The sequence below is a fragment of the Oryctolagus cuniculus genome, chromosome 3 (genome assembly GCF_051225735.1).
Source record: "Oryctolagus cuniculus isolate XC-2025 breed Fujian yellow rabbit chromosome 3, ASM5122573v1, whole genome shotgun sequence".
Classification (NCBI taxonomy): Eukaryota; Metazoa; Chordata; class Mammalia; order Lagomorpha; family Leporidae; genus Oryctolagus; species Oryctolagus cuniculus.
This window is the reverse complement of record NC_142869.1, coordinates 59,800,108-60,088,465: the sequence shown is the minus strand read 5'-3', so window position 1 is coordinate 60,088,465 and position 288,358 is coordinate 59,800,108. Positions and strand designations below refer to the sequence as shown.

The 288,358-nt window shown below is 39.0% G+C and overlaps 1 protein-coding gene and 1 long non-coding RNA gene across 8 annotated transcripts; both read left to right on the top strand.

Moving 5' to 3' along the window:
- Positions 1 to 175,477: 175,477 nt before the first annotated feature.
- UBE2E3 (ubiquitin conjugating enzyme E2 E3) lies at positions 175,478 to 287,243 on the top strand. Of its 7 annotated transcripts, none has more exons than XM_089329057.1 (7): positions 175,600 to 175,617; positions 176,097 to 176,128; positions 177,195 to 177,413; positions 179,210 to 179,260; positions 280,285 to 280,417; positions 284,549 to 284,696; positions 286,605 to 287,243. In XM_089329057.1, the coding sequence occupies exons 3-7, from the start codon at positions 177,220 to 177,222 to the stop codon at positions 286,700 to 286,702; spliced, it is 624 nt and encodes a 207-aa protein (XP_089185183.1). In that variant the 5' UTR covers positions 175,600 to 175,617; positions 176,097 to 176,128; positions 177,195 to 177,219; the 3' UTR covers positions 286,703 to 287,243. The 7 variants fall into 7 exon arrangements, with proteins under 7 accessions (XP_089185181.1, XP_069926608.1, XP_089185183.1 ...); XM_089329056.1 differs by lacking the exon at positions 175,600 to 175,617 and adding an exon at positions 175,671 to 175,689; XM_089329055.1 differs by lacking the exon at positions 176,097 to 176,128 and having other exon boundaries at positions 175,478 to 175,617.
- LOC149127348 (uncharacterized) lies at positions 227,018 to 227,771 on the top strand. The gene is made up of 2 exons (XR_016231493.1): positions 227,018 to 227,400; positions 227,542 to 227,771. It is a non-coding gene; the product is annotated as an uncharacterized LOC149127348 (long non-coding RNA).
- Positions 287,244 to 288,358: the final 1,115 nt, after the last annotated feature.

The window sequence follows — 288,358 nt, the reverse complement described above, 5'->3', positions numbered from 1 at the left end:
GTTGAGCCGCAGCGCCGGCCTCAATATGTATTATAAGTTAGAATCTAAACTCCATATATTTTTTTCAAATAATACCTCAAAAATAAAAGTATGTATACCAAAAATGGTTTTGCTCTTAAGCAGGAAAGTAATAATACAGTTTAATTAAGCAACAGATTTGAAAACATTTAAAATTTCAAACCCTTGTATTTCAACGTGTTACATAAATAGGCATTCTTGCAAGGGGGCTATACACACTGGCCCCGTCATGGTCTTGTAAAAGGATTTCCAGCGGGGTACCTGTCAAGAATTAAACCTCTGTGTCTTGAATCTTCACACATCCTCCCTGAGGGTAAGCCTGTTCACCACTGTGAGCTAACTGAAGAGCTCAAGTACATCTCTAAAAATCAAGAAGAATTCAAGTTCTGTACACAAATGATGATCATGTAGGGATCCCAGCCATTGTCTGTGACTGGCGCCAGACCTCTGGCTCCCCAAACAAAATCTCCAGATCAGCCACCCAGGGATTTGTTATCTAACTAAGCAGAGGCACTGAGCCAGCATGAAAAAGTTACAGAAGATGGACCCTCTTCTCCTTAACCTCCCATAAAGATTAAGGGATGAAAATCTCTGGAGGGAGAATCAGGATGGCCAGACAGGGAGTTGGGATGGGATAAGAAGCTAAGTACCACCAACACGCAAGCCAAGTACATCCCCCCAATGCCATCAGCTTCCGTGCTGATTCAACTTGGCAGAAGCACTCCCGCTTCTCATCATGCAGCTGAACCTCACCTTACATCAGATGCCGGGCCCCATGGCACCTTTTGGAGATTACTATATGCACCCCAGTCTCACCCCAGATCCTGTCTCCTGTGCATCTTCAATCAGACCCTCCCCTGAGCACCCTACCCTAAAAAAGGATGACCCCAGCTAGGTGGGGGGCAAATCCAGCTCTTGATGTTACCCCCACTCACAGCCCAGTATATATTCTCTTTCTGCCTTTCAATAAGTTCTACCCTTCTGTTCAACTCTTTAAAAAAATTTAGCAATAAATAGCACACTGGGAACAACTAGTTGCCAAAATTTAGTAGATGCGTTATATACAGGCTTCATTCATTAAAAAAAAAAAAAAAACTGATAAAAATAGAAAAGAGGGCATTTGGTGCAGAGGTTAAGACAGGACTTTGGACTCCAGCATCCCATATCAGAGTCCCTGGGTTCAAGTCTCAGTTCTACATCTCATTCCAGCTTCCTGATAATGCTCACCCTGGGAAGCAAATAATTGAGTCCCTGCTGGTTACATGGAAGCCTGGGATTGAGTTCTTAAGTCCTGGTTTCAACCTGGCCCACCCCCCAGCTACTGTGGACCTTTGGAAAGTATACCAGCAGATGAACATTTGTCTTTGTCTCTGTATCTATATTTTTCAAATAAATGAAAAATAAAAACTTTTAAGAAGCTGAAAAGAAAAACAACTGCAGAAAAAATGATTCAAATCTACTTTGAAAATAATCATTTCACTAGCAGTCATAGAAATGGAATAATTTAATGCAACGATTAAGTATGACTTTGCTCACAATGCTAATGATATGTATATTATTGTAGGATAAGAAAAAGACACACCCCAAACTGTGAGAAAATAATTGCAAACCACACATCTAATTTAGTACTCCTATCTAGAATGTATAAAGACCTTTCTAGACTCAATAGTAAAAAAATTTTTTTGATGGACAAAAGATTTAAACAGAGACTTCAACAAACAAGGTAATTTATGACAAAGAACATGAAAATATGCTCAACATGATCAATCATTAGAGAAATGGAAGTTAAAAATCACTATACAATCAATAAAATAATTAAAATTCTAGACTGGTCATAAAAGTGTTGGCAAATCTGTTGGAAAACCAGGTTGCACAAGCACTACTTGTTGGAAAAATTTTGTCAGTTTCTCAAAGTTAAGCATACATCTAAAACATGATCTGACCAAGCCACTCCAGGGTATTTATCCCCACTCCCCCACCCCCCAAAAAAAAAGAAAGATAGAAAGAAAAAGAAAGCATATGCCTAATCTCCAATACAAAAGTGTTAGAAGCATGGCTGTGGGGAGGTGAATGAGGTTAGCACCCTTATAAAGGGCGTAAGGCTGGGTGGAGTCCTGTCTTCCCTTCCTCCACAGTTAGGACACAGCGTTAGACCCCTCCATAAGACGAAGCAATAAAATGCCGTCGTGGAAGAAGAGACTGGCCCCTCAACAGACACCAAACCTGCCAGTTTCTTTTCTTGGCCTTAGTAGCCTCCACAATCTAAGAAATGAACATCTATTTCTTAGAAATGGCAGTCTAAAGTATTTTCTTAAAGCAGCACAAATGGAATGAGAGAGTACATTTGCATGTAAAGATATGTACACAAATGTTCATCATAGCTTTAAAAGAACTCTTATTTCCATTATGAAGTAAATAAAAAAGTTATATCCATACATAGGGATAGTTCTCGCCAATGAATTATAAAAGATGCACTATCAACACATTTAACGACATGGATTAATCTCAACGTAATTTTTCTGAACGAAAGAAGCAGGTTGACACCATGTGTGCTGTGCAATTCTATCTAAAATTCTAGATTATGCAAACTAATGCACAGAGACAGATCTGTGGTTGTCCAGGGATGGGGAAAGGCAAGGAGGAAACAATTACAAAAGGGTGCAAGGAACTACTGGGCATGATGAGTGTGTTCAATAAGGTGGTTGTGGAGATGGTTCCGTGAGTGGACACATGTCAAACGTAGCAACTATCAGCTTTAAATTATGCCATGTGTTTAAGAATAATACCTCAACAGTCAATCAGTGAAGCGACAAAAAGGAAAGTGGAACACAAAATGATCTCTACAGAATTATTTTGTTTTGAAACTATTCTCTCTCTCTCTCTCTCACACACACACACACACACACACGCACATGCACATCTAGAAATGAATGACACTAGAATAAAATACTAAAAAGGTAAAGAATTATTTACCCAAATGGTAAGATTTTGAAAGGTATTTTTAAAAGCTTTCTTCTACTTCTCCGTGTTCCCCAGATTATCTGAAGTTGCCGTTTTGGTCATCTTAAATAATCGTTATTATGGAAACAGCAAAATAAATGATTTAAGTATGTTATCCAACTCCAAATAGCCACATCCATTACTGTACCAATTTTTACACCTCCACCATCAGCAGCCTTTCCGTGTAAGTGTTAATCAAAACCTTTTGCTTAATATCCACAGAAAGTGATTGTTTGAACAAGGACCATTATGTTCACTTATTCTTTTCATTCGTACTCATTTTGAATTGTGTGTCTACAGGGCATAAAATGTTAGGTAAGGAAGACAAGTTTCCAAAATGTTATAAATTAAAAATTTTCATTGGAACTTCATAAGATGTTCAAAAACAAATAAATATTTGAATTAAAATACATTTTCAGCTATAACAGCTCCTCCTTGCTTACAAGTGCAAACTCCTTTGGCTGGTCTTCAAGAGTGTCAGTGACAGCAGCTTGGCTTATTTCCCACTGCATTTAAAATACACATCCTTCATTGTCCACCCGAGTGAGATGCACATGAACTCAGTTCCAGCTTCTGTGCTTTTGCTCCACTTGTGCCTTCCCCTCCCTCTCTACCTGTCAGTCTGATACCATGTTCATTTGGTCCTTTCTCCCTGACATATTTCTCTCCTTTTTTAAAAAAAAAAATATTTATTTGAAAGAGTTATAGAGACACAGAGAGAGGGAGAAAGACAGAGACAGAGAGAGAGGGAGTCTTATATCTACTGGTTCACTCCCCAAATGGCTGCAATGGCTAGGGGTAGGCCAAACTGAAGCCAGGAGTCAGAAGCTTTTTCCAGATCTCCCACATGGGTGCAGGGGCCCAAGCGGTTGGGCCATCTTCCTCTGCTTTCCCTGGCACAATAGCAGTGAGCTGGATCAGAAGAAGAACATCTGGGTCTCACACCAGCACCCATGTGGGATGCCTGCACTGCAGATGGTTGCTTTACCCTCAACGCTACAATGCCACCCCACGTATTTCTCTTCTTATAGACCAGCTGTTTTCATCCCTTTCTCTAAATATCCCTCCAGTGCTGCTAAACCTATAAATGGCAATAGGTGATAAGACACTCCTGTGTAGGTGGTTGATTCGGGTATGTGGCTGAATTTGGTCAATTTTTGATATCCTAGCAAAATCCCTGGTACAGAGTGAGTGTACAATAGATATTCATTACATTAAATAGTAATTTATAAAAAAATCTCTAATGCATGGGTTTTTTTCTGGATCAGTTTCCTATACAGAAGTACCATTTTCTTGGACTTTTGAAAGGAGCTTAAAATATTGCATTACAAATAGTATGGAAATGAAGCAGTGTAAAAATAGTATCCCATGAAATGTGGCTGCAATGAACAGAGCAAAGGAGGTTACACAGCTTTACCATTTCGCCTTTTATCTGATATATCTTTATAAAATTTTAGAAATTAAGAAGTACTTATTTGGAATACTTATCCCAGGCCATGCAAAATATAATTTTGCTTAAGTAAAATCAAGGACAATATAAATAAAATGTTGTGACTAACAAGGAATGATTTTATGCATTATGCAAAAGGGAACAAAATCATCATATGTGCAATTCACATTATCTTGGTCTGTCATCATTTCTATGTGTTTGCTCTGTTGATTTTGCTCTTGTCATTTTATTCAATCAATGCATTGTGCTATTGCGTTTTGCTCATCATGTAGCACAGGATTGATTCAGATTTAAAATTAAAAGATTTACTTTTCATTTTATAGATAACCCAATTACCAGTTACTCACAAAAAGCTATAATACTATACAATTCAAGTATATATGTTGAATAAGATAGTATGTGTTACTTTCAATAACAAAATATTTTTATCACCTTAATAGCTTACAGTCATTATTTTCCTCTTTACTACTTTAGCTTTATAAGCTAGCATAATGTGAATAAATATTATATTAGTTTGGACCCCTTTGTCAGCAATATTATAAGATCCGATTTTGGGGACAGAGTTCTTCAGGTCAAATGGGAGGGTCACCATCTGAACATTACTAAAAATGCATCTTCATCTCCAGAAGTTAAATGCTTAGCAAACACAAAATCCTAGTTGCCAAGATAACTGACTTTACTTTGTCTAAGATGTCTTGGTTACTTTCAGTGATCTAAGTTAAATGCTTATTTGTTTAAAACTGACTCCAAACATCACATTAAATTCTTCTGCCTTATTAACTACAGAAGTCTTATTGCTTCTCAGAGCAATACTGCCACTAAAAAATCCATCTTATTAAGACTTGAGTCCTTCTCCTACCAAAATCTTTCATTTATTCATATAGCAGATATGTATTCGTGCCTACTGCTTTCTAAGCACTATGCTATAAAAGAAAGGTGCCAGTATTCCAGAAATCAAATCCTGTGGGAGAGAGATGTAAGCAGAAAATTATAACACAATGTTGTACGTGTAATTCACTATTCAATACGAAGTATACACATCAGGTGTGCCTGATATTGAGGTGCAATCTAGTAGTAACCTTGTAAGTAAGCAGATATTTATAAAGTACATAACCTAGAGAGTTATGTAAATAGAAGACAAAATTGGTAGTTATCAATAGCTGTAATAATTCCCTCCCACTCACACCCCTCCCATCTCCCACTCCTTCTCCCATTCCATTCACATCAAGATTCATTTTCAATTATCTTTATATACAGAAGATCAATTCAGTATATATTAAGTAAAGATTTCATCAGTTTGCACCCACACAGAAACACAAAGTATAAAATACTGTTTCAGTACTAGTTATAGCATTACTTCACATTGGACAACACACTGAGGACAGATCCCACATGAGAAGTAAGTACACAGTGGACTGGTTCTGTTTTAATCACTTCTTATTTTATCTTATCCTCACCCTACTTGTATTTATCATTATCTTGCAAATGAGATACTAAGTAATCTTCTCAAAGTCACTAGAATGCCAACCCAAGCAAGATGGCTCAAGACTTGTGTTTCTGGCCTGGCATTGTGGTGTAGCAGGTTAGGTTGACACCTGTGATACCATCTTATAGAGGAACACTGGTCCAGGACTCTGATGTCAGCATCCCATATATAAGCACTAGTTCAAATCCAGCTGCTTTGCTTCTGTCCCAGCTCCCTGTTAATGTGCTTGGAAAAGCAATGGAAGATGGGCCAAGTACTTGGGCCCTGCCACCTATATGGGAGACCTAGATGGAGTTTTAGGTTTCTGCTTCAGCCTACCTTAGACTCAGTTTTTGTAGTCATTTGGGGAATTTTCCAACAGGTGGAAGATTCTCTCTCTCCCTCTCTCTCTCTCTATCTCTCTCTCCCCCACTATCTCTCTCTCTGTCTTTCAGATAAACACCTCTTTAACCAAAAAAGCCTTGTGTTTTTAAACACTATTTTAGGCTGCCTCTCACATTAGGTGGGGTGAGTCTACTGATATAGAAAATTTGAAGAAAGAAATAGCTCCAGTGGAAAAAATGACAATCTGAAGTATTTAGAGAATATCCCCTTGATAGATAACTTTGCCAGGATGTGAGACTTAAATTTAAGGAGACCTGGGCTACTGATAGAGATTTGGGAGTTGCCAACCTAAAGGTATTAGAGAAAGTCTACTGAGTAGGTGGGCTTACTTAATGGTTCCAAATACTAATCTATATCTATTTCCGATTCAAGTTGAAGGTGATAGTAGGTCCTTGCCAAGTAGAGCAATATGGATTAGTGAACATGCCCAAATTCAGTCTTTTCCTTCAATCTAATTATAGTGACCAGAGAAGGTACAAAATGAACAAATTGCCATTAGAACCTAGCTAAGAATTAAGGTCAAATAAACCCCATTAACTCTACACATCCAAAACTTGGCAATTCACAGAAGAAATAACTATCCACACAGGAGACCAAGTTTTACCTACTCAATTATAAGCCAAGAACCTAGGGTGAAGTGGCTGTTCAAATTGCTTGCCATTTAAAGAGAGGAATGCAATAGGCCTAGGCAATGGCCAGTTCAGGAAAGACTTGTTAATACTGATAAGTAACCTCATATATGAACATACTGAGTGATATTTGTATACTTGGCAAGAGTGTGGAGCTAAATTAGTGATAGGACAACTGAAAATTGAATAAATACAATTATTAACCTCGTAGAAAATGGAGTTGTAATACAATAAAAGTAATCACAGCATATCATATATCCCAGCTCTTACAGACCTAATAGGATAAATAATGCATGTTGTAAAACGATAATTCTTACATATTCATAATGATGGTATGAGGATGGAAAATTGTGGGTCAGGGGAAGGGTAGACAGGGATACTGGACAGAAGGGTAAAAGACAGCTAATTTTTTTTTTATCTTCCAAATGCCAAGTCAATAGACAATGCCTGAAAAATCTATCATGTTTGGAGAAACAGGTATAAGTACTAAATTCTCACTTAAAATTGAGAGTCCTGGTTTCTAGTAACAAAGGAGGAAAGGTCAGGAACTACTATTTTCATGACAGTTTGCGGCACCATAGAACTCTACAGAACTACCTGTACAGGTCATCTTTATTTCTAAAGCTAAGTGATATGTAAACTTGCAAGGAAAAAGCTAAAGGAAAGTCATAAGTAGCAGCATTTGCATTGGCAAAAACTGAAATAATGAACTCCTAGAAGATGGGGTTGAAAAATTCTACCAGAGGCACACACTTCCAATATCCATAAAGAGGTTGTTTCAAGAGAAAAAATAAGTACAAAAAAAGTTGAGTGAATTCTAAGTATGACAAAAATGAGAGATAAGTGTCCCTTACCCTGGCTCATTATAGTGAAATTTAAGATAATGGAAGACAAAGAAAATTCCTGAAAGCTTTCAAAGAGAAAGACAACCTGAAAAAGGAATGTAATCAGATTGACATCTGATTCCCCAGAAATGCTCTGAAAATAAAAGCTAATACAGGAATATTTTCAAAATATGCAAAGAAGAGATCCCTGAGTTTAGAATACTGCATTTTCTTAGGCTGTCATTTAAATGTAAGCATGAAAGAAAGGCATTCTTATGCATTCAAAGCCTCCAAAGTTTTATATTAAAGAGATCTTCTGAAAATATTTTTAAGGAAAAATTACCATATAATGGAGCACTACTAGGAACACAAAAAAATAGTAAACAAATAACTTTGTAAAGTTATTGTGCTATAAAAGAGCAAAGAACAAAATTATAATTAAAGAAAAAGCCAAGAAAGAAAGAAAATAAAGGCCCAAAAGAGACTGGAAGGAAGGAGAGAGGAGAGGGAATGGAAATCCATTTCAAGACAAAAACAAACTTTTAGGACTTGAATTCTACCTACTCAGTAGCAGAATCAAAGACAGGTGTAAAGGTACAAAATGTTTATCTTATTTTGTTAAGTTCATAAAGCTGGCAAGAAAAACGAACTTCATATGGGCCTTGAGATGTTAGTGATCATAATACAAAAAAGAGGAAAGATAAATATACAACATTTTAAACAGTGAGAGAAAAGTTGATTTATCCAATGCAAAGCAAGAAGGAATAAAAATCCAAAAATGTGTTTAAAAATGTAAAATAAAGTAGAATTTTTAATGTTCTAATATAGAAACAAAATGCTTGCTGGCATTGTGGAGTTGTGGTGCAGTAGATTAAACCGGTCTCATGAGACGGGCAGCCCATATCGGAGTGCCAGTTCAAGTCCTGACTGTTCTTCTGACCCAGCTCCCTGCTAATGTTTCTGGGAAGGCAGCTGATGATGGCCCAAGACCTTGGAAGCCGTGCCACCCATGTGGAGTTCTTGGTCCTGGCTTTGGCCTGGCCCAGCCTGAACCCTGAAGGCCATTTGGGGAGTGAACCAGCAGCTGGAAGAATTCTCTCTTCCTTTCTCTGTTACTATACCTGTCAAATAAATCTTAAGAAAAAAAAAAAGAAACAAATATAATTTATAAATAAATTCAAATCCACAACAAAAAGGCAGAGACAATCACATAGGATTTAAAAAGCGATATCCAACAAAATATCAGAAGAATGCAAAACAAATTCTATAGTGTCTTTCTAAATAGCAAATTAAAATTATAGTATTTTCAATAACACATGTTCTACAATATATCATAATTAACACAATTCACAGGAGTTTTTGAAAAGCTTGCAAAATTCTATTGACAGACATAAATAATCCAAATAAAGGAAAAATCAGATATTCACTGCCTGTGTAAAGAATGACCTAATATTATTAAGATATCTGTTCTCCACAAATTATATGTAAAAGCACACAATCCAGCTTGATTTCTCTTAGGGATACACAGCATGCTCTTATGGTTTAAAAATAACAGATCCAGGGCTGACACTATGGAGTAGCAGGTAACACTGCCGCCTACAGCGCCAGCATCCCATATGGGCATCAATTCAAGTCCCAGCTGCTCCACTGCCTATCCAGCTCTCTGCTATGGACTGGGGAAGCAGTAGAACATGGCCCAAGTCCTTGGGCCTCTGCACCTCTGTGGGAAGACCCAGAGGAAGCTCCTGGGTCCTGGCTTCAGATCAGCGCAGCTCCAGCTGTTGAGGCCAATTGGAGAGTGAACCAGCGGATGGAAGACCTCTCTCTCTCTGCCTCTCCTTCTCTCTCTGTGTAAAAATAATAAATCCATAAATAACTGTTAAGTTTCTTTATAAATGAGAAAAATTGATTAGAGTGAATTAGCATCAAGCCTACAAACACAATAAAAGTCTTAACAGACAACAAAAGAATAAAACTTTTAAATAAAAACATATGTATTGGATTTCAACACATTAAAAGGTGCTAATTTGTTCAAAAATGAAAATCCTAGGCAAAAGTAATAATGACAATATTTGCAACATCTAAAGTTGACAAGAAAATGATATATGGTGGTATTAGGAGTAACTACTTCAAGAAAGTAAGAAAAAGGCACTACTTCAAGAAAAAGAAGAAATCCAGAATTGATAACCTGGGATGTAAGAAAAGAGGAAGCCCAAATGTTAAATAATTACATTAAAAATACTTAATTTCATTTGTAATGAAAATAAAGTAAAGCAAAACGGTGACATGCCATATTAAACTCTAAAGGTTGGGGGGAAAAAGAAAAAACAGAAAACTGTGCTGAGTGTGTTTAAGAGATGCTGTTGGGTTCAGATGATGGTCTTTGTTGTGTGTAGGAGTCTAGGGAGCAGTGTGGCTGTGCTTAGTGCCATTAAGGGAAAGTTTCATCTATGTGATGCTCCCTAACCTGCCATGGGAATTCCCTCTCCAAAGAAATTCTCAGCTGGGGACGTCCACTGGGAGACGGCAGGGATAAAGCTGGAGCGCACATACTATAGAATGGTATACTGCGTTAGAAGAAGTAACATTTGTTAAGAAACAAGAATTCTTAAGATCTGTCCTACGAACAAAGATGTATCAAAATATAGTGTGGGCCGACGCCGTGGCTCAATAGGCTAATCCTCTGCCTGCGGCACTGGCACCCTGGGTCTAGTCCTGGTTGGGGCGCTGGATTCTGTCCCGGTTGCCCCTCTTCCAGGCCAGCTCTCTGCTGTGGCCCAGGAGTGCAGTGGAGGATGGCCCAGGTGCTTGGGCCCTGCACCCCATGGGAGACCAGGAGAAGCACTTGGCTCCTGGCTTTGGATCAGGGCAGTGCTGGCCGCAGCATGCCGGCCGTGGCGTCTCTCTCACTGTCCACTCTGCCTGTCAAAAAAAAAAAAATAGTGTGGAAAGGGTAAACAAAATAAGACTATGATGAAACAGCTTTTATGCAAATTAAGACTGCATGTAAAATATTACATAGATGTTGCATGCTAAATTGTCCATAGAAAAGAACAATAGAGGGACGATAGTGGAATAGGACTAGCATTTCCTCACAAAGCAAGGGAGGGGTTTTGAAGAGACTAACATTGATACTGTGCCATGAACTCCAAAGATGAGCTGCTCACCAGCGCTGAGGAGGAAAGGAAGGAAGAAGGGAAGATGGGGCAGGAAAGGGCAGAGGAATGGAACGAGGGAGGGGGAACACAAACTGCAGACTGTAAAGGCAGACTTTCTGTCTGTCACTCGGCCTCTCAAATAAATAAATAAAACTTTCAAAAAGAAAAAAGGCAGCCCAGAGGGGACACCTGACGCAGTGGTTAAGACGCTGTTGAAACACTGACATTCCGGGCTGGCGTGCATCGGTTTGAGGCCTGCCTCTGCTTTTGATTCCAGATTCTGGCTAACATGCACCCTGGGAGGCAGCAGGTCCTATTTCAAATGCTTTAGTCTCTGTCACCTATGTGGGAGACAAGAATTGGATTTGTGGATCCTGGTTTCAGCCTAACACAGCCCTGGCTGTTGCAAGCATTTGGGGAGTGAATCAGCTGATGGAATATCTCCATCTGTCCCTTTCTTAAAAATAAATTTTAAAAAATAAACTTTAAAAACAGTCTTGGAAATATTTGTCACTTTCTAACTCAGTTGATCTGGTTATTTTCAGGTTATGGCATGATTAGTATGAGTTAATCACCTTTCTCTCTTAAAGCTGTGGAGTTCCCAGAATATTCAAATGTCTGTCACACTGTGGTCTGTATAGACCATCCTTTGTTGACACAAAAACTAGGCAATGGCTTTATAAGAGACTGAGTCATTTCCTTCACAAGCTCTGTGACACAGGGATTACTATGTGTGAGAAAACTGGGGTTCTTGAGGCAGACATATTAGTAGGACCCCAAAAGCAATTAAATCCTGGACAATTTAAGTGGTAGAATCCCTGACTTTTGAGAGCACTACCATAGCTCCACCACAATAGTACGCAAGGCAGTCATTTTCTAAAATATGCTTTTGTTCAAAACCCTAATTCCTATTCCTTTAAGAAGCCTTCTTTCTGGATTAGTGTAAAATGTTGCCAACAGCCTTAATATAATAAGTTGCATTTAATAATCATTACTGCAAAGTTATGATTTGATAATTGGGGTTTTAGATTTCAGAACATGCGGGATTCTCAGTCTCAGACAGAAGCAGGAATGGAGTGTTTACAACAATGAATGGAGACTGGAATTCCAGAAAGCAGAGGAATTTTCTGAAAGTGAAAGCCAGCAAGGTAAACATTTACAAAGATGGTAAATGCAGTGAGAATATAGGAAAATATAAGCATTAAGACATAAAAATAGAATAGGGAAATGAAAAATTAATAAAATATTTGCTCAAGTAAACGTTGTACTCATTTCATTCAACAACATTCATTGATTGCCTACTTTGTGACTGGCTCCATGGGAACAGAATTGTGAATAAAACATTACCTTGGAACTAAGAGTCCTGTGTAGAAGACAGGTTAAAAAATAATGAAGATTCAATGTGGTAAATGCAGTATTAAGGGAATAAAAATACTGTGGGAAAACAATGGAGAGAGTAATTAATTCTCACCACAGGGATTGTGAAAGGATTCACAGAAAGGCATTTGACCCCTAATCAAAAGCTAAAGAGCAAAGATTATTTGAGGATAATCACTGAGAAAATAATATATTCTCAGAGTTTATTGCCATTTTACAGTTACTAAAGATACTTCGTTTTAGAATGACCTCTGGCTGGTATGAATATTAAAATTATTTCTTAAAAATGATTGTGCACTAACCTCATTTTGTCTGACTCTTTCAATGAAAATTCAATTTTGAAAGATGACTTTTTGTATGTATTCTTAGGATGTTTGGCCAAATATTCTCCTTAAATTTGCCTAGAAATCACATCTATTAAGGATTAGAAAATTTATTTCACTAAAATAAAATTGGCTTTATTTGAATTGAACAACTCGAAGTCATCATTCCAGTCAATCCAGCCAAATTATAATTACTGTAACTTCACTATAAAATGCATTACATCACAGTATTGGTTCAATTTGACTTTGAAGATAATACAGCAACTGATAAAAGATAAAGAAGATACCATATAGGTAAACTCCTAGCACAGTGCTTGCCAGGCCATATTTTCTGATTAACCAAATAAATCATAATATACCAACATGAACAATCTGATCACTTTAAATGAATTTACTAAATTAATTCAGAATGACACCTATATAACTACTTACCAAAATGAATTGATTATTTGTCTAGATAACTCAAATATCTCAGATACTGTCATCAAAACAAATTTCCATGCAGATGAAGATTTAGTCTTTGTCATCACATAGAAAATAATCACTGATAATAATGAACATAAATAGAGTCCCATGAGATAGACTCTAGTGCATTTTTGAATAACAGCACTCATTAATTTTCTAGTCCTCATCCGTATTTTACTGGTATAAAACACTTTTGAGTTTTTATTAGCCAACATAAATGGAAATGAATACTAGTAGATAAAGTGCTGAATTATTCCCACAATGAGATCAAAAACAAAAAAATACACAAGAGCTTTTGTAAACACAAAGCTAACACAAAACAAATTATAATACACATGGAAGGTGTAAGATGCTAACATCTCCCTTTGTATAATACAATGCCTGTTTTCATTTTGAGGAGACTTTATGACAACTTCAGAGCTCCTTTTGAAATCAAAACCTAAGTGCTTCAACCTGAACTTAAGTGCTCAGAGTTCTCTTTAGAGCTACAAAATTGAGTCCTGAACTGTCCTTTGTTTCCAAATTATATTTTGGTTTCCCAGAAGACAAAGTGTAAAAGGGGAAAATAAAGCCATTTTCCAGAAACCACAGCAGTCGACAGGGTTTCATTTACTGTGGTTTAAAGTGAAATGTCCCTGAAAAGATAACACAAGTGACTTGCAGGGAGGACAGAAGGACCGATGCTGGCCAACAGGAGGGCCCTGAATGCCACCCTCAGCTGAAATCGCTCCTTCAGAAAGCAGAAATGCAGCATAGAAACACATGTTTGGTGACAGGGACCACGTTTGCTTTGAGATGTCAGCAGTGAAGGCTTATTTCTACATGGATTTCAAAGCTATCTCATTTATAATAGGTATTTATATGTCTATTTCATGTAATCATTGTTCAAGGACAAGTGAAGGAAGGAGGATTTTTACCTGTCACTCTGTCAAAGATCAGGTATACGACCTACCCAGAACAGGTCAGCCAAACCTCTTCTTGCCACGTTAGCAGCCTTCTCATAGATGCAGCTTAATGCTTGTGGAGCAAGCAGCAGATTCAACTGGCTGTTGCAAGAAAAAATGAACATTTTGTAGACTTGGGGGTGATAATTCTGAAAAATAATGTGTGAGACCCAAAGGAACTCTGGAAGTTGGGTGCTGTGAGTATTCTCATTGGGACATGAACATCACACAACGATTGGATCCCGCTTCCTGCCGCATGCCACACCTTAGTTCAAGTCCCTACCATGACGAGTGAGTTCCATTTGCCAAGGGATAGAGGGAGTGAGGGATTTTCCTACTCAGCTTTCCTAACAGAAATGTGGCACTGCAGGGTCCCATCTATGTCCAATGTGGTCTTTCCAAAAAGGAAAGTGAGTGTTAGATGTTGAACAGAGACCAAAAGAAGGCATTGCCAATTGTTGTTCCTTCTCTAAAAGATACAGAATACATAGAGCAAAACACATGAAAGCTGTCTGTTTTCAGACCACCATACTATCTCCCGGAGAATTCTACTCTCAGATGCATTTTGGAGCCTACTGAATGACTGTACTCCACTTGAATGTCACTGAAGAAAGACACTCCTCAAAACATCAATCAACTAGAATTTCAACACAACCTTAAACATATTTATACATATTTTTATAAATGAAGGAAAAATTAACAGATTTTTTAAAACAGGGTATCTGTAAACCTGGAAAGGTAGAGAATGACTGAGTATGGTACCTTATTTTACAAAAAATATGTGTCAATGAGAGAAATCTGATTTGTAGACAAAAAGGAATGGCAACAAGGAAAGGTTAAACACAGACCAAATACATTGTAATAGATAAAATACTGGGCGACATTGTCTCATACAGATAAAATAAGAAAATAGTAGAGCTAGAGTCATTTGGAATTAGATATTTTAAAAAATCAACCTATAGAAATAATTTTCAAACATTTTCCTTTTCCTCTAGTTGCTCCTTAAGGCTACTTAATATGCCTAAGTTTGAAAATCCTAGCCTCTCATCTGTCTAATCTATAAAATGGTAAAAATAATCTTTTATTGAGTTGAAGTGAAGATTAAATAAGACATCACAAAGAAAGCATTTTAGATAATGCTTGACATATTTTAATTGCCCAATAAATGTGAGTAACAGTTATTATTACCTTAGTAAGGTCTCCAAATTCAATGGAATTCAGTACATGGAAAATTGCAGCATTTTTCAAAATTGTTAGAACTCAACCCTTCCTAATTGCTTGTCAGATGCTGATGAAAATTATTTTAGAGTATATGTTTTGCTATCTTTCTATCCCCATGCCAAAAAGCTCTGGTTATATAGAGTTTCATCAGTTACTTCAAAGTGTCTGCCTTGGCCAGATGTTCTGATCCAGTTCCAAGTTTAACATATTTTGGTTTAATGTGTTGAGTTTAATATTTTTAAAAAGTAATTGGACTTGACCTGTACCTAACATTATTTATTATTCCAAATCATTTGAATCTCATCCAATTTCAAAACCCCATCTGCAAAATGCTGACCAGAGGACCAAAAAAAATATTTATGAAATCATTCCTTCATGCATTTTCTCCTATCTGAGTTCTTATCCTCATACCTTATGTTAGGTAGAACACATTATCAACCCGATGATTGCTGACATTGTTATCAAATATTTTTCAGGATAGAAAATAAATGCTTTTATACTAACAAAATAAAGCTTAAACAGTTTTAAGGATGCTTTCTTATAAAAGATGAAAAGTCTCATTACTTGAACTCACAACAGATGATCCTGGTTATTAAAGTCAAATATAGAACAAACCCATGAGCATTAATTGCCAGCGGAAATTCTGTAATTATTGTACTTTCCAACCCACTGGTGCTCATCCCCGGCTTACATTTAGTGTTATTCTGTATGTTCCACCTAATATTTCAACTGTTTCCTATGAGGAGGTTATTTTTAAGCAATATTTCTTATCAAAAACACTTTTAATCAGTACCACTAGACTTGAGAAATACTCATAAGTAATTTTTACCTGTGTATAGTGAAAGAAAATTGCAAAATCCCAGAATATGGAGTTAAATGGGAACTTGAAAATCTTCTAGCTCAACCTTCTACCCAAAACCGAAAATCTCTGTGCAAACACTTAGAATTCACTATATGACTCATTTCGTTTCTAAATATCTTTACTATTGGAATTGTTGGATTTAATTAGGCTCAATCCACCTTCCTAAACTTCTAGATCTGCTTTGTAAGTGCTTTCACAAAATATATCTAACCCTTCTCCTAAATGACATTTCAAAAACTGTGAAGATGGTGATTATAACATCCTTCCTGCTCCAAAATTTTGATCCGTGTTGGAAGTATGGAATTTATTATCTGTAAGTGAAATTACACTCAGTCTGCATCCCTTAGGCTAAATATTTGCAGCCCCTTTTAGTTGGCAGGGTTTCATTCAGAAGTAAGAGGTTATCCTTGACCTCCCACTTAAGAAGTGGGGGTAGGGAAATCAAACACATTTGGGTTAACTAGATTCCTCTTTGATTTTCAAGATTCAGCAATGCTGGGGCCTGCACTAAGTTGAGTGGTATCCTCGCAAATAATATGTCTACCTCCTAACCCCTGAAACTTGTGAATGTGACCTTCTGTGGAGGAGAAAAATAGTCTTTGAATATGTAATTAAGAAACATGAGTTCAAATCAGCCAGGAATTAGGGTGGACCTAAATCCAGTGACAACTATCCTTCCAAGAGACACACAAAGGGACACACGAGCTAAGAGGAGACACAGAGAAGGCCATGTGAAGAAGAAATAGAAAAAAGTGCAGTTACCCAGCCACAAACCAAGGAACACCTGGTGCAGTCAAAATCTGGGAGAGGCCAGGAATGACTTTCCCATGGAGTATTCAGAGGCAGCACAACTTGATTTTGGAGTTCTGGGCTCCAGAACTATAAGAGAATAAATTTATGTTATTACAGGTGACCTAGTTTGTGGAAGCTTAGTATGGCGGCCCTAGAAAAATGACATAGAGCTCCGTACCATTCTGCATACCTAAATCTATTAGAGGAGCCACTGGGTGATAAACTGTTGTCTCTTTGTTGCAGAATAAATTTACCTTCACTTCTCCTTCATTGTCATCTGAAATTAATGTGTCACTGATTTGTAATCTCACTTTTAAAGCTTACTATGGGAAAATATTCAAGAGACAACCCCGCCCTCAAGATAGTGACCAAAACAAATTGGCCAGCAAAATCATAGGTGCAAGCTCTTCACACCATACTTTGCTAAACACTCTTGAGTTGACGATACATGAGAACATCTATGGTAAAATCAGCATCAGCGTCACATGGGAAGCTCCCTTGTTTCCTCTACTTTAAAATATCCTATGCTTTTATTCTTAATGATTTGAAAGACAGAGAAACAGAGAGAGGAGAGAGAGATCTGACTTTCACTAATTTACATCCCAAATACTCACAAAAGCCAGGGCTGGGCCAGGCAAAAGCCAGGTGCTTTGAACTCAATCTGACTCTCCCACTTATCTGGCAGGGAACCAAATACTTGAGTCATCACCTGCTCCTTTCTAGAATGTGCATTGGCATGAAGCTGTGGAATCACAAGTAGATTCAAAACTCAAGCCTATGCTTTCGGATGTGGGGTGGAGGCATCCTAAGGAGTGTTCCAACCACTGTACTAAATGTGTATCCCTTTCTTTCTTCTCTGATGTTTTTGCCATTTGTCATGAAAAAGGGGATAGTAGAGAACATAATTGTATAATGTCAAAGGAGAAAAAATTACATACCTACAGACATACACCCATATTATATATACAATTTTATGGTCACTTGTACTGTATTTGCTAGGGCTGCTACAATAAAATACCATGAACTCAGCAACTTAAACAACACAAATGAAGAGTTTCACACTTGTAGAGGTAAGAAGTCCAAGACCAAGGTGCAGCAAGGTTAGTTCCTTCAAAGGCTGTGGGAGAAAATTTGTTCCGTGCCTCTCCCAGCTTTGGAGGCTTTGCTGGCAATCTCTGGCACTCCTTAGCATGCAGAAGCATCACCTCAAATCTCTACCTTCATCTTCACATGGCACTCAACTTCTTTGAGTGTCTCCAAATTATACACTTTTATAAGTGGATTAGAGGTTCTCCCAACTCCAGTATAAGCTCATGTTAACTAATTACAGCTATAATGACCCTATTCCAAATCAGGTTACATTCTGTAGTACTGAGTTAGAACTTCACCCTGTGAGTTTGAAGGAGGTCACAATTCAGCTCCCAAAATTAGTTTCCTTGAGATACTTATCATGTGCTCAGAACCGTGCCATTGCCTTAGACAGTAGAAAATTTGTATTATTTCTACTTTTAAAGAATTATCTTGAATGCATAAAACAATTACTGAAAAATAAGATTTGTTAAGTTGTATGATATGGACTTTAGGTTCTAAAAGTATTCTGATAAGGACAAAATATATTTTTGAAAAATATATCATAGCTAAAAGTTACTTCAAATAGATATTAGAGAGAGCAGGGTTTTCAAGAGGTATTTGCATACTCCTGTTCATTGCACCATTATTGATAATATCCAAGAGATAGCAAAAACCCAAATGTCTATTAACAGATGAATGGATAAACATATATATATATATACACACACACACACACATGCCTCAAAAAGGAAGTAAATAATGTCAAATGCTAAAACATGAATGAAATTTGAGGTTGTTATATTAAGGAAAACAAGCCAGCCAGAAAAATATAAATTTTGTGGGATACTACTTATACGAGCTATCTAAAGTGGTGAAATTCATAGAGATACGAGTGAATGCTTATCAGGGGATGTGAGGAGTGTGAAAAGAGGAGTTGTTTAATGTGTAGGGTTTCAGTTTTATAGGATGAGATAGTTTGACAGATCTGTTTCTCAACACTATGCATACTCAACACTATGCATTCAATCATTAAGATGAATTTTATTACGTGTTTTTAACCAAAACCATAAAATAACTAAAGCAAAGAGCTGAATATAAATGAGATTGAAGAATGGATCATACACAGCTGAAGAAAAAGTTTGCTGGAATATATGAGAAAAACATGAAAAACCAACAAAAGCACAAGGTTCAGAGTAATCAAATGAGACGTGAAATAGTTTAAGAAGGAGTATTTGATAATGCCACAAAAGCTATTGAAACAAAAAACCATAGTTAGGACCCTAGAAATAAATCTGTCAAAAGCCAAAAACAGAACTTGGAGCGTTGCAGACAAAAAAGAAAAAGAAAAAAAGAACTTTCAAAAGGGCAGCAAGTTCTGACCAATTTCTCATTAAAAAGATTGGAAGCCCAGAAATTCAGGGCTCATAAAAAAATACAAAATAACACAGAGCTGAACTAAAATTGTTATCATTCGAGAATGAAAAAGTAAAACATTAAATAATAGCAAACATGAATTTTTAAAAGGACAGTCATAATAGGATATATTTCATTGTATATAAATCATACAGCTATATAATAATGGCTTTGACAATTAAACCAGAAGCTTGTACTCAGAAAGCATGTCAACTGTGAACTTCATGATAACCGTATGTGCCTACTAAGTGGAAAGCATATGTTGTTAAGGACAATATAACTTATTTTTAAAATTTCATTTATTGATTTTCATTTTATTTGAAAGGCAGAAAGAGACTTTCTAAATGCCAGCAACAGCAAGGGCATAGGAGATATAGAAGAGACATTTATTTCTGTTTTTATGAAATGGAAGAAAGATTGTTTACTAAATAGAATTTGGAGGGAGAGAGGAGTTAAAACAGGTAGATTGTGTGTGCTTGTGGTTGGAGACAGAGGAACCTTCTGGGGACAGAGAGAAATGTGATTGTTATCAACATGCTGGTAGCTTAGTTCCTTTTTTCCTTTTGTTAAGGATTTATTTATTAATTTGAAAGAGGTACAGAGAAACAGGGAGAGAGAGAGAAAGAGAGAGAGATTCCACCCACTGATTCACTCTCCAGATGGCCACAATCCCCAGGGCTGAGCCAGGCAGAAGCCCGGAGCCAGGAGCTTCTTCCGGGTCTCCCCACATGGGTGGCAGAGGCCCAAACACTTCTGCTGCTTTTCCCAGGCTCATTAGCAAGGAGCTGTATTGGAAGTGGAGCAGCTGGCACACAAACCGATACCCATATGGGATGCTGGTGTAGCAGGTGACAGCTTTACTCACTACGCCACAGTGCTGGCCTCTAGTTTTGTTTTGTTTTAAAGATTTATTTATTTGAAAGTCATTTACAGAGAGACAGGGAGACAGAGGGAGAGGTAGCTTAACTCCCTGTAAAACAGACCAGTGATATTTGCTGGAAAAGGAGTCCTGAGCTATGGAATTCTCTTAGCAGGGTGTTCCTATTTTAGACTGCTTTTGATAAACAAACTTAAACCCTATGAATTTATGGGGCGTGACTCTGGAAAGTGTCCTGCTGTCAAATGATACAATATTTGAGGTATAAAATGTAGCTAATGCATGATGTAAATGTTTCCTACAGGATAAATTAACAACCCATGGGTGTTTCTTGGAAGCCTCATCTGTTACTCGGAACCTCATGGTGCATGTCTGCTGCAGGAATGATGGGCTCAGAAAGCTATGTTGGAGGTCTCAGATCCCTCCTGCTTCACTGTACCTCTCAATCGCTGACATTCTTGAAATCAATATTAAAACTTCATCTGGAGAAGATCTCACTTTGTGGGCTGATTCGTCAATCCAAGCCTTCAGGTTAAATCAATGAGCAAGAAACAGTGGGACAGGCGGTTTGAGGAAAGTAAGTTTGGAATAGAGAAGGGAGCTGACAAAGGACATACAGGTGAAAGTAGTAACAAAAACTGAGCCAGAACTAGAGACAATGAGTGGATGGTAGCATCAGTCCTCATGAACGTGTGCTCAGTACCCTTGGGATAAAAAGAGAAGATAGTTCTGCCAATGGAAGTGGGTTTTATTTAAATGTCAGTGACTGACAACATAGAAGAAAGGCAGTGAGGACACTAGAGGGGAAAGAGAGAGCGCGTGAGAATGAACTTGGGTGTTAGGTGCTCAAGGTTGAGTACAGAGGGGAGCAGATCTGTAAGAGCCATGGGGTATAGGCTATGGCAGTTTGACCCACTGTTCTGGAGCAATTAATTTAACTTCTTTGTGTTTCAGTTTTCTCATATGTGAAGCAGGGTAATCCCCACTTCATATCAAATGGTATAAGTGAGGCAGTGTGTGTAAAGCACTTTGGACCATATAATACATCATAAACCATAGCTTTTACTGAATAAATTTGCTGAAAGAAGATGAAGAGGTGAAGAAGATCAAGATCTTGATGAAGTTGAGCCATGAAAGACAGAAATAAAGAGGCAGGAAGACTGAAACCATCAGAAGTCACTCAGAGAGTGGAATATCAGAAGGAAACAGTCCTGGGGAATAAAAAGTCCAGGACGGCACCCATGTTCTCATGGGCAGCTAACATGCATGGATATGATGGCTGTGACGAAACCCAAGAATTGTGAGGAAACGATTCCCAAAGAATCAGCCTTAATATTTTTACTTTTCACTGCTGTGAGCATTAAGACCCAAAGCCTATCCTTATAAACTCTTAAGTAATACTTTGAAATGCATGTTGAGACTGGAATGATTTGATTTTTATTATTCTCTATGCAATGAAAGCATCGGTGAAGAAATTGTGTTTCTCTGAGCCTGTTAACCCCAGTAGATCCAGTTGGGCTCTTTCCCCATGAACAATACATTAATTCCAGCCCGTTAAGCACTGAACCGAGAAATGCCTTTTAATGTAATAGCAGTTTTCATTTAAATTATATTATAAACAATATTCCATTTGACTAATTTACAAGATCAAAGCATAATTATTCTAGCATAGTTTCTGAAGAGCAAATTAGTTCAAATCACTAGCATATTTTCAGGAATTGGTTGTAGAATATAGTATTTCAGCAGAATAAATGATTTAAGCTAACATTACTTGTTGAAGTTAATAGTGATACACCTGAAAATAATTCACAGAGATACACAGTCTAAGGGAAAGAGAAAGATGTTGGCAAAGTCCAAAATATATTAATATCAGTGGCAAGCATTTGTCCTAGTGGTTAAAATGGCCATGTCCCATATAAGAGTGTCTGGGTTCAAAACCCAGCTCTGGCTCCTGACTCCAGCTTTCTGCTTGCTAATGCAAATCCTGGGAGGCAGTGGTAATGAGTCAAGTGGCTGGGTCCCTGCCACCTGTCCCTGTCTGAGAGACCGTGTTGAATTCCCCTCTCCTGGCTTTAGCTTCACCCCAGCTCTGAGCATTGCAGGCATTTTTGGAGTAAACCAGTGCAAAAGAGTTCTTGCTAGCTCAAATAAAGTTAAAAAAAATATTTGATCCATTAGCTCCAGAAAAACTTTTTCATTATATACATATACTAACATCAATCTGAATAATTTTTTTTTAAACTTTTATTTAATGCATATAAATTTCCAAAGTACGACTTATGGATTACAATGGCTTCCCCCACATACCGTCCCTCCCACCCACAACCCTCCCCTTTCCCACTCCCTCTCCCCTTCCATTCACATCAAGATTCATTTTTGATTATCTTAATATACAGAAGATCAGCTTAGTATACATCAAGTATGGATTTCAACAGTTTGCTTCCACACAGAAACATAAAGTGAAAAATAATAGATGATTTTTTTAAATGATGATGAAATCAGAGCAGACCTATTGTCATGTTTAATCCCAGTGAGAGTCAAGTTGGGAATTGATAATTTCTTTTTTTTTTTTTTTTACAGAGGATCAGTTCAGTATGCATTAAGTAAGGATTTCAACAGTTTGCACCCCCATAGAAACACAAAGTGAAATATATTGTTTGAGTACTCGTTATAGCATTAAATCTCAATGTACAGCACATTAAGGATAGAGATCCTACATGAGGAGTAAGTGCACAGTGACTCCTGTTGTTGACTTTACCAATTGACACTCCTGTCTATGGCATCAGTAATCTCCCTATGCTCCAGTCATGAGTTTCCAAGGCTATGGAAGCCCTCTGAGTTCTCCGACTCTTATCTTGTTTAGACAAGGTCATAGTCAAAGTGGAGGTTCTCTCCTCCCTTCAGAGAAAGGTACCTCCTTCTTTGATGACCTGTTCTTTCCACTGGGATCTCACTCACAGAGATCTTTTGCCAGAGTGTCTTGGCTTTCCATGCCTGAAATACTCTCATGAGCTTTTCAGCCAGCTCCGAATGCCTTTAGGGCTGATTCTGAGGCCAGAGTGCTATTTAGGACATCTGCCATTCTATGAGTCTGCTGAGTATCTCACTTCCCATGTTGGATCACTCTCCCCTTTATTTACTCCATCGGTTAGCGTTAGCAGGTACTAGACTTGTCTATGTGCTCCCTTTGACTCCCAGTCCCTCCACCATGACCAACTGTGAACTGAAACTGATCACCTGGAACAGTGAGATGGCATTGGTACATGCCACCTCGATGGGATTGAATTGGAATCCCCTGGTATGCTTCCAACTCCACCACTTGGGGCAAGTCAGCCTGAGCATGTCCCAAATTATACATCTCTTCCCTCTCCCATTCTCACCACCATGTTCAACAGGGATCACATTTCAGTTAATTTTCAACACTTAAGAATAACTGTGCATCAATTACGGATCTAAACCAGTCATATTAAGTAGAACAGATAAAAAAAACTACTAAGAGGGATAATGTATTAAGTTGTTCATTAACAGTCAGGGCTATGCTGATCAAGCCACCGTTTCCCATAGTGTCCACCTCACTCCAACAGGTTTCCCTCTTGGTGTTCAGTCAGTCGTCATGTGTATATGAGTCTTTTATTTGTATACAAATAATTATTATATTACATTTAACTGATGTTTGTATTTGAGTCTTTTCTTGGTGCTTTATTCACTTGCTAAATTTTAATTTTATTTAAGGTACACAAAACTCATGCATTTCTTAAATACAACTTTAGGAACATAGTGAATCTTTCCACCATACCCTCTCTCCCGCCTGCACTCCCACCCTTCTTCCTCCTCCCTCTCCTGTTTCCATTCTTATTTTTTACAAAGATCTATTTTCAGTTAACTTTATACTCATAAGATGAGCCCTACACTACATAAAGAATTCAACAAATAGTATAAAAAATCACTTTTCCTCAACAGTAGAGACAATGGCTCTTCAAAATCATTACATCTCAAAGTGTCAATTTCACTCCTGTAGATTACCTTTCAGGTACTCGATTAGTTACCACAGATCAGAGAAAACATATGATATTTGTCTTTTGGGGACTGGCTTATTTCACTAAATATAATGGTTTCCAGTTGCGCCCATTTTGCTGCAAATGACAGGATTTGTTACCACTGTGTAATATTCCATAGTGTATATATACCAGTCATCAGTTGATGCCCATTTGGGTTCATTCCACAATCCAGGTTTCTGTGCTTTTCCACAAACAGACCCTAAAACTTAAGTTCCCAGAGTCAGCATTTACATGATCATTATCACATAAATTGTGGTCAAAGTTGGATCAATACTGTAGTAAGACAGTATGACTCCTTGTGGATCTGACATTGCAGTCTCCAGGACTGCGGAAAAGAGATGGTAGCAGCTTTGTAATGTGTTGCATCACGCGATCAGTGAAGCTGAACTGTGTTTTGCAGACCTGCTTTCCCTGTGTGATTATATTAGGGCGAACGAAAGAGACATTTGTTTGAGACTGTGAGAGCAGACCTGAAGCAGCAGCTATCTTCTCTTCCTGGTGGGAGACTGAAGGGGGGCACCAAGAGCTGTTTCGGCTCTTAGATACTGCTGCTATCTGCAGGCTCACCTCGCTGGTGAGGAGCGGGGGTGCAGCCTTGCAGCTGTTCCCTCTTCCCCAGCACTGCTGTTGATTTTCTGCCCTTCTCTCAGTTTCTCCTGTTCCAGTGTAGCAGTGGCCAGCTTATTCTACAGAACACACAATCCTCACAGTAGGAGGTAGTATGTCCTAACACAACTCAACTCTTGCTGGTGAGTGCCTGCTATTTTACACTTCTTCCCCTCCCCCATCATCTGTTCTGCAGACTTCTACAGGCTCAATGTCATATGCCAATCATCTGATAGCAACCAGACAACTCCCTCCATTGTGTGTGCATATATAACTGACACAAAGATTGTTTCCAATATCAATTTCAAATGGATTTTTAATATTCTGTAATTTATTAAAATTGTGACACATATTAATTGGTTTTATATTTTTTCTGACATTTTAAATGGCATTTCTTGCCTCTTTGACTTTGTGACTTTGTCATACTCACATCTTCCTCTTTCTTGTTCATGCTGTATGTAGACTTCCTTTATTTTCCCCCAGAGATCAGTTTCCTAGAGCATTCTCTCCTTCCCTTTCCACCCAGGGTTGCATAAACCTGTGATTCTGAGCTTTTCTTGACTTCTTAACTGGTTAGATCTACTGTATCCTGGATGTATAATTCCCTTTCTTCATGTACTCTCCTGTTTTGCTGGAGTGTATCTTGTTAGTCACAGAAAAAAGGTTGGTGAAAAATCTTCTGAATTTGCATGCCTAAAAATATCTTGAAAGAGTGTTCCGATTTGGTTGATGGTTTGACCATAAAACATTTTTTTACTTCAAAATTTGAAGAACTTTAAAAATGTGAGTATGGTTTATCCTTAGGTGCTCTGTAAAATTTTGTGAGAACATGTCTGTGAGGACCTTTTTGTAGTCCTGGAAGGGACTCATTCCCTTTTCGATTTTAAATGATTTCCTCCCATGTTTGTTTAAAAGATTTCTTTGGGAAAATATTGCTCGTTATGTTTTGAACATTTGGCACAGCTGTCAAGATGCTGCTTGGGTTTTCCACAGCCCATATTGGACTGCCTGGCTTGGAGTCCTGACCCGGCTTCTGATCCAGCTTCCTGCTAATCTGCACCCTAGGAAGCAGCAGATGATGGCTCAAATACTTGGCTCCCTGCCGCCCACTTAGGAGGCCTGGACCACCCAAATTTCCAGGCTTCTGGCTTCAGCCCTTTTCAGTCTCTGCTATTGTGGGCATTTGGAGTATGAAACAGTAACTGGAGATCTTGTCCTCTTTTTCTTTGCCTTTCAAATAAAAACAATTAAAAATAAAAATATAACTCCGCTCCCAGCCCTGGGCCCTCTTCCCTTTTAGCTTCTATGTGCCCTTTGGAACTCAGTTCCCTTCTCGATTGCATTTGGTTTTCCCTCAGAGTATAACAGATAGAATTGAATAGCTAATGATATAAAAGAAATCTTCTGTATCAATAGGCCATTTAAAAACAAAATTATTTCTCATATTTTCAGTTTAAACAAATTCTATTTTTGAGATACCATCATCTTATTTATATTATTACTTTCTTGAGATAAAATCATCTTAGTTATATTTTTAGTTGAACAAAATCCAAGTTTTATAAGATTTTATTTTATTATGAATCAATCCTTGTGAAAATATGTGGATATAAAAATGTATAGAACTGGGCATAATTTTAAATATAAAAGACCACAATGCATGTATGCTTTTAATTCATACTAGTGCTATTATACTGACAACATGTTTTATCTGAAGCAAGAAAATGAATACACATATTAGCCACTTGTCAGTCTATCTTAGGTATTATAAAATATAATTCACGTATTTTTAAGAGTAAGAACAGTGATTTTTTTCTCTCTCTCTTAAAGCCAGAATGATAGTGCTATAACTGTCTTTTGATCACCTTCTCTTTGTGATCACAACTAGCATTTCTTTCAGATATTGACAAATCTATTGCAAACAACATGTTTTTCCCATTTGTAGGACAAACAGATTCATTATTTTTTTCCTTTTTTTTTTTTTTTTTTTTTTTTTTTTTAGCAGCACAAGTCAGATTGTGGGAGAAACTGGAAGGATCCTTGACATATTAATCCTAAAATGGCAAGGCTAGTGTAAATGAGAAGTAAAAGGTTATGTAAATGAAGAAGGTTAAGACCTAAAAGGTTATGACACAGTTGGATCACTCTCATTACAGAAACATTCACACACAAGAGTACTATCTGCAGACCAGCCAATCTAAATTGCACAACAGCACCCGAGGGAACTGAAGAAATTCCAACAGTTTACTTAAACATAGTGCTCTTTGAAAGCATTGCTAAGTTATTTAGAAGACCTCTTTAATCTTTAACAGTAAAATATGTAATATTTTTTGTTTTATTACTTTTTTCTGGAGAGCAATACATTTATTACTCACATAACTATGAATGAACTTGCATCAATCACTATCAGGCATTCAGTCAAATTGATCTTCAAAAATGAAGTGGCAAACACCTTTAAATTCAAGAAAGCCAATTTGGGGCAATTGAGTATAATTGAGAATGTTCACTGGGATGAGGGTGACTAGATTCATGCATATATAAAAACAAACCTTAAACACTAAAAGTTAAATACCAGAGCTAAGGTGTGAACATCCAACTGAGAAACATAAGATCGGGAAAACTGAGTGGCTGAGTAAATAAAAGTATACCTAGGGGCGTGTGTGTGTGTGTGTGTGTGTGTGTGTTTACAAACAGGTAAAGGTCACCAAAACGACGAATTGCCAATCTTCCTCCCCGCCCCCACCTCCAGTGCTCACAACCATCAGAGAAGTATATTCTATTCCTCCAAAATAAAATTTAAATGTTAGGCATTTGTTTTCCTAAATTATGGAAAGTGTATAGGAAAAGGCCTTGTATTAAGAAGAAATAGTATCAGGTTTCACTTTCTGAAATAAACTTCAACACAGAGGTTGAAGCTTTCCTGCCACCCTTCTGAGTGGAGACCGAGCAAAAAGCACTCAGTTATCATTGCTGAACGCACAAGAGAGTGAGTCACTCCAGAGTAAATTGTGCCTTTTCCACCATCGGCTGGAAGTTCAGAAGAGACGGTGCTCCCTTAAGAGCAATTAAAGTTGATGTCTGAGCTTGCTGCAGTTCCAGTAACACCTTCACTGTCCCCAAGGAACACCATATTAAAGTCGCTGGCAGGCACTCTTGCCAATTTAATTAATACTTTTGATTGCACGATCTTCAAAAGAGTAGTTCTAAATTTAACTAAAACGCTAGCTATGATTCCAAAATTAACACATTTGGTTGCCTTCACTTTTCCAGCAAGAGTAATTGAATCATTGCCAAGTGCAGAGCACTGGAATAGAAGCTTCAGGAACATACTACAGCAACAGGCAAGAGTTGAGCATAATTTAAAAAAAATGTTAAAAGTACAGTCAATTAAACACAGGTACAAGGAAGAATGTGGTGAATGCCAAAAGTTGATTTCAAAGGCTATGGGTGTTCCACGAAGGCAGAGAACATAATCGCACTTCCTTCACTCCACTTCATGATCTGCTTCCAGGGACCCCTCCTATCAGCCCCTAAGATCCCAGGACTCACTTCTTTTTGCCCAGACTAGATCCCAGATCAGAATTCAGTTCAACTTTTTAAACTTTTTATCTTTTAACCACTTCCAGTCTGCAAATTCTCTATGAGATAAAATCCTAAACTTTCATTCCTCTATTCCTAAAAGCAGATGGTCTTGACAGAAAACCTCACGCAATTGTGGGCACCGATGGGGTCGTTACAAATCCAAGATGTCAGACCTCAGAGAGGCCTTCAGGACAACCCGCTGAGCCTCTGGCTCCCCTGGGCAATGTCTTATGTCATTGTCTTCAGCAATGAGCCAGGACTTGTATGATTAGCTGTTCCTACTCCTCCCTACCAATTCTCACTCTCACTAGATATTGCCATTATACAGTATGAACTCCCGCAAGGCCTGGGTTCTCGTTTGCCTTCCACAGGCTGTTTTTTCTCAAGCTCTGCTGTCGCAGCCTGATTTCACCTTCGGCCTTCCAGCGGTGACCTTACCTCCTCCAGGAACTTCCTTCTGCAGTTCTTAGTTTTGCTAATCTTCAAGTCATTCTTCTGCTGGGGCTCTTTCCATTCAGCTTGCAAACTTGTGACAATTCCTTTCTTCTCTGCAAAGAATCTCCCAAAATCCTATGTGGCCCCCTGTCTCCAGACGTCACTTCACTGATACACCTTCTCATTGCTGCTTTCTGATTAAAAAAGATTCATTGTAGATATCCTGAGAAATACAGAAGTTAATACTTACAGAAATGTTGCTGTAATCCCATGGCCCAGAAAAGATCATTTGGGTTAATATTTTAACATACTGCATATTCTTTCTAATATTTCATTCTTCTCATTTATATGTCTGAGCTGTTTTATCTTGTAACAAACTTTTGGCTTAAATCTAATATGGCTTACATCCTAGCGTTTTTACACAAAAATATTATCGTTATCACCAAATGCTTCTCAAAAAATACTTTTAGGGAGCAGGTATTTAGCCTGTTCGAATCCTGGCTGCAGCTCCTGGCTCCAGCTTCTCACCAGTGCGCACCCTGGGAGGCAGCCATGGTAGCTCAAGTGATTGCAGTGTAAGAGACCTGGATGCATTCTCAGCTCCTGACTGTAGCCCAGGCCAAGCCCCACTGATTTTGGGCTTTGGGGGTTAAACCAGAATATCAGCAAGTTCTCTCTCTCCATCTCACCATCTCTCCCTGCCCCACAAGTAAATTTTTTAAAAATACTTTTAGTACCATCTAGTCCATTTATTTCCATAATACACATTTTTCCACATTGTATCATTAAAAATGTTTTATAATATTTGTCAGTTTCATGAGCAAATATATATTTAAATTTATATTTGAATATTGGAAGCTTAGATATAATTTTGTCTATATTTACACTGTGTTCTGATTGGTTTTTGCCCACTCTTCAATTCATTTATGAGTCTATCCATACTAAAAGTTTTAACTCTTTTTTGCATGTGTACCAATTTTCACATTCACTTATATGTCTTTTACTTTTACTTATGGAGATAGTTTGGATACAATGCTTTTCAACTTAACAAATTTCTGTTTAGTTTTACTCTGTTGCTTTTATGCACTGTAAATTGTTCCTCTTCTAGAACATTTACATGGCTATCTTTTTCATATGAATTTCAACTGTTGATATTTCACACTTTCATGCCCCTATAAAGTAGTCTGAATTACATACAGTATGAGGTAAAAAACAATTTAACTTGATATGAACCAAATAGTTAATAATGTCAGTGGCACTTAGTAAATCATTGCTGTCTTCTCTGATCAGCGATGTCATTTTTGTCATATGAGAGTACATCTAAAAGTTCAAGCAAAATTGAATTATTAGCTTCTTTTGGTGTGAAAATATTTTGAAATCCATGCATATTCATATATGCTATTGGGCCATCCTGTTGGCCTTTGTTCTTCTACTGCTCTGTTTGCTATCTTAAGCAGGCTGACCCACACAGACTATTTTCCACACTCTTACTGATGGGCCTCCAAGGGGAGCGACTGGTAGAAGCAAGAAAGTAGCACAGATTTTCTTACTCTCTTTAACCATGGGTGATATCTTGGACAGAGGATGCAATGTTTTCTCTGGCTCTTGTCCCAGCCTGGACAGATTCATACAATTTGACCTTCCATCACATGGCTCAGCCCCTAGGCTCCGCAAGCTGCAGCCCCTCCCTTTGTTCCTCCAGTCTGGAAGTACAGCAGCTGCCTGCTGTTGTCCAACGTGCGGTGGCTTCTCAGTCTCTTCTCGAACCTGTGTCATCTGCTACTGTGTGAACTTCTTTCTGCTTTTCAGTTTAATTTCAGATGGCCAGTTTGGAACATAGCCTTTCCTGTTCATTAATGTATGTATACTTTTTTCTTAAAAATTTTTTTTCATCTATCTACAAGACAAAAAGAGGGACAGAAAAGCAGAGAGAACAAGCTTCCATGTACTGGTTCACTCCCCAGTTGACCACAACAGCCCCTGACAAGGCAGAGGGTGAAGCTGGGAACCAAGAGCTCAATCCAGGTCCCCCACAAGGTTAGCAGGAACTCAGTCACTTGAGCCATGCATCACTGCAGCCTCCCAGCATCTGCATTAGCAGGAATCTGGAGACAGGAGCCGGAGCTGGGCATCGAACCAAGCACTCTGACAGGGTACTTAAATACTAGGCCAAATTCTGCCCCCAATATGTGTGTTCTTTTCTGTACTAGCACTACAGTTTTAATGACTTATTTTTATAGAGGACTTTAATTTTTCTCACTATTGAAAAAATTGTACTGCCTGGTTTTGTTTTAGAACAATGCTCACTTGGATGCAAGTGAGCATTAAAATTTTGTCAATTTTTACTTTTTATCTCATGAATATGCTTATAGATACACTTACATGAGTAAATACATAAAATATATATAAAATATTTTTAATAATTGTGCCATTAAAAATAGAAAATAATACCAAATAAATTGAAATACTTATATAATAGGATACTGTATGTCTTTAAAAATAGATGCTACATACCCTGCTATGGAAGAATAAGTTGCTGAAATTATTTTTTAAAACTCTGAGTATCTACTAAAATTAAATATATAAATCCCTATCACCCAGCAATTCCACTTCTAGGTGTATATTCAATAGAAATATGAGCAAATGTTCACAAAAAGACATGTACAAAGATGTTCTCAGCAGCTCTATTCATAACATTCTCAGTCTGGATACAGCCCAAATATCCACTAAAAGAGAAATGTATAAACTGTTCTACATTCATAGATCATAATACCACAATGAAAGAGAAGACCAAACTACCAAACATCTCTCATAAATGTAATGTTGAGTATAAAAAACTAGACACAAAAACAATATACCATATAATTGCATTTCTAATGACTTTAAAAGTGGGCGACACTAGTCAATGCTGATATAAGTCACAATAGGGATTGTCTGTGAGAATTATGATTAGAAAGGGGCATGAGGAAATGATAATTTCTGCTGTCTTTTATATGTATGAAAGACTCTCCTTCTGGAAGTTTGAAAATGTATAAGGTAGATTCATATGTATTGATGCAGAAAGATATCCAAGTTAGGCTGCTAAGTTAAATAGTTGCTGAAGTGTATGGGAAGAAAGAGTCCATATGCGTAAAAAATAAGGCATATAAATGTGTGTGTATAAATATACATTCAAGTGTGAATATATACACATATATACAGAAAGAGAAAGAGACTCGGTTTGATTTTACCCACAAACAAGAACCACTTTTATAACAAAAAAAAAGTATTACTAAAAAACCCAATGGAATAATCTTGCTAACCTCCCTTGAATCTGTAAATTAATTAACAAAAATGAGTGTCTCACACTGTATGCTCTGTATCCAGAAGTGGGGTATGTCTCTCCAATGGCCCAACTCTTCTTTCACACCTTCCAGCCAAGATTTTTAACCTTCTTCCTGTAAGCCTTGCATTGTTCCTAAGAGACTATTCCTGCTTTTTTTAATTTATTACTGCTCTTGTGAAATAAATATTTTAAGCTTCTCAAAAGAGAAATCTAACCTTTTCTCTACTCCTTATTTCCTATTCATTTCTAACTTGCTCAACCCTAATGAAGCTGTACTGGCAGAGATTATGAGATGCCAAGTACAACAGATGGCTTCCTTTCTCTGGCATGACACTTTTAGACAGTTATTAGTTCATTAATTCAACAAATATTTGTTGATCACTTGATCTATGCTAGACACAGTGCCATACTCTGCAGGTTCAAAGGTGATCATGAACTATGCCCTCAAATTGCTTATACCTTAACAGAGCAAATGCTAAGTGGATGCTTAAAACACACTATATCATATGCTAAAGCAGAGAGAAATATCACACCCTATAGATATACATCCATTAGAAACCACTTCCAAGGACAGATGCTATAGTTGAAATCCAACTTTTACGAGATCAACACAAGAGTGAAGAACACTCTGAACATGGGTAAAACCATCTCATAACCTGATGGTCAGAATTAAGAGAAAGACCCAGGTATTTCATCCTATTAAAGAAATGGCAATATGTCAGTATTACTGGATTATACAACTTGATGAAGGTAATTGTAAAAAGTTACATTGCAACTGCAAGTAAAAGACAGACCATAAGCCCTTTAATGGCATTCTACGGAGGGTAGAGGTCAGTGAAATGCCACTAATGGTAATAAAAGTGGGAAGTCAAGGAAGAAAGCGAGGTTTTGAATGTGGCAAACAGAATGAACTGTGGGTCTGGTTGCTGAAATGAGAAAAGCAAGAGAGAGACAGCAATCTTAGGAGGGCAGACAGTGGCATGACCCTGAGCTTTGTTTGAGACAGGTGAGTATGGGATGCTTCTATGAGACCACGGGAGGCAATGGGATGTGGGTGTCTGGCCTTCAGGCAATGTATCTAGGAAGGAGACTGGGCAGGTGCACACATGTGAGTGCATGCAATCACAGAGTGTGAGAACACAGCCCCAGTGGTTAGGGGACAAATTCAATCTGGTCCAATTAAGTATCAGATCTGCCTTTTGCTACTTGCTAGCTCTAGGACTTTCTCAGGTTCCTGAACCTCTCTGTAAATTGGAAATAATAATTGTATCTACCTTATAGCATTTCATGAAGGTTAAAATATCATTTATAATCATTCTACATATTTAAGAATTTAATATATTCCAACTATTATTACTATTGTCATGGTTGTTAAAAGCTCAGAGACAGACTCTAATGTTTTGAAAACATTTGAAAGACGCCCAAGAAAAACAGTTTGTGAAGGAATCTGAGATGTAGCATCCTGAAGGTTGGGGGGGAAATCAGGATAAACTTGCATGGCCAAAAGAGTTGGGGCTATTAGGAGGAGGGAAGAAAATTTCAAGAAGAGAAGGTAGACAACAACTGAAAAGGCAATGAGACAGGCAAGTAAAATAAGGACTTACTGGGCATCAAACTACCTTAATGAATGTAGATACATTGCTGTTCTAGAAAGAAAATGCAGATTATGACAGGCAGAAAAATGAATAGAAGGTGATAAAAAGGAAGATGGTGGTTATAGTCAGGGAATATGAAAAAAGAAGAGATAGATGGAAGTTGGCTGCTATTAGTGTAGACATGTGACTATTAGTAGACATGTGACTATGCAATTTCTAATGGGAGGAAACCTTCTGGTATGGTTGGTTGTAATACTAGAGAGAAAATACAGGTTATAGAAAACACTTTAGGCATGAGGTGAAAGAAGATGAGATCCAAGGAGCAGGAAGAGCCTTGGGCAAAAGGAGGGACATCTACAGGAGGGAAGAGAGAGACAAGAGAAGGGCAGAAATAGGGAGCTTTGCAAATGGGGTGGGAGGAGGTTGAGAAAAGTCCCATCTGATTTGTCTACTTTCTCTGTAAAATGTTCTGAGTGAAAGGTGAGACCGAGCAACCAAGGACTTGAAAAGAAAGTGAAAAAAAAAAGTGTAGAGATTGAAGGAGGGAACCCATTGGAGAAGCTCAGAGAAGTTTCCAGGCAGCTTTCAGGGCCTGGTTATTTTTGCAAGTGTGAACTTCTCAGCTCATCAGTCTGTTGACTGTTGATGTGTGCTAATTTTCTCCAGCAGTGTTTGGTATCCCAGAAAGGAGAATGGAGAAGGTGGGCATTGGAATAGGCTCAAACTTTGTTTTTTTCTGGTGGATTCAGTGGAAAGGGAAAATGACAAGAATGGAGAGAATCAACAAGAAGGTTTCAAATTCTGGAATACGGACATAGAAGAAAGTAGAGTGGAGAGGACAGCGAATTCAAATAAGGAAGCAAGAAAGTATGGTTCCTGATGGAGTTGAGTAACAATGGTGATGAGAACTAGAAGGACAAGTCTGATCTGAGAGCAAGCTGTGAATGTTTCAGCAAAGGAACACTTTCTAAGGAAAACACAGTCTGGGTTGCAGACATCTGTGCAAATAGTTATCTGAAGCGGAATGGATTTGAAGATCCCTGTTGCAGACACAGCCTGGCTAATGAGTAACTAGGAGTTCCCTGGGAGGCCCAAAGATCACTGAAGTCACCCTAGATAAAGACAGAGATAGGACTAGAAAGAAAGATGCATCTGGTGCCAAACTATATAATGAATGAGATGTATTGATGAGAGGAAGAAAGCTGGAGTGTCATGAACCTTGTCACACAGAGCTTAGCATAATTCCTAGCAGTGGAACCTTGACATGCCTGTGTGAGATGTATGCTAAAACAATTCAGTTCACTGTTTAACACTTTGAAGTTTTTGTTTGTTATCTGGATTAAATGTAGGGGTGCAGAAAATTAAAAGAAACAATCTGATGGTAAAAATTCACATTTGTATCTTATTTTCTTGACTACTTTTTCTATAGTTATATAAGAAATGTTAAACATCACTACATTTTGATCAGAAAAATAATAAATATACCTTAGATGTTTTAAAAAGGTGTCATAAACCCCAAAGAAAGAAAAGATCAGGAAGAGTTACGAGGAGGCATTGAGGCATGAGAACATTGGCCTTCCCAGTTTGGTGAAAAAAATGTGTGACCCCCCACTGAAGACAGCTGCTGGAGAAGCCAGTTTTCAGTGAAGGGCAGGGAGTGGGATCAACAGACCTTGTAGAGGGTGAAGACATGGGAGAAGTAGGTTCAATAAAATAGGCATTGCAGAAGGCGGTGTAGAAAGGTTTCGGATATGCAGGGTGTGATGGGGCAGAGCAAAAGAAGCCCTTTCAACACGAAGATGAGAATACGGAAACTGATACACAATGGGAGGTTTTTAAATTGGGGCAGGGACCACCAGCTGCAGGAATGTAAAACACAGTGGCATTCACCAGTTCTAACTGTAACCATTTCAAGCCTAAACTTTGGTCATAAACTCCTGGCACTACTCCGCTTCCAGCTTTCCTCCTTTAAATTCATTTTCCATGATGTATCTGGATTGCACTATATAAAATGAAATTCTAATTCTGCTATTCATCCCCTGATTAAAATCCTGCACTGTTTTCAACAAATCCATAGTGCTAATTGCAAACTACTAAAATTAGCACTGTGTACAAGTCTCTCCAATTATCTGGCTCCTGTCCACCTTCTCAGCCTGTCTCTCCTGCTACTTGAACTACACTATACTTCCCAAACTCCACATACTCTACTTGGAGATAAGGGAAAAAGAACATTCCAGGTGGGATCAACAGTTTGCAGAGATGCAGGGACAGATGCATTCAGAAATGTCAAGAGCCACAATTTAACTGAACTCTAAAACTAGGTAATAAGATATGGGAAGAAGGATTCTTCATAGATATGATTCTTGAATATTGTACTGCCCCTTTGAAAAGTGTTAGAATGTAGAGGTTGTTAATTTTTTTCAAGGAGTTTTATTTTATACACCTATACAACTAAATATTTTAATTAGGACGCAATCCTCTGATGTTGCTTTTAACAAATGATGTACATAATACCTTTCACGCATCTTTCCAACTTTTTTACAGTTTTTTTTTTTTTTTGAGCGACATATTGGTTAAGACGTACTCTTCACAGCATGTAACACATAGCAGGTACCTTGCAAAAATGCGTGTGAGTTTGTATATTTTTCAAAGATAATGAGGAGAAAGATTTAAAATCTGTTCAAATATTTTCTGGCAAAATGTATGTGAACTATGCCAAAAGGAATTGAATGTTGCTTGCCTTCAATCTGTTTCTGAAATATTTTAGATACAGGCAACATCTGTTCCACTGGACAGAGAAGTACTGTAAGTGCTAATAACTTTGGAAAGCCCTGACTTTAGAAGTTTATACTCAGGAATTAAATATTTTTAAACAGATACATGTTGAAGTTCTATTCTACATAAACTTAGACAAATCTAATTCACAGAAATTATAAAGAAAATTCTTTACAAAATAAACCAAAGTCTGAAACTTAAGGAATGTCCAAATGGATTTAATCATGTGTTAAACATGCTTACTGGAAAAAAAATATATTATTTCAGTCCAGCTCTGCTATGCATAGATGAGGAGAGAGGCAAGAAAAACTAAGGGAATTATCTGTGAATATATAAAACAGACTCCAATTTGGGGCGAAAGAAAGAGCTCAATAGTTTTGAGAGATGATAAATATGAATAAAAACAAAATCCAAGAAAAATGAGTATTACTTGACTTCAAATGAAAAAGTGATAATTCAGGGCCAGCGCTGTGGCATAGCAGGTTTAGCTGCTGCCTGCAGTGCCAGCATCCCATATCGGCATCCGTTCGAGTCCTGGGTGCTCCACTTCTAATCCAGCTCTCTGCTATGGCCTGGGAAAGCAGTAGAAGATGACCTAAGTTCTTGTGTTCCGGCACCCACATGGAAGACCTGGAAGAAACTCCAGGCTCCTGGCTTCAGCCTGGTCCAACTCCAGCCATTGCGGCCATCTAGGGAGTGGACCAATAGCTGGAATACCTTTCTCTCTCCTCTATTCTCTCTCCCTCTTTCCCTCTTTCTCCTCTCTAACTCTCCCTCTCTCTCTCTCTCTCTTGCTCCTTCTGCCTCTCTGTAACTGTTCCTTTCAAATAAATAAATCTTTAAAAATAATGAATCAATAGGCTCCCAGTCTGTCCAGCACACATCAAGACTCTACTTGCCTTGAGACTAATAGACACCATAACTGTGCTACAGCTGTGACCAGAGTAATCAACTGGGGTGATATTGTTCCAGCAAAGCATAATATTGAATTACACTATAGGAAAATAAGGTTTTCTTTTACTTAAAAAATAGCTAAATTTGAGGCCTGCATTGTGGCATAGCAGGTAAAGCTGCCACCTGTGAAGCTAACACCCCACATGGGCACAGATTCCCTTCCTGGCTGCTCCACTTCCACTCCAACTCCCTACTAATGGACTGAGAGAAGCACCAGAAAATGGCCCAAGTGCTTGGGTCCCTACCACCCATGTGTGAGACCTGGAAGAATCTCCTGGCTCCTGGTTTCAGCCCAGTCCTTTGCTGGCCATTGCGGCCATCTGGGGAGTAAACTAGGGGATGGAAGATGTGTGTGAGTGTGTGTCTGTGAGTGTGTATGTGTGTCTCCCTCTCTCTTTGTAACTCTTTTAAAATAAATAAATCTTTTTAAAATAGCTAAATTTATCTGTTTAACAGTGTCCCACAGATAAATTACAGGAAGTGGTAGAAATTTCTCTTAACACCAAAAGAATATCTTTGACAATATGCTGATTGTCATTAGGCAGCATTTTCCAAGTTTTAGGAAACTATCATTACAGGATCATGAAGTTCTTTTCAGAGGGGCATAACATTTCTTTAAAGGAAAAATAATGATAAAAATTGTGAAATGTATCACAGCTAGTTGTGGCAAGAATTGTTTTGTTAAAATTCTGTTTCAAATGTTATAAATGAGAATGATATGACATGCATTTCTTACTGGAGATCACAGTCACAAAGGTTTGAAACTCACTGTCAAAGGGAGAAGCATAATGCAGAAAGTTGTACTCCATCCTCTTTGGAGGCTGACCTAGCTGCAATTCAGTCAAAAAGAGCAGATCTAAATCAGACAAGACCCAGACCAGAGAGTCTTTGGTGTTAGAGAGTTCTTTGAGTGCCAGAAGTACAGAGAAGCTAAGGTGGCCAAGGAAGAATTTTATGGTGATGATTAACAGTGAGGTAGAAGTTGTTCTCATTCTATGCTTGCAACTAAGAGAGACAACACTTGACTATGGATGAGCATAGGAAACTCTGTACTCCTCCTCTGAGCATTCATTCTATTTCTGTAGAGTACACAAAGAAATTATAGCAAAGGAATACTTGGCTGGTTTAATATCAACAATGAATGTGTACCTTATTGAATTTGATAATGAGCTTTGGAATCAGTAGATCAAGGGTCTATAGAGACTAGGCACGGGGTGCTAACCATCCTCTGTGGTTTCAGATTTCCTACACAAGACAGAACTGACACCAACATGTCTACTACATTTAAAAGTCACTGTTGTGTAACTGAATGGCAGATGTAGCAGCACCTTCCCTATCCAGCCTGATGAATGGATGAAGGGTGGAGAGACTGGTTAGGATGGTTTACCTGGTAAGAATTAGTTGGCTGGAGACAGGTTAAAAGGAAGCTTAATTTTCACTGCACAAACTTCTGCAACTCTCGAATTTTAAACTGTATGTATTTTTACCAGTTAAAAAATAATAAGTTGCATTTAGGAAAATGAGTGTCTCACATTAGCAAACTTTTTTAGATAAACTAATTATTGCTATATGAGACATCGTGGTGATTGTTTAGCCAATAAAAATGTGTTGGATTCTCTTGGATCATTTTAGTTAAAAATCTGATTTTTATCTGAATGGTAACATGCCAAAGACAAAAAAATCAATTAAGTGTAGTCTACACCAAGCTAAGCTTATGATGGTCAAGCGAAATCCATTGTGCTGAGGCTATTGGGGCAAGGTGGTGGCTAGCAAGGAAGAGGAGGTAACTGGCCCCTCCCTACGATCCTGTACACTCTGCCCAATCTCCCCTCCCTCCTCCACTTTTTGTATTACAGGAAACTGCAGTTTCTATGAAACTGCTACCCAGAATTGTACTAGCTGAAAATAATGAACACAGCTGCTGACTCTGAGTCCCTGCAATGACCTACAGCCAACTGAAACATTATTGTAGTAAAATTGCATAACTGACATTCCTACTCCCATCATGTACCCTAAGACTTCTAAGAAAGGGTAAAAAGGGGCCGCCTGCAGTGCTGGCATCCCATATGGGTACCAGTTTGAGTCCCAGCTGCTCCACTTCTGATTCAGCTCTCCGCTGTGGCCTGGGAAAGCAGTGGAAGATGGCCCAAGTCCTTGGGCCCCTGCACCTGCATGGGAGACCTGGAAGAAGCTCCTTGATCCTGGCTTTGGAACAGCACAGCTCCGACCATTGCAGCCATTTGGGGAGTGAACAAGTGGACGGAAGACCTCTCTCTCTCTCTCTCTCCTTTTCTCTTTCTCTCTGCCTCTGTGTAATTCTGCCTTTCAAATAGATAAATAAAGCTTAAAAAAAAAAAAAAGGACAAAGAAATGGGTCATACTTAAACCCTGCCACTACCAACACTCAAACACTCTTCCCAGATACCACTTCAGTGCTTCCAGATTATATAAAGGGATTTCCTGGAAACTTGGTGCGCACAGCTCAGTCTTGAGCATGGCCACGCTGCCTCTCCAGAGGGTGCTTTTGCTTAGTCAAACTCTTGTTCCTTTGCTAACATTTATCTAGGTCTCATCTTCAAATTCTTTTGTGTATCAGAGAGAAGAACCTAGACCCAGCCACCCCACAAGGAGCCTTCTACGAAATAATTCCCTCCCTGACAAAGAGACAGGCTTTGCTTCATCTGAGGAATGTTTCCTCTGTACTCAACCTAGCTGATCCACTTCTTTCAGACTTGGGGTGAGATTATGATAAGAGAGGCTGCTGCAGCTGCCTGCTGTTCACAAAGTTGAGGCCAAGAACATTAGAAAAACTCTTGACCCAGCACTGTAATATTGTAACTATTAGATCAACGCCCTAGATGTTTCCATTCATAAGCCATGTATGTAAACATCAAGATCTTCTGTGATTTAAACCTGTGAGCTAGGATTTCATTAATTTCAGTTAAACTATAATAAATTACACAGATTCACACTGAAAAGTATATTTTAATAATTCTGAACACATGCTATTTTTACTACACTAAATGAATACATTGATTTTTATTTCACTTTCACTTAATGATTTGGTATCATCATTAACAGTATAAATTATGATACCATAATAGATAAAAAATAATACAGAGGTATACTCTCTAGGTTACAAACTCTTAAGAATAGGCAGAGCATTTTATCCATCTTTGTATCCCCAAACTATTAGCATAAGGATAATGCATACAATGATGGTCACTTATAAATAAAGTATCGGTTCATTAGGCATTGCATTGAAATGTTGAGCATGTGTACTTTATTTTATCTCCAACTCAGAATCACTAGAAATTAGATAGAGATATATACACATACATAATTGTGTAGGATATGCATACTTAAATGTATATATGCATCCTATATATACTTATACTGTATATTTAAGAATAATTCCTGAACAGTATCACTGTGCTAGAGAATGAAACAGTGCTATCAGCAGGCTGGAAATTTCAATGAATCCCTAAGAGAAAACAAACAAACAATCAGTTTAGAAGGAAAAACTACAACCTTCAAGTGTGGACAAGTGACAGCAATGGAAAAGGCTACTGCCCCATTTTCCCAGTTATGAGCAGCTGGTCCAAAGAAGGCAATTAGTAAAGTGCAAATATGCCTCTCAGGTTGCTTTCTTGCACCTTTCCCTCTTATTCTAAAAAAGAGGAAAACCTTAATTGAGAAGTAAAGTAATAAGTGGGCACATGTATACACACATACCCAATCTCTAAATGCAGGCAGTGATAACCAAACTTAGCTTTCACAGAGAGATCATCTCAAATACATGACTAAGAATACAATCCATGAAATGTTTGAGGGAAAACCTCTTGGAAAGGAAGCCACAAATGTTTTTATAAAGAACATGAATATTTTCACAGGGATATGAGAACCTGTCTTATCCATGAAAAATGAATTATAAATCTTGGAAATAAAAAATATACAATCATTGGTACTATAGCCAAGAGTGTAGGATTTAGGCAAGAGGAGGCAAGAGGTGGCACCTGGACACTAGCAGAGATTCTAAAATAGTTTGCTGGCTTGAGTTTGTTTTTCAGAGGATGATCTGGGAAAACTTACCTTGCAGCTTTATACTCTGTTGGGGGTCAGACCACTACAAACAAGGAAAACTGAGCATTTTGAATATACAGTGTAGGCAGAAGTGTGCTGATCACACAGGAAGGGCCCTCCTGCTCCCCCTGTCTGCATCCTGGACAGACCCCAAACCCCTGCTATAAAAGCCCTAGCAAACTGCTTCTCAGAGAGGCAGATTCTTTAGGGAACTGTATTTTACCACTGTCTTCTTTACTTGTCACAAGTAAATAAAACTTTCTTTAGAGCCACTCCCTTTTGAGGCTGATTATTTAGTAACATCCAGAGTGAAAAGTCCCTTTGTGTCCACTAAAAACACTGCAAATAAAAACAGATGCGCTGTGTAGCAGAACGATTTCACCTCAAACGTGAATTTGAGTACTAGCATATTAAGACGACGGGTTCCTTTACAATGGAGCAAACGAGAAAAACGGACTGAGAGGCAAAAAAGAAACAAAACATTCTAGAGAGATCCAGAGTCCAGATCCATCCAAGGAGAGTTTCTGTAAGGACTGAGGGGAGGAAGTCAGAGTGAAGGGGAGGGCAGGGAGGTGCTCAAGGTTGAGCAAACACAGGGTCCCCAGGGCTAAGCGTGGTAAATAAAACCGACAACCTCCAAAAAACACTCGGGAAAATGCAAAAGGGGAAAAAATTGGAAAATATTTGAGACAGAAGCAAAATAATTAAATTATAAAGAAGTAAACTAAAGTCATAGAATTCTTTTTCATAGAAATGGATGTAGAAAAACAGTGGTACAATTCTGATAAGGGGGAAAATGTCTAAAACTAGAGGTAGATGGTGGGGAAAATTACATATAATAAGAAAGTTTGACAATAAACATTTTTTAAATTATGATAAAAACTAGACCAGCTCAATAGGCTAATCCTCCACCTGCTGCGCTGGCACACCGGGTTCTAGTCCCGGTGGGGGTGCCGGATTCTGTCCCAGTTGCTCCCCTTCCAGTCTAGCTCTCTGCTGTGGCCCAGGAGTACAGTGGAGGATGGCCCAGGTGCTTGGGCCCTACACCCACAAGGGAGACCAGGAGAAGCACCTGGCTCCTGGCTTTGGATCAGTGTGGTGCGTCGGCCGCAGCGCGCCGGCCACGATGGCCATTGGAGGGTGAACCAAGGGCAAAAGGAAGACCTTTCTGTCTGTCTCTCTCTCTCTCTCTCTCACTGTCCACTCTGCTTGTCAAAAAAAAAAAAAAAAAAAAAAAACTGAAGCACAATTATAACAAAGCAAATATGAAGAGGATGTGTGCTCCTATTAAAGTCAGATCTTCAAATTGGGTAAAAACCAAGCAAAATCTATATCTAAATATCTAGCATTTACAAAAATCTATCTAAAACAAATAGCATAAAAATACTTGGAGAAAAAATATATCAGAAACTGCTAACAAAAAAGAAATTAGGTATAAAAATGTCATGATAAGACAAAATGAAGATCAAGAGAAAGCATTAATAGGAAAAACAATGTTTTATAAAGATGAGATGGGCAAAGTGAAAAATACATTACCCTTTAGAATCTTTTTTTGAAAATTTTTTTTATTATTTATTTGAAAGACAGAGTTACAGAGAGAGGTAGAGCCAGAGAGAGAGAAGACTTCCATTTCATTGGTTCACTCCCCAAATGACTGCAAAAGCCAGAGCTGAGCTGAGTTGAAGCCAGGAGCTTCTTCCGGGTCTCCCACACAGACACAGGGGCCCAAGAACCTGGGCTGTCTTCTGCTTTCCCAGGTTATAGCAGAGAGCTGGATCAGAAGAGGAGCAGTCAGGACTTGAACTGGCGCCCATATTGGGTACTGGAGTTTTTTTATTTTTATTTTTATTTTTATTTATTTATTTTGATAGGCAGAGTTAGACCGTGAGAGAGAGACAGAGAGAAAGGTCTTCCTTCCGATGGTTCACCGCCCCCCCCAAATGGCTGCTACTGCCGGCGTGCTGCACCAATCCGAAGCCAGGAGCCAGGTGCTTCCTCCTGGTCTCCCATGCGAGTGCAGGGCCCAAGCACCTGGGCCATCCTCCACTGCACTCCCAGGCCACAGCAGAGAGCTGGACTGGAAGAGCAACCGGGACTAGAACCCGGTGTGCCAGCGCCACAGGTGGAGGATTAGCCAAGTGAGCCACGGTGCCCGTCTGGGATTGGAGTTTTAACGCACTGCACCACAGTGCCGGCCCCTCCTTTAGATTCTTAACAACATAAATGTGTAAGACAAAATCTGGGAGATATGCAACTAAGATTAATAAATGCTTATCAAAGACTTTAACCTATCTTGTTCATAAATTGACAGATCAAGTAAACTGAAAATAATTAAAGTTATTTAGAATTCAAAAACACAGAAAATAATCAAAATTGCTCTTACAAATAATGAATATAGAAGAACTTTTGTACCCTTGAAAACATTAATTATAGTTTGCAGTTTTTTAGTTCATAAAAGAAATCTCAACAGACAATATCTCCTGTTCTCAAAGCAGTAAAACCCTAGAGCTGTTCATGTTTATAAAGTGGTAATAATGTACCAGGCATTGTTTGTTCTAAGCTAAATTTAGCAAATAAAAGTAGAGGATACCTGATTAAATTAGAATTGAAGATAAAAGATGTATGTTTTAAGGTTTTTTTTTAGTAAAAATGAACTTTACTAAAACATTGTGAAAAAAGTCAAACCTTCCTAAATCATTCCAAGAAAATTTTATAACCTTGATACACAACCTAATCAAAGATGATAGAAAATAAAATCAGAGGTCAAGCCTTCTTTTCCTTTTTATTCTTTTTTTAAAGATTTTATTTATTTATTTATTTGAGGGGCAGAGTTACAGAAAGAAGGAGAGACAGAAAAGTCTTCCATTACTGATTCACTCCCCAAATGGCCACGCTGATCCAAAGCCAGGAGCCAGGAGCTTCTTCCGGGTCTCCCACATGGGTGCAGGGGCCCAAGGACTTGGGCCCTCTTCTACTGCTTTCTCAGACCACAACAGAGGCTGGATCCAAAGAGGAGCAGCTGGGACTGGAACCGGTGCCCACATGAGATGCCAGCGCCACAGGCGGAGGTTTTAGTCTGCTAAGCCACAGGGCTGGCCCCAGCTTTCTTTTAATTATAGCTGTAACATTTCTAAATACAAATTCAGTAAATTGAATATAGCAGTGAATCAAAGATCAGCCTGATGGAAGGGAATTTCCAGACTAAAATATTTTAGTAACTTACTTTTTAAATTTTATTTAAGTTGTACAAGTTTCATGTATTTCATATATACAGATTTAGGGACATAATGACACTTGCCCCATCCTCCCTCCCACCCACACTCCAACCCTTCTTCCTCCCTCTCACACTCCTACTCTTAATTTTTACAAAGATCTGTTTTCAGTTTACTTAATGATCATATAGTTATTCCTACACTAAGAAAAGATTTCAACCAATAGTATGAAGAAGAAAAGAAAAACCACACTGTTTCTCAAGAGACAAGGCTGTAAACAATCATCGACATCTCACAATGTCAATTTCACTCCAATACATTATTCAGATCAGGGAATACATATCTATCCTTATATAATTTGCTTTTTTTTTTTTTTTTTTTTTTTTTTTTGACAGGCAGAGTGGACAGTGAGAGAGAGAGACAGAGAGAAAGGTCTTCCTTTGCCATTGGTTCGCCCTCCAATGGCCGCCGCGGCCGGCACGCTGCGGCCGGCGCACCGCGCTGATCCGAAGGCAGGAGCCAGGTACTTATCCTGGTCTCCCATGGGGTGCAGGGCCCAAGCACTTGGGCCATCCTCCACTGCACTCTTGGGCCACAGCAGAGAGCTGGCCTGGAAGAGGGGCAACCGGAACAGAATCCGGCGCCCCGACCAGGACTAGAACCCGGTGTGCAGGCACCGCAAGGTGGAGGATTAGCCTAGTGAGCTGCGGCGCCGGCTCCACTATATGAAATTACTGGGGTCGAACAAGGCCTAAACCATGGACTAGGACCTCCATCTGGGCCTTCCAAGTGGGTGACAGAGACTCAGGAATTCGGGCCATCATCTGAGGTCTTCCCGGGCACATTAGCAGGAGAGTGGATCAGAAACAGAGTAGCCAGGACTTAAACCATGACTCCTTATATGGGAAACTGGCATGCTAAGCGGAGGCTTAACCCCAGTACCACAGCACCTATGTTTTTTATTTGATACAGAAGAAATACAAGGAGAAATTTTTCTTCTAAAGATGTATTTATTTGAAAGTCAGAGTTACACAGAGAGAGAAGGAGAGAGAGAGAGAGAGAGAGAGAGAGTCTTCCATTCTCTGGTTCACTCCCCAATTGGCCACAACAGCCAGAACTGTGCCAATCCGAAGCCAGGAGCAAAGAGCCAGGAGCTTCTTCTGGGTCTCCTAAGCAGGTGCAGAGGCCCAGGGACTTAGAGGCCATCCTCTACTGCTCTCCCAGGCCAAAGCAGAGAGCGGGATCGAAAGTAGAGCAGCAGGGACTAGAACCGGCACCCATATGGGATGCTGGCACTGCAGGTGGCAGCTTTACCTGCTATGCCACAGTGCCAGCCCCGAGAAATTTTTTTAACTTGATAAATAATACCTATCCAAACATCAGCAATGACAAATTAGTAAACAGAAAAATTTTGGAGAGAAAGATAAAATAGCTACAAAAAACTAATGTAAATGTGCAGTATCTAGTGTTGGACATAAAAAGAAGATATAATTAAACAGAGAAATATATCCTACTCTAAATTTAAAGAAAATTTAGTAAAGGCACCCCTTCTACACTAAATAAATTACAAAATAAATACAAATCTATTCAAAATCTAACAAGAATTCTTAAATGACGCTTAATCCAGTTCTTAGAAAAGGCACAAAAATTGACCCCAAAAATGTATCAAGAGAAGGAAAAAGATGGTAACTCACAATCTCAAAATTCAAAATGTACTATAAAAATAGCAATTATAACTAATGGAGCTGAAACGTTAATATGCATAGATGTAAATGAAGGAGAACAGAACATATGCTGAAGTAGCACTCCAAACCAGCACAAGTAAGGCTGAATAAATGGGGCTGGAAAATACTCAGATTACTATTATCCATCAATATTAATATTAATTATTGAGATTAGTATTAATTATTGCAAAATCAACAATCATGTGCATTCTAGGTTGATGAAGATCCTAAATAACTAAAGTAAAATATGGAAGCACTCAAAGGAAGTAGATTTACAATCTTAGAGAGCATGAGACATTTGAAAAACATAAAATGCATGTCATTGGTTAGTAACTGATAAAGTTGACATTAATATTTAAAATGTGTACATCACAAAGCAAACATATTTGTGTACATACTCTTAATTCATACCATTAGGAGCTTTAGAATCTCCAGAAGAAATGACTCAAAAGTAGAAAAAATGTAAGATAAGAACGTAGATTACCGAATATCCAAGGTGTGCTAGGAACCTGCCGCAGCGCTAAGAGCCTGACACAGACTATTCCATCTCATCTCTGGGAATTTTCTCCAAACCAGCAGCAGATGTATTAGAATCATCATTTTGCTGAACAGGAAACTTAACATTTAATCACATACCAAATAATTGGCAAAAGTGGGTTTCCAATGAAATGCTTTTTTAAAAAAAATTTTTTTTGAAGATTTATTTGTTTGTTTGAAAGGTAGAGTTACAGAGAGGCAGAGGCAGAAAGAGAGAAAGAGAAAAAGAGAAGTCTTCCATCTGCGGGTTCACTCCCCAAATGGCCACAATGGCCGGAGTTCGACTGATCTAAAGCCAGGAGCCAGAAGCTTCATCCAAGTCTCCCACGTGGGTACAGGGGCCTAAGGACTTAGGCCATCTTCCACTGCTTTCCCAGGCCATAGCAGAGAGCTGTATTGGAAGAGGAGCAGTCAGGACTCAAACTGGTGCCCATATGGGCTGCTGGTGCTGCAGGCAGAGGATTAACCCACTAAGCCATAGCACCACTCCTTCCAGTGGAATGCTTTTAACACCATGTTTTCTCCCTGAAAAAAAAAAAAAAAATTGTACCACTGCCCCTCCCCATGCCTCAAATTGCATGAATGCTACAATGCTTGCTAAAGTAGTTAAGCAACTGGAAAATGATGGATGAATTTTAAATGGAATTCAAGTGTACACAGAGCAAATAGTCATTTAGTACTTTGTGTGGTTGAAAACAAAGGATGGAAAGAGAAGCAGGAGGCTGATGAAATGTTCTCACATAACACAGAGTCTAGGTCTGTCTTCCAGGAGCAAATCTGCAAAATGTTACAAAGTGCTGCGTGCAGCATGAAGAGCCTGATTCAGCTGCAAGAGAGGTCATTTGAGTCTACTTGCCAGAGTCTATGTAGGCACTCTATGCAGGTGTACTGACCCTGATGCTATCAGTCAGGAGCAGTGCTAACAACTAAACCTGTGGCCCAAGACTGTCTCTTGAGAAGTGAATTGTCGCTAATCTCTGTACTTCCCATCTCAATAGTAGCTGCAGTGATTCTGTGCATTGGGAAAGTTTCTGGCTACTGAGTAGAGTTAGTGGAACCCTTATCAAAAGATGCTTTGGGAGAAATTTGGTGTTTTTAGAGTGCCCTTCTGACTTGAAAAGAATGAATATGCTTAAGGAAGAAGGTACACTATTCAAGCTAATATAGAAGAGGAAGATTCTTCAGTGGGTTTTTTCTTCTGATCATAGTTCTGAATCATTTATGTTATTTTGAAGAGTATGTTAGAAGTTAAGAACTGGACTCGTCCCATCTGCTAGGTTAACATCATTCTTTCTCATCCTCTTAAACCGTTCTTTTAAAGTCCTGCAGTAGTTTAAGAACACTGGTGAGCTTTGCACTGAGTGTGACTATTCCAAGTAGAGGAACAGAATTTACGATGTGCAAAGTCAGCTCAGCATGCAAACTGAAACACACAAGCATTCCTAGTCGTCTCTCTCCTTGGATGCTCCACTTACATGACTTAATGTCTGTCGTCTGTCTCAAATGCTGTTTCCTTTCCTACAGTGAAGTAGCACGCCACAATCTAACTCGGGCCCTGGCATGTGTGCAGCTCTCCCCAGGCTTAGTGTGTGTCGTTCGGCATCTGGACACAGAGGCAGCATCTGAATTGGATTTTAGCATGAACCCAGGTACTTGTAGCTGCTGATGTTCCACGTGTTTGCTTGGCTCTTATGGGCAACATAAGCTACATTGATGGCCCACCTCTTTGAAAAAGCACATCCTTCAAAAGGTGGACAATTCCTCTCTAACAAATTCAAGGGTAATTAAAAACCATTATCTAAGTTGAACAAAAAGGGAAAATATGAATGTTGGTGTTTGGTTATTATGGCACATAATTTTACTAATCAAAACATGTAACAATATTTATTTTGAGTGATTAAAAATCTTTTTTAAAAGTTTATTTATAGTAGTTGCTAAGAATTCTCAGTACAGTAGTTGCTAATAGAATTCTTAAGCTAGTCCCATTCTGGACACTGGAGTTGGAATGTAATATTTGGGATGAACATCGTTTTGGCTAAATAAAGTCTATGGCCTTGTATGAGCTGAAACAGTTTTACACTGAAAAAAATTGGAAGGTAAGTGTAAAGCAACATCCTTATATACTTGTGAGAGTTAAAGTCATCAAGGATATTGAGAAAAGAATGAGTCTAGGCTTCTCTCCTTCAATAAAACAAGTATAAAATAAAACACAGATTCTCTCACCCTCCTCCTTTATTTTTTAAAAACAGTCTAGTGGCTGAAGTGGTCTCTTTCTCAACACATAATTGATTCTGAGAAGGACATTCACTTTGAGCATGGAGAGTTGTGGGGTTGTCATTTTGTGCAAGAGCAATAGCTGAACTGTTTTCTCCCAGAATTACCAAGTAAGAGACCTACAAAACTAAGCAATGGCATTTTGTAAGTTTATAAAAGACACAGCCATCTTTCTACTATAAACCAAGCAGAAGACTAGGGCAGTTGAACTAGTAGTACCTTTAGCACTGGGAATATTTCACAAGTTCTTAAAAACACAGGCATATAGGGCCAGCACTGTGGTGCAGCAGGTTAAGCCATGGTCTGAGGCGCCAGCATCCCTTATGGGCGCTGCTTCGAGTCCCAGCTGCTCTACTTCTGATCCAGCTGCCTGCTAATGCACCTGGGAAAGTAGGGAAGATGACCCAAGTCCCTGAGCCCCTGCACCCATGTGGGAGACCCAGAGGAAGCTCCTGGCTCCTGGCTTCAGCCCCAGTCATTGTAGCCATTTAGGGAGTAAACCAGCCTGTGGAAGATCTCTTTGTGTCTCTCCTCCTCACTCTCTGTAATTCTGTCTTTCAAATAAATAAATAAATCTTTTTAAAAAGGGGGGGGGGGCACGTAAAATATTTAAGAATGCAGTTATAAAGATAGAATGTCAATTTTTAAAGAAAAATCACAAAGGATAAGAAAGATTTTTTCAAACTAGCTGAAAAACATTACATGAAATTTTTGGGAAAAGACTACAGCTATAAAAACTTCTTCAAATTATTTTTCTTGGGGTCGGCACTGTGGTTCAGCCGGTTAATGCCCTGGCCTGAAGCACCGGCATCCCATATGGACGCTGGTTCTAGTCCCGGCTGCTCCTCTTCTGATCCAGCTCTCTGCTATGGCCTGGGAAAGCAGTAGAAGATGGCCTAAGTGCTTGGGCCCCTGCAACCACGTGGGAGACCTGGAAGAAGCTCCTGGCTCTGGCTTCGGATCGGTGCAACTCCAGCTGTTGCCACCAATTGGGGAGTGAACCATCGGATAGAAAACCTCTCTGTCTTTCTGCCTCTCCTCTTTCTGTGTAACTCTGACTTTCAAATAAATAAATAAATCTTTAAAAAATTATTTTTATCTCCTTTTCTGAGAAGAAAACTTGTATAAAGATAGAACAATATCTTTATACAATATTACATAACCAGTGTACTGGAAAAGATAAATTGTGCATTAAATTATGGCTAAGTAACTTTTTCTGTTAAATGTAATGATATATCACCATTGTTCATTACTTTGTAATTTATTTGCTATTCTTATGAGTCAAGATGGTGAATTTATTCAGCCATAGATAAAATTCAAAACCATTCAACTTGAGTGAAAGAAATGTGAATGACATAAACATCAAAGCAGGAAAAATCAGGAACTAAGGATCAGTTAAGTATGATTTAAGTATAAATATGTATCCAATGTTAAGTATTTCCTTTTCTTCTTCCTGGCTATTGCAGGTGGACTGAGTATGTAATGAATATGTCCTATCATAACTTAGTAAGTATTTTAGAAGGATATAAAGCTAAGCAATAAATTACTTCAGTGCACTAATGAGAAAAGGTGCTACTTCAAAATGACCTTTCATGGAACAGAAAATTTGATAATATTGCCTTTGCCAAACAAATTAGAAATAGTACTGTTATTTTTATTAATTGTTTATATTTTACCAAATTTTCTGAGAATGTTTTATCATTGTCTTCAATTTAGAATTCTAATGTACACATTAAGATTTATTTTCATTTGCTCTTAATTGTTTTTGCTATGTATATAACAACCTTCCAAATTCTTCAAAATCTCCATTTTTATCCTTCTAAACCTGAAATTTATTTACCTAAGGAAAACAAAATAAGAAAAAAAGATAATAGGTTACTGTGTTGGTCAATTAATCAGATTTTTACACAATTGTAAGAGACTTGCTTAGAATATTGGCCTTCCTATTATTAAAAATGTTAGTGTCCTAAAATTTTTTATAACTTTCTTTTGATACACATTTTTGGGGGGCTTTACATCATTAAATGTGTTTTTCCACTCAAAGAAATATGTATATAAAGACATCAGGCATCAAGGTATAATAATATCATTTGTAAAAGAATTGACTATAAATTTCCTACAACATTTTCCCTGCTGCATTTCTAATTCAGCCTGGAAAGAAATCAATTTACACACGAATTTTAGAAGTTCAACTATTCAATAATGTATGATAAAGATGTATTTTTCTCATGTCATGGTCACAAAATCAGTATAAGCCATTATATCCCCTCTCTTCGTAAGGGAAAATGGAAATCCAATGAGGTCATGCCTTCATCTCATCATGTAGATACGAAATAGCTTCAATGTCCATGTTCATGCTTTATTGATATTTTCACTTCAGATTAGCTCACATTCACGGTGTCTCACCTGAAATAACGATATTCTGGGGGAAAAAGTATAAATTAAAATGAAAATGACCTTTAATATTGGGTTGATCACCATCATCAAATGCAATATAATTTTTGTAGGTGCACCTGAATATAATCTAGCAAATATTTTTTGCAGAAAGGAGAAAATATTTTGTCTAGGAATAAGATGGTTTACTCAGAGTATTTTTTCCATCTTCAGATTATTTTTAATGATAAGTTTAAAGTACAGAACTGAATCTAAGGTAATATTTGACACTGTAAAAATGTTTTTCATCAGTTAGGAAGGATTATATCCGTACAGCAATCAAAAAATGTCCAATTTAATTTTGAGAATGTGTAAGAAGGAAAATATTTTCAGGGGCTAAGTAGGCATGCATGTGTGAATTAACTGAATGTAAGATAACAGGGAATGGTGAGCTATAGAGGGAAAAATGAATGCATACCCTCCCCTACTTAAACGCATTCAAGCCCAAAAACGTCAAAATCCTGTGAGAGTAACTGAGCACTCACACCTTCACCTGGTAGTGACCAGTGTGTAGTATATTTGGTTTGATAAAGGCTGCTATTTCTAACATTCCCCCTTAAAATGCAAGGCTCCAGTCAGGGGAAGAGGGAGAAAATTTGCTTGGCAACAGAGACAGCCACTGGAAAGAAAGGAAACTCCATCAAACTTACTCCCTGCCATGTTTTGAATGTCCACACCAAAACTCAAGCTGCAATGTAATCTTCAGTGTAAGATGTCAAGGACTTAGAAACTTAATAACTATCTGGTAGGTGGGACCTTTGGGAAGTAAGAGAAGGTCGAATGAGGCTGAAAGGATGGGACTCTGATCCAGTGATATTGTGCATTTATAAGAGGAGGAGAGACCTGAGCTAGGATATTCAGTCTCCCTCATGCAATGTCCTGTGTCACCTTGAGACTCTGCAGAGAGACCCCAGCGGCAAGAAGGTCCTCAGCAGATGCAGTTGCCTGATCTTCAACTTCTTAGCCTTCAGAGCTGTGAGTCAGGGGCTGACATTGTGGTGTAGCCGGTTAAGCCACAGCCTGCAACACCAACATCCTGTATGAGCAACAGTTACAGACTCGGCTACTCCCCATTCAGCTCCCTGCTAATGTGCCTGGGAAAGCAGCAGCAGATGACTCAAGTGTTTGGGTCCTTGCTGCCCACATAAGAGATCCAGATGAGCCTCCTGGCTCCTGGATTCAGCCTGGTCCAGCCCAGCCATTGTGGCCATGTGGGGAGTGAACTGGTGGAGGGAAGATCACTCTCTGTCTCTTCGCCTTTCACTAACTCTGCCTTTCAAATAAACACATCTTTTTTAAAAACTGAGCCAAATAAACCTTTTTTCTTCAGAAATTATTCAGTCATGGCAATAGAAAACAGACTAAGATGTTCTTGGTGTTCAGGATTGGAGATGACCTTTGGCGGAAGAGGACACCAAGTCTGCATAGAGGGGCTTGCCAGGATGTAGGGGAGACACTTAAGGTCAGTATAGAGACGTTTATGATCATATACTGAGACTGGAGGCTCCTTCAAAAGCCTTTTGCTTTGTCATTTAGGTACCAAACAAGTGTTCTTCACGTGATTGTGACTTTAGAAAACTATAACCGGGAGGCAAATATATCAGCCACTCCAGTTGAGGAATGTGTCCTAACCAAGATTGCATGACTAAATGGAAAACAACAATCTTTGCTGTATGCAAAGGAAGAGATGACAGTGGCAACATTCTGTAGTGAAAATGGAGGACAGGGCAACCCCAAGCAAGTGCCTTACAGTAAACTCATCGGAAGGTCCCACTACTTGCGATCTGATTATTGGAAGATCCAATTACCTTGCACCCAAGTAAGCCCCAGGAATCAGACAACTGGACTTCAGATAATAAATGAAAATAATGGATAATTTTAAAAGATATTACTCTTGGAGATAGAGAAGGAATCAAGTAACTAATGAAATAGAAAAGACGCCATATTTGTAGTTCTTTTCAGAGAAGTAGGTCTTTCTGATGAAACCTAGTTCATCAAGGGAAGATGAACGAATACACTTATTCAGGTTGAAGATTTAAATTCGTATGAGTACCAAAAGCTCACAATAATGTTGCCTTTATAAAAAATTTATTTATTTATTTATTTATTTATTTGAGAGGCAGAGAGACACAGAGAGATGGAGACAAAAAAAGAGATCTTTCATTTGCTGGTTCACTCCCCAGATGACTGCAACAGTTGGGGCTCCTGAAGCAAGGAGTCAGGAATTTCATCCTGGTCTCTACATGGGAAGTAGGGACCCAAATACTTGTGCTATTATCTACTGCCTTCCCAGGTGCATTAGCAGGGAGCTGGATGAAATTGGAGTAGCCTGGACTTGAACCAACACTCCAATATAGGATGCAGGCATCTTAGACTTCTGAGAGAAGAAAGGAGAATGAGGAGGATGGAAATGATATTTGTCAAAAAAGGAAGCAGAAAGTAGCTCCTCCTGATTCACGTACCACACCTTTCTCAAAGTGAGGTCATGAGTCATGGGGGCTTCTTCCTACCACAAGTCCCAGCTACCCTCCAGAACCCACAGTGGGGAGTCCCACAGGGTAAAATACAAGGATCTTTACTTTTTAAACTACATTTGGATAGATTTGTATTTATTTGAAAGACAGAGTGACAGAGACAGACAGAGGGAGATCTCTCACACGCTTGTTTATTCCCCAAATGTCCACAAACTTGGGACTGGACCAGGTCAGGGAAAGAAGCTCAGAACTCAATCCAGGTCTCCTACATAGGTGGCAGGGACCCAAGTAGTTGGACCATCACTTGCTGCCTCCTGGGGTGTGGATTAGCAGAAATTTGTATTGGAAACAGAACTAGAACTCAAATTAGTCCGTCTGATATGGGATACAAGTGTTCCAACCAGCATCTTCAACGCGGTGCCAAATGCCTACCCCATTTTTCAGTCTTCTCAGGTGGTTAGTTCATACTCTAATACAAACAAACCACTATCTACACCCTACAAGGACTGTTTTATATATTAGTTTAAAATTCTAATGTTAAAAGTGGTTAATTAACAGCATTTTTAATATCACATAATTTGTTTAATGGAATGGACCTGTCTTTAAGTCATCATGACTCATACAGAAAATTAACTACTCATTGTGTGTTTCCATCCGCTATAGATAATTTTCCCAAAATAGATGTGCTTGTGAACTATCTTTTGAAGTCAATTAGCATATTGTTTAAATATTTCCCTTCTATTTCCTACTATTAAAATATGTTACAACCTGAGGAAAACCTATAAAAGCATCAAAATCAAGATCATTGAGGGGGTCAGTGCTATGGCTCACTTGGTTAATCCTCCGCCTGCAGCACTGGCATCCTATATGGGCCTGGGTTCTAGTCCCAGTTGTCCCTCTTCCAGTCCAGCTCTCTGCTGTGGCCCGGGAGGGCAGTGAAGGATGGCCTAAGTGCTTGGGACTCTGCACCCCATGGGAGACCAGGAAGAAGCACCTGGCTCCTGGCTTCAGATCGGCACAATGCTGGCCTTAGGGGCCATTTGGGGAGTGAACTAATGGAAGGAAGACCTTTCCCTCTGTCTCTCTCACTGTCTATAACTCTACCTGTCAAATTAAAAAAAAAGATCATTGAAATTGGAAACTGGTAAAAATATGGAAACTTTGAATATGGTTTGCTTGCTATAATTATTCCAGAACCTCAGTTGCTCCCTTTCACTAGGTCAAATCATTGCCATAGTACTAGTAATATCTTACTCAATTTTATACAAAACTTTGATTAAACAAAATTCAAAGACTTCCATTTAGGTAAATTAGTGCTTTAGAAAAGATCACCCTTAGGGAAGAAAAACAAAAAAAAAATCTTTTATAGGCTCCTTACATTACTAATTACAAATGAAAACTAATGAATACTATACATGTAGAGTCAGTTTTCTCAATATAAATGGCCAATTTTCCTAATTCCATTGTTTAAAAAATTCCTTATTTATAAAAAGGGAACAAACTTCATGCATTTCATATACACAATTTTAAGAGCATAATGATACTTCCTATCCTACCCTCCCTCTCTCCCTTACCTCCACCATCCCTCCTTTTTTTCTTATTTTTCTTTTAATACTTTCAATTTTCTTTATAATCACAAACTTAATCCTCCACTAAATGCTGAATAAACACAAATAGTAAGTAGAAAAATCACTATTCCTCAAGAACATAGACAAGGACTATAAACAATAATCAATCTCAAAATATCAATTTCACTCATATACATTACTTTTTTGTACTCTGTATATTAGTTATCACAAATAAAGGAAAACATGATATTTGTCTTTTGGGGACTGGCTTATTTTACTAAGCATAATGATTTCCAGCTGCATCATTTTGTTATGAAAGACACGATTTCATCCCTTTTTATGCCTGAGTAGTATTCCATCATGTATATAAACCATAATTTCTCTATCCAGTCATCAGTTGATATACATCTGGGTTGATTCCATGTCTTAGCTATTGTGAGTTGAGCTGCAGTAAACATAGGGATACAGATAACTCTTTCATATGCTAACTTCATTTCCTTTGGGTGGAATCGCCAGATCATATGATAGATCCATTTTCAAATTTCTGAGGACTCTCCACACTGTCTTCCATAATGGTTGTAGAAGTTACTCTCCCACCAACAGCACATTAGGGTTCCTGTTTCCTGACATCCTTGACTGCTTTTATTATTTACTTATTTTCATTTTTGGACGATAGCCCTCTTTCTCTGAGTTATAAAGATTCTTCTATCATATTTTAAATTCTCATAGATGCTTGTCATTAGGCCTACACCATATTGCTTCAACTATTAAAACTTCATATTAACATGAGATATATATGAAAAGCCTTCCCTCTTTGTTCTACCTTTTTTTTTTTTTAAATTGTTTGGACAATGTTTTTGGACCATGATCCCCTCATATAGATAATACAATTTAGATACAATCTTAAATGCTACAAGGAATTTTGTTTGAATTAAATTACACTAACAGATTAATACAGGGGACATTTGGCATTTTTCTAATTTTGAGTCTTTTTAGCCATGGGCCATGGGAAATCCTCACATTTATTGCTTTCTCAAGCATTTGGTAATTTCTTTCACAGAGTTCTTAGACATCATTTTTGAAGCTTACTTCTATGTGTCTATGGTTTTGAGTGATATCTGTTTTCAACAAGATTTTATATTTGATTACTGGTGATACATAGAATTATCATTATGCATTTATTTTTTATGCTCAAGCATCCTTTTTATAGAGTCTTATTTGTCTGCAGATTTCCTTAGACTTCAGGTATATTTACTACCTACAAATCAGGACCATTTTGCCTCCTCTGGCCCATCATTATGCTATTTTTAATTTTCTGATTTTAAAGTACTCTCCAGATTTGTTCATAAAATATTAAATAACAGTGCTGACAGCATGCATTCTTATTCTGACTTCAATCAAAATACTCCTAGATGTTTTACTCATAAATATTTGTGAAAGATTTGGGTGGTTGCCCTTTATCAAGTTAAGATGGTTCTCTTCTATTTCTAGCTTGCAGTGAGTTTATATACAACAAATGTTAAAATATTACAATTTAACCCTTTAATTTGCTACTATGATGTACTGCTTTACTGGTTTTTCAGATGTTCATCCATCTTTATACTCCAAATATAACACTTCTGGGTCATCATGTACTTTTTTTTAGCCCAAGTGTATGTGATAAGTTAGTGATTTATATAAGATTTTTCACAATGGTCACATTTCTGTAACTTATTATTAGTCTACCCACTCCTGTCTTTAGTGTATTCACAACACAGCTGCCAGATTGATCCTTCTAAATCAAATCATGTTATTGAAACTGAAAACAAAGTTCTGCACAGAGCTCCCAAGACCCTAGATACGCTGCCCTCTGCAGCCACCTGAGGAGAAGAATGCATCTCCTCTCCCAAGCTTCTCACTCACAACTCTCTTTGAACCGCCCGAGAACACCCTCACCTCAGAACGTTGGCCTTTGCTGCTCCCTCTGCCTGGCACGCTTCCCTAGATACCAGCATGGTGCACTCTCTGATGTTTCTATGGTTCTGCTCCACTGTCGCTTCGTGCATGAAGCCTTCACTAGCCATTCTACAGAACAGTGCCCCTTCCTCTATCCTAAAGATACTCAACTTCCCTTATCTTTCTGCATAGCGCTGGTCATCACATAACCTATGTTGTATTTACATTTATATGTTCATTTGTCTTTGATCTCTTGCTCATCAGACAACTAAAATGTATATTCTGTGAAGGAAAAGATTTCATGCTTGATTTTTCTTTTTCTCCCACTGTTTTTATCCCTATCCATAAACAAGCCTGGACCAAAAACACTGGAGATAACACCATGTTAGGTATCTGCCTGTTGTTCATTCACATAGTGTATGCATATTTTCCACCCACAATGTACCTTGTCACATGTTTTATGCGTATTTTCCACTCACAATGTACCTAGTCATGCTCCAGGTTTTGCAGTGTCCACTTGCGGATTCTTGTTTCTGAGAGTGACTTGGTCCCTTCCTGTGGGCAGGAGGAGAGCCACCCAGTCACTTCTCATGTCACGATGCAAAGCCTTCTGAACATCCTGTTCAGCTTACGTAGTGCTTGTGGACTCCTTACTCAGCACCAGCATTTCAACCCCACTCACTCCTACAAGGAGTCTCCTTAACTATGTTCCATTGTTCCTACTCAGGTGTGAGACCAGTAACACTGCCCTGGCCCTGCCTCGTATCCCATCCAGTGGTTTTGTTTTGCTTTGTTTTGTTAACACCTTGCCACTCACCCTGATTTTATGGTTCCTCTTCATTTCTGGCTCGTGGGGATTACTGTATTGGGCTCATTTCAGTCTTGGTTTGGGTGTTTACTCAAAGCAAGTGTTAACTTTTTGCCAGCATGACCACATATTGGTTTCAAGAAACACTGGCTTCTGTTTTAGCTAAAATTGTATCATGGCAACTGAAGTTTTCTTAAGTTTCTCAGAAGCTCTGCTTGTATGTAGACATTACAACTGGTGAATAATTATCTAGTTTCATTTCTATGGCAATATGCCCTTAGGACTCTGGTGGAAAAAAATTAAAATTCTGCTTCTTTCTATATTGATTTTTCACCTCACTATTGTTACAAATATGCTTTTAAATGCCCCATTTCTAAACCTTCTGTAACTATGTTGTGAAACATTGATATTTCACAGCCCTATGAATATCAACTATTATTCCAAAGTTTCCAAAGAATGCCAAATTCAGTGTAGCCTGCCAGAGTTGCAGGCATGGGTTATGTTACTGAATCTCAAGGTACCAACAAAACACACTTGAAAAAGCTCTCACCCTAAAGATACCCTGCTGTACCACCTGTTAATAGGAGCAAAGATAAAAATGCGCAGAGGAGGCTATCATGAACAAGAGCGCCTCAGGTCACAGGACGAATGCATGTGTAATTGGATGACTTCATGAAGCTCACGGGAAACTGGGTAGAGGGATTGTCTTCCTGTCTTTGCCATGCCAGTCCTGCAATGCCACAGTGTAAAACCCTTTCCTATGCAGCCTACATCTCCCAGTGTCATTAGACAATTTAATGAACGCATTCAACTTCGGTTAGATTAATTCAGCCAACTTTCGTTGAAAGGCCTCCCTCCTAATTTTTTCTTCTCTTTTCTATCTTTCTTATTCCAGTAGGTTTTTAAAATGACTCTATACCAAGAATATTAATTATGAGAGGGAAATATTCAGATTTTTTTTCTAAGCGGCACACTAATTGCTTTTGAGCCAATATAAAACTAGCATGTTTAAATTAGACATCACACACAAGGCTTACGTTGACACAATGCAAAAGTAATCAATTAACTAGATGTGTTCTCACCTAAAACTGAGTCCTTTTAATGAATAAACCAGTTAAAATTGTCTTTGTCATTCTATGTAGGCAAAATACTGAATAACTGTTAGCCTAACAGAAAGATTGTCTACATTATTTTTTATGATTCCTAAGAAAGTTACTTCAATATATTCTCTTAATTTCAGGAATAAAACCATCATTGATATATCTATCATTCCTGACAATATATAGCTATCATTTAGTCATTCCAAACAAAAATAATGTATTTGGGCAATCAAGTTTAGAAATAGGTAGAATCAGGACCAGTGCTGTGAGGTAGTGGGTAAAGCTGCCGCCTGCAGTGCCGGCATCCCATATGGGCACTGGTTCGATTCCCAGCTGCTCCACTTCCGATCCAGCTCTCTGCTATGACCTGGAAAAACAGTAGAAGATGGCCCAAGGCCTACACTCACATGGGAAACCCAAAAGAAGCTCCTGGCTCCTGGCTTTGGATCGGCACAGCTCCAACCATTGCAGCTAACTGGAGACTGAGCCAGCAGATGGAAGATCTCTCTCTCTCTCTCTCTCTCTCTCTCTCTCTCTGCCTCTCCTCTCTGTGTGTAACTCTGACTTTCAAATAAATAAATATTAAAAAAAAAAAAACAGGTAGAATCAAGTACTAGTTTAAAGTCTAAACTCCAGAGTTAGGCCTCCTGAGTTCAATCCACCCACTTGCTGTGAGACTTGAGGTTACTTGCTCTGTAAAAATTTCCTTTTAATTACAATAGTATAAGGTTGCTTTAGATGAAATAATTATAATTATATATAAAATACATTAAGCATAGCCTGGGACATACAAATAAGAGGGAATTTCAAAAATCCTGTACCCAAAACTGCAAAATACATGTTCTAAAAATTTGCAAACTACACACCAAGAAAGAACATGTGATGTCTATTAAAAAAAAAAACAGTAATTTCTAAAAAACTGAAATTTTAGAATATATTCCAAATCAAATTGTAAATAAATAACAACACTAAATTTAGAAATTCCCAAATGCCCGGAAACTAAATAAAATACTTTAAATATTATGGAAATCAAAGAAGATATCACAAGGGAAATTTAAAAATATTTCTAGATAAATATTAATAAAGGTCTTCTATATGAAAATTTATGGGCTATAGCTCACACAAGGCTTAAATGAAATTTATTGTTTTAAATGATCATAACAGGAGAAAGTCTTAATCAATGATTTAAGTTTCTATTTAAAAAGCTATAAAATAAAGGAGAAACTTAACCCAAAGTTAATAGAAAGAACTAGGAGTGTGCCCTGTGGTGCACCTGGTAAAGTCACCGCTGGGGACATCCACACCCGCATCCCATGGTGGAGTGCCTGGGATCTAGCTCTGGCCACACTGCTTCTGAGGCAGGGTGCTGCTGCTGCGAATCCTGGGAGGCAGAGATGAGTCTCAAGTGCTTGAGCCACACCATCCACACGGGAGATCTGAGTGAAGTTCAGGACTCCGGGCTTTGTCCTGGCCCAGCGCTGGCTGATGCAATCATTTGCAGAGTTAACTAGTGGGTAGAGGATCTCTTTCTCTCTTTCAGATAAATTAAAATAAATAATCTTTAAAAAAAAAAACAAAAACAAAAAGACATGGGTCAGCATTGTGAGTTGTGGGTTAAGCCACTGCCTGTGATGCTGGCATCCTATATGGATGATTTAAGTCCTGGCTGTTCCACTTCCTATCTAACTCCCTGTTGATGTGCCTGAAAGAGCAGCAGAGGATTGTCCAAGTGCTTGGGCCCTTGAAAAAACATGGGAGACCTGGATGAAGCTCCTGGGTCCTGGCTTCCCCTGGCCCAGCCCCAGCCATTGGGACCATTTAAGGAGTAAACCAGAGGGTGGAAGATCTCTCTGTGTCACTCCTTCTCACTCTGCAACTTTGCCTTTCAAATAAATTAAAATAAATCTTTAAAAAACATTTTTAAAAGAAAGAAGAAAAAGAAAACATGTTGAAAGCAAATTTCAGTAATAATATAATATAGAAAACCAACAAAACCTAATGTTTCTTTGAAAATATTAACAAGATGCATATACCCTGTGTAAAGGTAACTAATCAAGAAAAAGTGGTAAAGAGTACAATTTACCAACATCAGGAATGATATGAGTGGTATCACTGCAAGTTATATACATTAGAAAAATAGTAAAAAAAAACTTTCACAATTAATTTATAGCAATGCATTTGAAAATTCTGAGTCCATAATCAAATTTTCACTAAAGGAATATTCCGAGCCCAGATGGTTTAACCTTTGGATTTATTAAATCTTTAAGAAATAAATAAAAACAGATCTACAAAAATTCTCTCAAATTATAGTGATTGAAGCAATCTGTTATATAAAATGGAAATAATTACACTAAGAGAAACTAGGGGAGGCAGGTAGTACTATAGCACAGCGGGTAAAGCTGCTGCCTGTAGTGCCAGAGCCCTATGTCAGCACAGGTTTGAGACCTGGCTGCTGCACTTCCAATCCAGCTCTCTGCTGTGGCCTGGGAAAGCAGTGGAAGATGCCCAAGTGCTTGGGCCCCTGCACCCACATGGGAGACCCAGAAGAAGCTCTTGGCTCCTGGTTTCAGATCAGCACAGCTCTAGCTGTTGCAGCTATCTGTAATTCTGCCTTTTAAATAAATATACCTTTAAAAAAAGAGAGAGAAAATAAACATTCAATGAACATAAAATTACTCAAAATTATTAGAAAATTGGTTTCACTAATATATGTATAAAATATAGCTATAGTTAAATGTGCTGTATCTCAAGAATGTAAGGTTGGTTCAAAATTTAAAAATCAATGTAATTTACTGTACTAACAAATTAAGGAGAAATGCCATATAATCATCTCAACAGATAAATCATTTTAAAAATTCAACCCTCATTCTTGATTAAAAAATTTAGCAAACAAGAAATATAAAGGAATGTTAACTGTCATAAACGACATCAACGAAAATTCTAGAGATAATATATTTCATAGATTGAGTTTTCTTCATAGCATTGGAGATGCTGTGAGCATGTCATTTCACCGTTGTGCTAAATATCCTAGCCAATACAATAAGGCAGTGAAAAGAAATAAACAATCTACAGATTAGAAAGGAAAAAGTAAAAATTTATCCATTTTCAGATTGTAATGATACCATAAGAAAACTGCAGTCAGACAATTTATCAAAGTTATAAAAGATGAATATCCAAAAATTATATATGGTAAAAAATGGAAATGAGATTTTAGGAGGCAGCATTTTGGCACTGCAGGTTAAGCCACTGTCTGCAATGTGAGCATCCCATGTGAGTGTGGGTTCAAGTCCTAGCTGCTCTACTTCTGATCCATCTCTCTGCTAACGTGTCTGGGAAAGCAGCAGAAGTAGCACCCATGTGGGAGACCCTGATGGAATTCCAGGCTCCTGACGGTCAGCCTGACCCAGCCCCAGCCATTGCAGCCATTTGGGGAGTGAACCAGCAGTTGGAAGCCCTCGATCTCTCCTATTTCTCTCCCTCTCCCTCTCTAATTCTGCCTTTCAAATAAATAAATAACTCTTTTTTTTAAATGTTTTTTTTTTAAAAATGATATTTTAAAAATAGTTTTTATATTATTTAAAACATAAAATGCATATATATTAATTTAATAAAAGTTCAACAAGATATCTGTGTTGAAAATTATAAAACATTGCTACATAAGTGAATTATCTTAACAAGTTCATGGACCAGTAATGTTAAAGAGTGTGTGTTCCACAAACTGATCTGTAGTAACCCAGTGCAATCCAAAAAAAATTCAAAATTGACAAGCTGATTCTAAGATGTATGTGAAAATACAAAAGGATCCAGAATTACCAAAATAATTTTTAAAAAAGAACTAAGGTGAAGAATTTACAACATCTGATATTGAGAATTAGTACAAAATTTCAGCAGTCAAGAAAGTTGTATTGATATAAAAATAGATATATAAATCAAAAGGACAGAACAGAGACTTTTGTAACACATATTGCCAACTGATTTCAGTAGAATGCCAAATCAGTTCAATCAGGAAAAGAAAACTTTCCAACAAGTAATGCTGTAATAACTGGACAGCCAGGAGAAAAAAGAAAAATATCTGTATACACAGAAGTTAATTTTAAGTTTGTTGGAAATCAAAATATAAAATGATAAAGTTTTTGGAACAAGCAATTGGACACATTTTTTACAACTCTAAATAAGCAATTGTTCCTTATGCAAGGTTCTGCTACACATCCACTAGAACAACTAAAATTTAGAACCTGATGATAAGAAGTCAGGATGCAAATCACCTAGAATTGTCAGACACTGCTGATGAGAGCGTAAAATGGTAAACCATTTTGGAAAACATTTTGGCACTTTGTATAAAGCTAAACATATATTTTCCAAAAAGGAAAAAAAAATTCTTCTCCTTTCTGTTTTCCTAAGAAAAACAGAAATATGTCTCCAAAAAAGATTTATACACTAGTATTTACAGCAATTTTATTTGAACAGGCAAAACTAGCAAGAATCCAAATGTCGACAGATGAATGAATAAAGAGATTGTGGCATATTCATACAATAGATTAATCTCTAATGAAAGGCTCAAATTACTGAGATATGCAACAAGGAGGATGAACCTCACAAAGAGGCCTAACACAAAAGACTGTGCGCTGTTTGAGTTCATTTGTATGAATTCAGAAAACCAGCCAAACTAAAAAGCTATAAATCAGAACGATGATTGGAAAGGAAAGGCAAAGGGTTTTGACTGTAAAGTGTACCACTGAACTTTCTAGGTGATGGATGCATTCTATATCTTGAATGGGCTGGTTATACCCATTTGAAAATACATATACTTTTGAAAACCCTTTGAACTGTATGCATGTATGCTTTATATAAAGCATTTTCAACACAGCTGATTTTAAGAAGTTTCTGAATGAGAAAAATGATGGTTCGAAAACTCTTCTGTCTCAAGAGCAGAAACATGAATGAGAAAGGGGATGCTTGATGGGTGCAGCCACTTCATCTAAGAAGACTAGTCATCGAGTTTCGTGTTCCTGGTGGGCGCCATTATGAATTGAAGACAGGACACTTTGTCAACCTGAGCTAGCAGTTTACAAAAATAAGCAATTCTTAGTTTATAGGCAATTAGCAATTAGGCATAAAGTATAATTGTTATTGCTATAGTTGTAGTCAAGTGAAATTGTAGTATGATTAGATTAATTGAAGAGTATAAAAGAAAACCCATTCTGTAACCTCTATTTAAAGATCAGACTCCATATGGAAGAGATATTAGCAAGAATAAGCTGAAACAACAAAAAGAATTCTACCTATCTTGGAGGTTCCTTACCACTGACAAGTTACTACAATGATTGTGGCTTCCCAAAACTACAGGTGTCTCAGTCACAAAGGAGATGTGTGTATCGCTCAGATCCTGGCTCGCCTCAGGGCAATGTTGAGTGACTGGCACTGGAAGCCAGTGTTGCATCCAGAAATGGGTGTCTGGGGCATTTACTTAGGCTTTTTTTTTTTTTTTTTTGGCAGACTTCTCTTAGAGCCACTGTTCTTGTTCAGACTCTGATGATGTTTAAAAAACATAGTATCCTAAATTAGACTGTATTCCATATGATATCAGAATTGTCTGTCTAAAAACACAAATATGGACATAGTAAATTTAGCTAACTGCTCACTGCATCCAGGAGGGGCCAAAATTCTGTGGCATAGTGTGTGTGGCTCTGTATCACTATGGCCCCAGCCAGTATTTCTATTTTTATCTTCTACCGTACCCTTTCCAGCCAATTCTCCAGCCACTCTGGATTCCTTATCATTTGCTAGTTATGCCACATTCATTCATAAATCACTTACTATTCCCAAAACTCCTCACATGATTAGAATATCATCTACCCAGATCAAGAACAAAGTCACCTCCTTTGTGCAAGTTTTCTGACTCCCCCAAGTAGAGTAGCCCCCCCCCATTGCTACTCACTTTTTGCATTATCTTTATCTTCAAAGAATGATATACCTGAAAGCTTTGGTTATTAATGAGAAGACAGATCAGTAGGCTCATGTTTTAAATGTCTGTCAAATTAAAAGGGTGAGTAAAAGAAACTTAAGAACATATGAAATGTCCAACTGTTTAATGCCGATGGCAGTTGATGGACATTTAAAGCATAAAGCTGATTCCCTGGTATGATCAAAAATAGAGGTGAGATTGAGCAATTTAAGTAAATCTGGACATTGGTTTGAAAGCAGAGAACAGTGCTTTGCATGCCTATCTATGTATATCTGTATCTACATCTATACATATATCTTTCCAGCCAGAGCAAAGAAAATAATACAGAGTTATAATACTTCTCTGGATTCCCTGCTGTGTCAAAGCATCTTCAAACCTGAGGCGAGCTGCACCCAGAACACAGAACACCTTGTTTCTTTCCCCACAGCCTGACACTGTTTCAGTTCTTACTTGGGAGTGCATCCAGCGCCCGGAGCACAAGGATGTTCTGTACATGATTTAAAATAAAACCCTTTTATTATAAAGCTGGAAAAATGGCTGGAGGAGGGAAACCTATCCTACTCATCAGCAAGTCTATCAATGCATAAAAGACTGCATTGTGCTGTACCTAGTAATTATTATTAAGCCCTTGTATAGAATTGTATATTTACGAAGTGCTTTGTAGTCCTTTATATTATTATTCCTCACAGCAGCCTTATGAGGGAGGTTGGTATTGTTAAGTCTATTTTACCCCTCCTCAGGAGGTCCCTCTTTCAAGTGCTTTGAAATAAACCTTGAAGAATCAAAACCCTTCAGAGTGTCTGGAAGAACAAGGTGGAAAAAACCCCATGGTGAAAGTTGGTGTTAAAAAAGAAATGCCAAAGGGAGGCTGTGTGATGGAGAAAGAACTCAGAGACCAAAGAGGAGCTAGAAATTGCATCAATTTGAGTTGGAAATAACGGGCAGCCTGAATAGTGAGATGCACGAATTAGGCTGGACCTGGAGCCTGTTTTCTTGGCTCCTCTACAGAACCTGGTCTCAGGTATTGATAAGCTGTCAACAAGCCAGATAATTTTGTATGGCATCCAGATGAGGTTAGGAAATGCTTTCATGCTCATTGCTTATGTTTTTATATCATGGACTGAGGAAATGGCTGTGTCCTGTACCCTAGCATTAACTGATCAGCAAGCAGGAAGAAATTTTTAAAACTTTTGCATAGCCTTGGAAGATACGCCTTGCATTTTCTCATTTTTTTTTTTGACAGGTAGAGTTATAGACAGAGAGAGATGCAAAGAAGGTCTTCCTTCCGTTGGTTCACTCCCCAAATGGCCGCTACGGCCAGCACTGTGCCGATCTGAAGCCAGGAGCCAGGTGCTTCTTCCTGGTCTCCCATGCGGGTGCAGGTGCCCAAACACTTGGGCCATCCTCCACTGCCTTCCCAGGCCACAGCAGAGAGCTGGACTGGAAGAGGAGCAACCGGGACTAGACCCGGCACCCATATGGGATGCTGGCACTGCAGAGGATTAACCAAGTGAGCCACGGTGCCGGCCCTGAATTTTCTCATTTTAAAAGTAATTCATTTTTGTATGAAAAACTTGAAAAATGAGTAAGAGTTCAAAAAGTTTGAGAATTTCAGTCATTCTCCCAATACTCAAGAAAATCACTATTAAAATTTTCATAGTTCCTTCACATCTTTGTCTAAACATATTCAACGTTATTCTGTTTATATGAAGGCATTTCAAAATGGCTGGGGAAAATGGAATTAAGAGATAATCTTATTGTGCAAAAATTGAAATTCATGTATATGAGGGTTCTTTAAAATGTTCATGGAAAATTTATATTATGCAAGCACTATGCATAGCCTTCAACAATTTTCTCCCACCAAAATTTCACTTTCCACAAATTTTAAAAATACCCTCATATAATTGCATATTTAATATTTTAAAATCATTTTCCATGTTTTGTGTAACCAATATTTATGACCTACAGCACTTTAAAGCCTGGAGAAATTTACTGAGGCCTGGAAAACCCAAAGACTTTAGCATTCCTTTAAAGGATTATTATTATTTTTTTTTTTTTTGACAGGCAGAGTGGACAATGAGAGAGAGAGACAGAGAGAAAGGTCTTCCTTTGCCATTGGTTCACCCTCCAATGGCTGCCGCGGCCGGCATGCTGCGGCCGGCGCACCGCACTGATCCGATGGCAGGAGCCAGGTACTTATCCTGGTCTCCCATAGGGTGCAGGGCCCAAGCACTTGGGCCATCCTCCACTGCACTCCCTGGCCACAGCAGAGAGCTGGCCTGGAAGAGGGGCAACCGGGACAGAATCTGGCGCCCCGACCGGGACTAGAACCCGGTGTTCCAGCACCGCAAGGCAGAGGATTAGCCTAGTGAGCTGTGGCGCCGGCTAAAGTAGATTACTTTTAAAATCTGATGTGACAAACCTCTACCAGTATAGTAGAAAACTCACGATTTGCATGAAATGGATCATCAGTCTCCTGGCTTCAAAGGTCATGTATATATTGATAACTCCCAAATTATATGCTCCTGTCTCTCCTCTAAGTTCCAGACTTGTACATTCAATTTCCCACTCAGCTTTTTCATGTGAATGTTTTATGGATGTCTTGATCCCAAAATGGTCAAACCTTAACCCTTGATACCAGTCTGCCCTTAGCAGCACTAAAGTCACTCCACTAGGGAGGGGTCTTCCCATGTGAGCTCAGGGAAGCTCCAGCAGATCAAGCCAAAACCAGGAATCATCCTGCCCTCCTCCATTTCTGTCAAACCCAACACTCAGCAAATTCCCTTGGCTCTGTCTTCAAAATCTAAGTCCAGCCCACAATCTGTGCTGACAACCATTTATGTTCAAGTCATCAATCTTCCTCTGGATTAGATTAACAGCCTTTTATCAGGCCTCTACTTCTGCCTTTTAATATTGTCTCCAGGGGCCGGGGCCGTGGTGCAGTAGGTTAATCCTCTGCCTGTGGCGCTGGCATCCCATATGGGCGCCAAGTTCTAGTCCCAGTTGCTCTTCTTTCAGTCCAGTTCTCTGCTGTGGCCCAGGAGGGCAGTGGAGGATGGCCCAAGTGCTTAGGCATGGGAGACCAGGAGGAGATACCTGGCTCCTGGCTTCGGATCAGTGTAGCTCCGGCCGTTGCGGCCATTTGGGGAGTGAACCAATGGAAGGAAGACCTTTCTTTCTCTCTCTGTCTCTCTCTGTCTCTCTCTCTCTCTCTCTAACTCTACCTGTCAAATAAATAAATAAAAATCTTAAAAAAAATTCTGTCTCCATTCTAGCAGTAAACATGATCATGTTAAACTCCAGCAAAATCCATCCTTTCTTTTGCTCATCACTTGCAAAGGTTTCCCCTTCAGTCATAGCATGGACCTGGGACCCACAAGGGCCCACGTGACCTGTTCCCCATATGTACCCTCTCTACCTCTTGGGACTCATCCCTGATTGTTGTCAATTGTGTCTGCCTATTCCTGCCTTGCTGGACTCCTCCTTTGGACACCAGGACCCTTCTGCCTTGAGACTTTTTTTTTAATATTTTAATTTTTTTTAACTTTTATTTAATGAATATAAATTTCCAAAGTACGATTTATGGATTACAATGGCTTCCCCCACATACCGTCCCTCCCACCCACTACCCTCCCCTTTCCCACTCCCTCTCCCCTTCCATTCACATCAAGATTCATTTTCAATTATCTTAATATACAGAAGATCAGCTTAGTATACATTAAGTAAGGATTTCAACAGTTTGCTCCCACACAGAAACATAAAGTGAAAAATAATAGATGATTTTTTTTAAATGGTGATGAAATCAGAGCAGACCTATTGTCATGTTTAATCCCAGTGAGAGTCAAGTTGGGAGTTGAGAATTTCTTTTTCTTTTCTTTTTTTTTTTTTTTTTTTTTTTTTACAGAGGATCAGTTTAGTATACATTAAGTAAAGATTTCAACAGTTTGCACCCCCATAGAAACACAAAGTGAAATATATTGTTTGAGTACTCGTTATAGCATTAAATCTCAATACACAGCACATTAAGGTCAGAGATCCTACATGAGGAGTAAGTGCACAGTGACTCCTGTTGTTGACTTTACCAATTGACACTCCTGTCTATGGCATCAGTAGTCTCCCTATGCTCCAGTCATGAGTTTCCAAGGCTATGGAAGCCCTCTGAGTTCTCCGACTCTTATCTTGTTTAGACAAGGTCATAGTCAAAGTGGAGGTTCTCTCCTCCCTTCAGAGAAAGGTACCTCCTTCTTTGAAGACCTGTTCTTTCCACTGGGATCTCACTCGCAGAGATCTTTTGCCAGAGTGTCTTGGCTTTCCATGCCTGAAATACTCTCATGGGCTTTTCAGCCAGATCCGAATGCCTTTAGGGCTGATTCTGTGGCCAGAGTGCTATTTAGGACATCTGCCATTCTATGAGTCTGCTGAGTATCTCACTTCCCATGTTGGATCACTCTCCCCTTTATTTATTCTATCGGTTAGTGTTAGCAGGTACTAGACTTGTTTATGTGCTCCCTTTGACTCTTAGTCCTTTCATTATGATCAATTGTGAACTGAAATTGATCACTTGGAATAGTGAGATGGAATATGACTGGTTTAATTCTGTAATTAATACACAGTTATTCTTAAGTGTTAAAAATTAACTGAAATGTGATCCCTGTTAAACATAAGAGTGGGAATAAGAGAGGGAAGAGATGTATAATTTGGGACATGCTCAAGCTGACTTGCCCCAAATGGTAGAGTTAAAAACATACCAGGGGATTCCAATTCAATCCCATCAAGGTGGCATGTACCAATGCCATCTCACTGCCTTGAGACTTTTTCACTTCTTGACCCTACCTGAAATGCCCTTCCTACAAATAGTCACACATCTCCATCCCACAATACTCTGCACAAGACCCTCCTGGTCACCCCATCCGAAGTTCGACATCTATTCCCAATAAGCTGTTTATCTCCCATTCCCACAGTTTTTTCCCTTTAGTACTTATTTCAGATTATTTTTCTGATGTGGTTTGAATATGGTTTGTCTGAAAGAAAACTCATGTTGAGATCTAATTCCTCAATGCAGCCTAGTGGGAAGTGTTTGAGTCACTGGGGCAGAACCCTCAACTATTAATTAAATATTTAATTTGATTAATTTTTCCCTTCTACTTTCCTGCCATGCATAGAGATGCACAAGGCCCTCAGGCACAGGCAGCTGCTTGAGGTGGGACTTCTCGCCTCAATCTCATGTGTTCTATGAACAGAAAACTATTAAGACATATACTGTGTATGTTTTCTATTTATCTTGATTAATATTTATCTTCCCCTACTATAAAAAATGTTAAGGTAAAATGTTATAACAATATAAGAGCATGGATTTTTGCCTGTTTTGTTCATTGCTATATATCAGCACATAAAAAAAAAAATCGAACACATAGTTTGTGCCTAATAAGTATCAACTGGATAAATTGACGTTTTAAGATAGAATATGTGGAAATTTCTTTTAGCAGATATAGCTAATTTAAAAATTAGAGTATAATGTACAGTGCTAAGTAAAAGGTATTTAGAAACAGGACAGAGTAAAACGGCCTATTCAGTAAGATTCCCTTGAGGGCCACTCACTAAAGAACATAATAACTTCATATTAGAAATAAATCATTGATATTCAAGGTCAATATTTTTTATGTCTTAATCCTTTTCTAGAATTCAAGGCACTATTGCAGGTTAGTTTGTAATGATGGAGTCCTTCCTGTGTTGTTAGTGGTAATTTGGCAATTTTGTGCAATCAATAATTTTCAACAACTGTTTCTTATACTACTTCTCAGAAAAAAAGTAAACACAAAATAATTGCATATTGCTCAGGGGTCATTATTGAACCATATGCACACAAATACACACAAAAAAGTTACTGTGAATGTATAACAAAATTAATTTTGTGCAGTAACCTATATGATTTTCAAAATGCTTTTCTAGAATATTAAAATTGATACATTATGCCAGGCTACATTTCAATGAGCAAAACCTAAAAAATCTTAAATGAGGCAAAATATCTAAACAAACAAAAACATTGTTTTTATTAAGTACTTCAGAATAAAGGAATCAAATTTATTGTAAGTGAAGTAATAGAACAAATTAATGTTCCAAAGTAACAGAAAAAGAAAAGTTCTACTAAATTTGCACAAAGGAATTATTTAGAAAACGTAGCTTCAACTTATCTAAAATAGACCTGCTGCAGTTTCTTTTAACTAATGTGCTCACCAATGAGAATCATGTACTTTTAATTCTATGTTAAAAAAAAAAAGAATCTTCTAAGGCTCTGAAATTGTGTGTGTTAGTTAGATTTTGGCTTTTGGAAAAGAGATGCTATCAGTCGACCCCTTGGTGCTGAAAATTAGAATATCCCCAACTATCTGTGTCAGGGGGTTAATGAAACAAGTAGATGTTGATGTTTGCTCATTTGAGAATTGAAATGCTATGATAAAGAAAATCGAGACTGAAACATGATTAAGAAATGAACTCTACTTGGCAAAATGAACATTTCTTTAATATGTACTAACAGGCAGTAAAGGTTAAGACCTGGGGTTCGGGTGTGGGGAGAGAGGAATGCTGGCATTGTGGCATAACTGGTAAAGCCATATCCTACACCACCTGCTGATGGCCTGGGAAAAGCAGTGGAAGATGGTCAAATGCTTTGGCCCTGCTATCCATGTGGGAGACCCAGTTTAAGCTCCTAGCTCCTGGCCTCAGCCTGGCCCAGCCCTGGTCACTGCAGCCACCTGGGAAGTGAACCAGTGGATGAAGATCTGTCTCTTCCTCTCTCTCTCTCTCTCTGCAACTTTGACTTTCAAATAAATAAATCTTCTTTAAAAAGAAAAAGGAGATCAGGGGAAGGGAGTATGTAGGTGAAGTAAAAATGTCAAAATTGGTTTTCAAAACAAAACTACTTAATAACCACTTAAAAACTACCTTAATTGCATTTGGTGCGGAAAACCCACAAAGATTTACATACACACACACACACACACACACACAAAGAGTAAGCCAAACAGTTTACTCTGATCATATATTCAACTTTAAAGAGTAGGCTGGCACCGCGTCTCACTTGGCTAATCCTCTGCTATATGTATATAACCCCAGGTTATAGTCCCGGTTGGGGTGCCAGATTCTGTCCCGGTTGCTCCTCTTCCAGTCCAGCTCTCTGCTGTGGCCTGGGAAGGCAGTGGAGGATGGCCCAAGTGCTTAGGCCCTGCACCTGTGTGGGAGACCAGGAGGAAGCACCTGGCTCCTGGCTTCGGATCGGCGCAGCGCACTGGCTGTAGCAGCCATCTGGGGGGTGAACCAACAGAAAAAGGAAGACCTTTCTCTGTCTCTCCTACTTTCTAACTCTGCCTGTCCAAAAAAAAAAAAAAAAAAAAAAAGACACAAATGTAAGCAAAGGTTTCGATTTCATTTTTATTTACTAACATTGCTCCACCATAGGTACAATTTGTCACTCTCTCTGCAGGCACTGACATAGACTTTGGTGAGTATTGCTGTATGCTGGGCCATATGTCACATGGCAGAATATGGCACATGGTGGGCCAACAGTAGCAGTGCAATCTCAGAGTTTTAAAGATATACACAACATATGAAAACTATCTAACTGAATTTTTAACCCAATGCATCATCTATATATGTCATTTCAAAACCCACCTCCCTAAAAATAGACTGTACATAATTTCACCAGAAAAGTAGTCTACCATGAATTTTAAAATGGCATTTCCTACTGAGCATGCAAAACCATATCTGGCTTTTCTTGTGCTATTTTTAGAATTACTACTTACTATTACAGTAATAATTTTCTAACTATGAGAATACTATGATATGAAAATATTTAGCTGAAATGATAAAATTGAGAAATACTATCAAGAATACAATACTTTCTTCTTTGAATCTATAGTTTCCTTGAGCATATCATACACATTCGAACCAGTGCTTAATCATCTACCAAGGTGTTAGCAGCATCTGTGAATTCTCTTCAAGATGTGAACTGACTTTCTTAAAGTGGAAGAGATGAGGCATTTGTTCTACTCCAGTATCATAGAAGCTCAGTGTTCGGTTTAAAACTGATCACCCCAGAGCTAGTCTTAGCAATCATCCCATCACACTTTCAGAGTTCTACTGTCCTACAGTCGCTCTCCTTGTCACACTCCTTAAACATTCCCTCCTGGCAGCAGGATGTCGGCCTGGCAGTGAAGAACTGCTTGAGACACCCATATCCACTGACACGTTGTGGGGACTGGGTTCCAGCGCTGGCTGGCTCTGCTCCAGAGCCCAGTTGCTTGCTAATGTGCATCCTGGCAGGCAACGAGTGATGGTAGTGCAGGTGGTTCCAGGTTCCCGGCTCTGGGTCAGCTGTTGCGAGCATGGATGGAGTTAACTATCAGGAGAGAGCTTGCTTGCTTTCTGGCTCTCTCTTCCTCTTAAAAAATAAATAAATAAAGTTTTAAAATTCCCTCCTGACATTACTAAATAATTTAGAATTTGAATTTCAGTTAAACTGCATCCATACAAACACAAATAAATGTCCCCATTTATTTAACAAAGATATATTGAGGCCCTTCCACATGTGAGTTAGTGACACTAGTAGTAGAAATTCAACTGGGAATGAGACAGATGTAGTGCAGAGAAGACATGATTAAACAAATAATTATAAACATCCAGTTGGCCATGACAGTTTGAACATGGCAGTGTATCTCCCCTCCCTCGTGAAAAGCCACTGAAATAACAGTGAAAATGCAGAAACTCACAAAGACAAGGAGGACAGGAGAGAATGCACAATGAAGAGTTATTAGCCAACAAAATCGAGAACCCCCTTTGTCGGGTGGATGTCCTGTAGGAGCTACTGCCCCTTAGTCCAGCAAGGAAGACCATGGGGAGTGAGAGTGCAGAAGAGAAAAGGACGGCTTCAGAGTGTCAGCAGTACAAGGGATACCTTTCTTTCCTCCTCACTTTCCTTCTCTACCCAAGGAGCAACTGTAGCCCCTCCCACTAACACCCATCCCTTGGGTGAGACAGTGTTAAACACAAGAGAACAAAAGACAGGATCCCCAAGGTCAGCAGAACGCTGTCCTGAGAGCCACTTGTGTCTTCCCATGTGTTTACTCCAATATGTGGCAATATGTGACTGGCATTGTGTAGGACACCAGGAAGAATGCAAGTAAATAAACAAATAAAGCTACATGATTCAGATATTTGAGTGGCAATTGAAATACTGTCAATGGCCTGTTGTGCAAAAACCAAATTGGTTTTCCTTCACTGAGGAGTGTTGTAGGATGTGACTTAACATATCTACAAGATCCGTTGTCGGGGCAGCCGTTGGAGGCACTGATAAAGGATTACATGAGAAGAACAAAATCTCAGAGGAAGCCTGATAGAGAACTATGAAAGAGCAGAATGTCGGAATAAGCCCCATGTCCCTACTGATGCAAATTGAATATCTGCTGACTGTTTACTGAAAGTAGGATGATGTAGAACAACTGTAGCTTTAATTCCATGTAAATATGGCTGAAAACCCGTTATAAGCCATTCACTGGCTACTGCACACAGTGAGCGTATTCGCTCAACAATAAAATCAGCTTATGCTAAATTTATGAATTCGTATGTTTCTTTGAATTCTTTTTTCCTCTGCCAACACTGTATATGCATAGGCATAAATGAAAAATAAGAAAACTATATATACATATATTATAGTTTAAAATTGCAAGAACTTTTCATAATATTGAACTAGGAAACTCATCCTTCAAACTTTAGAATTCTTTCAAGTATTATGGATTCAATATTTAGCAAATGTTATTTTTCAGATGTTTGAAATAAAATCTTGGAATCATCTTCCAATAAAAGGGCATTTAAAAATATTCACCCAATAAATTCTACCACCATGTGCTCAGTAAGTTATTTCCACCAATTAGATAAAAAAGGTAAATATATTTACATGTGTCTCAAGATGGATAGTCCAACAGTCCATACTTCATAGCAGCTATAGAGATAACAGTATTTCATATGAGAGTCAAGATTCCTTCTTCCAAAGTCATAGCTTTGTCTTTTAGATAATCTGATTCTAATATTTTGCCTTTGTCACATTTTCTCCCATTTCTAGACAGTTCTGTGATGGGTTTATCATTGTTATTTTATTTTGGTCACAAGCCATGAGTAATTCATTTTTCAATTGATTTATGCTGTTTAAGAAGTGCCACATCAACTATTACTGAAGTTTAGTTTCTGAATTCTGACAGCTTGAGTAAATAAAACACTATCTGCCATAGAAGAATTGCTGAGTTCTGGTTAGAAGAATTCTCTTGTGATCTCATTTTCCAAGCACAGTTAGCATCGCTGTTATCCAAACTCAAATTATAAGAAATAGCTCTTACCATGAGACAAGTTACTTGTGTCTCTTACTTTGAAATTTCAGTAAGTAAACAGTATGCAATTGTTTCTATTTGTTTTATCATGCACTATTCATCTATCTAATCACGTCCTATTCTAGGGCTTCCGTAAATACCATAACCCAAACACGGTGTCTTCCTCTTTAAAAATGCTTAGAAAATATATGTGCAACTGTGTGCAATTGTTTATAAAGTAATTCTCATGTCAAGGAGGAAAATGCATACCCCTATTGGCACCGACTGAGTGCTGTACTTTCAGTTGTATCAAGAGCAGTCTTGTGCTTTGTTATCTAGAGAGAGGCAGGTGGGCTCACAATAGCCTTGAACAACTGGAGGCTCAGTTTGCATTCTGCAGAGCAGCACCTCCTCCTTCTTTAATTAGCATTGCATCACATAGCACGGCGGTCACTTGTGTAACTTGTAACTTTAATTGGCATTGCATCACATACCACAGTGGTCACTTGTGTAGCTACTAACAACCTAAAGCAGGAATACCCCCTACTTCCACACTGTTCTGCTGAATTTAGGCAATCTATTTTGCACACTTTAAGTGCCATTTGGAGGCCAATCTAATCAAAATATGTATCTTTATTCATCCCTGATATCGTTAAAAATACTCTAAATTTTCTAAATATTGTAAATGTGACCATATGTTTTAATGTACTGTGACAGATAACTTTGAACTCTCAAGCTCTAAGCCTGAACTCTATAAAGATTCACTGATAATGAATACAACCAATGGTATGCATTAAAAACTATATATTATTTACTTAGGAGATAAGTGTACTGCAATTAGCCTTGAAGGGGCCAGCATTGGGGTGTAGCAGGTTAAGCCACCACCTGTGACACCAGCATCCCATGTGCACACCTGTTCTTGTTCTGGTTGCTCCCCTTCCAATCCAGCTTCCTGGTAATGGCCAGGGAAAAGCAGCAGAAGATGGCTCAAGTGCTTGGGCCCCTGCCACCTACACAGGAGACTTGGAAGAAGCTCCTGGCTCCTGGCTCCTGGCTCCTGGCCCCTGGCTTCTGCCTGGCCTAGCTCCGGCTAGTGTGGTCATTTGGGGAGTGAACCAGCAGATGGAAGGTCTCTCTCTCTCTCTCTCTCTCTGTAATTCTGCCTTTCAAAATAAATAAATAAATCTTTTTTAAAAAGGAGCCTTGAAAACTGAACAGTATTATTCCCACGTTAACTGATGAATTCACTGCTCTTCATCAGGTTGCAGCAAAAAGTCTTGGCTGCCTGGGAAGTGCCTCAGTCTGTGATGAGCTCACTCTGACTTCTTTCCCTGCCTGTGGATCATTCTCACTGAATTCCATTCCCAGCCGCTTCAACAACATACAGTCTTTGTTATCAGGGCTTCTGAAATTGAATGAAGAAATTGTCTGACTCTCTTTCTGCATCTGCTCCCAGTCCACTCTTTCAGGACAGATTCTTTATCAATTGTGTTTCGAAAACAAACACAACTGCAGCAATGTGGATGAAGTTGTTTGCATGAGCAAAGCTCAGCCCTCCTCATTTATATCATTGTAAGCCTTGACCTACATGGATGATAACTCCCAAATAAAATGGCCACTGCAGCTTCAACTTCCTGAGAATGACCCCTCTATGCTTTCAGCTTTGTGCAGCTTTTTTTCCCTAAGGTTTAATGTAGCAGCTGGAGGAATTGTTTATCTCACTCTCACTTTAGGCAAGATAAGAACAGAACAGCCTCCAGGCTTGATAAAACATTTTCAAAGTCCGTGTATTGTATATAAGCCTTTGACTTCGGGGTGCTCACGTTTAGTCTCTCACACATTCCCCTCCCCACCACCATCCCAGTTCAGATGCCTAAGGCTTTACTATTAACCACTGGCTATCACTTTCCCAAAGGCTTCCTGTGCAGAAGCGAAACAGTTCCAAAATTATTTAGGCCACAGTGTCAGTCAAAGAAATTAATTCACTTTGGTCTTTTGATAACTCATAGATACTATGGGCACACTGGCTGCCACACATAATAAAAAGTCCATTTCCCATTTGACCAAACTTGGACAATTTTGCCAAAAATTTTTGTTAGGTAAGAACCTAGCTAGGTTCCCAGTGTAGGTTTCTTAAAGCAGAAAGGCATAAAACTGTAATTCATCTCACTGCCTCCTGTTTTCTCATATAAAAATCAACTGGCTGTCAGTCAAGTCAAAGCTTAGAAACTTTCTAAGGAAAAATAAGCATTTGCAAACTGAAGTGAAGCACAAATCACTTCAATGGCTTAGGTTTGTGCCTCAAAAAGTGTCAAACTAAACTAATCACACTAGGAATTGATGGAGTATTTGCTGTGGGTTTCAAGTTATTATAATTTTTCAACGTCCGTCTCACATTTTTGGCTGTCTGTCAGATATAATTACCTTGGAAATCTCATCTTCAGTGTTAGTTCTCTGTTTAAGGCCTCAGGGAACTGCTATAAAAATGAATTAGCCCCATGAAAACAGACTACGTATGGGTGTTTTCTGCAGGGTACTGGGATTATAGAATAGACATTATGTAACCTTGAGTTGACAGGAGTACAAAGGGGTAGATGCACAATGTTGGAGAAATCAATGAACACAGACCTACAAAGAGCATTCTGTGTTGTTGCACACATGCAACGCCAGCTCAAATGCCTAGCAGGAAACATAGACATTGTTCTCAATTATGGGGAACATAACCTGCATATCTTTTTCTGGAGATCTATAGCTTTGATTTTTAGACAATTTCAAAAAATTAAAACAATTCTCCTTCTAAATTCATTTAATGCTCTTTTTGCATTGTGTCTACCAAAGTACCAAACTTTCATAAGCAGTGGTAGCAAGAAGTAACAATTTGAATAGTGCTCTGGAGAGGAGTAGGGCACAGTGGTTAAAATCAGTGATTCTTTTCACCAATCTGCTGCTTTCTAGTTATATGATCTTAGATAAATTGTTTAACTACCAAACCTCAGTCCTTTTCCTAAATTGGAAAAATACATGACAGTGCTGAATCCACAAAACTGAGGTTAAATGAAATAAGGCATATAGATATTTAGTTCATTATTATTTTATACAAATATGATTTGTGAAATATGTACCTTCTAGTATAAGTTGATGAATCACTATTTAATTTTTAAATATGTTATTGAATTATGTAAACTTCTAACATTATTAAAAAGCATTTGCATTTAATATATTTACCTTAATCACTTTTCTATGTAAACTATATGGTAAATTTCCTTTATATTTGTAGAAAAGTATTTAAAATGAATATCCCATATATATGTGATGATAACCACAATCAAATTTTTGTGGCCACAATTCAATAAAGATAGATTATGATCATAAGCAGGTAAAGTAATAGTAATGAAGACTAAAGCTAAATGATCCCAATCTTATCCTGGGCTTCAAATCAAGAAAGCATCCATCGGGGCCGGTGCTGTGGCGCAGCGGGTTAACGCCCTGGCCTGACGTGCCGGCATCCCATATGGGCGCTGGTTCTAGTCCTGGCTGCTCCACTTCTGATCCAGCTCTCTGCTATGGCCTGGGATGGCAGTAGAGGATGGCCCAGGTCCTTGGGCCCCTGTACTTGAGTACCTGAGTGGGAGACCTGGAGGAAGCTCCTGGCTCTTGGCTTCAGATTGGCGCAGTTCCGGCCATTGCACCCAATTGGGGAGTGAACCATCGGATGGAAGACCTCTCTCTCTCTCTCTCTCTCTGCCTCTCCTCTCTATGTATAACTCTGATTTTCAAGTAAAAAATAAATGGATCTTTTAAAAAAAAAAAAGCATCCATCAATGAATTATTAAAAAGAAGCGTGAGTAGGCTGTGTAGCACCATAGTCTTCAGAAAATACAGATCCGGGCCGGCGCCACGGTTCACTAGGCTAGTCCTCCGCCTAGCGGCGCCGGCACACCGGGTTCTAGTCCCGGTCGGGGCGCCGGATTCTGTCCCGGTTGCCCCTCTTCCAGGCCAGCTCCCTGCTGTGGCCAGGGAGTGCAGTGGAGGATGGCCCAAGTCCTTGGGCCCTGCACCTCATGGGAGACCAGGAAAAGCACCTGGCTCCTGGCTCCTGCCATCAGATCAGCGCGGTGCGCCGGCCGCAGCGCGCTGACCGCGGCGGCCATTGGAGGGTGAACCAACGGCAAAAGGAAGACCTTTCTCTCTGTCTTTCTCTCTCACTGTCCACTCTGCCTGTCAAAAAATAAAAATAAAAAAAAATAAAAAAAAGCTTTAAAAAAATTAAAAAAAAAAAAAAGAAAATACAGATCCACACTGAAAAAGCAATAACTTATTTTAACTCAGCATATATGCTGAATAGGTCTCACAGACTGATGACATGCCTGTGCCTTTTATTCGTTGAATGACTACCGTCTGGTATATGTGGATCTGGTATATAACACAGACATGTTGGAGATACAGTTCACTGGGAGAGGCAGATACTAAAAAATGTATGTATTCATGAAGTGTGAAGACAATAACTCGGGCAGAGTATATTTGTACCAAGGACAATTGCTCATCATAAATGGTCCAAGAAAGGTTCCCTGGGAATTAGCATTTAAGTTGTGGTCTGAAGGATGGAAATGTCAGCTATGTGAGTATACAAGGAAATAGGTTAAATGTGTAGAAGTCAGATGAGAAATTGGTAAACAGTAACGCTCATGAGTTGTGTCTGGACAAAGAATGTCCAGGGTCACACAGGAAGCAACATTGCACTGCACTCTAAGAAACAAATTTCATAGCAGCTTCCAACCAGAAAGTTCCTTTTCTCACCTAAGAGGACAGTTATAAAGTGTAACCCGCCCAAGGAAGAGTGGAGGAGGCTGAAGATGGAGTTGATTCGATTGGAAGGAGCTGAAGTGTGAACAAAACCAGTCGCCTGCATTTTGCAGAGCATTTCAAAGGCAAGCACACCCCTCCCCCAGTTCATTCAGTTAAATGCTACACTTTAAGTGTACAACACTTGAGAATGAACTAAGAAAACAAACCATAAGCAGTAAAAATATCATGAAATGCACAGAAGAGAACCTTCACAAGTTCAGCAATTGGGAAGAAAAAAAATTGCCCTAATCAGAACAAATACACTCTTGTCTGCAATAACTGTTACCAGCTTGTGAGAAGAACTAAAAATCACTGTCATAAATTCAACAAATATTTATTATGCTATATCAGTGTACAGAGAAAATAAGGAGACAAAGATAACGGCCCCCAAGGAACATGTAGGGGTGGGGTTAGGGACAGGAAAGTGAGAGGAGAGAAGATTAATGTTAAGCATTGCACATAATAAATAAGTAGACGATGTAGTATGTTAGAATAAGTGAAGTGCTCTGGGAAGAAGAGTCAAATAGGAAAGGGAATTTGGGGCTAGCAGAAAGGAAAGTCTGTGATAATAATTATTCAAGCCAGGCTTGCTGAAAAAGTGAAATCTGAGCAAAGACTAGAGCAAGGGGAGGGAATTAGTCAACCGGGTATCTGAGGAGAGAGCATTCTAGGGAAAGAAAATTAAGCCCAAGCATTGTTTTATGTGCTCACAATTAAGATTGTGTGATAAAATTAGTATTTCATTCACTTACATAATAGAATATAATATGTTATATATTATATAATATAATAAAACATTTTGCATGTGAGTTATTTTCAAGCAAAGCATTGTCTTGCCTTCATAAACGGTGAAAAAAATACAAGACAATTCCACGAGGTAATGGGTTCTCATGTTGCACAGAACAGTAGGTAACTACAGTCTGTGATAAATGAAATGGAAGTCTGCTATGATTGCTGTATGCTGTGAATAGTTGTGAAAATACTGCACTATACCCCACAAAATGTACAGGTACTTCATATTAATTTAAAAATACAGAATGTATTAATTTAAAAATTGTGTGCTAAAGAGTCCTTTCAAGTGTCATTAGACAGAGGTCTCAAGGCTTCTTGGTCCTTATCTAACAACCACAATCAAAATTCTGGATTGCAGAGCAGGCAAAATAAAGGAAACAGCACTGATTACAAAACACTGCTTTGTTAAGGCTTAATTCTGTCCTGGCATGTTTCACATTAAATTGGGAAACATAGAGGAAATAAATATGTCATGAGCCCTCCCTGAGGAATAATTAAAAAGTAATTCAGCTTAATATCCAACTTTCACTTCTGGCCTTGAAGTCAGAGGTAAACTCGGCTCTCTTCAGCACTAAGGTAAATTTCAAAAGCTTTAGAAGAGGCTTGGCAGCATGAAGGAGCACTGCCACACCAACTCTCCCACCCATCCCAGCTGGGCGGGTTATCCATGGGGAGGTAGGGGATGATTCACTACTTAAAATAATACTATTCTTGGCACAAGATCTGTTATATTTTTTCTAGATAAGAACAATTAAATGAACATTGGTACTTGAAAAAGAGAGCCTAGGGTTTGGTTTGGTTTTGTTAATAATCCTGGAGGTGGCTGTTTGGTAGAAGCAAAACTGTGATGTAAAGGTGGGAAAACTAGTCAGCTCTTAAGGCAGCTTTCCCAAAAACACAGTACCAGATCCTAAAAGTCATTTGTCCACGTCCTTTTCCTTGCATCCTCTAAGCGTATGATGTTATCCTCAGTAGGAAACACATCTGTTGAGTAAAGTGCCTGAATGGGAGCTCCCCCACCCCTTCACATTTCATAAGATGCACTTCTGAGATGTTAAGAAGGAAAGTGAGGTTACAGGAGCGTGACCTCAATGCTATGGGATACCAAAACTTTGCCATCTGAGCAATGGTTAACAACAACAAGGTAAGACACAGCCGTCAGTATTAGAAGGGCTATCATAACAGTTTTTAGAACCTTTTCTATGACAGGATGAGACCAGAGGCAGTGAGATAACAAAGGGCAGATTTTGAAACATGCTAAGAAGAAGTATTCTGGAAATTAGAACTTGCTAGATGAGAAATGGTTCCTTAGCTAGTGGACTAAAAGTTAAAAGTATTCGGAGCTGAATGGTGAACTCCAGCAAGAATCCTGACTAGGAAGACTAGACAAGGCGTCCTCTGAAGGATTTTCTCAAATTCATGTTCTCTGCTTGTATGATTTATAAAAATAAACAACAGCTGCAAAAAAAAAAAAAAAAACTTGTCTTCCAAATCATGCATATTACCTAAAATGTACTATAAATCTAGGAAACTCGATTTGCCCTTTTGTTGACATTATTCAAGCCATCACGTGCCAAATTTAAGGGCTAGAAATGAGATAACACCGCGTGGTGATAAAACTTTTTAATGACGACCATGAAGAGGTCTGTGCCAGTCGTTAATGTATCACCTCCCTCTGCCCTACTCTGTGATCCTGGAACTGGGCCTGCAGACCACATTCTGCCTTCACCAATTGGCTCAGGCTGTGGTTCTGCCTGACACTGGAGATGGTGAGAGACCGCAAGGCTGGAGGAAGGAGGGAGTTTTCCCCCCTTGCAGTGACCTGTTAGTCATGCCCTGGTCCACTGGGGGTCCTGGAAGCCTTCTCCACACTGTCAGCAGCTCTTACAGTTGAGCAGCTGTGGATTACTGTGGATCATTGCATCCACTTTCTTCTTCAACCCAGCTCTGGCTGCAGGTTCCAGCAGCAGCCACACCCTCTCACCAGAGAGCTGAGGCTCAGGCTTGGGAGAGAGATCTTCCTTTTCCCATCTGGCCCTTCTCTTTGTGCCTTTTTCATTATGTCCTACGGGGAGCTTCCTCCTCTAGCTGCCCTTTTTGACTGCTGTAATTTGTTGAGCTCTTTTAGTGGTTAATTATTCTATAACTAGTTGGTAAATTTTTTATAGATTTCATTTATTTATTTGTGAGTTAGGGTTAGAGACAGAGAGAGAGGTCTTCGCTCCGCTGGTCCACTCCCCAAATGGACACAATGGCCAGAGCTGGGCCAATTTGAAGCCAGGAGCCAGGAGCTTCTTCTAGGTCTCCCACACAGGTGCAGGGGCCCAAGGACTTGGGCCATCTTCCACTGATTTCCTGGCCATAGCAGAGAGCTGGATTGGAAGTGGAGCAGCCAGGACCAGAACCGGCATCCATATGAGATGTGGCACCACAGGCAGAGAATTAACCTACTATGTCACAACACCAGCCCTAGTTGTCAAGTTTTTATATCTAAGTTTTCCTGTTGCAATTCCTATTCCATGGTTGCTGATACAAATCAGCAACCTTACTGATACAAATCTTGATAACAAAGCTGAAAGCAAAAAACAAAAATAAATTCAGTCTCCTATTAAATGAGACCATTTCTCTGAACAATCTTGTGATTGTTTCTGGGATGGTGACTGGGTAGACACAGGTTTTTTTATTTTTTTTTTTAAGATTTATTTTATTTACTTGAAAGACAGAGTTACAGAGAGAGGTAGAGACAGAGAGGGAAGTCTTCCATCCTCTGGTTCACTCCCCAGATGGCCACAATGGCCAGAGCTGTGCTGATCCGAAGCCAGTAGGCAGGAGCCTCCTCTGGGTCTCCCACGTGGTGCAGGGGCCCAAGGACCTGGACCATCTTCCACTGCCCTCCCAGGCCATAGCAGAGAGCTGGATCAGAAGAGGAGCAGCTGGGATCAGAACTGGCGCCCACATGGCCTGCTGGTGCTTCAGGCCAGGGCTTTAACCCGCTGCGCCACAGCACTGGCCCCTGGATACAGGTTTTAAACACGTTCCTCTGGACACCAGACTGTTGAGGCAGAAGTGCTTGACAACTGCCTTGTATTTGCAGTCTTTCTACAACTTGCCTGACAGTAGCCCCCGAGCACTGCTTAGAGATACTTGAAGCTCCTAGTTGTGGAAGGCAGAAACTTGATATCCTAATCAGTCATGTGAAAAATCCTTGGATAAAAAATAAAATTAACACATCATCCTGGCTTATTTGGTGTCAGATTTAACCGTGTCCAGTCTTTATGAAAAATATGCTAAAAACTCAAGGTACAAGTCTATCTATCAAACAATACATTATGAATTTGGCATAAAAATATCATGTACTCATGTTTGAGTACAACTGTGTGCAAACTATGAATGTCCAATCACCTGCATAACACTCAGTAGACTCCAAGCACTTGAATCTGACCTAGATTCCATGAGATAAGATAATAATCACAGAAATGAATTATCTAATAGAAGAGAGCAAAGCTATAAGTCCAATGGTGTTCATCATCTCTTCTCCAGCCTGTGAGGGACTTTTACTTGATTCAAAGTGGTAATCTTGGTGAGAACTGATGTAGATATAGAATTAAAGCAACTGATAACTGAAGTGACTTTTGATCTACAACAGAAAGAAGTATGGGAGCAAAGAAAAACTAAATTAAAAGACCCGAGATTTGTTAACAGAGGGTACAAGAAAGTGATGGAGTGAGAGGCAGTGATTGACAGAGAACAGCCAGGAAGAACCTGACACAAAAGAGATTCAGAGTTTCCAGGGGAGGTGGAGGAAAACAAAATATGACTCAGAATTTGGTGAGAGGGAGGAATAATTTAATATGTTTTCCTGTGAGATGTGTATTTAATAATCCCCTTTGTGCCTTCAATAATCTTTAATGACGTTTTCCTTTGCTTTTCTAGACTTTTTCTGCTAAAATTTGTGTGGTATGTATGTTCATTTTTGACACAACAGGAAGAGGAAAGCCTCCACGTGGCCTGGTTACATTTAGGGCCAAATGGGAAGTTCCCTTCCCAGACCATGGTACAGTTTGCAAGGACATGCTTTCCTTTTTTTTTTTTTTTTTTTTTTTGACAGGCAGAGTGGACAGTGAGAGAGAGAGACAGAGAGAAAGGTCTCCCTTTTTGCCATTGGTTCACCCTCCAATGGCCGCCGGCGCCGGCGCACTGCAGCCGGCCCATCGCGCTAATCCAAAGCCAGGAGCCAGGTGCTTTTCCTGGTCTCCCATGCGGGTGCAGGGCCCAAGGACTTGGGCCATCCTCCACTGCACTCCCTGGCCATAGCAGAGAGCTGGCCTGGAAGAGGACCAATTGGGACAGAATCCGGTGCCCCGACTGGGACTAGAACCCGGTGTGCCGGCGCCGCAAGGCGGAGGATTAGCCTAGTGAGCCGCGGCGCCGGCTTAACACCAGTTGCCCATTTAACAAAACTGTGCAACTTGGCAATTGGGTGTTCAGTCTAATGGTTAAGATGACCGCGTCCCACAATAGAGTGCCTAAGTTTGACTCCCAGCTCAGACTCCAGCATCCTGCTAATGCAGACTTCGGGAGGCAGTGTTGGGTTGAGTGGTTATATACCTGCCACCCACATAAGAGAGCTACATTGAGTTTCTAGCTCCTGGGTCTAGCCCCAGCCCAGCTTCTGCCGCTACAGGCATTTGAGGAGTGAACTAGCAGGTGGACACTATTTCCTCCACACACCTCTTTCTCTCACTGATAAGCAAATGCAACTTGTGGAAGTAGTGAACAGCTGCTGGTCTTTAGGTTATATGTGTGTTCCCTCTTTCCTATTCCAGATTCCATATTATAATTCAAATATATCCTTTACTGTCAAGTTAAAGATGGCAAAATAGTGCTATACATAATAGCTAAGTCTATTTAGGATATTCTTTGTGTTATAAAGTACACTATTAAGTATGATTATGTTATGATTAGCTATAATTATAGTGTTTGGTAACATTATTTACATAGTCAAGATTTTACTCTTCAACACAGCAATAAATGCTAAAGTTAAAAGAAAATGTACAAAGGGCTGGCACTGTGGCACAGTAGGTTAATCTGCCTGTGGCACCGGCATCCCATTTGGGCCCAAGTTCTAGTCCAGGCTGCTCCTCTTCCAATCCAGCTCTCGCCTATAGCCTGGGAAAGCAGTAGAAGATCGCCCAAGTACTTGGGCCCCTGCACCTGCATAGGAGACCCAGAATAAGTTCCTGGCTCCTGGCTGCTGACTTTGGATCAGCACAGCTCCGACCATTGTGGCCATTTGGAGAGTGAACCAGCAGATGGAAGACCTTGCTCTCTGTCTCTCCTTCTCACTGCCTGTTAACTCTACCTCTCAAATAAATAAATAAATAAAATCTTTTTTTAAAAAAAAGAAAATGTATGAGACATACACTAACTAATACATTTCTTTATAGTACAACTCTTTCTTTTTTTAAAACTTAATTTAATTTGTGCCTGGAAGTTAGAAAACTACATAATGGTGCACATCTCTGCCATCTGTCTAATGGGTGAGGATTTAAATAGGCAAAGCCAAATTGATGACCTCTCAGTGTTACAAAACGAGTGTTTGATTTCTTAAAAACTGCATTCTCTATATTTTTTATATGAGAGAAATCATATAAGCTCTGTGTTTTACTATACAAAAAACTGTCTCAGGGCAAACAGATAAAACACTGCTTGGGATGCCTGCATCCCTAATCAGAGTGCCTGGATTTGTAGCCTGCTCAGCTTCTGATCCAACTTCCTGCTAATGTGTACCCTGAGAGGCAACAGTGGATGGAACCCAAGTACCTGGGTTCCTCCCCCAACCTTGTATCAGACCAGATTGAATTCTCAACTCTTGGCTTTAACCTGGCCCAGCTCTAGATATTGTGGGCATTTGGGGAGTGAGCCAGTGGAGAGGCGATCTCTCTATTCTCTCTTTCTTTCTCTCCCTCCCTCTCTCTCTCCTTTTTAAATAAAATGAAGTCAAAGTTTTAAAAAAATAAATTACTGCCTCTGAATTTTGTGGGTCTCACTTTTCGTCAGAGACCACTAGCTCATATCAGACCAACCTTCCCACAGTTAGCAGCAAAAAAAAAATGTTGGCTAAATATATTTTTTAGATTACCAGACCTGTGACTATAGTGAGTAAAGGGAGGCACTCACCTCAGGCACAGAATTGAAAGGATGTCAGCAAACTCAGTAATCGAGAAAAATAAAATTAAAATGTAATATTTTAAGAAGGAAAAATCATTATAAAATGTCCACAATTGAGGCATTATTAAAATTTTAAATAAAAAACACACTCTGTACTACTGATCCTTTTCTGTTTCCCTCTACTGCTAATGTGGTTCAGGATGGCACAATGACCCATCTATCCCTATTTAAAATTGAGATTTTTCTCACTGTGGATTTTTAACTTTGTAATCAAGAATGAAAATGAGAGGTCAGCATTGTAGCACCATGGGTTAAGCTGCCACCTGCCACACCAGATTCAAGTCCTAGCTACTCTGCTCTGTTAATACTAATGAAGGGCAACCCAAGTACTTAGGCCCCTGCATCCAGGTGGGAGATGCAGATGGAGTTCTGGATGACTGGCTTCAGCCCAGCCCAGCCTGTTGCAGCCACTCAGGAGTGAGACAGCAGCTGGAGGATCTCTCTGTCTCTCCCTCTCTCTCTCTCTCTAACTCTGCCTTACTAATAAATAAATAGATCTTTTTTAAAAAGAATTAAAATGAAGAGAATTGTCTGGGTTGTGTGAAAAACAGCTAGTCCAGTGAGGAATGAATGACAGAAGTGATGCAAAATCTAGTAGATGACCTGCCCCTCCAAGTTCATTGCTTTTATTCTGCCACATGTGTAAATGTGAATAATATCATTTCAACAGGGATGAACATTCCCCAGCCATTAATTCTCGCTCTCACTTTCATTCCTATTTACTTGGCACATGCTGCTTGGTGTAGTCTAGAACACTCCATTCTGGAATACTACAGAACAGTGTGCCAATCTGAACCAAAACTGCAGCAAAGGGAATACTTATTTTGTAGTGTGCCATTGAGGAGAGTCTCCCAAAAAGTGAGCAGAAATCTTTTGGATATGGTTTTTCTTTCAGATCATTTAAATGCATGTCTACAGGATTCAGTGGACCTGGGGCACTTGGAGATGCTGTGCGGGAGCCTTTCAGAGCAGTGCTTTCTGCCCAGTTGTGGGAGTGCAGACAGGAGGCAGGGCAGCTACCAGCTACTCCAGCTTCCACCTCAGCAGGAAACGGCCACCACTCCTGAGACCACACTCTCCTCGGCGTGAATACCTGCTGAATAACCGAGCTAGAGTGGGAAAGCTGCAGCATGCTGGTCTAAGGCAAAAAGACCCTGAAGCCAATATTCTCTCTACAGGTCTTGCTGGATTGGCCAAAGATTTGTTAGCCTGTTCAATTTGTTGGCCAATTCAACTTCTCTGCCTAGTCCTGCTTCCTTTTTTTTTTTTTTTTTTTACAAATTGCTGTCCAAATCCCCTATCTAAGCATCTGCTTCCAGAAAACCCAGCCTGAGACAGGGAGGTCAACTTGCTGACATTTTTCTTGTTACAACCCTATTTAGAAAAAAAAAGCCAAAAAAAGAGTAAATATCCAACTCTATTTACACATATCTTTTGTAATCAAGAATGAAATTGAGCTCTCTCAATTTAGATCTAAATTGTATATAGTTATATTGAAGTCAGATTAAGGTTTTCTGTTGACATTATTGAATATAGAATTCCTTATAGCAACTTTGTCCATGTACAGTATTTTTCTTTTGTGGAGCCATAACAGTAGGCCAGGGTAGGTTCCTTAGTTGTCTCTAAATTTTAAGGATTTAAGTTGATTTCTATTTTTTCACTGCTTAAAATTATGCTGCTGCAAAACCTTTTTTAACACACTGTTTTCTTTTTTTTTTATTAATTTTTTGATAACTGCTTTCCTGGAGTTGGACTGGAGTTCTGCAGATATCAGCACTAGTACCTGTCAGCAGAGAAGGGAATAAAAGAGAAAAGAATGAGAAATTGTATATCTAGTCCTTTTTCCTTTTCTGGTAAAAAAGATGAACAGAAACGGAATGTACAGAAATCTGGGTAAGCTGAAATTCCACCCATCCCTGGAAAACCACATTTTCCTTATGAATGTTTTCTACTAATCCCACTTTACATTAATCTGCACTGTATTAAGCTATATTTGTTTGTAATGCTATTAATCAATATCTTGTTCATTGTCTTTAGTTCATATATATTCATTATGAAAGAAAATATTTTTGAGGATAAAAAATTTAGCAAATGCTACATATTAAATTCACTTCTTGCAGAAAATAATTAAGAGATATGTTAATAGTTTTGAGAATTCTCATAGCAAGGAGACTTGTTAAATGCGTTTAATATACCCATGTTACGGAATCAGTGTTCTAAGGAGCACTGCTCATGATACAGTTGTAAATATGGTAACATGAAAAACTTCTAGGGGCTGGCGTTTGGTGCAGCAGTTCGGTCACTGCTCGAGACTCCTGCATCCCACATTAGAGTGCTGGGCACAAATGCCAGCACCTCCGCTTCTGATCAAGCTTGTTGTCAGCATCCATTCTGGGACACAGCGGATCATGGCTGAAGAACCTGGGTCTCTGCCACCCACGTGAGAAACTCACATTGAGCTCTAGTCTCCTGGTTTCAACCTGACCCAACCCTGGCTGCAGCAGACACTGGGCGGGGGAGGGGCAGGTCGATCTCTCTCTCTCTCTCTCTGCCTTCCAAATAAGATTTTAAAAGTATTTTTAAAATTTTACTTTTCAAAAAACATCATTCAATGCAAACATATAGATTGTTTACTAGTTAAGATGTGGCTACATTCTTAGAAAAGTCCATTTATGCTACTACATTAGTATATCCTCCAGCACCTACCACCCATCCAAATTTTAGATGCTTTAAAGAAGATTATGAAATCGCATTACACACCTGTTAAAAATCATTTTTTGTTGCTAGACATTTATATAACATGGTTTTAAAGAAAGATAACAGCTGAGGGGGACTATGGAGAAAAAAGCCTAGAACTTATGGTGAGCTATTTTCCTTGCACGTAAGAAGTTGTTCTGTGAGAACGAGTGCACTTAGCAGATGTACAGACCCATTATCTTTCCACATGGCAATATGTTCATCCTTTCAGAAAATTCGAGCAAATTTGGAGCAAAGAGATACTACAAACAGGCTGAACTGCAAAGCAGAGAAAATGGAAATGATTGGCACAATGGAGTAATCCTAATAGATGTTACTTAGGGGATCTTAAACCAAGGCATTAACTATTAAAGTTCATCACTTAATGAAATCTCCAAATATTTAATATAATCCTGCTACATATTTGGAATAACAGATTTTTGTCACATTCATACACATGAATGTGCTCATTAAAACACACTGACAGGAAAAGGCTTTTAGTCTAGTAGTTAAGATGTACATGTTTCATATCTGAGTACTTGAGTTCAATAACTAGCTTCAGTTCCTGAGCCCAGATTCCTACTAAGGTGATCCCTGTGATGCAGTAAGTGATGGCTCAAGTTATTGGGTACCTGACACCCACGTGGGAGACCTGGAGTGAGTTCCCAGCTCCTGGCTTCTGCCCTAGCCCAGCCCCAGGAGTTGCAGGCACTTGAGAAGTGAACAAGCAGACGGGAGCACCAGAGTCTCTGACTCTCTGCCTCAGAAATAAACAAATAATTTTAAAATTATGATGGTTTTCACACCTTGTCATTTCACCCTCGACTACTCAAAGGCTGCTGGGATCTACTCCATAACTCACATATCTGTGCATGCAGAAACAGATTAAAACTGTATCTGGTAAAAACCATTACAGATAGAAGATGAGAGGCCTAAGACAGTCGCTTTATTTTACTCCTGCTTAACTTTCCATCCCTGCCATTACTATTGCCAACTAAGCTCCACAGACTTGGAGTTCTCCTCCTATCTTGAAATTCCAAGTGCCATTCCTGCCCCCAGGATTTCTTGACATTTACAAAATCTTCAATCACGAGAAGATTTTACAAAATAAGATTAATCTCTCATTTGACAGGTGAGAAAACTGAGAGACTGAGTTGAAAATTCCTCTCTGAATTTGGAGAATGAGTATTGTCAAAATTTGTTCAAAATAACGTTATCTTGTGGCTCCTAATACAATTTTTCCACATCCTTATTCTAAGAAACTTTGGAATTTTAGTGGAAACAATATGACATTATGGTCAAAGAGCAAAGTAGCAAAAATGCAAATTCCTCGCTCTCTCTAAGCTTAATCATTAGTGAAAAAAGGTTATTCCTGATGACACAGTATTGTTTTAACCTTTCAGTAACATGGAAATTGCCAATAACAGACAGTTGGCATTCTTACATACATAAGTAAAAATTTATTTTCAGTGTATCACCACATTTTTCAAAAACTACAGATATATTTTCTCCCAATTTGGAGGTTAATCTTATGTAAATTACAATAAGGGGTCATATTCAAAAATTCACTTTGACCTCTGCTTCTAAGAGAATGGGTGGATATACTTTTTCCTATTCCTCCCATTAGGGAAAGCAAAAAATCCTGGACATCACGTATGAAGCGCACGTAAGAAGGCTCTGAAAGTAGTAAGAAAGCAAGCAAGCTAGGGAACTCAGAACCCAAGGAATGACGCAGTGCAATCGCCCTGGATTTTCCTCTTGTCTTATATACCCTAGACTGAGTACTGAAGATGTCAGCAAACCAAAAATGCTAATGGACTCTGAGATCCCCACCCCCAACTAAAACAAAACAAGAAAAGCCTGCTTTCCTTTGCCAATAAACCAAGAAAGAAGCAGCCTAGCAAAACAGAAAATACTTAGACAATCTCTCTACTCCAGCCAAAGAACACATAAAATACTTCAGTCCCCTGCTACAAGAAAAGGCAAACTGGGGAGTCCAGTCACGGGACCCTTGCCAAGCTGTGAAGACTAAAGAAGACCTCAAGCCATTTCACCTCCAGCGTGGTGTCCAAGAAGCTGGAGCGGGGAGCTGAGACTTTCATCCTTCATGATGTCAGGGAAGGCCACAGAGGGGAGGCTTCCAGCTCCACCCAGAGATCACAAGACACCCTTTCTGCTTCCCACTGCAATGGGCTCAGAGGAGGCCTGAGAGAAAGCAGGACTTGAACTGCATCGTGGTGGTAATAAAGCTGACCTTAGTAGTGCAGTGCAGGCCCCGTGGGAAACAGTCAGCTGTCAGTAGAGCAGGCCTCCCTTTCCAGTATGGGTGGTATCAACAGAGGCCTATAGGGAACTGGGTTTTGCCCAAAACACAAAAGCAATTCGACAGAGGCAGAACAATGTTTGCAGAATGGTACTGGAAAAATTAGGTATCCATAGACAATAAATAAGTAAATAAACAAATGTCTACCTTTTCAAATTTAACTCAAAATAAGTCATAGATTTATTTTATTCTTAAAGATTTATTTATTTAAAATCAGAATTACAGAGATACAGGGAGACAGAGAGAGAGAGAGAGAGAGAGAGAGAGAAAGAGAGAGAGATCTTCTATCTGCTGGTTCACTCCCCAGATGGCTGCAACGGCCAGTGCTGGGCCAAGCCAAGACCAGGAGCCCAGAGTTTCATCCAGGTATCTCACATGGGTGGCAGGGGCCCAAACACTTGGGCCGTCTTGTGCTGCTTTTCCCAGTCCTTTAAGAGGGAGCTGGAAGTGGAATAGCCAGGATACCAACTGGCATTCATTTGGGAAGCCAATACCACAGGTTACGGTTTTAACCACTACAACACAATCCTGGCCCTAATTCATAGATTTAAATATAAAATTTGTAGAAAATCATGTGGGAGAAAAACTTTCAAGATCTAGGACTCAGTAAGGAGTTTAGAGACATGACAACAAAAATGCATTTCTTATATGTAAAAAGTCAATAAATTGGACTTCATAAAAAAATTAAATACAATTGCTCTATGAAAGATCTTATTAAGGAAATGAAAAAGACAAGCTGCAATGTGGGAGAAAATATTTGCAAACAGACAAAACATACATATAGATCTTTTTTTTTTTGGCTTTTTTTTAAATGGCCATTTATTTATTTGAAAGAGTTACAAATATGGAGAGGGACAGATGGAGAAACATCTTCCCCACTGGTTAACTTCAGATGGCCGCAATGGCCAGCGCTTTGCCAGGCCAAAGCCAGGAGCATCATATGGATCTTAAACATGGGTGGCAGGGGCCCAAACACTTGGGCCATCCTTGGCTGCTTTTCTCGGGCCGTTAGCAGGGAGCTAGATTGGAAGTGGAGCAGCCAGGACACCAACAGTGTCACACAAATGGGTTGCTGGCATTGTAGGTGGCAGCTTCACCCACTATGGCACAATGCCAGCCCCTCTTCTAGATCTCTTACAAGTGAACAATAAAAATAATTGATCCTATCATAAATTGGGCAATAATGTAGAGACATTATAATGTAGAGGATATACGGATGGCAAGTAAGCAGGCAACAAAGTGTTCTGTATCACTGGCAAATTAAGAGCAAGAGATAGCATTACACACCTCTTAGCATGCTGAAATAAAATCAGTGTCAATACCAAATGCCAGCAAGGATGCAGAGAAAACTGATCTCTTCTCCACTGCTGCTGGGAATATAGAGTGGGACAGTCTGGAAAAGATCCTTAAGATAATTGGACATACACTTAACATACAACCCTGCAAGTGCACTGCTGCTGAACTTGAATCCCAGGTAAATGAAACATTATTATAGCAGCTTTATTTGTAATAGCCAAAACAGGAGTACTATTCAGCAATAAAAAGAAGTGAGCTATTGATACATATAACAACCTGGATGAATCTCAAGGATACCATCTATGATGATGCCAAAAAATCCTCAAAATGACGTATATACCATGAGTTTATTTCTATTACACTCTTTTTTAAAAAGATTTATTTTATTTTATTTGAAAGACAGAGTTACAGAGGTAGAGACACAGAGAGAGGTCTTCCATCTAATGGTTCACTCCCCAGATGGCCACAACGGCCAGAGCTGCGTTGATCCAAAGCCAGGAACCAGGAGCTTTTGCCAGGTCTCCCACGTGGGCGCAGGGGTCCAAGGCTTTGGGCCATCTTCTACTGCTTTCCCAGGCCATAACAGAGAGCTGGATCGGAAGAGGAGCAGCTGGGACTAGAACCGGCGCCCATATGGGATGCTGGTGCTTCAGGCCAGGGCTTTAACCCATTGTGCCACAGAGCCGGCCCCTTCTATTATACTCTTGAAATGATAAAATTAGAGAGATGGGAGATAAATTAGTGATTGCCATGGGTTAGGAATGATGTGAGAGAGGGCTACAAAGGCAAAGCTTGAGGGAGATCTCTTTAGTGAGTGTCCAGTTCTGTGTTTTGATGGCATTGATGATTAGATGAATCTACTCATATGATAAAATAACGCAGAACCATACACACCCATCATCCAATTCCCATCTTTGATACTGTGTTACATTTCTGTAAGATGGACCCATGAGAGCAAAATGAGTCCTCTCACTGCCCCCTCCACAACTTCCCCTGAATCAGTAATTATTTTTAAGTGAAATTTTTATATTTCTTGAAATTTCATTTTGGGGGCATTGCTGTGGAGCAACAAGAAATTTGTACGACTGCCAGTCTGAAGAAGGCAACGTGTGGCACAAGATATGGTTGGCTTCCAGCTGAAGGAAAAAAAATGGCATCTGTCGACCTTTTGGTGCAGAAGAAACAATCAGTTCTTTGCAATATGAGTCCCAAGTGGATTTAACCATTTTCAAAGCCTCAACTGCAGATTTAGAACTAAATGGAAGCCTTAAATATGCTCAGTGCCCAACCCTGACTCCATCATTGCTGACTTCTTTGGTCTAGAATGGTTGTAATTATCTTAGATGATTCTGACGTGTACTCTGGACAGAGGAACACCATACTTCCCTAAGGAACGGAACATCAGTTCCGTGTCTGAAATTTGATGCTACTGTTGAGCCCTAGCAAGGAAGAGTGAGCCTCAAAGGTTTATGTTATTCTAATAGTGATGTCATGTTAAGACCAGTTACTGAACCTCCTGAATCTCAATTGATAGAGCAACATTCACTACCCAGTTAGTTTAAAATAACATAAGTGCTCTTCAATTGGCTATGTTTTACAAAGAAATAATATTTTGTACTTTGCATATGATTAATTCTCTCAGTCCTTTTGCATTTTAGTGGTTAATAATAATGCAAAACAATGCTCTGCATGGCAAACATTCATTTGTGAGGAACTGCTTCTTGAAGGATTAATTCTATATGGAGTAAACCAAGGTAAACTGCAGCTGGGGTCCTTTCCTATACTCAAGCTAGTAAGGAGATAAATGTGTTCTCTAAAGATGTTTGACACACATTTTATGAAGCGTATTCAGTTTTATATTAATTACAAAAATTATGAAATATCAAAATTCCATATTGATAGTTATAATTTCCATTAGAATTTATTTAACAACAGTTGCTTATGCTCTTGAGCAATGCTGGATATTACAGTTGATAGATAATCGAGGTACAGAGCAGAACACTGAAAACAACACAGAGCTTGAAGTCAGAGCACTTCTGTTCACGTCCCTTCCTCCCTACCTACTGGTTATTTGACCTCAGATGAGTTCTTTACCAGTTTCCTCATATGTAAACTTAAAATAATAACATTTTTAGGAAATTAATGAAGTAGCTTGAAAATGCACTTTAAGCTTCAAAGGCTAATTATTTGGCCATCATCATAATCATTACCATTTTAAAAATTAAATTCTCAATTTTTATGCCTACTTATAGGGCTATGAAACCTTAAAAAATTGTCTTCTATATAAATACTGCAAATTTGCTGTTTCCAGGACTAGTATATGGTGATGATCAACTGAACAGTGATTTTTCCCAATAACAGAAGACTTGAGCATATTTGCTTACACTGATAAATCCTGTTAATAAGTCATTGAAAGTGGCCAGCACCCTTGCCATGTGGAGCCATGTGGCACACCAATAATGTACGCCATTCACAATTTTCCTTGTAGAAATATCAGCTATGTTCATTTCTATATGTAGACTTTCTTTTGAAGATATTTTTGCTGTGGTGCTGCTAATAGTCTAAGCTTTAGATTTAGGAGCAGAAGGTTCCTAAGAGTGTACATCCATCTGTAAATATTCCACATCCTGAAGCAATGCAGAGAGCCACAGTGAATCAGGAAGAATTTTAAATTGTAGCATGCAGTAGTAATTAGACAGTACACAACGATATCAAGTAGTGTGAAGATGCATGATACGTGGAAATCTTACTAAGCTTCACAAATGTAAAATTATGTAACATTCCTAAATAATAAATTTCACATAAGCCTGAGTGAATGATTTATAAGAATGATTGAATGATAGTAAAGCAATAACTAGTTATTACTTAAATATTGAAAAGTTACAAATAAAATGTCATTGGGATAATTTTGGCATTACCTATAAAATTTTAACCTTCTAATTAAAAAATATTTTCATATACAAGTATAGGAACTTGCATTCTTCTATATATTAAGATATATAACAAATTTCATCTTTCTGTTTCAAACATACTAATTCTATATCTATGAAAATTATTGTTAAAATAATAACATTTAGGGGCTGGCGCTGTGGCGTAGCGGGTGTAGCCTCTGCCATGCAGTGCCGGCATCCCATATGGGCACTGGTTCAAGCCCCCGCTGCTCCACTTCTGATCCAGCTCTCTGCTATGGCCTGGGAAAGCAATGGAAGATGGTGCATGTCCTTGGGTCCCTGCACCCACGAGGGAGATCTGGAAGAAGCTCCTGGCTCCTGGCTTCAGATGGGCGCAGCTCCGGCCGTTGTGGCCAATTGCAGAGTGAACCATCAGATGGAAGACCTCTCTCTCTCTCTCTCTCTCTGTGTGTAACTCTGACTTTCAAATAAATAAAATAAATCTTTTTTTTTAAAATAAGGTGTGGCTGAGCATGGCATTAAGATGTGTGAGACTTCTCTCCTTTGCATTGTCATAAAGTAGATCCTTTTTGATATAGTCAACAACATCGTTGGCAGTACCACCCCATGAGTGATGTGTCATACATCTTTTATTACAGCCTATCTCTAAGCTAGCTGATGCCATAGCACCAAAGTTTAGGAAAATTAACTCAACAAGAGCCCTAACATGAATAACAGGGACTCAGTAACCTCCGGAACAAAAAATTCTAAGATTTAGGCCCTAGCCAAAAGATATTACCAAGAGGACTACATCTTAATCCAAAGGCAATGTTAAAGTTAACTACAGGAAAAAAATGACCACTGTAATGAAATATCAAGCTATCATTTATTTACAAAAAAATAGCATAAGAGAGGCTGGTGCTGTGGCATAGCAGGTAAAGCTGCTGCCTTCAGTGCTGGTATCCCATGTGGGTGCCAGTTCCTGTCCTGGCTGCTCCACTTCTGATCCAGCTCTGGGAAAGTGGTAGAAGATGGCCCAAGTCCTTGGGCCCCTGCACCCACGTGGGAGACCCAGAGGAAGCTCCTAGGTGGAGACTGATTGATGATTGAACTCTCTACTTAGTATAGAGTTATTCATATATGTTTAAAGTTAATTGAAAATAGATCCTAGTAAAAAACAAGAATGGGAACAGGAGAGGGAGAAGGAAGAGGGGTGGGAGCATGGGTGGGAGGGCCGGTATGGTCAGTAGAATTACTATGTTACTAAAGCTGTATTTATGAAATGCATGAAGTTTGTATTCATTAAATAAAAGGTTTCTGGGAAAACAATATAAAACAAAACAAAGGATAAAGAGAGAGAAAAAGAAACTACTGATGGGGAGTCATATTTGGAAAACAAAAGAAATAGACCTTTTGGGTAATGAGAATATTATAATATTAGTGTATTGGTATCAAATACTTCATCTCAAATTTGGTGCCAAGAAGCAAAGCCAATGAATACAAGTTAAACTTTACAGTAATACTAAAAGAAATGAATTTTCACAAATAAAATGAAAAAAGCCCACATTTCTTCTAATTGGACTTTAAAGATAAAAAACCGAAGTATCTAAAAAAGCAGAAATAGATTTTTCAACACCACATACTAAAATATTAATAGACTACCAATGAAAAACATGTTGTACGGGTTCCCCTCAGCACTGAACTTGCCTTTGTCTGTTTCTGCTATCCACAACCTCATGATTGGAAGGTGGAGAAAGATCTTAGGTCAATTTGTATGATCTGCTTGTTTAACTTTGTAAAGAGACTCTAGGAGATCCTAATGATAGCCAGGTTTTTGTTTTGTTTGTTTGTTGCCTCCCTCCCCGCAACCTACTACCAGGGAAATGAAGACTTGAGCACTAGCACAACAAAGAATTACAAAGAAAGCCACAGGTGAATCTCAAGATTAATTCCAATCAATTAGACATCAGTATTACACTAGAAAAATCACTGAGGCATATAATGGACTTGACTCACAATTTAAGGAATGAAGCTAGGAAAGTTTTTTGCTTGCTTTTGACAAAGACAGAATAGAAGAAAGTTGAAAACTGTGACAAAAAAGAATGGCGGTAACGGGCTCAAATAGAGGTAAGTAAAGCAGGATAAAGTGGAGATGCAGAAGGGCTTCCTACTGACTTTTTATGCAGAAGCCAGCAACCAGTTATTCTGAGTAAAAGTTTTCAACCAGCTAATGTACCCAGCCACTGCAAAACAATATGAGCAGGAGAAGCGCATTTGAGCACAGAGTAAAAGATCTAGCATAATACACAAAGGAAATATTTTCAAGGTTATCTACAGACACAAAAACACACATTAATGTGTAGAAACAAATAACTCCCAAGTTAAAAAATACCTGTAACAATGAATAAAAAGATTTGGAGAGGTAGGGAAGAGAAATGCAGCTTACTGGAAAATGAAAGAACTCAAGAAAGTAAAAAGAGAACAAGGTATAGAGGCTGTGGGATAGGAGGGGAAAAAAGAGTCAGAAGGAGGAAACCATCAAAGTATACCTTTCTGGTGTTTGGCAACTGAAATACCAAACCTCCAGCAGAATTCCCTTCTTTTCCAGCCCTAAAGTATGAATGGAGTAAAAACCCACATAGCAAATTTAAATATTGGGCGGAGAAAAGAAGTGCATGTATAGATTCTGTGGTCTCGCTATAATGCTGTTGATACAAGTAGAAATTTTTTCATAGAAAAGACCCATTTTGGATACTGTCCCAGGGTATTTTATTAATGAAATACAGAAAATCCTCATAACAGTCTCAATTATATGGCAATTGCCTAAGTGGATTCTGAAGGCATCATCAGAATTAAACAATTAAATTTCTAAGGCATATTCTCACGAAAGTCTCCTTATAGATAAACTTAGAAAACACTACTGAATCCTTCCTATATGGAAGAAGGGTTGTGGTGTGAGTGACTAACAAGAAAATTTACCTACCTGTAGATCACATCCTTGATTGAAGTGACAACCAGAGAACAATCTTGTCTAAACAAATGCAATTTGATGAGAGGATGACACCATGAAAACTGAAAAAGGGAAGTAGAAACTTATTCCTCCTTAGCAAAGCATAGCAAAGACTGAAAACAAATTCATAGGATAGAGCTAGGTGAATCCCTGGCTAGATTTAAATTTGAACTGGATCAAATTGCTGGTCTTTTAGAAATGTCACCAACAGACCTTTCATTAGAAAGGAATCCTGTGAGCAAAGTTACAAAGATAAGAATGTAAATAGTGTATATAAAGGACAATAATCAAGAACTAGTAGAGATCTTCTGTTTATAAAGATAATTAAAATTGAATCTTAAGGAAGAATGTGATGGGAGGAGTAGGAGATGGGATGGTTTGCCGGTGGGAGGGTGGTTATTGGGGGGAAGAACTGCTATAATACAAAAGTTGTACTTTTGAAATTTATATATATTAAATAAAAGTTTCCTATTAAATAAAAAAAGAGGTAGTAGAGGAGACTCTTAGAGAAATAAAAAAATTACCTTGCATCTATGTTCATCAGGGATATTGGTCTGTAATTCTCTTTCAGTGCTGCATCTTTTTCCGGCTTAGGAATTAAGGTGATGCTGGCTTCATAGAAAGAATTTGGGAGGATTCCCTCTTCTTCGATTGTTCTGAATAGTTTGAGGAGAATTGGAGTTAGTTCTTCTTTAAATGTCTGGTAGAATTCAGCAGTGAATCCATATGGTCCTGGGCTTTTCTTTGTTGGGAGGGCCCTTATTATTGTTTCAATTTCTGTCTCAGTTATGGGTCTGTTTAGGTTTTCTATGTCTTCCTGGTTCAATTTAGGTAGGTTGCATGTGTCCAGGAATCTATCCATTTCTGATAGGTTTCCCTGTTTGCTGGCATACAAGTCCTTGTAGTAATTTCTGATGATTCTTTTTATTTCTATGGTGTCTGTTGTTACATTTCCTTTTTCATCTCTGATTTTATTGATTTGGTCTTTTCTCTTCTTTTTTTAGTTAGTTGGGCCAATGGGGTGTCAATTTTGTTTATTTTTTCAAAAAACCAGCTCCTTGTTTGGCTGATTTTTTGGAATGTTTTTCTTGATTCAATCCTGTTGATTTCTTCTCTGATTTTAATTATTTCTCTTCTCCTACTAGATTTGGGTCTAGTTTGCTGTAGGTTTTCTAGATCCTTGAGGTGAATTGAAAGCTCATCTATTTGGTGCCTTTCTAATTTCTTGATGTAGGCACCTATTGATATAAACTTTCCTCTTAACACTGCTTTTGCTGCGTCCCATAAGTTTTGGTATGTTGTGCTGTTATCCTCATTTACTTCCAGAAAGTTTTTGATTTCTCTTTTGATTTCTTCTATGACCCATTGTTCATTCAGGAGCATGTTGTTCAATCTCCATGTGTTTGCATATGCTCTAGGGATTCCTGAGTTGCTAATTTCCAACTTCATTCCTTTATGGTCTGAGAAGCTGCATGGTATGATTCTAATTCTTTTGAATTTGCTGAGACTTGCTTTATGGCCTAGTATGTGGTCAATCCTAGAGAAGGTTCCATGTACTGCTGAGAAGAATGTAAAATCTTTGGCTGTAGGATTGAAAGTTCTGTATATATCTGTTAGATCCATTTGGTGGGAATGCAAACTGGTCAAGCCACTATGGAAGTCAGTCTGGAGATTCCTCAGAAACCTGAAGATAACCCTACCGTTCGACCCAGCCATCCCACTCCTTGGAATTTACCCAAAGGAATTTAAATTGGCAAACAAAAAAGCGGTCTGCACCCTAATGTTTATTGCAGCTCAATTCACAATAGCTAAGACCTGGAACCAACCTAAATGCCCATCAACAGTAGACTGGATAAAGAAATTATGGGATATGTACTCTTTAGAATACTATACCGCAGTAAGAAACAACGAAATCCAGTCATTTGCAACAAAATGGAGGAATCTGGAACACATCATGCTGAGTGAAATAAGCCAGCCCCAAAGGGACAAATACCATATGTTCTCCCTGATCGGTGACAACTGACTGAACACCAAAAAGGAAACCTGTTGAAGTGAAATAGACACTATGGGAAAGGGTGACTTGATCAGCATAGCCCTGACTGTTAATGAACAACTTAATACATTATCCCTCTTAGTAGTTTTTTTTGTCTGTTCTACTTAATATGACTGGTTTAATTCTGTAATTAATACACAGTTATTCTTAAGTGTTGAAAATTAACTGAAATGTGATCCCTGTTAAACATAAGAATGGGAGTAAGAGAGGGAAGAGATGTATAATTTGGGACATGCTCAAGCTGACTTGCCCCAAATGGTAGAGTTAGAAACATACCAGGGGATTCCAATTCAATCCCATCAAGGTGGCACGTACCAATGCCATCTCACTAGTCCAAGTGATCAATTTCAGTTCACAATTGATCATAATGAAAGGACTAAGAGTCAAAGGGAGCACATAAACAAGTCTAGTACCTGCTAACACTAACCGATAGAATAAATAAAGGGGAGAGTGATCCAACATGGGAAGTGAGATACTCAGCAGACTCATAGAATGGCAGATGTCCTAAATAGCACTCTGGCCTCAGAATCAGCCCTAAAGGCATTTGGATCTGGCTGAAAAGCCCATGAGAGTATTTCAGGCATGGAAAGCCAAGACACTCTGGCAAAAGATCTCTGTGAGTGAGATCCCAGTGGAAAGAACAGGTCTTCAAAGAAGGAGGTACCTTTCTCTGAAGGGAGGAGAGAACCTCCACTTTGACTATGACCTTGTCTAAACAAGATAAGAATTGGAGAACTCAGAGGGCTTCCATAGCCTTGGAAACTCATGACTAGAGCATAGGGAGATTACTAATGCCATAGACAGGAGTGTCAATTGGTAAAGTCAACAACAGGAGTCACTGTGCACTTACTCCTCATGTAGGATCTCTGTCCTTAATGTGCTGTGCATTGAGATTTAATTCTATAACGAGTACTCAAACAATATATTTCACTTTGTGTTTCTATGGGGGTGCAAACTGTTGAAATCTTTACTTAATGTATACTAAACTGATCCTCTGTAACAAAAATAAAAAATAAAAAAGAAATTATCAACTCCCAACTTGACTCTTGTCGCTCCCCCTCTTCATGGAGGAACGACACAGGACCCTGCGCTGTTCTTTCGTCTGCTCGGCCCTCCCCGGGTTTGCTGCTGGTTCTTCCCGGATTGGCTACCGACCCTTCCACCTCCGTGGAAGGGCGGTTCCCCCTGGCCACCTTCCCCACTTCCGCAGGGGAGCGGCACACCGCCGGCCGGCTCTCTCGGGGGCTGCACAGGTGTTCCCCTTAGATGCTCCTGGTGCATGCCGTCTCTCTCCTCCTTTATAGTCCTCTTCCACCAATCCCAACTCTGCTACCCACACGCCGAGTACGCTGCTCTCCTCCAATCAGGAGCAGGTCCCACAGTTTATTGGTTGAACTGGAGGCAGCTGTATAGAAGCTGTTTCCCTTCTCAGCGCCATATTGTGGGAAAGCAGATGCATAGAATAAGTCTTAATTCCAGTAACTTAGTCTAGTCCGAGTTGCTCCCAGTTGCTCCCCACAGATCCCCCTTTCTTTTTATTTTTGGCGTTGATACGCGCCTGTCTTCGGTGCCCCGTGGCACACACTCTGCTCTGCTTGCTAGAGTTGCCCACAGGTTCTTACAAGTCCTATCAATCAGGCAAACCGAATCCAGGTCCTCTCTTCGCCATGTTGTGAGGAGGTTTTTAGGCGCTGATGCGTGCCTGTGTTCGGTGCCCTGCAGCGCATGCTCTGCTCTGCCTGCAGGTGCTTACAAGCCCTAGCAATCAGGCAAACCGAATCCAAGCCTTCTCATTGCCATATTGTGGGGAGGCCTATTGGTGTTGATTCGTGCCTATCTTCGGTGACCTGCGGCTCATACTCTGGTCAAGCCACCTGCTGGTGCTTACCGCCTTACTAATCAGGCAGACCGAATCCAAGGTATTGTGGGGAGACTTATTGATGTCAATTCGTGCCTGTCTTCGGTGACCTGCAGCGCATAAGCTGCTAGCCGCCCGCAGGTGCTCACCACTTCCCTAATCAGGCAGACCGAATCCAAGCTCTCTCATTGCCATGTTGATGGGAGGCCTTATTTTTCTGTTTCTCTATCTCCAGGCATTCCTATTTCTCCTATTTTACTTCTATCTACCAGCATTCCTATTTCTCTCATTGTACTTCTAAACTTCTGTTTCTGTTATCCCTGCGGCTTCCCGGCGCCCGCCCCGAGGCTGCTTCCCGGCTCTGAGCCGCTTCCCGGCTCTGCGCGGCTCGGCTTCGCGCGCACACTCCGCGGTCTCACACTAGCCCAGCGTTCCCTATCTACTTGTGCCCCGCACGCTTTCTCTGCGCGCGGCAGCCTCCGCGAGTCACGCAGCCCCAGCTCACGTCTCCGCCACTAGCATTCAATCTAAGTTCCCCGGGCTAACCTGGCGAATTCAACCCAGCTCACGTTTCCGCCCCACGATTTGGCTTCCCATCCTTTGCTCCCTGGGCTAATCAGACAGATCCCAACCTGGCTTACGTTTCCGCTTCTGGTTTTAACTTTTCGCCCCTTATTCCCGGGTTAACTTGAGAATCCCAAAGTAGCTTTCGTCTCCGCCTCGGCCTGCACTCGCGGCTTCAATTTCCCTAACATTTTTCTCTACCCGGTATGATTCCCTAAGTTTTCTTCCAACAACACTCCTCCCTCATTTCTCCTGGCTTCTCCCCACAGTCCGTATCCGAGTCTGTTTGTTCTAGCTTTCACTTTCGCTTTCGACCTTAGAGATTTCTCCCAGCTTCCCCCTGTAGTCCGTATCTGAGTCTATGCCTAGGCTTTCAATAGCTTCTTCCGGCACCTTTTTTGTCCGGCTTTTCCCTAGGCTGTTTGCTAGTCTCTCTCTCCGATATTTTCCACTTCTTCCCGTTTCTTCCCTCCTAAGTTTCCTATCCGAGTCACAGCACCATTATGTCGCTCCCCCTCTTCATGGAGGAACGACACAGGACCCTGCGCTGTTCTTTCGTCTGCTCGGCCCTCCCCGGGTTTGCTGCTGGTTCTTCCCGGGTTGGCTACCGACCCTTCCACTTCCGTGGAAGGGCGGTTCCCCCTGGCCACCTTCCCCACTTCCGCAGGGGAGCGGCACACCGCCGGCCGGCTCTCTCGGGGGCTGCACAGGTGTTCCCCTTAGATGCTCCTGGTGCATGCCGTCTCTCTCCTCCTTTATAGTCCTCTTCCACCAATCCCAACTCTGCTACCCACACGCCGAGTACGCTGCTCTCCTCCAATCAGGAGCAGGTCCCACAGTTTATTGGTTGAACTGGAGGCAGCTGTATAGAAGCTGTTTCCCTTCTCAGCGCCATATTGTGGGAAAGCAGATGCATAGAATAAGTCTTAATTCCAGTAACTTAGTCTAGTCCGAGTTGCTCCCAGTTGCTCCCCACAACTCTCACTGGGATTAAACATGACAATAGGTCTTATCTGATTTCATCATCATTTAAAAAAAATCATCTATTATTTTTCACTTTATGTTTCTGTGTGGGAGCAAACTGTTGAAATCCTTACTTAATGTATACTAAGCTGATCGTCTGTATATTAAGATAATCAAAAATGAATCTTGATGTGAATGGAAGGGGAGAGGGAGTGGGAAAGGGGAGGGTTGTGGGTGGGAGGGACGGTATGGGGGGAAGCCATTGTAATCCATAAATCGTACTTTGGAAATTTATATTTATTAAATAAAAGTTTAAAAAAATAAAAAATGTGGGGAGCAGCCTGGACTGGACTGAGTTACTGGAATTAAGACTTATTCTATGCATCTGCTCTCCCACAATATGGCGCTGGGAGAGAAGTAAACAGCTTCCACACAGCTGCCTCCAGTTCAACCGATAAACTGTAGGACTTGCTCCTGATTGGAGAGCAGCGTACTCGGTGTGTGGGCAGCCAAGTTAGGATTGGCGGAGGAGGACTATAAAGGAGGAGAGAGACGGCATGCACGGGGAACATCTAAGGGGAACATGTAGCTGAAGGAACACCTGTGCAGCCCCCAAGAAGAGCCGGCCGGCGGTGTGCCGCTCCCCTGCGGAAGTGGGGAATGTGGCCAGGGGGAACTGCCCTTCCACAGAGGTGTAAGGGATAGTAGCCAACCCGGGAAGAACCAGCAGCAAACCCGGGGAGGGCCGAGCAGACGAGAGAACAGCGCAGGGTCCTGTGTCGTTCCTCCACGAAGAGGGGGAGCGACAAAAAAATAAAAAAAAATTACCTTGGACAACAATGATATAAGGGAAAGAGTTTTAAGACTAAATGTCAGAATCTTATAAAGTGATATATAATGAAAAATATTTTTATATTTAAAAAAACTTTTACAGGCACATAAAAATTATATATGTGTATGGTTTAGCATATGACATTTTGGCATTGGTATATTATGAAGTGTCCAATAAGAAAAAAATATATCTATCTCCTCAAACATTTAAAATGTCTTTATCTTACAAATCTTCAAAATCCTATCTTCTAGAATTTTTAGTAGAGAAACATACAGTATATGAACATTATCTAAAGTCTCTGTCCCATGCAATAGAAGCACAGAACTTCTTACTCCTATTTAACTATGACTTAGTGTCAATTAATCAACCCTTCCCCATCTCTCCCTCCCTCTTTCACCCCAATGTCTAGTAACCACCATTTTAAATTTGGATCAGAGCATCATTTTACTTTAGACTCCACATATGAGTGAAATCATGTGACACATGTCTCTCTGTACTTGGTTTATTTTATTTAACATAATGATCACCAGGCTCATCCATTTTGTTGCAGATGACAAAATCACATTCTTTTCATGGTTGAGTAGTTCTGCATTGTGTATGTATATACCACATTTTCATTACCCGTTCATCAGTGAATGGACACTAAGGTTGCTTCCATTTCTTGGCTCTTGTGAATATTGCTACAGTAAACAGTGTAGACATCTCTTGAAAACACTAATTTTCCATGAGTATATACCAGTAATGAAATTGGTGGAATATACAGTGGTTTTATTTTGGTTAGTATTTTGAGGAATCTTCATACTGTTTTTTACAATGGTTGTACTAATTTACATCTACGCAGTTTTCAAAGGTTTCCTATTCTCCACATTCTTGCCAGCATTTGTTATCTTTTATCTTTTTGATAATACTCAATTTAACAAGTGAAATGATATCTCATTATGTGTTTTTGATTTTAATTTTCATTTCCCATCTGATTAGTGATATTAAGCCTTTTTTTCATGAATAATGTTGTCCATCTGTATCTCCATTTAAGGAATGTCTTTTAGATCTACTGTGTTTTTTAATTGGACGATGATAATGCTGTTGAAGATGTTGCGGCTACTGCTGCTGTTGATGGTGATTTTGTTATTGAATTGCTTTAGTTCTTCATTTATGCTGGTTATTTGCCCTTGACATGTGTTTAACATTCAAATGTTTCTTCTCACTTTATATGTTGTCTTATAATTCTATTGATTTGTTTCCTTTGTTGTGCAGAAGCTCTTTAGTTTGATGAAATCCCATTCAGGTATATGTATTTCCTGTTTTTTTGGTGTTAGATTCAAAAAATACTTGCCCATTCTCATGCCCTGAAGCATCTCCCCTGTATGTTTCCTTCCAGCAATTTTAAAGTTTAAGATCTTACAATAAGAATTTAATCCATTTTGAGTTGATTTTTGTACATGGTGAGAGATAGGAGTCTAGTTTCATTCTTCTGCGTGTGGATAACCAACTTTTATCAGTCCCAATTATTTGAAAAACTCCTTTTTCCATTGTATGTTCATAGCGAACTTGTTAAAAGTTAATTGGCTGTAGATATATTGGTTTGCCTCAAGAGTCTCTATTCTGTTTAAATTTCTATGTATCTTTTTTATGCCAGTAGCATGTTGCTTTAATTACTCTAGCTTTGTAATATATTTTAAAGTCAAATAGTATAATGTCTTTAATTCTGGTCTTCTTGCTCAAGGTTGGTTTGGATATATAGGGTCTTCTCTAGTTCCATAAAATTCTAGTAGTATATTTTCTTGTCTGGGAAAAATGCCATTAGTATTTTGATGAAGATTGCAGCAAATTTGTAAATGCCTTTGCATAATATGGATTTTTTAGTGATACTGATTTTTCCAGTCAATGAACTCGGGGTTTCTTTCTGTTTCTTTGTGTCTTCTTCCATTTTTTAAATCAACAATTTATAGTTTTCATTGCAGAGATCTTCTACCTCTTTGGTTAAATTTATTACTAGAGGTTTTTGTTTGTTTGTTATGTCTATTGGAAATGAGATTACTTTCTTGATTTTTCTTTCAGATAATTTGCTGTTGTATAAAAATGCTGCTGATTTTTGGACATTGACTTTGTATTGTACAACTTTGCTAAATTTGTTTTCTGGTCGAGTCTTTGGGGTTTTCCATATTATAAAATCATTTTGTCTGAAAACAATGACAATTTGACTTTGTCTTTTATGATTTGGAATTACTTTCTTTCTTTCTCTTCTCTAATTGCTCTGGCTAGGACTTCCAGTTCTCCATTGAATAAAAGTGTGAAAGTAGGTATTCTTGTATTATTCCAGATTTTAGAGAGAAGGCCTTCAGTATTTCCCCATTCAGTATGGAGTTAGTTTAGACTTGTTGTATATGTTGAAGTACATTCTTTCCACATATAATTTTTTCAGAGTTATTAACATGAAGGGATGTTGGGCTTTATCAAATGCCTTTTCTGCATCTATTGAGATAATCATATATTTGTCCTCCTTTCTATTGGTGTGGTGTGTCAAATTTATTGACTTACACATATCAAACCATCCATGCATCCCTAGGATGAATTTCACTTGATCATGGCAAACAGTATTTTTAATGTGCTATTGTGTTTTATTTGCTCGTATTTTGTTGAGGACTTTTGCATCTTTTTTCATCAAGGATACTGACATGTAACTTTCTTTTTTGTTGTTGTGTCCTTATCTCATTTTCAATTTCAAGGTAATGTTTGACTTGTAGACTGAGTATGAAAGAATTCTCTCCTCTTGTATTTTTTGAAGTAATGTAAGAAGAATTGGTGTTAACTTTTCTTTAAATGTTTGGTAGAATTCAGCAGTGAAGCCACCTTTTCTTTGGCTTTTCTTTGGTAGGAGATGTTTTACTACTGATTCAATCTTGCCACACAATACTTCTTAGGTATTCTATTTCATCATGATTCAATCTTCATAAGGTGTTTTGTCTAGGAATTTGTCCATTCCTTCTATGTTCTCAAATTTGTTGCCATATAATTGTTTTTAGTAATGTCTAACCATCTTTTGTGTTTCTGTGTCATCATTTGTAACATCTCCCTTTTCTTCGTTGACTTTATGTATTTGAAGTTTTTTTCTTTGTTTCTTAGTCTAGCCAAATGTTTGTCTAATTTTTTATCTTTAGAATGAACCCAATCTTAATTTTTGGTTTGTCATTATTTATTTGTTCTCTTAATATGATTTATTGATTTTTAAAGACTTATTTATTTGCTACCTGAAAGGCAGAGTAACAGAGAGAGGAAAAAGAGAGGGAGAGAAATATTTCATCTCCTGATTCATTCCTCAAAGGGTCACAACAGCAGGGAAGAGGTCAGGCCAAAAACAGGAGCTAGGAACTTCATCCAGTTCTCCAACGTGAGTGGCAGAGACTCAAATACTTAAGCTATTGTGTGATGCTTCCTGGACACATTAGTAAAGAGCATGATGGGAAGCAAAATATTGAGGACTCCAGTTTGAGACACAGACATCACAGAGGTAGCTTAACCCACTGCATCATAATGTCTGCCCCACTGAGTTTTACTATTTCTTTCCTTCTATTAACTTTGAGTTTGAATAGTTTTTATTTTCTCAGGTCCTTGAGATACAGCAAAAGTTGTTCATTTGAGATTTTTCTGCTTTTATATATATTATGTATATTTGTATATATATATATATATGTATCATATATATATATATATAGAGAGAGAGGCATTGATTGCTTTCAGCTTCTTTCTCAAGTATTGATTTTCTGTATTCCACAAATTTCTATTGTCAGTTTACTTAATACTCATAAGGTTAACTCTACACTAAATAAGGAGTTCAATAATTAGTATGAAGAGGAAAATACTGCTCATCAACAGAAGGGACAAGGGCTATAAACAATCATTGAATCTCAACATGTCCATTTCACTCCAATACATTACATTTTGGGTACTCTATAAGTTACCCCAAATCAGGGGAAACATATGATATCCATCTTTTTTTGGGATTGGTTTATTTCATTAAGTATAATGTTTTCCAGTTGTATTCATTCAAATAAGAAGGGAGGAGGAAGAAGGGTTGGAGTGTGGGTGAGAGGGAGGATAGGGTGGGAAAATCACTATGTTCCTAAATTTGTATATGTTAAATATATGAAACTTGTATAGCAAATAAAATTTTAAAAATCCCTTCTTATTTCCTTTCTTGATTCATTTGTTGATTTAAGTTGTTTAACTTTCATGTATTTATCTCATTTTTCTTGTTACTGATGCAGTTTTATTGCATTGTACTCAGAAAAGATACTCAATATGATATCTATATTTTTTAATTTGTTGAAATTTGGTCTAACCTACTGTATGATCTTTGTGTTTGTTCCATGTAAGTTTAGAAGAATGTATATTCTACAGCTGTTGGATGGAATGTTCTGTAGATGTCTGCTAGTTCCACTTGCTCTACTATACAATTTATATCTATGGTTTATTGATTTGCAGTCTGCACGCTCTATACATTTCTGAAAGTGAGATGTTAAAATTCCATACTATTATTGTACTAGAGTCTATTTCTCTCTTAAAGACCATTATTATTTTCTTAATGTATTTGGGTACTCCAGTATTATATATGCCTATAATATACTCCAGTATTATATATGCCTATAATACTGGAGTACCCAAATACATTAAGAAAATAATATATAATATATATTATATATATAATTACAAATGTACCTCTTGCTGGATTGCATCCTTTATTTTTATATAATGAGATTCCTGGTTTCTTTTTATTGCTTTTGATTTAAATTTTATCTTATATTATAGAAATTTGGCTACTCCTTCTTTATTTTGGGTTCCATTTGTGTGGAATATCTTATTCCATCCTTTTATTTCAGTATCTGCATATCCTTAGAGGTGAAATGAATTTCTTGTAAGCAACATAAAATTCAGTCTTGTTTCTTTATCCATTAGGTCTCTTTATGTCTTCTAACTTTAGAATTTAATCCATTTACATCTAAAGTAATAATTTATAAAGTCTTATTTCTTCCATTTTCATAAATAGTTTATTGTTTCATTATAGTTCTTTCTTTCTCCCTCTGTTAAAATCTTCCTAGCACTGTGTTTTGATTCATTACTTATTATTTTTTGCTAACTCTGCTGTAGCTTTTTGCTTTGTGGCTATCCAGAGACTTACAAAATACAGATTTTACAAAATACTTCTGAAAAGTCTGCAGTCAGGAATATTGCAACACTTTTATCTGTCCTTAGTTTTTTGTCTCTTGCAGCTTTGAGAATCCTTTCTTTATATTTGACCTTGGGGAGCTTGATTTTATAGGCCTTGAGGTATATGTGCTTGGGCTGGTTTCTTTTCCCCTCCTTACCTGAACTTTGTTTCTCTAGGTTTGGGAAGTTTCATATTATTAGCTCTGAATATTCTTCCTACACCTTTGCCATTCTCAATTCCCTCTCATACCATAATAACTTAGATATTTGCTATTTTTGTGCTGTCACAATGTTACCATAAACTTTCTTCATTCCTCTTGATTCTTGTTCCCTTTTTCACTTCTGACTATATATTTTCAAATAATGTGGCTTCAATTTCACTGATTCTTCTGTTTGATCTATTTTTCTATTGATAACTTCTGTTGTGTTTTTAATTTTGCTTAGTATATTGTTCAGTTGAAGGATTTATTTGTTGTTTTAAATTACTTGCATTTCTCCATCAAGTCCCTCTGTTAGAATATTAAATCATTTTTCTGTGTTCTCTTGAAGATTGTTGAATTTTCTTAAAACAAGTAGAATGGTTGGTTTCTGGCATCTTAATTTATTTGTTAGGTGAGGTTATGGTACCCTGTAAATTCTTTATGGCCGCTAGTATACAACATCATCTGAGCATTAAAGGATTAGTCACAATAATCTGGCATCATATATGGTTGTCTTTTCATAAATTATTTTCTCTGAGCATAAGGACACTTCTGCTATTTCAGCACTAGATGGCATTTAATGTTGAGATTTGCTATGAGTTCACTTTTGGTGTGTTTCCACTGTTTCAGTCCTAAAACATGTCCAAGCTCAAATTTGTCCCAAACCTACATTATTCAGAAAGAACCAGGGATGTGTCTAAAATGGAGCAGTCCATGTTAGAAGCCTCGTTCTTAGACTGGAGTTGGCCAGTTAGTCGTGTGGTTACCAACATGATGATACTAGATCACACCCAGAGACAACTCACCAAGGTCAGCACCCTTCTGGGGGTAAGACTGAAGCCTATCCTGCTATGGTATCTCCTGCTGTAATGGACTGATAGCCAAGGATGCTCCTATCACCCACTAGCTGGGAGATAAAACTTATCACCTTGGGTTACAGAATTCTCCCCCACAGTGGAGCAGGTCAAGAGGCTCTATCTGTAGGCATGCACTTGGGAACAGGCACCAGTAGGATCTACTCAATGCTAGGTTTCACCAACCTGGCACTGAGTCCCAATAGTGTCCTCTGATCCCTTGCTGTCTGACCAATTTTGGAGGAAAGTGATAAAAACAGCCTTTGGCCATTCAGACTGGCACTAGGCTGGGTCACACCTGAATCTCACAGTCACTGGACCCTAAGAAATCTTGTGGAGCACACTAAGCGTGCTTGTGGCTGGTGGTGACACATGTGGAAATGAGTCTTCCATCAGAGTGCAGGTCTCTGCCGAAGACCAGGACAGCTCTAGCAACTCTATCTGCAAGCATTTCCCTCAGGGCTTTGGCCTTTATCAGGTGCTGGAACTCATGGTGATGGCTCAGTTCTGAATCCCAGTACAGGGTCCTAGGCCCTCTCTTCTGTCTCCCTATACAGTGATAGAAGTTTTGCTCTGCTTCCTACTACAGGTTGGAAGAGGGATGGTAGTGGTGATCCCCTAGTGGTGTCTGATTATGGAGGGTCCAAATTCTCAGTCGGTAGGTGTGGACCTGGGGGCTGGGGTGTCTGGAATGCTGTCCCAATCTAAATTGTGGTGGGCTTGGCACTGGACTCAAGTCTGAAGACTGAACCTCATTCCCTCTCCCCCTCCCAAGCTGGAAGCATCTCTCTCCTTGCTCTTCTTCTTGGATCTGGGCAGGGGTGACAGAGACAACTCTTTCCTCCTTGCTTTCTTCGATGTGACTTGTTTCATTGTTGTCATAAAAGGGGTACTGTGGTCTCTCACTTGACTTCCATAGCTCTTGTGAAGGCAATTTAGTGCCTAAATAGCTATTTAAATTGGTGTCTGTTGGGAATAGCTGTCATTGAGTATCTTACTCAGCCTACTGTCTTTAGAAGTCCTGCTGAAAAACAGTATTTAACTTTTTTCCTGTGCTTTTCTCAGGTTAAACAGAACCTTAGAATACTGAAGACAGATGCTTGATAAAAAGTAGAAAAGCAACACTCAAGAGGTATTTTGGAGACTCCTATACTACTGGTTTCACACCAAAGAAAGAGCAGTCAACATAACACAGATATTGTGAAATAAGTGTGTGTGTATGTGTGAGCATAGATGTGTTTTCATTTTAAAGAAGTAGTTCATATCCAGTAAGCTACACCTGGCAAAACAAGGTTACACTTCCATCATAGTAATAAGTGTCTAATGGAATCTGTTCAGTATGGGTTTTGATTGAGGCATTTATCTCATGCATCATAAGATTTGGAGACTAGGGATGTTATTAAAATCTTGGTTTTGACTACTGGAGGAGCATTCTAGGGCTACTGTTATATCTCCATCTACAGATTGGTTTCGTTTAATCATACTTCTAAAACCTAAACATCTCAAAAGAATCTGGGTAGTTGCCTTGAAGTTCAATCAGAAAAAGATACTATTGTTGGTAAACCAAATGGCATATTATAAGAGAATGAACTCATTACCACATTCAACTTTGTCTTACTATAATATGATCAAAATAATAATAATTGCATATTAACATAATGTGAGAGATGTTGAGTAACATTCTTTAAATAGTAACTAACAGATGATACTGTCCTCAGATGCAGAAATCTTTGAAAATGCTATGTACATATTTGAGGTCAGAATTTGGTCTGAAGTGTTTAGAGAAAGGAAGAAGATATTTAAATGAGACAAATGGCTTAGAGGCTTAATGGAAACAGATGGAAAGCAATTAGAGAGAAAGCTAAGCATGAAGCCCCGCTGCAAATAGTTCCTGGTTGAAGAGCAGATGAGCTGAGCCTGGGAACAGGAAGGCTCAGAAGGATAAGAAAGAATTGCTTACTCTGGCTTTTATTCAGCCTTTCCTTCTAAGGAAAATATATTAAAGAACTTTAAGGTAGAAAGAGAGCAACATAGGAAATGCCATCAGATAAAGTCATCTGGATAACTCCTAGTATCTGCACACTTTGTTCTTCCTCTCCCCCCCACTCCCCTCCAGCTCTTCCGCAATCTCTCCATTTACTTCTTACCCAAAATTCAAGATTTGTTTTACAGTTTTGTCATTTTCTTTGTTTCCTCATAAAACATCACAGACATTGTTCACAAATGCCATCTTAAGTTACTAGGAGAAAGGAAAAGAACTAATGATGAAACGAATGAGCTGCTGAAATTTAACTTTTTCATGTTTATGAAGTCTAAAAGAACAAAGCAGGAGGAGGAAGGACCTAATATATAGCATAGATTTACTGGCTATACTTTCAAGAACAACTGGTAGGAAATCACCAGTTTGGGAAATCACTTTTTTTTGTTGTTGTTTGTTTTTTTAACTTTTATTTAATAAATATAAATTTCCAAAGTACAGCTTTTGGATTACAGTGGCTTTTCCCCCTCATAAACTCCCTCCCACCTGCAACCCTCCCATCTCCCGCTCCCTCTCCCATTGCATTCACATCAAGATTCATTTTCAATTATCTTTATATACAGAAGATCAATTTAGTATATATTAAGTAAAGATTTCAACAGTTTGCATCCACATAGAACATAAAGTGTAAAGTACTGTTTGAGTACTAGTTATAGCATTAATTCACACTGTACAACACATTAAGGACAGAGATCCTACATGAGGAGTAAGTGCATAGTGACTCCTGTTGTTGACTTAACAATTGACACTCTTGTTTATGGCATCAGTAATCACCCTAGGCTCTTGTCATGAGTTGCCAAGGCTATGGAAGCCTTTTGAGTTTGCCAACTCCAATCTTATTTAGACAAGGTCATAGTCAAAGTGGAAGTTCTCTCCTCCCTTCAGAGAAAGGTACCTCCTTCTTTGATGGCCCATTCTTTCTGTTGGGATCTCACTCGCAGAGATCTTTCATTTAGTTTTGTTGTTGTTGTTGTTTTTTGTGTTTTTTTGGTTTTTTTGTTTGTTTGTTTGTTTGTTTTGCCAGAGTGTCTTGGTTTTCTATGCCTGAAATACTCTCATGGGCTCTTCAGCCAGATCTGAATGCCTTAAGGGCTGATTCTGAGGCCAGAGTGCTGTTTAGGATATCTGCCATTCTGAATCTGCTGTGTATCCCGCTTCCCATGTTGGATCGTTCTCTCCTTTTTAATTCTATCAGTTAGAATTAGCAGACACTAGTCTTGTTTATGTGATCCCTTTGACTGTTAATCCTGTCATTATAATCAATTGTGAACTGAAAGTGATCACTTGGACTAGTGAGATGGCATTGGTACATGCCACCTTGATGGGATTGAATTGGAATCCTGTGGCATGTTTCTAATGCTACTATTTGGGGCAAGTCCAATTGAGCATGTCCCAAATTGTACATCACCTCCCTCTCTTATTCCCACTCTTATATTTAACAGGGATCACTCTTCAGGTAAATTTAAACACCTAAGAATAATTGTGTGTTAATTAAAGAGTTCAACCAATAGTATTAAGTAGAACAAAAAAAATACTAAAAGGGATAAATCACGTTGAAGTAGGAGGAGGGGACAAATTGTAAGGAATGTAGAATTGTTGCATTATCAACATTATTTGATATATTCTGATCTTTTTGAATAATCTGAACAGTGATATTCAAAATACACAAGGCTTATGATTTTAATTTGATTGTTCTTTTGAAGCTATCATCTAAACAGTTTGAAGAATTAGTATTTTGACAGGAAATGCTAAGCACACTTAAAACTACTCATTTACATTTTCAAACATGTACTTCGACCACTAAAAACCCAATTGAGGTCCTGTGATGTCAAATAAGATGAGTAGTACAAGAAACAGTGTACATGAAAAATGAAAATACTTAGGAGGAAAGCAAATCTTTCTAATTAACCCTTGGCATCTAGTGAGAAGATGTTTTAAGGATAGCAACTTACTTTAGTTATAGATATTCCTTGCTTTCTGTGGCAATGAAAGAATTCTGGGGTTTCAAAAAATGATTAATCAAGTTGTAATAAATGTGTGTATATCCTGAAATAGAATGTTACATATTAAAACAAATACAGTTCATTTGATAACAGAAGCAATAAAATAGATTTTAGATGTCACCTAAGTATATCAATCAGTACCAAATACCTTCACAGAGAATTTGGAAAAATACATTTTAGTTTTATCAGAAAAGTAAGACATAGTTAAAGGAGGGAAGGGTATGAGGCGCAGTGAGTAAGTCACCACTTGGGTTGCCCTCATCCCAGATTGGAGTGCCTGGTTTGAGTCCTGGCTACTCGGCTTCTGATCCAGGTTCCTACTAATGCATACTCTGGGAGGAAGCAGGTAATGGCTCAAGTACTTGTGTCCCTTCCACCCATAAGGGAGACCTGGATGGAGTTCCAGGCTCCTGGGATTGGCCCAATCTATCCCTTGCTCTTATAGGCATTTGGAGAATAATCAGCAGATGGGAGATTTGTTCTCTCTCTCTGCCTTTCAAATACAAAAACTATGAAAACAGTACACATCAAAAAGAAGTATTCAAGGGAACACACAGAAATAAGCAATCATAATTCTTGAAGATGTATGAATTTTCAATCTCAACTTCTAAAAGTTATGAATAACATACAGTATAGATTAATGAATTAAATCACAGTAGTTGCCTACTTATGTGTAGTTTTGCTTTCCTCAGTTTCAGTTACTCAAGGTCAACTGTGGTCCAAAAATGCTAAAATTTCTCTTTATTGTTTCAAGGAAGAGAAGCATCATTTATATAACTCTTATCAATATATTGCTATAATTGTTCTATTTTATTATTGCAGGTCTCTTACTGTTGCTTAACTTATAAATTAAACTTTTGCATAGGTATGTAAGAATAGGAAAAAAGATAGTATATGTAAGGTTTGGTACTATCTGCAGTTTTAGACACCCCCTGGGAGTCTTGGAACATACACCCCATGGATAAGGGAGGACCACTGCATATGGCAGAAAGAATTTTAACTGAAAGTCAGAGGCCTAGATTTTAGAACAACTTTTGCCCTGACCTGGAGCAAATCTCTACCACACACAGACTATTTCACTTGTATATGAAATGAGGACTTCTTCATCTGGGAGACAAAATTACAGTGTGGTTGGCTGTCTTCTCTCTTCTATCTCATTGTTACTGCTTTTGAAATAAGAGAAATAATTCTACTCTATCTTTACAAATAATGATACACAAAGAAATATTCAGAATGTGAAAGGCTCCAGAATTTTTTAACAAAGCCCAAGATGACTCAAGATTATTCCAATAAGCACGGAGTTTGTAAAATTATTGCTGATCTGTTATTATACCAGAGCCTTCTGACCAGTTGACCAGAGGACCCAAGGTTAGAACACCAGGTGTCTTACAATGTTAGGTCCCATCTAGAAACCTGATGCTGTTGTAAGCACTGTTGTTGTAAAATACCAGCAAAAACTATTTTTTTAAGGAAAATCACTCTGGTCAAATCTCAATTGTCCTATGCTCCATCATAGAAACTTTAGAGTACTATCCATAATGATGGGTTTGTTTCTAAACCATAGTAACCTCTCTGATGAGACCCATCATACTAAATCCTCTCTGAGAGCCACCACAACATTGCTGTCTTAGTCAATTTTCTTATCATTGTTTATTAGTCCCTGTCGATCCTTATAGAGTATACTTTGGTTGCCCTAGCCTTCTTTTAGCCTGTGGATCTATTTTGAAGAAATTAGATTTTCCTTCTAACATTTGCAATAGTTACACTCTTCAGACAAATATTGTTCTTTCTCATCACATTTCATTTATTCTCCTTTCTGATATATTTTCCTTTCATAATTTTTAGCAAACCTAAGTCAACCATAGTTCCAGATTCTACATGAATCACACCTGATTGGTACTTCAGATTTCATTGTTATTGTTGCTATTATAATTATTTTCTGAATCTGATAATTTAAATTTTCCTATATATTTTTATTCTTACTTTCATTATGATTACTATGACCATTAATAACCTATTACTAATTGATATTTAAAACAGATATATTTATGTGCAATATAATAGTTACTGCCCAAAAGAGTACATTTTATTATGTATGATATTGAGGATAACCAAAGAAAAATGTTTTCATTTTTTTAATTATCTAAGGGACAGTGTATCATTTCTACAGGGAGCTTAAAATGGTATTTAATACTTTTGAGAAATCCAGAATAATGTACTAGAAATACTACTAGCTTATTAATCTGTAGAACTGGGCTTTAACCACTCTTCCCTCAAGGTTCTGTGATTCTACAGTGGTATTTTATTATGTTGCACTTACATTATATTCATCATGCTATAGTTCAATTTAATGCCATGATATTCTCTAACCAGTAAAAATAATGTCTATTTTGATCTAGTTTTAAAGGCATGTTCAGTTAACATTTCTTATCACTAACTTTTCAATTTATCTTAACAAAGTAGATTTAATATTTATGAATATGTCTATTTTTCAGACAAAGTCAATGATATCGCTACCCTAAGGTAAATTTCAATCTAGCTATGGAAATGAAACAAATTATAATCCAACCTTGATTGTCAGCTTATTGTATTCAAGTTTTTTTAGACTGTACAATGTAAACTACAAAAAGCATTTGGAAATGAAAACATTCTGGCTCTAAAAGCCCAGAGCTGATTAATAATCAGTTAAGGTTCAACTTGGCAAGTGTACCTGGTTTCCCTCACCACTTAGCCCTGCATAGAGCAAGTGCAATGAAATAGCTGAAGTGCTTTCCTCTCAAAATAATTTTTGATAAACATGACTATATACATTTTACAAATAAAGAAGGTAGGGCTCAGAAAAGTTCTATTCTTTGCCCAAGTGCCACAACTAGAATCCTTTTGGTTCAAGGACCCCGTCTTTTAAATACGACATGGTCACCTCCCCCTATTACATCACTAATAACAGAATTATTCCTCTTCTAGTAAATCCTCCAAACAAACTTCTAGATTTATCCCTGAAGACAACAGGATCTGAGCAGCGCAAAATGTACTGAAACTATTACCTTTTCTACATTGATTATTAAGGCATGTCCAGAAGAGGCAAGAAATAAAGACTTGGAAATAATAGATAGTGACTGCCTAGATCACTGTGTCTTAAAATACTCCAAAGAATGTGGGAAAACGTGTCACAATTAATTGTTGATATTTACTCTGGATATAGAAAAGGGAAGTAATTATACACGGTTCACTTATTTTTTATCCTTAATCTGTAGATATGACATTTTATACACTTTGCCATAATATAATTTTGTTGATGTTCAGTCACTATATCTTTCACTACTATTCATGCCACAACCTACCATGACTTTGTATGCCCTCTCTCATCACAAGATATTGATTTTCCCCATTTTTGTTTAAAACAACTACCCCTCTTTAAAAGTTTTGATAGTCACATAAAAATTTTATATATTTATGGGATACTATGGGATATTTCAATACATGTATACAATGTATAATGTCCAATCAGGGTAAATTTATCTATCTCCTCAAATATATAGCATTTCTTTATAGTTAGTACATTTATAATCCTATTCCTAGGATTTTTTAAATAGAGAAGTATATAGAGCATTAACATTACCTATAGTCAAACTACTGTGTAAGAGAACCCCAGAACTTCCTTCTATCTGGCTGTGACTTGGTATCTGTTAATCAACTTTTCCCCAACTCAGGTAATCTGTACTCCCCTCCCTAGTCTCAAGTAATCAACACTAAAATTTTAGCTCCCATGATACCACCTTTTATTTAGACTCCACAAATGAATGAGAGCATGTGATACTCATCTTTTTGTGCTTGGTTCATTTCACTTAACATAATTACCTCCATCTTTGCTATTGCCAGTAAGATTCCATGCTTTCTTATAGCTAAGTAGTATTCAACTAGTGTGTACTACATTTTTTTTTCATTCAACAGTGAATGGGCATTTAAATTGTTTATATTTCTTGGCAACTGAAAATAATTCTGCAAAAACATGGGAGTACTGATATCTCTGCAACTCTGTGATTTCATTGCCCTTGGATACCTGCCCAGTAGTAGAATCTATCTACTTCAAACAATTCTTTTTATAACCACTAGAGGAAAATTTTCTTAATGCAATTAATTTGCTATCTTTATAAAAAGACTTTGAATAGTTTGATATCACATGGACATAAAGAATCAAAGCCAACAAATAGGAATAAAATGTAATTTACACTCAAAAATAATTGTTATAGTTACCATAATAACCCTAACTGTGAATGTTAAAGACTTTTTCATGTTTAATAAGACAGAGATTTTATATATCATAATTATGTGCGATAAATTACTTTTGTGGTGAAAAGAACTCTCTAAGATGGTAAATCAGCAATTTTTAAGGGTTGACTAGCTTTTCTCAAAATGTCCTGTGAGCAGAAGAACGATATAATTCTACTGCAAATTGTCTATTGATATCTACATAATAAAAGAAGTAAAAATAAACATTTGTATCTACAACAGACTTGGAAATAAAGACAAATTTCTAATAACATCATAGACTCTGAAAGTTGGTAAAGACTTTAGAGACCAGCCAAAGCAGCAACCCGTTATATAGATTTCCTAATAGAGTATAGGCAGCCATGGTTTAAGCCTCCTCTAACAGAGAAGTTATTCTCACCAAGCAGTCCTTCTTGTTGTCATACAGATTGAGCTGTTATTGTAAAGTTATCTGTTTGAGCCAACACTATGCTTTCTCTTTGCAGTAGAGATTCCTGCTCTACTCTCTGGAATGACACAGCGTGGAAATAATCCCTATAACATTTAACAATCTTTTAGATGTTTGAAGAGAGCTATTAAGGTTTTCCACCACTCTGATTTCTGAGGTTAAACTGGCTCAATTCTTTGAACATTTCCTGAAAAACATAGTTTCCTGACATCTCCAGCATCTACTGGTCACATCACAGATTGTAGATGTCTCTCTTGAATTAATGGAGAAGAGGATGCTGAACTGAGTAGAGTAACTTTTTCATGTATCTGTTACATTCCAGAGACTTGAGTGATGGGGTCTGACTCTCTCAGTCCAAAGGGATTTGCACTTTCATAATATTCTTATTAAGCATGTGGGCAACTAATCACTCCTGATTGTTTCACATGAACTGCTGGTCTGATTGCTTTTTCCTAATGTTTTATACTTCCCTATGTGCATTTCCAAGTCTGGGCTGCTAACCTTTATCCCTGCTAAATGTTATCTTGTCATCTTGGTCTGATAGTTTTACCTAGAAATATAATTTGGCAGGATTGGGATAAAAACTTTTGAATCATAAGTATGATCTTGCCAAATTTTTAAAATCAAACAATTATTCTCCTATTTTCCCTGATGAAAGTGTGGATCAGAATGGATTCAGAAATGGAATCCCTTGGTCTTCCATATTTGTCCTCATTCCAGACTGAAACACAGGTTTGGGTGATACCTTACTTCACATTTTTATATCTAGATACTGTTTAGAAAGCCCAAAGAAATTTCAGTCTTGTATCAACAACACAGCTACTTAAAAAAATGAACTTACAGTAATTTTTACACCTTTGTTTAAAAGACAGGAGTTCTTGCCAGGTTATCTGTCTACAAAGCAGCACAATAAACACTAGAACATAACCTAATTCTCTCTCTTCTGTACTATTCCATTTTCCTGTGGGATTGTGCTTACCTTGAGGAAAAGAATTGGATCTATCCCACCAATACAAATTGCCACTGAAATACAGACAGCATCAGGAAGTAAGGAAGACCCTCAATATCCTTTAACCTGACACACAATATGTCCATGGTAAGAAAAAAGTCAGCCAATGATTAAAAGTACTAAAGTCATCACTGAGCTATTATCCTACCAATATTACCAGCTTATCCGTAAGAATATTATGATGGATAATTCTTTTTAAAACAGCATATTTTTATTTATTTATTTATTTATTTATTTATTTACAGGCAGAGTGGACAGTGAGAGAGAGAGACAGAGAGAAAGGTCTTCCTTTGCCATTGGTTCACCCTCCAATGGCCGCCGCGGCTGGCGCACTGCAGCCCGCGCACTGCGCTGATCCGAAGCCAGGAGCCAGGTGCTTCTCCTGGTTTCCCATGGGGTGCAGGGCCCAAGGACTTGGGCCATCCTCCACTGCACTCCTTGGCCACAGCAGAGAGCTGGCCTGGAAGAGTGGCAACCGGGACAGAATCCGGCGCCCTGACTGGGACTAGAACCCGGTGTGCTCCGCAAGGCGGAGGATTAGCCTAGTGAGCCGTGGCGCCGGCCTATTTATTTTTTTGACAGGCAGAGTGGACAGTGAGAGAGAAAGACAGAGAAAAAGGTCTTCCTTTTTTGTTAGTTCATCCCCCAATGGCCGCCAGGAGCCTATGACTTCATCTGGGTCTCCCACGTGGGTGGCAGGCACCCAAGCATTTGGGCTGTCTTCCACTGCTTTCGATAGTGCCTTAGCAGAGAGTTGGATTGGAAGTGGAGCAGCCAGGACTTGAATTGGTGCTGATATGGGATGTTGGTGTCACAGGCCACGGCTTAACCCACTGCTTCACAACACCAGCCCCCAAAGAAATCGTACTCACTATATGCCATAGTTCACTTTACAGTCTAAGTTAGAAGTGTGCCTATCTTTTCGCTCAGATTTTGAAAACGTGATTTCTGATTTTATTACTTTTTTATGCTCTTTGAGTTACTGGCAAGAACAAGTTATCCAAGAATACAGCCAAGAGTATCTTCATAATACAGAGAAACAGTTGTGATAAATGACTATGACCAGATGTTTTCCTCTTTGGCTTAAGTAGAAAAACTGGGGAAATACTCTTCCCAATTCATACAGATTTCCGATGGATAAAGATTTGGCAACGCCAAATGGAATGCAAAGAGAATACAAAAGTAAAACATTATTCAGTGGAGTTTGATTACTATTGTTTCTGGCATGCAAATATCTTAGAATTTCCATATGATGGAAAAATCAAGATGTATATGAAAAGCATTAAATTAATAATCTGTGCAAACCTAGTGTTTTTCAGAGCCATAATTTTATATGTATTGAAGCCTAGCAAATCATTTTTATCACAAAGCTGAATCCTCATCATTGTTATAGTGATAATATAGTGATAACCTCAGGAGCTAACCGCCACAGTGATACCAACCAAAGACGAGGTTGTTAACATAAAGCTGCTTCTACCGGAGTCACTCAGCCTAGTGGCAGACAACAAGGAATGGGGACCTTGACAAGGAGAGTCAGATCTTTTGTGCACACAACATGGTGATACCACAACAGTATGTAAGAAGATTCTGATCTTTCCATCCAGTCCTTTCCAAAATAAGATATTTTAGTCACAAGAAAATGTGGGGAAAAGCAATATACTAGCACCTCAAGAGACCTCTTTGGTGTTTCTCTCATCCCAGAATTACTATTACACAAGAGCTATGCGATCCTAATTCATCCTGGAGTGATAACAACAATCACAACATCAGGCAACATATTCCTCCTTTAGAGTTCATGCTGCACCTTCTGTGTGTCACCTCATTATTCCTCACAGCAGCCTTGTGAGGTAGGAATAACTACTCCAGCTACAGAACAGAGCATGCATTCTTAGCAGGTCAATTACTTGCCTCAAGTGATAAGGCAAGACGGGTCCATCAATAAACCAGGACATAATGAATGTAGATTCCCCTTTAATTTCAAACAGTATCTTCTTTTCACTACATTATAGCTAGGAGGAAATGTATGCTTGCTTTAAAAATTCTGGCAGAAGAATGCAAAGAAGAGATAGGAGAGAAAAGTTAATGATAGAGTAAGTCTGGAATAAGTGATGTTAGATGAGGGTAGACCTAAATAGCAAGGTTCTTCAAATGGAAAAAAAAAAGTAAGGAACTGTTGTAGAGAAGGATCTGATGAGGAGAAGTATCCAATGAAAAGAATGTCCACAGCTCAGCCTCCAGAAATTGTTTTTTCTCAATAGTGAACCCTAAGATGAATTTATAAGGCTAGTGAGATCTTCAATTGCTGAGGAATATTTCACTGGGCATTGTGATAAATGGAGAAAGACACCAAATTGTGGGAAAAGAGAAAATATATTGTAATGGCTCATAGTTGTTATATTAGAGAAGAAAAACAAAACTTTATCTTTTATACCTTATAGTAAATCACATTCTATTGTCACACATTCTGGTTCCCTCCCTGCAGTGAGCAGCACTGTGGGAGAATTAGACATTGCCTTCCTATTGCACCTGGAAGTAAATGACACTTAGCTCCACCAATGATATAATAGGAGGGTTTGCCCTGAGTGTAAGCACTAAGAGTATTGCTTCATCTTGTCTCTTTTCTCTGCCTTATGAATGGAACATCCTGATCAGAGGTAACTCTTTCAAACTGTTTCCTGGAGATAAGAAAATATGAAGGGGAGATACAGCCACCATGCAATGAACCCTTATCATGTGTAAGAAATAAATTTTTGTGGTTATGACCACTAACATGTTGGGACTGTTTGTTACCACAACCTACTCTGGACTTTTTTGACAGATATACTCCTCCTCCTATATGTTTATTATCCTAAGGGAACCTAACAAATGATGAACTGCACATTCACCAAATACCCTTTTATCTGAAAGCATATTTAGAGAGGAGAGACAGAGAGACATTGTCATTCCACTAGTTCAGTCCCCAGTGGTTATTTAACAGCCAGGAGCCAGGAATTTCCTTCAATTCTCTCATGTGGGTGCAGGGGCCCAAGTACTTGGGCCATCTTCTGCTGCTGCTTTGCCAGGCCATTATTAGCAGGGAGCTGGATCAGAAGTGGAGCAGCTGGAACATGAACCAGTGCCCACATGGGATGCTGGCATTGCAAGTAGCTTTTTAACCCACTATGCCACAACACAGATCTCCCATCCAGTATCTTCATAATATTTTCCCATTTTTTAAAATTTCTTTTATAAATCAACAGAAAATAAAAAGACATAGGTCCAATATTTCTAAAGATAAACATTTCAATTCAATAGGAGCAAGGAAATTGAAATGTTTACATGCCTAAGAAGTACACAGACATGTATGTTATGAGTAAGGATGAGACGCAAAGCCATGAAGTTCTACATGCTTACACTTACACAAGATGCAGAGTGACAAAGTTTTTTGAAGAAGTGTCTCACTGAGAAAAGCAAAAAAAGATATGCAATTTTATAGTGGAGCTTAAAATCTTAGCCAAAATTCCTCTAGTTTTAAGCTTCTTCCTAAAATATTTGCATTACCAAATGAGCCTGTTGCACCTAAATTTGATACTTCAAAAGTGTATATATTGCAGGAAATTTGTGATTTCTCATTTCATCCCAAATTTTTGTTTAAAGAAAAATAAATATTTGTATCTCTGAACTGACAACTTTGTAAGTGATAACCATAGGTTTGTTTGGGGTGTGTGTGTGTGTGTATTTGTGTATGTTCTCTGTCTAAAGAACGACTTTGATATTTTTATTTCATTATAAAAATTGAAAATATTTTATTTCTTAAGAGGAGACTGTTTTACATCAAATATGTATCTTTCAAAATTTACTTCAACCTCACATATGTTATACGCTGAAAATACACATCCCACTCTATATCACAAGTCCATAAAACATTGCTTTCTATTGGCCCTTCCTATTTAGATTACTAATACTTTCCATCAGGAGTTGATGCTGTTAATGTCTGGATGATTTCATTTATCACATCAACAAGGTGTGTTCTGAGGGAATGTTTACACAGAGTACAAAGAAGTAAAGGAATTCGAACTAAGAACATAGTTGGCTACTCTCATCTCTCTCTCTCTCTCTCTCTCTCTCTCTCACACACACACACACACACACACGGTCCTGAAACCTTCATTATATCCATTACTGAACCTCTTCACCCAGACATGATGGTAGAGTGTCCTTGAGTCAAGAATGGATTCTTCTGTCCATTCTTCCATCTACAATCACATTGTAGGTGATCTCATTCAGATTCTTAAGTTTAAACTCTATCTACAGATGAAGAACTCCTGAATGGTTTATCTCCAGTCTCAATATCTCCTTTAACGTCCAGACTCATATATTTGACATATCCTTATAGCTGTCCAATAGGGACCAGAAAACATAACATAACAAAACCCAACATGTGAATTTCTCCCAAGCCTTTTCTTCCCACCATCTTTTCTATGTCAGTAAATGGAAATTGCTTTCCTCTCAATGTTAACACAAAAACCTTGAGATCACCTGTGCCTCATTTGTTCCTCTCAGGTACCATAATCCCTGGGCAAATCCTGTCAACTCTACCCTCAAATTATACCCCAAATCTGACAACTTTATTTCCACCTTTATCATAAGACCCTAAGTCATCCCTACCTCACATCTGGGTTCTTCCAATAGGCTCCTGTTTGGAGTTCATTCTTCCAAATGGCCTCCCAATAATGTATTCTCCACCCGCAGGTGCCAATGGGATTATTTGAAAATGGAAGTCCGATCCTCTCACTCATCTGAAATCTAGAATAATACCCACATTCTTTGTCTTCTGCTTGCTGCCACCTCCTGTATACACTCACACATTCCTTTTCCTTCTCAGACCCCAGCTCTTGCTCTTCTTCCGCTCGGTCACTGCCCCTCCCCCCAGTCTTCTTCTTGACCCTCGAACACGAGAGTTGTGCTGCCACCTCAGCACATCTGCATTTTCTTCTCTACATTAAAACTGTGGTTCGAGCCGGCGCCGTGGCTCAATAGGCTAATCCTCCACCTTGCGGCGCCGGCACACCGGGTTCTAGTCCCGGTCGGGGCACCGGATTCTGTCCCGGTAGCCCCTCTTCCAGGCCAGCTCTCTGCTATGGCCAGGGAGTGCAGTGGAGGATGGCCCAGGTGCTTGGGCCCTGCACCCCATGGGAGACCAGGAAAAGCACCTGGATCCTGGCTCCTGCCATCGGATCAGCGCGGTGCGCCGGCTGCAGCGGCGGCCATTGGAGGGTGAACCAACGGCAAAGGAAGACCTTTCTCTCTCTGTCTCTCTCTCTCACTGTCCACTCTGCCTGTCAAAAAAAATAAAAAATAAAAAAATAAAATAAAATAAAACTGTGGTTCCCCAGCTCTCTGCATGCTTTCATTGAAGTGTCTACTCAAATACCATCCTATCAAAAGCCCTTCCCTGAGCATGCTATACATGGTAGCACTAGCCCTCTGGGAGAAGCCCTCTGCCTGGAAGTGGAAGCCCAGTGTGTGTGACCTAGGCTGGTTGCTGTCCATGCCCAGCGAGCCTGCACTGGTACGGAGCTGCTCTCTGAGTTGCCCCTGTGATCAGGGGAGGGCCAAATGCACCCAGCAGTCTTGACTTGTGGATTCATTGACAAGTTTTTGCCCAGCTAAATGAAAATCTATTTGTAGATGAAAACATTTATCTGAGGAGAATACTAAATGAGGCTGGAGAAAATTGACTTACTGATTGAGGTAATTATTACAAGCTAATTGACTAGTAAGCACTAATCCTTGCAATTTTACAAATGTACAATGAGGCATAGTGTCCCTAACCTTCCCATAAATTGTTTTTATTCTCTCCGCAAGCCACTGATACCCAAACTTTTTTGGTTGTTTTATCTTGTACTTGTTGATTTCAGATATATGTGTTTAAAAAAAATTGACAAATGCTTCATGTAAAAACAAATGTTATAAGGAACATACAAATAAATGAGTTTACTCCATTTCTTTTTTTTTTTTTTATAAAGATTTATTTATTTATTTGAAAGACAGAGTTACAGAGAAAGGTAGAGACAGAGAGAAGTCTTCCATCCGCTGGTTCACTCCCCAGATGGCTGCTACAGCCGGAGCTGCGTTGATCCGAAGCCAGGAGCCAGGAGCTTCTTACAGGTCTCCCACGTGGGTGCAGGGGCCCAAGGACTTGGGCCATCTTCCACTGTTATCCCAGGCCATAGCAGAGAGCTGGATTAGAAGAGGAGCAGCCAGGACTAGAACTGGCACCCATATGGGATGCCGGCGCTTCAGGCCAGGGCTTTATCCCGCTGTGCCACAGCGCCGACCCCGAGTTTTACTCCATTTCTTGCACCCCACCAACAGAAATGAAAAAGACTGTGGTTTGGAGTGTAAACTTCCAGATTTTTCAAATTTTCTGTTCAAATGTACATCTATTTACATATAATGTTTAAGAAAAATGATATCAACTATTTACTAACTTGCTTTCTTCAAATATAATGCACATTAAACCTTCTTGGTAAAAGAAAAAGATTCTTTATTTTTAATAGTTATATGACAGGTGCTGTGGTTTGAATGTGCCCTCAGATTTCATCCGTGGAAACTCAACCCTCAAATTCGTATGTTGCTGGTATTTGGAGGTGAGGCCTTTGGGAGGTAATTAGCATTAGATAGGGTCACCAGAGCAGAATCCCCATGGGAGAGAATTAGCTTTGGGGAGTGAACCATCGAATGGAAGACCTTTCTCTCTCTCTGCCTCTCCTCTGTCTGTGCAACACTGACTTTCAAATAAATAAACAAATAAATCTTTAAAAAAAAAAGAAATGATGAAATTTTAAAAATCATCATGTCATGACTGCCATATCAGTAATCGATTTAGGTATGAATCATTACTGGATACTACAATGAGTGGGTGAACATTTCAAGAGAATCCAAATATTTCTACACTCAAACTGTGGACTCAGAAGATACTTACAGATTACAAGGACCATCACACTAGCAACAACGCTTGGACCACAAGATCAAAGGTTGCACCACCAGTAAGAGGACAGAGATGCTGCACCTGCCCCTGCTGTGAGGGACCAAGGAAAACACAAAAGGAGTTGTGGAATATTGTTGCCAAAGTGCCAGACATGAAACTAATTACGAGAAAACATTGGATTAAACCAAAAAGAAAGTTTTTTTTTTTTCAAAATAACTAATCTGAAGTGTTTTGAAAATGTCACTGTCATGTCATACAAAAACAAACACCCAGAGGAGCCAGCATCTCAGCATAGCAGGTTAGGTTGCCGCTTGCAGTGCCAGCATCCCATATCAGAGTCCTGGTTGCTCAGCTTCCAGCGCAGCTCCAAGCTAATCTGCCAGGGAAGGCAGCAGAAGGTGGTCCATGTGCTTGGGCCCCTTTTACCCACATGAGAGAGCATGATCACATTCCTGACTCCTTTCTTTGGTTCGGTCCAGCCCTGGCTGTTTACAGCTATTTGGGGGAGTGAACCAGTAGATGGCTGTCATCTCTTTATCAGTCTTTCCCTCTCTGTTACATGCTTTTCAAATAAATACAATAAATCTTTAAAAAAAACCATAGACTATTTAAGGTTAAAAAACATGAAATAGACAAGACAATGACCACAACGCGCACGTAATCTTGCTATAAGGAACATCTGGAATAACCGATAAATATGAATAAATTCTCCAGATAACAGTATTATATCAATATTAATTTTTTCTGGTTATTTTTAATAGTAATTTTTAATTTTGTTAAGTATACTGAAATTATATGATAATGTCCTGGATTTTTAGCAAATACACAATGAAGTAAAGGAGCATCCTGTGCAAAAAAAAAAAAAAAGTGTATGACAGTGTGTGTGTGAAGAGAGAGGGTGGAAAGAAGAAAGCAAATGTAATGAAATGTTAATATCTGTATATTCTGGGTGAAAAAGCTATTCTTGAAAAGCTGTCCATCTCAGATTATGCCAACACTAAATTTCTATTGATGAATCAAAGAACGTACACATTTGAGATTTGGAGAGAAACTGATACAATTCTTCTCTTTTACCCCTGGGCACCATGTGGCAATGCACAAATGACACAGGAGGGAGTGCATTTCCTGGTATCTCAATGTCAATAAGCACTATCACACTTTCTAATGCAAGTCTGATAAGAACCGAGATCTTTTTGCTGTGCAGGTTTGCATTCTTTCTATGCGTAGTGAAGTTCGATATCTCTTTGGATATTCAATCACCCTTTGACTTTCATTCTCTTCAAAGTGCCTGTTAATACATGTTGCCATTTGAAGTATCACTTTGTTTTTTCTTAATCATTTATAAGAGTTGTTACATTAAAGACAGTAAGCAATCTAATATTGGTTGTTAAGTACCTAGTTTATCCTATATGTTTAACTTTTTAGTAGTGTTTTATAATTTTATGTGATCAAATAAATGTTTTCCATATAGATTCAGGACTTCATATCAACCCTAGAAAATTATTTTCCATTCCCAAGTACATAAAAATGTTCTCATACATTTTTCTAGAACCTTTATTAATTATTCAACATTTAAATACAACAAAGTTATTTTCATTTATAGACCCTTATCAAAAATCCATTTTGGTGAGATTGAGCTATATAAAACTTAATTTAAAATGTTTTTTGAAGTTTTACGTTGGTAGAAGATAAATAATAATTTGTAAGCGAAATGCTCTATATGGTCTGTGTGTAAAACAATTGTTCTGTAGGATAGTTTGGTTTCTCTAGCTTACTAAACAGTTATGGCTGATTCGGATCACTAGAACAGGTGAATAGCTTCTGCTCTCCCATCCCAGACCTACTCAGATAAATAGGATGTGCAAGAAAAAATATTGTCATCTTTTCCAAATAAGTGATCTTTTCCCAGAAGTCCTATCTGGAGTAAACATCCGCCTGGAGAGAATCTAGTTGCTTTCTGCTGAGATGGGACTGGCAGACAGTGTCAGTCCTTTGATCCCCTGAAAGCACATGGGCCGGTGGGCTGTCAAGCTCTGGAAGGATCCTGTCATTCCCTGTCAATCCATATTAGACAAGCATGGTGTTTTGTAACAATTTATCTCCTTCAAGGTGATTTAGTTATTTTCTGCTGAGATTATGCTGGAGGATGTCATTACTTTTGTCCTGTCTGTCTTGTTATTTTTATTGCCAGAGAGTGTTGTCGTTTATTTTCACTGATAATCCATCTCTCTGGGAAAAGATTCTATTAATACTTTCATGCTGGGTAAAAGCTTCATTTTTACATCACGGAACATGGAAGTAAGATTACTGCCCATGTTCTTTGAAGATGTTGTTGTAAATAAACAGTAAAGAATCCTAAGAAAAAAGGATGCTAAAAGTGGAAAATATGTTATAAGTAGAGTATTTTTAAAGGTGAAAAGCATCTATGTAAGCATCCAGTTACGTGTAAATTGACACTTTGGATCATCGCATGCTGGTTAGGAGGAATGATTTGGGTTCAGCCATTGTTAGATGAGTAACATTGAATGTATGAACTCCTGAAGATCTCTTTCCTTATCTGTAAAATAGAAATGATGGTGCCGTATTCCAGTATTATTGTAAAGATATATTTAGGTAAAATCATGGAGAATATGTACGTACTACTGGGCATATATTAAGAACTCAGGAACATTAATCATCATTATCAAATAATAAGGTTCTTAAATGACATACCGTATTTAATCCTGAATAGCACTGTCTATAATATGCAAGTGGCTTTCAATACATACTGATGAAATCAACACCTTCTCACTAACTGATGAACTGGTACAACAACAAAACCTATGAAGCTGGGGCCAGCACTGTGGCATGTAGCATGTAAAGTCACTGCCAGCAGTGCCGGCATCCCAACTGGATGTTGGTTTGAGTCCCAGCTGCTCCTCTTCAGATCCAGCTCTCTGCCATGGCCTGGGAAAGCAGTGGAAGATGGCCCAAGTCCTTGGGCCCTGCACCCACATGGGAGACCTGGAAGAAGCTCCTGGCTCCTGGCTTCAGATCGGCACAGCTCCAGCCATTTCGGCCAATTGGGAAATGAACCAACAGATGGAAGACCTTTCTCTCTCTCTTTCTCTCCTTCTCTCTCTGTGTAACTCTTTTGAATAAATAAATAAATCTTAAAAAAAAAAAAAAACTAAGAAGCAATTACAGAGTGGAATATTTTGAATAGCTTTAGCCAAGTCAGCCCTCTTCACAAATTATCTTTTATGTTTGGATGATTGGTATATTTATCAAAATATTTTGATTAATATCTTACTAGAATTTTGTCTAGACGAAGACATTTATAATGGATTTTATATAAATAAAAATTTCTTGTGTACCCTCTCTTCTGTCATTTTCAGACAACTTCAAAAAGGTGGCTTCAGGACATCAGCCCCTGCACAGATCCTAACACACCCTCTACTGCTTGTCCAATGACTTCCTGACTCCTCTCAACCTCGCCTTCCTCGATTCCCTGGCTCCAATATTCTTCCTCACACCCCTGGCGTGCAAATTACAGAGGTTTTATGTTTACAACTATTCTAGTTTTCCTTTTTTGTTTATGTTTTATTTCACGTGTTGACCAAAATCAAATTGCCATGAGATAGAAACTATACCAGGCTTGTATTTCAAAGTGATCAAGAAACTCCTGATATCCTCATAGACAATAACCAAACATTGGCTGCATACAGATTCAGACAGTTTGATTCATTGCTGGTTAACTGCCCTGCATGTTTGCTAATTAATGGATTAGTAAAGATTCTAATGAAGAACAACAGTTAAAATGTATATACATTTTAAAATTTATTGATGTAAGATTAAGGCACACTGAATGTGCAGATTTCACTGGAGCTATTCAGTTGTCATAAATGCTGGCATCCCTGTAACCCATACATCTCTCAAAATACAGAATCTTTCTATCGCTACAGGAAGTTCCCTTTGCCCCATTTCCTGGTCAATCAATCCCACTCAGAAATCAAGACTGCTCTGATTCCTATCACCATAGATCAGTTTTCCCGGCTGTAGAATTCCCTGACGTGGAATAAAAATATAGTGCTTTTTGCACTTGATTTCTCTCTCAGCACAATGTTTTTCATATGGATCTATATTGCAGAGGGTGCTACTAATTTAATCCTTTTTTGCCAAATAACATTCCATTGTATATATTTACCAATTTATTTATCCATTCTCCTATTGATAAGACTGTCACCTGGACAGTTTCCAGTTTTACACTATTATAAATAAAACCACTGTAAACATTCTTCTACTGAGCTTTTTGCTGATATATGTTTTCATTTTTCTTGGATAAACATCAGAAAGTACAATGCTGGATATATGTATGTTTTGCTTTATGAGAAACCGCCAAACTATTTCCAAAGTGGTTTATGATTTTTATCCCCACTAGTGCTATGGGAATTCTGGATGTCCCACATTCTTGACAGTATTTGGTGTTGCAAGTTTTTGTTTGTTTGTTTTTATTTTTAACCCTTCCAGTATGTAGTTAGGGAATATCATTGTGGTTTTAATTTGTTTTCCTGGTGCTTGATGGTGTTCAATACTTTTAAATGTGCTTGTTTGCAATCTAGATTGTGCCCATGTTTTTTCTACTTTTAAATATTTATTTATTATTTATTTGAAAGGGAAAGAGGGAGAGAGAGAGCCCTTCCATCCACTGGTTCACTCCCCAAATGTCTATAATAGTCAGTGGTAAGCCAGGCCAAATCGAGGAGTTCAGAACTCCATCCAAGGTGTTCATGTGTGTGGCAGGGATTCAAGTACATGAGCCACCATGTGCGGTCCCCAAGGGATGCATTAGCAGGAAGCTGGATCAGAAGCAGAGGCAGGACTCAAACCCAGACATCCCCGTGTGGGATGTAGGTGTCCCAGGTGGTGTCTTAAGCATTGTGATAAATGCCCACCCCAGCCCATCTTTTAGTTGAAGTCTCTTTTGTATTAAGAGTTTTGGTTATTGACTGTTTTTTGTGTCAAGGGTTTTATTCATACTGTGGATACAAGTTTTTTTTTTTTAACAAGATATATATGTAGCAAATGTTTTCTCCCAGTATGTGAATTGACTCTTCATTTCTTAATGATGTCTTTGGGTGAACAGAAGTTTTCTATTTTGATGAACTTCAATTTAAAACTTTTTTCTTTTATGATTACTGCTCTCTGTGCTGTCATTAAAGCACTTTCACTTTACCCATGGTTGCAAAGCTATTTTACAATGAATTCTCACAGAAGCTTTATAGATGTAGCCTTTATGTGTGAGTCTATGTACCCTATTTAACTGGTGTGTCTGATAGGACATAGGCATGTTCACATTTTTTCCTATGTGGATATCCAACTGTTCCTTACACTTTAACTGAAAATTTTTCCTTCAGTATGTAATTGCTTGAATATTTTTGTGTCAAGTCGTTTGACCTTACACACATAGTAGTATCTTGGGATTCTATATTCTGAGCCATTGATTTATTTCTCTATATTTTGAGTTGTTTTGATCACTGTGATATAGTTCCTCTAAACAGTGATGAAATTACATTGTGAAAGCCCCCAAGTTTTAAGTATAATTTCAATGTTACTTAATTTTATATGTTAATATTCTATTAAAGTTTCTTACATCTTACATTATGAGAGATTTAGGTTTGTAATTTTTTTGGTGAGAATTCTTTGGGTTTTGCTAATAGCACTATGCTGTCTCCATAAAGCGAACTGACAGCTGTCTTTTCCTCCTCTACTTTCTGAAAGAGTTTGATATTGTTTCTTAATTAAATGTTTCATAGAACTCACCAGTGAAACTATTTGGGCCTGGATTTTTCTTGGTGGGAAAGTTTTTTTTTTAATCCAATCTCTATAACAGTATAAGGAATATTAGTTTTTTTTATTGCTGTGTAGCAAATTATCTCTACAGCATAGCATATTAAAAGAACATTTATTAACTCATAATTTCAGTGAGTCAGCAATCCTGGAGCAGCTTACCCGGGTGATTGGGTGGTTCTACACCTCAGTCTCTTCTGAGCTTCCAGTCAAACTGTGAGCAGAGGCTGCGGCCCTCTGAAGATTCAATGTCCTGTTCATGCACAAGGAAGCTGACAGTTCACTGCTTGCTAGTCATCAGCTTAAACCCCTCAACTCCTCCCCCATGCGGACTTCTTCTTGGGCTATCTAGCTGTTCTCACAACATGCAAGGTGGCTTCTGGCACAGTGAATGATGCAATCGAGAGAGAGAAAATGTGTGAGGGCTGATCAGAAACCATCATGTCTTTTACAACTGAATCTCCTAAGGACATGCCAGAATTTCTGTTATATACTATTGATCACACAAACTCTGATAAACATGAGAGGGGACAAAGTAAGGGTATGAATGTCAATATTGCTAAATATACAAATGAAAACAATCTCAAACAGTAGAAAAAATTAAAGCATGCTTTTCAGAACAGGAATTATTGGCCCCAGTGATACCGCACATGTATTGGGAGTATTCTCCTTTCCGACACTAATGAAGAGGGGCACAGGCAAAGTGGAGTAGGTAGACAAAAGGTGGTCAACAAATATAGCTGAATGTTTACAAATACTGAATGAAAAATGGAGGTATAAATGATTGAAAATCCTGCAAATGTGCATGTTCTTTGACTTAATGGACCTACCTGTAGGAATTTATCTTGAGGAAATTCCTGAATGAGAACACAAAGGGTTGTATGCAGAGTCGTCACAGTATTCTCTGGCAAAATAAACTACATAAAAGATTTGCATGTCCTGAATGAGGGAATTGTTCAATAAATTAGTGTTTTTGCCCATCAAAATGATTTTCCAAAAGAATAGTCATTGATAAGGAAAGGATTTAATTACTAAGTTTAAGTAAAACAAAAATAATTGTGAAATAGTTTTCATAGGGTGATCCTTTTATGAAAATATATTTTAAAAAGAAGGGCTAGAGATATCATCACTTAAAATATTAAGCTATTGCTGAGTGGATGGGTATTTTTTTAGCTTACTTGGGATTTATTTATCTTCCTCCTAATAACAAGACCCAGATTTTCTAGTTATCTCTTGCTTATCTTCTGTCTAGTTGTTGAGTGAAATTAACTCAAATCCAAGCTCAACAAAGAGTCTGGCATATGACCTAACTTCAACCAATCATAAATAAGAGGGGTATTTCAAAAATTCATGGGAAAAAAGATTCTTAAAGAGTTTGTTTGGCTGCAATTTTTTTAATTCATGCATAGTTTTTTCATAATACATATTTTCAGTAAACACCCTTTGTATGCAAATAATTTTGGAAAATTTTGCACCAAAATTAACTTACCTCTAAATCCATTTTTCACAAACTTTTTCAAGTACCTTCATGTTGATTCAAGGGTGGAATTGAGAGTGAAGCCCCAGATAGTGTGAATTTAAGCCTTGCCCTATAATGGCCATGTTGCTTCCTACAGGAAGCCAAGAAATGGAGCGACAGCTGATGACATCATTTGACCCTGTAGCTCCCTCAACCCGACTGTCTTCATCTCACTCACACATCCCATTTTTGCTAGGTCATCATTCTGCCTTTCTACCACATACACTTCTATACAGCTTAGCTTCACTCTGTGGCTTTTTGATTGAATTAGGAAAAAAAGGAAGAAAGTCTGGAAAAAGGGCACTGGTATGAGTGCACAGAACGAGGAAGGAAGAAGGCTTGATTTTCTTATTTTTTTAAAAAAATTGCTATGTAACAAATTAAGGAAGCTTATTTTAAACAAATGAAATAAGACAAACTATACCATTGTCTTCAAATAATTTGAAAGTTCACCAATAGAAATGCTTAAAGAGTTATTTTTGCATTCAGTGGTTTAAATTACATAGAGACAAATTTGCTCCAATAGAAGCAATGTAGTGTTTTAACAACGTGGGCTGAATAAAGGTGAAATGAGATGCCTTGTAACTGGAAGTATTTAACCTGAGATTGGATGGCAATCCTCGGGGTTTTATGCAGGGGAGTCTTCGCTCCTTTAAAATAAAGGTTGTGCCAAATGCAGGCTAGTTAGCCTAGCTAGACAACTAAGTTGGGAAAATTGGGCTTTATTTTGTCTTTTTACTTCCAAATTTGATAAATTAGTCCTTACACTGTACATTTTTAACCTAATCAAAAGTATCTAGAAGAGGGTATTTGGGGAAAGCATTACAATTTTCTAGGAGCAAAAATAATTAGATTCTGATTTTTTTGTGACTCAGAACAATCAGTAGTCAATACACTAAATAAAAACAACCCACCAGGACATACAGTTCCCTTTTGAGAAATACAACTGCTCTGAATTACACAGGAATGCAAATTTCCCTTGAATAAAATTTAAAACATTACATACCATGTCAAGGAAAGAAACACAGTATATTTTTTATCAGCTAGGGACTATAAAGTGTTTTTTATGAAAACCTGACTCTGACAAAGTGAAAAAAAAAACTGATAAATCTCTAAATCATTTGAATTTAGCTAGTAGAGTGAAAGCTCAGGTCCTTAAGTGATAGATTTTACACATGAGGGTTTATCCCTTTAAACAATCAAAGTTCCATTTTGATAGAAATATTTTTAGAAATGTATGGCCATATTTGTCATTTTCTTACCTTATTGAACAGAGACTGCAGAAACAATATTTCTAAATGCCTGGATGACATATACAATTATATGTTCCACTAAAAAGCCTTATAGACCTATACACTCATCACTGGATGCTAGGTTAACAGTGATGGCTTCGGAGACTGCTAAAGAAACACACACACACACACACACACACACACACACACATTAGCATCACATTGCTGTGCATCTTGACTATCACTCTCTAGTCTGTCATTTCTCAATGCTTTTAATAAGACTGTTTCTAGAGCCTTTTTCCTTGATACTAAATTTGCTACTTTTATCAGCTTCTATTTTTCCCTTAGTTTTATTGAGGTATAAATGACACATAAAAATTATGTATCTTTAAGGTATAGAATGTGATTTTGATGTATGTATTCATTGTGAAATGATGACCACAATAAAGCTAAGTAATATATGCATCACTTCACATAGTTACCATTTTTGTGGGGGTGGGAAGAACATTTGTAATCTATTCTAGCAAATTCAAGTAGTTGATATTATTCAGTCTTAAAAAAGAAGTAAATCTTGCCATGTGGACATTATGCTAAATGAATTAAGTCAAACACAGAAAGGCAAATCCTGCATGGTGTCACTTCTATGTGAAATCTAAAGAAATCAAACTCAAAGGAACAGAGGAGAATAGTTGCCAGAGGTTAGGGGTTGGGGAGAAGGGGCATTTTGGGTAAAGGCTGCAAACTTCCAGGTATAGGATGAATAAGTTCCAGAGATCTAATGTGCTGCATTCTCTCTGTTGCCTTTCTAAAAATGGATAACTTAACACAGAATGAGTACATAAGAAAGATTATATCTAAATAGTGGGCTGAGAACACATGTGTGCCTCCTCCTTCTGTGCCAAATCCTCAAAAATGAAAGAAATACATGCTGTCTATGTACACTACAAGTGTGTAGGCATTTTTAGAATGAACATCTCAAGTTAAAAATTCCTGGGAGAGAAAATTTGTTCGGAGGATCTCGGTTTCTATGTCCTCTCCTGTAATGCTGCAGCAGGGACTGAGATTATTTTAAAGCCTGCAATACTGTGCCATAAAATTCATTGCATCTAGGGTGAATTTATGTCATGATTGTTGATTCTGTTGATGTTTTTCAGACACAAAGAGCTATAACATTGCTTATCATTATCTCATGATTCTTTACTGTTTTAATTATTTTCTCATAACTCTTTTTTTCCAGTTTTCTCAGTGGCCCGTCTTCTTTCATGAGGTTCATTTTGACAGGTGCATTTGTCTTGATTCATTGAGTTTGTTCTCAGTTTCTCTCTTCTAACCAACCCATTTTGCTCTACTCTTGCACCCTTTCAGGTCTCACATCCATAACTGAGTTTCATCAATGTATTTGGAATTCCTACCAAATCATGACCCATTTATAAAATGGGTTTATAAAAGATTCAGGCCTTGGGTTCCAAAGAACATGTGATTCAGTTCCTACCAACAATTCTTCTTGCTTCTTTAACCTACAACTTCCTGTGGGTCCCAGGTAGGAGGTCAGCAGCAAGGAGGAAGGCAATAAAAAGCTATTATTTTTTGGCTTTTTTTCAGTGCATAAGAGATGTCCAACTTCAAGTTATGAAACAGGCTCTGGCTGCCCAACTCAGGTGGAGAAGTTCCAATCTTCTGTACTAACATGAGCCATGCATCCCCTACTTCTGCTTTCAGATGCATCACATCAGGTCTTCAGCTCCAGTCTTGCTTATTTTTTCACATTTCTGTCTGTTTATGGGTCATGAAGATGTGTGCATGTTTTGGGCTCTGTCTGTGGCTTCTACATTTTATGTGCTATTGCTATGGGTTTGAACTGTACAAAGGATATTACACATGAATTTACCATCAACTGACCAATAGTTTCAGCAAAACATCATATATTAACTCTGAAGTACAAGGCAATAGCATTTACAAAGATGCTTACTGTGAAGTGTGGGAGGAGAGATGGCAGAGAGAGGTTGGATAAGAGGTACAGAAATACAGTGAAAAGAAGCAGATTCTAGTGGTTAGCAACACAGTGGGGCGACTATAGTTCACAATAACGTATTATACACTGTGTAAAGAACCAAAGAGAGACGCTGGCCCACTCTAACCATGAAGAAAAGAAAAGGAAATGGAAGCACTAACAGCCTGATTTAATCAGTTTAATCTGTACACATGTATTAAAATATTGCATGATTTCCTCCAAAGTGTACATGTGTTACATGTTATTCAAAAAATGTTTTAACCAAAATGATGGGGGTGGCATTGTGATACAGCTGGCTAACCCACTGTCAATGATGCTAGGATCCCATATAAGGGCCGGTTCAAGTCCTGACTGCTCCCATTCTGAACCAGCTCCCTGCTAATGTTTCTGGGAAGCCAGGGGAAGATGGTCTGAGAGCTTGGGCCCCTACCACCAATTTGGGAGATCCAGATGAAGTCCAGGCTCCTGGTTTCAGCCTGGCCTGGCCTAGCCCCTGCTGTTGCAGCCATTTAGAGTGAACCAGCAGATGAAAACTCTGTCTCTGTCTCTCTTTCTCTCTTTTTGTAAACCTGCTTTTAAAAAAATAAATAAATCTTTAAAAAAAGATGCTCAAAATAATGATTTATTAAAGAAAGAAAAAATAAACCTATGAGATAATACCATACAGCTAATAGAATAGCTAAAATTAAAAACAATCATGCCAAGTGTTAGCACAGATGGAGAGCAACAGGAACTCTCATACACTGCTGGTAGAAAGGGAAAATTATACAACCAGTTTGGAAAATGGTTTGGTAATTTTAAAAAAATTAAACTTATTACTACCTTCTAATATATTCATCCTATTCTTAGATATTTACACAAACGAAACTAGGGCATTCATCTGTGCAAACACTTACAGACAAGTGTTTATGATAGCTTTATTTATAATACCCAAAAATAGAAAAAATTCCAAATATCCATCAACAGTTAAATTGGTAAAGATAAAACCGGCTTTTACTTATAATAGAATGTTACATGGAAATAAGAAGGAATTGAATATTTTTTTAAAATTCTTTATTTGAGAGACAGAAAGAGAGCACGTGCTTTAATCTGCTGGTTTACACGTCAAATACCCACTAACTGTTAAGACTAAGAAGCCTGAAGCTGAAGCCAGAAGCCAGGAACTCATTCTGGGTCTCCCACAAAGACTGCAGGAACTCAATCTCTAGAGCTGTTACTGCTGTCTCCCAGGGCCTGCACTAGCAGGCAGCGGCAGTCAGGAAAGCAATGGAATATGGAGTACAGGCATTCTGATATGGGATGCAGGTATCTTAACTGGTGCCTCAGCTTACAGGTCACATGCCCACACCAAGAATGAACTATTATTAGCATACAATAAGGCATGGCTGAATCTCGACATAATTATGATAGGTGGATGGTATTGACAAAAAGAATACACAGCATATTATTCCCTTTTTAAATAGTCTCAAAAGTGAAAGTATAATGACAAGAGTAGGTACATAGTCATCTGAGGTTGGGAGTGGGAAATGAGGAAGGGTGGAGGTGCAATATTTTAATACATGCATACATTTATAAATAGTCATGAGCCAGCTATGTTTGTTATGCTCAATGCGTCACAGTACGTATATGTCGAAACTTACCAAGTAGTGCACTTTAAATATATCTATCCAGCTTATTATGTGTCAGTTATGCCTCAGTAAAACTATTTTCAAAAATGTTTTATGTACTTCTGAGCTACTTTAGCTTTACCATGTCAGTTTCACTTACAAGACATTTACAATACTGTCAAAAATCTTAATGACAACTAATATTTAATTGGCACTTTGCAAGCCAGTCATCATGCTAGGCATTTTACTTAGGTCATCTGATTTGACAGCTTTCAGCAAATTTATCAGATACTGCTAATAACCTCATTATAGATAAAGAAACTGTGACTTCAAGGGAGTAAATAACTTGTCCATTAGGCAACACATGTAGAAGTGGCAGAAATGTTATTTGAACCATGTGCTACGGTTCTACGACTCCAGTTCTTAACAATACTCCAAATGTGGTGGCAAAGGACTATTTGCCTCACTCTTACTGTTCCTTAGAGTTGTCATTTAAAACTGTCCTCCCTCTCATCTCTCCTCCATCCCCACTTTACCTCCACTCCCTGGGAAAGTACATTTAGACAGTTCCCAGGATTAGAAGCAAGAGCCAAGACTGTAAGTGGTCTTACGAGTTGAATAAAATATCTACTGGTACCCTCATTAATTAATGAGTTAAAAATCATTGTATTTGTTCATTTGTAAATGTTCATATAAAACTTTTATATGTGTACTGTATGAGAGTCATGATTTTATTCTTTTAAAAAAATCTATCAACACATATGGGTTATAATAGGTTATATTTTATATAGGTTATAATAATAAGCTAACTAAAAATAAGTTTTAAAACATGATATTTAGCAGAGCAGCTCACTGAGTTTGGTAAACTCTTATTAATACTGTCAATCCATGAAATCACCTTCTGTGTATTTAGAGAGAAACAGAGAGAGAGAGAAAATCAGTTCTAACATGTTAATAATGAGTCCCTCCCATTGGATCCAATTAGGAAAAGATTTGGGAATAGAAAACAGAGACCAGAGGGAAAAATAGGAGTGGAAAAGTAAAAAGGATACCTTTTTTATATTCTGTTCCACTAAGGACATGCAAAGTTTAAAAAAAAAAAAAGAGCATAAAGAAAAGTAAATGCATACCAGACCCCAAAAAGACAAATATATTTTTCTCTGATTTGTTGTAGCTAATATAAAGAATATATCATATATACTTATATTGTATAATTTTTTATATTTCATATTCATAATTTTATATTAATAATATTCTTTTTGACAGGCAGAGTGGACAGTGAGAGAGAGAGACGAGAGAAAGGTCTTTCTTTCCTGTTGGTTCACCCCCCAATGGCCGCCGCAGCCAGTGCGCTGCAGCTGGCTCACCGTGCTGATCCGAAGCCAGGAGCCAGGTGCTTCTCCTGGTCTCCCATGGGGTGCAGGGCCCAAGCACTTGGGCCATCCTCCACTGCACTCCCTGGCCACAGCAGAGAGCTGGACAGGAAGAGGAGCAACCAGGACAGAATCTGGCGCCCCAACCGGGACTAGAACCTGGTGTGCTGGCGCCGCAGGCGGAAGATTAGCCTATTGAGCCATGGCGCCAGCCTATGAAACTTGCATCTTGAGGGGTGGACACTGTGGCACAGTGTAGTGCCAGCATTCAATAAGGGTGCTGCTTTGTGTCTCTGTTGCTCAACTTCCAATCCAGCTCCCTGCTAATGCACCTGAGAAAGCAGCAGAGGATGGCCCAAGTCCTTGGGTCCCTGCACTCACATGGGAGATGAGTCTCCTGGTTCCTGGCTTTAACCTGGCCTAGGCCCAGCTGATGCAGCTATTTGGGGAGTGAGTCAGTAGATGGAAGATCTCTCTCTCCCTCTCTCTCTCCCTCTCTGTTACTGTGTCATTTAAATAAATTAATGTCTTTTTAAAAAAAAAAAAACAGAAACTGACATCTTGAAATTTGGTTATTGTTAAAGTCTTTGTCTATACTTCTGTACAACAGTGGTTTTTCTAATTTACTTAGTGAATTCTTTATTTAGTGGAAGATTAATCCTGTGATTATAAAGTAAATGAAATTATGTTCTTACAAAAATTAAAAGAAAAAAATGAAAAAGGAAGGAGGAGGATAGGTGGGTGTGAAGTACCATTATGTGCTGAAAATTGTACACATACAATATACAAAATTTGTTCTTTTCATATAAATTTTAAAAATAATTAAATGATTTACATCTGGAGGAATTAAAAAAGAAAAGTAAAGTAAATGCAAGCTTTAGAACTGCCTTCTAGCGACATCTGGAAGGAGAAAGGAAGAAAGCCAAATGCATGTACTTTGGCTTGAAGTTATCATAGAAAGTGCTGAGACCTTATAAAGCTGAATACTTGGAAAGAGAATAAGAAATATCTGCTTCATGATGAGCATGTATTAAATACAGATGACTTAAGGCTTTTCCAGTTCCAGTATCCAATTTCTTCTCTGGTCCTTGGTTAAGACAGTGAGGATGTAAAACAGAGGAGATGAGGAGGCCTGGCCAATGTGCGGGTTGCCAGAGCACGGGATTAAGCCTGGACACAGGGAACAAGAAAAACATTGATAGATAAATAACCCAACAAAAAGATCCTTATTTTTAAGGTTATTTGCCAAGATGGAAAATGAATTCATGAGATTCTGTTTAAAACTCAAAAAGAGGGAAATTAGGAAAGTGATCTATGATTAAAATAATTAAATGAGCATTAACTACATTGTATTAATACAGCCTAAGCTATATAAAATGTCACTGTTGTTCTCTCTACGAACAAGTGCTGTTTCATCTGGGATGGCATTCTAAATGTTTAGCAACATTAAGGCATGGGCAAGCCCTATCTGAAAGGCAAGGCGTAACTGGAGCAAGGTTTGGAGATACCTTGCTGTGCCTGATGCTGACTCACCCATGCTGGATCATGGGAAGTCTAGTAGGTGTCAGGGAAATAGCCAGGACCACTGGCCAAAGGCCTGACTTGGAGCAGTGGCTGTTCACAAAGTGTATGGAAGTATTTTAAATAAAACCTTCTGCCTTTCATAATAAAAGCACTGTTCACCTAGGCAGAAAAAGACAATGAATTTATAAGAGAATTAATTGCATATGAGTTATGATGTACATAGCAATGAATAATTAAAAGCTCCATTAAAGTGGCATAAACAAAAAAGTGTTTTTTCTTCATGTTATGAAAGATTGGGCCGATGTTGTGGCATAGTGGGTAGAGCCGCTACCTGCAGTGTCAGCATTCCATAGGGGCACTGATTGGAATCCCAGCTGCTCTACTTCCGATCCAGCTCTCTGCTGTGGCCTGGGAGAGCAGTGGAGGATGGCTCAAGTCCTTGGACCCCTGCATCCGACTGGGAGACCCTGGGGAGGCTCCTGACTCCTGGTTCAAGCCTTTGGATCGGCCCAGCTCCAGCTGTTGCGGCCATCTGGGGAGTGAACCAGAGGATAGAAGACCTCTCTCTCTCCTCTCTGCCTTTCCTTCTCTCTCTGTATAACTCTGACTTTCAAATAAATCTTAAAAAAAAAATAGCAGATGATGTGTGAATTTGAATCACTGCACAGAGGCAACCAGCAGGGCCCAGGCTCCTTCCATCTCTGTCTTCCTTCATCCTAGCCATCCCCATCCTGCTTGTTACCTCAAGGAAACAAGGTAGTTCCTGCACCCCTACACTTCACTTCTGAGTAGCAAGAAAGAATAAGATGGAAGGGATGAAGGAGTAGCACCTGTCTCATGAGAGCTAAAACTTTTGACACATCCAAAGTACACTTCTGCTGTGCTGATCTCTCTGGCAAAATAGTGTCATATGACTTACTCCAGATGCCAGGTAGCACCATGAGGTCAGTACTTTTTGTTATGTACCTTGATAAAGAGGAAAATTCATATTGGTTGGATATAAAGCAGTAGGTCCCTGGTTTGGAAGGAATGCTTGTGTCCCCCTAAAATTCTAATGCTGAAACCCAATCCCGATGTAGTGGCGTCAGGAAGTGGGGCCTTTGGGAGGTAATTAGGGCATGAGTAGGGAGCCCCTAGGAGTGGGATTCGTACCCTTATAAGAAGAGGCTCTGGAGCTAAGTTGTTTCTTTTTTACCATCTGAGGATACGATGAGAAGACAGCAGTCTGTAACCCAGGCCTGCTCTCTCAAGCATCTGCCCAGCCTCCAAAACTAAGAGTAACAAACGTTTGCAGTTTCTACGTCACAACACTTGTGGTACTTGGTTATAGCTGCCCAAACCAACTAAGACAATACCATGCCATCTGTTGCCTTTACCATGGTTTTATAATAATGATGGGAAAAGCCTCTAAATGACAAAAACTAGTTCATTCTACTAGGGGATGTAGTATAACGTATTACGTCACCTAGTGAATTTTGTGTTAACATTTCACATCTAAAGAGATATATAATCACAACCTCATGTTCAAGTGGAAATCAATGTATTACTCAGAAGCCACTCCCAAACTTGTATAACTAATCACATTTCTAAGGTAAATTTCTCCACCTGTGCAAATAAACCCTTTTCCTCACTGATAACCACATAAAAGCATTTTCTGAATGCAAGATTAATTTTAGTAGCATTTGCGGAAAAAGAAAGGGAGTTATTAAAAATTTTCAATTATCTTAGATGGAGCAATCAAATACAAGGGACATTTTCAACTTCAAAATAACTTAAATTTCAGAATTACCTAAAATTTCAGAAACTTTTTGCTCTTCCTGGTTCTGCCTCTTTCCCATTCTGTTCTCTAGTTTTGTTTGAGTTAATTTTTTCTCCTTTTTACAATATAATTTTTATATAATCATTAGAGTGATTTTCTACAAAGTGCTCAACATTTTACACCTCTATTCTAGAAAATGGGGCCTTCATCTATCTGCAAAAGAGGCTGTTCATAGATCTAATGCAGAAAATTCAAGAGAATAAGTTAAGCACCCAGTTTAAAAACATCTGTGATGAAATAATATGTAGGTGTTTATTGAAGAATAATCTTTATAAAGTTCGAGCACTGATTTACCTAATCTAAATCCAAGTTTGGGAAGAAAAGTGTTCTGCGAATATCTTTTTCTTTCTTTTTTTTTTGCAACTTGACACTGGTGAATCCTCTGCTGTCAGTGTAGCAAGAGATTGGAAAGGTCTCAGGCAGAGACCAGCATACACAGCTAACACCTCAACATAGTAATTATTTAGAGTGTTTCCATGGCCCAATCAGTAACTAAGCAGTTCTCTGAAAAAAGGCAAAGGGTTAAAAAAAGTCTAGAATAGATTTTCTTTTTTTGGGCAAAACATACATTCAACATTAACTCTGTAAACACACAGAAATACTTATTACCTAGAGTTAAATTCATTTGTTCCAAAATTTATATCACTAATAACAGAATTGTAGTTACAACCTCCTTTCCTTCTTCCCTTGTCAAAGCCCAGATAAGTGTCTTGACATTGATTGGACTCAGCAGATAGCTTTAACTTGGCCAGAATTCACGAACGCTATAATGTGTCATGTTGATAATGAATAAGAATTGGTTCAACTTCTTAGATCACTTGGTAAAGCATCAAGAGTCCTAAAAACATAGAAATTATACTTCATGCTCACATTTGATCACTTTCTTTTGATAAAGTAGCTTCAAGTGCAGAGAGATTTATCATAGAATATTTATTTTTAAATGAAATAATCTAATTATTAGGTTATTGGGACAGAACCTAATATGTTTCTGGTTGAAGATGGGGTGAGAAAAGTAGAGTTAAAAATAGTATGTATAGGGCCAGCACTGCAGCTCACTAGGCTAATCCTCCGCCTTGCGGCACCGGCACACCGGGTTCTAGTCCCGGCAGGGGCGCCGGATTCTGTCCCGGTTGCTCCTCTTCCAGGCTAGCTCTCTGCTGTGGCCAGGGAGTGCAGTGGAGGATGGCCCAAGTCCTTGGGCCCTGCACCCCATGGGAGACCAGGAAAAGCACCTGGCTCCTGGCTTCAGATCAGTGCGATGTGCAGGGTTGCAGCGCACCGGCTGCGGCGGCCATTGGAGGGTGAACCAACAGAAAAGGAAGACCTTTCTCTCAGTCTCTCTCTCTCTCACTGTCCACTCTGCCTGTCAAAAAAAAAAATAGTATGTATAGTATTAACTGAATTTTAAAATTCTTCACACAAAAACACCCAACATTTACTAAAAGGAAATTCAACCATTCAACAGTCATATCTTATAAACAAACCTTGCACATATACCTGATTAATTCCTTTCAATACATTCATAAACGTGAAATGGTCTAGCATAATATATATATTGTTTTTTTTATTTGATAGGCAGAGTTAGATAGTGAGAGAGAGAGAGAGAAAGTTCTTCCTTCCGTTGGTTCACCCCCAAAATGGCCGCTACGGCTGGCGCGCTGCACCAATCCGAAGCCAGGAGCCAGGTGCTTCCTCCTGGTCTCCTATGCAGGTGCAGGGGCCCAAGCACCTGGGTCATCCACTGCCCTCCCGGGCCACAGCAGAGAGCTGGACTGGAAGAGGAGCAATCGGGACTAGAACCTGGCGCCCATATGGGATGCCGGTGCTGCAGGCGGAAGATTAACCAAGTGAGCCACAGCGCCGGCCCCTATATTGTTATTTTTAAAGTGTTTGATGTCACAGTTTCAAATAGTCATCTAGAAATATTATATGTTGATACATAAGCAAGCCAATTTCTACCTGGTTTACTCAGTCTTTTATATATTCATTCATTCATTTAAAAAGAGGAGAAAGAAAGGGGAGAGAGAGAGAGAGAGAACGTGATTCCATCTGCTGGTTTGCTCACAAAATGCTTGGAATAGCTGAGGCTGGACCAGGCCAAAGCCTGGAGCATGGAATATCATCTGAATTTTCCATGTGGGTGGCAGGGACCCAAGTATTTGGATGATTATCTGCTCGCTTCCCAGGTGAACTAGCAGGAAGCTGGTTCAGAAGTGAGACAGCAGGACTGCAAGTGACACTTCAACATAGGATGCAGAAGCCCCAAGTGGTGGCATAACCAACTGTACCACAATGCCTGCCCCTTCTTTATATTTTTTTAATAACCCAAATTATCTACATTAAATGTGAATTTTCAAAAATAAAAAACCTTACACAAATAAAAAAATGACTCCATATATATATAAGATTATAAATGCAGACTAAATAAAGTAGACCATACCCTCCCTCAGTGGTGATGTCTAGGAGTTTTTTTGGAACCAAAATGAAACCCATACTTCAACCATCTGTCTACCTTCCTTTAACTAATTAGTAGATGTTTCTGTTTACATGTACTATCATACACATCACATTAAAAGTCCCAAATACTGAGACTACAAAGCTCTTCCAGCTGTTCCATTTCTATCAGTGGTATTATCTCTCATACTTGAAACATTTGTGCTACTTTTGATTTCTGCTTCTGTGTTCACCGTATCCAGTTACCAAATCATAACACTTCTCGAACCTGTCCTCTGTTCGTTCTTTTCCTTTCCCATAGCTCTAACATTAGTATGATTTTTATTACCTCCTTTATACAATGAATATATATTTAGCACCTGCTCTTCACAGGCATGATCCTATGTCAATGATATTAGGACAGATGCTGTCTCCTGTTCATGGAATTTACAGTCTAGCAAAGCAGGCAGTAACTGGATGGATTCTACAATTAATCATATAACTGCGAATGTGGTAATGTTTCACAGAAGTAGGTCTGGGAGTTATAAGAGCAAATAACTAGAGAGACACATCTAGTCTGGAGAGCTCCAGTGAAGATTTCTTAAAGAAGTGCCATTTCCCTTGAGCTGTGAAGCAGAGGTATTAACTTAAGTGAGGCAGGGAGAGAGCAATCTAAGTACAAAGAATGAGTTGTGCTCAAAGCAACTGAGGAGGAAAGGGCGTGGAGCATTTAGGATTGTGGGACAAAGTCAGCTTGTATGTCGGGCAGAGAGGACAACAGACTGCCCTGGCATGGTCAGCTCATGGACCCCCTTTGGAGGCCACCTTCTAAATTAGGGCCCTCAAGTGGCCAAAAATTAGCCTCTCGGGATTACAGTTTAGAATTATAGCCCCTTCGATCATTATTACCCACTACAATCAGATATGTATTTTGGAAAGACCTTTGGAACACATTAGCTTCCTGACTAAAAGAAAACAGAACTAGCAACTAAAAATAATCAGTGCCTCACCACTAGGGCCTGTGTGGACTCAAGTAGACTCCTCGGGATTTGGTATGGATTGGATTGCATTCATTTGGTGAAGTACTAACCCTCAGTAACTCAGAATGTAACCACATTAGAGAATACTGCTGCTGTAAATATAATTAGCTAAGATGAGTTCATACTGGTGTAGTGTGGGCAGATAATCCAGTATGACTGGTGCCCTTATAAAAAGGAAACATTTGAAGACACAGAGATAGGCGGGCACACACACATAGGGAGGATTCCATGTGAAGACTGGAATTATGCTACTATAAGCCAAGGACCTAGCAAGAGAGAGACCTGGAACAGATGGTCTCTTTTCCACGTTCCTCTTTCACTGTCACACACTCCCTTCCCAAGGGTCTCAAGGCTTCAGAGAAATAAAAATAGACTTCCATAAGAAAGCATTAGAAAATTTGGACTGAAGATATACACATTAAAGGGCATACAATTTAGAAACCCATAATTTAAGATCAGATACAGCAACAGCAACAAAACACAAATATGTGCTTTTCCTATTATGGGTCTAGTTCTGCTATTAAAGATGAATGAAGAAAATGGATTCAAAACCATAAACTTGCTTTTAGAAAGAATTGGAAGTTTTTGCCACAATTCACACATAGAGAGTAATCTATGTCTTACAAGCTATAAGATATTAAAAATAGTCTTCCTAGTCAAACTTCCATGATAATATTAACTTACTGTTAGTTGATTACAGGAAATCACATTGAACTACCTAGAAACATATGTTAGTGTGTTAGTGATGTATAGTTAACTTAATAATTTTAAAAACATTATTTCTTTCCCCTGTAGTTAACAGGAAAAGTCAATTGACATTAGTGGTTAAATAGAGTAGACAATTTTGATGGTGATGAATCTGTATTATGCTTAGAATCACAACACAAACCTGACAGTAATTCCAAAATAAGCATTAACCATAACAACTTTATGACTATTAGATGCACTGTGCCCACAATATGTTGTCTCAAAAGCCACCTTTGCATAACATGAATTCATTTTACACATTGAGTTTAAATACCAATTTGAGGGCATTCCTCTTTGTCATTTGTTCTCATTATTCAAATTTCTAGGCAGATTTACCTGTGACATGCTGCTATTTTGTTCTGTTTAAAATATATCTGAAATATATAGAGCACACTTTTGGCGAGGCACCCCATAAGAGTGTTCCCAATTATGCCTACCTCTTTTCTTTTAAAAAAAAATGGATTTGGGGTCAGCACTGTGGCACAGCAGGTTAAGCCACCATCTGCAGAACTGGCACCCCATATAGGTGCTGGTTTGAGTCCCAGCTGCTCCACTTCTGATCCAGCTCTCTGCTAATGTGTCTGGGAAAGAAGCTGAGGATGGTCCAAGTGTTTGGGCCCCTGTACCTATGTGGGAGACCCAGAGTAGGCTCCTGGATCCTGGCTTTCGCCTGGCCCAGCCCTAGCCATTGTGGCCATTTGGGGAGTGAAATCAGCAGATGAAGATATCTCCCCCTCCTCCCCTCCCGGTCTCTGTAACTCTGACTTTCAAATATACAAATAAATCTTTAAAAATAAATAAGTGAATACAATAAAAATTGATCTATTTATTTGAAAGACAAAGTGACAGAAAGAGAGATATCTTCCATCTGCTGGTTTACTCCCCAAAGGGCTACAACAGCCAAGACTGGACCAGGCTAAAAACTGGAGCCTTGAACTACATCTGGGTCTCCCACACCACGGCAGAGACTCACGAACTTGAGCCATCAACCACTGCCTTCCCAGGCACATTAGCAGAGAGATGGATCAGAAGCAGAGTATGCTGCATATGTGATGGTCTTTAGTGACTCACTTATGAAATACAATACGACAAAATCAATGTTATATCTATTTTGATATTGGGTTGTGAAAAGACTGAAGCTTCTCTCATGGGTACTCTTACTTCCTCTGGTACTTTTTTAGAATCTTACTCCCTCTTATTGCTCATGGGTGAGCCAGCTACCATATTGTGAGACAGGCTTATTAAAAAGCATGATCTTGGAAGTGAATCTTCTAAGGTTTCCAACAGCAACATGCCTGAGCTCAAAAGTAGATGGGAATACTGTCCTGGCTGGGAGTGAGACTACAACTCAGGAGAGACCTGGAGGCAGTCCTCAAGGCACTAGGTCGCTCCCAGCTTCCTGACCACTGAGTGGGGAAAGGAGTATTTGCTGTTTCCAGCCACTGAGTTTTGGAGCAATGCGCTAAATAAATAATGCGCAATAAATAATAATTACAACATTTTGTGCTGTGTAGTGCAGCAGTTTTCTTCCCATCTTGAAACTTGTTCAATCATATTTTGGGGGTTGAGAGTGGAACAGCTCACTGTGTCCAGTATGGTCTTTTGTGGAGAAATAGACCTTTATATTCATACATTCTTATTTTCAGTAGAGATTTCCATAATCAACTTAAAAGTCTACAATGCCCCATTGTGTTCCGTGTGATGTGTATAAATTTATTTCAGAGATCTTGGTGAAATTCTTAATAATACAAATAAAATAAAATAGAATGAGCAAGAAAAAAAGGAAACTTTAGTATCTTACTATTTAATAGGTATAATAGCCATGCCACTGGCCTTACATGCATATATCTTAAAATATCAAGGACTCCCATATGTTTGGAATATATTATACGGTTCATTCACTCAATTTCTCATTAATCCATTTAGAAAGCATCCGTTGAGCCCCTATTATGACCAGGCATTTTGCTAGGCAATGAGAAAACCAAGTAGAATATTACTAATTCTGCCCTCCAGAAACTTAAGGTCTAATAGGGTAGACAAATCAATAACAATTACAACAGAGAGCGATAATTGACAAAAATAGCAGTTGGCCCTGGGTTGTTAGCGCAGAGGAGGAGCTTAGGAGGATGAGAGAAAGCCTCCTTTAGGAAGTCATGCCTGATTTTGAGGGATAAAGAGGATTTAGTCAAATAAAGGAAAGCATGAGGAAAGTATTTTCCAGCAGAAGAAAGACATGTGTCAAAGCCCAGAGTAGAAATACAGTTTATCTTTCGTTTAGAATTTTGGGGACAACTCAAGTTGTTTATTATGCTGTAAAGGGGAAAAAAGGCTGTATAGGGTATGTAATGATGCTGAGGCTGTGATAAATGAAGCTAGAGGAGCTGGCAGGAGCAGGCTTCAAAAGGAGCTGGGAACTGACCTAAGAATTCGAATATATCATTTTGTTCCCTGCAGACCAGCTACATTAGAATTACTTGGAACACTTGGGAAAATTACTGATTCCTATGTCCCACTGGAGACCCATTGATTCAGATTCTGGAGGCTGGAAATTAAATATTCAAATAAGCTTTCCTGGTCAGTGTTTTTAAAGTGTGCTAACAAATTAACATTTTTACAGAAAAAAACAAAGTGTGACCGATTACCAGTAGTATTTCCAGATGAAATACAAATAGGGGCTAGTGTTAGGATGTAACAGATAAAGCCGCTTCCTGCAACCCTAGCATCCCATATGGGTGCCGATTCATGTCCCGGGTGCTCCACTGCTGACCCAGGTCCCTGCTAATGTGCCTACAATAGCAGCAGAAGATGGCCCAAGTGCTTAGGCCTCTGCAACCCCTTGGGAGACCCAGAAGAAGCTCCTACCTCCTGACTTCTGTCTGCCTCAGCCTTTGCACTTGCAGCTGTTTGGGGAGTGAACCAGTAGATGGAAGATCTCTCTTCCTCTCTCTCTGTCTCTCCCTCTCTTTAAGTGTGCCTTCCAGACAAGCAAAAATAAATCTTTTTAAAAAATCTTCATAACTACTAATGAGACTGACATGAGTCTTCTTAGTATTGTCATTTAAAAATGTGAAACACAAGGCATTGGAAGTTTAAGAAACTTGCCCAATGTTGAAGAGGTAGCAAGTGGTAGAGTCAATATTTGAACTTGAACTGGCTCCAGAACCTGTGCTATCAATCACTAAGTTATCATATTCCTCAGTTGGGTTTCCTGGCATTTTTATGTTTTATTATTTGTGAAGAATACAATGTTATTCCTCCCTTTCTTATCCTTACACATTGTATTTCTTTTCTCTATGCTGCTATAATCTACAGCTCAATATTGAAGCCAAGCTATTACGTGTGTGACCTTGTTCTCTTTCTGATTTTAAAAGAACCAATTTCTTATCAGTAAGATGTCTTTTAGTCCTCACCATATCCCTATGAGAAAGCACACACTTAGTGCTGCCCCATTGTGTAGATGCAGGAATCCATCTATTTGTGGGTTGAAATAAATAGGCTCAGCATTATACAACTCAAGATTTAGACCTCGAGTGTTAATCTAGGTCCGTGGACTCCAAAGCCACCTTCATACCTGCTACCTTCCTGATATGTTTTTGCTGCATGCACAAGTATGCATATTGTTAAAATCAAGAGCTAAACTAATTTATGTTCACTTAAAATTGCTTTTCACTTTTAAAAAGGTACTTGAAGCTTTCTTACAAACCAAAGTCCACACAGAATCCCAAAGAGTAAAGCAGATGAAAGTGAGATTGCTCTGGAGAAAGGGTTAGATTTTATCCATCCTTTCCATAGACCCTGGGGTACCCCTTGAGGCACTGATGCATCCTACAGCTTCTGGAACATGATCTGAAACCACTGATGTTGAACCTCTCTTCTTTTCCAAACAAACAAGTAGGTGCTTTTCTTTTCTATTATTGTTAGGAACTGATACTTACACAGACAAATTCTTCCTATGCTGAAGTTCTTCCTTGGCAGTTAGTTGGGCATTGGGTAGGTCAACATCACTCTGACAGCATGTACTGTACTTCTGTAGCAGTGGCCTGAAATAGGACAACTAGTATCAGCCACAGGATTGGGTTTGCCGACTTGTTTTGTTGTGATTTTTTTCCCCACAGTACAACTGATCCTCCAGTTATCTGATAGCAATTCAGTTGAAGGGAAGAAGAGCTCTCTTAAATTACATTTTTATATGCCTCAGCAACAGCTGATCTCAGGCATGGGCTGCTGAAGGGGGTGGGGGAGGGGTGCCAGAGCATCTGCTAAGAGATTCTCAGTTGCCTGCACTACAGCAGCTGCCTGAGTGTCACGTTTGCACCAGGAATTTCAGAGAATGTTCCAAAATTAATGTGGAATATTCACAACTATTTTATGTCTTTCTGCCTAGAGGAGAGTCTTCTGAAAAACAGTATACAAAAGAAAGAGATTATTATATTAATGACAACTGCTTAATCGTGTTATGACCCCCTTTCTGGGTAGCCATAAGCACAGCTCCTAAGATGAGACACAGTGAAATGTTAGTGTGTTACAACTTTAATGGTGACTCCGAATTTTTACAAAGAAAACTTCCATGCGTAAATTTAAAATAAAATGACCCCTACGCAATATGCACATAAGCAAAGAAAAAGTGTTAGGGTGAATCATGGTACCCAAAGAAGTCTAGCCTAGTGCCCAGAATCTGAGAATGCTGCTCACATGACAGCATTTGAGAATATTCATGGGAAATATAATTAAAAGTTGTTTCTTGTGCCAGGGGATCCCAATACAATCCCATCAAGGTGGCATGTACCAATGCCATCTCACTAGTCCAAGTGATCAATTTCAGTTCACAATTGATCACACTGATAGGTCTAAGAGTCAAAGGGATTACACAAACAAGACTAGTGTCTGCTAATACTAGCTGATAGAATCAAAAAGAGAGAAAACGATCCATCATGGGAAGCGGGATACACAGCAGACTCATAGAATGGCAGATGTCCTAAATAGCACGCTGGCCTCAGAATCATCCCTTAAGGCATTCAGATCTGGCTGAAGAGCCCATGAGAGTATTTTAGGCATGGAAAGCCAAGACACTCTGGCAAAAAAACAAAAAAAAAAAAAAAAAACAAAAAAAAACCCACACTAAATGAAAGATCTCTGCGAGTGAGATCCCAGTGGAAAGAACGGGGCCATCAAAGAAGGAGGTACCTTTCTCTGAAGGGAGGAGAGAACTTCCACTTTGACTATGACCCTGTTGGAATAATATCAAAATCGGAGAACTCAAAAGGCTTCCATAGCCTTGGCAACTCATGACTAGAGCCTAGGGAGATTTCTGACGCCATAAACAAGAGTGTCAAATTGTTAAGTCAACAACAGGAGTCACTGTGTACTTACTTCTCATGTGGGATCTGTCTGTAATGTGTTGTCCAATGTGAAGTAATGCTATAACTAGTACTGAAACAGTATTTTACACTTTATGTTTCTGTGTGGGTGCAAACTGATGAAATCTTTACTTAATATATACTAAATCGATATTCTGTATATAAAGATAATTGAAAATGAATCTTGATGTGAACGGAATGGGAGAGGGAGCAGATGGGAGGGGTGTGAGTGGGAGGGAAATTATGGGGGGTGGGAAGCCATTGTAATCCATAACTGTACTTTGGAAATTTATATTTACTAAGTAAAAAAATAAAAAAAATTTGAAAAAAAATTGAAAAAAAGAAGTAAAAAAAAGTTGTTTCTTTTGGTGCAAAATATTTTGAAATACATCCATATTAGAAGTCTTCAAAAGGTTCATAAAAATATGTATTATAAAAAAATCAAACATGAATTTCAAATTTTTTCTGGAAAACACCCCTATCTTTTAACTTTTTATACAAACTTTTTGAAATACCTGCAGAAAAGGTATTTGTAGCTATGATTAGGTTAAGAATATTGAGAAGAAATTGTCTTACCAATCTGGGTAAACAAGGTATTATCAGAAGTATTCTTATAAGTTGGAGAAAGATTTAAGACAAAAGCGACAAAGCCATGTCTCTTTCTCATTCTACTATCTCAGTAGATACCTACTATCTCAGTAGAGAAATGAGATTTAAAGATGTTATGCAGGACAGGTATTTGGCCCAGCAGTTAAGATGGTTAAGACACTGGTTAAGATACACACATCCTATATTGGCATGCACAAGTTCGGTTCCTGGATTAGGCTTCTGATCCCAGTTTCCTGCAAATATGGACCCTGGGAGACAGCAGTGAAGGCTCAAGTATCTAGATCCCTGCCATCTGTGTGGAAGATCTGGCTTGAGTTCCTGGCTAGTGGCTTCAGTCTCTCCAGTCCTAGCTATTGTGGGCATTGGGGATGAAATGATGGATGGGTCTTTGTCTCTTTCTCTCTCTCTCTCTCTCTCTCTCTCTCTCTCTCTCTCACTTTTGGGGATGAAATGATGGATGGGATCTTTCTCTCTCTCTCTCTCTCTCTCTCTCTCTGCTTCTCAAAGAGGGAAAAAAAGATGTTATGCTGATGGCTTTGAAGAAGGAGGGAGGTTGAAGGAATCATGAATCAAGGAATGCAAGCATTGCAGCTTTAGGGAGAAAGGCAAGGAAACTGTGTCATCTGGAGAAAGCATGGCTCTGCCAACACCCTGATGTGGGCCCAGTGAAACTGAGTTCAGACTTCTGACTGCAGAACTGCAAGAGAACAAACGTTTGCTGTTTGAATATACCAAATTTGTGGTAATTTGTTAATAGCAGTCATAGGAAATTGACACAACATGTTTTGGACACATGGCAAGAAAAGATGGGGGGAATCAAAAATCCCCATGTTAAAGATAAATAATATCTGAACGGGCATTTACTCAAGGATTTTGCTGCATGTCTTTTGCAAACCAATTTGATAATATGCTTCAAATCCTTTGGTTTTTCCCTACTCCCTGAGACAAAACGAAAGCAACTACTATGTGTTAAGTACTCCGGTATGCACTGATGACATACCAATGACCCAACAGAAGGGGTTACTGCCTTTCGAAGTTCCAACAACTAGTTAGTACACCTTAATTAGGTAATTATATACAAAACTGTTAAGAAGAAGATTCTTCTCCATGCATCCACTGTGCTTTGTTTCTAACTCCATTGTGGTAATTGACCTAATGTATATTGTTTGGGGATATGTATTTCTTTCCCCTAGACTGTTAGTTATTTGAGGACAAGAACAATTATTTGCCATGATGTGTCTAAGCAAAATTAAGGGCTCTGGAATCAGATTAAGTGGGTCTGTAACCTGGTCCAGCACTGACGTTTTTGACAGTTTCTTCACCTCCTTACGCCTAGTTTTTCTAATCTATACAATTACAATAGTTGTAATAGTTACCCTGTAGGACTGCATGAGGATCGAGCTTCAGGACACATTAAGAATGAGAGTAGTGCTCAATAACAATTATATATCTTTCTAAGCCTAGTGTTTAGCACATAGTGTTTTGCACATGTAACTATAGTGTCTGACACAAAAAATGGTTGCTAGTTTCACATATAAATAAACCTAGAATATTAATAATTCTGAGTCCTTTGACAATCATATTCAATGACTTGAAAAATGAGTAATATTAAAATTAGTATGTGTTTTGTCATATTTACTAAAATTGAAAATTCTAAAATACATCAATACTTTATGAAACTCTAGAAAAATTGTCATTAGCTAAAGAGTAGCACAAACTATTACTCCAAATTAAAGATTTTATTCTAAGATGCATCATATTTTATTCATCATTAGGAGAGAGAAAATACTGCCAAAATTTTTATTACCTACAGTTTTCATTTTATATTTACTGAAATAATTTTTTAAATATTTATTTGCTTATTTTAAAAGTCAGAGTTAGAGTGAGAGGGAGAGAGAGAGAGATCGTCCATCCCCTGGTTCACTCCCCAGATGGCCACAATAGCCAGGGCTGTGCCTGACTGAAGCCAGGAGCCAGGAGCTGCTTCGGGGTCTCCCAAGTGAGTGGTGGGGACCCAAACACTTGGGCTATTTTCTGCTGCTTTTTCCAGAGTGTTAGCAAGGAGCTGGATCAGAATTGGAGACAACGCACCTGTATGGGATGTTGGCGCTCAGGTATGCTACACCACAAAGCCAGTCCCTGAAAGATTTTTCTTAAACTTATTTCAGCTTGAATTTTTATGGTGCATCACTACAATACGAAGAGCTATGGCCAAGTTCATGTTGTCTCAGGCCATTAAAATTGCATCACAAATGCTGCCTGGCTTAGAGTTATTTAAGACATCGTTGAATGAAAGGTATACTTTGATTATTATTTCAGAGATGTTTAAATGTACAGGGTATAATCAATGGAATGCTATATACAACATACATTATACATAAATAATATCAATTATTATAAATAAACTCATTTATCATTATAAATAAATAAATAGACCCTTAGAATATGATGATTCTTGATTCTCTCTTCAGTAGTAATTGAGGTGGTCTGTGATGAGAGGTGATTTTAGCTTTGCTGAGACACGTGTTGCATATGTTTCCTGTCTGGTGCACAGTGAAAGATTCCTCAGTTAGTGAATGAGCCTGTTGGGTTATACACTCAACTCACATAGCCTTGAATGGACCTGTAAAGAAATTCACATTCCTCTTGCCACTCTATGCCAAAATTTAAGAATATGCAAAGATTTCCTGTAGCCTTCATGAATGGCAAAGGTCTACTGTGGGCAGTTATAAAAAATAGACATATATTACCCAGGGGGAAGAATAGGCTTTTGAAAAACCTGCTTGAATAGTTACAAATAGCGACCATTTATTCAGGGATTACTGTGTGCCAGGCCCTATGGTAAGAGCGCTGTCAACATTTCCCCATTTAATCTCCCACAGCTAACAGCCTTACACAGAAGATATAAATACACTCCTTTTATGGTTGAAAAAAGTGTGTCCCCAAGCTAGGTAAGGGATGTGCTCCAGGAAACAGGGCTGGGAGGAGCAGAGCCAGATGCTGAATCTCATCACTGTCTTCTATAAAAATTTCTAAATCTAAACTAACAAAATTATCTTGAATTTACTGAATTTGGGGGAATTTTTCTGCCTATATCACACCTTATCTTTCTTATAGGATCATTCTTACATGATTTCTCAGAAAAACACACCTTAGCAAAATTAACATATTTGATGGAGTAATAGCAAAAAAAATAGATTTTTTTTTTCCCTAAACTGAAAATGTTCCTAAGAACACCTGCCACCTCCAACTACCATTTAAAAACCATTCATTCTGCATTGTGACTACACAGTAATGTGTGTATTACATGTATGAGGGGACTTCATAAAAATCTCATGAAAAATGATTAAGATAAATAAAATTTTCCATGAATTTTTAAGCCCCACTCACTACAGAGTTTCAAGAAGTTCACTGAAAAATCGTATCATGAAATAACCATGTATTGATTTCTATTTTTTGCACCAAAATAAACATTTTAATTGCATTTCCACTAACTTCTTGAAGTTTTACATATATGCAAATATATATACACACACATATATATAAAATATCACTTCTTTGAAAAAGAACTCCACAAGTTAAAAATAGTTATTATAGACTGCATTGTAATGGCAACTGATGTAGTCAGCCTTAATAAATATATATTTCCAGGTCCTGAAAATTTACACTCTCATGTAATAGATGGAACTGAAGCTGTGCTCTTTAAATGAATCAGAAACAAATAATCTGATAATCTCTTTCTATATATCATTGGTGTATAGCAATTTGAACAGTCAATACCATTCACTGTTCAATTCAGCAAACATTCTTTCTCGCTGTTCCTCTGTTCACAATTCTTAGCATCCCTACCACTGAATTGTATAAAGCAATGGTCCTCAACCTTGACCGACTATTGGAATCACCAGAGGAGATTTAAAACAATACTAATGTCTGAGTGTGATCCCAGAGCCCAAGATTTAATTGATTTGGAATGCATGTATGGCCTGTGCCTCAGGAATTTTATAAAGCTCCACAATCATCCCCATATGGTTCTAATGTGTAGCCAAGTTGAGAAACACTAATATAAAGAGTTAGATAGGGGCTGGTGCTGTGTTGTAGCAGGTAAAGCCACCGCCTGTAGTGCTGGCATCCCAAATGGGCACCGGTTTGAGTACTAGCTGATATATTTCCAATCCGGCTCTCTGCTGTGGCCTGGGAGGGCAGTGGAGAATGACCCATAGTCCTTAGGCCCCTGCACCCTTGTGGGAGACCCGGAGAAGGCTCCTGGCTCCTGCCTTCGGATCAGCCCAGCTCCGGTTGTTGCAGCCATTTGAGGAGTGAACCAGTAGATGGAAGACTCTCTCTCTCTCTCTCTCTCTCTCTCTCTCTCTCTCTCTTTCTCTCTCTCTCTCTCTCTAGCTCTGCCTCTCTGTAACTCTGACTTTCAAATAAGCACATAAATCTTAAAAAAAATAAATAGGGTTAGATAATATAAAACACATCTGTGTGAGTTTGAGAAAAAAGGCTAACTCCAACAGCTTAACAGCAATATTTTTGAATTAGCTACAGATTTCTGTGTGTATATTGTATGTGTTCTTGTAGCACCATAGATAATGGAGAGGTAGTTATGCTGCCAAATACACCAGGCATTTCACGGATCAAAAGAATATAACCAGATCATTATCTTACTGTAACTCTGTTCCTAAAATTATCCTATTTGTTTTTGAAATTCTGTGGCAAATTTGGATAATAGCAGCAGAAAATTCAATAGTGCTACTGTCATGGGGGAAGGGAGTGGGAATGTATAGTAATAAGATTTATAACTCACTATCTTGGGCAGTAACACTGACCAAGTTTCTTAAAGACAATTTGACACACTAAGAAAACTTCTGCCAATATAATCGTTTGCAGAGCCAAAGTAACTTTAGGTATCATATACTGGCCTCAATGCACGAACTTATGAAACAATTGTAGCAGGCCACCTGTATTTCGGATATTACTGTTTTGTTGAAAAAAACCATATGAAAGAAAACAAGATTTTCTGCAGCAAGTGGTAGTGATACAGTTAGGCCTTCAAATTATAATTTCTATTCATACAGAATTTTATAATTTTTAAGATTTCTTCACAATAAAGTTGTTTCTTTGGTTTCTATGGTGACTTAAAGTCATCTCACTTTCTTGGTAATGTTCTTTCTTAAATAACTGTTTTAATAGCTCAAGCAGTGTACTAATAAGATAATTTAAGGGAAAATTCATGATTGGTTGATGAGAAGCTATCGAGATAAGGTGACTATGATGTTTATATCTACGTTATTGCTGTTTCTAATTAGCATATTTATTTCTGGTTCTAATTCTGCATCATTATCCATCAATACTCCACTTTACATAGCTCTTTAACATTCTGTCTTCTAAATAGACAATTGGCAGCCACAATAACAAACACTCTGCAAGAGGAAAATATGACCTCTTAAGAAGAAAGTATCATCTACTGGGACTTGATGTAGGTCAATGAATATTCATTCAAATAAACATCTGTTACTTTCACAAGCCACTGCTGTAAATCAATTTTAAGAAGCTGTATAAAGATGAATATCATATCAACTTCCCTCACCCCAAATCAATCTCTTTAAAGTGGAATTCCTTCTGTTTGGATTTCACCTCTCACAAAACACAGTAAAATACATTGTATCTGTTTAGCTTAGGTGACACAGAGCTTTTGCATTTGCTGCTGATGTCAACCCTTGATATCAGTTTTTACTTATTTCATACTTTCGGTACCCCAGTTCTGTGGCTTAAACAAGTGATGTGGTTGTGAAAGCTACAATTGTTGATTTTCACCTGCAGTGTTAACAAAGTCTTGTTCTTGAGGCAAATCGACTGTCTCTGCATACTTCTATGTACCTCATCTAAGGGCTTCAAAAATTCACAGAAATTTTATTTATTTGAGAAACACAGAGAAAGAGAAAGTACTTTCATCTGCTAAATTCACTCCTCAAATGCCCACAACAATTGGTGATGGGAACTGTGAAACTTGAAGATGGAATTAAATCTGGGTCTCCCACTTGGGCGGCAGAGACCCATCTACTTGAGCCATCGCTACTACTTCCCGGGGTCTTCTGCATTAGCAAGAAGCTGGAGGCAAGAACTGGAGCCAGGTACTTACTCAAGCACTCCAATATGAAACAGGTGTTTTGTGTGTTTTGTTTTGTTTTGTTTTTTGACAGGCAGAGTGGACAGTGAGAGAGAGAGAGACAGAGAGAAAGGTCTTCCTTTTCTGTTGGTTCATCCCTCCAATGGCCGCTGTGGCCGGGCACACCGTGCTGATCTGAAGCCAGGAGCCAGGTGCTTCTCCTGGTCTCCCATGGGGTACAGGGCCCAAGGATGTGTGCCATCCTCCACTGCACTCCCGGGCCACAGCAGAGAGCTGGCCTGGAAGAGGAGCAACCGGTACAGAATCTGACACCCCAACCAGGACTAGAACCCGGTGTGCCGGCGACGCAGGCAGAGGATTAGCCTATTGAGCCACGGCGCCGGCCACAGGTGTGTCTTAACCAGTAGGCTAAATGTTGTCCCTACATTATTTTTTAATCCCATTTCCCTATGAACTTTTTAAAGATTCCTTGCATGTATATGTAAACATCTGAGTATATTAATAAAAACACACACACATATATATAATATAGGCACTTTGTTTCACTAATTAGATTGTGTATAACAGATTAAGTCATTAATCTGAACACTGTATTAAGCTGGATACAGATTGTTTGGTGATCCTGGGGTTTTTCCCTAAACACCTTCTTTAAAATGTTATACATTCACATAGTTAAAAATACACAAATACAGGGCTTGCATCATAGCATAGTGGGTAAAGCCATTGCCTGTGACACTGATATCCCATATGGGCACTGGTTTGAGCTCTCTGTTAATATGCCTGGGTAAGCAGAAGAATATGGTCCAAGTGCTTGGGCCCTGGCCACCCACGTTGAGACTAGAAAGAAGCTCTTGGCTCCTGGCTTTAGCTTGGCCCAGCTCTGATTGTTGTAGCCATTTGGGGAATGAACCAGCAGATAGAATATCTCTATCTGTGTCTCTCCTGCTTTGTGTTAACTCTGTCAAATAAATTTTAAAAAATCCTTTAAAAATACTCAAATACAACTTATCAATGTTTATTGTTCTTTTTGGAAACTTAGAAATTTCAACATTCTATAAACTATTCCTCAGCTGATGTTAGGCACACGTAAACCTTGTTTTCATTACAAAAGGAAAGTTTAAACAGTGTTAACATGTTCCTAAACCTAAATTGGTGAATATTTAAAATTTAAAAAAAATGTTGTCCCATTAGGAGAAGCTTTGTGTTTAAGATTTTCCCATCTCTTCTAATATAGAAGTGATGGAGTATCAACAATTATTTTTCACAATCTTTTGCTTTTTAAGGATTAATTCACTTTGGTACACTATTAGTATTAAGAGCCACTATGCTACATGTTCCATATCAATAAGGAATATTTCTGAAATAATATCAGATGTTTTCTTTTAAGGGAAGTGGGGAGGCAGTGTGGGATGAAATATACGTGTACAATGAATGTCATAAATACAATCAGTTAAAATGTAGGTCAACATCATAACAGACTAAAAGGAATAGCAGAGAAAAGGGACAACGGAAGAGAAAAGCAGAAGGAAAGAGAATGAACTAAAGAGCAATTGGTGCAAGAAATATTGCTCAGAAAGACCACAAACCATTTTTGATGTTTACAGGAGCATCCTTACAGTTTCTTTCCCACTGGACAATCTGTCAACCCCACTATCCCGGCTATCCAAAAGCAACCCCTTTATGATGCCAAAAACCATGAAACTTCCCCATCCTATACTGGGTGATAACATTTCCAGGCTTGCCCAGAAACCCCAATGCTTTCCCTGCCAACTATTTTCTCCTCCCATCCCTTTTCTTGGAATACTACTCTTTCTTCAGAAATAGCCGAGCACAGCAGTCAAGGGTATGGGTTCTGGGGCCAAAGCCATCATTTCCTAGCCATGTGACTTTCACAAAGTTGCTTTATTTCTGTGCCTCAATTTCCTCAACTGTAATCCATAATGTTGATATATATTAATATATAACACATATCACATATAGCATGTAATAGTATAATGTATAATAATAGTAACTGCTGTATTAGGGTTATTGGGAGAATTATGTAAGTCGATGTGTAGAAAAGACAGGATAAAAGAAGTAAGTACTACGGAAATGTTTGCCATCTTTATCCAACAAATATTAATTGAGCTCCGAAAGAGTGCTAGGCACTGGGCTATAATTGTAACGGCAGGAAGTGGGTGAAAGAGCCGAATATCTGAAGTATCTCAGCAGGAAGGTTGATTTCTGAATTCTATTCTTCTTTAAAAAAAAAAGATAGCTTACCACAATCCAAAAAATAATTCAGCAGCTGCTTTTGAACCATGTAATTATCCTAAGATAGAAGTTGTTTTCCATTTACTCAACCACTACCTACTTCTCCATAACCTGCCCCATGTTTGTGCACATCTCTGTGTGTGTGTATACATTTGAAGGCATGTCACATTCAGAACAAATTTTTCTCTATGGTTGAGTAGGTACTCAGTTTTTGTTGAATTAGCAAGTACATCCAACTTTCATGTCATTTGGCCTCCCCCTCTATTGTACAGATGTACTTGAAAAAGTTTGTGGAAAAGCAGAATTAAGAGATAATTTTATCCATGCACACAGAGAATTCAAAAAGTTCATGGCAATGCATTTTATGAAAACAGTATGTATGGATTTCAAAAAATATTTGGGATCAAAATTGACATCTTTTAATTCCATGTTTCCATAGACTTTCTGAAGTTTTCTTATATTTAAAGTCAATAAAACATTGTTCTTAGGGGCTGCAGATTACACAGAGAAATGGGAAAGTGAAATCCTGCACTAGTGTGTTGGCAGGAAGCTCCTGTTCATGGACCTTGAGGTCCTCCCTCTTAGGCCCTTCTTCTGGATGATAAACTTTTTAGAGTACAGGTCCTATCTCGTATATCCTATAGCACTGCATTTTGCCCTTTAAATGGTATTTGTTTCATTGTTAAATGAATGAAGCCTCAGAGAGGCAAATAATTGTATTTCCTGAGTAAGATTTATTAATATGAAAGGGAGAGTTACAGAGTGAGAACAAGAGAGAGATATGTTTTGTCCACGGATTCACTCCACAAATGGCCTGAATCAAGCCAAACCCAGGAGCCAGAGATCCCATGTGAATGGCCCACATTCCTAGGCACATTAGCAGGAAGCTGAATCTGAAGTGGAGGAGCTGGGACTTACACTGGCACTCTGATATGAGATACCAGCATCCCAGTTTGTGGTTTAACCTGCTGTGCCACAATATCTACCCCAACAGACCCTTCTCTTCAAACCTCCTGTTTTTGTTTTTTAAGATTTACTTATTCATTGGAAATTCAGTTACAGAGAGAGGGAAAGAGAGAATCTTCCATCCACTGGTTCATTCCCCAAATCTTTCATCCATTAGTTCACTCCCCAAATGCCTGCCAGGCTGAAGACAGGAGTCAGGAATTTCATCCTGGTCTCCCACATGGGTGGCAAGGACCCAACCACTTGGACCATTCCCTGCTGCTTTTTCCAGACCACCAGCAGGGAGCTGGATCAGAAGTGGAACAGCCTGGATATGAATTGGTACCCATATGGGATGCCAGCGTCACAGGCGGCTCTACCAGCTACACCATGACACAGACCCCTTCTCTGCCTTTTAAAAATGTTTTTCTGGGGCTAAGAAGCAACTCTGAAGTCTGGGATTAATTTGCTTAGGAAATAGAAATCTTACTGATAGAAACAACCTTGTTAAAAATCAAACATAACATCAATTATTTTCTTTACAAAATTCCAAACTAGAATTAGTGTATATTTTTTCCTACTTAAATTGACAGCTTGTTTGGACACACATGTGTTCAAACAGCCAAAGTAACAAGGGATATGGGGGAGGGGGAGCTGGTTATAGTATCCTTCATACAAAAAAACTTCCAAATTTTGTAAAAGTCAAATTTTTAACAATTAATCAATTCATATCGATACATATGGCCTTAAATCATTGCTAGCCTAAGTGTTGCCTTTAAGCATTTTAGTGTTTTTTTTTTTTTTTCCAAGCTGCCACCTATGTGAGGCAATTCAGTGTGTTCGACATCACTTATTTAAACAACAGCATAAATCAAAGGGATTGCAGAATTGGAAAGGACCCGAGAAACCTTGATTTCACTGATGAAGAAGCCATTGTCTCAAGGGCTAAAGCAACAGAACCAGAACTAGATGCCAAGAAGCTGAGTTTCTGTGTCAACCTCATGCTGTCCTGGTGAGCAGGAGGAGACAGTTGGAGCAACAAATCATACTTTTATTTTGCATTAACCCATTTAAGTTCCTCTGCCAATGAATCTACTGATGTAGGCTGATTGATTTTAGTCCTAATTGTCAGCACTGAGCTTTCTAGAACACATACCTTGATCCCTTCTGAGTAGACCTTTATTAAGAAGGTTAGAAAATTTTGTCTCCCTGCTGTATTTTTAGAAAAGAACACAATAATTCTGCAGTCTGTATTTATTCTCTGACCATGGTTCTGTTAGAAGTGTGGTGAGAAAATGTGGCCATTGTTCTCCCTAACATTTATTTCAGAATTTAGGGTTATGTACCGAACACAATTTATTTTAATGTATAAACCTATTGTCTTTTAATTTCTCTAAATACTTTTGGACTGCCATGCACTTGGCCTGTGCTTCCTTTCATGAAAATTGGCTCCATAAATATATTAGGCAGTGTGAATAGATCATTTTCTCCTTCTTCTTCTTCTTATTATGTAATGTTTCCTTCAGTTGGCTTTGTGTGTGAAGGTAACCTGGTCATCATGCAGGAATTATGTACTGAAAATCATATGCCAAGTACCGAACTAGTCAAAGAAGATAAATCTGGGCACTACCTTCATTCTAGCAGGAGGAGAAAAATATTAAAGAAACAATCTCACAAATACTCATCTACCAACTGTGATAAGTATTATCAAAAATATATAGGGTGTTACGAACGATTATCACAAGACTACTGTTTATACCCTCATACCTCGTCTCGCCCTTGTTTGTGGGCATGAGAGAGAGTGTTACACTAACAAGCACTTTCTGAGGACATCTTTTCACCATCTCAACTGCACTACTGACTTGGGAGGCTGGCTGTGCACCCTGCTGGATATGACAGTACAGTAGAATGGGGACAGAATTTCCAAGTTCTGACTACAGTTCTGATAAGAGCTACCATAGGCCAGCGCCGCGGCTCACTAGGCTAATCCTCTGCCTGCGGCGCCGGCACACCGGGTTCTAGTCCTGGTTGGGGCGCCAGATTCTGTCCCAGTTGCTCCTCTTCCAGTCCAGCTCTCTGCTGTGGCCCGGGAGTGCAGTGGAGGATGGCCTAAGTCCTTGGGCCCTGCACCCGCATGGGAGACCAGCAGAAGCACCTGGCTCCTGGCTTCGGATCAGCACGGTATGCAGACTGCAGTGCGCTGGTCACAGCGGCCATTGGGGGATGAACCAACGGCAAAGGAAGACCTTTCTCTGTGTCTGTTTCTCTCACTGTCCACTCTGCCTATAAAAAAAAAAAAAAAAAGGAGCTACCCTTAAGAATTCAGGGAAGTCGTTTAATATCTCTGACCCTCAGTTTTCCTGGTCAAAAAATCCCAGTACTTCCATTCTTGGATTATATGTACTGGTACTAAGTGGTTATTACTTTATGAGCACAAGCAGGAATAGTCTTTAGCTCTCCACACAGAAACTGAATGCATGTTCTTGAGACTATTAATCACTTTAAAATTCCACTCACATCCCTCTGTGATGTTCAATTTGCCTGAGATATTTGGGGATATTATAATCCAGAGAAGTTAAAATCATATGCACTTTGATAATGAACAAGGCATACCTTTGAGATGCTTTATAAATTATGACGAGTCCCTAGAATGGAACTGAAAAAACTAAACTAATACTCTTGATATAGAAACATTCCCACTTAAAAAATATTGTTTTACTTTTCTAGATGTAAAGATATTCAACTGAAATGTGAATTTACTATTCATGTCAAATTAAACTAGTTTATTTGCAGTTCCAAATGAAAGCATATTGCTCCTTATTGAGTTTTTTCCAATTAGGCAATCATTGGTGCAATACAAAAGAGGTAGCCAGAATCACAAGTAAGCAGGCTCCTTAATCCAAAATGATTGTTCACATATTTCCTCTGAATCTCTTTTATACATCTCCCCAAGTCATTGTGCATACAATTTTGTTTTCTGAAGCAGAAACATACATTTAACCTGATTTTACACATGAGATACTGTCAAGTATCTCAGAAAAATTTAAGTGACAATGTTAAGTAAAAATATCAGCTAAAAAATGCTGCACAACACCTTTTGTTAGCTTTGTTAACTAAGCAGGACACGCACTGATTTCATAGAAAAGGAGTTACCAACAAGGAAGAGTTGGTGGTAAAAATGATAATTATAGTACTTATAGTACTCTTTTTTTTATTCGTGTATCGTATTCTGTCAAGGGAATGAACTATGATTTACTAAAGCATAGCTCTTATGTTGGACAGCTTGAGTGCTATCCATTTTTATATAGTATAAATTATATGGGGATAAGCATTGTCAGACATATGGCATTTTAAAATATTTTGTATTATTTCCTTAGGATAGATTCCCAAAATTAGAATTACTAGGTTGGAGGGTATGAACATTTTTATGGCACTTGAAACACACTGCCAAATAAGTTTCAAAAAAGGTTATGTCAGTGTACAATGCCATTATCAATATAGAAGGGTGGCCTTCTCATAATACTGTCAAAAGTACTGGATATTGCACAAGTTTTAGATTTGCAAATCTTATGGGTAAGAATGTCCTACCTCATTGTAATAGATATTTCCTCAAGTTTTTGAGGCAAAATAAGTATTTTGTATATAGTTTAATAACCGTAAATTTCTTACCTGTCCTTTACCTATTATGTTTGATATTTTTATAAGCCTATACAGATTTCCGACATGTACTTATCCTTTTTTATAGTACAGACAATTTTGTCTTGTCGTTTCAGTTTGGTGTATGTGTGTATGTATGTGTATGTGTATAGGAAGGCATATTGAGAATTCAATTTTTGTACCCAAATACATTTTTCTCCTGTGATTTTTTTAATTTGTTACTTTTATGCATAGTATGTGAAAACTTGTGCGTATCTACATCAAGTGCTCAAATCCTTTTGATTTTTCTGAAGAATGACTTAAAAAACATGACATTTGAATTCATTTGTAATTTATTTAAAGGCATTTGAATTTTTAAAGTTTTATTTATTTATTTGAAAGGGCAACAGAAAGAGAGACAGAGAAAGAGAGACAGAGAGACAGAGAGAGAGAGAGAGAGAGAGATGGATAGAGATCTTCTATCCACTGGTTCACTCCCCATATACCAATAGCGGCCAGGGCCAGGACAGGTGGAAACCAGGACCCAGGAACCCAATTCAGATCTCCCATGTGGGTGACAGGGACCCAAGTACTTGGGCCATTACCTGCTGCTTCTTAGGGTGCACTTTAGCAAGATGCTGGATCTGAGGCAGAGCAGTGACTCCCATAGGGGAGCAGGAGCCTCAGTGGACTCTGTGCCACAACACCCACATAGGTGTACCCATACAAAGGTACTTCGAAAAGTTCACATATCCTCATACTATATAAGACATGGTTTTAACTGATCGTTTCCCATATTAGTAACTAGTTATCACAGTATCATTAATTGCACAATCCTCTTTTCTGTGTTTTAGGTGAGGTCTTATTTGTTACCTATTAAATTATCAAATTCTTGGTTGCTTCTCTTTCAGTGATTTATTTGTTCTTGAACCAGAAGTTATTTATGGTTTTATTTAATGTATGGTCTACTCACATTACTTTTTCAGGATTTTAAGAATGGTTTTCCTGATTTTTTTCTTGGACCAAATTTAACATTTTGACATTCTGCTTGAATTTTATCATTCCTTTTAATTTATAGAAGATGTAATTTAAAAAGACTTGTTAAAATAGAATTTAATTTCACCAAATCAATACTTCTTTATTTATTCATAACTTTTCTTCTGTCATTTTAAAAGTAGCACCTACTAATTAAAGAAAATTAGGAAAATATCAATCATAGAGAGAAGAGACTGCAGGACCAGGAAGAGCTATTGCTGCTACTGATACATAACATACTGCTATTATTGGTCTTTTATACAAATATATATACAAATACATGTATAAATATAATTGAATTTTTGGAAACTTTTGTTGTGTTGTCCCAATTTACCATGTTAAGTTGGCATTGTACAGAGATGAACAACCATATTGGTCTAGAGATGTTAAACTTATCATTTCTTTACCTTTGTACATGTATTGTATATTAAATGCACCATATTAAACATGTAAGGTCTTATGTGGGTTTGATTACAGAACTAATAAAGTATTCTCTAAATAACAAAATAAAAGAAGGTTATTCAATCACTCTAAAATGTTAGGCGATGTTTCAAAGTATTTTCCTTTCATACAGTCATCTTTTAAGACTATGGTGCATATTAATCTGATAAATATTTATTGAGCACTTACGTTGTGCTAGATATCTTGCTAGGCTCTGAATTCACAGTGAATAAAATAAACAGAATTCTGCCCTCATTAGCACATTATCATACTTTGTTTTTGTATTTTTGTCTACTCACATGTATTATTTTGATAGCTGCAAATTTCATTGTGTAGGTGAACCACTGTGCAGAATCATTTTCGTGCAGTTGGGTATTTCCAATTTTTCTATGTTATTTTCCTCACATTTAGATACGTTTCCTGAAATGAAGAAATTTGGTCAAAGTGGATGCTACATTCAAGGCCTTTGATAAAATTTCCAAATTGTTTTGATTATTACAATCAGCAATGGTTATAATCACTAAAAGTGTTTTTTCATATTTTGATAGGTATCTCATTTTATCCTTTCTTTGTTAATCAGAAGGCTGACCTTTTTTTTAATGCTAACTATTTCTTTCACAATGTTCCTGTTCATGGCCTTGGTGCCATGTCTAAGGCACAACCCCTTGCCTGGCAAGCTGCAGGTTTTCACGCCTGACGTCACAGAGGCATACCCAGGCATCAAGCAATGCAGAGACCGCTGGAGTCCAGACACACCATACCATGGCTAACACAGCTTTGTAAACGGAGCCTGGGCCACAACATGCCTTCCAGTAAGGCAATCTCATTCTTATGGGTGGAAAGAGAAAACGTTACAGCCAGAGGACAAAAGGATGCAAGAACTGGGTAAGCATCAGAGACAGCCAGACGAAAAGGAAGATGTGAAATGAAGGAATACTGAGGAAAGTTACTGCGGAGAGGAAACAAGAGCATCCTAAAATCAACGAAACAAGTAGTACATATTTTTTCTACATCTATTATGTGTGAGGTATGTAGCCTCACCCCACAATCACTCAATTCAGAAACTTCTTAGGCACCTCAAGTGATATATTTCTGTATGATTCTTGGTTATATCCACACACCTACAAAATGCTGAGACCCACTGAAAGGCTCGGGAGAAAAGCATGTCCCAGACTGGGCAGAGGTAAAGGATTCTGAGATCTGCCTTGGCCGCCAAAAGTGCTTGGTCACATTTGGTGGAAAGGAGGAAGGGGGTTGTGGCAGTATCTGCGGCACACAGCTCTATGTTCCCTTTTGCCTCTGTCTCAGAGCTGGGCATGAGAGGCTGGTGAGATCCAATACCAACAAGGGGTTGGGGGAGAGATCAAATAGCTGGTGTCTGCTCTATGGTACTGTTTTGAGGGTCCTTATGGGAAAATTTTTTATTATGTAGTTTATGCAATAACTTCCATTATCAGATTGTACTCTTCCTGGAGTGTGTGTAAAATGTGCTCCGTAATTTCAACAATAGAAAGTAAAAAGCAGCAACAGCAGAGTGTCAGATTAGAAAGCACGCAGAACTTGGATTTGCTTCCCGTCAAGGTGGCAGTATCACATTGCCTGGGAGGAATCCTTTAAAGAGGGATCCCTTCAGTGAGCTGAGTGAGGGCAGCCAGGCACCCAGCACTGTGTGACAGGCCACCGCCCCCTGACTTTAAGGAGCCATTCACTGTCTTGATTGTGACTTTACCAGTAGGGAAAGCATTATTTATTGAACACCTAGTAAGTTCCAGGTATTTTGCCAAGAGTATTGACTATGTTACTTGCATTGTCCCTGGGCCTGCTGATCCCTCCAGGCCCAGAGCAGCGTAACTTCTTTCCATCCACACCCCAGGACCCATAACTCCAAGCTGAATGAATACTCCCATTACTAATTAATTGACAATTAATAACGCTCCACTCTCACTGTCAACTCCATTAATGCAGCGCTTGTCATTCTGTTGTCTCCTTTTCTGGCTGTCTCACTACACACTGAGCTTGGCAAGAGCATAACCCATGTTTCACTCTAATTTTCCAAGCATTTAGTAGTTGCTAAATATTCTGCCACATGAACGTGAAGTGGAGCTCCATGATTTCACCAGAGACTCACGGCATTTTTGAGCATGGGAGGATTTCTAGAATCTTTGAAACAATCTCCTTTTACATATGAGATGAAGCTGGAACATGTAATTTGCCTGAGGTCACATGAACTTGGTAAATGAGGATTAAAATCCACTTCACTTGCTTTTCAGCTGTTTCTTCTACACTATTTCTTCTATAGAAGATGCCACCAAAACACAGCCAAGTATTTTATTTCCTAATCTCCCAACGCAACCCAAATCATATCAGCAATTGGTGTCCACGCTATTTCTGTGATATTAATGTTCCTAAAATAACTCATTTTTTAAAAATATATTTTAAGATTTATTTATTTAAAAGTCAGTGTTACACAGAGGGAGGGAGGGAGGCAGGGAGAGAGAGAGTGAGGAAGGGGTCTTCCATCTGCTGGTTCACTCTCCAGTTGGCCGCAACAGGATCCTGGCACCAATCTGAAACCAGGAGCCTGGAGCTTCTTCCAGGTCTCCCACACAGGTGCCATCTTCTACTGCTTTTCCAGGCCATAGAAGAGAGCTGGATCAGAAGTGGAGCAACCGGGACTCGAAACTGGTGCTCATATGGGATACCAGCACTATAGGCAGTGGGTTTACCTGCTATGCCATAGCACCAGCCCCCAAAACTCACTTTTTAAAAAAGATTTATTTATTTATTTGAGAGGGAGAGTTACACAGACACAGAAAAATGTCTTCCATCTGTTGGTTCACTCCTTAAATGGCTGCAACTGCAGGAGCTGAGTCAATTGGAAGCCAGGAGCTTGGGGGTTCCTCTGGGTCTCCCACGTGGGTACAGGGGCCCAAGCACTTGGGCCATCTTCCACTGCTTTCCCAGACCACAGCAGAGAGCTGGATTGCAAGAAGGGGAGCCAGGACACTAACCTGGGCTCACAGGGGACTTTGGCGCCACAGGCGGAGGCTTAGCCTACTACACCACAGAATGGACCCAAAAAACTCACTTTTATAACATGTGGTTCTCCTTTACAGCTGCCCATTCCCACACAAAAGTTAAGCCAGAATTCCACATTGGCATCACAAGGCATCAAGTCGGGGGAATCGTCTGCTCCTATTTCCACTCACAAGCCCTTCCTACAAGCACCCTTTGATCTTGCCAAATCTAAATACTTTTGCATACACAGATCCTGTTCTTCATCGACGCAGGAGAACCATTCTTTCAGCTCATTCTGACAGGAATAGTCTTTTTCCTGCTCAACCTGGTGAACTTTAATGATCTGTTCCTCTTCTGGCCTGGGAGGTTTTGGCACAGATGGGAAGACCTGGCTTTAGTCATACAGTAATTGAAGTTTCTGTGCCAGCCCGTGGCAGCTATGAGTCCTCAATACAAGTCATTGAATGGCCGTGTCTTTGGAAAAGTACAGCTATGCAACACAGCTTTTAGAATTGTGAACAATCCTTTACCAAAACTTTTCTATGTGGGCTCATGCAGCCTTCTCTTTCCCTGAGCTCCCGTTCATCTGTTAGGACTTTGCCATTCTTACTCCCCCTGAGGACTCCACATTCTCCCAGCACCCCTGCCCTGGGACACTTGTGGGAGAGGAATCCACAAATTCCTTCGAGGCTCCATCACTGGAACAAGTTCCCAGTAGCTGGAGAAGGCTCCAGCTGCAAACAGGAAGTTTTTGTACTTCTGGCTACTTAGCGCCTGGGGCAAGCACCGCAGTGTCCACCTGCAGACTATGCAAGAAGCGTGGTGAAACAAAACCAACCTCCAATTATGCCCACCTAGAAGCTGGTCTGTGCAGAAGCACGCAGGGCTGCTCTTTCCAGAACTGGTGTCTCCCGTGAAAGGCAGAACGGTCCTGTGGGGAAGTGTCAGGTCTCAGGCACACCCTCTCCCTTCTTCCACTTTTTAACATCTTGAGCGGGACATTTAAAAAACTGCGTTGGATTTTTTAAGTTTTCAAAGCATCCGAAGGGCAGTCCCCTTTGGCAGCGACAGCTGCACGCTGAGAGCCACAAGAGAAGCAGAGGCTGGTCTCCCAGCCTAATGCCTTTCTGCCTCCTTCAACGCCCAGGACCCTACCTTGCCCCTGCCTCTGCTCACAGGAGGGGCAAGACGCAGCTCTCCCCGGTCCGCGAGCCCGGCTCGTCAACACCCATCCATCTCCGGGCTCCCGGAGCAGCAGGGGACTCCCCACCACGCGTCCAGGGCTGGCCTCGGCTACTGAGGACCCGAGGCGCACGGCCGCCCCCGCGCAGGTCCGAGGGATGTAGTCAAGCCCCGGGGAGGCGGGTAGCCCAATGGGCAGCCTCGCCCCGGAGGCGGGCCCAGGCCGGAAGCCACCCCGCGGCACGGCGGCCCCGCGAGACGGCGCTCGCGCCCCCGCCTCCTCCTGCACCGACTCCGCGGCCCAGGGCGGCAGGGGCCAGCCCGCCGGGTCCCCGCCGCGCTCTTTGTCCTGGCCGCGCGCGGGCGAACGCGTGCGCCCCCCCGGGTGAAGGGAGGTGCGGAGAGCGAGCGTGCGGGAGCGCGCGAGAACGGCTCGTGCCCGCCGGCGGCGCGCGCCCCTCCGCCAGGCAAGCAGCGAGCACGCGCGCCGCCGCCGCGCCCGCCCCTCCCCCCGCGCTCGCCTCGGAACTTGCTGACTGCGCGGCCGGGAGGAGCCGAGCCGGGCGGCGGCGGCGGCGGCGGCGGCGGGAGGCCACAGCGCGCGGGGGTCTCCCGCGTCCCCTCCGCCTCGCCGGGAGCTCGCGCCCTCGCCCAGGCGAGCTCCCACCCCCCACTTTTTCCCGAAGGCGCTGGGCGGCGCCACCCTCCGGCCGGAGCCCGGCACTGCACAACCCCCTCCGACTTTCAATGTTCCACACTCCCCGGCCAGAGCCTCCTCGGCTTCTTTTTTTCCCTCCCCCCCCTTTCCCCCCCCCCAGCTGCCTCCATTTCCTTAAGGAAGGGTTTTTTTCTCTCTCCCTCCCCCACACCGTAGCGGCGCGCGAGCGGGCCGGGCGGGCGGCCGAGGTAAGGCGGCGGGGCCGGGGGGCCGCGTGGGGGGCGGCCGGGGCGGCGGCGGCGGTGGGGGAGGGGGCGGGGGCGGGCAGCTTTGTTCGCGCCGGGCGCCCGCGCCGCCGGTGTCCGCGAGCCGCGGCGGGGCCGGCCGGGCCGCTCGCATCACTTGGCGCCCGGCGCGGCGAGCGCTGCCCGCGGCCCCCGCGCGGCCCTCCCCACAAAGGGCCGCGGAGCTGCGTGGCCGCCGCTGCCGCCGCCGCCGCCGCCGGCCCCGGCTCGCCTCGGCGGGCGCGGAAATTTGTTGCACTTCTTGGGGCTTTGTTTGTTTGTTTGTTTTGCCTCTGGGCTTTTTTTCCCCCCCCTCCTCTTCTCATTATTTTGGACAAAATGTCGGTCCGTGATGTAAAAATTGAGCGAGGGACCTTGGTGGCATTGGGAGCTTTGCAGAAGGTGCAGTTTGGATTCTGCTCTTCCCAGGATGGCAGCTCGGTCTTGGCCGGCTGAGTCTTCGCTGCTGGCCGTGGAGGCGGCTGGAGCAGCTCGTTAGTTGATTTTTAAAATTTTTTAAGTGTAGTGTTTGAAGGCTTTACGTGCACAGAGGAGGGGGGGGGGGATCGCCACGTTAAATAAGCATATGGGCGATTAACAGGGTATGTTTTCCTCTCGGGAGGGGAATTTGGTGGCTTTGACCAATGTCAGTGTGTAAATATTTAGACGTTATTAGTGACTTTTTCACATTTTTCAGCGAGATCTGTTATTTACAGCGTGTCATATGTTAAGTTTCCTGGCAGATCTGTCTCATGCCTTCTCAGAAAGTAGACAATTGATAGATTGTCCAAGGGGCTGGGGGAAAAATGTGAGTGGGTTTTCTAACTTGAGTCCGGTCAGTCCCTGCGTGCTGGTGTTGAGAGACACACATCACCTCCCCTGTAACCTTGGTGCACGGTGAGATAAGTGTGAACCCTCCTGGCGCTTTTTCATTAAAATACCATTTTAGGGGTCTCCCAGGAGGAGAGAATGCTGCTGGTTTATTTCCTAGAGCTAACCTTTCCTTCCCCTCCCTCCCTCTCTTCAAAAGTTTTCCAAGAGGTCACTTCACCAAGATGTCCAGTGATAGGCAGAGGTCCGACGATGAGAGCCCCAGCACCAGCAGTGGCAGTTCAGATGCGGACCAGAGAGACCCAGCCGCTCCAGAGCCTGAGGAACAAGAAGAAAGAAAACCTTCTGCCACCCAGCAGAAGAAGAACACCAAACTCTCTAGCAAAACCACTGCTAAGTTATCCACTAGTGCTAAAAGGTAATGTGTAAACCGAGGGGCGAGGGCACCCTCCGGCTGTCTTACAAATGGTCTGCTGCTTCTGTTGGTTTTACACACTACTGATAGTTGAGAAATACTTCACGACCAATTGGATTTGTACCTGAATGAGATGTCATTCTTCAGGAGGTGGTCGGATGAGCGACCTTGCTAGAATTGTACTTTTAAGCAAACTTACTGTGTACTCTGGTAACCTCAGTGAGAACGTCCTTGATTGGAGATTGGACTAGCATTCTGACAGATTAAGGAATTGGCAAGGAGAAATTTGGTGGACCCAGATGAGGTGGTACACAGGGGATGTTTCCTGTTGTGGGTCATACCTTCTATGGTGGAATTGATCAGCAGTGCTCCCCTTTCTGCAGCTGAATGATCAGAAATGATCACGTTGGATGGGAAACTTATAAATCCCAGGCCTTGGCTATGTATTTGAAAGCAGATTGAAAATTATGCCCTGAATCGATTTCACTTTTTCAAACAAGACTTTTACTTCTGCATCAAGGGTATAACTTTTGGTAGTTAAATGGTGGTTACCCCCTTCATCTTGTGAAGGCAAATGCAGTTGAAAAGTAGCCATTTCCATTTCAGGTGTCAGTTGCTAATTGGAAACTTTCATTGTCTTTGAAATTGTCATTGACTCCTCACTCAAACTCCTAGGTGTGCTTGACACACTAATATTCAACAGCAGGAGAAACATATTTTGTTGGGTGTAAGTGAAAGATCATTTGTTTCTTGTTGATTTCTATTTTCTATGAGGGGAAAACACTGCTTCTGTCAGTGAGACTCGGTCGGTAGCAGTAGTGGAGTGCCTTGTGGAACTGTAATTACACGTAAAATGTGTCTGCAGTATTAACCAGCAGTGACATTTTGATTTTTTGTTGTTGTTGACTACAACTAAAAGAAAAAGAAAATGCAAAAGCTGATCAAATAACTGCATTTTATAGTGATTCAGAAATGCTGTTTTTAATGGATATACACCTTTATTATATCAGTAACCAGGTTTTAATAACTTGAGAATATTTTATCAAATGGCTTCAATCTTGGATGTAATTTAAATCTGCAATTTATTGTAGTCTTGGAGAATATATTAAACACATTTTAAGTTTTGAAAGAGTCTTAAATTTGAAGAAAATCAGGGAACTACTTTTTGCCCTGCTTTTAACTCAAGGCTGTATATCTTATCCTCCCCCACACCCCCAAATTCATTACATTTCAGTGCTGTGTCTAAGATCAGGGAAAACAAATGGTTAAATAAGAATGCCAAATAGTCTTTGGAAGTTTTTCACTGGTAAAGATAATTGTACATTTTAAACTTTTTTGGGGACAGATAAAATATTGTCAGAACTATTAATGTATTTCTGCAGTAGCTTGTTCATTTTTACCGCAGTAAAAGTGACTCGAAGTCATTGTCAAATATTCTAGTGCTTTCCCTCCTCCCTTTTTTCTCATTTGCATATAAGCTTGAAAAGAGAATTTCTTTGGTAAAAAGTGTTTTAAAATAGATTTCATAACCTTTCCTGACTGCTAGTGGAAGACTATTTCTCAAATCAGGTGTAAATGACTTACTTATTTACAGTAGCAAGTGAGAAAAAAAGCTGCAAAGTTTCTGTTCAGGGATTTGGGTTATGCCTCTGAGAACAAAGAGGAAGCAGCCATGTTAGCATTACTGAAGGCAAAGCCAGCCTTGCATTTAACTGCATGGTGGTAGAGGGCAGTGTAATTCCCCGGTTATTCTGTAGACTATCTCAAATCCTTTTTGTCTGTTCTCATTTCACTAACAGAATTCAGAAGGAGCTAGCTGAAATAACCCTTGATCCTCCTCCTAATTGTAGGTAAGAAAGGAATTTTGTTTTTATTTCAAATTGTGGAAAAATAGCAAGAGATTAATATATCGTCCTCAGATATGTGTGCAGCAGAAAAGGCTACATTTGCTTCTTAACAGCTTTGCAAGTGCATTCAACAAAAATTATTTAAGGTGAATTATGAAATTGGAATGGGAAAATACTTTTTAGCTTGTGTCTTATGTTGTGGACTTAGGACTGCCGATTTTGTGCTTCTTAGATTAGTATGAGTGGATGGTGCTGATATTTGATCCTGTTGTATTTCTGTAGACTGTTTATTCAGAATCAGGAGTATATTGCAGAAACTTCTAAAATTTTATTTAACTTTAAAGTTACTGCTTGTGTGAAATTTGAATTGACCTGCCAAATTTAGAAATTGCTGAATGTGGTGTTACAAAATGTAAATGCAATAGTTGTTTCTGTTTGATTTATTCTGTAACTTGCCTTAAGGACAAATTTTATGTGCTAAGTTAATGGTTTTAGTTGTTTCTAGAGAATGCATTGTTGGAATTATTTACATTTTAAGCAAATGTCCTGATTACTGGGGAAAAATTTTAGTAAGCAGTAAATGAATTGGAATTAAAGAATTCATTTCAGTGGAACTCAGAAATAATTTAGATTATTGGTATAAAATGCATTGAAAGTAGCTGGTTGATAATTTTTTCCCAATGTATATATTTTTTCATTTCATGTTACATAGTGCTCTTTTTTAACAATGACTGCATTAATCAAATTTGGAATACAGTATTATAGGTAATTTGCATATGGAGATGTGTCCAAGAATGACAGTGGCTGCTAGAAATCAGGGAGTGTAACTAGTTTGGAATGAAAATGTTTTAAGTGTCCAACCTGCGTTTTTGCTACAGGTTGTATTCACTTGTGATGATCAGATCTGTCTCTGAAGTCTACTTTAGATATAATAGGGTATAATCCAGTTGCTTCTTACTGTGTTTGTTAACTAGATCCTCAGCTAAGGTAATCTGATCCTGATTTATCCAGTGAATTAGCAGTTTTGCTTATATTTGTAATCACAATAATTTCAGTTCAAGAAGGAAACGTAAATGTTACCAGGTTTAAACAGAAAGTGGTATGTCAGATCTCAGAAGTGCTGTGCTTTACCGTAATGTAGTCACTAGCCACATCTGGCTGTTGACCACTTTAGTTGTGGCTAGTCCATGACATGTGCTATAAGTCTGAAATACACATCAGATTTTGAAAAGTTAATACAGGAAAAAAAATGTAAAATATTTTTTGAAAACCTATTACATGCTTAGATGGTAATGTTTGGGATATGTTTGGCTATATTTTATTGAGTTGTTTTTTTTTTACCATTTTAATGTGGTTATCAGAAAATTTAAAATTACGAATGTGGCTTGCATTATATTTCTGTTGAACAACACGGCTTTGGAGAGTAAGCAAATCAAAGTATTTCCTTCCAGCCTTCTAAATGATATGTCAAATGTGCAGCCGTTTAGGAAGGTCATGTTAAATTTGCTCCTTGGAAGAAACACTTGCAGAGTGTATTCTGATATTTCTCAATATTAAAGATATAAAGATATATCAGTTCAAAACTCTTAAATGTTTTAAAATTTCATGTAAGATCAGATATTCTTAAAGATTTCTGTTGACTTTCTGCCAAGAAAGCAAACTGGTAAAAAGGTGTGTATCTGGAGAGCTCAGTTAGTAGGTAGATATGTGTTGAGTGCCCCCTGAGCAGTAGCCTGGTGTTGCAGTGGCTAAAGAAGTCTGCTTTATATGTTTAACTCAGAAATGGTTCCACAAGGTCACTGGAGATTATTTTAGAAATAAGAATGTGTGAGATAAAAAGTTTTCCTTGTCTTCTATTTTTCTCTTCGTATACCAGATTTCATTCACCTCCATGAAAGAGTGTTTCACAGTTAATAATGAGACTAGCAAAATAGCAAAACTTCGGGCTTGCTTGGGCACAGTAATATGGAATCTCTTCTTTCTTTGTCACAAACCAATAATGATTTTCAGCTGTTGTAGATCACATCTTTCATTTCACTCTCAGGTTCTTTTAATATAGGAGTTTCTTTGGCTTTGTAATTAAAAAAATGAAGCATAATAAATAAGTCTTAGTAGAAAATAAGAAATGTTGTCTGTTACTACTTTGGGGACAGTCTACTTCCATATGCCTCATGTGTAGCATATCCAAATATTCTGTATGTCTTCAGATTCTTTGGGTGGAAGAAGGCCTAGTCATTGACCTTGAAGAGAAATTTGGAAGATTATGTGTTTACTGGAGGCATTTTTGAGTTTTGACAGATAAGTCTGCATTTGTTGTAGTTTTGCCCTCATGTCAGGTCTCTGGCAGATAGTAGTGTTAACGTTCTTTTAATTCACAGATGCATAAATAGAATTTTCACTTTATGATGATTATATGGCTTAAATTTATTTATGCTATAATTAAAAATATGATTCTATATTCATAAATCCTAAAATGTGTGAACTCATATTGTCTGAGCTCTATGAAACTTAATAATTCCAACTTTTCATGTGTAGTTATTTAATCAGAATTCCATTATGGTTTTGAATTTGATTTTTACAAGCTTGTCAATGTGCATGACAGATTTAATGTTTCCTTGGGGAAGAAATGTAAAGTATACATTCAGGAAAAAGTTGAATGAAATATAAGAAAGCTCAACAAAACCAAAGTTCTTCAGACTAGGGAAATTTCTCTTAAATATCTTCCTTTAGTATATTTTAAAATTGTTATATAGTTGTATCTAATATATAATATCTATCCAGAGTTATCTTAGGATAGATTTAATTGTTGAATTAAGTGTATGGTTTTAAATATGGTGGAATATATTTTGAGAGTACTGATTTTTTTCCCCTCATTGTGTAGGAGGTTGATAAAGATGTTATTTCCAGTGATCTGCTGGGCCATGGGTGAGAGCACCCTAAATATAGGAATACAGTATTTTTTGGGTTAAATTTATACTCTACATACTGTATTGTAGATGAAGATACAAATAAATAATAACACCAGTGAGAGTGAAGGAAAGTTGTTTTATAGGCATTTCCCTGTTTTGAGAGAACATTGTCAATTTGACTTACTTATGCATTATTAGAACATTTATATTCCATGTTTCCCAAAGGTATCCTTGCACTCTCATAGTTACCACTTATATAGTTGAAGTGTAGAAAGGTACTGGGCTTCTAACTTACCCTAAATGTCTTTCCATATATGAAAAAGTACAAATACACTCTTAAAATACTCTTTAATATGTTTAGATTGAATTTATGTTAAAATAGATGCTTAAGGGTTTATGTAAATTTTTGGTTGTGGGAAAGGCCTTATTGGCATAGGTGTGAGCTGGGTTAATAGTATTAATAATATGTTGACTAGCAGGGCCTGATCAGGTATAATACTTGCACATTTTGCTAACTTCTTAAAAAAAAATCACAAAAAGAAACTGTTAAATTCTAACCAGAGGTTTGCAAGGCTTAGGTGGCTCATAAGCGTAATTGTCTGAGGATGAACTCTGCCTCCTTCTGAGGGTTGCCCCCACCTTCTGTCGTTTTATAGGATATGCTTGGATTTTGCTACTTAAGGGGTGATCTGCAGACCAGCAGCTTGTGGGTGAGAGTGTTAGATATGCAGAATGTTGCTTCCCCCTAATATACAAGTACTGAATCAGAACCTAATTTTAACAAGATTCTCAGCTTCATTGTACATACAGCAAGGTTTGAAAGGCACTGGTAGTGCAGCAAGACTGCCTGGGTTCAGATCCATGCTCTGCTGCTTGCTGGTACCCTAGCTACCTTAGATAATTTGAATATTTTTGTCTCTCAGTTCCCTCAGCTATAAAATGGGGATTTAGAAGATCTCCCCTTAATAGGGTTGTTGTGAGGATTAAATGAATTACTATGTTTAAAGTTTTGTAACAGTATAAATTGGGTCACTAAAGTGGCCACAGCATGAAGTAAAAGTAGAAGAATCAGTTTAGCAGCATGCCATCACTCTTGCTGGCATTTTCTCCAGTGCATCAACATCCCTTTATCAGAATAATTCCATCTTAATCAGTTCATCACCTAATTATTGAGTACATATCAAGTAGTTTTTTTAATGTTGATAAAATAAGTTTCTTGGAACTTGAGGGAAAAGGAAAATAAAACTTAAAAAGATTGGTCATAGCTGGACAAAATACTATATCCCTTTTGAAGGAATATGCATAAGATAAATGATACTTAATTCAATAGAGAATGTTATGACTATCCAGTATATCATAATAAAAACATTTTTAGGTAGGAGGTAGCTATCATTTTCTCTTTTTAAAAATATTCCATTATAAGAATTTGTGATTACTAAGAAAGGAATTATGTAAATATTTGTAAAATTCAGATTCTGAATGATACAGTTTACCAGTTGCTTAAATGGAGCATCCTTGTGTCTGTGATCTAAAGGTTTTTAGGGCTTTTTTTTTTCTTTATTTGAAAAGCAAAGAGACAGCAATTTCTCATTCATTGGTTCATTCCCCAGATTTCCTCAATAGTTGTGGCTGTGCCAGGCTAAAGCCAGGAGCCCAGAACTTCATCCCAGTCTCCCATGTGGGTGGCAGGGACCTAAGTACTTGAGCCATCATCTGCTGCCTTTCAGGTTATGCGTTAGCAAGAAACTGGAGTTGAGAGCAGAGGGATTGGAACCCAGGTGCTTTGATAGGAGATGTGTGTCTTCTAAATGGTGTCTTGACTGCTGCACAAAATGCTTGCCCATCATAGATCTTGAAAGATATTCTTAGCTGGCTTAGGAAGTCAGGTAATATTATGGAATTAACATGTGATATCTCCTTAGTTTTGTTGGTTGCTTACACAGTACTTAATTTTAAGCCCTCCCACATATAGCTAGCTTGCTTTTTATTTTTTACTTACATATTCATTTGTTTTATTGTTTTACTTACATTGGATAACATGAAGGCACTTTAATTTATAAAACAAAGTTGTCTGAATAATTATGTAGTCCTTTTATTTTTAACTCTTCAAAAAAATTCTGGAGTCCTGTTTATGTAAAATTTTGATATTAATTGGAAGCTTGAATTTTAAACAGATACAGAACTACTCTGACTGAACATTTTGTTTTGTTTTGTCTTTTGAGTTATTTATTTAAAAGTCAGGATTACAATGAGAGAGGGAGAGACAAGAGCAAGATCTCCCTTCTGCTGGTTCACTCCCCAGATGGCCATAATAGCAGGGACTGGCCCACAGTAAAGCAAGGAGCTTCTTCCAGATCTCCTGTGTGGGTGCAGGAGCCCAAGGACTTGAGCCATTCTATGCTGCTCTCCCAGGAGCATTAGTAGGGAGCCGAATTGGAAATGGAATAGCCGGGACTTAAACTGGTACCCATTTGAGATGCTGGCACTACAGAAGGCAGCTCAGTGCCATAGCTCTGGCCCTTGAAAGTGTGTTTTATCCCATGGTGCTTTGGTTATCTGCTGATGGATTAGTTTTATTGTTAGTTATATTATTTATTAATAAATTTAATTTTGGCATACACCTAAAAAATTATGATAATTTTCTAGTGACTTGGGCATTACTGAGAATTTTAAGTTGTGAATGATCAAAGCAGATTAATTTTTTTAAAGGGTTATTTATTTATTTTGAAAGCGTTACGGAGAGGGAGAGACAGAGAGAGATCTTTCCTTTGCTGGTTCACTCCCCAGATGACTACAATAGCCATTGCTGGGCCATGTCAAAGCCAAGAGCCAGGAGTTTCATCCAGGCCTACCATGTAGGTTGCAGGTGCCCAAACACCTGGGCCATCCTCTGCTGCTTTTCTCAGGCCATTACCAGGGAGCTGAATCAGAAGTGGAGCAACCAGACACCAACCTGCACCTGTATGAGATGCCAGTATTGCTGGTGGAGGCTTTACTCACTGTGCCACAACACTAGCACCTGATATTTTATTTTTCATTAAGCTAATAGTTACTTCAACACAGCTGTAATACAGTAGGTTGGTAATTACTTGTGTACCTTCTGCAAGTTGAGTGTATTGTGTAGGAAGAGATTGTCTTATTCATTTGTGTCTCTTGCTTCACCTGCTACTTTGCATGTGAAGATTTGCTAAATTAATAAACAGAAATTTCAAGCAAATCATTCATTTATTAAATATTATTAAATTATCATTATTAAATACTCCATCTATTCTTGACCTAAAAAATTTTTTTTAAACTTAAGGGCAGAGAGATAACTCTTTTTTTTTTTAAAGATTTTATTGATTTTATTTGAGAGGTAGAGTTACAGACAGTGAGAGGGAGAGAGAGAGAGAGGTCCTCCTTCCACTGGTTCACTCCCCAGATGGCCGCCATGGCCGACACCGCGCCGATCCGAAGCCAGGAGCCAGGTCCTTTTTCCTGGTCTCCCATGCAGGTGCAGGGGTCCAAGGACTTGGACCACCTTCCACCTGCTTTCCCAGGCCATAGCAGAGAGCTGGACTGGAAGAGGGGTAGCCAGGACAAGAATCGGCACCCATGTAGGATGCCGGTGCCGCAGGCAGAGGATTAACCTGTGCCATGGCGCTGGCCCTGAGAGATAACTATTTCATCCATTGGTTTGCTCCCCAAAAAACTGTAGTATCTGGGCTGGACCAGGATGAAGTAAGGAGCTTAGGACTCATTCTGGGTCTCCTTCTGGGTGGCAGGGACTCAAGTACTTGAACCATCACCTGCTGGCTCCCCGGGTACATAAAAGTGGGAAGCTGAGATCAGGAGCAGAGCTGTGACTCACCCAGGCATTCTGATATGGGATGTGGGAATCCCAAAGGGTATCTTAATTTATGTGTGAAATCCCTGCCCCTGTTTCTTTATACTGCTAAATACCCTACAGTGCATAGGACAGCTATCCACATCATAATTGGGATATTTAATATGATTAGTTAAAGATTATTTAGCTAATATTTTTATTTACTTATAAAAGGAATTGATCACAATATTCCTAATTATTTTCCCCATATGTGAATACTGGTGTGGCAGAGGGATTCAATACTGTTTTGTGACTTAAAACATTTTTCAAAGGAATGACTAATTGAAAACAATATTCTTACTCCCAGAAAGGCTACATTTTAATAGAGACCTATTAAGTTCAGTGCAGATAATGTAATTAGAAAATAATGTATGATTTTAAAGCGGTTATGTGGTTATTTTGCATTTACATGCTGCAAACTGCTGTCTACCCTTTCTGTAGGTGACCAGTTGATCCCGTCTTCACTCCTTGAGTTGCTTAAGAACAAATGGAAATGTTAGTTATCAGGAAAACCAGCAAGTCTTGTTTATAGTGTAAGGGCATTCAGATTGAGAATGGAGAACTTGATCTTTTTTCTTCTTCCTTCCTACATAAAAACATAATGAAAAGCACTTACAGATTTAGAAAAATAGTGATTTTTCTACTGCTTGTGAGAGGGAAGTAAGTATACGTAGACATTTTATTAGAATCCAGGTGAACCATTTTTAAACTTTAGATCTTTTGCATCTATCTTTCTTTTTTAAGATTCATTTATTTATTTTAAAGTCAGAGTTACACAGAGAGAAGGAGAGGCAGAGAGAGAGAGAGAGAAAGAGAGAGGTCTTCCATCCATTGGTTCACTCCCCAATTGGCCTTAACGGCCGGAGCGGTGCTGATTGTGAGCCAGGAGCTTCTTCCTGGTCTCCCATGCAGGTGCAAGGACCCAAGGCCTTGGGCCATCTTCTGCTGCTTTCCCAGACCATAGCCGAGAGCTGAATCAGAAGTGGAGCACTTGAACCAGTGCCCATATGGGATGCCGGCGCCTCTGTGGCTTTACCCGCTATGTCACAGCGCCAGCCCCTGCATTTATCTTTAATCTTTTCTTTTTACGTGTCAGCAGGGGCAGATTTTGTGTCTCACTCTACCACCAGCCTAGGGGACAATTGGCAATGCTTGGAGACTTTTTTGCTTTTCATAACTAGGGCAGTAGGCAGGTATACTGCTAAATACCCTACAGTGCATAGGACAGCTACCCACATCAAAGGATTATCCAGACCAAAATGTCAGTATTACAGAGATTGAATTGTTTGGTAGTTTGCTTTTGACTCTTTTCCTGTTTTCCTGGAGAAGCTTGATAACTACAATCACTTTCCTCAGAGCTGGTGTCTCTATCTGCTGGTACTCCATGCTATAAGTTTTATGTAGGTGTGTTCTTATGTGAAACTATAGGAATGACTGTTGAAAGTATCTGCTAAATTAAGGTCTTTTGAGGCCTGAAACGTTTACAGCAATATTTTTATTTCTTTTAGGTCTTCTGCCAGTTAATTATAGCCCTGTATGATCTTGCTTTAGGCTGGTTGTACCTATTGTATTCTAATAGGACTATTGAAATAATATCAAGAAGATACACATTTGTAAAATCATCGGCATTCAGTTTTACATTGATTGTATTTCACACAGATTAGAAAGCTGTGCTCTTTGATTTTTATTTTCATCATTAGGACATTCTGTTGTCATAAGTCCACCATCTCTTATTCTAAACCTTTGAGATCAGATTGTTTCAAAATACAAGTTTTTAGATTCTAATAAGGTAATAGTGCGTTTGTTGTATGTTATGTTATAGCCAAAGCAGCACTCCATAAACAAGCATGTTGATATTTCTTCACAAAAATGTATAACTATTAATTATAAGTGGGATAAATAGGAACTATAGTTTCAAGTCAGTTCAAATTTGATGTTCCTACCAGATTATTTTGCACTATCCTGATTAAAAGCCTTTGATTTTTTGATTTGTTTGTTTTTAGAACTTTAGGAATTCCAGCATTATAGAAAAGCTGTTAAGGCACTGTACTACTTTTATTATAGTGGCAGTGGCTACAACTGCTGCTTATGTAGAAAGGATGTTTTATAATATCGCTTTGCTTTCATTTCATTTTTTTTTTTAAGATTTATTTATTTATTTGAAAGGCAGAGTTAAAGAGAGGCAGAGAGAGAGAGGTCTTCCATCTGCTGGTTCACTCCCCAACTGGCCACAACGGCCAGAGTCGCGCTGATCCGAAGCCAGGTGCCAGGATCTTCTTCCGAATCTCTCACGTGGGTGCAGGGGCCCAAGGACTTGAGCCATCTTCTATTGCTTTCCCAGGCCATAGCAGAGAGCTGGATCAGAAGTGGAGCAGTGGGACTCGAACTGTCGCCCATATGGGATACTGGCTCTGCAGGTGGAGGCTTTACCTGCTATGTCACAGCGCTGGCCCCGCTTTGCTTTCATTTTTACCTGTTTCCTAATAGCTGATCTCAGTATCTCAGTTGTTACTTTTAGGTATTTGCTTTTTTTGTGCTTAACTAGAGAAAAAGGTTAGATTTTTTTTTTTTTTTTAGTAAAGATTTTTTTTTTTTTAATTTATTTGAAAGAGTGACAGAGGTGGAGATATAGAAAGAGATCTTTCGCTTGCCAGTTCAGCCCCCAAATAGTTTCAGTGACTTCCACTTGGAAGCCAGGAACCTGGAACTCTGTCTGGATCTCCCATTATTGGTGGCAGGGACTCAGAAATTGGAAAATATTTTGTTGCCTTGCCAGGCGCGTTAGCAGGGAGGTAGATCAGAAGTGGAACAGCTGGAGCTTGAATCCATGCTCTGACATGGGATTATGCTGCATTGCAGTCAGCAGCTTAACCTGCTGCACTACAGTGCCAGCTCTAAGTTTAAACTCTAAATGTTAGAGGTCTTCCCTCTTTATCTATATATGTATGTATAGCATTTAAAACATATATGTATGTTTTAAAATTTAACAGTTTTTAACATTTTGCCACATTCACTTCATATGTAGACATTATATACATATATACAGTTTTTCTCTTGAAAACATATACTAATATCATAAAGTGAGGGATTTGTGATAACGATCATAGTCTGATGAAAGAAGGGTGTGTTGTTATATAAAAGATATGCTTCAATGAAGCAGTAACTAGAGAGAGTATAAAAATTGGGAGGAGCGTCTTTCTCTTAGGTGAAACAATATCAGTTTCTTTTTGAGTTATTCTGTATGAATTGGGTAATTTTTCCACTTTGCTTCCAAATACTGTCTTTTAAACATTCTGTTTATTCTGGACATGCAGAATTACACACAAAGGAAGCTAGCTTTCAGTATGGACTTGCCACTTTTATATATGTATTTTGTTTTACACTTAAGTGCAATTAGGTTGTAAAAGGAAACATTAAACAAATTTAAAGGGCATAGTGGCTCAACATATAAAGGTTGATTTCTCCTTCATAGGAAATACACTGTGGTCCAGAGAATCTCCTTGGTAGCTCTTCCATGTGTTGATTTGGGTCTTGCATCTTGCAGCTGTGCTGTTTGGAACCTGTATTCAGACAGGACAGTTGGAGGATTTTAAGTGCTTTAGTCTGAAAATAAGGCATGGATTAGTCATATGGCCTCAACTAACTGTTAGAGGACTGAAAAATGTGAAATATGTGGAATATATGGGTCTTCCCTTAGAAATCAGTTTCTTTACTACATAGGCTATATTTTTGCTTGAGTGGGTGACTCACTTCAGAAGAGTAAAGAGGAAATAATTGAGTACTATTAGCCTGGCACTGTACTATGTTCCCCAGAATAGTAAACTAGTAATACATTATTTTGTTTAGTTAACAGTTACAAAACTAATATCATTGTTCTTAGATTTCAAAACTGAATCTGAGAGTTATTTAGAAACTTGCCAGATGTCACATATATAGTGCTTATACATGACAGATCCAAGGCATTCCAGGCTTGCCTTAGACATGAGTATCAGTGTTTTTGCTTTTACTTAGTACTGTTTGGAAAACCTGGTAAAAGCATTCAGTTGATTGGTGCATGCTTAGTGTAATCCTGTCCCACTTGTTTGCTTGTCTCTTTTTTTTTTTTTTTTTTATTATTATTTTTTTGACAGGCAGAGTGGACAGTGAGAGAGAGAGACAGAGAGAAAGGTCTTCCTTTTGTCGTTGGTTCACCCTCCAATGGCCGCCGCGGCTGGCGCACCGCGCTGATTCAATGGCAGGAACCAGGTGCTTCTCCTGGTCTCCCATGGAGTGCAGGGTGCAGGGCCCACGCACTTGGGCCATCCTCCACTGCACTCCCTGGCCATAGCAGAGAGCTGGCCTGGAAGAGGAGCAACCGGGAAAGAATCTGGCGCCCCAACCGGGACTAGAACCCGGTGTGCCGGCGCCGCAAGGCGGAGGATTAGCCAAGTGAGCCGCGGCGTCGGCCTTGCTTGTCTCTTGACGGGTCTAAAACTCTTGCTCCAGCATTTTAGTATCTGGAAGGTAAGGTCTAGGCTGTGAGTTATGGGGAGGAGAGTTCCTTTCTCTGGCTTGGGTGTATGCTAACACTTCTTAGGTTCTTACTTTTTAAATTATCATTCAGAAGCAGAACATTCCACAAGTTGCCAGCTCTTTTACATTGGTGTCTTTCCTTGTAAGGAAGGAGGACAGGGATTACATATGACATCATAGAAAAGCCAAATCTTTGTTTTCTGTCTTGTAGTGCTTTGTGTCTGGCCTTTTTTTTTTTTTTTTTTTTTTTTTTTGGCAAAGGAGTAACTTCTAAATCTACCTCTTTTTTATTTTGGGTATTGTGAAGCAGACCATGTGTATGAATGGAGTTGGAAAAATCTCTCTATAGATAAGAATTAATTTGGCTTTATATTAGGTCCCTCTTATTTTTATCTTTTGATAAAGTTTTTATAGATCTTGCATTTTTTCCTAAACTTAGAAAATGTATACGCAAATTATTCCCAGAAACTGATATGGGACTTTGTGCTTATTTCTACCCAATGAATCTCTTTGGAAGGAGGAGGAGCTTGGGCCTTAGCAAAACAGACCTAGTGTTCTGTGATCTGGCAGGTTTATAAAGTCCATTTTGGATTGATGAAACTGATGTTTTATCACTCAGATATGTGCCTTGTGGCTTGTCTAAATGCAGTAATTAATGTTAAATTCTAAAGCTTTGCCTCTGTGGACATTTCATCAGTTTTATAAGGCTGTATAGCAAAGAGCAGAAACTTGTTTTTGATATGATGATTAATGTTAAGAGAGTACACAATGAAGATCAGATTTTCAGAGTTATTAAATTAAACAAATTTTTAAAAAATCCCTGCTCCTTCTACAAGTATTTGGTCTTTAGTGTACGTAATACTAGTTTTAGGATTATTGGTAACAAATAAAACTTCGAGTGGAATTGTAGTTTTTCATCATTCATTCTTTGTCTGAAGTTTAGTCTGCCTCTGTGGGAAGAATTTGGACCAGTTATATCATTCTGAAGTTTGTTTAATGTTTCAGTGTCCCAGAGCAAATATACTTTGTCATTCTGTTTAGCTTCTAGCTTGTCTGGGGAAAAATAAAGACATCTCTAGTCAGAAATTGCTTTTGGGAGTATAACTCCACATCTCTGGTCAGTGAAAGGCCTGGGGAAACATGAATTTTGTTACTGTTTTATTTTCCTTTACTTATAAATCATCGTGATGACCCTCCCTTCACACATAGGCATCTCCATTTTTTAAACACTATTCATTCCCATTTTGAAGTTGATTTTTTGTAGTTAGTTTTGGCCTTTATCATCTTACAGGTCGCTTATAAATGAATCACTTTTTCACATTAAATTTTAGTAGGTCAAGAATCCATTTCTTCAGGGTCCCCAAGAGAATTGATCTGAGAAGGTTGTGGTTACTTTTTTTTTTTTTTTTTATGGCTTCCTATTGCTTTCTGTAGTCTTCTCAATCTACACAATAGTACAACAAAATATAGGGGGCACCATTAGGCCATGGCTTACGTTGTTATTCTTGCTTCACACTTGTTTCTAAAGGTACTAGTGGTATTTGTTGGATTTATGATATATATGCTTGTACTAAAGTTACCTGGTATCACAATGAAGAAAAATGTGGTATTTGAACACAAATTAGAGGCATGCAGTCTATAGGGAATTTAGCGACATTTTTACCTGGGGTCCCTGTGGTTTTTCTTCATTTTATTTATATTGATGCCTTTTAAAATTTTTCAGACATTTTTATTCTATCTTCTCAGTTGCGTCAGATCCCGATTTCCATTAGAGGACTTTGCCAGATATTCATTTTGTCCTTTTTAAACCCTTTAATAGACATATTGCAAATAATTGCTTTTCTCTTCTGTTGAGATTTCATTTTTTTTTTTTTTTTGCAACTGACTTTATTATGGAGAGCTTGTAACATATACAAAAGTGAATAGACTAGTGTGATAAACCCCTGTGTAGTCTTTGTCAAATTTCAGTAGTTACCAATCCAGGGCTAATTGTTTCATCTTTGCCTCCATCTGTTTCATCCTCCTATATTTCATTGAAGCAGATCTCACACATGTACTTTCAAAGATGCAGATCTTTCAGTATTCATTTAAAAAATGAAAGACTCTTTTTTTGTTTTGTTTTGTTTTTATTTAGTTGAAAGGCAGAGTGACAGAGAGATCTTCTGTCCACTGGTTTATTCCCCAAATGCCTAAAAGAGCTGGAGCTGTGCAGAAGCCAAGAGCTAAGAACTCCATCCATCTGGGTCTTCCACGTGGGTGGCATGGACCCAAATACTTGAGTCGTCATCTACTGCCTCCTAGAGCACACATTAACAAAATGCTAGATCCACTACAGAGGCAGGGCTCAAAACTCAGGAACTCCAGTATGGATACTGGTGTCTCATGCTGAGACTTAGCCAGCTGTACCACAACACCTGCCCTAAGACTCCTTTTAAGTTAACCACAATGCCATTACCATACCTAAAAATTTTGTAATAATTCCTCAGTCATTCAGATTTCTGAATATTTTCACGAATGTTAGTTATCCCTTCCCTCCAACTTATTTTTGTTTATTTGTTTTAAAATATTTATTTTATTTATTTAAAAGGCAGAGTTACAGAGGGATTGAGAGAAAGCAAGAGATCTTTCATCCACTGGATTTTTTTCCCAAATGCCTGCAATGGCCAGAACTGGGCCAGGCCAAAGCCAGGAGCCAAGAGCCAGGAGTTTCCTCTAGGTCTCCCACATGGGTTGAGGGGCTCAAGCACTTGGGCCATTCTCTGCTGTTTTCCTGGGTACATTAATGGGGAGCTGGATCGGAAGTGTAGCAGCCAGGACTTGAACCAGCAACCATAAGGGAGAGCTGTGTTGCAGGTGGCAGCTTTTACCTACTATACCACAACACTGGCTCCCCAACTTATTTGAATCAGGATCTAAATAAAGTATACATTGTCATTGGTTGATATGTCTTTGGTATCTTCTAAACTGTAACTTTCTTCTCGGTTTCTTTTTTAAAAAATATTCTTAGAGACAGAGTCAGACAGAGTGTGAGCAATCCAGGTCTCCCACGTGGGTGGTAGGAATTGAATTACTTGAGCTATTTCCACCACCTCCTAGGGTCAATATTCTCAGCAAGCTGGTGTTAGGAGCAGCTATAAATACTGAGCTCATGTCCTTACCACAGTGTCAGCTTCTAGATTAAATGCCTGTCCCTCTCAACTTCTTTTTTTTTTTTCCCATTTTTGCAGTGTATTGAAATTAGGTTGAGTTTCTTAGAGTAATTTGTAATTTGCTCATTAGTTTTCTGTGTTGTGTTTAATATTTTTCTCTGTGCTCAGTATTTCTTATAAATTTGGGAGTTAGATCAAGAGACGTGATCAAATGCAGCCTGAATTTTCCTTTACATTTATTTTCTCTTTTGTCAAAACATCTTTTTAGGTGGTAGTTTGTTTTTCTTTTTTTCTTTTTTCTTGACAGGCAGAGTGAGACAGTGAGAGAGAGAGAGAGAGACAGAGAGAAAGGTCTTCCTTTTTCCATTGGTTCACCCCCCCAAGTGGCCGGTGCGCCGCGCTGATCCCAAGCCTGCAGGTGCAGGGCCCATGGACCTGGGCCATCCTCCGCTGCCCTCCCAGGCCACAGCAGAGAGCTGGACTGGAAGAGGAGCAACCTGGACAGAATCCGGTGCCCTGACCAGGACTAGAACCCAGGGTGCCGGTGCTACAGGCGGAAGATTAGCCTAGTGAGCTGCGGCACTGGCCCTGTAGTTTGTTTTTCTATCAGGAGATATCTAAGTAGCAGCCATTGCAATACATCTCTAAAGAGAAATTTACCCTATCTTCAGTCTTTTAAGTTAAAGGTAGGATAAAAACTACATAAGTCTTTCCCCTGTTTGCCAGTTTTGTTTTCTCTTTCAAAATAATTAAGTATCCTTTCCAGAATCATTAAATATTCATATTTGTTGTGTTCCAGTCCTTTGAAGTGCTTCAGTATATTCCCATTATTATCCCTACAGAACTTCTTAATTTTAAATAATCTTCATTAAAGCTAAGTTGCCTTGTCTTTGGAAACTTTAGATGTGTAAACATTGTGTGCACATATTTGGTGGTAAAATGATACATATGCATACATATAAATTAATCATTTCACTAGGTAATATTTTTGAAAACAGTACTTAATGAAGTATTGTTTTAAACATATGACATTTTTCTAACCAGTTCTTTTTGTCAGTTGTCAAGATATAATTAAAACCTTAGCGTTAGAATAACTGAAATATCTGTGTTAGAACCATAGCCCTGTTTTAAGTTTTTGAATTAAACTAAGGCAATAGATTAAGGTGGAAGGCAAACCTTTGTTAGAATCTAATTAATTTATCTCAATAACTGGATTTAAAAATTAACCCTGTTGGTATCTAAATGTACAAGGCAAGTAGCCTTCTGGGCTGGATTGTGTATTGCCTTGGAAGGCATTGAACATTCTTGGACTCTACTGACTAAATAAACTCTGGTAGTGCCCCTCCCTGTGTTATGATCACCTACAATCCACTTCTGTCTTCATTGCCAAGTGTCTTGGGGATAGGAAAAGGGGTTATCACTTCCACTGAAAGTACTAGTCTAGATTCCATATTACAATGTCAGCAAATTATAGTGCTGTTATAAACCAATTCTGTATGGTGGTGTTGTGAGAATGTATAATTTCAAAGTAAGATTTCTTATGTTAAATCTGTCATGATCAAATTTACAAGTTTTGCTATATTTGTAATTATCAGATATGCTAAAAATACTCTTATCATTTTACTTGAAAGGCAGTTATAGAGTGTGTGTGTGGGGGGGAGAGAGATCTTTTAATCACTGGTTCACTCCAGAAATGGCCACAATGGCCTAGGCTGGTGGGCCAAGCCAAAGCCAGGAGCCTAGAGCTCCATCTAGGTCTCCATGTGGGTGGCAGAGACCTAAGCACTTGGGCTGTCTTTTATGCTTTCTCAGACACATTACCAGGGAGCTGGATTGGAAGCAGAGCAGCTGGGACTTGAACTGGTACCCATATGGGATGTGCTGGTGTTGCAGACGACAGCTTAACCTGCTGAGCTGTAAATGCTGGCCCCAGCATTTTACTTTTTACATCTCAGCTCTGAAATCTTATAAATTTGAATTTTGTGCATGAGCTCAATGTATACAAAAACACACACTGTCTTGCAAGGATGTGGCTTTGTGTCCTTTGGATCTTTGTATTCCAAAAATTTTACTGTATTTTATTTTTAAGGAAAACCTTAGTATAAATTTTCTGTTAGCCTGTTGCCTTAATTGTGCTTTCCGTTTTTTCTTTTATTTCTAATTTCTCTCCAGTGATTAAACTTTTCCTTTTTCTCTGATTTATTTATTCTTTCATTTTTCTTTCCTTATTTACTATCTGGAGTGTATGTGGGTACATGTAGCCAGTTCTTCAATTTTCTGTCTTGTATTTCTTTCATCTCTGTTATTTGGCTTTTCTTACTGCATTTATTTCAGAAAGATCATTTGATAATCTTACCAATCAATATTTTTTTCATATGATTTATGTGCCTACCTTCTTACTTCTCTTTAATTTCAGCTTCCTTTGACATTTCTGGAATGTTTCTTCTTTCTTCTGATTACTCTTTAGTGTTTATTATTTCCTCTTACATGCAATATCTTATTATTTTTTTCATCCTTTTACCTTTTATCTGTTCCCACATCCCCTAGGCACTCATGCCACATTGTATCACAGATGTGTTTTGATTATTGAATTCTCTCAGAATCTCAGTGTTTGTCCATCAAACCTTTCTGCATTTGATTCCTCACTTATTTTATCTCCTGTTATATAAAAGCTCTGTTTTGTAGCAGAACTGTTTTCCTACCCCAAGGGTATAACTTGAGTTTCCAGGTATTGCATCCTTGTTTGCTTTCTCTCAATCCCTAGGTTGGCATTGGTCCTCCAAACAGTGCTGATCCTTTATGGTCCACTTCAAATTCTACATGGAAGTGATGCCTTTCCTGCACATAATCTCTTGAGAGACTTTTATTTAATTCACCGTTTCTTGTCATGTTCCCTTTCTTTGCAGCTAGACTTTTCTTTAGGACTGGGTACAAATCTCAAGTTTCCTTGTATTATCAACTTTTGCCCTTGTGCTTACTAAATATGAGAATTATTTTAATTAACTTGGTTGAAACTAGTTCTGAAACTGGCTACATTCTCAAAGTATAGAGTTACCAAACTACCTTGCTTTACTAATACAACTTAGTTTACCTCTGTTGTCTTGGTGTAAATGTTAGTAGCATTTCCTTTCACTTTCAGAAATGCTCCAGTTTATGTGATAAATTATAGGATCATCTTACTCTGATGCTATAAATGGGCATTGTTCTAGTTAAGCTTGGTGAGTCAAGAGACTCTTGTAATCAGCAATTATTCAAAGCAGAGATTCTGATTTAGTAGGCAAAACTATATAGAATTATGTCTGGGAAGTCCTCTGCCAACCCACACTGTGAATGTGTAAGGTTGGGGAATGGAGTGGAAATACAGGGAAAAAGACATCTAGAAGAAGGTGTGGTATCATCAGATAAGTAGGCTAACTCAGGAGTAAGGGAAGGAGTAGGTAGAGAAGTGGAGAAAAACAGTAAAGATAATTAAAATCCTCAGCCGACTCAGTGAGGCCTCTTAAAACTGAAGGTAAAGATTCTGATGTGTAAAGACACTGTCAGATCTGCAGGGCAGTGAAGGTAGGGATTCCGATGGAGAAGACACATAGAGCTGTAACTTGAGTTGCATTGGCTGCAGAGATTTGGGTGAATGACAAATGAATGTTGGCGGAATGGTGAGAATCTGGATGCAATTCATCTTTCAGGTCTACTGTTTTTAAATATGGATGAGGGTCTTTTAAAATTTTATTTTTAATCATATAACAACAGTGATAGCCTCACTATTAAATATTTGGCAACTAAGAAGAGTGTCCACTTTTGTGTTTGTCCATCTTTGTGTTTTAATAATGAAGTTTACAAGTCGTGGTTTAACAATGAAGTTTACTTTTCCAGCTTTGTATGTGGATATTCAGAGGCTTTAAAATCACAAACAGCAAACAATATAGTAGTATAGAAGCCCAGTTGGGAGTAGCTGGAAACATATATAGCCTTTAAAACCAACTGTTTGCATGCAAATGTGACTTTATTGTTTACCAATTACCCTGAAATGGCTTTTTTTTTTTTTTTAAGATTTATTTGTTTGTTTAAAAGGCAAGAGTTACAGAGATAGAGATCTTCTGTCTCCCAGTTTACTCCCCAAATGGTGGCAATGGCTGGGGCTGGGCAGGCTGAAGCTAGAATGCTGTGGAACTCCATCTGGATCACATGTGGGAGGCAGGGGCCCAAGCACTGGCCCATCTGCTGCTGCCCCCCTCCCCGCCCCGATATATTAGCAGGGAGCTGCATCGGAAGTGGAGCATTTTATGACTTGAGCTGGTGCTCCCATGTGTTGCTGGCATTGCAGGCAGCAGCTTAACCTGCTACACATCTCCAGCCCCATAAAGGATTTGTTTTAATGGATTTCTATATTAATGAGTATCATCTTTGGGCCACATGATAAAAATACTTGTTTAGGATATTTAGTTACAGAATCACTTCTTCTCATCTATTTTTTTTTCCTTTTTCTTTTTCATTTCTGTTTCTGTGTGTGGAGGGGTGTGTGTGTGTTTCTTTGGCTGAGATATATTGTTTTCTAACCTCAAAATCACCTGCCTTCAGAATGCGATCCCAATTACCACTACATAATAAAAAACTGCTCCAATTTTTGGCAACTGTACAGTGAATAGCTTCCAAGTTACCTCACTTAATAGGGGGCTTCAAGGAAAGAGAAATTCTCCTAATATCCCCACTGCCCCCAGCTAATTGCTCTGCACATCACAGCCACCAAAATCATACAATTTGACCTGGTCCTCTTCTGGCCCTCTAGCTAGCAATTTAGTGTCTAAACAGAAAGGCTGGTGATGCTGTTACAGGGCACCCACCGTTGATGTCCTGGGAATGACCTCAGCAGCACTGAGAGGCCGAGTAGACTCTGTTGCCAGGATGCAGGAAGCAATCTCAATACAGGGCTTCTGGCTGCACCCAGAACCTCTGTCAGGCCCAGGAGCAACACTGAAGTTGCTTGTCACTTAAAAAAACACTGTCCACAAAAGAGGCTTCGTCAAACTTAGCCATTATGCTCAGTCCCCAGATAAAAAACGTTTTTTAAAAATCCTTGTGATTCAAACTAAAGGGATTGGTATTAAAAACAAACCAAGAAATATCCAGAAGGAGGCGTCCTGGGAATGCTTGGCAGAGGAGGGATTCCAGTATGACAAAAGGATCTGCACATGTTCTTTTATCTATGGGCAGTGCGGTTTTATCACAACCCTGAAGGCTCATAGGACACAACATCCCACATCAGAGACAGCAGTGAAAACATCAGGGAGCCGGCGCCACGGCTCAATAGGCTAATCCTCCACCTAGCAGCGCTGGCACACCGGGTTCTAGTCCCGGTCGGGGCGCCGGTTGCCCCTCTTCCAGGCCAGCTCTCTGCTGTGGCCAGGGAGTGCATTGGAGGATGGCCCAAGTGCGTGGGCCCTGCACCCCATGGGAGACCAGGAGAAGCACCTGGCTCCTGCCGTCGGATCAGCGCGGTGCGCCGGCGACGGTGGCCATTGGAGGGTGAACCAACGGCAAAAGGAAGACCTTTCTCTCTCTCTCTCTCTCTCACTGTCCACTCTGCCTGTCAAAAAAAAAAAAAAAAAAAAAATCAGGGAGGTGGCTAGGAAACTACGGACACATTGGTAGACGTTTTTCAACCCAACACGAGCTTGGGCTGTCTGGGAAGGTCACTGATTTTCTGGTCAAAACTGTTCTTGAAGGTGTCAGGACTGGAGAGACAGAGACTCTGCAGCTGGAAAGGTGAATTCCCAGTTCCATATTGGGGACTTGAGAGCCAACAGTGCAATCGTGGAGAACATCATGAGGACATTCCACGGGTGATGTAGATGGAGGAAGTATCTGAGGCTCAGTAAGAACTCCGGATGTTGTTGCCTGTGCTGGGGTCCTGCAACTCCTCCCAAAGCCCTGCGTGTCCTTTTTCAGCTTAAAATTGAACACTGCCTCAGTATCCCTCCAGCATCCAGAACAGCAGTGTCTCTGATCATCGTTTCGGCCACTGATGTATTTTCAAGCATGATCTATATTATTTATTAGTGTGTCTATTTTATATTAATTACTCCTGTTAGGAAGGGGTCCTAACATGAAAATGTACGGAGGAGCGGGTGTTGTGGAGGAGCAGGTAAAGCTGCTGCCTTTGACTCCAGCATCCCATATGGGTGCTGGTTGGAGTCCCACTGCTCTACTTCTGATCCAGCTGCCTGCTAATGGCCTAGGAAAAGCAATGGGATATAGCCTAAGTGTTTGGACCCTTGCTACCCACGTGGGAGACCTGGATGCAGCTCCTGGCTCTGGCCATTGTAGCCTTCTGGGGAATGAACTAATGAATAGAAGATTTCTCTGTGTCTACTTCCCTCTCTTTCTAACTCTTTCAAATAAATCTTTTAAAAAAGTATGTATGGAATGCTGCAGGAAATAAAGGGTATTTAAATTCACTGATACCAATTCACAGAGCTTTTTTTAAGAGACAAACTTAGGAGTGATTTCGCATGAAGAAAACCCTCTAAATTCATGTTTAGAAGAGTGCTTTCCAATAAAAATAAAATGTAAACCACATAAAAGTACAGTTTTCGGCCAGCGCCGCGGCTCAATAGGCTAATCCTCCACCTAGTGGCGCCAGCACACCGGGTTCTAGTCCCGGTCGGGGCGCCGGATTCTGTCCCGGTTGCCCCTCTTCCAGGCCAGCTCTCTGCTGTGGCCCGGGAGTGCATTGGAGCATGGCCCAAGTGCTTGGGCCCTGTACCCCATGGGAGACCAGGAGAAGCACCTGGCTCCTGCCATCGGATCAGCGCGGTGCGCCAGCCGTGGCGGCCATTGGAGGGTGAACCAACAGCAAAAAGGAAGACCTTTCTCTCTGTCTCTCTCTCTCACTATTCACTCTGCCTGTCAAAAAAAAAAAAAAAAAATTTAATGATCCCTGTTATAAGCCAATCCCAAAGGGACAAATACCACTTGTTCTCCTTGATAGGTGACAACTAACTGAGCACCAAAAAGGAGACCTGTTAAAGTGAAACGAACACTATGAGAAACGGTGACTTGATCAGCCCTCACCCTGACTGTTGATGAGCAACTTGATATGTTATCCCTCTTAGTATTTTTTTTTGTTTGTTCTACTTAATACTTTTGGTTGAATACTGTAATCAATACACAATTCTTCTTAAGTGCTGAAACTTAACTGGAAAGTGATCACTGTTAAATATAAGAGTGGGAATAAGAGAAGGAAGAGATGTGCAATTCGGGACATGCTCAAGCTGACTTACCTCAAATGGTAGAGTTAGAAACATACCAGGGGATTCGAATTCAATCCCATCAAGGTGGCATGTACCAATGCCATCTCACTAGTCCCAGTGATCAATTTCTGTTCACAATTGATCGTAATGATAGGACTAAGAACCAAAGGGATCACATAAACAAGACTAGTGTCTGCAAATACTAGCTGATAGAACCAAAAAGGGAGAGAAGGATCCAACATGGGAAGTGAGATACACAGCAGACCCATAGAATGGCAGATGTCCTAAACAGCACTCTGTCCTCAGAATCAGCCCTTAAGGCATGTGGATCCGGCTGAAAAACCCATGAGAGTATTTCAGGCATGGAAAGCCAAGACACTCTGGAAAAAACAAACAAAAAAAAAAAACAACCTAAATGAAAGATCTCCGTGAGTGAGATCCCAGTGGAAAGAACAGGTCATCAAAGAGGGAGGTACCTTTCTCTGAAGGGAAGAGAGAACTTCCACTTTGACCATGGCCTTGTCTAAATATGATCAGAGTCAGTGAACTCAGGGGGCTTCCATAGCCTTGGCAGCTCATGACAAGAGCCTAGGGTGATTATTGAGGCCATAAACAAGAGTGTCAATTTGTTAAGTCAACAACAGGAGTCACTGTGCACTTACTCCTCATGTAGGATCTTTGTCCTTAGTGTGCTGTACATTGAGATTTAATGCTATAACTAGTACTCAAACAGTATTTTTCACTTTATGTTTCTGTTTGGGAGCAAACTGTTGAAATCTTTACTTAATGTATGCTAAACTGATCTTCTGTATATAAAGAGAATCGAAAATGAATCTTGATGTGAATGGAAGGGGAGAGGGAGTGGGAAAGGGGAGGGTTGCGGGTGGGAGGGACGTTATGGGGGGGAAGCCATTGTAATCCATCAGCTGTACTTTGGAAATTTATATTAATTAAATGAAAGCTTAAAAAATGATAAAAAAAAAAAGAGTACAGTTTTCTAGTAGTCACATTAAAATTTTTTTGGAGGGAATAAGTGACATTTCAGTATTTTAAGAAAATCTCATATTTTTTTTTAAAAAGATTTTTATTTAAAGTCACAGTTAAAGGCAGAGAGGGAGAAATAGAGTTTCTGTCCACTGGTTCATTCCCCCGTAGAAGCTGGGAACCTGGAGCTCCATCCATGTGTCACACACGTAATGCAGGAGCCCAAGCAGTTAGACCATCTCCCACTGCTTTTCCAGGTGCATTGGCAGGGAGCTGGAATGGAAGTTCAGCAGCCACTTGAACCAGGGCTAAAATGCGATACTGATGTCACAGGCTGCAGCTTAACCTTCTGGGGTACAATGCTAGCCCCAGTTCCAGTATTTTTAAATTAAATATTCCCAATACTAATATCAGTATATAAATATTACAAAAATTATTGGTCAGATATATTTAGTATTTTTATAGTGTCTTTGAAGACTGGTTTATATTTCTCCTTAGCCACAAATTTCATTTAGAGCCTTGAAGTAACCACAGATAGACTATTGGCTACTGTATTGGATGGAGGGGAGTTGGACTGTTGGTCCTGTATTCTTCTACCTATCTTGGATTGTCTTTTGTTCCCTCTTCCCTTTTTTTAAGGTACATGGATCTTGAGAACTAGGGGACACTCCAGTTTGTAAAAGGAGAATTTCTGACTGGAGGTAATTAGGTGTCAAAGGTCTGGGATGGAAAAAAATACCTAAGACAGAAAAGCAGGCTTCTTTCCAAAGGATTTTGTATTGAAGCATGTATCTGTATGCCCATGAGTCTTAGTTGCTCTTGTCTTGGATAGGGTATTGAGAGTCTCTATTCCTTTTGAGAACAGCGTATCTTAAGCATCACTTTTGTGACAGGAGGAAGTCTATTTGGCTTAATTAGGATGCCTACATGGAAGGAGCTTGAATTGGACTTAAGTAATATTTTCACTAGTGTTTTAAGTTGAAATGCCATTTACTGTGAGTTTAATTTTTTTTAAAGATTTATTTATCAGGACTCGTGCTGTGGCATAGCAGGTAAAGCTGCCGCCTGCAGTGCTGGCATCCCATATGGGCACCGGTTTGAGTCCCGACTGCTCTACTTCCAGTCCACCTCTCTGCTATGGCTTGGGAAAGCAGTAGAGGATAGCCCAAGTACTTCGGCCCCTACACCCAAGTGGGAGACCTGGAAGAAGCTCCTGGATCCTGGCTTCAGATCAGTGCAGCCACAGGTATTGTGGCCACTTGAGGAGTGAACCAGCGGATGGAAGATTCTCTCTCTCTCTCTGCCTCTACTTCTCTCTCTCTCTGTAATGCTGTCTTTCAAATAAATAAATAAATATTTAAAAAAGAAAGAGAAGGGGGGGGGGTCTTCCATCCACTGGTTCACTCCTCAGATGGCTGGAGCTGTGCTTATCCAAAGCCAGGAGCAAGCTTCCTCTGGGTCTTCCCCTGTGGGTGCAGGAGCCCAAAGATTTGGGCCCTCTTCTACTGTTTTCCCAGGTCATAGCAGATAGCTGGCTCTGAAATGGAGCAGCTGGGTCTCAAAGTGGCGCCCATATGGGATGCTGTAGTTGCAGACGGCGGCTTTACCCGTTTTACCACAGTGCCGGCCTCGTATTTGAATTTTTATACTAACAACTTTTAAGCAAACATGAGGTAATGTATTTGTGACTTTTTTATCCTGTTATAGATAATCTGGCCAATAGCAGTAGTCATGTTTCAGACAACTTTTAATGAGGAAATATGTTCCCTGTCTGAACATTTCTAGAAGTATTTTGTAAATATATTTATTTGTGTCTTACTTTCTAAGAACTTTCAGAAGGCATGATACTGACTTAAGATGTAAAGTTGACAATATCATTACCATTGGACCTTATTTAATATACACAATAAATGAGATGTGTTCCGGGTTTTTTTTTTTTTTTTTTGGGATTGTGACTGTATTACTGCAATGTAAGTCAGCTGGTTGTTTTTGAATACTAAATTTGAATATTATAAAATTTCATAAAACAAAATTTGTTGCTCTATATACTGTAGAACCATTTGGTATTTTCCAAGATTTCTGATTCTAGATTTATACTTTTTTATTGCCATTTTCTTGTTTGTTAAGTGATGCATTTTGACAAGTGTCACTTAATTTCAATTCTACATCACCATCTGAATGTAATTTCTAGTGTATTGTTGAGTGTAGTAGATACTGATCTAGGTAATTTTTTGGAAGGAGGTAAAGATTTATTTATTTGAAAGTCAGAGTTATGAGATGGGGGAGGTGTCTTCCATCTGGTAATTCACTCCTCTAATGGGTACAGTGACCAGGGCTGGGCCAGGCTGAAGCCAGGAGCTTGGAACTCTGATCCAGGTCTTCCACTTAGGTGCCCCGGGCCACTTGGGTTGTCTTCCATTGCTTTCCCAGGCACATTAGTGGGGAGCTGGTTTGGAAGTGGAACAGCTGGGATTTGAACCAACCCATATGGATGCTCGTGTTGCTAGGTGGCAGCTTAATACACTGAGCCACAATGTCAGCTCCTGTTTTAGGTGATTTACATGAGCTATCCTACTTTTCAATGCTCCTAGGAAGATACTATCTTTTGTTGAGAAATTATGTAACTCTTCCTAAGTTCCTGGTGAAGGATGGAAGCTCTTCTGCTGCTGCCTGAGAGCTCCTCGTGGCTTCAGGTGTGAAGTGTATTTGAGGTTGAGGTGAGAGAGAAAGCAAGCCTGTTTACACTGAAAGTAATCAATGTAGCATACTACTTTACTTTTATCTTCACTTTTTATTATACATAATTTGAGATTTGTTGACTTCAAACACTTATTTAAGAATGTATAATCTTAATCTTTTTTTTTTTTTAAAGATTTATTTATTTAAAAGGCAGAGTTAACAGAGAGAGAGGGAGAGACACAGACAGAGAAGTCTTCCCTGTGCTGGTTTAACAACCCCAAATGGCTGCAAGGCCAGGGCTGGGCCATCCTGAAGCCAAGAATTCATTCTGGGTCTCCCACCTGGGTTCAGGAGCACAAACAGTTGGGCTATCCTCCGATGCTCTCCCACCCACATTAGCAGGGAGCTGAATTGGAAGTGGAGCAGCTGGACTTGAATTGGCACCCTTGGATGCTGGCTTTGCAGGCAGCGGCTTTACCTGCTATGGTATAATGCTGGCCCCTGTACAATCAAATTTTTTTAAATTTAGAACTACTTTAGAATATCACTTCAAATATCCTATCTTTTGTTGTTGTTGTTGTTAAGATTTATTTATTTTACTTGAAAGTCAGAGTTACACAGAGAGAAGGGAGAGGCAGCAAGAGAGGTCCATCTTCCTCCCGTTGGTTCACTCCCCAAATGGCCACACGGCTGGAGCTGTGCAGATCCAGAGCCAGGAGCCAGGAGCTTCTTCCGGGTCTCCCACTCGGTTGTAGGGGCTCAAGGACGTGGGCCATCATCTACTGCTTTCCCCGGCCATAGCAGAGAGGTGGATTAGAAGTGGAACAGCCTGATCTTGAACCAGTGCCCACATGGGATGCCGGCACTGCAGGCAACGGCTTTACCCGCTATGCCACAGTGCCGGCCTCTATAATCAATTTTTAAGCCAGTGATGGTATGTAAAAGTTTTAGTTGTAAAACTTGATAATATAATTTTTTTTAAAGATTTATTTATTTATTTGAAAGAGTTACACAGAGAGAGGAGAGAGAGAGGTCTTCTATTCGCTGGTTCACTCCCCAATTGGTTGCAATGGCTGGAGCTGCGCCCATCCGAAGCCAGGAGCCAGAAGTTTCTTCCAGGTCTCCCATGTGGGTGCAGGGGCTCAAGGACTTGGGCCATCGTCTACTGCTTTCCCAGGCCATAGCAGAGAGCTGGGTGGGAAGTGGAGCAGCCGGGTCTCGAACTGGCGCCTGTGTGGGATGCTGGCACTTCAGGTCAGGGCGTTAACCCGCTGCGTCATAGCACCAGCCATGATAATATAATGTTAATATCTTAAATCTCATATTTGTACATAAATATTAGCTACAAAATTAGCTGTAGCTTAAGAAACAATACAAAAGTAACTTTTGACTTGGGGCTTAATATTGGTTTAATTGAGAGTGTCTGTGTTGTGTGCCTATGTTTAGGGCTTTTTTCTTTTTTAAGAGACTCAAACATTATAGTTCATTATATTATGAGTATATGTATGTGTATATATAAATTGTATAATAAGTGATGAGCAAAGCCTTTGTTGCTTTTTGGTCTTCTGCCACAGGTAGTTTTGAAGGCTGGTGTTTGTATTACATCTTAAGGCAGAATATGTCTTAGAAAATGTTAAGAAAGAATTTTAAATAAAACTCAAGGCTTTACATTTATACATAGTTGCTTACTGCCAATTTATGAGACAAACTCAGCACTGTGTTTTTATGAAGTACTTTTTTTTTTTTTTGGCAGGCAGAGTGGACAGTGAGAGAAAGAGACAGAAAGGTCTTCCTTTTGCCGTTGGTTCACCCTCCATTGGCCGCCGTGGCCGGCGCGCTGCGGCTGGTGCATCGCGCTGATCCGATGGCAGGAGCCAGGTACTTCTCCTGGTCTCCCATGGGGTGCAAGGCCCAAGCACTTGGGCCATCCTCCACTGCACTCCCTGGCCACAGCAGAGAGCTGGCCTGGAAGAGGGGCAACCGGGACAGAATCTGGTGCCCCGACCGGGACTTGAACCTGGGGTGCCGGCGCCGCAAGGTGGAGGATTAGCCTAGTGAGCCGCGGCGCCGGCCATGAAGTACTTTTTTTTTTTTTTTTTTTTTTTTTTTTTTTTTGACAGGCAGAGTGGACAGTGAGAGAAGTGAGAGAGAGAGACAGAGAGAAAGGTCTTCCTTTGCCGTTGGTTCACCCTCCAATGGCCGCCGCAGCTGGCGCGATGCGGCCGGCGCACCGCGCTGATCTGATGGCAGGAGCCAGGAGCCAGGTGCTTTTCCTGGTCTCCCATGGGGTGCAGGGCCCAAGCACCTGGGCCATCCTCCACTGCACTCCCTGGCCACAGCAGAGGGCTGGCCTGGAAGAGGGGCAACCGGGACAGAATCCGGCGCCCCAACCGGGACTAGAACCCGGTGTGCCGGCGCCGCTAGGCGGAGGATTAGCCTAGTGAGCCACGGCGCTGGCCATGAAGTACTTTTAAAAATTGACTTTGAATGCTTGTTTCAGAGTTTTTTTGGTTGCTGTGACAAAAAAATTCATACTAAACTGGCTCACATAACTGACAAACTCAGAGTTGATTTGGCTTTTGGCATACCATTGGGGTCTGTCTTACCTTTCCTTCTGTTAGCTCTCCTTTGTCTTAACTGACTCCAGACTTTCCTGAGGGTCACAAGATAACTGCTGATACCTCCTTGCCATGTCCTTTAGGCTGAGATTCAGTGTGAAATAGTGAGGGTCCTGGCGCTGTTTTTTTTCTTTGGAAGTCAAATTGAGTTTCATTAAATCTAACTGGAGTCATCATTGAGCCAGCCACAGTGTGGTGGTGAGAATTGGGAGGTGAAATGGTTCCTGCCTTGGCTGTTACTCAGTCCCCGTTTGAATTGATATTAACTCTACTGGAGGCAGGTAGGCTGTGAGAAAGGGTCCAAATGTGAAATGGGCTACCATAAGTTAATCCAAAGAAGCTGAGTGTAAAAATCAACATGTATCCCATTCGGAGTGACAGCATTCTGTGTGATACAATAGCCCTTACCACTCCCTATTTTTCTAGCCCACCTAACTAATTTTCATTACCTACTTGGCACTTTAGAGACATTTGAGTTTGATTCTTCTGTAGCTACCATCTCATTATTGTAACTATTGAAGAATTTGTTTTGATTGTATAATTGTATTTTTCTCCATTCCATTTAACAGACCTTTCATATCTTTAATCATTTGGAAATCTGTGTCTTAAATATTCTATGAATATGAAATTATATTTGTTTTGGTTGTGATAGCAAAGATGTTTATAAATGGTTGACTTTTTCCAAAAGACCATATCAAAAAAAACCCTTTACTTATTGGTTAAACCTCAGCTGAAATTATTAAACTGCTCTGGCCATTTCTTAGAAGGGTGTGTAGCCAGTATTTTGACTCACATGTATGTACAATTATAGCTAAACCAATCAGTAGATTATGAGGCCTAGGAGGCATCATAGCTGGAATTGAAGAGGTCCAAACCTAATCCGTTTGCAGCAACAGAATTGGAAGGCATTTCCATAGTCCCTTATTCTTATACTAGTCTAGAACTGGATGCATGGGGTTTGCCCACATAGACATGCCTTTGCTTGTTTTTAAGGTGCATCTTTCTGCCCAGTGTGTATTTAGTCTATCCTTAGTCTATCCATATTGTTCATGATTTCAGATTTTGTTGCCCTTTGCCTTTCTAGAATCCATGAAGGCTAGGTGTTTAGGGTGGCCAAATAAAATATAGGACACCTAATTAAAATTGAATGTCAGATAGACAATAATTTATTAGTATAAGTAGGTCCCAGGTACACATATGGACATATTAGTTGCATATGAAATATTAGGGGAACACTAAATATTCTTTATCTGAAATTCAAATTTTATGGAGTGTTCTGTGTTTTCCTTTAATTAAACTTTTTATTTTGAGAGAACTGTGGCTTCACATGGAGTTGTAAGAAATAATTCAGAGATTTTCCTATATTTTTATTTACTAGAGTTTGCAGTCCTCTGGCTATTTTCCAATAGGTAACCCTCAAACTTCTGTGTTTCACAAATAAATATTAGTTAGAAACCTTTTTGGGGCCAAAACTCATATTTGAGTCTTTGAGATAAGATAGTACTTAAATTACTCCACCATTTAAAAAAATTCTGAATAAAATCACTTCAAAAGCCACACAAAATTGGGGCTGTCTCTGTGGCTTAGTGGTTAAAGCCACCGCTGCAGTGCTGGCATCCCATATGGGTGCTGGTTTAAGACCTGGCTGCTCCACTTCCGATCCTGCTCTCTGCTATGGGCTGGAAAAGCAATAGAAGATGGCCCAAGTCCTTGGGCTCCTGCACCCACATGGGAGACCCGGAAGACCCTCTAGCTCCTGCCCTCAGATCCAGCATAGCTCTGGCCATTGTGGCCATCTGGGGAGTGGATGGAAGACCTCTGTCTCTGCTTCTGCCTCTCTGTAACGCTACCTTTCAAATAAAGTGAATAAATCTTAAAAAAAAAAAAAAAAGCCCATACAGAATTTATAATGTCTAATAATCTAATCTTTCTTGCAAGTTACTTCACTGGAAACACCAAGAAACAAACTGTGATGTAATTTAGCTTGAGAAATCTCAGGGGCATGTATTATTTGGAGCCAGACAGTAAGGTTCTTTTCACCCCTCAGTCCTTAAGTGTTTCTCTAATGCCCTTGACCCAGATTTGGCAAGATGGTTATAATTCTTTTCTAGTAGTTTGTAGTAACTTAATTAATTATTTCATAATTGTGGAATTATAGTTTAAAAAGAGAACAGACACTCAGGTTTTCAGAGTTGTTGAGTCCAGTGGAATAGCTTGTCTTCCTATCCATCCCACGTGCAGACAGTAGGTGGTATGGTATGAGGAGAAACAGCTCTCCCTGTTGCTTCCCATTTGTAATCAAACCTTATTAGTGCTTTTATTATTTAAAGAGAATAGACTTCAGAGGTGGGGAAGAGAGGAAGTGGAACTGAGTAAAACTGTGCAAAAAGGAAATTGGTCATCTCTTTTTCTTCCTTTCTAGATATCTGTATAGGACATTGCTCTGTAATGAGGAGATGCAGATTGGAGCTAGAGTTAATTAGTCCCTTTGACCTTTGATTGGATAAGCATTTACCACCCCTGGAGGAGGACTGTGTCAACATAGTCTCTTAGACACCTCCTACTGGGAGACGAGACAGTTAATGTGCTGTGGCAGGGCTCTGTCCATACCAGTTCTGTTCAAAGGAACTTCATAAGGTAGTGGAAGAGCTTGATAGCTCCCAGATATGGGAACTGAGATACTGCTAACATGAAAGAAGAACTGTGTTTATGATTTTTATTATTTTAAGTTTAAATAGCCACATGCAACTGGCTAATGGCTAACATATTCTATAGGGCCTTGATAAAAGGCTTCTCTAGAATGGAAAATTCCATTTATTTCCCATTCTCTCATCATCTATTGAAACTAACACCAAACAAAGACAGTACTCAGAATCATTTCTTCATCTGACTTTTTAAAAGTAGTTATTGGCTTTGACTATGACCGTGTCTAAACAAGATAAGAGTCGGAGAACTCAAGGGGCTTCCATAGCCTTGGAAACTCATGACTGGTGCATAGGGAGATTACTGATGCCATAAACAGGAGTGTCAATTTGTAAAGTCAACAACAGGAGTCACTGTGCACTTACTCCTCCTGTTGGATCTCTGTCCTTAATGTGCTGTGCACTGAGGCTTAATGCTATAACGAGTACTCAAACAGTATATTTCACTTTGTGTTTCTATGGGGGTGCAAACGATTGAAATCTTTACTTAATGTACACTAAACTGATCTTCTGTAAAAAAAAAAAAAAAAAAAAGAAAAGAAATTATCAATTCCCAACTTGACTCTCACTGGGATTAAACATGACAATAGGTCTGATCTGATTTCATCATCATTTAAAAAAAATCATCTATTATTTTTCACTTTATGTTTCTGTGTGGGAGCAAACTGTTGAAATCCTTACTTAAGGTATACTAAGCTGATCTTCTGTATATTAAGATAATCGAAAATGAATCTTGATGTGAATGGAAGGGGAGAGGGAGTGGGAAAGGGGAGGGTTGTGGGTGGGAGGGACGGTATGGGGGGGGGAAGCCATTGTAACCAATGAGTCGTACTTTGGAAATTTATATTCATTAAATAAAAGATAAAAAAAAAAAAAGTAGTTATTGGCCAGCGCCGCGGCTCACTAGGCTAATCCTCCACCTAGCGGCGCCGGCACACCTGGTTCTAGTCCCGGTCGGGGCGCCGGATTCTTTCCCGGTTGCCCCTCTTCCAGGCCAGATCTCTGCTGTGGCCCGGGAAAGCAGTGGAGCAGGGCCCAAGTGCTTGGGCCCTGCACCCCATGGGAGACCAGGAGAAGCACCTGGCTCCTGCCTTCGGATCAGCGCGGTGCGCCAGCCGTGGCGGCCATTGGAGGGTGAACCAACAGCAGAAAGGAAGACCTTTCTCTCTGTCTCTCTCTCTCACTGTCCACTCTGCCTGCCAAAAAAAAAAAAAAAAAAAAAAAGTAGTTATTGATGCCACACAAATTTTAAGAATAGTTTAAACTTTGAACTTGGTGATAAAACTACCAGTTGTGACATTATGGGGCCACTGCAATATAGACAGATATGATGGGCATGGTAATCGGGCAGTTATTTTACAAATGATTTCTTATTCTTCTGCGTAAGGTTTGGCTGGAAGCTTTGTAGAATAATTCTAATATTTATTGGATTATTATTGTGTGTCTGACATATTTTATGTTATATATGAATGTTATAGTCACTTTAAGAGAGAAAACAGATGCAGAAGGAGGAAGTACTTGCTTTGAATCACACACTTGGTAGAAGGTGAGACCAATACTTGCAATCAGGCTGTCTGACTCCAGAGTTCATGCTGTTAACTGTTAACATTGCACTGATATCATCTCATCTTGCAGCTGTCCTAGACATTTCTTCTTTGTGTATAGAAGTTGACTACTGGGTGAGAACACATTTTTAGTTCCAGCTGGTTGTGTACTGCAGCCCTCATTGTGTAAGGGGAGGTTTCCTGTTCCAGCCTGCTGAGGGCAGCACAAGGGGCAGCTCCAGGTTCCAGCAGAGTGAGGACTCTGGCCAGTCTGGCTATGGTGGGATCTTTAGAAGTGAGGAGGAAGGAGGCATTCTTTAAGCACTTTGGACTGGGAAAAGGAAATGTCAGTGAGTATGATTAAAGCAGATCAAAGAGCCCTGAGCAAGCTTACATCAAGTCTGTTTCCCACAAGAGACACTGAGCAGTTGCTGAAGGTGATGGTTTATTTTCTTAAAGCTAAATTTGAAATGATTTAGTAGGTTATGATCGTGACTCTCCTTGAAATCTTTGACAGAGTCATTCAGTTACACAGTACTTTCTCCTTACCACACTAAAATTTGCTTAATTTTTTTCAATGAAAATATAAAATTAGTTGAGTGGAACAGTGTTGGATCTGCATGCATTCAATATTGTAGCAGTTTTAAAGAGGATTATTCTCCAGCATTGTAAACAGATAGCACTGTTATAAAACAGTTAGAGGAAGCAATTGTTTCCTTCAGCCAGTTCTTTCACATTTTGTCCCCTGCTCTACTCTTATTTAGAATGTCCTCTCTAAATGAAAATGAGAACTGTATTTCTTCCAGAGTAATTGTTAATGTAATGCTAGTGAGATGTTTTTCCTGGATGTATAATGTTTTTGATGTTAAAAGATTGGGCATATCACAAAATATATAACTGGAAACTAAGTGAATCTTTTTACTGTTTACCTATAAAGCTAACTTTCAGTTATTAAGTTTTAGCTTTCATGTATTTTAGTGTGTACAATTGCTTGAAATCAATGAAGAAATAAGTTTCTTCCTTTCAGTATTTTTTCTTCTGAAGTGTTAATGTTTTTCTGACTCCTGTACCCTAAAGTACAAGCTAAGCTTAATTCCTTTAGGAAATGTAAAAGTTACTATTTTAAGAATTTATTGCTATCAGGAATTGCAAGGTAATATTAATAAAGCACACTGACATTTAACTATTTTATAAATGCTTTTTTATCATAAATGTATAATCATTTTTCTTGATAAGCTTACATTCCTAGTTTCTTACATTTTTTATTCTTCATTCTCAGATGTATTTGTAGTTTGATACTGTAAGTGGCATTTATATTTTCTGTCCTTTTCTAAATAGTTATTTCTGTTTTAAATAATATTTATTTGAAAGATCGGGGTGGGGGGAGAGGCTGGCGCTGTGGCATAGTGGGTAAAGCTGCTGCCTGCAGTGCCAGCATCCCATATGGGCCTGATTTGAGTCCCAGCTGCTCCACTTCTGATCCAGCTCTCTGCTATGGCCTGGGAAAGCAGTAGAAGATGGCCCAAGTCCTTGGGCCCCTGCACCCGCATGGGAGGTGCAGAGGCCCAGAAGAAGCTCCTGGCTCCTGCCTTCGGATCTGCCCAGCTCCAGCCATTGCAGCCAGTTGGGGAGTAAACCAGCAAATGAAAGACCTCTCTGTCTCTCTCTGCCTCCTCTTCTCTCTGTGTAATTCTGACTTTCAAATAAATAAATAAATCTTTTAAAAAAAGAGATTTTCTGTTCACTGGTTCACTCTCCAAATGGCTGCAATGGCTGGAATGGCTGGAGCTGGGCCAGGCTGGAGCCAGGAGCCAGGAACTTCATCTGGGCCTCTCAGGTGGGTGGTAGAGGCCCTGGTACTTGCTTTACCCAGTGCATTAGCAGGGAGCTGGATTTGAAGAGCAGCTGGGAACTGAAGCACGACCATCCCAATTAATTCCTTTACCTTTTAACTTTTATGCAAATATTTATTATGCTAGAATAGAACAGATATATAAAATAAAGATATGGTTGCAGATATAATCAGATTTCTGTCATATCCATTTATGGATTACAATTTTTACCATCTAGGAATATTCACTATAAGATGAAGTCTCACCACAGTGTTATTTCTTCTATAAAACTAGTGGGATAGGCCGGCGCCGCAGCTCACTAGGCTAATCCTCCGCCTGCGGCGCCGGCACCCCGAGTTCTAGTCCCATTTGGGGTGCCGGTTCTCTGCTGTGGCCCAGGACGGCAGTGGAGGATGGCCCAAGTACTTGTGCCCTGCACCTGCATGGGAGACCAGGAGGAAGCACCTGGCTCTTGGCTTTGGGTCGGCACAGGGCGCTGGCTGTAGCAGCCATTTTGGGGGGTGAACCAACGGAAGGAATACCTTTCTCTCTGTCTCTCTCACTGTCTAATTCTGTCGGTCAAAAACAAAACAAAATAAGAACTAGTGGGATAGTTGGAAGATATGTATTTTATTAGTTTGTATTTATATTGTTAATGTTGCATGTCTATATACTTATTTTTATTGAGAGAAGTCAAAGACTTAATTTCAGGTGTGTCAGGACTAGTTAGAGGGTTAATAACATGTTACTGTAATACTATTTCTTGTTTGTCTTATGCTGTTTTGAAGGAACCCTGTGTGCGGTGGTTACTTCTAACTTTGCTTTTTTCCAAACAGTAAGAATGGTTGATATTGTTCTTGTAGAAAAATCAAAGGGATATTTGCATGTTTCTAGGATTTACCTGTCCATCCTAATCTGTATGTATGCTCTTCAGTAAAGGAAGTAATCTGTAGAAACCATGCAAGTTTTTAGTATTGTATCAGATCGAAAATTTGCACTGATGTAAAAATTCTAGCAGGATTGACACCCTTAGTTAGATTTTGGTATGTGTTTTTGTGACTGCCAAAAAGAGATTCAGAAGTTACATAGGAATTTGGTTTCTCAGTTAGATATAAAAGGAAAATAGCAACTAGTACAATTTTTCTAAATATCGTCTTATTCTTTTCCGTTTCTGCATTTGTATAAACAGTATTTTCTAGTGGGACTTCAGACTAAAACAGCTGGTGACTGATAAAACCAATTTAGGGGAAGAATCCTTTTTGCTATAAAGAGGTATGATGTTATAGAGTATTGAATATATTTGCCTCCTGCTGGCTGTTTTTATTTGTTTTTGCATTTTGCACTTACATGGATGTGCTTATTTCCAGCATTCAAACCTGCCTCAGATTGTTATGTGTGCTTAGATGATAGTGAGTGTCTTGATTTGAAACTTCCTACTGAAGACTTCCCAGCATACAACAGGCAAGGCCCTTAAAGACTTATCTAATAAAAGTCTCTCACTAGTAAACTTAGGGAGAATTTTAAACTTGTCTTGGATACAAGGTAATTGGCCCACCCTTCCTTCCTCCCTCCCTGCTAGCACAGAAGTTCAGGCCTGGAGACTCCATTTTGCTTTCTCTTAGTTCATATTGTGCTTTCATAACAGAATACCTTCAATTTGGGCATTTACAATGAGCAGAACTGATGAGCTCACAGTTCTAGAGTCTGGGAAGTCCAATATCAGGGAGCCAAGATGTGGCTGAGAGATCCCATAGCAAAGGGATGGCAGGAGGGAAGTTATAGTCAGTGTATCAGCAAACTGCTGTTATCTGAACATTTAATTAGATTGGAAGATTTATCTCAAGATAACTTATTCACATAGCCTTTAGTGGGAAATCTTAGTTTCTTGTCATGTGGGCTTCATACATCCTGGTAACAAAGCAGCTAACTTTTTCCAGACTAAGTGATCTGAGGGAGGTGTGAATGACATCTCTGTTTTTCCTGGGCTTTCTTAAGTGTGATGGCTGAGTTTGAATAAGAAGAGTGGGTGAGAGAACATTTATTCCTACACCAGAAGTCACATTGCCTTTTTGGACCCAGCCTTGGAAGTCTCATGTCACCTGTCTTGAATTCTGTTCATCAAGGTAGTAACAAAGTTCTGCCCCAACTCAGAGGAAGGAGGACAGTCCCTGCCTTTTAATGGGGGAATGCCACGGTTCTAGAAGAGCACTTGGACTAAGTGTACTGATGTGGCCATTATTGGGAAAACTTAATGCACTGCAAAGGGAGAGCAAGAAAAGATGCTGGGAGATCAGTTAACATGCTTCTCTTGTTAGTTCAGCAAGGAGATGAATGTTGGTGGTCAAAGTGGGAATACAAAGAAGTAGAGATACATGCAAGAGATGCCAGAATGTGGACAGCATCTGTTGATTGAAAAGATTTGGATGATGAAGGAGGTAGAAGTGTTGGGGATGATTCCCAGGTTTTTGACATGTGTGATTAAGGGGATTTGTCGTCCTACTCTGGGATAGGAAATCCTGGAGGATATAGGAATATAAATTTTTGTTTTTGTCTTCAGTGGTTATAATTGTAGGAGGCTGGGTGGGAAGATTATAGTTCAATTCTGGAATGAGTTTGAGTTACTCAGTGGGCATTCAGTGGAAATGGAATGGTGCTAGTTTAACATAGAGAAACAGTCTTCATCATAGATTCTTCAAGAATGTTCGGTGTAAAGGTGGCAGTAGGTACAAGTAAAATTCACTCCACTTCAATATGCACTGAGAAGATAAAAAAGGGGAAAAAGCTCCGGGGAATGTCAGTTTTTTTCATGATTGATGAGAAGGGGCTATATCAGTAAACAAGATTGAGAAGGGCTGGCCTGAAAAAGGGAAACCTAACAACAGTGTTTCAAGAATTATCTCAAAGTCAACTAAGTTGAGGACTGAATAATGTTTACTGGATTTGGCCTTCTTTGTAAGTATTTGCTGAAGGTGACTTCAGCAAAATTGTTTCTGAAGAGGAGTCAAAGTGAATTCAAGTTGGAGTGTTGTGGAAAGTGGGTGGGAAGAAAGAATGCACATACTTGGTATAGGAACTCTTTAAAATGGTTATGTTGCAGAAGAGAGGCCAGTAGCAAAGGAAATGAAGCAGAGTTTTTTTGTTTGGTTTTCTTAATTTTTCCCCCTTTAAGAAGAAAGGAGCTCAACACATTGAAATGTTTATTTAAGGATTGAGAGGGAACAGTAACTGCAGAACCCTATACATGTTCTTAGTTCAGTGTAAAAGTCAGGACATGAAAAGTGTATTTATTTAGGAATAGAGATAAGGCATTTATGCTCCCATAGCTTAAGCCACTCCTATATGTAGTCACATTAGGCCATTTAACAACACAAACTAGTTATTATGTGGCTTATATGTGTTCTTTGTGAACTAAGTTGGTGACTTGAATTACTTTGGTTTCAACAAAGCTAGAACATGTGTCTATAAAAGCAATGTTTATTGAGACAGAACAGGGTGAGTTTTTTCAGTAAAGGACAATAACGAAAGGCAAATTTTACTGTTTAAAAACCCAAACAGTGAAATAAATCGTAATGTATAGTCCCGAGAAAATAATACAGAGTTTCTCAGACTAGAGGCATTATTAAAAGATAATGGCAGAATTCTTGGAAAAATGAGCAATTTCCCTGATAGGATAATGGCAAGACTATTTAAAAATTTGGAATATATCATATCAACAGTTAAGAATAGAATAAAAGCAAGTTAATTGCCTTGGGAAGTCCCCAAGAAATAACAAACACTTAAAAAATAGATGATACAAATTTCATCAAGGCTGAATGGCAACAGAAAACTGGGATTAATTAAATGGATGTGCGAAGAAGCCTAGAATTTAATATAATGTTAAAGAACTCTTTGGTCCTTGTTCCAGGTACTCTATAGATGAAACCCACAAATGTTAAGTCAGTAGTAGCTCAGTAGTATATCCCTAACTATAGTGCCAGAGCCCTAGCTAGAAATTGGGTTCGTGTCTCACCAGCCACTGATTAAGACCATGGAGCATGTTGAAGCTACAAGAATGATACCAGAGTAATTACCAGTGAAGATTAAAATTTGCCTAATTAAAGTAGCTTTTTAGAAAGTTGTAGGAAATTGTAGTAAAGTAAAATAACCATATGCTGCCACTAGCATTCACGTGGCAAACTTGGAAGTAAATGGCAGTGAACAGTGTGGTAGGCTTACTGTCAGGGCAACTGAATTTGAATTCTAAATCCACCACAGGTTTAGCTTTGTGAACCTGGACAGGACACACAACCATTCCTTTCTTTATTTCTTTATACCTTTTTGTCACTGTCAATAAAATGATGGAGTTAGAGTCAGAGCTGTATAAAAACTCTAATTTGTTGAGCACCTGTGTGACATATGGTGTCATTTTCTTAATATTTATTTTTTAATCCTTAGCCATCCTGTGAAGCTGTCTGGTAGACTCATTGTACAGTTAAGGCTAGGTAATTTGACAAGACTATCTGGCTAGTAAATAATGGAGGTAGAATTCCACCTCAAGTCCATTGACCCAAAAACTGATGCTTTCTACACAGTGTTAGTATGTCCCAACAAACTTCATTCATTGTTATACTTTGCTGTTCCCTAGTGTGTCACTACTACTGTTATTTACTAGATATTTCTCTTTAAATGCTTATTCACATAGTCTACTTACTTAAATCAGAAGGAATATGCTTGATAAACAAAAATTAAACAAAACTTACAGGAAAACTTGAAAAGATAATGGACTCGCCCTTCATCCTGGGAGAGTGGAGAGAAAAAGGATACTTGAAAGGTGCGAAGGATCAAAGATCCAGGGACAGATGAGTCTGTCTGAGTTGGAGGCCTGAGTCTGGAAATGCCACAACAGTTCAAAGGAGAGCACTTGGAACTGGCAGTTCAGGTCTCATCTGACTGGGACCTTTATTAAGTAACTATATTGCAGACAGGAGAAGAAAGGGAAAGTGAGGATAGTTGGTTCCAATTGAAAAGAGAAAGTTGGAAAGTGGAAGACAGTTGGGTGAGGAATAGAACCTGCCTTATCGTACCTGAGACTGAGGATGGAATATTCCTTGGAGTGAAAAGTGTAGATCCTGAAGGAGGGGCATGAGGATTGAGAAGTCTGGAAAAATGATAGGCCTGGGAGCTCAGATTAAAGTAGCACAATGACTAAGCTCTCTACGGAGATTTTTAGGTGTATGCAAGTGAAGGCTGAGACCCAGGAGAGGCTGCTGGGACAAGTAAGGGATGGACCAGTGAGGAAGATTCAGAAATGAAAACTCAGGAGGGTGCCTGTGAGATTGGGACCACAGATAGTGAGTTGGGGCATGGGACAGGGAGCCAGGCATGATCAGCTCCAGTTTGTTAAGCAACAGTTGTTCTTATAAGACTAACCATGGGTTGTCCCAGTTCTGGACAGTTCTTTCTCAAGGAAGATAGTTTGTATGTATACTGACTAAGGTATGTGCAGCAGTATTGCCTACTGGGAATACATCTGGGAAATGTAACTTCTAGACTTGATTCATCTGTGCCTTCCAGCTCTCAGCTTTCCTTTAATCCTTTTGGTGTAAAAGTGTCATAAGGTGCTTAATTTAACAACAGCATGAAATAAAAATTTGTTTAATAATTGGACTCACAGTGCTCTTTAGCTTGCCTGGTCTTTCAACTCTCACCTAAAACAAGGGACTTTGAGAACTTTGAAGAGGAAATTGAAGCTGCTTTTTTTTAGAGTGACTTGGAGCCCCACTGCTGCAACTTACCTTGGTTAAAAGAATCTAATCCCCATGCCAGCCATCGCCTTCCAACTCGGTCCTCTGAACTTGTTTCATTTTGTCTCCATTTCTTTTCCCAGTATCTTTAATTTCTGCTTTCTCTTTTCTTTCAGATCACCCTTGTTGGTCTTCTTTTAGTTCTGTGTTGACACTGTCATGGTGATTGGCTTTGGTTTAATTTATGCTTACATGTTGGGCTTTCCTTTGCTTTGCGCTTATTGGTACTTTGCCATTTCTCCTTAAGTGAATAATAACTAATAAAAGGGGTTATGTTACAGTAGCAACCTAAGCCACTAAAATCTAAAGAACATGATAAGATTCTGACCCTTTTTGAGGAATGTATTTTGGTAGTATATAAGGGTACTTCATTGAAAAATGTAATTCACAGATAAATTAATTGAAGTGTAAGGCAAGTTTATTTTGATTAAATCCATGAGTATTTTTTGATAACTCATTTTCCATGAATTTTTTTGCACCAAAATATACTTATCTTTGAATTCCATTTTCCATGGACATTTTGTCGTTTTCTCATACGTGTATGAATAAATACACATCCACATGCATGTAAGTACCTGTGTTTCCATACGTGGTTAGTATTGTCATCTATTTATACACATAGATGTTATACAGGGAGACATATTGTATGTATGTTTGTATCTGTAGAGGTATTTTGTGGGAGGCATGTGCATATAAATATACAGTAAAGTGTAGGCCATACATATGTGATTACTTTCTGATACGGAGGACTTAAGAGTATAGGTAGTTAAAATTGTGTGCCCTTCTCATTTGCTCACACCTTTGCATTTTGTTGCAGTTTGTAAAAGTTTTATTTATTAATCTGAGAGACAAAGAGATAAAAAGATGGCAGAGAGAACTGTTATCTGCTGGCTGGTTCCTCAGATGCCTGCTATAGTTGAAGCTGGGAGTCACATGGATGGCAAGAACCTGACTACTTGAGTTGTGCCAACAACTGCATTAGCAGGAAGCTGACTAGAGTTAAGAGCCAGAGCTAGGGATCAGACCTAGGAACTCCTACATGGTACACAGTTGTCTTAACCTGCTAGGTTGAAATGCCTGTTCCAATGTTTTATTTTATTTATTTGGAGGAGATAAATTTAGTTTCTCATGTTTGATACTTTTACTAAGCCTTTTTTTTTTAAGATTTATTTATTTATTTTAAATTCAAAGTTATGCAGAGAGAGGAAAAGCAGAGAGAATAAGAAAGAGGTCTTCTATCCATTGGTTCACCTTCCAATTGGCTGCAACAGCCAGAGCTGCGCTGATCCAAAGCTAGGAGCCAGGATCATCTTCTGGGTCTCCCACGTGGCTGCAGGGCCCCAAGGACATGGGCCATCTTATACTGCTTTCCCAGGCCATAGCAGAGAGCTGGATCAGAAATGGAGCAGCAGAGTCTCGAACCCGTGCCCATATGGGATGTGGACCCTTCAGGCCAGGGCGTTAACCCCACTGTGCCACAACGCCAGCCTACTAAGCCTTTTAATAAGCAGATTCTGAAGAGCTTGTAGAAAGAAGTAATTTTAATTGCAAGAGTTAGTGTTTTTCCATTACGGTTTTCTGGCTCTTTATCTTTGATTTGATAGTATTAGGAACATCTTAGTGAATGGCACTAATGTAGTAGTAAACATACATAATTGCTTCCTTCATTGTCCAGAGGGTCTAGAAAAGCTCATGACTTTTCTGATTACTGGACCTAGGAGTCAAGAGAAAACTAGGTTCTTTGGTCTCAGATTTTTCATTGTAAAATCAAGAAGATGGAAATGAGAATATAGTTCCATCTAGTTCTTAGTTGACAGACATTAAATCATTGAAACCTGTTCAGCCAGTGGTCAAAGTTCACTACCCATAAATGTCACTGAAAAACAAACTAACTTTACATTAATTTTCCCCCTCTAATATGTACTTTCAGAATACAGTATTCCATGGCCTTTTTAACTTGCTTTTTTCCCCCACATTGTTATTTGGAAAGTACAGCATGGATTTTATTTTCATTTTTACATTTTGATGGAATAATTGAAACTGTAGGACTCTGGAGTTAGGAGCTTCATTTTTAATTATATCTAAAATTTACTTTAAGTGGAGGGCATATTGTACCAGTGAACTTTTTTTTTTTAATAGTCTATTTACTGTTAGTTTTTTGGGATTGTTGATTTGTTAGTTGCCTACACCTGCCATAACAAAGTACCACACACTGAATTTATCATGTCATATCTGGAAGCTAGATATTCTCCAAATTATAATGTTGGCAGGACCATGCTAACTTTGAAACTCATAGGGAAGAATTCTTTGTTTCTTCAAGTTTGTGGTGTGTGCAGGCAGTCCTTGCCACTCCTTGACTTACAGATGCATCTCTTATCTCTGCCTCTGTTGTCCTGGAAGGGGCTGTCCTTTCCTGAGTGTCTGTCTCTGTTTCTCTTTTCTTATAAGGGCACACACCCTACTGCATTCTGACCATATTTTCAGTAAGTACATCTGCAGTGACTGTTTTTAAATGTGGTCATCTTTTGAGTACAGCATAACAGATTTGAATACATCTTTCAGAGGGACACAATTCAGCCTTTAAGAGTTGATGAAAAAGATTTTCATTATAAGTAATGTTCTAAACACAGAACTGTTGTTCTTTTCCTTTTTATTTCATCTTTTCAACACTGCCCCTACCATCTTCCCATCTTCTAATAGTCAATTTTTTTCACTACCTTAACTGAAATACCCAGAGGGACTTCTTGGGAAGAAAAATGTTTATTTCATTTTGCAGTTTGTTTACAGTTCAGGATCAGGTCACTCCATAGGCTATCATCTTTTGTGAAGATAAAATCATAGGATGTGTAATATTTTGGAAATTGTAAAATGTAGTACAAATGTAATAAGATACCATTGACAGTAATTTTGGAACTTAAATGGAGCATTACATTTAGATTTCTTCTAGTTAATCTTGTTTACTAAAAATATATTATAATTCTAGGAATCATGGACCAACATTCTGTGAATGTTTAATAGTTATTTGATGGGAAATTTAAATTTTGGGTACGACTTTCTTGAAAATAAGATGAATGTTGCTGGCTCCATCCATTTCAGAAAGATATATCCGCTGTTTGGGAAAAGGAATACAATTCATTCTTGTTAATACTTGGTGCTTATATTCCATGGGGTTGCTGCAAAGACTGGATTAATGAATACTGAATCACTACAGCTAGAGGAAATACAGGGTTCATTGGCGCCTGTTGTAACATTTCACCAACATTTCAATGCTTAAATAAAAATTAGAGGAAACAACATTGTTTCTATTTAAAGACATCTTAATAGATAATGTTAATTCATTAACATTGAACTCATGACAGCAACACTATAATGCTTACTGAACAAAGCTCATCTAACACATGTATTTTTTCAGTGAAGTATGTCATGGTCTTCTTGATCTTAAGAGACTATAGAAACCACATTAGCACTGTGCTTGGGGACCAGTTCAGACAGTGAGCACCAACTAACAAAAAGCACAAAGTGCAAACAACACGGTAGCAAATAGGCCACAAAAAGGACACTTGTTTACAGTATAAGAGCTGACACAGGAATGCAGTGCCTTGTTCAACCTCACCTAGAGTTTAAGTTTTTCTCCACTTGCAACATATGCACAAATGACTGTAAAAGCCCCACTACTATTGATTTTGAATTTGCAAGTGTGTTTTAGGGAATAGAAGAATGAACAGGTATGAAATCTGTGAGTAATGAGGATTGATTATCTACTGTACAGTGAGAGGATGCATTAGGTTATTATTAAGTTGTTAAAATTAGATACAGATACTTTTTAAATGTCTTATTTAACAGTAAATGGTGTTTTTTACCTTTATCTTCTGGTTCATCAATATATATTGCCACAAAATCTCTAATACCTATATTTGTTGCAAATAAAAATGAATTTTATGGGACTGGTGTCATGATGCAATGGGTTAAGCTGCTTCCTAGGATGCCAGCATCCTTTATGAGTACCAGTCCTGGCTGCTCCACTTCTGGTCTGTCTCTCTGCTAATGTGCCTGGGAAAGCAGAGGAATATGGACCAAGTATTTGAGCCCCTGCCACCCATATGGGAGACCTGCACAGAGTTCGGGCTCCTGGCTTCAGCCTGACCATTATGACCATTTAGGGAGTGAACCAGTGAATGTAAGGTATCTTTCTCTCCTCCCCTAACACATTGTGTGTGTGTGTGTGTGTGTGTGTGTTTCTTCCCCTCTCTTTGTAACTGTTTCAAATAAATAAAATAAATGTTAAATAAATAAAATGGGTTATTTGCATTGCCTTTTGATTGAATAATAAGGAGTCTGCTCCATAAACGAATAATAAATTGCTTAGTGGCAAGAGAGAATAAGAGGACTTTGGCCGGTATGGGGCATCCCTTTTACTTTCCTTTACACAGCTTCCTGATTTGGCCATAGGCATTATTCTACCCAGCAGTCTTTAGATATTTCTGGGCAAAAAATCAGGGATATTTAGTGTAGCAAGAGAATTGAGCACATGAGTTTCATCTTGTTATTATATGTGTGACTTTAGTTTCATTACCTAAGTTCTTTGTGTCTTGATTTCTTTATATAGGAAGGTTAATAGTAGGATCTACCTCATGGTTTTGGTATGAGATTTAAGTAAAGAGATAGAGATTAAAAAAAAAAAAGAAACCAATGGTTAAAGATGTTATACCACTATAGAAGTAATGATCTGTGATTAAAACCATATATAGATAAAATGGTCATTTTTCCATTTAATTATTGTTTATAGCCATTGTCTATATTCCTACTAGGGTCTTTTTGCTTTCTATTTGTTAAACTTCTTATTCTGTGAGGTATTAAGCCCTTTTACTGTGATGTACATTTAAAATATGTTATCAAAAGCTATAAAGAAGAAGAAGGAGGGGGAGAGGGAGGAAGGAAGAGAAAATCATTATGTTCTTAAATTTGTATCTACAAATCATATTAAATCTGTTAAAAATAAAAATAAAATAAAAAAGAGATAGGTGGGAACTGTTTAAAATAGCACATGCTACTTAGGTTACTATTCAGTAAAAGTTAGCTATCCTTGCTATTACTATTATCCTTAATTTAAATGGTTCTTATTTTTCCCTGCCATTTGTTGCCATGGGTGATGAAGCCATTAAGAAGCCTGTGTTTTGTGATATTTCTCATTTACTTATTTTTTAAGATTTCACTCATTTTCTTGAGACGTAGAGTTATAAGCAGAGAGAGGGAGAAACAGAGAAATTTCTTCCATCTACTGGTTCACTCTCCAAATGGCCACAACAGCCAGAGCTGGGCCAATCGAAGCCAGGAGCTTCTTCTGGGTCTCCCACATGGGTGCAGGGGTCCAAGCACTTGGGCCATCTTCCACTGCTTTCCCAGGCCATGGCAGAGAGCTGGATCGGAAGAGGAGCAGCTGGGCCACAGTGCTGATCCCTATTTCTCAAACTCCTGTTTGTTGTCCTTTGTTTGCTCACTTTTCTCCCTTGTTATTATCCTGGTAAAAGGTCAGGAATGGAAGGAGATAAACATGCATGTTCAGTCCTTCTTTATGAACTGAAAGTTGATGTGAGGATTTAACAATGGGTAAAAGATTCCTCAAAAACAATTTTTAGTTACTCAAAATTAAAATTATTTAAAATAGTCAAAGCATTTTTTACAAATGTTAATATCTTCTAAGATTAGTCTTTATACTGTCCTCAGAATATGATTGACAATGTATGTTAAGTTTCACTCCTAAAGAGTATTATGAATTATGTTAAAGTTAATTTTTAGAAAAATGTTGAAGACTTCACCATACTATTCATCCCTCTACCCGATTTGCATGAAAAATCATCTAGAAAGGTTTTCAATAAGGGATAAAATTGAAGTATTTTGGATGCTAAGTTCCATGCATAATGTAATAAGCAAGCAATGGCCTGATCAGGTAATCTCTAATAATGTTGAATTGTAACAGAGCTATAAATCAGACTTTGAAGGTTTTCTGAATTTATTTTCACAAACTTGACATTTAATATATATGATGATATTGTAAAATCATATTGGTTATATGCTGCTGTGTGTAAATGAGTCATTATTATGTCTGGTTTTCTCTGACATTTGATTGTGAAAATGTTTAAACCTAGAGCAAAGCTATGTGACTAACAATGTACCCAACATCTAGATTCTGTCATTGAGGTTTTTATTTTTAAAGATTTATGTAGTTATTTGAAAGACAGAGTTACAGAGAGAGAAAGGGAGAGAGAGAGATCTTCTGTTCGCTGGTTCACTCCTCAAATGGTTGCAACGGCCAGGGCTGGGCTGGGACAAAGCCAGGAGACAGGAGCATCATCTAATTCTCCCTGTTTGGTACAGGGGCCCAAACACTTGGGCCATCCCCTGCTGCTTTCCTAGGCAAATTAGCAGGAAGCTGGATCAGAAGTGGAGCAGCCAGGACTTGAACTTGTGTCCATATGGTATGCCAGTGTCGCAGGTGACAGCTTAATCTACTATACCACAAAACTGGCCCCTGTCATCGAGTTTCTTTAAAAAAAAAAAAAAAAAAGATTTATTTATTTATTTGAAAGTCAGAGAGTTACACAGAGAGGAGAGGCAGAGAGAGAGAGAAAGAGGTCTTCTATCTGATGGTTCACTTCCCAAATGGCCACAACCGCCGAAGCTGTGCTGATCTGAAGCCAGGAGCCAGGAGCTTCTTCCAGGTCTCCCACGTGGGTGCGGGGGCCCAAGGACTTGGGCCATCTTCCGCTGTTTTCCCAGGCCATAACAGAGAGCTGGACAGGAAGTGGAGCAGCCAGGTCTCGAACCGGCACCCATATGGGATGCCAGCGCTTCAGGCCAGGGCATTAACCCACTATGCCACAGCGCTGGCCCCTGTCATTGAGTTTTTATAAAGGCAATGTGATGTACCTATTTTATAATGAACCACTGTATACTCTAAAAGTAGATGGGTGGGGCCTGCGCTGTGGCATCTCATAAGGGTGCTGGTTCAAGACCCGTCTGCTCCACTTCTAATCCAGCTCTCTTCTATGGCCTGGGAAAGCAGTAGAAGATGGCCCATCTTTGGGCCTCTGCACCTGCATGGGAAGACTTGGAGGAAACTCCTGGCTCCTGGCTTTGGATTGGCACTGCTCTGGTCGTTGCGGCCCATTGGGGAGTGAACCATCGGTTGGAAGACAGTCTCCCTCTTTCTCTCTCTCTGCCTCTCTTCTCTCTCCTTCTCTCTCTGTATAACTCTGACTTTCAAATAAACAAATAAATCTTTTTTTAAAAAAAAAGTAGTTGAGTTGTTTTCATGGTCTTCCAAAGAAATGAAAACCAATATTTTTTTACTTAGTAACTCAAATGTATTAACTTTAAAAATAAGTTTTTCTGATGTATTATTATACTTCACATCAGCTCAATTAATAAAAATAGAATGATAACAAAGTAATTTTCATCATATCATTAGCAGGGTAGCCAGTTTAAGAAAAAAGTCAAAAGGGTCTTTTATTTTTAAAATTTATTTTCTTTCAAATTATTTATTTGAGAGGAGGAGAGAGAGCTCCCATCTGCTTGGCTTATAACTGATGTCCCCAATGGCTCAGCCTGTTAAACCTGGCCAAAGCAAGTAAACTAATCTTGGTCTCTTCACATGGTAGCAGTGAACCAACTAACTGTTGCCTCCTGTTGTTCCAGGTGCACATTTTCAGGAAGTTGGAATTATGAGCAGAGCCAAGACTAAAACCCAGACACAGCAGTATAAATTGGGCATCCAAAGCAGCATGTTAACCACTAGGCTAGGCCAGAAGCTCCTCTCCTCATCTTACATTTTTATTTATTTATTTTGAGAGACTGAGAGACAGAGAGTCCTCATCTATTGGTTCTCTCTCCAGATGTCCACAGTGGCTGGGACTGGGTCAAGGCCAAGGCTGGGGATTGTCCAGATCTCTCATGTGGGTAGGTGGAACCCAGTTCCATAACTGCTGCCTCCCATGGTTTGCATTACCAGGAAGCTAGAGTCAAAGAGTGGGTATTGAACCCAGGCACACTAGGGGCCCACACCAATAAGGGTTTTAAGAATCCAGGATTAGCCTTTCTTGTGACTTTAGTCAGACTTTGTTTTGGCGTCCGTACTCAAAGTGTAGGTTTAACATCCCTAATACGAAAATCTAAAATGCTCTGAAATCCAAAACTTTTTGAGTCCATTTGATAACACAAGTGAAGAATTCCATATTGACCTCTTGTGAGAGATCACAGTTGAACTGCAGGTGCTTGGAAGATAGTCTGCAAAATCACCGTCAGACTATGCTGTATGAGGTGTGTATGTGTATGATTTTTGTGTTTATAATTGGGTCTTGGGGCCGGCACTGTGGCACAGCAGGTTAAAGCCTTGGCATGAAGTGCCAGCATCCCATATGGGTGTCGGTTCTAGTCCTAGCTGCTCCTTTTCTGATCCAGCTCTCTGCTAAGGCCTGGGATAGCAGTAGAAGATAGCCCAAGTCCTTGGGGCCCTGCACCCACGTGGGAGACTGGGAAGAAGCTCCTGGCTCCTGGCTTTGGATTGGTGCAGCTCCAGCCATTGCGGCCATCTGGGGAGTGAACCAGTGGATGGAAGACCTCTCTCTCTGTCTCTGCCTTTCTCTGTAACTCTTTTTTCAAATAAATAAAAATAAATCTTAAAAAAAAAATTGGGTCTCATTCATAAGGTATTTCATTATGTGCATGCAAATATGTGAAAATCCAAAATCTAAAACATGTCTCATACTGGTCATGTTAGAGAAGGCATACTCAGTCTTTATATTCAGAGTGTTAAAAATATCAGATAATTTCTAGGGGCACAGGTTTTGAGGCACAGTTTAGAATCTCAGGTGTGGGCTTTGACATTTGTCCAGAAACCAGACTACTTCGACCAGTATGCTTGAATTCCTAAATCTGTTCTCTAGGCACTCTGTTAAGTAGAGCAGTAACCTGCTCAGCAATGTGAAGTGGGCTTGCTTTGTAGAAAAATACCTTTGTTTTTATTACTAGCATTTTACTTGTAAATTTTCATAATATTGATTTTGTCACTGAAGATACTACCATTTTTTTCACCTGTTGATATTAAAATTTATTTAATCTTATCCTTTGCTGATTCACTCCCCAAATGGTTCCAACAGCCAAAGGTAGGCCAGGCGGAAGCTAGGAGCCTCCTGGAGCTCCATGGGAATCTCTTATGTGGGTGGCAGGGGCCCAAGTCCTTGGGCCTTCTTCCTGAGTGCTTTCCCAGGTGCATGAGTAGGTAGATAGGTCTGAAGTAAAGCAGCCAGGACTTAAATTGTTGCTCTTAGGGGATTCTGGCACCACTTTGCTGACCTGCAAGATAAGTTTTATTGTCTTCCTTTTGTATTGTAAGAACAGGTGGAATTTTCTGAGCATATGCCATTTAAGGGTATTATTTTAGAACAGTTTTCTAATGTACCTTTAGTCATACTTGTTAATACCACACATACTACACATTTGAATGACCACCATGCTGTGTTATTGAACTTTTCTCAGAAATGAGAAATACAGAATTTTTCTATCAAGTTAATTGTGGATTTGAATCATATTATATACTTTTAATGATCTTTGAGAGCCGTGTCTATGTAGATTAGCAGTAAAGAATCCTTTTAGTGGTTATCTTGTTAGACTTAAAAAAATTCAGTTTAGGTTTGTGATTTCCCATGGAATGTTTTTAATGAAAAGATAATGTCTATGATCTTTGATACATATCCCTATACAAAATGGATATAGTTTATACCAAAATTATAGTAATAGATATAAAGAAAAATAGGTGCATTTTTATTATCGTATTTATCTATTATGGTCTTGGGAAGAAAACTAAATGAGCAAACTTCTGCCTATTATTCTATAGTAATATTTTATTATAAATGATGGGTATTTTTGTGGTGGGGACGGGGAATGCTCCTGAGAGGTATTAATAGTGGTAGCTAATTGTATTGTATTTTACTTCTAAAGGTTTAGAACTTCAGAAAATGCTGATTTTTTTTTCCCTGTATTACTGAAAGGTTCTTTATGGATTAATATATAGTTGAGATACAGAAACATTAGGTTTAGGTTTGGGATTTGAAATATTATTGTAAGAAGGCCGGCGCCGCAGCTCACTAGGCTAATCCTCCGCCTAGCGGCGCCGGCACACCGGGTTCTAGTCCCGGTCGGGGCACCGGATTCTGTCCCGGTTGCCCCCCTTCCAGGCCAGCCCTCTGCTGTGGCCAGGGAGTGCAGTGGAGGATGGCCCAGGTGCTTGGGCCCTGCACCCCATGGGAGACCAGGAAAAGCACCTGGCTCCTGGCTCCTGCCACCGGATCGGCGCGGTGCGCCGGCCTCAGCGCGCCGGCCGCGGCGGCCATTGGAGGGTGAACCAACGGCAAAGGAAGACCTTTCTCACTGTCCACTCTGCCTGTAAAAAAAAAAAAAAAAAAAAAAGAAATATTATTGTAAGAAAATAATTTTGTTAGAAGGCTGAATTCACTCTATAAGGTGAATTTTACTTCATAAGTTAATTATACCTTAGGTATTTGCTTCTGATAACTTCAGTGGTTAGATTGCTGTTGTTTTGGGTAATGTGACATGGAGATGAGATAGCTTTGGTTGAGCAAGTAGATGTGTGAACTTGATGAAGGATGCTAAAATGAGAGTCTCTTTCTGAAGTAACCCACAAGGGCCCTTTCCAGGCAACTAACTTCAACTATTGATGATAAAAAAAGTCAGGACATCATATGTGATCTCTGTTGTGGTCGTTCCGTGATGCTCACACTACTAGAATCCACAGTCCTGGAAAGATCCCCAGGCAAATTTTCTCCCCAGTTGTCCACATTACTTTGGTAGATTCGTGGGAATTCCATATGCTTTTGCATTTGATAATGTGGTATTCAGTTTGCATAATATCTATGTCCTTATTATCCAGTTGCTGTTGAGAATGATTTGTTTTAACGGAACAGATAAAACTATATCACAGTCCCTTTCTCTAGTGTCCATATAATGAGCTGCTATACATTTTGGGAAGTAGCACCAAGTATGTGACAGACATGATACAGAACTGCTGACCTTTGACCTGTGATAAAAATGCAAAATCACACCATTGTGATGTTTGGCTTCCATCTCCTTCAAAAGATGCAGAATTGTGGTGGATGATAAATGTGCAAGACTGTACTATCATTGAGAACCTAACAGTTTTGAAGAAAACATTCAAAATGTTTTTCAAAGGAAGGGGCTTACAGAATGATACAGTGTTATTAACATAATTTGGCTTTTGTTATGCAAATTGTTAACACCAGCTATTAAAATATATTTTAGTAAAAATGCTTTAATTCAGGTTTTTTTCCTCTACACTGTGAATTTTTAAGCCTTGGTGGACAGAGCAACATCATGCTGTCCAAGGGACTAACCTGTGCAAACTAGTTCACATTTTAGTGGATGTCAGAGTAGACCTGTAATGAGACATTATTTCCCCCTGCATAATGTACAGTGGCGTTGAAATTACACATTTATTTATTTTAATTTATTTCATTTATTTGAAAGAGAGTAACAGAGAGAAGTAGAGACACAGAGAGGTCTTCCATCTGCTGGTTCACTCCCCAAATGGCCACAGTGGCTGGAGCTGAGCTGATTCAAAGCTGGAGCCAGGAACTTCTTCCAGGTCTCCTATGTGGGTGCAGGGGCCCAAGGACTTGAGCCATCCTCTGCTGCTTTCCCAGGCACATTAGCAGGGAGCTGGATCAGAAGTAGAGCAGCTGGGATTCAAGCCGGCATCCATATGGTATGCTGTGCCACAGTGCTGGTCCCCATACATAGTCCTCTGTAAGAACTATTCTAATGTGAATGTACAGTAGCCCTTTGTTTTGCTTTTTAAAGATTTATTTATTTATTTCAAAGAGTTACAGAGTGGGAGAGAGAGAGAGAGATCTTGAATCTGCTGATTCACTCCCCACATGGCTGTGACTGCCAGGGCTTGTCGAGGTTGAAGCCAGGAGTGTCATCCAGGTCTTCCACATGAGTGGCAGAGGTTCAAGCACTTGGGTCATTCTCCACTGCTTTCCCAGACGAATTAGCAGGGAGCTGGATTGAAATTGGAGCAGCTGGAAATGGAACCAGTGTCCATGTGGGATTCAGGCATCACAGGTAGCAACTTAACCTGCTGCGCCAGAAAGCCAGCCTCTCTTCATTGTTTTAAAAATTTTCTTGGGTGCTGACGCTGTGGCTCAGCAGGATTAAAGCTGCAGGCTGCAGGGCATACATCCCATATGGGTGGCCAGTTCGAATCCTGGCTGCTCTACTTCAGATCCAGCTCCCTGCTAATGCACCTGGGAGAACAGCAGAGGATAGGCCCAAGTGCTTGGGCCCTTGCATCCTCATGGGAGGCCTGGGAAGAAGCTCCTGGTTCTTGGCAGCAGCCTGGCCCAGTCCTTTCTATTGCAGCCATTCGAGGAGTGAACCAGGGAATGGAAGATTCTCTCTCTGTCTCTCTCTCTGTCTCTCTCTCTCTCTCTCTGTCGCTCTGCTTTTCAAATAAATAAATCTTAAGAAAAAGATTCTAAGATAGTTGTGTGAACTTTGTGTGAAAACAGTTTTCAGAAAAACAAGAAATGTATTTAGGGAAATGTGTACATAAACATTTTATCTTAAACATTTAAGCATTTTCCTAATGTTCAAAAAATTTGTTAAATTTTTTAATAATACCAAGAAGCAATTTGATTTTATTTTACATGGTCAGCAGAATAGTTAATAAGATGATGATAGAACTGAGACTTCCACTATGCAAGCAAATATAAATGAATACTTAACTAGTTAGTAAAATAGTAGGAAAAACGGACAAAACAAACTGAAACTGTGTTCAAAAGATTTACTCAAATTTAGAAGATAATGATTCATGCAAATACTTCGGACACTCTTAGAGACAAATAGATCTTTTAATATAGCAAATATAGATCATATATTTTGTAGATTATTGAGATTTCCTTGCAATTTGACAGTGAGTTAAAGAATAATTAAATAAATCTTAGGAGAAGAAAACAGTACAAACTCTAGGTAAAGTTAACTTCTTGAATTTGATTCCCATAAAAGACAGCTTGGTCTATTGTCATTGGTTTTTTTCTTTTTTAACTTTTATTTAATAAATATAAATTTACAAAGTACAACTTTTGGATTATAGCGGCTTTTTCCCCCCATAACCTCCCTCCCACCTGCAACCATCCCATCTCCCACTCCCTCTCCCATCCCATTCACATCAAGATTCATTTTCAATTCTCTTTATATACCGAAGATCTACTTAGAATTTACTAAGTAAAGATTTCAACAGTTTGCACCCACACAGACACACAAAGTATAAAGAATTGTTTGAGTACTAATTATACCGTTAACTCACATAGTAGAACACATTAAGGACAGAGGTCCTACATGGGGAGTAAGTGCACAGTGACTCCTGTTGTTGATTTAATAATTGACACTCTTGTTTATGGCGTCAGTAATCACCCAAGGCTCTTGTCATGAGCTGCCAAGGCTATGGAAGCCTCTTGAGTTTGGCAACTCTGATCTTATTTAGACAAGGCCATAGTCAAAGTGGAAGTTCTCTCCTTCCTTCAGAGAAAGGTTCCTCCTTCTTCGATGGTCCATTCTTTCCGCTGGGATCTCACTCACAGAAATCTTTCAATTAGGTGTTTTTTGTTTTTTGTTTTTTGTTTTTGGTTTTGTTTTTTGTTTTTTGTTTTTTGTTTTTTGTTTTTTTTTTGCCAGAGTGTCTTGGCTTTTCATGCCTGAGAAACTCTCATGGGCTTTTTAACCAGATCTTAATGCCTTAAGGGCTGATTCTGAGGCCAGAGTGCTGTTTAGGACATCTGCCATTCTATGAGTCTGCTGTGTATCCAGCTTCCCATGTTGAATTGTTCTCTCCTTTTTAATTCTGTCAGTTAGTATTAGCAGACACTAGTCTTATTTATGTGATCCCTTTGACACTTAATGGACATGGAATCAACCTAAATGCCCATCAACTGAAGACTGGATAAAGAAATTATGGGATATGTACACTATAGAATACTATACAGCAGTAAAAAAAAAAGTAATGAAATCCAGTCATTTGCAACAAAATGGAGGAATCTGGAAGACATCATGCTGAGTGAAATAAGCCAGTCCCAAATATATTTTCTACCTGATCTGTGACAACTAACTGAGCACCTAAAAGGAAACTTGTTGAAGTGAAATGGACACTATGAGAAACAATGTCCTGACTGTTGAGGAACAACTTACTGTTTTATTCCTTTTAGTATTTTTTTTTGTTCTACTTAATAGCATTGGTTGAACTCTTTAATTAAAACACAATTATTCTTAGGCAATTCATTCCCATCAGGTGGTATGTACTGATGCCATCTCACTAGTAAAAGTGATCAGTTTCAGTTCATAATTGATCATAATGATAGGATTAAGTGTTTTTTTTTTTTTTTGTTTTTTTTTTTTTTAAGATTCATTTACTGATTTATTTATTTGAAATGTGGGGTAAGGGCTCTGTGGAGAGACAGAGGACTTTCACTCCCCCAATGACTGCAACAGCTGGGTCTGGGTCAGGCTGAAGCCAGGAGCCTGTAACTCCATCCTGGTTTCCTACGAGGGTGCAGGAACCCAAATGGGTTGTAGCCATTCTGACAGGATGAAGTGGTATCTCGTTGTGGTTTTGACTTTCTTTTCCCTAATGGCTAGTGATGTTTAGCATTTTTTCATGTATTTTGTTGGCCACTTGTATTTCTTCTTTTGAAAACTGGTCACTGAAGTCCGTTGCCCATTTCTCAACTGAATTGGTTGGGTTTTTTGTTGAATTTTTTAAGTTGCTGATATATTCAGGGTATTAATCTTTTGTCAGGTGCTTTGCAAATACTTTTTCCCATTCTGTTGGATGTCTCTTCACTTTATTGATGATTTCCTTTGCTGTGCAAAAGCCTCTGAGTTTGATATAGTCCCATTTGTTCAGTTTTTACTTTTGTTGCCTGTGTTCTTGGGGTTCTTATTCAAGAAGTTTTACCCTACCCCAGTGTCTTGGAGTGTTCCACCTATATTTTCTTCCAACAACTTCATCATCTTAGGTCTTTTTTTTTTTTAAAAAAAAAAGGCAGATTTATTTATTTATTTGAAAGAGTTACACAGATAGAGAGGCAGAGAGAAAGAGAGAGAGGTGGTCCATCTGATGGTTCACTCCCCACTTGGCAGCAATGGCTGCAGCTGTGCCAATCTGAAGCCAGGGCCCAAGCATTTCGGCCATCCTTCACTGCTTTCCCAGGCCATCATCTCAGGTCTTGAGTTTAAGACTTCAATCCAGCTTGAGTTGATTTTTGTATATGGTGAGAGTTCATTCTTCTACATATATAAATCCAGTTTCGCCATCACCATTTGTTGAAGAGATTATGTTACTCCACTGTATGGTCTGAGCACTTTTGTCAAAAATCAGTTGGCTATATGTATGTGGATTAATTTCTGGACTCTGTATTCTTTTGCATTGATGTTTTTTGTGCCAGTATCGTTATTTTTATTACTCTAGCTTTGTAGTAGGCTTTGAAGTCATGTATTGTGATGCCTCCAGCTTTATTTTTCTTCTTTAGGATCTTTTTTGGCTATTGTGGTGTTTTTTTGTGTGTGTGTGTGATTACATATGAATTTTAGGATTGCTTTTTCTAGTTCTGTAAAGAATGTCATTGATATTTTGATAGGGATTACACTGAGTCTGTGGATTGCTTTAGTTAGTATAGTTATTTTAATAATATTGGTTCTTGTCTGTGAGCAAGGACTATCATTCCATTTTTTGTATCCTTGATGATTGCTTTCATCAGTGTTTGATAATTTTCTTTATGGAGATCCCTAACTTCTTTGGTTAAATTTATTCTTAAATATTTGATCTTTTTGGTTAGTGTTGTCAATGAGATTTCTTTTCTGATTTCTCTTTCTGTGAGTTCATCATTAGCATACAAAAAGCCACTGTTTTTTGTATGTTTATTTTGTAACCTGTAACTTTACTGAATTGGTTTATCAATTCTAACAACTCTTTGGTGGAGTATTAGGTTTTTCCATGTACAACATCATGCCATCTGCAAACATGAATAATTTGACTTACTCTTTTCCAATTTTGCTGCTGATTTCTTTTCCTCCCTAATTGCTCTTGCTAAAACTTCAGTAATATATTGAATTAAAATGGTGAAAGTGGATATCCTTGTCTTGTTCCAGATCTTTGCTTTCAGCTTTTCCCTATTTAGTATGATTTTTGCTGTTGGTTTGTGATTTAAAGCCTTTATAATTTTGAGGTATGTTCCTTCTATACCCAATTTGTAGAGGATTTTTTATCACAAAGAGGTGTTGAATCTTATTAAATGCTTTCTCTGCATCTGTTAGTTTTTATTCTTCATTTTATTGATGTGATATATGGCATTTATTGATTTGCAGTTGTTGAACCATCCTGGCATTTCTGGGATAATCCCACTTGATTGTGATATATGATCTTTTCAAAGTGGGTTTTAATTAGATTTGCTAGTATTTTGTTGAGAATCTTTGCATCTATGTTCATTAAGGATATAGATCTAAAGTTTTCTTTTTGTATCCTGTCTTAGGTTTGGTATCAAAGTAATGCTGGCCTCAAAGGAAGAGTGTGGCAGAGTTCTATCCTGTTCAATAGTGTGGAATAGTTTGAAGAGTATTGGCGTTTCTTTCTCTTTGAATGTTTTGTAGAATTCAGTAATAAAGCTGTTAGGTCCCAGACTTTTCTGAGATGGATGACTTTGATTACTGCTTCAGTCTCATTGTTTGTTATGGGTCTATTTAGGTTGTCTATATCTTCTTGATTTAATCTTGGTGTAGGTGATATGAATCCTGGAATTTATGTATTTCTTCGAAGTTTTCCTGTTTATTAGCATATGGTTCTTCATAGTTGTTTCTTATGATCCTTTGTATTTTAGTGGTGTTGGTTGTAATGTCTACTTTTTCATCTTTAATTCTACTTATTAAGTTTTTTCTTTGTTAGTCTGGCTAGAGGTTTATCTATTTTGTTTATCTCCTCAAAAAAAACAACTTTTTGTTTTCTTGACCTTTTGTATTGCCTTTTTTTAGTTTCAATTTCATTTATTTCTGCTATTATTGTATTGCGGAGTCTCTCTCTCCCTTAAGCTCAAGCAGTATTTTCTGCATATATCTGGATGGTCTTGTGTTGGATATATATGTATTTTTGATTGTTATGTCTTCTTGCTGAATTGAACCTTTTATCAAAAGATAATGTCCTTTATGTCTTTTTGCAGTTTTTGATTTCAAGTCTGTTTTATCTGATATCATGATAGCTACTCCTGCTTGCTTTTGATTTCCATTTGCCTGGTGTATCTTTTTCCAGCTCTTCACTTTCTGTCTGTGTGTAGTATCTTTATGAAGTGAGTTTCTTGTAGGCAGCATATTGTGGGATCATGGTTTTATTTTAATCCATTTAGCCCACCTAAGTCTTTGGGTTGGTGAATTTAATCCATTTATATTCAAGGTTAGTATTGACAGATAAGATCTAAGACCTGTCATTTTGTTGATTGGATAATGATTCTACCTGCTGTGTTAATGAATTTGGTGGTATTATGTGTTTTGAGGATGTTTAACTTCTAATTCAAGGTACCCTTCAGAATTTCTTGTAAAGCTGGTCTGCTGGTGGTGAATTCTCTGTTTTTGCTTATCTGAAAAGTACTTGTTTTTTTCTTCATTTTTTAAAGGATTTATTTATGTATTGGAAAGGCAGAGTTACGGAGAGGCGGAAAAAGAGAGAGAGGTCTTCCATTTGCTGGTTCACTCCCCAAATGGCTGCAATGGCCAGAACTGGGTGATCTGAAGCCAGGAGCCAGGAGCTTCCTCCAGGTCTCCCACGTGTATGCAGGGGCCCAAGGACTTGGGTCATCTTCTACCACTTTCCCAGGCCATAGCAGAGAGCTGGATTGGAAGTGGAGCAGCTGGGACTTGAACCAGTGCCCACATGGGTTGACAGCACTGTAGGCAGTGGCTTTACCAGCTGTGCCACAACACTGCTCTCCTTCACTTTTAAAGGGTGGCTTTGCTGAATATAATATTCTTGGTTGTAATTTTTTTTTCTTTTATGACATTGAATATATCATCCCATGCTCATCTGGCCTGTAGGGTTTCTGTTGAGAACTGTGATATTAATCTTACTGGTTTCCCTTTATATATAATTTGACATTTTTCTTAGTGTCTTGAGGATTTTTTTCTTGTCTTTAACTTTTGACAGTTTGATGGTGATATGCTTGGGAGAAGACCTTTTTTGGTTGAATCTGCTTGAGGACTTTGAGCTTCTTATAGTTGGATGTCCATGTCTCTTTCAAGACCTTTGGAAATTTTCAACTGTTATTTACTTTAGCAGGTTCTCAATAGCGTTTCCTTTTTTTATCCTTCAGAGATAACTATAATACAGACATTTGGATGTTTAATGGCTTTACATATTTCACAGACTTTAATTCTTTTTGGTTCTTTTTTCTTTATTTTTGACTGATTGGGTTATTTTAAAATTCTCCTTAAGGTCTGAAATTCTTCTTCCACTTGATCTGTTCTGCTGTTAAAGCTGTCAGTCATGTTTTTATTTCACTCACTGGAGCTTTTATCTCCAAATTTTTATTTGGTTATTCTTAATGAGTTCTGTCTCCTTAGTAATATTTTCATTCATGTCACTCTTTGATTGCTTCATTTCCTGAATCTGTCAGTGTTCTCTTGCATCTCATTGAGTTTCCTCATAGTCATTATTTTGAATTCTATAGCTGTCATTTCAATGATTTTCTTCAGTTCAGGATCTAATTCTGGAAGAGTATTGTATTCTTTTGGAGGCTTCTTGCTACCTTGCTTCTTCATGTCTCCTGTATCCCTACATTGAAGTCTGTCCATCTGGTGTATTCGTCCCTTCTTTTTTTTTTTTTTTTTTTTTTTTTTTTTTTTTTTTTTAGATTTATTTATTTATTTGAAAGTCAACGTTACAGAGAGGAGAGGAGAGGGAGGGAGGGAGGAGAGGGAGAGAGAGAGAGGTCTTCCATCTGTTGGTTCACTCCCCAGTTGGCCAAAACAGCTGGAGCTGCACCAATCCAAAGCCAGGAGCTTCCTCCAGGTCTCCCAGGTGGGTGCAGGGGCCCAAGGACTTGGGCCATTTTCTACTGCTTTCCCAGGCCATAGCAGAGAACTGGATTGGAAGTGGAGCAGCCTGGACTTGAACCGGTGCCCATATGGGATGCCAGCACTGCAGGTGGCGGTTTTATCCTCTATGCCACAGCAGCACCGGCCCCTCGTCCCTTCTTCTTTATGGTTTAGCAGGAATGCAAAGTATCAATTACTTGGCTTGCTTTTTTGACTTTGGTTCTGGGTGAGCCCAGGAGTGTAGTCACTGAGTGATTTCTTTTGTTTTAATCAATGTCATCTGTGTCTGTGACACTTTGAACTGATCTCCAGTTTGTTGGGCTGGAAGTGTGACTTTGAGATAAATAAAGGTTTCCTTGAGTGTGAATCTTTGGTCCACAGAGAGTTCAATGTCAGTCTCCCTGGCAAACATGATAGCCAAGGCTTTGTTCCTGGTGCTGAGGGAGACAAGCGTGTCTGCCCCTCTTGTCCTTCTGGCAAGCCTGAATGAAGCCAGGGTTTGTGGCACCAGTTGCTTTGGCTGTAGGACCATATTATATGGATGTACCTTTCCTCACACCCTGCAAGGAGAGTCCAACTGGTGCTGGGGCTTATAATAACAAGAGCCCTAGTCCTAGGGCTAGGGAATGTGGACTGAACCCTGTTTTAGTCCTAGAGGGTGACGGTGACTTCAGTGTATACAGGAGATCCCACTCTAGAGGGTTTGAGTCCACAGAGGTAGAATGCAGGTAGATTCTTTCCTGTAGGTCCACCATGTAGATTCCAGTGGCACAAACAAATTTAGAATGAATTGTTACGGTCCTTGTGTTGCAAGGTGTAGTGGAGTCATTACCCACATCTCCCAGGATGGGAGTGGATTTTTCTAATGGGCTGCTTTGGTGTTAGCCCCCCTTGCTCACATAGAGTGCGCTAACATAGCCTTGGGGCTAATGTCCCCAAACTCCCACAGTTGTAGGGGATCTGTCTTTAGCCCCACATGCTCTGACCCTGACTATAATGCTGGTAGGAGAACAGAGATAACACTGCATGACTTACGGTGCTCTGCAGAGTAGGGAAAGGGAAGGAAGGAAATCAGCTTCCCTATTGCAAGCCCGGCCGTTGCTCAGACCTCAGTCAGCTCTCCAGGCTTAAGTAGAAGTCAGTAGGGGACTGAGGAATTTCCTCTCAGCCAAAACTTGGAGCCGCGGGCATGTAGCAGTTTCTTCCTACCTTCACGTGGTAAAATTGGAGGTTCACAGCTTGCACCTTGCTGGGCTGGGTGCTAGCTGCAGTGGTGTCTCTGCTCTCCTCTTGTCCCACAGAGTCTTTGGTTTTCTTTTTTTTTCCCCCTCCTCACTTCTTCACACCCCTGGAAACTTAGTCCTTCCCTTGTACTTTTCATATCTGAAAGTAGCTTAAGTTAGTGTATCTGTGCCTTATTTAGCTATCTTGGATCTCCTAAACTGATTTTTTCGATGTTTTTCATCTGGCAACTTTGTATAAATACTATTATTAATTCTAGTGATTTTTGTCTCACATTTTCAGAGTTTTACATGTAGACAGTCATCTCTGACACTTTTTTTTTGAAATTTATTTCTTTGAAAGAGTGATAGGGAGGGAGAGGGGGGGAGAGAGAGAGAAGGAGAGATTGAGAGAGAGAGAAAGAAAATCTTTCATTGTCTGGTTCACTACTCAAATGGGCTAAACAGCCCAGCCTGAGCCAGGCTGAAGCCAGGAGCCAGGAGTTCCTTCATGGTGGAAGGGGCCCAAGTTCCTGGGCCATTATGTGCTGATTTCCCAGGCACATTTGTAGGAAGCTGAGTCAGAAGTGGAATAGCTGGAACTCATAAGGTACTAGGATATGGGATGCTGTTGTCAGAAGCAGTGCCTCAGCATTGGCCCCCATCTTTCTTTTTTTGAAGGGGAAAGCAAAGAGAAAGTTACTTCTAGTTCCATTTCTTTGCTGTTCTGTCCTGTACCACCAGATCATAGATGCGTTTCCTGTCTTATTCTGGATTTTAAATGGAGTAGTATGAGCTTTTCATCTTAAAAATATTAAGTGTTGATATTTGATTCATTGTTGATATTTTTATTGGTTAAGTAATCCCCGTTTGCTAGTTTTCCAAGAGGGCATTTTGGTTATTTTTGAAGGTGATGGCGTTCTTTAAGTGTTTTTTTTTTTTTTTTAAAGATTTATTTATGGAGCCGGAACTGAAGTGTAGCAGATTACGCCACTGCCTATAGTGCTGGCATCCCATATGGGTGCTGGTTCATGTCTCTACCATTCTGCTGCTGATCCGGCTCCCTGTTGGTGGCCTGGGAAAAGCAGCAGAGGTTGGCCCAGATTTTTGGCCTGTGTCATCCATGTGGAAGACTCGAATAAAACTCCTTGCTCCTGGTTTCTGCCTTTTCCAGCCTTGGTTGTTGTGGTCATTTGGGGAGTGAACCAACAGATGAGAAATCTGTGTCATTTCCCTCAGCAACAAAAAAGGACCTATTAATTCAACAGAAGTCTCCCATCTACTGGTTCACTTCCCATTTGCAGGCTGAAGCCAAGAGCCCAGAGCTACATCCAGGCCTTCCGGGGTGGGTAGGAGGGCCCCAAGTGCTTGGACCATCATCCTTTTCTTTTCCAGGTGTATTAGCAGATAGCTGGATCTGAAGCAGAGCAGCCAGGACTCAAAAGTAGTGCTTTAATATAGGACGCTGGTGTCACCGGCTGCAGCATAGTCCACTGCACCATAATGCAGACCCCATATAAAATCTTCATTAGGTATTAAGTTTTGACAAGTAATTTTTCTACTATGGAAATAATCATAATATTCTGCTTTAATTTGTTTGGTATGATAAATTTTGTTTGTGTATTTTTCCCAATGTCAAACTTACTTTGCAATTCCAAGTTGGTTATGATACCATTTTTTTAATGCAAACATTCTTGGATGTGGTTTGTTATTAAGGATTTTGCATCTGTGTTTGTGGGATTGGCTTTTCTTCTGGTACTTAAAGACAGAAGAGTCTTTGTGCAGGTACCTGGAACTTGATCATGATTTCCCACATGGGTCCAAGTACTTGAGCCGTCATCTGCTCCTCCTACAATGTGCATTAGCAGGAAGCTGGAGCAGAGACTTTAGCTTCTGTGCCAAATGCCTACCCCAGCCTGTTTTTAACATCAAGATTATATTGGTCACAGAACCTTTTTGGTACAACTGTCTTTGTGGCTTCCCTGGTACTAGTTTTTAAAAGAATTATGTTGAGAATTACTTTCTTACCTGGTGTATTATTAGGCTTTGTAAATATTTCCACTGTGCTTGAGAAAAAAATGTATCATCTCTCATTGCTTTGGTTACAAAGTCCTACAAATGTTTTCATTAAAAAATCTTCATTAAATCAAATTCATTAGTGTTGTGGTTCAGGTTGTTTGTATCTTAATCCCCCTTCACCCTGCTTATTGAAAAATAAAGTATGAAGTTTGGAAATGTATGCATTTGTCTAACCTTTGCTGTGGTGATATATCTGTGGGCTGTTTATTACCTGAAGCAAATTTAAAATTAAATATTTCAATAAGTTGAAACATCTTAACAGCTCTTTAAAAATACAAGTTTGCTGTGTTAATATGTATTTATTCAGTTTGACAATCTCTAAAAAGTTTTGGTCTGTTTACATTTATTGTGATGGGGGTTAGTTTTACTGTCTATTTAATACTTTCTAATTTTCTGTTTCCTTCCTTGAAGACTTTTTGCTTGTGCATTAGTTCTGGTGTGTGTATTTAAAGAAACATTCTTCCTCCACATCTAGTTTTGCTGCATGCATATACAGTATTTTTATTTTGTTACTGATTACCTTGGAATTATAACATGCCTACTTAAATAAACTTTGCATTAATAACTTTTAACTCCCTCTCATATAACACAACAGTTTAGCAGTTTGTTTCCTGATTTTAAATGTTTCCAGACTATTAACATTTTTAAAAATGCCTTTATTTTTGTCTAACTCACTTTTGGCCAGGCTCACAAATGCCCATTTTGGAAGTTCCATGTAACCTGTTATCATTCAGGAGTTATTTTCTGCGAAGTGAAGCTGGTTTCTGGGAGGTACTCCACTGGGAGAACCTGGACACCAAAAACTGCACAGTATCACTCTTCTGGGATTTTTGTTTTTTGAAGAAATGGAGCTTCTCATACCCATTTTGAGCAGATTCTAACACTCAGCTTTCCTTGGGAGATGGCTCTGACAAAATGAACTGTTGAAATAGTATCCTAAGGGGGCTAAAGTGAATATCATTATTTCAAAGGAAAAGAAAGAGTGTGGCCTTATTCATCTGGTAGTAATTATATGAAATAATACATAGTCAACATTAATTTTTAATTGATGACATTTATTTCTCTGGAGAGCCAGTTTCTGTTCTCTGATAAAAATATATATTATACTTTCATATACATGACCAGAGAAAAATTATATGTCTAATTTATTCAAATGGCTCCTCTTGAAGGGAGCCTTTGTAATAGGGGTGAATAAGATAATGAAGTTGGAAAAAAATTAAAATGAGTCATTTTTTTTGGTTTTGAATATCTTCTTTGTATCTAGGACTTACTGTTAGCTCTTTAAAAGCTATCTTTTTCTAAATAAGAAAAATTTTACAATCTCTTTGAAAAGTAAGAAAATTCAAAGTTTAGTATAATAATTTTGAAATGCAGAGAAAATGAGATTGAAAAGTACAATTTTAAAAGGGCACCTGCTTACTCCTAGTTGATTCAGAAGCACAGAAGTTCATGGGCAAATGCTTGTTTTAATTCTAGGATTATCAAATACTGTGTGAAATTTCCTAAAACTTACATGCCACATTAATATTTTTAAGTCCAACTTAAAATTCAGTGTGTACATCAAATTGTATTTAAATTCTGTTTAATCTTGAAGTTTTATAAGAATTGTTAAGAGTACAAAATTTAACTTTCTGCTGGTCAAATGTTTTCAATAATAGAAAAAGGTTGAATTTCAGGTTAAACACAATTTTTATCATTGCCATGGTAAAATCTTAAAGATAACTTTTTAAAAAAATACATAGATTTATATTTCCAGGGAGAAATTGGCTTCAGACTTGTAATTTAGGAAAGGTTAGAGATGGGGGAAAACAAAGATAATTGGTATTTTAGGTAATTCTTTTTAGATAAATAGCAAATTCTCCTTTGGAAAAGCTTCATAATGTATTTGGTATATAAGTCATCTTTCATAAACTATTCATATCATTTAGGTGCTTTATGGTTAGTATTGAGTTTTGAATTCATATAGATTAGAGCAAAATAACTTTTATTTCTATATTTGTATGCATTCTATTTAAGAGATACTTTTTACATGGTAAAAAGTAAAACTTACAAATAAAAGATTTTTCTAATCACTTGTTATTCTATGGTGTATGAGATGCAAAGCCCCTGTATATATTTCTCTTCCTGAAGTCTTCTTTTTTGGTTGCAGTATTTCTTCCAGGTACTTAATTTTGTTTTTGAATTTTAAAAAAAAAATTTTTTTATTTATTTGAGAGGTAGAGTTATAGGCAGTGAGAGGGAGAAACAGGGAGAAGGGTCTTCCATCCGCTGGTTCACTCTCTAAATGGCTGCAATAGCTGGAGCTGGGCTGGTCCGAAGCCAGGAGCAATTGCAGGGGCGCAAGGACTTCGGGGCCATCTTTTACTGTTTCCCAGGCCATAGCAGAGAGCTGGATCGCAAGAGGAATAGCCGGGACTAGAACCAGAACCCATATGGGATGCCCACACCACAGGCGACAGTTTAGCGTATTGTGCCACAGCATCGGCCCCTGTTTTTGAATTTAAACATGCTTTTATCATTGTCAGGGGAATAATTATCATTTCTTTTCTTTTTTAAAAAAAGTTCAAGATAATTTTAAAATACTAATTGTTAATCAAAAAAATTTTTTGATTTATTTGGTAGAGTTACAGAGAGAGAGAGAGAGAGAGAGAGAGAGAGAGAATCTTCCATCTGCTGATAAACTCCCCAAATGGAAACAATGGCCAGGGCTGTCCAGGCTTAAGCCAGGGGGTAGTTCCAGGTCTCCCACATGGGTGCAAGAGCCAAGCACTTTAGCCCTCTTCTGCTGCTCCCCCAGGTGCATTAGTAGGGAGCTGGGTTGGAAGTAGAGGCAGCCTGGACATGAACCGGCACACATATAGGATGCAAGCATCATAGGAGGTGAATTAAACCACTGTGCCACAACACTGCCCCCAGATTATTGCTAATTATGTTACTCTTATCAGTAATCCTGTTATTAATAATATATAATATACTAGCATGTTACTTATACTACATATAATAATATAGATAGGGTTATCTGTTATTCTTTGTAGTTATGTATATAGTCTTTATATGTGCCCAGGGTTTTTGCATGGAGACAGAGGGAAGGTCATATTATAAGTAATATAAGCATATAATGAAGTCTTCTCATCCTTCAACAGCCAGCTCTCTTAGAGTTCAAGATTGATTTTATGTGATGTTGGACTCTAGGTATATGTTAAAGTAAGCCTCCAATGTGGTAGGTGGTTTCAGTACAGCCCATTCTTTAAACAGTAAAATCCTGATTTTCTTGAGTGTTATCTTTGAAATACCAAATTTCTTTTCTTTTCTTTTCTTTTTTTCTTTTTTTTTTTTTTTTGACAGGCAGAGTGGACAGTGAGAGAGAGAGACAGAGAGAAAGGTCTTCCTTTGCCATTGGTTCACCCTCCAATGGCCGCCGAGGCCGGCGTGCTGCAGCCGGCGCACCGCGCTGATCCAATGGCAGGAGCCAGGTACTTATCCTGGTCTCCCATGGGGTGCAGGGCCCAAGCACTTGGGCCATCCTCCACTGCACTCCCTGGCCACAGCAGAGAGCTGGCCTGGAAGAGGGGCAACCAGGACAGAATCCAGTGCCCTGACTGGGACTAGAACCCGGTGTGCCGGCGCCGCAAGGCGGAGGATTAGCCTAGTAAGCCGCGGCGCCAGCCTGAAATACCAAATTTCTAATTGAAATGAATAGGATGGGGGAACCAGATTACATTAGGCAACATTCTAAATTTTGGAGATGAAAAACAAAGTAGAAGGACTCAAACTGCATGTTTCTGAGATGACAATAATCAAGACTAAGACTAGCATGGACATAAGAATGGATAGATAGATTAGTGGAATGGACTAGAGGACCCAGACATAGACCTACACGCAAACCATCAATTGATTTTGAGGTTGTATTCTCTTGTATGTAATTTATTTTAAGGTTTTAAAATTTAATTTTAATAACAGCTGTGTTTAACAAACAGCAAAATTCCTAAAAATTAAACAGTCAGCTCTTAAGAGTCAGTACAAGCTTGGTCCAGCCCACCCCTGCACACCACTCTTTTCCGAATAATTGAAATAATACTTATTAATCCAATTGTCACTGGAATATGAAAGTGGAAACATATGTAAACGTTAGAGGGAAGACAATACCACTTGAGGAAGAGGCAGGATATATAGAAGTAAATAGTAAGCCTATTAGGAATTTTTAAATCTACTTTGCATGTCTGTTGTCATTTAACTATACTGAAATAATGTAAAAGATGATCAACTTCCTTTTAATGTTGATCAAAATTGTAACTATGTAAGTAAAAAATGAAATTATTTAAGATCTGTCTAAAATCTGACTGAAAGCTGGAGTACAGTAATGTCTAAGGGATACCTTCAAAATGTACCTTCTGTCAAAACATCTCTGAAAGGAAGAGAAAAGCTACATGCCACTTTGCAATGAGCTATCCTAGAGAACTCACGCAAGCACTCTACCAGGAAACAGAGGAAAGTCTCCTCCATTAGGGCAAAATAGGTTCTTCACTTTGGAAGTATATGGGTCCACCTCTGGGTAGACCTGCAGAGGCTCCCAATGCCTGACTTACAGCCAGTGTTAACACACTGATGCTGAACCTGTTTTTCCTCTACCACCGCGGGAAAGAAAGAACTGCTCCAGATCCCTGGCTGCTGTATCATTCCTCCAGAACTGATGCCTTGGGAAACCAGGAAGTAGAATGGGGGTAAGAACTACTTGTCTGGGTGGGCTCCTGGCTTTTTTTGTTTGTTTTGGTTTTTAACTCATCCATATGCTTTTCTTTTTCACTGACCCAGCTCCTCCATTAGCACTGTTATGAGGACTCCACAGTCATACTCTTTAGTTAGGAATTTAATTCCCATTTTCCATATCATTTCTTGTATTCAAATCAATTTATCAAGTATTTGTTATCAATTTTTGTGTATTTTTTCATCTCATTTATTACACTGCTAGATTAACTCTTTAATTTTAATTTGTTTTTTTAACTTTTATTTCATAAATATAAATTTCCAAAGTACAGCTTTTGGATGACAGTGCCCCCCCCCATAACTTCCCTCCCACCCACACCCCTCCCATCTCCCACTCCATCTCCCGTTCCATTCACATCAAGATTCATTTTCAATTATCTTTATATACAGAAGATCAGTTTAATATATATTAAGTAAAGATTTCAACAGTTTGCACCCACACAGAAACACAAAGTGTAAAGTACTGTTTGAGTACTAGTTATAGCATTAATTCACGTAGTACAACACATTAAGGACAGAGTTCCTACATGGGGAGTAAGTGCACAGTGACTCCTGTTGTTGACTTAACAATTTGACACTCTTGTTTATGGCGTCAGTAATCACCCTAGGCTCTAGTCATGAGTTGCCAAGGCTATGGAAGCCTTTTAGTTCGCCAACTCTGATCTTATTCCGACAGGGTCATAGTAAAAGTGGAAGTTCTCTCCTCCCTTCAGAGAAAGGTACCTCCTTTGATGGCCCGTTCTTTCCACTGGGATCTCACTCACAGAAATCTTTCAATTAGGTGTTTTTTGTTTTTTGTTTTTTTTTTTTTTTTTTTTCCAGAGTGCCTTGGCTTTCCATGCCTAAAATACTCTGCTGGGCTCTTCAGCAGACTCAGTGTGATTTGTAGACACAGCTCTAAGAGCATAATGAAATTCCCTTCCTTCCTTGACTGCAATGCCAAGGTAATTCAGTAGGGAAAGGGCTTTAGCAGAAGATGCTAGAATAACAGTATTAATGTGCAAAATACTGAAACTTGGTCATTACCTCACATCAGAAACAAAACTTAGCTCAAATTGAAATATAGGACAAAGCTATAAAACTTATAGAATAAAACATAGAAAGTTTTTTCACCCTAGGATTAAGCAAAGATTTCTTAGGATGAAAAAGCATGAAATAAAAGACAAAAATTGGCAAATTGGACTTCATCTAAACAAAAGGCATGTTTGAGAAAATGAAAAGGGAAGACAGAGAAGCAGTTTATAAGCCTGTGTCTGATTATAGACTTGTATCCAGAACATACAAAGAAATTTTATATTAATAGTGAGGAAAGCGCTTCAAAATGGGCAAGAGATTTAAACAGACATGTTACTAGTGAAACTGTATGTGAAGGTCAACAATGCTTAACGTCATTAGTTAATCGGAAAATGCAAATTAGAACTGCAATGAGGGCTCACTAGGCTAATTCTCTGCCTTGTGGCGCCGGCACACCGGGTTCTAGTCCCAGTCGGGGCACTGGATTCTTTCCCGATTGCCCCTCTTCCAGGCCAGCTCTCTGCTGTGGCCCTGGAAGGCAGTGGAGGATGGCCCAAGTGCTTGGGCCCTGCACCCCATGGGAGACCAGGATACGTACCTGGCTCCTGCCTTTGGATAGGCGCGGTGTGCCTGTCAAAAAAAAAAAAACAAAAAACAAAAAAAACTGCAATGAACTCTAACTACATACAAACCAGAACAGCTAAAAAGAAAAAACCTGGGTCATACTAAGTTTGGTTTGGTGGACGATGTAGAACAGTTAAAATCATCATATGTTACTATTGAGAAGGCAACCACTTTGTCATGCAGGGTTCTGAGTGAGTTATATCTCCCCAACGATGTGTGATCTCTACTATTTAAAAAATTTGACCATTTTTGGAAATAAGGTCATTGCCAATGAAATCAGTACAGAGGTCATATTGGAATGGAGAGTTCTTTATTCGGTATGACTTGTGTTCTCTTTCAGAAGAGACAAAGAGGGGAGACTGTCTCATGAAGACAGAGACTTAAAGGGAGAATGCCACCCAACAATGAAAAATGGGATGGGAGTTACGCAGCTGGAAGTCAAGGCCTGCCCAGAATTACTGGCAGCAACAGTAGCTGAGGAAAAAAACATGGAACAGGGGGCCAGTATTGTAGCAGGTAAACCCACCACCTGCTATGCAGGCATCAGGCATCCCTTTTGTGCTCCAGGTCCTATTTTGACTGCTCTGCTTCTGATCCAGCTCCCTGCTAATGGCCTGGGAAAAGCCGTGGAAGATGGCCCAGGTGTTTGGGCACCTGCCACCCACATGGGAGACCAGGGTGAAGCTCCTGGCTTTGATCTGGCCCTAGCTGTTGACAGCCATGTGGAAAGTGAACCAGTGGATGTAAGATCTCTCTGTTTTTCCCCCCTTTCTGTGTAACTCTGCCTTTCAAATAAATAAATCTTTTCTTTTTAAAGAAAGCACATGGAACAGATACCTCCCTAGAGACCCTTCTAGAGCTTCAATAGAGCATGACATACCAGTACCTTGGCTTAATACTTCTAGCCTGTGGAACTCTGAAAAAATAAATTTCCATTGTTTTCAGCCATATTAGTTTGCAGTACATCATCAGCTTTAGAGAACAAATATATCCATATCCAGCAATAACATTTTTAGGCCTTTACACGAGGAGAAATGAAAAATATGTTCACACAAAAATATACTCAAATATTTAGAACAGTTGTGGTCATAATAGCCAGCAACTGAAAACAAACCAGTGTCTGTTAACTGGGTGAATTGATAAACAAATTGCATTATTTCCATCTATTAAGTGAACTATTGATACCACCCCCCTTACACATACCCTCACAACCTTTTTTTTCTTTTCTTTTTTTTTTTTTTTTTAAAGATTTTATTTGAGTGGTAGAGTTACAGACACAGAGAGGGAAAGACAGCTAGAAAAGATCTTCTGTCCTCAGGTTCACTCCCCAAATGGCCACAACAACCACAGCTGGGCCAGTCCAGAGCCAGGAGCTTCCTCCCAGTCTCTCCCATGGGTGTTTTGGCCCAAACACTTGGGCTGTCTTCCATTGCTTTCCCCGGCCATTAGCAAAGAACTGGCTCTGAAGAGGAACAGCTGTTACAGGGACTGGTGCCCTTATGGAACACTAGTGCTGCAGGCTAAGCCTACTGTACCACAGCTCTGGCCGCTAAACTGATAAGTACTTTTAGATCTATTTCCTTGATAACCCTAAAAATTTGTATACTTAAATGTAGAAAAGGTTTTTTTGTATCTTCTTTGAGAAACTGGAGGATTGCCTTATACTCAAACGTTGGTAGAGCTTTCTGGTACACCCAAGTAAGCAACCATGTCTCCTTTATCCTTTTATGGGACTGTCATCATTTCTGCACATGTTTACACTATAGCATGTAGCCATTCTCACATCTGTAAATTCAGTTAGATGGCATCTTATTCCTTTTGTCTTTCCACCAGCTACAGTGCCCAGCTTATGATATGCCTGCAAGAAATATTCGTGGAAAGGAAAGTTTTTTTAAATTACCATTTTTGTGCCATGATGCGTTTTTATCATGCTTGACATTTACTCAGCAAACACTTATTGAATATCTATTATGTGGAAAATGTTATATTGGCTGTTTTGGGATATATAAAACTGCTGTGACAACCAAACCTTTAAGTATAGAACAAAATGTAATTTCTGTTTAGTGTAAGGTGTAATATAAAGGGTAAGTGTGGATAATCATCAGAGCTTTCAGGTGGATTGTAGGTTAATAGTATTGAAAAACCATTTATTATGATGACAGAGGAACTCATTTTTAGTATCTATGCTATTCAAAATAATCATAGTTTAAAATGTCATTTTAATAAAACAGTTTTGGGAAGAGGTTTATACAGTCATTTTAGATTGAACAAAAGAGTTAGACTGTAGTAAATGAGATAGTCTTTAATGTTGAAGAGCAGAAGACTTGAATTTTCTTAAGTACTCTCTAAGGTTCCTCTGGAATCTTCAATATGTTTTCTTTGCTCTAAAGAAATATGATGAAGGACAAGACTTCAAAGACTCACTGGCTTTTATTTTTTTTTTCTTTTTTAAAGTAGATTTTAGACCTCAAATAGCCCTTTACCTCTCTTCATAGGAACATTGAACAGTTTATATAGATGATCAGTACAGCTCCACATTGATGGTTAAGATGGATGTCAGGGCTTTCCATGAATGCTGTGTAACTTAAGGATTCTTAACAGCATTACTTGCAATAAGGTTTTGTCAGACAGATTATATTTATGGCCAGTGTTTTTCCTCAGTGAACTGAATGACAGCCAAGTCATTGGCAAGAGCAGTGTGATTAGGGAGAGCACTCGAGTGTTAGGAGAGCTCATCCCTACTCTCCCAGAGCTCAGGGCCATCGGGGAGGCCTGGTATCTCTCAGACCCCAGTTGACTTTGTACATTACCGTGATGCCTGTTCTCTACATGACAGAATGCTTGTGGTTGTGAAGCCTTCTGCCACATTTGTCAAAATTAGGAAGCTAGTATTCAGAAATTACTATTAACTAAACTCTGAACTTTGTTCAGGTTTTACCAGTTTTTTTTCCACTAATATCTCTTTTTATTATAGGACACCACACTGCATGTAGTTGTCACATCTCTTTAGTCTAATGCATCAATTTTCAGTTGCATCTAAGCTTTCCAGTATTTCGGAATTAATCTGTTATCCTGTCTTAGGAAACAATGTGTAGTGACCATCACTCAATCTTATTCTTAAGGCTATTGTGAAACGTCAGTTACTATTCTGGGCCTTCATGGCTAGCTGTATGTTTCATGTTTTCTGACTTGTCCTCTAGCTATTGTGCTATCTAGTTAGCCATCCAACAATGTGACCTAAACAAAAAGCCAAACAACACTTGATAAGCTCTAAAAGGGTGGAAAAGTCACTTTTGACGTTGGGTGGGGAAGGGGTTCTGTTAATTAGTTGAATTCAGATTAAAAAGTATTGAAAGAGATGTGAATGATTGTTGAGGTAGGAAGAAAAGATTTTCCAAGGATGCTGGAAAGACAGTGCTGAACTTGGAGTCAAGAAACAGGTTAGAATTCAGGTTCTGCCACATGGTTGTTTCGTGGCTTTGAGAAAATATCTGGCCTCTGTGTCCTCTTTTGTAAAACAAGGGACTCACACTAAAACATGTCTGGAAGCTTTTTGATTTTGTACACCCATGTTCACGCAGTCAAATGTGCTAAGTATTTGGCTTTGAAGTAGTGTTAAAGAAAATTGTATAATATTAAGAGCTGTTATCATCACCATAACCCCAAAAGTAGAAGCCATCAGAGATAGGGGCAAAAATTGGATAATTTGCCTGATGTCATACATCTGGTAAGTACAACCAGATTTTACTTTTTTTTTTTTTTTTTTTTTTTTTTTTTGGACAGGCAGAGTTAGAGAAAGGTCTTCCTTTTTCCATTGGTTCACCCCCCAAATGCTGCTATGGCCAGTGTGCTGTGCCGATCCGAAGCCAGGAGCTTCCTCCAGGTCTCCCACATGGGTGCAGGGTCCCAAGCACTTGGGCCATCTTCTACTATTTTCCCAGGCCATAGAAAAGAGCTGGATCGGAAGTGGAGCAGCCAGGATTTGAACCGGAGCCCATATGGGATGCTGGCACCGCAGGCAGTGGCTTCTCCCACTACGCCACAGCACTGGCCTCAGCATTCTATTTTTTAAAGACAAATCTAAAACCAAAATTACTTCTGTCAAAACATTTTCTCATTTGACCAATTTAAAAAAATAAAAAACATTTTGTAGTTTTTTGAAGTGGTAATGGGGAAGTTTTCCAAGGAAGCTGACATGTCCCAGACTGAAGTCTAGGGAGCTGTATTACCCTAATAAACACTATAATCCAAAATAAAAAACAGTTGTGGTGAAAAGTATTAAGGGGCTGGCACCTGCAGTTCCAGCATTCCATATGGGCGTCGGTTCGAGTCCTAGCTGCCCTACTTCTTCCAATCCAGCTCTCTGCTATGACCTGGGAAAGCAGCGGAAGATGACCCAGGTCCTTGGGCCTCTGCACCCACGTGGGAGACCCAGAGGAAGCTCCTGTCTTCGGATCAGCATAGTTCCGGTCATTGCAGTCAACTGTGGAGTGAACCAGTGGATTGAGGGCATCTCTCTCTCTCTCTGCCTCTCCTTCTCTCTCTGTGTAACTCTGACTTTCAAATAAATAAATAAATCTTTTTTTAATAAAAAGTTATTAAAGCTTTTTATTTGTATCTGCACAGCAGGAATGACACATAAGGAGCCTAGATAATTGTCATAGTTCATGATTGGGATACTTAGTTCATTCTGTTATTTCCCATTCTTTTTGCATATCAGATCCTCACCCCTCCACCAACCAGTAGTTTTGAATCCTGGCTGCTTATTATCACCTGATGAAATTTTAGATCTATAAGCTCAGACCACACCGCAGGTTAACTGTATCAGCATCTCTGGGAGTGGGACCTAGGAAAGAGTGAATTTTGAAGTTCCACAGGTGGGCTTACTTGGTAGCCAAGCTTGTGACCCATAGTTTCAAATGTGCCAACACCATCAATTAACTTGAGGAGCAATTAGCAGGTTGCTAATTAAAATCACCTGGGAGATTTCTGCTCACAGTTCTTCTCTCCCTCTCATCTTATCACTTCAGTAAACCAGTGTTAACTCATGGACTGTATCTTTGCTCAATATAACCTGTCTTAAATAGATGAGGGAGAATGAGATGTTTATCAGATGTGGTTGATCTGTGCTATAGATTTATAAAATAGTGGCAAAATGGCTTGAATTTTGGATATACCTTTAAAATTTATAGTGGGGAAAGAAAGGAGAAAAGGAAGTTACTTGAGAAGGAGTAAGTAGTTCTAGCCAGGATACCTAGTAAGTTGTTAGTCTGTGTTGTTACAGAATTAGGGGACACTCTACTGTCAGACTTTCTCTGTTATAGGATTAAGTATAAGAAGGCACATTTTAGAAATTCACTCTACTTATATAAAATGTTTCATGGTTTAGGTTTTCTCTACACTCCCTTTACAGCTCTTACTCAGTACATTATCCTTGTGAGACTCACAGAGGTTCCTCTAACTTTTATTTAAAAAAAAAAAAAACAAAACTAAATTTGTGTGTGTCATATCTGAGAGAAAATAATTCAGGGCAGAAAGTGTACAGTGAATGATAGATAGGTGTCTGTTCCACTCTAAAGCTCCATGTCCTACTATTAGCATTTCCTTCTGTATTTTTCTAGAAAGAGCTCCTATTACCAACTTTTATATGCAGAGAGTTCTTATAGATGATAGCTATATTATTGGGAGCATTTTTATTCCCTGCTCTGTACCTGCCTTTTTTTTTTCTTTTCATTTAACGTATGTCTTCAAAATTATTGCGGATTATTTTTTTCTTGTCCTCACCGTGAGCTGGTGTAATCCCAGTTTCACCAGAAGTGTTCCTTAGTCTCTGACACTCTTCAAACCCAGCTTCTTCTATTATCTCTTGATGTAATTCATCTCTCCCTGCTTTCTTCCATATGCTCTTTTATTTTTGTCTATTACACATCTGTCAAAGCTATGCTGTATGTTATTGTGACTTACGTATGGAGCTCTCATCTCAGGCATCCTCTCCATTCTCACTCTTCAAACTTCCCTTACCCTGACTCATCTACCTGCAGGACTTTTAAGATCACCTGTATAGCAGGGTCTCACATACTTAAACCTACAGCCCAAACCCCACATATAGACACATAAACATAAATATTTATCTGTATATGTCTCTTGTCAGATCTATCTGTTGGTACATTGAAAACTGCTTTTTTTCTAATTTTATTTAAGTTATACAAGTTTCATGTATTTCATGCATACAGATTTAGGAACATAGTGACACTCCACTTCTGCCCATGCTCCAACCCTTCCTACTCCTCCCTCTCACATTCCTGCTCTTAATTTTTACAAAAGTCTATTTTCAGTTTACTTAATGATCATATAGTTAACCCTACACTAAGTAAAAGAGTTCAACAAATAGTATGAAGAAAAAAAAAAACCACACTGTTCCTCAACAGAAGAGACAAGGGCTATAAACAATCATCGAATCTCAAAATGTCTGTTTCACTCCATACTTTACATTTCAGGTACTCTGTTAGTTACCTCAGATCAAGGAAAACATAATGATATTTGTCGCTTTGAAACTGGCTTATTTCACTAAGTATCATGGTTTCCAGTTGAGTCCACCTTGTGCAAAAGACAGGATTTCATTTTTTTAACAGCTGAGCAATACTCTGTAGTGTATATATAGCATAATTTCTTTATCTGGTCAACAGTTGGTGGGCATCTGGGTTGAATCCATTATTAGCTAAATTGTGAATTGTGCTGCAGTGAACATAGGGGCACAGATAACTCTTTCATTACTGATTTCTTTGGGTTTGGGTAGATTACCAGGAGTGAGATGGCTGAGTCATTTGGTAGGTCTATATTCAGATTTCTGAGGTTTCTCCATACTGTCTTCCACAGTGGCTGCAGCAGTTTACATTCTTAATAACAGGGGACCAGGGTATGTTACTCCCACATCCTCACTAGCATCTGTGCTTTGTTGGTTCTGTATGAGAGCCATTCTACCTGGAGGGAGGTGAAACCTTGATAGCTAATGATCCTGAGCATTTTTTCAGTGTTTGTTGGGCATTTGAATTTCCTCTTTTGAAAAATGCCTTTTCAAGTCCTTTGCCCATTTCTTAACTGGATGGTTTGTTTTGTTGTTGTTGAATTTCTTGAGTCTCTTTTTATAGAGTCTGGATGTTTCTCAATTTGTTGTGATCCCATTTGTCAATTTTTCCTTCGATTGCCTGTGCTTCTTGGGGTCTTTCCCAAGAAGTCTGTGCCTCTGCCAGTGTCTTGCAGAGTTTCCTTAATGTTCTCTAGTAATTTGATTATATTGGATCATAGATTTAGGTCTTTGATCCATTCTGAGTGGATTTTTGTGTAAGGTATAAGGAAAGGTAGGGGTCTAGTTTCATACTTCTGCATATGGAGATCCAGTTTTCCCAGCACCATTTGTTGAAGAGACTGTCCTTGCTCCAGGGATTGGTTTTAGCTCCTTTGTCAAAGATTAATTGGTTGTAGATGCATGGATTGATTTCTGGTGTTTCTATTCTGTTCCATTGGTCAACATGTCTTTTCTTGTGCCAGTACCAGGCTATTTTGATTTTAACTTCCCTGTGGTCTATCTAGAAATCAGGTATTGTGATGCATCTGGCTTTTTGTTGTATGAGATTGCTTTAGCTATTTGGGGTCTCTTGTGTTTCCATATGAATTTTAGCATCATTTTTTCTTGATCTTTGAAGAATGTCTTTGGTATTTTGATTGATATCACAATGAATTTGTAAATAGCTTTTGATGGTAAGGACATTTTGATTCTTCCAATCCATGAACATGGAAAATTTTTCCATTTTTAGTGTCTTCTATTTCTTGCTTAATGTTTTGTAATTTTCATCATAGAAATCTTTGACATCCTTGGTTTAAATTATTCCAAGGTATTTAATTCTTTTTGTAGCTATTGTGAATGAGACTGATACTAAAAGTTCTTTCTCAGGGGTCCGGTGCTGTTGCGTAGCAGGTAAGGCTGCCACCTGCAGTGCTGGTATCCCTTATGGGCGCCGGTTCAAGTCCCAGCTGCTCCTCTTCCAATGAAGCTCTCTGCTATGGTCTGGGAAAGCAGTAGGAGATGGCGGCCCCTGCACCTGCGTGGGAGACCCGGAGGAGGCTCCTGGGTCCTGGCATCGGATTGGCCCAGCTGCCGTTGTTGCAGCCTTCTGTGGAGTGAAGCAGCAAGTGGAAGCCCTCTCTATCTCCCCCTCTCTCTCTTTCACTCTCTGCCTCTGCCTCTCTGTAAGCCTCATCCTTTCAAGTGTAAATTAATTTACAAATAAAGTTCTTTCTCAGCCATGACATTGTCTGTTTATACAAAGGCTATTGATTGTTTCCTTGTTGATTTTATATCTTGCCACTACCAGACTCTCTTATGAGGTCCAATAATCTCTCAGTGGAGTTTTTTGGATCTCCTATATATAGAATCATGTCATCTGCAAATTTCCTCCTTTCCAATTTGTATATCTTTGATTTCTTTTTCTTTCCTAATGGATCTGGGTAAAACTTCCAGGACTGTATTAAATAGCATTGGTGAGAATGAGCATCCAAATCTGGTTCTAGTTTGTTTATATTTTCAACAAAGCAGCTCTTCATTTCACTGTTCTTTTGTATTTTTTTGATTCAATTTTATTTCTTCTGTATTTTTAATTATTTCTTTCCTCCTAATTTGGGGTTTGGTTTGTTGTTGTTTTTCTAGGTCTTGGAGATGCATCAATAGCTCATTTATTTGATACCTTTCCCATTTATTCATGTAGGCACCAATTTCTATAACCTTCCCTGTTAACATTGTTTTTAGATATATCCCATAAGCTTTGATATGATGTATTGTTGTCTTCATTTGTTTTGAGTTATTTTTTATTTGTCTTTTAGTTCCTTTTATGATCCACTGTTCATTCAGGATCATGTTGTTCAATCTCCATGTGTTTGCGTATGATCTAGAAATTCTTGTATTGTTGATATCCAGCTTCATTCTATTGTGGTCTGAGAAGATGCATGGTATGATTTTGATTTTTTGAATTTGCTGAGACTTGCTTTTGGCCTAGCATATGGTATATCTAGAGAAAATTCCATGCACTGTTGAGAAGAATGTGTATTCTGCAACTGTGGGGTGAAAGGTTCTATAGATATCAGTTGGGTCCATTTGGTCCATAGTGTCAATTAGTTCAGTTGTTTCTTTGTTGATTTTCTGACTAGTTGATCTGTCCATTGATGAAAATGGGGTGTTGAAGTCCCCCATTACTATAGTGTAGGAGTCTATGTCTCCCTTTAGATCCATTAACATTTCTTTTCAGTAGCCAAGTACCCTGTAATTGGTTGCATATGCATTTATTATAGTCTTGTTGAATTGATTCCTTAATCATTTCATAGTGTCCTTCTTTGTCTTTTTAACAGTTTTTATGTTAAAGTCTATTTTGTCTGGTATTAGGATGGCAACACCTGTCCTTTTTTGTTTTCTGTTAGCATGGAATATCTTTTTTCTATCCTTTCACTTTTAGTCTGCATTTATCTTTGTTGGTGAGATGTATTTCTTGTAGGGAGCAAATAGGTGTTTATTTTTTTTTTTAATCCAGTCATCCACTATATATCTTAACTGGAGAGTTGAGGCCGTTTACATTCAACATGACTGTTGATAAAAATGGCCCTACAATTTTTCCATAAATATCCCTGTTGTTTACTTTGGATTTCTTTTGTACTTTTATTGGAGGATTTTCCACCTTCACATTCTTGCATAATGATGTCTATCTTTCTGTGTTTCTGTGTGTAGCACATCCTCAAGCATCTTTTGTAAGGTTGGACAAGCAATGCTCAGCAGCAACAAATTTTTTCAATTCTGTTTGTTATGGAAGGCCTTTATTTCACCTTCATTCATAAATGAGATCTTTGCAGGGTACAGTATTCTGGGTTGACAGATTTTTTGCTCTTAAGGCTGGGACTGTGTCTTGCCATTTCATTCTAGCCTGTAGGGTTTCTGATGAGAAGTCAGCTATGAGTCCAATTGGAGATCTCTGAAAGTAATCTGGTATTTCCCTTGTGCACATTTTAGAATCTTTAAGTTTTACTGTGGAAAGTTTGACTGCAATGTACTGTGGTGAAGATCTTTTCTGGTCATGTCTGTTTGCTTACTTTACTTGGATGTCCCCTTCTTTCTACAAATTAGGGAAGTTTTATGTAATTATTTGACTAAATAGGCCTTCTAATCCATTCTCTTTCCATGCCTTCAGGAACTCCTAACACCCGTGTGTTGGGTTGTTTGATAGTATTCCATAAATCTCCTACACTGTTTTTAAGTTTTCTATTTTCTTGTTCTTTTTTTTGTTTTGTTTTGTTTTTGTTGTGACTGTAAGGTTTTCAAAGATTAGGCTCCTAGTTTAGATATTCTTCTGCCTCGCCAAGTTTGCTGTTAAGGCTTTCTACCACAATTTTTTGATCTATTGAATTTTTTGTTTCTAATATTCCATTTTTATTTCTCTTTAAAATCCCAATTTCTTGGGAATAATTTTCATTCATGTCATTTTTGGTTTCCTTTAGTTCATGGATTTGCTTCTGATGGCTTTTGAGTAATCTTGTGATTAATTTTTTGAATTCCGTTTTCAGCATTTCCTCAATTCCTTCATCTTCACATTCTAATATTGAAATGTTGTTTTCCTTTGGCGGGGGGGGGGGGTCATGATGTCTTCCTTATCATTGTTTCTTGAATTTCTGCATTTGTTTTAGGCATTTGTGGAGTTGATTTTTTTTTTTCCCTCTGATGGCATTTATCTTTGAGCTATGAGTTTCTGGATTAGTGGAATGTCTATACGTTCAGTGAATACCAAGAGGTGTATGGTTGGTGTGGCCAGGGAGTTCTGGTCAGTGCTCCAGGGTGGGCCGAGTGTCCAGGGTAACACCCAAGTTGGACACATTAAATCTCAATGCTCACATGTTAGCCCCGAGTGTTTTTCTTGCCACTGTATGAACTACACAAATGATCTGCACAGTCCTTAATGTGAGCATTGTTCCAACTACAGTGACCTACTGTAGGTAGCCAGGGAGCTCTGAACATGTAGAGCTGCACCCAGTGATTGCCCACAGACCCAGCTACACCCTGTACTTTCTCATGTAATCACTGTGTCCCCACAGTCTCAGCACCAAAGGCTCCCACAGTCACTGGATGCAGAGGTTTCTCTCTGCCCTGCAAGCCTGTCCAGTCAACAGAGAAGGAGATGTTCCCTGAGACAGCTCCACCTAGCTGTCTTGATCCTGGGAGGCTGTGGACACCTTACAATCCTGCGTGGTTGTCCAGCTACCTCCCAGCCAGGCTTAAAGTCAATGGGAACTGCGGATTGTTCCCTCCGTTAGAATCTCTGGAACACACACATATACAAGAGCCACTGGCCGAATGTTGCTCTCTCCCCACCACTGCCACCAGTACTGCCGAGAAGATGTCCTATCTCAGCCAGTTGCTGTGCACGCTCACCAAGTCTTCAAAGCTCCTGACCAAACCCAAAATGGTGCCTGTTGTTTCTCAGCCAGATAGCAGAAGCTGTAGTGGGGAAGTCGGGGTGAGATAAACATGCCGCTTCTCCTTCCACTGAGTCTGCAGGTAACTGCTAGCAACCACTAGTCCCCAGGACTCCAGTGCAGACTCAGGCCACACTGTCCCTCTAGCTATATCACTACTGGTTGCTGCAGTCTGGTCTCACCTCCACTTCTAAGCTCTTGGCTGCTGCAGTTGTGCATTGTGCTCGTGTTCGTGCTGTGTGCACTCTCCACAAAAGTCCACAGTATTCCTCTTGTAGGATTTCCAGTGTGTTTTTTCTTTCCAGTTCTCCCCTGAGTGTATGTCTTACACTTTAAAAAAAAAAAAAAAAAAAACTGTTTATCCCCTAGCCTAGCGCAATATGTTGGTCCCTAATCCGCCATTTTAGAACCTAGCAAAATTGCTTCTTTTTTTTTAAATTTATTTGAAAGATTTACAGAGAGAGGGAGGGAGAAAGAGACAGAGACTTAGTTAGTTAGTTAGTTAGTTAGTTAGATAGAGATCCTCCATCTGTTGGTTCACTCCCCAAATGGCCACAGCAGTGAGGGCTGAATCAGGCTGAAGCTAGGAGCCTAGAACTCCATCTGGTTCTCCCACATGTGCAGGAGCCCAAGCATTTGGGCCATCTGCTGCTGCTTTCCCAGGCATATTAGCAGGGAACTGGATCAGAAGTGGAGCAGTTGGGACACGAACTCATATGGAATGCCAGTATTGCAGGCAGTGGCTTAATTGCTGTACCACAGGACAGCCCCTTCAAAAACTTCTTTAATCCAAAATCAGATTTCTTTGTTAGCATCTGTATCTTAGTGAATGTAATCTACTATCATCCCAGTTCCACAGTCCAGAAAATCGCAAGCTGTTCTTGATACCTCTTTCCCTTCACCTCCCATATTCCAAAAATGTAAATTTGGTTGATTTTTTTTTTTACTTCCAAAAGATCTCTCAGGTTCATCATCCTCTCTTCATCTCCCATACCACCTTAGTCTAGCCTCTGACCTTTCACCTCTTTATTATAGTAGTCCACCCACAGCCCCTCTTAGCCCTTTTCTAGACAATCTGCCACACAGCAACGTGAGAAGGCCTTCCAGAATGTAAATATTTGTATGATGACCTCACTTGTTTAAAAATACTTTGCTAGCTTCTTACTGTTTTTAGAGTAAAAAGAACATTATCTTAAACTTTTTTCTTTCTTTTTGAAAAAATTTTTGAGAGACAGACATAGTAAGAAGCTTCTGTCTGCTGGTTCATTTCCATTTGCCTGTAACAGCTAAGACCCAACCAGGCCTAAGTCAAGAACCAGGAACTGAGTCAGGGTTTCCTTCATAGGTAGGAGGGACCCAACCACTTGAGCCATTGCCTGCTGTTTCCCATTATCAGGAAGCTGGAATTGGGAATGGAGCCAGTACACAAACCTAGGGACTCCATTCAAAGGTGGGGTGCAGGTATCTAACCAGCATCTTGATTGCTAGACCAAGCATTCAATCCAACACAGGCATCTATTTTCTCACTTATTTATAAGAATTAATAGTTAATTATTTGTTAATTGTTAATTAAATGTGTTTAAGAGACAGAGCTCCCAGCTACTGGTCCACCCACCAATGCCTGTAGTGGCTGGGACTGGGCCAAGTAAAGTCAGAGGCCAAAAACTCAATCCAGGCAGGTCTCACTTGGATGTTAGGGAGCAAAGCCATCCTCTGCTGTATTTTAGGGTGTGTACTAGCAAGAATCTGGGAGACTCAAAGTCAGGTACTCAGATATGGGAAGCAAGTATCACTACCATCCACTTAACCCCTAGGCCAGATGCTTGCTCCAGTTATCTTTAACACATCTTGACAAAGTCCTGTATTATGGACATTTGATTAGTACTTCTCTTATCTGTTCATCCTATTGTGCTTCCCCATAATCTGGTTATTTCTGTTACATTTTCCTTATTTCCTTTTTTGTGTGTGTGTGTGTGTGAATAGTAGAAAATATTTTTTAAAAAACTTTTATTTAATAAATATAAATTTCCAAAGTACAACTTTTGGATTGTAGTGGTTCCCCCCACCCATAACCACCCTCCCACCTGCAAACCATCCCATCTCCTACTCTCTCTCCCACCCATTCTTCATTAAGATTGATTTTTAATTATCTATATACAGAAGATCAACTTAGTGTATATTAAGTAAAGATTTCAACAGTTTGCATCCACACAGACACACAAAGTATAAAGTACTGTTTGAAGACTAGTTTTACTGTTAATTTACATAGTACAACACATTAAGGACAGAGATCCTACATGGGGAGTAAGTGCACAGTGACTCCTGTTGTTGATTTAACAATTGACACTCTTATTTATGATGTCAGTAATCACCCTAGACTCTTGTCATGAGCTGCCAAGGCTATGGAAGCCTCTTGAGTTTGGCAGCTCCGATCTTATTTAGACAAGGTCACAGTCAAAGTGGAAGTTCTCCCCTCCTCCCTTCAGAGAAAGGTTCCTCCTTCTTTGATGGCCCGTTCTTTCCACCGGGATCTCAGTCACAGAAATCTTTCATTTTGGTCATTTTTGCCAGAGTGTCTTGGCTTTCCATGCCTGAGAAACTCTCATGGGCTTTTTAGCCAGATCTAATGCCTTAAGGGCTGATTCTGAGGCCAGAATGCTGTTTAGGGCATTTGCCATTCAATGAGTGAGTCTGCTGTGTATCTCGTTTCCCATGTTGGATTGTTCTCTCCTTTTTAATTCTGTCAATTAGTATTAGCAGACACTGGTCTTATTTATGTGATCCCTTTGACAATCCTATCTTTAAGATCAATTATGAACTTAAAGTGATGATTTTAACTAGTATGATGGCATTGGTACATGCCAGCTTAATGGGATTTGGAGTCCCATGGCACATTTCTAGCTTTACCATTAGGAATAGGTCTGATGGGGCTGGTGCCGTGGCTCACTTGGTTAATCCTCTGCCTGTGGCGCTGGCATCCCATATGGGTACCGGTTCTAGTCCCGGTTGCTCCTCTTCCAGTCCAGCTCTCTTTGGCCTGGGAGGGCAGTGGAGGATGGCCCAAGTGCTTGAGTGCCTGCACCCGCGTGGGAGACCAGGGAAAGCACCTGGCTCCTAGCTTTGGATTGGCGCAGTGCCTGCCATAGCAGCCTTTTGGGGGACGAACCAACAGAAGGAAGACCTTTCTATCTCTCTCTCTTCTCTCTCTCTCTCTCACACTCTCTCACTGTCTGACTCTATCTGTCAAATAAAAATTAAAAAAAAGAGTAGGTCCTAGTGAGCGTGTGCCAAACTGTACATCTCCTCCCTCTCTTATTCCTACTCTTATATTTAACAGGGATCACTTTTCAGTTAAATTTAAATGCCTAAGAATAATTGTGTGTTAATTAAAGAGTTCAACCAATGGTATTAAGTAGAAAAAGAAAATACTAAAAAGAATAAGATAGTAAGCTGTCCTCAACAGTCAGGACAAGGGCTGATCAAGTCATTGCTTCTCATAGTGTCAGTTTTACTTCTACAGGTTTCCTTTTAGGTGCTCAGTTGTCACCGATCCGGGAGAGCTTAGGATATTTGTCCCTTTGGGACTAGCTTATTTCACTCAGCATGATGTTTTCCAGATTCCTCCATTTTGTTGCAAATGACCAGATTTCATTTTTTTTTACATTTCCTTATTTCCACGCTCCCTGTTACCTTATGCCCTTGTTCCCTGCTGCCTCAATACATTTGCATTTGCTTTTCAGTTGTCTTTCCCCATTCTTCCCTGTCACCTTTCCATCATTAAATTCTGTTGGTTGTTACAGAGATCCTCTCTAGCATTGCCTTCTGAATCTTCCCTGCTGTCCCTGGTTAGATCGTATTTCACTGGAACTCAGCAAAGCTTACTTTGTAACATTTGTCACATTTTCTGTTTTATGATCTTTGTGTTTATTTGATTAACGTTTATATCTCAAGTTAGGCTGCAATCTCTCTAAGGCAGTGGCTGTGGTATCTTTAGTTTCTCACCACAGGTCCTTGGCACAAAATAGTAGATACTCAATAAATTTTTTAGAAGATTTATTTATTTATTTGAAAGAGAGGAAGAAACAAACATCTTCATCTGCTGGTTCTCTCCCTGAGTGGCAGCAATATCCAGGGCTGAGCCAGGCCAAAGCCAGGAGCTTCTTCCAAGTCTCCCATGTGGGTGCCAGGGGCAAAGCATTTGAGCCATCCACTCTGCTGCTTTTCCTGGGCCACAAGCAGGGAGCTGGATTGAAAGTGGAGAGGTGCCCATATGGGATGCCAGTATCACTGCTTTACTTGCTATGCCACAGTAAATCTTTGAGTGAATGAATTCCTGTTTTCTGCATTGAATCTATTTGCATATCGTAAAAACTCAGATACATTTTTTCAATTCAAAGTAAATTTATATGTTCACAAGTCAAATTATGTATTCATAAGCAATACCATTTTCTGGTTGGATGTAGTACAGATTAATTTATCTGTTCATCAGAATTCACAAATTTATCAGAAAGGTGCCATTCTGGGTGTGGGAAGTTTAAAATAATTGGGAACTACTACCAGATAACTCAGCCTACCTTTCTTGGTGGAATTAGATTCCTAAATTGTTTGCCCAGCCATCCCCCTTCTCTTGATTGTCTTATATCTCTCTCTAATAAATCATAAACTCCTAGTTATTTTCAACCTAAACAAAGACAACTTTTTTGAAAACACTTTTGAATTCCAACTATTCATTTATCAACAGTGTTTTAAATTTGTAAAGAAATACAGAGATAAGGTTTTCCCTTAGAAAAATTTTAAAAAGATTGCTTAGGTTTCCAGTCTAGTTGACACATACACATTCATTCTTCGTTATTCTGTGTGCTAAGAATCTTCAAAAACTTTACCTACCGTTGATAAACTTGTTGGGGTGAAAAATAATTGGTGCTGGCACAGCGACTGAATAGACTAATCCTCCGCCTGTGGCGCTGGCACCCCGGGTTCTAGTCCCGGTCGGGGTGCCGGATTCTGTCCCAGTTGCTCCTCTTCCAGGCCAGCTCTCTGCTGTGGCCAGGGAGTGCAGTGGAGGATGGCCCAAGTGTTTGGGCTCTGCACCCCATGGGAGACCAGGAGAAGCACCTGGCTCCTGCCTTCAGATCAGCGCAGTGCACCGGCCGAAGCGTGCCGGCCGCAGTGGCCATTGGAGGGTGAACCAATGGCAAAGGAAGACCTTTCTCTCTGTCTCTCTCTCTCACTGTCCACTCTGCCTGTCAAAAAAAAAAAAAAAAAAAAAAGAAAGAAAGAAAAATAATTGGTAACAAAAATTGTATATTTTCCTTCTTCCTGTATTCCAGTAAAGATAGATCTCTTTAGGCTTAAGCTGAAGAGTAGAGGAGTAGAAGAGGTTAGGAGGAAAAAGGTAATTTTTTTCTTGATTCATTTATTTATTTCAAAGGATGAGTTAGAGTGATCTTCCATTCACTAGTTCATTCCCCCAAATGGCTGCAGTGATCTAGGCTGGGCCACACTGCAGCCAGGAGCCCAGAACTCCACCTGGGTCTCTTATAGAGGTGGCAGGGGCCTTCTGCTGCTTTCCCAAGTGCATTAGCAGTGGGCTGGATTGAAAGTGCTGCACCTGGGACTCCAGCTGGCACTTACAGGATGCTGGCAGCACAGGTAGCAGCTTAACCTGCCACACCATCATGAAGTCCCCATTCCCTCCCTCCCTCCCTCCCTCCCTCTTCTTTCTTTGTATCTTTCTTTCTCTCTTTCTCTCTCTTTCTCTCTCTTTCTCTCTCTCTCTCTTTCTCTCTCTCTCTCTCTTTCTCTCTCTTTCTCTCTCTCTCTCTCTCTCGTTCTCTCTTTCTTTCTGTTTTATTTATTTGGAAGACAGTTAGAGAGAGGTATAGACACACACAGAGGTAGAGGTCTTCCATCCGGTGGTTCACTCCCCAAATGGCCACTATGGCTGGAGCTGAGCCAGTCTGAAGCCAGGAACCAGGAGCTTCTTCCAGGTCCCTCATATGGGTGCAGGGGCCTAATGACTTGGCCTGTACTCTGCTTTATTCGCAGGGAGCTGGATCAGAAGGTGGAATAGCCAGTACTCAAATTGGCACCCATATGGGATACTGGCACTGAAGGCTAGGGCTTTTAACATGCTGCCCCACAGCACCAGGCCCACATTTTCTTTTAAGTGTTACTCAAGATGTGCAAAACAGACCTGACTGCATTTTTTAACTCAGTTTCTTTTTTAAGGTTTATTTATGTATTTGAAAGAGTTAGAGAGAGGGACAGACAGAGATCGAGATCTTTCATCCGCTGCCTCACTCCCTAAATGGCTACAACAGCCAGGGCTGGGCCAGACTGAAACTAGGAGCTCAGAACTCCATCTGGGTCTCCCACATGAGTAGCAGGGGCCCAAGTACTAGGGCCATCTTCCTCTGTTTTCCCAGGTGAATTAGCAGGGAGCTGGATCAGAAGTAGAGAAGCCAGGACTAGAACTTGAGCCAGATGCCAGCCTCACAGGTGGTGGCTCCAACCACTGCATCACATTCTGGTCTCAGATGTGACTGCATTTGGATGATGAATTTCAGAGTTCACCAGTCTTTTTCTGTGTCAGCTAACTAACCATTCATGAATATCATGCACAATGTGAATTTACTTAATGCCTTTTAAGGAGTGTGCATTAATTTAATCCCATTCAATGGAAAAACTATGAAAATAAACAGTACTTCTTTCCCTGTAGGACATGTATGGGTGAAGTTGCTTAACAGAAAGAGCAAATCTGTTTATTTGCCACACTCTCACTGTATGAAAAGGAGCGTAGGTCTCAAAAATCATCTTCCATGCATTACAGTAATTTGAAAAGGGGCTGGAAGGGCATATAGGCATTTTGTGGAAATTTATATTAAGTTGGTAAGGAGTGGTTAAAAACTTTATGAAAAAATGTTGAAATCTAGGAAGGGATTTGGTATAGCAGTTAAGACACTTTTTGTGAATGCCTGCATACCATATAGAAAAGCCTGGTTGGGGCCAGCACTGTGGCGCAGCTAGTTAAAGCCCTAGCCTGAAGTGCTGGCATCCCATATGGGCACCGGTTCAAGTCCTAGCTGCTCTTCTTCAATCCAGCTCTCTGTTATGGCCTGGGAAAACAGAAGTTGGCCCAAGTCCTTGGGCCCCTGCACCCGCATGGGAGACCCGGAAGAAGCTCCTGGCTCCCAGCTTCGGATCGGCTCGCTGTGCCGTTGAGCAGCCATCTGGGGAGTGAACCAGTGGATGGAAGACCTCTCTCTCTTTCTCTCTCTCTCTGTAACTTTGTCTGAAAAAAAAAAAAAAAAAAAAAAAAAAAAAAAGCCTGGTTGTCATCCTGCTTCTTCCACTTCCAAGTCCAGCTTCTTGCTAATGTGTACACCAGGAGGTAGCTGGTCATAGTTTAAGTACTTGTGTCCTGGCCACCATGTGGGAGATCAGGATTGAATTCTGGTTCCTTGTTTTGGCCCAACCCATCCCTATCTTGTAGGGAGATTTGGGGAGTGAACCAGCAGGTGGAAGATTTCTGTTTCCCTTTCAAATTAAAATGAAAATAAATAATTTAAACAATTAAATTTTGCTTAATACAAATCTTATAATTTTCAAAAAACCACCCTTTTATAGGACAGTACTCTGATCAATTTCCTGAAAAAGTATTGAAGATGTTACAGAAAAGTTACAGTACTAATAAAATTTTTTTCTATTTATTTGTTTGTTTATTTAAAAGAGAGGCAGAGGCAGAGAGGGAGAGAGAGAGAGGTCTTTCATATGATGGTTTACTCTACCTCTTATGTAGATATTTCTTTCTCAGTCTCTATTTACAGTCTATAGGTGAGCTATCTTTATAAATGCTGCTCTCTGTGTTTTCTTGATTATTACTTTTTTTAGGGGAATGATATCCTATCTAAAATTTGCACTTTTCTATTATCTGTATTTTAAGAATACATTTTCCAAATAAAATAATTTGGTGTAGATCTTCAGAAACTAGGAATATTTTTGAATCATTGGAAATTTTTATATGGTGTGGCATAGTGTAAAATGAGTGTGATTTACTTAATTATGACTGATTCATAGTGCTGAGATGTCTGTTTCACCAGCTGTTTTATTAATCTGATTGCATCTTACTCAGCTATTAAGATTGTCCAAAAGAAAGGTAACTGATGACAGCCACAAACTGTAAGAAAATGAATGGGTGACCAAACTGTAAAGTATACTTTGAGGTAACTAATTCTCAAATTGAAATACCTTGTAGAAATTCAGTGTTTCTTAAAAAATGTCTTTATTTATGTACTTATTTTGAGAAACAGACACAGAGGGAAGAGAGTACAGACAGAGTTTCCAAATGGTTAAGACTGATGCAGGTTGAAGCAGGAAGCTGAGAACCCAATGCAGTCATCTCATATGCGTGGAAGGAATGCAACTATCTGAGCCATCGTTGGTTCCTAGGATGTTCATTAGTAGGAAGCCAGAAATGAGAGCAGAGCCAGGACTTATACCCGGGTATTCTGTCTTCTGATGTGGCCATCCAAAGCTTCATCTTAGCTAGTAGGCCAAAGGCTTGCCCCAAATTGGTTTTTAACATCATGCCTAGTTAGCTTTGATCTTAATTAATTAAAAGAATTAATTAAAACAGTTTTAAGTCTGTGTGTCATTTAAATATCTTTGTTGCTCCAACTGTTTAGGATATACACTAGATGCTTTCAGAAACTTGTATTTTAAGAATATCTGGGGGCCGGCGCCAGCACTCACCTGGCTAATCCTCCACCTCCGGCACTGGCATCCCATATGGGCACTGGGTTCTGGTCCCAGTTGCTCCTCTTCCAGTCCCTCTCTCTGCTGTGGCCTGGGAGTGCAGTGGAGGATGGCCCATGTGCTTGGGCCCTGCACCCGCATGGGAGACCAGGAGGAAGCACCTGGCTCCTGCCTTCGGATCACCGTAACTCTGGCCATGGCGGCAATTTGGGGAGTGAACCAACGGAAGGAAGACCTTTCTCTCTGTCTCTCTCTCTTACTAACTCTGTCAAATAAATAATAAATAAATAAATAAATAAATAAGAAAGAAAGGCTTAGCGATCACACAAGATGTAAAATCTGAGCCGGCACTGTGGCTCACTTGGCTAATCCTCCACCTACGGCGCCGGCAACTCAGATTCTAGTCTCGGTTAGGGTGCCGGATTCTGTCCCAGTTGCTCCTCTTCCAGTCCAGCTCTCTGCTGTGGCCCGGGAAGGCAGTGGAGGATGGCCCAGGTGCTAGGGCCCCTGCACCTGCACAGGAGACCAGGAGGAGGAGCCTGGCTCCTGGCTTCGGATCCATGTAGCTCCAGCATAGTGGCCATTTGGGGGGTGAACCAATGGAAAAAGGAAGACCTTTCTCTCTGTCTCTCTCTCACACCGTCTAACTCTATCTGTCAAATTAAAAAAAAAAAAATCTGGAAATGGCTTTTGAGTAGTACTTAAATGAAGTCACCAGTGTGAGAACACTTGTGTTTTAATAGTCACCACATTGCTCCATCGTAGTTTTGGTCTGCTAATCTAACAACCACAAAAATTCCCTTTTGGGCCTGTGCTGTGGCCTACTAGCTTAAGCCTCCACCTGCAGCTCTGGCATCCCCCATGGGTGCCAGTTCCTGTCCCGGCTGCTCCTCTTCTGATCTAGCTCTCTACTTATGGCCTGAGAAAGCAGTGGAAGATGGTCCAAGTTTTTGGGCCCCTGCATCCATGTGGGAACTCCTGACTCCTGGCTTCCTGTTGGCTCAGCTCTGGCCATTGTGGCCATTTGTAGAGTGAACCAGCAGAGGGGATGAAAGACCTTTCTCTGTTTCTCTCCTTCTGTCTGTAACTCTGACTCTCAGATAAATAAATAACAATCTTAAAAAAAAAAAAAAAAAAACCTGCCCCAGCTAAATCTAAGATTTCTCTGTGATTCCTCTAAACTGAGGGGCCAAAATAAGGCTACTTGATTAAAAAAAAAAATTAGCTTTTCTCATCTATGTCCCAGATCTCAGTTTCTGATCATATCAGGCAGGACATACTCCTGATTATTGGTGTTGAAAAGCCTGCTTACTGTTAGGACCAGACGTAGATTCCTTTCTTCATTTTCTTTGCTTTTTTTCTGTCTGAGGAGTATCTCCTTTCTCCATTTTTATACTTTCCAGGACATGCTCGCTGGTCCCTTTTGTACCTGGCTTTGGTTTATTAGTGGACAGTACTTTTGCCTCCCAGTGCTTCATAGCATATTTCTCCATCATGTTCACAGTCCTAATCCATCTGCCCTCCCATTTTTTTCAATCATTTCAACATCCTGATTATTCAGGAATAATATTTTTCTTTACAATTATTCTTACCAGAATCTCCTTATTTTTGTCTCTTTTTTCCTGTGGTTATAAGTGTCTGTTTGCAAGAATAGGAAAAGGCCAGAGGCCAGAGTGAATACATCTCTGCCAATACATGAACTTGAAGCCAAACTGGTCAATCTGAAGGTGGAGTGGGTTATTTATTTTAAAAATGTTTAGCTTAATATCATAAAAAATAAAATACAACTTTATTTTTCTGATTTTTTTACAACTAATATTTGATATGTAATGTTATGGATAAAATGGTTTAAAATAACTTTTGTGGGCTGCATTGAAACCACTATTTGTGCAAGTATTACTGTGGTTAAAATGTGTTCCAAGTCCAAAATATCTGCTTTTAAAACAAATTTTTGGAATACATCTATCTGTAAGTTGGAAACTATTTTTTTTTTTTTAAGATTTATTTATTTATTTGAAAGTCAGAGTTCCACAGAGAGAGGAGAGGCAGAGAGTGAGGGGGTCTTCCATTTGCTGGTTCACTCTGGCCAGAGCTGTGTCCATCCAAAGCCAGGAGCCAGGAGCTTCTTCCAGGTCTCCAACATGGGTGCAGGGACCCAAGGACTTGGGCCATCTTCTACTGCTCTCCCAGGCCATAGCAAAGAGCTGGATCAGAAGTGGAGCAGCCACGTCTTGAACCAGTGCCCATATGGGATGCCGGTGCTTCAGGCCAGAGTGTTAATTCACTGCGCCACAGCACCGGCCCTAGAAACGACTTTTATAAGCTAACACTTAGAGAAATATTTACTTTTTTGTTTTAATATACAAATATTTACTTATTGTAAACTTTGCTTCTTAAAATTAATTCTTTCTTTTTTAGAAAGACTTTTTGATTAATAAGGGATAGAGAGTGAGAGGGGGAGAGAGAGAGAGATCTTCCATACTTCAGTTTAGTCCCCATGTGTGCCAGCCGGAAGTCAGGAGTCAGGAACTCCATCTGGGTTTCCAACATGGGTAGCAGGGCCCCAGGTACTTGGGGCATCTTTGACTGTCTTCCCAGGCACATGAGCAGGGAGCTGGACGGGAAGCCAAGGAGCCAGGACCTGAACCAGTGTTCTGATATGGGATGCTGGTGTTCCAGGCAGCCTTTTAACCGGTTGGCCACACTGGTGGTGCCCCATATTTTATTTGTATTATTGTTACTATTTTTTTAACTTTTATTTAATAAATGTAAATTTCCAAAGTACAGCTTTTGGATGACAGTGGCTTTTTCCCCCCATAACCTCCCTCCCACCCGCAACCATCCCATCTCCCACTCCCTCTCCCATCCCATTCACATCAAGATTCATTTTCAATTATCTTTATATACAGAAGATCGATTTAGTATATACTAAGTAAAGATTTCAACAGTTTGCACCCACACAGACACACAAAGTATAAAGTACTGTTCGAAGACTAGTTATAGCATTAATTCACATAGTACCGCACATTAAGAACAGAGGTCCTACATGGGGAGTAAGTGCACAGTGACTCCTGTTGTTGACTTAACAATTGACACTCTTGTTTATGGCGTCAGTAATCACCCTAGGCTCTTGTCATGAGTTGCCAAGGCTATGGAAGCCTTTTAGTTCGCCAACTCCAATCTTATTTAGACAAGGCCATAGTCAAAGTGGAATTTCTCTCCTCCTCCCTTCAGAGAAAGGTTCCTCCTTCTTTGATGGCCCGTTCTTTCCACTGGGACCTCACTCACAGAGATCTTTCATGTAGGGTTTTGTTGTTGTTGTTTGTTTGTTTGTTTGTTTGCCAGAGTATCTTGGCTTCCCATGCCTGAAATACTCTCATGGACTTTTTAGCCAGATCTGAATGCCTTAAGGGCTGATTCTGAGGCCAGAGTGCTGTTTAGGACATCTGCCATCTGGAGGAATTTGGAAAACATCATGCTGAGTGAATTAAGCCAGTCCCAAAGGGACAAATATCATATGTTCTCCCTGATTGATGACAACTAACTGAGCACCAAAAAGGAAACCTGTTGAAGTGAAATGGACAGTATGAGAAACAGTGACTTGATCAGACCTTGTCCTGACTGTCGAGGAACAACTTAATACTTTATCGCTTTTAGTATTTTTTTTGTTCTACTTAGTACCATTGGTTGAACTCTTTAATTAACACACAGTTTTTCTTAGATGTTTAAATTTAACTGAAAAGTGATCCCTGTTAAATATAAGAGTGGGAATAAGAGAGGGAGGAGATGTACAGTTCAGCACATGCTCAATCAGACTTTACCCAAACGGTTGAGTTAGAAACGTGTCAGGGGATTCCAATTCAGTCCCATCAAGGTGGCATGTACCAATGCCATCTCACTAGTCAAAGTGATCAGTTTCAGTTCATAATTGATCATAACGATAGGATTAACAGTCAAAGGGATCACATAAACAAGACTAGTGTCTGCTACTACTAACAGAATTAAAAAGGAGAGAACGATTGTTACTATTATTTGTAGCATTTTTAGGGCATAGCAAAAATGAGCAGAAAATGCAGAGTTCATATGTATTTCTGACCCCATACACTTAAAGCCAGGTTTCCCCTACTACAACAGTACATTTTTGTGGTTGAACCTACATTGCATTTATCATTATCACCCAGATGTCAGTTTCTATCAGTGTTCATTCACTCTTGGTGTTGTCCATTTTATGGGTTTTGGCCAGTGTATAATGATGTATATCCATCGCTGGCTTACTGTCTCCAACAGTTTCCCTGCCTTAAAGATGCTTTGTTTTGTTTATCCCCTCCTCCCCCACCCTATGCCTACCACCAATCTTTTTATTTTCTGCATTGTTTTAATTTTCCAGAATGTCATATAGTTGAAATTATACAGTGCATAGTCTTTTCAAATTGGTTTTTTTTGTTTGACAATACACAGTTAGCTTCCTCCATGTCTTCTGTGACTTAATAGTTCATTTCTTTTTAACACTGAATAATATTCCAGCAACTGGCTATACCACAGATTTACCTACTGAAGAGCATCTTGTTTACTTCTAGGTTTTGGAAATTGTGACAAAAGCTGCTGTGAACATCTGTGTGCAAATTTTTGTGTGGAACTAAGTTTTTAGTTCTTTTGGGTAAATACCAAGGAATGTGATTGTTGGATCATGTGATTAGTTAGGTTTAGCTTTATAAAAAACTATTAAATTTTGTCTTCAGAAGTGGATCCTACGTGCAAAAAATCCTGACATTTCACATTCCCTGTGCTAGTCCCACTCCAGACAGCGGTGGTTGTGAGTTGGTATTGCTCCATGTCATTTCTAGCATTTGGTATTGTCACTGTTTTGGATTTGAGCTCTTCAGCAGGTGTGTAATGGTATGCCATTGTTTTAATTTACATTTCCCTATTGACATTACTTTGAACATCTTTCCGTATGGTTACGTACCTGTCACCTGTGTCTCTTTGTGACGTGTCCAGAATTTTTGCCAATTGTATAACTAATTTTTCTGGGATGGGCATTATGCTTTGAGTTAAGACACTGCCTGGGACACCCAAGTCTCATCAAAGTGCCTGGGATTGAGTACTGCCTCTGCTTCTGATCCAGGTCCCTGCTAACATGCACCCTGGGAAGCAGCAGATGAGGGTTCAAGTTGGGTTCCTACCACCCATGTGAGAGACTCAGTTGGAGTTTCTGGCTTCTAGCTTTGACCTGGCTGGGGTCTGGCTGTTGAATGCATTTGGGGAGTGAACCAGTAGGTGGAAGATATTCCTTGCCCACCTCTCTGCCTTTCAAATAAATAAGTAAATTGAGTTACTGATTTTGTTGTTGTTGTTGAGTTTGAAGAGTACTTAGTATATTTTGGATACCAGTTCTGTATTAGATTTGTTGTATACATGTATTTTCTCTTGGTCTGTGGTTTGTCTTCTCATTCTCTTGATGTAATCTTATCAGTTATATCCTTTATGGATTATGATTTTGATGTTATATTTAAAGATGGTACCATGCTTCAAGGTCATCTAAGCTTTCTTTTATGTTATTTTCCAGGAGTGTTAAAATTTTTTTGTTTGCATTTGGGTCTGATCCATATTGAATTAATTTTGGAGAAAGGTTTAAGGTCTGTCAAGATTCAGTTTTTTTGCAGGTGCATGTTATTCTTGCACCACTTATTGACAAAGTTTTCTTTGTTCCATTGTATTGCTTTTGTTTCTTTGTCAAAGATCAGTGGGCTGCATTTAAATATGTCTATTTCTAGGTTCTCTGTTCTTTTCCCTTGGTCTGTCTGTTTTCACCAGTATCTCACGGTCTTGATTTCTGCATGTTTATACTAAGTGCTGCAGTTGAGTCTTCCCAACTTTGTTCTCTCCTCAGTGTTGAGTTAGGTATTATGGGTCTTTAGACATTCCATATAAACTTTAGAATCAGTTTATTGATATACACAAAATAACTTGCTTGGATTTTTGATTGGATGTAATTGCACTGAATCTATAGGATGAAGTAAGAAGAAGTGACATTGTCACAAATTGATTCTTCTTATTCGCAGATATGGATTATTTGTCTGTTTATCTAGTTGTTTGTATTTTTAGCATGCATTTTATGACTGTGTGGAACTTTAAAATTCAGTTGAGTTGAATAAGTCCATTGAAATTACTACATCAGTATGGCATGTTAATTCGACCCTTCCATTTTTGCAGTCATAAAAGTAAACTCATTCTTCAATAACAAACATAGGAATATTCAATTTAACAGTGTAAAATGTAGTGCTCACCATGACATCATGTTTTTCACAATTATGTCATCTTAAATCGTTACATGATTTCTCTGTATTAATTTATAATTTATTCCGATCATTTTTAGATAGGATTTTTCTTTGTTCTTGGGATAAAAGAACATGCATACGGTATTTACTATAAGCCTTTTCATCTGGCTTAGTGCAGGGTTAAACAGTTGCCTGTGTAAAAGCAATGTGTTAGAAATAGTGTATTGCAAAATGATTCCATTATTAAATTAAGGATTTGAGGGTTCTTAGAATTATTCCAGTGCTGCAAAAGGATATTGTTTATTACCTTCGCCATAAAAGTTGAATTAGTATTCAAGAATTGAGGAACCAGATTTTGCTAAGATTAGTCTTGAAGCTGTTATTGTTTGACATAGTGTCACCTGTTAGCAGTAAGAGCTGCTCATAACAGAAAATTCATTGGTGTCACTTTGTATCACTCTATCTATATCTGTACTTTCTACCTGCTTTTTATTTCTATTGGTTTGATAAGAATGCATATGGGAAACATTGTATTTAAAGAGGAAAAATGAGAATTTCAAAGGGAAAACAGTAGTCTAAAGATGTTTCTCATTTGCTAAATATTTAAATAAGAGGTCAAATTTCTGGTTATGAGTTTATTCACCTTTCTTTGGGAGATTAGCTCACATTGAAGTTTTAGTAAACTAAATCCCTGTTGATATTATATCTGCTGTTTTATAACTTGAGCCAGAACAGGAATGAATTATTTTGTATTGTCCTTGAAGTAAATCACTGAGTAAATTAACCCTTCCTTACGAAGCAAGTATAAGAAATAATTTTATTCTTCCATTTTTGTCACCACTGCTAGTAAACTTGCAGTATTTGATATTCTCTTCCTGTCCCCTCTGCTGATCCCATCACTCTTTGATCACTTTAATTATTAAGTTATATCTCACAGTAGACAAATAGGATTGTGTCAACTCAGGTGCTTCTGCTCAGCCAAGAAAACAATGAAGAGTGAAGACAGAGCTGACAAAATGGGAGAAAATATTGGCGAACTATTTATCTGACTAGGGATTGATATCCAAACTATATAAGAAACTTTAAAACTTCAAGAGCAAAATCTAACCTGATTTAGATGGTCAAATAGAAGCCAGTGTTGTGGTGCAGTGAGATAAACCACAAGCTGTGACACTGGCATCCCATTTGAGCCCAGTAATGCACCTGGGGAAGCATCCAAAACAAGTCTCGAGTGCTTGAGACCTGTATGGAGTTACTAGTTTCTGGCTTTGGCCTGGGCGTGTGCACGTTCTCCCTCTGTGTGTGTGTGTCTGTCTGTCTGTGTGTCTGTGTGTGTGTGTCTCTCTCTCTGTAACTCTGCCTTTCAGATCAAAATCCTTTTCTTAAAAAAGTCAAATAATAGATATTTCTCAAAAGAAATACAGTTACCAACAAAGTATATGAAAAATACTGAAGATCACTAGCCATCAGTGAAATGCAACTCAAAACCACAATGAGATATCATCTCATTGCAGTTATGGCTGTAATCAGAAAAGCAAAGAGGAAGAAATGCTGGTGAGGAATCAGACTAGGGAATCCTTATATACTTTTGGTGGGAATGTAAATGAATACAGTCTTGGAGAACTATAGGGAGATTCCTCACAAAACTACAAATATGTCTACCATATAATCCACGCATCCCCTCTGCTGTTAGACAGGAAATTTCTGTCTAATAAACTCCTGTGTTTATTGCAGCACTGTTAACAGTAGCCAAGCAATGGAAACAACCTAAGTGTCCACCAATTGATGAATGGATAAAGAAATTGTGCTATGTGTACACAATGGAGTTATTAGCCATAAAGAATGAAATCCTGTCATTTGCAGCAATATGGTTGGAATCTGAGTGAAATAAACCAGGCAGACTGATATTGCCTGTTGTCAAGCATGTGGAAGATAAAAAAAAATGGACTATCAGGAAGAGACTAGAATAGTGATCACTAGAGGCTGGGAAGGGTAGAGAAAGGTTGGATAACAGGTTCAAAAACAGTTTGATAGGAGGAATAACTTATGGTGTTCTCTAGCACAGTTGAGTTGATTAGTTTAGAACAGCATGTTAGATACTTTATGAAGAACTAGTAATCAAGCACAAAGAATTGATAAGGATAAAGAAATGCTGTTTATTCCAATTTGATTGTTACACATTGTGTACATGTATTATTACCCTGTACTCCATAAATAATTACAATTACTTTTTGTCAAAAAGAAAAAAATACATATTAAAAAATGCACCTCATTTTCTGATCATAAAATGCCCAGTTCACATCTGTATCTTCATGGAGCTTAAATTCTTGTTGGATGACAGATGATAAGTAAAGCGTGGGGCTCTGTGATATGCTAAAGAATGGTAAATGCTATGAGGAAGAAAAATGGAGCATATGAAATATGTGGAGATCATTTGTGGTATTAGAGTCACCAGGAAGGGCCATACTGAGACGGTGACTTTTGGGTCAAGACCTGCAGAAATTATGCAAGCAAGCAAACGCACACGCAAAAAACCAGGTGGTTTTCTAGGAGAATAGTTTTCCAGGCAGAGATACAAACGATGTAGCTGCACTGAGGTCAGAATAAACATGGTACAACCAGCCCAGGAATGGAGAGTGTAAGAGGTGAGGGGGTTGTGGTGTGGAAAAGTATACAGGGTCTTGTCGTTTATAAGACTTTGACTTCAATACAACCAAGAAGGTTTTGACCAGAGTTACATACTGTGCTTTACTTTTTAGCTGTTATTCTTCCTGATTGTCATATTGAGAACCACACGTGGTTTGGGGATTGGGTGAGAGGTGGAAGAAGGCAGGCAGTTGTGACTAACCACGTAGAGGATGCTGGTGTTTTCAGTCAAGGCTGGGCCAGCGCCAGTGGGGAGAAGCAGTACTTTGAATATGTTTTTCGGGTAGAAACAGTAGAATTTTGTGGTATACTGTATCAGAGCTCAAAGAAGGTGATCAAAGATGAGACTTTTGCTCTGAGGAACTAGAAAAAGGAAGTTAGCTGAAAAAAGGATTGTAGGAGTTGGACTATCAGGAACTTGATTTAAATTGGAGGCACTATTCAACTTTATTATATTCAAATATTGTATTTCAAAATAAAGACTTAGAATTTAGATACGTAGTTCCAGAATTCAGAAATCTAGGTTAGAGATACCCTTCCTGTATCTTGATTTCTCCACATGTAAAGGGGTTGGGGGTTGATATCAGCCTGATATTTTCAGTCTACAAATCTGTGATCCATTAAAATACAGTAATCCCAACTTAACCTTCTATCCAAGCATTATACCAAGAAGCAATTATATCTCTGAGGCAGTGTGGTTTACCTGGAAAACAGCTCCCCTCCCAGGCTCATTTATAAATAAATATTTGCAAAATTTGATTGGAGATCAGAAGGAATAGTCCTGAAATTAGAAGAGGAACTACAGCAAAACCATTGAGGAAAATACAGACTAGTTTACTTGCTTTGTTCAAATTCTGTGTCATTTTGTAGCTCTGAGGCATACATTAAGTTCCCTCATCTAAAAGTAGTAATATAATAATAGTACCCTCTTCCTTGGTTTGTTGAAATTCAGTGAGTTATGAATGCACCTTGGTGCTTTAAACAATTCTTGGTTTATGGTACAAATGGAGTGAAATGTAGCTAACTTCATTATTGTTGTTACTCTTACTGGTGCGTTATATATGGTTCAGAAGCATTTAAACTGTTTGTTTTATACTATTGGTCCTTAATTTTGGGTGTTTTTAATTCTAGTGATATTCTCTTAGTGAACATACCTGATTCTCAAATGATGACTTAACAATGAACCCGAACTATAATTAGTTGCAGTTCCTATAGTGTTTCTTAAAATTTATGAAATACTATTTCTTTTCAAAATTTTTTTCCTAAATAGAACAAAATGCTAAGTTTTATTTGTGCATATATTTCCCTTAAAGATTATTGAAACAATTTGTAACCATTCTTAACACATCATCAAGTTTATAGACTTTTTTATAGGAAGCATTTTTCAGAAAACATATTTGATTATTGATAGCATTATTTACTTTCCTGAAGTTTTACATTTTATGTTCTTATGTTTAAATAATTAACAATAGTTAAATCATTTTAACCAACACCCTATTGTTAATTAACATATGGTTGCCTTATCAATGCTGGTTTGAACCTGTTTTAAATAGAACCTGAGATCATTTCTAAACTGATGATCACTTTAACAGAAGAAAACCTTTATACATATGTGTCTCCGGAAAGCCAGGGAGTTTATGATGTAAAGGTTAGAAAGAAAAATGGAAGTCTGTCAGGTATATTTGAAGAGGGTTTATGGAGTATTAGGGTTTCCTACTAAGTAATTGTGAATTTAGATTTTACTTGAACTGAATCTTTTGTTTGCATTTTATAAATGAAGTGCTGATGTTGAGCACAATTCATCAAAATGTAACTGGAGCTTAGTAGCACCTAGGACTCAGATCTTGGTTTCTAATCACATTTTCACTCAAAGAAATTAGGGCTCCTTGGAGAACAGGCTGATAACCAGACTGAAAGCCTAGAATTCCTGTTATGCCAGAAAAGGTGGTACTTAGAAAATGTGGTGACATGTCAGAAGGATTAGAGCCTTTTTAAAAGGGTTCCCTGTGGCCATTCTGATCCACCAGAGTAACTAATGCCACAGTAAATTATATAAAGGATTGGGAAAAAATAGGAACCCAGGAGGCAAACTAGGAACACACAGAAGAGTGTGTTGCTTACATTCTAACAAGGTGCAGTTGGGTGATGTGTGTAAGAAGTACTGGAGCTGAGAAATCATGATTAGTAGAGTTAAAGAATCACAAATAGGTGTTAGATACAGGAGAGAAGCTTTAATAAGTAAGACATTTCCATGATCTTAATGTGTTTGCCCAGAGATTGCTTCTAAGTTGCAAGGAAAAGATGACTAAGTAGTAGGAAAATTGGACCGTGCTTGTCTAGATGAAGAAACCTAACATCACCAGTGAGCAAGAGGTTGGTTGATATCTTGTGCTTCTGGATGTGATAACCCTGTGGAGGACACATCATTTATGTACTGTTTCAGCTAGAAATTCATGACTTGAAATTAGTGAGGGGGAAACAGCTTCAAGTGATGATCATTCAGTTCTGTTTTGAAGAACTGTATCCTGTAAAAATGTTAATGTTAGAAATGTCAGAAAAGGCTGAGAGAACCCTATCAACAGAGACTGTGGACATAGGATATAACATGTTCCAAAGACCGGAACTTGTGTCTTGGAAAAAAATACTTTTGATTCAGTTAACAACATTATGCAGATAGTATTGTGTTACCAAATTTCTTGAAAAGATAAATGCATTGTGATTTATGGGAGACTGCTTTTAGGAAATGTACACTTAAGTGTTTATGGGGAAAGGACCGTGATGTATGCAAGCATGCTCCTAAATGATTCAGGAACAGGTGCATTTGCGTGTCTGTGTGTGTATGTGCGTGTGCGTGTGTGTTCTGAAGAGAGAGGAGCAAATGGGGCCTCACGCTAACAGAAGGAGATTGTGGGTAAAGTGTTCTTTGTACTTTTGTTGTAATTTTTCTGTAAGTTTGAGATATTTTAAAATAGGTTTTTATACATATGCCTGAGCACATTAGGGCTTATTGCTTTTTTTTTTTTTAATACTTAATCTCATTCTTTGTTGCTCTTACCAATTTACCTTTAATACTTTACTGGTTTTAAGATGTTAGCATGTATATTTGCAGATGTATATATTGATTTTTAATTTCTTTTAAATAGTGCTGGGCCTAAAGGAGATAACATTTATGAGTGGAGATCAACTATACTTGGTCCACCAGGTTCTGTATATGAAGGTGGTGTGTTTTTTCTGGATATCACATTTTCATCAGATTATCCATTTAAACCACCAAAGGTAAGAACATATAAGTATATTCTTTAATATTCATTCTTCTCTGAAATCATTAATTCTAGGACTTGCTTGTATTCTGGTTGCATTTTATTTCATTATTTTTCATGAATTTATGTGGAATCTCACATGAAAGAATTTTAAAACTGAAAGTAATTGAGTCTTACAAATAATTTTGTGATCAACAGAAGGAAGGTGAATTGTTAATTGTAAATAAAACTATACTTTGCATATCAGTGAGGCAGATACATTTTGAACTTCTGAGGGAAAATATTCGGTGAACCTTCTCTAAGAAACATACTGGGACAAAAAACTGACAGTTTGCAGAAATGAGAGTTTAGTGTGAGTTTTATGCGAAATCCTTCATAGATAAGCAAAAACCTGGGAAACTACAACAGATACACAGGAAACTAGTAATGTGGCTGCGTGGGTATGACCTTGTACTGGAAGTGGAGGATGACCGGGGGTGGTTTCTGCCTGTTAGTGCTTCATTCACTTGAAATATGAATTACATGGCTAACAAAGAGAAGCATTAAGTTGTGCCTTGTCATAACTGTCAGTTTACCAGACTTAAACGTAACATAATTAGTTTACAAAACTTAAACAAGACACTCATGTGAATGGCTTCCTTCCTTTTACCTGTCAAGCTATATAAAAAAAAAAAAAAATGCCAGAACGAAATCAGAACACAATTGTACTTTTATTCCAGAGACGTTCAACATGCCAGGGGGAAAAGTGTGTTAGCAAGCCTATAGCCCTTAGCTGCTACATTATTCCTCTTATGCCCTATACTATTTAAGGTTTATGTAGAGGGGGAAGCATTTGACACAGTTGTAAAGATGCTGCGTGGTACGCCCACATCGCATTTTGGAGTGGCTGGGTTTGTCTCAGCTCCACTTTCAACTTTCTTGCTAATGTACACCCTCAGAAACAGAAGATGATGGCCCAAGTACTTGGGTCCCTGCTACCCGTGTTGGAGATCTGGATTGATTTCCAGACTCCTGGGATAAGATTGGGCAAGCCCCAGCTATTGTGGATATTTAGGGAGTGAACTAGCAGATTGAAAATCACTCTGCCTATGTGTGTGTGTCTCTGTCTTCCAAATAAATAAAATCTTTTAAAATTACAATTTATGTAGCAACTTGATGCATGTGTGTGTAATATATATAATAAATATTACGTAAAGATTTAAGAAAGATTCTGTCTCAGGAAAGCATTATATAATAAGGTAACAACAGTGCCACCTAGTGGTATTTACCTCAAGTTGCAGATGCCAAGGTCTGGATCCCCTACAAATATTTACTGTCAGTTACAGTTACCAGATTATTTTTGGAGTGTTTTTCTATGTGTTCCATCAGAATCTAAGATCTCAGCCGGCGCCGTGGCTCAATAGGCTAATCCTCCACCTTGCGGCGCCGGCAAACCGGGTTCTAGTCCCGGTTGGGGCGCCGGATTCTGTCCCGGTTGCCCCTCTTCCAGGCCAGCTCTCTGCTATGGCCAGGGAGTGCAGTGGAGGATGGCCCAGGTGCTTGGGCCCTGCACCCCATGGGAGACCAGGAAAAGCACCTGGCTCCTGGCTCCTGCCAGGATCAGCGCAGTGCGCCGGCTGCAGCGGCGGCCATTGGAGGGTGAACCAGCGGCAAAGGAAGACCTTTCTCTCTCTCTGTCTCTCTCTCACTGTCCACTCTGCCTGTCAAAAAAAAAAAAAAGAATCTAAGATCTTGAAGTTAATATATTTTTTACTGTTTCCAGGTCTATAGAATCCATCTTGCTGAATCAATTAAAAGGGCGAAACCCTAATTTGATTAACACCTTTAAATGTTAGTATAATGCTAAAAGTACTCTGTATTACAGGAAAACAAATGAAATTTTAGAAATACCTTATAACTGTATTTATAAGTAGTGATAACTCTGCCTAGTGTTCCATATTAGAATTGCTTTAAACATGTTAGCAAAACTAGGGGAAAAAAGCAAGATTTATTTTATACAGAATTATAACACTGTTAACATTTGTCCTATCAACTTAATGGAAAATGGGTTGACTAACATGGGTTTCAAACAGTTGTTCTGTGTGTGATTTATCATTTTGATTAATGCAGTTCTTTTCAAATTCAGCTTATTAATTTTTGAAATTATAATTTAATTTTCTAATTCTTTAATTTCTGTTTACTCCTCTTGCTAAGATAACTTATGTAGAATTAGGCATCACTAAGTTCTAAAAAAATGTTGGACATTTGAAACAAACGAAGTTTCTGCTATTAACTTGTTGGAACAATTATTTCTGTTTAGTTCCTGTTTTTTGAAGTTAAAAGTTGAACTTGTTGAATGATAAATATGTAATTCTCTTCTGTTCATGAATAGTATTTTTGTTCTCTAGTTATTAAGAGCTGAACATTTTCAAAATATTAATTTTATTTGTAAACCACTGTGTCTCTATTGAGTGTCAATAACCTGAATATACATTATTCCTCATTTTATAGAGCAGCACTAATAGAATTATAATAGAGACTATAGATAGAAGTTTAAATGTTCAGGTAGGCACAGTTAAAAATGGAAAAAGAGACCATAAACTTATATTTTTATTTACTTACTTTGAGAGATAAGAGAACAAGTTCCCATATGTTGGCTCCCTCTCCCAAATGCTCACAACTAGGTGTGGGCCAAGCTGAAGTTAGGACCTGGGAACTCAATGTCCCCTGCGGATGGCAGGGACCCACCCACATCAGCCGCCCCCTACTGCCTTCCAGGGTACACGACATCAGAAAGCTAGAACCTAAAATGGAGCCAGGACACTAAACCAGGCACTTAAATACTGGATGCAGGTTTCTTCAGTGGTATTTTTACTGCTAGGTCAAACAAGTACCCCTAAAATTAATAATAATTTGTTTTGGTTAGCCAAGTACCAAAACACTGTCATTTTCACATAAGTACAGTATTATTTCTGATGCCTTTTACATCATCTTTTTGCCACCAAGTTTTTGAAATCTGATTTTATACTTTGATGCTTTGGGTAGCCCCAGTTCAAAAGTTGTGTATTCACACATATGTAGTTAGTTGGTTTTGTATTGGACAGAGCAGTTCTAGAGGCTCCGCCTCTTCCCACACTGAACCAGTAAGCTATTCCTGTCTTTCCGTCCTCACCTTTCAACTACTGCCCCCTTTTCAGAAAGATACGTCTGAGAAATTTTAGTATTTTCTTTCAGATTCCATTTCAGAGCTCACAGTTCAGTGTTAACTTCCTAAAGGTCAGAAATTGTCTTTTTTTCCCCTCTGCAATCCCAAATTATGAACCACTCAATTAGTGTTTGTATTTGTTTTGAAACTTGCCAGTATTTGTTCCTACCTTTTCTCACGTACCTCAGCATTATGTCAGTTTCCTTTACCTAGTAGTAAAGACTGCTAATTTTAATGTTTTACTCAAAAAGAAAACAAAACAAAACACAGTGTACCAACCGTGGGAATGAAAAATTGAGAACTAGAAAGACAGGTAGTATAAATGGTATCACTGACCTTTTTAAAAAAAGAAAAAAATTTTTTTTGAAAGAGTTACACAGAGAAAGAGAGAGAGAGGTCTTCTGTCCTCTGGTTCACTCCCCAAATGGCCGGGAGCCAGGAGCTTCTTCCAGGTCTCCCATGCTGCTGCAGGGGCCAAGGACTTGGGCCATTTTCCACTGCTTTCCCAGGCATAGCAGAGAGCTGGATCAGAAGTGGAGCAGCCGGGCCTCGAAACGGCGCCCATATGGGATGCCAGCATGACAGGTGATGGCTTTACTCCACAGCACCAGCCCCATTACCAAACTTTATCTAAATCCTTCTCCAGTATTTTTCTGCCAAGAAACAAATATAACTTCCGTGCTTATAAAAAAATTCTTCCACCAGTTTCTCTTACCCTGGGTGCCAAAACATTTCTGTTCTCCCTCGTTGTTCCCTCTTTGCCAGGTAAAAACAGAAAATAATCTTTCAACTGATTCAAATAAGCCCATTTAATTTTTGCAATTAAACCTAATATGAGTTTCAGTTAAATTATTTGCTGTTCAGTATTGTTTGTGGTTTTGTACCTTTCATTTTTTTCTGGTGAGAATTTTGGTTGGTAAAAAGCATTCATTTTCTTCCTGTTTTTAATGTGATTGTACATAGGTTACTTTCCGCACCAGAATCTATCACTGCAACATCAACAGTCAGGGAGTCATCTGTTTGGACATCCTTAAAGACAACTGGAGTCCTGCTTTGACTATTTCAAAGGTTTTGCTGTCTATTTGTTCCCTTTTGACAGACTGCAACCCTGGTAAGCAATTTTTGTAAACACATATAATAAAGCCACAAAAACTAGTATATTTTCTTCAATAGCTTAAATGTGGATAAAGAAGTAAATGCTCTTGGTAGAAATAAATCAGCATAAAACATGTTGTGAGGAACTCATCAAACCTATTTCAGTTAGACTAGCCCAGAAGTTTCTCAATAACTTCTCTCATTTTATTAATGTCATGCTGCTCTATAATAGTTTTCTTAACATCCTTCATGAAATCTAGGTATGGAATCTACATTTTAAATTAGATAGCTGTACTTCTGATAAGAGTAAAGCAATATCTTTTTTTTTCTTTTTTTTTTAATTGCTTTTTAAGATTGATTGATTGATTTGAAAGGCAGAGTTGCTGAGAGAGGGAGAGGCAGAGAGATCTTCAATCCACTGGTTCACTCCTCAAATGCTTCAGTGGCTGCTGGCATGTCTGGCTGCAGACGGGAGCCTGGAACTCCATCTGGGTTTCCCACATAGGCAGCAGGAGCCCATGTACTTTTGCCGTCTTCTACTGCCTTCCCAGGCACATTAGCAGGAAAGTAGACCAGCTGGGACTTGAACCTGTGCTCTTATGAGATGCTGGTATCACAGTCAGTGGCCCAACCCTCTGTGCCACAACACTGGCCCCAGTGCCTCTCTTTCTTTATCTTTGCATGCAGCCGTATACTTGAAGACAAAAAACGAAGGGTTTCTTGCTCTTCCTTAACTTTTAGGACTAATTAAAATTGGCTATATTAGATGTAATATTAATGGATGCTAAATTTATGGCAGATGGAAGTTGATGATTATATAAATTAAAATAAAATCATCAGTGTATAGTCCATAACTTCTTTAGGAATATCTAACAGCCAGATAGGAGCTTTAACATAGGTAGCTAACTTCATAAACTGGTGTTTGGACCTGGAATTTCCTGTAAGTTCTCTTACTATGTGGTCATTTTTCAAGGAGCTGACATACTTTTCTAAAAACATAATAGTAAGGTCTGTTTCCATTACCTGTGGCTTGGTAGTTACACGTACGCAATAGATAGATATTCATTGTGCTATCCTTTATTAAAGAAAAAGATTGGAAATAACCTGAATGTCTACAAATAGAAGTTATTCCTATTAAAAAGAATAAAGCCGTTAGATATGAAGTGATAAGGAATGATCTTTAAGATATTAAGCGTAAATCAAGGTACCAGAGAAATATATATAAGAAATAATATTCTAAATGCTTTTAAATGCACATAATGTATCTGAAAGAAATATTGTAAATGAGTAACAGTTATTTGCCAGGGAGAGAATCTTCAGAGTATTTGGATCACGAAGGAAGAGAACTTTATATTTTTACAGGCTATTTGGTATATTTCAGTTATTTTACCACATGGACATCCTTTATCTTTTTGAAAATAAGTTCAAAATAAAACTCAGATTCAGTTTCTAGTTCAGAAGTCTATGAAAATGAAATGTCAAGTTTTCTAGTGGAGATATGAGTAGTGATTAAAGATCACTGCACAGAATAAGAGAAACATTTCATTTAGCATTGTAGATTCAAGTTTATCTCAAAATTTTTTTAATGTATAAAATAAGGACAGAATTACAACCACCTAGCACACTCTGATTATTGAATAAAATGTGAGGATTACAAAGAAATCTTTGTATTTTAAAGGCTTACATCTTTTATAAAAAATAAATTCTATTAACTCAAAATTCATTTTTTAACCAAAGGGGCCTTCCTAATTTAAGTAATAGACTATGTAAATGATCATGTTGCTTTAAACGTTTTTCTTTTGAAAACCTAGCTATTGAATTTCAAGGTGCTGCTAAAATAAAAATGTTTTAGTTGAATAGAATATCAGAACTGTACCTTAAAGATACCACATAATATCTTTTAATGTTGTTTCCACTTTTCCAGCGGATCCTCTGGTTGGAAGCATAGCCACTCAGTATTTGACCAACAGAGCAGAACATGACAGGATAGCCAGACAGTGGACCAAGAGATACGCAACATAATTCACATAATTTGTATGCAGTGTGAAGGAGCAGAAGGCATCTTCTCACTGTGCTGCAAATCTTTATAGCCTTTACAATACGGACTTCTGTGTATATGTTATACTGATTCTACTCTCTGCTTTTATCCTTTGGAGACTGGGAGACTCCCCAAAAAGGTAAATGCTCTCAAGAGTAGAACTTTGTAGCTGTAGATTAGTTATGTTTAAAATGCCTACTTGCAAGTCTTGCTTCTTTGGGATATCAAAATGTATTTTGTGATGTACTAAGGATACTGGTCCTGAAGTCTACCAAATATTATAGTGCATTTTAGCCTAATTCATTATCTGTATGAAGTTATAAAAGTAGCTGTAGATGACTAGGAATTATGTCATTTGTATTAAACCCAGATCTATTTCTGAGTATGTGGTTCATGCTGTTGTGAAAAATGTTTTACCTTTTACCTTTGTCAGTTTGTAATGAGAGGATTTCCTTTTACCCTTTGTAGCTCAGAGAGCACCTGATGTATCATCTCAAACACAATAAACATGCTCCTGAAGGCGTAGTTTCCTGTCGTAATATTCTTAGTCAGTCTTGTTAGAAGGTGTGTCAGAGATGATTGTTGATGAAATAAAAATGTGGGTATGAAGATTGACTACTAAGGACTAGTAAAAATAAGTGAATTATTAAATTGAAAACATTAAAATCATTAAATGTGTATAGAGTTTTTCCTTTAAGTCTTGGAGAATACAATGAGCGTAAATATACAGAACTGGACTTTAAATCATTGGTTTCAGAAACACATAAAGGTTTAATTTGATGATGATAGTATTTAAGTGAAAAAGAAGATAAAATTCAGGCTTGCTTAGGAATCTGGTAATGCCTTCTAGAAAAATTTGGTGATTTCTCTCCACCATTAGACAATATTGTCAAATAATCCCTTTGATCTCATGGCTGTTTGTGGTACAGTCTCCTTTTAATCCTGATCTTGAATTTTATGGTATGTATTATCATTCTCACCGTGGCACCTGGCCATCCAGGATAGCCACAGGCAGAGTTGAATGCAGGAACTCTTGTCAGCCCTGAAGGTAGAGAGAAAGTTACATGTTAGTGTACAGAAGTGACATTGTTCCTCTATTGAAAAAATATGATATTTTAAGAGTTTTATGGGTCAAATTCTTTCTAATACTAGGTTTGTGTTTTACTATGACTTGGGGTCATTATCTCTGGTCACGTGGTCAAGTGTGTGGTTTAAGTGTCTTCTACATCTGAAGGTGGAAATGGAGCACTGTCTTAAAATTTATAAAATGGAATTAGTAACATAAAATTGCTTCTCAATAACAGTTTAAAACAAATATAGTTGCGTATACTATCACTAAGAATAGTGAGCTCTTTCTTGAGTTGCCAGTAGAAGTCTTAAGTCTGAGTAAAAATAAAATAAAATATGCGCTTACTATTTTTTCACTTAACTTCCTTTGAAGGAACACCAAATAAAACAGTACTATATCCTTGCGTCTATGAAAATCTCTGAGTTTTAACTACTTTAACCAGTAACCAATAATCTGTAATGGACTGAAGTCAATACGATAAGAGTGAAGACTTTTTACGTAAGCTATAAGGATTTTTGTGAGCTGTAGGAAGTAGATTTTCCCCATTTCTGAGATTGCACATTGCACATCA

Excerpts from the sequence above, each read along its gene's own strand:
- UBE2E3 (XM_089329055.1), top strand. The coding sequence starts at position 177,220 with ATGTCCAGTGATAGGCAGAGGTCCGACGATGAGAGCCCCAGCACCAGC. Across the intron at positions 179,261-280,284 it reads GATCCTCCTCCTAATTGTAG|TGCTGGGCCTAAAGGAGATA; the intron begins GTAAGAAAGGAA and ends TCTTTTAAATAG. Across the intron at positions 284,697-286,604 it reads TTTGACAGACTGCAACCCTG|CGGATCCTCTGGTTGGAAGC; the intron begins GTAAGCAATTTT and ends CCACTTTTCCAG.